General features: G+C 43.1%; 2 protein-coding genes, 1 non-coding gene and 1 pseudogene across 5 annotated transcripts; 2 read left to right on the forward strand and 2 right to left on the reverse strand.

Annotated features, from left to right (window-relative positions):
• Positions 1–25,117: 25,117 nt before the first annotated feature.
• On the forward strand, positions 25,118–162,732 carry Mta3 (metastasis associated 1 family member 3). 2 transcript variants are annotated; one of them, XM_026410994.2, is made up of 17 exons: positions 25,118–25,172; positions 26,741–26,808; positions 31,000–31,093; positions 55,805–55,931; positions 80,069–80,132; positions 84,413–84,530; positions 97,200–97,302; positions 100,926–101,025; positions 116,814–117,002; positions 127,644–127,718; positions 130,069–130,127; positions 133,833–133,957; positions 137,953–138,104; positions 139,379–139,601; positions 147,453–147,539; positions 150,713–150,859; positions 162,235–162,732. In XM_026410994.2, the coding sequence occupies exons 1-17, from the start codon at positions 25,145–25,147 to the stop codon at positions 162,258–162,260; spliced, it is 1,785 nt and encodes a 594-aa protein (XP_026266779.1). In that variant the 5' UTR covers positions 25,118–25,144; the 3' UTR covers positions 162,261–162,732. The 2 variants fall into 2 exon arrangements, with proteins under 2 accessions (XP_026266779.1, XP_026266780.1); XM_026410995.2 differs by lacking the exon at positions 162,235–162,732 and having other exon boundaries at positions 139,379–139,519; positions 150,713–150,801.
• Positions 162,733–168,075: 5,343 nt separating this feature from the next.
• Positions 168,076–183,786, reverse strand: Haao (3-hydroxyanthranilate 3,4-dioxygenase). 2 transcript variants are annotated; one of them, XM_026411000.1, is made up of 10 exons: positions 183,632–183,786; positions 180,077–180,155; positions 175,393–175,476; positions 174,950–175,056; positions 172,146–172,235; positions 171,823–171,866; positions 171,405–171,550; positions 169,733–169,801; positions 169,468–169,550; positions 168,076–168,496 (listed from the first exon to the last, which is right to left on the reverse strand). In XM_026411000.1, the coding sequence occupies exons 1-10, from the start codon at positions 183,709–183,711 to the stop codon at positions 168,457–168,459; spliced, it is 822 nt and encodes a 273-aa protein (XP_026266785.1). In that variant the 5' UTR covers positions 183,712–183,786; the 3' UTR covers positions 168,076–168,456. The 2 variants fall into 2 exon arrangements, with proteins under 2 accessions (XP_026266785.1, XP_026266784.1); XM_026410999.1 differs by lacking the exon at positions 168,076–168,496 and adding an exon at positions 168,810–169,367.
• Positions 183,787–204,008: 20,222 nt separating this feature from the next.
• Trnai-uau (transfer RNA isoleucine (anticodon UAU)) lies at positions 204,009–204,101 on the forward strand. The gene is given in 2 exon segments: positions 204,009–204,046; positions 204,066–204,101. It is a non-coding gene; the product is annotated as a tRNA-Ile (tRNA).
• A 40,942-nt stretch (positions 204,102–245,043) lies between these two features.
• On the reverse strand, positions 245,044–247,629 carry LOC113198323 (transcription factor Dp-2-like; annotated as a pseudogene).
• Positions 247,630–288,358: the final 40,729 nt, after the last annotated feature.

A 288,358-nucleotide genomic window follows, 5' to 3' on the forward strand; every position in this document is an offset into this window, starting at 1 on the left:
AGGCTGGCCTTGAACTTGCAGTCCTCTTGACTCAGCCTCTTACATCGCTGGGACTGCACAGGCAAGCATCACCACATCCAGCTCCAAACCAAGATTTTTTAGTAACCTACTTGACTCAGGTCTTCCCCTACTCTAGTCAGCTGTGGTCAGAGGAGCAGTGTCCTAAATAACAAATATGACCCAGGGCTCAACTCTGTGCAAGGGGTGAGAGTATGGATGAGTTAGTTCTCCCACAGTGCAGGTCCTCAATTTATGTTGCATTAGAATCATCCAGAGGTCCAGAGATGGGGGCTGGGATTGTAGCTCTATGGTAGTGCCTCACCTCGCATGTGTGAGGCACTGGGTTAGATCCTCAGCACGAAAGAAAGGAAGGAAGGAAGGAAGGAAGGAAGGAAGGAAGGGAGGGAGGGAGGAAGGAATTGTGTCCACCTACAACTAAAAATGAAATTAAAAAATGAAAAAAAAATCATTCAGAGATGTAAATAATAGAGTGATACTGAGTACCAAGGAGTACTCTGCTCGTTTACTGCCTGGAAAACTAGGCAACAGCTGTCAGTTAATATCTCACCTTAAACAGTGCCTTCTTTGGTCAACATAATGGTTTGTTTAGGACTCCCAGAGAAGTAGGGCAGAAAACAGCTTGATCATGAGACCATCAAGATTTTGAACCCCGAAGAATCTTATCCTCAAAGTGAAATCTCAAGTGGATGAGCAAATGTCACTTGATGTATGGATTTGTGACATTATAACAAGAAAGACAAACATGAAAAAAAAAATGCAGGGCTAGGGTTGTGGCTTAGAGGTAGAGCACTTGCGTAGCATGCGTGAGGCACTGGGTTAGATCCCCAGCACCACATAAAAAGAAAATGAAAAGATAGTGTCCACTAAAAAACAAATATTAAAAAAAAAACAAACTAGGTTCTTAACCCGCTCTACATGTTGTCCCTCAGTGATCCTCACCATGCCTGTGATTTAAACGGTCATCTCCATGGACAAGACTCATAAATCTACATCACAGGCCTCCCCTCTCCAGGCAGCCTCAGATATGTATTTTCAACCACACTGGGTACAGCCATGAACGTGCCAAACGCAGTAGAACCAAAACAAAAGTTACTATCTTCCCCCACAAATTTGCTCTTTCCACCTCACTAAGCAGGCCCTCCGTGACCTTTCCCTGCAATGACTACCAAACCCGCCAAAGCCTCCCTGCATCCTGACTTCTTCCTTTCCATCTGTCCCCTTTCTCCAGTCTTTCTCCAGTCTCAAAACTGCTCTTTGGTTAAACATTCATATCCTGTCTGGACAATTGCAATAGCCTCCTCACTAACTTCCCCACTTTTTATTTCCCTGTCCTCTGTTCATTTCCTGCACCAGGGCCAAATTATTTCATTAAAAACAGAAGCCCAGGGCTGGAATTGTGGCTCAGTGATAGAGCGCTTGCCTAGCATTGAAAGGGTAAAGTTTCTAAGCTGGAAAGCTTGAATGTAAAAGATTAGGTATTATTAAGTTCCTCTGTTACACCCAGATTCCTGAGATAGTTAAAACAACGCCCTACTGGCCGTTTAGCCTAGGGCCCTGTGCAGTTCCTCACAGGGCCCGAACCAATCAGTTTGAATGTGTAACCCGCTTACAAATGACCAATCACCGCCGCCCGGCCGGTTCCCGCCAATGATTGTGCCAATCACATCTCAGAGTTGTTGTTCAATTTCCCCGCGCCTCATGATGATTTGTTCTGATGTATGCAAAGCCCACCGCCCTCCCCAAAAAGTGTACTTAAGCTCTGTTTGAACCTCTGCTCAGGGCTCTGAGCTGCGCTCCCTTCTTGAGTGGGCACAGAGTCCCAGCGCGCTGGAATGGATCCCCAATAAATCCCCTTTTGCCAATTGCATGGAGTAAGTCTCTTGTGTGGTCTCTCCCTCCGACACTCCTCCAGACCCCTCTTACAGCATGTGTGAGGCACTGGGTTCAATCCTCAGCACTGCATATAAACAAATGAATAAAATAAAAGTTCATCAAGCTCTAAAAAAAATTTAAAAAAAAAAAAAAAACAGAAGACTGTGTTACCGCTGTTGACCGGTGCCGAGTTCTTGCTCCCCGATGTTGAAGAATAACACCAAAGAAGCACGACGAGGCAAGGTCAGAGTAGAGATTAGAAATTTATTAAAGGACAGAAGAAAAGACTTCTCCCGGAGGAAGAAGGGGACCCAGAAGGTGGAATCCGTGGAAGTGCAGTTGTCTCCCCTTTTTATAGTTCTTTCAGTGATGGAATGTAGGTTGGAAGGCCCGAGGGGTGGGACACAGGTGGGCCAAAGAAGTGGTCTGAGAAGGAAGGACTTCATTATCACTCCTTTGTGATGGGCTATCTTCAAATCTACTGGGGGCTATTCATTAATACTTCTTCCAGGTGGACTTTGGCCTAGGGCCTCTTCAGGACTTCATTAACATTCCATGAATTGTCCTCTGTGTTTTCCCTGAGTCATTCCCAGCATGGCCTCCATTTTAGATTTCACTCGGTAATAGACCCGATTTACCTAACTACACTAACTACCTAACTTTAAATCTGGCTTCAACTGTAGGCATATGTTCTGGAACACACCTGTAATCCCAGCAACACAGAAGGTTAAGATAGGAAGTTAGAAAATTGGAGGCCAGCCTCAGCAATTTAGCAAGACCCTAAACAACTTAGTGAGGTGTAGAGAGCCACAGTTTAGTCGGAATGACACCTGGCATTTTGCTAGAGGGAATGGTTGAAAGGTGACCTTGCTCCTGGAATAAGGCGGCTCTGGGATTAGGGAGGATCCTGCTGCACAGCTACTTTGGAGTTCCCCATTCTTGAGGGGGTTCCGGGAGAATTGGCACACGGAGCCTGGTGGAGGTGAAAGGGTAAAGTTTCTAAGCTGGAAAGCTTAAATGTAAAAGATTAGGTATTATTGAGTTCCTCTGTTACACCCAGATTCCTGAGATAGTTAAAACAACGCCCTACTGGCCATTTAGCCTAGGGCCCTGTGCAGTTCGTCACAGGGCCCGTACCAATTAGTTTGAATGTGTACCCCGCTTACAAATGACCAATCACCCCCGCCCGATCTGTTCCCACCAATGAATGTGCCAATCACGCGTCTCAGAGTTGTTGTTCAATTTCCCCGCGCCTCATGATGATTTGTTCTGATGTATGCAAAGCCCACCGCCCTCTCCAAAAAGTGTACTTAAGCTCTGTTTGACCTTTGCTCTGGGCTCTGGGCTGCTCTCTCTTCTTGAGTGAGCACAGAGTCCCAGCGCGCTGGAATGGATCCCAATAAATATCCCCTTTTGCCAATTGCATGGAGTCAGTCTCTTGGGTGGTCTCTCCCTCCGAAGTTTCGCCGTACCTTTACATTTGGTGCGTTGGCCGGGAACAGCGCATCTCCTGACAGGGAGACCCCAACAGAGGGAGTGTGTTCCCGGGAAGTGTGTGTAGAGCGCCGGTGAGAGTTCGGGAATAAAGAGTTGCTGTTTGAATCTACAAGGCTTTGTGGCGGCTCGATTATTTGTGCCCAGACAGACTGCGGCAGTGAGGCCCTGTCTCAAAACCAAACATAAAATTAAAATAAAAATGAAAGCAGAAGCCCAAGTTTGTACACAGTAATGTACATCTGTAATCCCAGCAAGTTGGGAGGCTGAGGCAGGAGGATGTCAAAGTTAGAGCCCAGGGTCAGCAATTTAGTGGGATGCTGTCTCAAAATTAAAAATAAGGGCTCGGGATATAGGTCAGTTGGTAGAGTACTTGCCTTGCATGCACAAGGCCCTGGGTTCGATCCCCAGCAATCAATCAATCAATCAATGGACTGGGGATTTTGCTCAGTGGTAAAGCACCCTGGATTCAAACCCCAGTACCAAAAAGGAAAACAAGGACAAACATAAAACAAAAGCCCAGGGGTTGAGGGTGTAGCTCAGTGGTAGAATGCTTGCCTAGCATGTTCCAGGCCATGGATTGGACCCCTAGCATCAGAAAAAAATAAATTAATTAAATAAAGACCAGAAGCTCAGTGTTGCTCCCTGTTTAAAAGACAGCTAATCACCTACAGAGTAAAATGCAAAGCTTCTGAGACATTAGGGCTCTTAAGATTTTCCAGTGTTTGTTTGTCTGGCCTCATTTCCCATTATTTGCCAATCAATGTGCCTCCTCTCCTTCTTACACCCTATTAATGTCAATTTCTCAAAGTATTTTCCTACCTAGGTGCCAGAATTTATATTCCAAGGCAAGCAGCAAAAATGTAATGTGCTGTAATGTAGGAGTGTGGAAAGGCTATGGGCATCCAGCGGAGGGGAACCCATAGGTACCTCTAAGCCTTAATTGGAATTGCCAGGAGAAGTAAAAGGGAGGGGACCTGCAGGCACAAGGGCTAAGGAGAGACCAAAGGAGCATCCTTCAGTGGTTTGGTATCACTGTGTGCTTTAGCTGAGCCAGGGAGGAGGGAGGCTAAGGCAAGCCAGGCTACACAGAGGCCGGAGGAGGCCTTGGAGCAATTTAGAGGAATTGCCTCATAAGATTTGCAGGACAAAGAGTTCCTCAAGTGCAAAAAAGAAGGAAGAAAGTTCAGGGTTGGGCCAGAAACTCAGAAGAGAACTGCTCTGGGCTAGAAGTGGGAAGGTGATGGCTATGCTTCAGGGGTGAAGGGCACAGTGGGAGGTTCCCAGAGGGAATTCAAGAGTGGCAATAAGGAAAAAGTCCGTGTGTGTGTGTGTGTGTGTGTGTGTGTGTGTGTGAGAGAGAGAGAGAGAGAGAGAGAGAGAGAGAGAGAGAGAGAGAGAGAGAGAAAAGAGAGAAAGGAGTGAGGATGTATCACAGAGGATATCGGATTTTTAACTGTAAAATACAGGTATAATGCTTACCTCTTTAGATAAATGTGCAAGGCTTTCAGTTTAGCCTGGTGCATGGCACATTTAAAATTGACACGTATGTTCAATAGATGGCACGGCATGATCCTCAGGAGGTTTCTTACAGATATCAACACCAAGACCCATGAGTTTCTGATTGAGAGTCCAGCTGAAAGTCAAAACAAGGCTTTCTTCTGCAGGTTATTTGTTGTTTGTTTTTCTTTTCCTCTCCCACCCGCCAGGCTTAGGAGGGAACCCAGGTCCTCAGGCATGCTAGGCAAATGCTCTATCACTGCTCTACCACTGAACAGCACCCTTTGCCCCAGACCAGGACTTCCCTCCTGAAACCTCCTTGCCTTCCACTGCACCATGCTGCAGCTGGGAGAAGGTGTAACTGGAAATTCTTAGCTGGGCGCAGTGGGTCGGGAGCTGTAATCCCAGCGGCTCATGGGGCTGAGAAAGGAGTTCAAACCAGCCTCAGCAAAAGCCATGCATTAAGTAACTCAGTGAGACCCTGTCTCTAAATAAAATACAAAATAGGGCTGGGCTGGGGATATGTCTCAATGACCTAGTACCCCTGAGTTCAATCCCCAGCACTCCCACCTCCAAAAAAAAAAAAAGTTGGAAATTCTCATTATGGAATTAGGTGGGAGGGTGCTGGGGATTGAACCCAGGGCCTGGGGCATGCTAAGCACCAGCTGAATTGAGATTTGGATTTAGGATAAAGAGAGAGAAATACTGAATCTTAAAGGAAACATCCAGAAGCCATTGAGATGCAGAAAGCGTAGTTGAAAATCTTGAGCAACACGCCCTTGGCCTGTGCCCTTGTAAAATGAATGAAATACACCAATGCTGGAAACAGTGGCTCAAAATTGTACAACTCCACCCTGGATCCACCTCCAACCTGGCCCCTGATATAGCCCTTCTATAAATATTGGATCCCGATCCCCCCCACCAGCCCAAGTCAGGGCTGCTTCTCACCCTCAAGACGGCCTGCATTCTCCCTTGAATGTGTATATGCCTTCCTAAATAAACCTATGTCTTTGTCTGTCTCATGCTGAAATTCTTTTCCATCCCCTATGCCAAGAACCTCACTGGTCCTGAGTGGAGATCCCTCTCTCCTCTGGGAATTCCTCGGACCCTTCTCTGGAGACATCTCTTCTCTCATGACAGAACCACTGAATTACACCCCCAACCTTGCTTGTTGAGAGCCACAGCCCAGTCGGGATGGCGCCTGGCATTTTGCCAGAAGGAGTGGTTGAGAGGTGACACCAGTGAGCCATTAAGATGATGATAATTAAGTTAAGCTGTGTATAATTGCTGTGACTGGATGATGCTGGATTGTAACAGGCTGTGTATTCAGTTGTATATAGACCCCTCCTGTCGGGCAATAGGGAGGCTCCTGCTGCCTCGGGTGCCCGCTACTTTTGAGTTCTCCAGAAGATCCCCGTTGAGTTCCTGTTGAGTTCTCAAGGAGCCTGTAGAGAGCTGGGAGAGTTCCCGGGGAGTGCATGTGGAATGCTGGTGGAGTTTGGGCAATAAAGGAGTTCCTGTTTGAACCTACAAGTGGCTTGTGACCTCCTGATTTGGTGCCCAGCCAGACTGTGGCATTTGGTGACTCGTTTGGGGAAAGCCTGAAGCTTGGGGGGAGAACAGCAGTCGATTTGGATTCCAGAGAGACTAACTAAAGCGATTTCTACAGACCAAAAAGAAGATGACTTGGCTCAAATCCATAACAGCTGATATCCAGAACTTCAGTTTAGCTATCCTTACATCTGCGACAGTAGTTCTCCCACACCTAGAGGCTAATGAATAATGAACACCATTAAGGCCTATTTCAAATGTAAAAAACCTTGGGGCTTGCTTGTGGGAATACCTTCAGACCCATATGCAAGTTACAGGAAGAAGGATGGGATATCAAAAAAAGAGTCAAACCCAGGTGGTAACCAGGATGCTTTTTTCAATATCTATTTTATTATTGCCCTTTCCTACATCATAAAGTTCTATTTTATTTTTTGAGCTCATACACACCTAGGTTAATGTTTTTCTGATTAGTTCTATTTATTGACTGTGGAATTTTTAAACATTGCAATGGAGATTTCACCTGTGAAAAGCTACAAGGCCTTTACTATTATGTGTTATATGTATTGTATCATGTGTGCACACTTGTGTTTTGTGTTGTATGTCTGTATGTGCATATGTCCATATATCATATATGAGGAGCGCTCATGAAAAAATGGATCCAAATTGTTTTTTATTATTCACGTGATTTTAATGGTTTAATTTAAATTGGATAAACAGCTGTTGAGAATTGTTTTAATATGTGAACAAAAAAGGAGGTTAACAGATCTGTTTGTTTACTTTCACCTTTCCTTTTCATTATATTTAATAATTCTGTTCAAGATAATGTAAATTGTTCAGAAAATTGTTTTCTTAGTGCCTGCTGGAATGCTACATAATTTTTTTTTAGCCATCATTGCCAGAATTCCTATCTTCATCCCAGTGCCAGTGAAGACAAAGATAAAACCAAACTACAGCTTCTGCGAAAGCTATCACAACAAACTCTATAAACTGATGCATCAATGAATAATGTAACTCAACAAGTGATGCTCAAACAAGAAGTCGATTTGCTTTGGGAGGAAATGGACATATTGATGGATTCCTCTGCTTTGAACTGCTTGCAAAACTTGCCTGGACTATGTATCACTTGTATGCATTGTGAACTATCTGTTGGTGCAGCGACTTGTGGTAGTGCCAGGGTATTTTTGCTGATGGTGTCATTGGTGGTACAATTTTTCCAAAAGGAGCCATCAATTGGCTTGGTGTCGTGGCATTTTGTATCCTCCTCCCTTCTGCTTATGATGGTCGTTCAGCTAAAATTTGGGGGCCAACAGAGATGAGGCAAAGAACCTCACCCCCCCACACACACTGGTGCAAAGGCCTATCCACCAGTATGGCTGTATGCTGGGCCAGTAGTCAATGACGGGTAAGATCCAATTGCAATGGTACCAACCTAAGACAGGAGGCTGATGCCTTGAGGACAGCTCATCCGATGATGGGTAAGAACCATATGTAGTATTGGACAACCTAAGACAGGCACGGTCCCTAAGCCACATGCTTGTTGTTTAATTAAACAGAAGGGGGGAGATGTTGAGAGCCACAGCCAAGTCGGGATGGCTCCTGGCATCTTGCCAGAAGGAGTGGTTGAGAGGTGATGCCAGCAAGCCATTAATATGATGATAATTAAGTTAAGCTGTGTATATTTGCTGTGACTGGGTGATGCTGGATTGTAACAGGCTGTGTATTCAGTTGTATATAGACCCCTGCTGACCGGGCAGTAGGGTGGCTCCTGCTGCCTCAGGCACCTGCTACTTTTGAATTCTCATTGAGTTCTCACGGAGCCCCGTAGAGAGCTGGGAGAGTTCCCTGAGAGTGCCTGTGGAGTGCAGGTTGAGTTTAAGCAATAAAGGAGTTCCTATTTGAGCCTACAAGTGGCTTGTGACCTCCTGATTTGGTGCCCAGCCAGACTGTGGCACTTGCTTATTTATTTTTCTTCCCAGCCCTGGTTATTAAATTATTATTATTTTTTTTGGTGCTGGAAATTGAACCTGGTTCTTACAAAGCCAGCCCTTTACAGATGAGCTCCTAGAATTCCTTTTAAGAGTATTTGAACTTGCCTTCCCAGAAAAATACCAACAAGTGAAAGGATTCAGAATAATGCTAATCACCATGATAATGGTACTATTTAAAAGAAGCATCCCTCAGCCACTTTTGAAAGGGCCAGTTGGCTGATCCGGAAATTCACTTTTTAGATAACCTAGTGGGGGAGGTAAGGGCAGAAGGAAGCCCTCAGAGTTAATAAAAACCATTAACTTCAGCTAAAAGCAAAAAGAAAGGAGGCGCCTGGTGATTGCAGGCTCTTAAATTGTAAATGGAAAAACAGGAGGGTACCTTGGATTTCTCCATAGTCACATGCTAATGAAGTGGCTGCACATAAACAAGCCATTGGGGAAATTAGCCAAAGGGGTGGCCAGGCCCCAGGGTAAGAAAGAAGTCTGTGTTGGGTGCTGGCAGTTTGGGGTCCAGAATTAGGATGTCCTCTTCTGTCCTATCTGGCTTCAAGACCCTGCTAATCCTTGGACTTGTTTCTTTCAGTAAAATGTGTATTAAGCAAATCCTGGCATGGCTATTATCCCGGGCCATCCAACCTGGCAACCAGATAACTGGTCATCTTTTTTCTTTCTTTCTTTCTTTTTTTTTTTTTAGTTGTTGATGGACCTTTATTTTATTTATTTGTATGTAGTGCAGAGAATCAAACCCAGTGCCTCATGCATTCTAGGCAAGCACGCTACCACTGAGCTACAACCCCAGCCCTGGTCATCTTTTTTCTTAGTCATGCCAAAAAAGAATTGGGGGAAAAAATTGAGTGTCTTTTCTGAAATGCACTCTATTTAGAGGTTTATGCTGGTTGTCTTCCTCAGGCACTTACTTGCAAGTCTTCTCAAGGGTCCATGTTCACGGGGTCTGTGGTGGAACTGATAGAGTCTCTGCTCTTAACGCCTGGCATTGGGTCAGAGATAGGACATGTGGGCGGACAGGAGGCAGAGTGTGATTAGGGTGGGGCTTTACAGTGAAGCAAAATGAAATGCATGTCACAGGATCCCACAGCAAGTGTCCGTGCAGGGGTGGAAACAAAGGGACAGACCAGCAAGGCCTCACAAAGATGTGGTCTTGGGCTGGGGATGTGGCTCAAGCGGTAGTGCGCTCGCCTGGCATGCGTGCCGCCAGGGTTCAGGCCTCAGCACCACATACAAACCAAGATGTTGTGTCCACCGAAAACTAAAAAATAAATATTAAAAATTCTCTCTCCCTAAAAAAAAAAAAAAGATGTGGTCTTGGAGCTGCTGAAGTTCCCCCACCCCAACCCTCACTACTACCATAGTAATGGAGGAATTTTAGAAAATACAGATTCCCTGGTTTCTCCCCCCAGAGACAGATTCTGTAGGTGGGCCTGGGATTCTAGAAAAACAGCCAACCATGCTGCAGTTCTGTTGATCAGCCAGGTTTGGAGCCGACCATCGGAACCCAGATAACCTATAGTCATACAATAGAGTAGAGTGAAGGGGTGTCAGTGGTCTGGGAAGGACGTGTTGTGTAAGCTGAGGGGTTTGCACACTGGAGCGGCAGGAGGCAGACCAGGTTTTACAAATGTGGATGCCAAGGCCCAGAACCAGGAGAGCCCATACCTTGATCAAGGGTGGCTCAGATTTGGTGAAGGATATTGGAAAGAAGGGTTGGGACATGAGACTGGGAAAGGGAACTCAGGGACAGCTTGAGAAGTGCTATTTTTTTGTTTGCTTGTTTAATTTATGTTACAGTAGAATGCATTGGAATACAATGGAGTACAACTTCTCATTCCTCTGGCTGCACATGGTCTAGCTTTGAATATTGTGCTTAGAATTTGGATTTGATGGTAGAAGTATTAGCTAACCAACAGAGAGTTTTATTTGTTTTGTTTTGTAGTGCTAGGGATGGAACCCAAGTCCTTTGGGGTGCTAAGCATGTGAGCTACTGTTAGACCAGGACACAAGAAAAGACCACTGACTCCAATTAAAATCAAATTAAAGCAAGCTTATTATTTGGACCGGCCAGGCTGCCTCTCCCTCCCAAAACGGCGGGAACAAGACAGCCCCCCCACCTTTCCTACAGCCCAGCTTTATAGCCCAGAAAGTTACACAAAAGGGGTGTTACAGATAACAGAACTCTAACAAGCATCACACTAATGGTAGTTTACACATTTTTTTTGCTGGCCCCAACATCAGAATTTATGAGCACCATTAGAGCCTCAGAGAGGATGGCCAGGGAAGGCCAAGATTTATGAGGTGTCACTAAAGTTTCAGAGAAGGCTGCTATCTGGTCAGAGAGCCAGGCATGGGTGAGTTCAAGACACGGGCAGGCATTCCAAGCAGGTTCAGAATTTGCAGTAATTTATAGTAAAGCCGAAATTATCTTTTCATGGCTTCGTGGCAAGATGGCTCCCAATTTTAATAAAAGATCAGGTTGGGTCTATCACTACCACTGAGCTACCTACCCAACACTTTATTTTTTATTTGGAGACAGTGTCTTGCTAAGTTACTTAGAACCTCTTCAAGTTACCAAGGCTGTCCTTGAACTTGTGATCCTCCAGGCTCAGCCTCCTGAGTTGCTTGGGTTATAGGCAAGCACTGCTATGCCTGGCTCAGCCCTGTGTATTTCTTAAGTATCCTCTATCTGCCAGATGTTATTTTGGGCTGTGAGAAGACAATAGAAAATAAAACAGATAGACATACCTATCCTCAAAAAAAAAAAAATTACATTTTAGTGGAAGGAAAAGATAGAAAGTAAGTGAAATTTTATGTGCTGTGTTAGATGGTGCTGTTATGGACAACAGTAAAACAGAAGAGGCTAATGTGGAGTTGAGAAGAAGTTACAATTTTCAATCAATCGAAGGGGCAGGGCTGGGCATGATCGTATCTGCCTGTAATCTCACCTACTCTGGAGGCAGAGGCAGGAGGATCTCAAGTTCAAAGGCAGCCTGGGAAGCTTAGTGAGACCCTGTCTCAAAATAAAAAATGAGCTGGGCACTGTGGTGCACATCTCTAATCCCAGTTGCTTAGAAGTCTGAGGCAGGAGGATTGTGAGTTCAAAGCCAGCCTCAGCAATTTAGCAAGGCTCTAAGCAGCTTAGTGACACCCTGTCTTCAATAAAAAATAAAAAGGGTTGGGGATGTGGCTCAGTGGCTAAGTATCCCTGAGGTCAATTCAATCCCCAGTACCAAAAAAAAAAAAAAAAAAAAAAAAGAAAGAAAGAAAGCAAAGAGGGACTAAGGAAAAAAAGAAAAAGGAAAAAAAAATGAATCAGGGGTGTAGCTCAATGGTAAAACATTGCTGGATTCAATCCCCAATGACACAAACAAACCAACAAATAAATAGATAGATAGAAGGGGCAGGGAGGGCTGCACTGAGGAGGTGATAATTGACTTGTTAAGCAGGTAAGAGAGGGAATTCGGAATCTGTGCAGAATTGCAAAGGCCCCCTGGGTTTGGTAATCCCAGCTATCTGTGAGGCCAAAGAAGGAGGATCTAAGTTCTAGGCCAGCCTGGACAATTTAGCAAGACCCTGTCTCAAAATTTAAAAAAAAACAAAACAAACAAAAAGAAAGGGCGGGTGATGTAGCACATGGGTAGTGTCTCTGGTTCATCCATAGTGTAGCAAAAATAAATAAATAAAATTTAATAAAAAAATGTCCAAAGTCCCTGAAGCTAGTGTGTATCTCTGTAGGCCCAGGGAATCACCTGAGCTGTAGTTAACTGGAGGGACAGAGATGGAAGACGATAGCTGAGAAGTGGGAATCAGATATGTCGGGTCTATACCCACTGAAGGAATCACTTATTTCTTCCTTTCTCATATAAATTGATGAATAAATAAGACTACTAGTGAATCTGACCAAATTTAGGACCCGACATGGAGGCGTTTCCCCCAGGCTTCTCTCACCTGGGTATCTGGGCTCCTTGCACCAGCCTAGCCTTGTTCTTGCTGCTTCTGTGTGATGTTTCTAAAATGCTGGTCACATACTTGCTTCAAACCCACCCTTCAGTGACTCCCTGTTTCACTTTAGCCCGGCATGCACAGGGTTCCTGATGTGGCATCTTAGCTACATTAGTTAGGAGCCTTGTTTGTGTATGTAAACGAAGTGAAGTTAATTTGAGGAAAAACAAAAAGGACACTTGTTATTAAGGAGAGAGGAGTGTTTCATGAACCCAGGGGCGGAATCAAGGCCACAGTGGAAAGCTGGAGAAGCTCTCTGCCTTCCCCTCTGCCTCAGAGTCCTCCTCCCTTTCTTCTTTCTGCTCAGGAGCAGACTTGTTGGCTCCTGGCAGACAGGGTTATGCAATAGGAAAGGAGGTGCAGGCGCCCAAGCGACGTGGCAATCTCTGGACTGACTAACTTAGCCTCAGAAAGTCCCACAAATTTCACATCTACATCTTTGGATTTTAAATTTTTCCTTAATTTAGAAAATGGAGGTGGGGGGGGGGTGCAGGCCAGGAGCAGCTGGGGATGGAGCTCAGTGGTAGAGCGCTTGCCTATCTGCAAGGCCCTGGATTCTAGGGGTTGGGGGGCAGTGGTATACATGTATAGTATTGCCCAGGGACTTGGCAGAATGAGGCAGGAGGATTCCAAGTTTGAGGCCAGCCTCAGCAACTTGGCAAGACCCTGTCTCAAAATAAAAATTTTAAAAAAGATTAGATTACACACCTGTAATCTCAGCAACTAGGGAGGCTGAGACAGGAGGACAACGAGTTAGAAGCCACCCAGTAATTCAGTGAGTCCCTAAGAACTCAGTGAGAGGCTGTCTCAAAATTAAAAATAAAGGGATTGGGGTTGTGGTTCAGGGATAGAGTGCTTGCCTCGCATGTGGGAGACACTGGGTTAGATCCTCAGCACCACATAAAAATTTTTAAAAAATAAAGGCATTGTGTCCATCTACAACTAAAAAATAAAATAAGTAAATAAGTAAATAAATAAATAAATAGAAAAGTTCTGAGGATGTGGCTCAGTGATTAAGCACCCTGGTTTCAATGGGCAGTATGGAGGTGGGGGTGGAAGGGGAGGGGATTGAGGGTGTAACTAAATGCTAAATGGATAAATGCCCCTGGGTTCATTCACCAGTACCACAAAAAAAAAAAAAAAAAGTGGGAGCGGGGCAGGGGGTAGTGTTTTGCTGGGTGAAGTAGAGCACCTGTAATCTCAGCCACTTAGGAGTCTGAGGCAAGAGGATCACAAATTCCAGGCCAGGCTCAGCCATTTAGTGAGACCCTGTCTTAAAAATTTTAAAAAAAGGGTTTTTTTCCATACCAGGGATTGATTCAGGGCCACTCTACCCCTGAGCTACATTCCTATCCCTTTTTATTTTTTGATACAAGGTCTTCCTAAATTACCCAGGCTAGCCTTATATTTGCAACTTGGCAACTTAGTGAGACCCTGTGTCTTGATAAATAAACAAATAAATAAATGTCTGGAGAAGTAGGTCAGTGGTAGGGTGTCTCTGGGTTTTTATCCTCAGTACCACAAAAAGAAAATATACAATCCAGTACTTTTTTGTTTTTTTTTTTCTTTTAAAGAAAAGAAAAATAGACATTTTGGTGGGCTTGGGCAGATAGTTGAGTGCAATGGTGCTTGAATAGAATGCTTGAGGTCCTGGGTTCAATCTTTATCATTGGGGGGAAATTTATTATTATTACTATTATTTTGATCAGTGCTTACCCAGCATTTCTTTAGTTACTTAAATATTATGCGACTGGGATTGTAGCTCAGGGGTAGAGCACTATCCTAGCACGTGCGAGGCGCTGGGTTCGATCCTTGGCACCACATAAAAATAAATAAATAAAGGTAATGTGTCTTAAATATTGTGCATTTGATTGATTAGTTCATCTCTCCTCTGACACTTCAGTGGCCAGAATGAGTGCACAAATATGGAGTATGAAAAAGCCAAGGGCTGGGAGTGTAGCTCAGTGGTAGAGTGCTTTCCTAGCATGCAGGAGGTCCTGGATTCGATCTCTGGTACTGCAAAAAACAGTAACAACAAAATCTCCTAAGCCTGGCTCTAGAAAAAGCCCCGTTTTCTCCTACCATCCTCTTAGGACACGGACCATCACCTTCTCTCACAGCATTTTCTGACTAGTGCTGCTGTTCCTACTGTAGACTGTATTAATTGCTCCCAATTCTGGGCTACAATATCCCTTATTTTATTAGATTTATAATCAGTCATGCCTTTGTATCTGCTTCCTCATTGGTCGGTGAGCATTACAAGTTCCAGAACTCTATTCCATCTATCAAGGTATCCCCAGAGGACGGCACTGAACTCAAGAATCTTCATTAATGTTGAACTGAAATGAACTTATGCACTTGTATTTTCTGCAATTATTTCCTTTTCTTTCCTAAGTTCTTATAAAAGTTAATTTAGAAAATGTCAGCCTGTCTCGGCTGTCCTTAGAGGAAAGGAGGAAAAGGGCATTTACTCCTGCAGGGACTGAGAAAAACCACATCCCTGGGGGCCAGGAGAGTGACTGCTGTGGAAATGTAAGTGAGAGACCACACAGGGAGGGAAAAACCCAGACCCAATGAAAGTGATTTCTTTCCACCTGGAAATTTCCTCTGCCAATCTGGTATTTCCTTGAATCTGGGGAATCTTTAAATTTTCTCAGTAGAAGGTCTGTTCCCTTGCATCCATCCTGGGTGAAGGGTCTACTCTTTCTCTCTCTCTCTCTCTCTCTCTCTCTCTCTCTCTCTCTCTCTCTTTTTTTTTCCATTGGTGCATTATAGTTGTACACATCAATGGGATTTGTTGTTACGTATTCGCACACGCACAGAGTACGACATAATTTGGCCAAAAGCACTCCCCGGCTTCCCCTCCCTCCCTTCCCACCTCTCAGCTCTTGTTCCCTTTCCTCTACTGATCTCTCTCGGATTTTTTAGGAGATTCACCTCCACCTTTGCTTTCCTTTTTCCTTCTCTAGCTTCAGCACACGAGAGAAAACATATGACGACCCTTGACATTCTAAGTGTGACTTATTTGGCTGAACATGATGGTCTCTAGTTCCATCCATTTTCCTGAAAATGCCATAATTTCATTTTTCTTTATGGCTAAATAAAACTCCACTGGGTATATATATATATATATATATATATATATATATATATATTACTGAGCCCCATTCCTAGCCCTTTTTATTTTTTTATTTTGAGACAGGGTCTCACTGAGTTGCTTAGTCCCTCACTAAGTTGCTGAGACTGGCTTTGAACTTGTGATCCTTCTGCCTTAGCCTCCTGAATTGCCGGGATTATAAGTTTGTTCCATCTTACCCGATCCAAATTCGAAGTTCTACTCTTTTTTTGTGTGCAGCGGGTAGAAGTCAGCTTCCTGATTGGGACCAAGCATCTTAGGTGGGATAGGAAGAATTAAGAGAAGAGGCTTTGTGGGCTGGGGATATAGCTCAGTTGGTAGAGTGCTTCCCTTGCATGCACAAGGCCCTGGGTTCAATCTCCAGTACCAAAAATAAACAAATAAATAAAAGAGAAGAGGGTTTGTGAGTGGTGCCCAACATAAAATAAAATGCTTTGTGTTTTGTTTATTCACTGGTACTGGGGATTGAACCCAGGAGTGCCATCACACTGAATTACAACCCCAGTCCTTTTTATTTTTATTTTGATTTATTTAGGGTCTCACAAAGTTGCTTAGGGTCTTGCTTAGTTGCTGAGACTGGCCTCAAACTTGAGATCTCCTGCCTCAGCCTCCTGAGTTGCTGTGATTACAGGTGCGCGCCACCATGCCTGCCTTTGAGACAGGATCTCACTAAGTTGCTCAGGCTGGCCTGGAACTTGCAATCTTCCCTGCTTCAGCCTCCTGAGTTTCTGGGATAACAGAACATGTTTTGAGAAGATGACTGACAGTCCTTGGAGAAAGAAAAAGTAGCCTGAGATACCAATTCAGCCTGACTTTATTTTGGTATCTCCCAGTCTCAAACTCTCTAATTTTGAGGCTCTCAAACCTCTCCTCTGTTTGTGTTTTCCTCTTCCTTTCTCGTCCTCCCCAGTCCCCTGAAAATCCCCTACTTCTCTTCTGCACAGGAGTCTGGGAACTGACAATTGGAGGACAGCCATGGACCAGGGGCCCCCAGCCTTCCCTTCTGATCTATCTGGATGGTGTTTACCAAGTCTCCAGCCCCGGAGCCATTGTGGTGCTCTTTGCCTTACTGAAGAAAAATGGATTTTTCCTCAATTCCTGATTCCTGTTTAAATATTTAGTTTAATCAGCTCAGACCCAAGTGCCTTTTCCATTTCCCCTGGTGCCTGGGAGCCACGCTGACACCAGTGTCATAAATAATGCATCGGTACCAGCAACATGCCACTGGCTGGGAGTTACTCAAGTCCCTGGGCCTGCTCTCTGCTGCAGATGCTTCAGGGAAGCTGGGCCATGATGCAGAAGTCAGCCATGAGCCTGAAGATCTGGGCCTCAGAGCTACTCCTGGAAGGAGTTATTGTGACAAGCAAGCCAGCAGTCCCCACCCCTGCCCAGACCTGAGTGGCCTTTGAGGGAGGAGGAGGGGAGGGAGGAGTTCTTGGTGGGGGAAGTGGGAGTAGGGAGGAACTTGACCAAGGTCTTAGTGTTCAAACCTGATGGGGAGATTCAGGGTCACTTAGAAAAGGCCTGATTTAGTCTCCTCGGGTGGGTGTGGGACAGAGGAAGAGGACACCAGATTCAAGGAGGTCACTGAGTTCAAAGGCAGAGGAAGCCAGGACTCTGTGAAATTTCTGGAATTTTCTCTCCATACCACCAGAATTGTAGACCCTAATATGGGCTCTACCCTTCATACTAAGAACACAGTCCAGATTTCACCCTGTTATCCTAAAAGCTGTAGTGGGGAGAAAGTCAGGGCTTCCAGAGGAGGACGTGTTGTCTCTTACACAAAGGAACAATGCTGGCATTTGGCTGGACAGGTCCTGGGCATCCTTTGCCAAAACCTCAGAAAGGTTAGGCTGCCTCCAGGCTCTTTGTCTTTGGAGCTGGCTCCTGGTTGCTCTGATCTGGGCAATTAAAAGTGAAACATCATTAGTTACCACTAATGATATGGTCCTCCCCTGGCTTTGTAAAAACAGCCTCTTGGGGCAGCTCTGTAATTTCCACCGCCCCCCCTCTCCAAAACTTTGCAGAGATAAAAGGAAACAAACAATGATTTCTTTATCTAGGAGTTCAAAGTTTAGCTTTGAGCTCTTCAACATTTTCGGTTCTTTTTGAAATCAAGAGTGCGAGTAAACTTTCCTCTTTCTCTTGTAGAAAGGGCAGCTGCTACAAACCTATATAGATAAAGATAAAAAGAGCTGATGAAAGGAACACATTTAGTCTCCATCCCTCAGTCTCGTGGAGGGCAGTAGGGTTACAGGGGATACGTGAATCCCCTTCCTTGTCCTTGAAGTCAGGGGACTCTACCAATTCATGTTGAACTGCCCAGGATCTGGAGAATTAAGAACCACAGAAATCCTTCTGTGGGTGGCATTGCATCCCCATAATCCCCGCTGCTCAGGAGGCTGAGGCAGAAAGATCATAAATTTGAGGCCAACCTGGGCAAATTAGGGAGGCTCTGTCTCAAAAAGCAAAAAAGGGCTGGGGGTCACAGGGCAGACAGCTGGGGACACCAAAGGAAAGATGACAGGGGAACTGGTCTCCGGTAATACCACCTTGACAAACCCAGGGGTCCATTTTTCTTGTTTGTCACAGTAGGACCCCCTTCCCCTTTCTTCACTTGGCTCCTGGGACCTGGTCCCCTCCGGCTTTTCTTTCTCTACCCCTCCTTTTGGGCTCTCGTCTTCCTGATCACGACACGTAGAGTTCTCCGTCTTAGCTGCACATTAGAATCACCTGAGGATTTTTGTTTTTCACCTAAAACTGAGGGCCACTCATGAAATCAGGACGCTGGGGGGAAGAGCTTGGCATTGTCACATCGGTTCCCCTGCTGCAGCCAGAATACAGAATCAGCCTCTGCTCTCGGCGCTGGCTCACCGTAGAGCCCAGGCCTCTGCACTCCTTCCCGCCTACACCCTCTCCAAGGAGCTCTCCCCAGGCCTTGGCTTCATGCACCCTGTATGTAGCAATGGCTCCCAGATTATTGTCTCTACTTTAGGCCTCTCCGATGACCTTCAGAGCCCAGATCCAGTGCCTATTGGCCGTGTCTATTTAATACCCCCAAACAGATGTCTATGGCACCTGGAAGTGCTAATATGCATTTGTTTTGCCCTCTCATCCATTATATCCAGTCCTTTAGGAAAGGCCATTGGCTCTGCTTTAAAAATATATCTTGGTGCCGGGCACGGTGGCATACACCTGTAATCCCAGCGGCTCAGGAGGCTGAGGCAGGAGGATCCCCAAGTTCAGAGCCAGCCTCAGTAAAGGCGAGGCACTAAGCAACTCAGTGAGACCCTGTCTCTAAATAAAATACACAATAGCGCTGGGGATGTGGAGTAGTGGTAGAATGCCCCTGAGTTCAATCCCCATATATATATCATGGTGTGGCACAGTGGCACACACCTCAGGAGGCTGAGCCAGTCTGGGTAACTTAGTAAGACTCTGTCTTACAATAAAAGAAGAAAAGGGGTTAGGGATAGAGTGCCCCTGGGGTCAACCTGCAAAAACAAAAGGAGAAAAAAAAATACACAAATCCTGAGCAACATCCCCAGCCTTTCATTTGGTTTTGATGTCCCTTAGTCTCTGTGGATAGTGCTCTCACTGTTTTCTGGATAAATCTATGCTTACTTAAAATTGAGTGGTAGATACCATCTGTATTAGTTCCTCATAGCTGCTGTAACAAATTACCACAAACTGGGTAGCTTTAAACAACAGAAATGTATCCCCTCACAGTTCCACAGGCCAGAAGCCCGAAATCAAGGCGTGAGCAAGGTTGGGTCCCTCGGATCCCGTGGTTGCTGGCAATCCTTGTCATTCCCTGGTTCAGGTCATGTAACTCCTGTGTCTACCCCTTCCTTCACAAGGCCTTCTCTTACTGGTATCTACTTTTCTTCTGTATTCTTGAAAATATTTGCATTGGATTTAGGACCCACCCTAACCCAACATGAACTTATCTTGAGATCTTTAACTTAATTACATCAGCAAACACCCTTTTTCCAAATAAGGTCAAACTTCGCTTCCTGGCAGTGTAGCATTTTGGGGGAAGGGCGTGACACCATGAGGCCCACTCTACCATCTCAGAGGGGAGAGCCTGAGACAGAAATGAGTCACATTTGCATTTTAGGCCTTGTCCCTTCCTTTCCCCCTCCCTCCCTTCCCCTCCATAGCTACTTTTCAGGGCTGGGGGGAAGGATTCAGGGTGGAGGCAGAACTTAGTCAACACTTTCTAGAGTTTTCTTGGCTGGCCCCAGTGAGGCGGGTGGTCAGCCCTAGTGAGAGGGTATTCCTCTTTGGCCCCACCCTCTCTCTGCCTTGGGCAGTGCTGTGTGGATCTGCCCTTGCCCTGCCTGATTGCACATTTGGACCTGGACTGAGATCCCCAACCTGTTAAACCTGTTTTCTGTTCAAACCTAAGGACTCCGGAAACCTGCTTCTTGCCCTAGAGCAAGGGTTTGGCTCGATCTTCTGACCAGACGGGCTGGGCTGTGGGCTGATGGTGACACAGAAGACAGTGTTTCCGGCTCAGACCTCTCTTGAGTTTCCAGGCTTGTTCATCCAACTTTTTAAGAGACCAAACATCTTACGTGGATGTTTCCAAAGGCGCCTCAAACACCGTCTGTCTGACTATGAGCCTCATCTCTATCCATCTCCCGCAACTCACTACTCTCCAGTTTCTTGCCGGGTCTGTCCATCCAGTCGCACACCAGCCTAATCACCATGCTTCAGCTCCATGCTCTCCAAAGTCACCAATCCCAGCCCGTGGCCACCACTCTTCTCCTCTCTCTGATTCATTCTCTGTTCTACACCCTGACTCGTCTTTGGGATCATCCCTGTAATTGCCCCTTAGGATTCGTTTTCTTGAACCCCCACATCCTCTACTGCACAGCCATCTTTCATTCAAAGCCACAATAGGCAAAAATAATTTTAAAAAATCTTTTAAAAAACCCCAACAAGTAGAGTGCTTGCTTTGCATGCACAAGGCCCTGGGTTCAATCCCCAGCACCACAAACAAACAAACATAAAACTCAACAAAATAAAATAATAAAAAGGAAACCCTCCCTGGGGGCAAGGGCACATGCCTATAATGCCCGCAACTTGGAAGGCTGAGGCAGGAGGATCCCAAGTTCAAGGCCAGCCCTAACAACATAGTGAGAACCTGTCTCAAAATAAAAAGGGCTGGGGATGTGGCTCAGTGGTAAAGGACCCCAATACAAAACGAAAACAAAACAAACAAAAAATGGGGGTGGGGTGAACACTAGGGTCAATTAGGCTGGCCATCAGGGGCTCATCCTTGTCTCCATTGTAACTTCCAGTCCTTTTCCTGCTACATGGAAGGGGAAATAGCATTGTCACTGGAGAAGGAATCTCCTTATGGATGTAATCAAATGGCTGAGTGAGTTCCTCTTTGAGGGCATGAGAACTAAGGTGTCCTAAAATATATACTTCCCCAAACCAGGACTTCCTGGGGTTAGTCCTGGATTTCATGTCTTTAGCCTAGGAGATCCAAGGAAGCAGAAGCTCCTCAACTAGAAAAGCTAGACAACACCCTACTCTGGGTTTTCTTTCCCTCGGGGCTCTTTTGTTTTGCTTCTTGCTGTCACATGCCTTCCTTTCTGCTAGGATTCATTTGTCCACCTTTAAAACCCAGGGCCTCCCTAGAATATCTGAGTAGACCGGCGTTTTCAAAAAAAAGTTTGCTAAGCAATAAGTTAATGAGAGGGAGAAGAGAAACAAACTGCCCAGAAAACACAAACAACAAGATACAGTCCCGCATCCAAATCTGGCCTCTGGCTTCAGATTAATTGCTTTCTAGTCTCCCAGGCTCCATTCTTGGGTTCAGGGTTACAAAACTCCCAGACTGTGGCCAGCACCCTCTTATTTATTTTGCATGTCTAAAAATCCTCATTGCTAAACGGAGAAGAAAACCAACTCTGTCTCCCCTATGACTTTCCTCAGCACCCACTGTTTACAGTTAAATGGTAGGATACTACAGACTGACAGAGGGGATGTTTGGGGCCTTCAAATAATCTCTTCTACATGCTTCTCCCCACCCCTTGGAACTGGAGATTAGAACCAGGGATGCTCACTACTGAGCTACATCCAAGCCCCCCCCTGCCATTTTTTTGTGGTGCTAGGGGAATGAACCATGGGATTTGAGCATGCTAGGCAAGTACTCTGCCACTGACATCTTTAGCCCTAACCTTTTTATTTTTAATTTTTTAAGTTCTATATGACAGTGGAATATATTTTGACATATTATACATAGATGGAGTATACTTTCCCATTTTTGTGATTGTACGTGATGTGAAGTTACACTGGCCATTTATTCATACATGAACCTAGGAAAGTAATCTCTGATTCATCTACTGTCTTTCCCATTCCCTCCCTTCCCTTCATTCCCCTTTGTCTAATCCAAAGTACTTGAATCCACCACCCACCCCCTGCCATTTTATGCTAGCATTCACAAATCAGAGAGAACATTTGACTTTTGGATTTGGGGGACTGTCTTAGTTCACTTAGCACAATAGTCTCCAGTTCCATTCATTTGCCGGCACACAACATAATTTCATTCTTCTTTATGGCTGTGTAATATTCCATTGTGTATATATACCACATTTTCTTTATCCATTCATCCTTTGAAGGACACCTAGGATGGTTTAGCTATTGTGAACTGAGCTGCTTTAAACATTGATGAGGATGCCTCAGTTATGCTGATTTTAAGTCCTTTGGGTATATATGGAAGAGTGGGAAAACTGGGTCAAATGCTAGCCTTTTTGAGACAGGGTCTCACTGAATTACTCAGGCTGGCTTCAAACTTGTGATACTCTTACCCTAGTCTCTTGAATCTAGTCCCTGGGATTTACATTTATTCTTTAAGATATTGAGCTTTACTGGCACGGTGGCACACACCTGTAATCCCAGGCAGAGGCAGGAGGACAGCAAATTCAAGGCCAGTTTGGCAATTTAGTGAAACCTTGTCTCAAGGTATTAAAAAAGGGCTGGGAACACAGCTCAGTGGCAGAGTGTCCTTGGGGTTCAATCCCTAGTATTGTAATAAACAAAACCCTACAGAGTCTAGGGGAAGAAGCAAAAGTAGGTCCAGTCATGCCACCCACTATCATTCCCTTCTGTTCTCCCTGCAAGTTTCTGAAGCCTTTAAAGGGGTATTTCTGGTATTTAACAGGGTATTAGGCTGTTCCTAAGGGAAAGAGTTGAATGTGGATTTGAGGAGTTTTCTTGGCACCTTTGACACATTTATTGTGGTTAGTATAGTGACCACAAACACCTGGTAAGGATTGCAAAGATGGGAAATTAGGCAGGCGAAGAGCTAAGAAAAACAAAATATTTTGAGGGAGGACAAACTGCTTGTTTATTTAAAAAATAATGGGAAAGTTCCTATAGCTTTCGGGGTTTTTTTGTTTGTTTTTGTATTTTATAGTTTCCAGGTAGCTTTTTCATTAGGGGAAAGACTTTGTGGTTGAGAGTATTCTAGGTCAGAGGGAAGGGCTGGACTATAAACTTAGGACTGCTTCGAGTTTAGTGTATAACTTCAGGTGAATCATTCAGCCTACGTGTGTGGCAACTCAGAAATGGAGTGATGTCAGATATGTCACAATATGTTTTTGCTGGGATCTCCAGTCAAAGAAGTATGGTGGCTGGGTGTGGCGGCATAGGCCTGCAATTCCAGTGACTCTGGAGGCCAGCCAGCCTCAGCAATTTAGTGAGACCCTGTATCCTGTCTCAAAATAAAAAATCAAACAGGTTGGGGGGTAAAGCTCAGTGGTAGAGTTTCCCTGGGTTCAATCTTTAAAAAAAAAGAAAAAAGAAAAAAAAATATATATATATATTTCTGTTCATAACAGCAGCTATACAGTGTGCATAAGAGAGTAAGAGAATATTTCTTCTCTGGGTCAGAAGAGCTGACACAGGCTCTTGGATACATTGCATAAAACCCTTAGGAATCTGAGGCTTTTTGGGGTTAAAAAAAAAGCTACAAACACCTGCTATTTGCATAGTACTTTATGCTTTTTGACTTACAAAACATTTTCAGATATCATCACAACGGATTCCTAGCACACCTGTGAAGTGGAGTGAGTGTCCCAATTTACAGATGAGGAAACAGGTCACAGTCCATGTAATTCAAGCAAAGGTGCTGCACTTTTTCTTATTTTTTTCACCTCAATACTTGTGGTAAGGGACCATCAAGAGAGGCAACCAAAACACAATCTTCTCTTTTGGGCAAGTCTCTTACCCTGCCGTTTCAAACCCAGAGTCAAAAGCACAAGGCTATGTCACCAGACAATCCAAACAAATCACAACAGCCAGACATCATATTCATGTTTACTATGCATCCCTGTCTGGGAATAGCCCCCCCCCCCCCATTGAATCCAGGGGTGCTTTACCACTGATCTACATGTCAGTCAGCCCTTCTTTATTTTAAGAGAGGGTCTTGGCTAAATTGCTGAGACTGGAGTCTACTTTGCATCTTCCTGCCTCAGCCTTCCTGGTTGCTGGGATTACAGGCATGTGCCATCACACCCAGGGGGGAATAACCAGGCAGATAACTAGTTAAAAGCTTTAGGCACTGAACCAGCTTATTGTCCATCTAATAGCAAAATTATTGACAATATCTTCTCCTTTGGGGTGTGTGTGTGAAGGTGCACTGTAGGGCCAAGTTTCCCAGTAGACAAAGGAACCCCCTCTCCCTGCTTGCTCCTGGAGGCCTAATTTGCCCTCCAAGCACGTGCTGGCCTTGTTTGGAGGCAGGGCCTCAGGGTGTGGGGGAGTTGGTTCAGTGCAGCCCAGCATGGGGGGGAACCATGCAGTGCTCCGTTCAGCCCAGTGCACTCAGGGGGGTCCTTAGAAGGGAGATGTTTTTCTAGCCCTGTCCCCGTGTGGGTCTGACAGCGGAAAGCTGCAAGCACAGGGGTCTTCCTGCCCAAAGCCTGCGGGCTGTAAGTCATCACAGAAACCTCACCACGAGGTAGGCGCCCTGCTGCTGCACTTATTTGCATCCAAGTGTTTGCACCTAGACTGGCGCTCAGGCGCTTGAGGTCTCACACAGTGGGGTTCCCCAGGGTCTGAGAAGGAGAACCTGTCTCGGGGCGGGCAGGTGGCCCAGTACTCAAAGTGGGCCAGAAGGCACCCGGAGAGGCCGAGTTCAGGTCCCGTCGCCGTTCTCCAACAGCCCCCGGCCCGCGTCTGCGAGCGAGGCTTCTGCTTTGGCCAGCACCCCGGCCCGGGGGTCCTCTGCTTCCAGCCAGACCCCCAGCCTCCGCTGCCTCTCCCCACCCCAATTCCCGCGGGCGCCGCGGCGCTCGGGCCTCTCCGGCCTCCCCCCGCGCGGCCCACTAGGCTTCTGCGGCCCGGCGCTGGGGGCGGGCACCAGCCCCCACCCCTCGGCGTCCCCTCCCCTCACTTCCCCTCCCTCCGTCCCCTCCCTCCCCTCCCCCCGCGGCGAGGCGGCGAGGCGGCGAGGAGGCGGCGGCGGCGGTCGAGGCTGAGGCGGCGGCGGCGGCGGCGGCGGCGGCGGGCGGGGCTCTGCTCGGGCTCCGCGGGCGGGCGGGCGGACATGGCGGCCAACATGTACCGGGTCGGAGGTAGGAAGGCTCGGCCCGACCCGGCCCGTCTGGGAGCGGGCTGAGGGAGTGGGGGGTCCGGGCGAGCGCAGCTAACCTCCGGGAGCCTCGGGCGCCGGAGCGCGGGGCGCAGGGGCGGGGGGCGCCGGGGCCCTCAGGGGTCGGGGCTCCCCGCCCCCACCTCCCCTCTCCCCGGGGGCCGCACCGGCCGGGGCCCACCGGCCGCCCCAGCGCTGCCCGGGCCCCAAGGGCCGGGCCTCCGCTTGGAGGCATGAATCGGACATCCCCCACCTCGGTGAAACCCCGTGGGAGCAGGGCCCGTCGAGCCCCCTACCCGGGTGGCCCTTTCCCCGCCTGGCTTCTAGGCACTGGGGGCTGGGGAGCACGGGGACATCCCCTCCCCCACTACCCCCTTCAGTGGGAGTGGGGCTGGGCGCGAGGGGGGCCCTGCCAGGGCTTAGCTGGACAGGCCTGTCTGCAGGGCCAGGGCCCTGCACATCCCCCCCCCCACCTCGTTTCTTGACCAGACCCCCCAAGAGTGGGGTGTAGGGGGGCCAGGGAGCCTCAGGCAGAGAGGGGAGTTGAGCGCAGCCTGGACTTTTCCTCTGCTGCCTGCCTTCCCAGCCTTCTGCAGAAGAGAGAAATAAGGTCAAACAAACTTTCTCCCTGCTCACGACGCCCTCCTCCCTCTTTCCTGGTAAAATAATAATTCAGATAAGTGGCGTGCTTGTGTGTGAGACTTGCTCTTCTGTGCTCATTAGCCGAGCTCCTGATGGATGGTGGTGGGAATGGCCTGGCTAAATGAGGCCACTTTGCACAGGAGAGACGGTAAGAGCCACTAAGGTAGACAGTAATAGTTCATTCCAGCCTCGAATAAACACACAGTGGGAAGTTTTCTGTGAGCCTACTAGATGAGAGGAGAAGCCACACTAGAAAATTTTTGTCCTCCTTGTTGAAAACCTGCAAGGACTTCTTTGTAACCCACAGTCTAAATGGGTCTGAATTAAATATGGTAAAAGGATGAAAAGATTCCAATAGCATCCCCAAAAGGCTCTGCCTCTGCAAATGACCCTCTCCTCTCCTTGGTAATCTTCCCAAGTAGAGCTTTAGAAAAGTTTGTCAATGTGTCTCTTACCTGCTTCAACTCACGTGATTTTTTTTTTTTCCTTTCAAAGTTAGTGATTGAAATGTAGGTTGGGCTGTTAAGCTTTTTTTCCTTGTTCTGAATTTGTCTGAGGTCAACAATTTTATATGAGGAGCATACTCCAGAGCAAATTGGATTGGAGGGAAAAGATGTGGAAGCTGTGTACACAGGACATATTTGGCAAGCCCTCACTACTCAGTGATGAGAAGAGGTGTTTTAGTTTATTGGAGAAATGACACTGTAGGACAAAAGTCAGGGAGAACTTGCTGAAACACGAGTTCAAATGAAAATGCCAGGAAAATAAGATATGTAGAGTGCACGAGAGACTATTAAGGTTGCATTACCAGTGAATGGATTAAGTTCTTACTAACTTAATAAGTGGTACATTGCCAAATGTGAGCTTTATATTGAAAAGATTAAATTCTGTAACTTCTTTTAATTACAGATTATGTCTACTTTGAGAATTCTTCCAGCAACCCATACCTAATCAGAAGAATAGAAGAACTTAACAAGGTATAGACTGAATGTTCTTGATTCTAATATTAAAAACTATGTGTTTTCCACTGAAGGGTAATTGGGTAAAGGGCATAAGAGGTCCTAGACTCTCTTGAAGTAGAGATTTCAGATTAGAGAGTTATGCAGGATTCTTCTGTGATGCATGCCTGTAATCCCAGGTACTCTGCAGGCTGAGGCAGGAGGATCAAAAGTTCTGAGCCAGCCTGGGTAATTCTAGCCAGACCCTTGTCTCAAAAAAAAAAAAAAAAAAAAGGATTTCTTCCAATTGCTTGGAGCCTTGAAAAGCAGGTTGCTTCCATAACTCAGTCCCTTTTTATATTTAGAGTCATTTGTTTCTTCCTTTTTAGTTAATTCATATTTCTCTCTTCCAACTTTAGAATGAGCAAGTTGGAAAATAGTGAAGGGAATGTGTAAAATCCTAGACTAGACTAGCAAGAATACAGTTTTGAAAATACGAAGTAGCTTTTATACTATGGCCCATGTAAAATAAAATTTTAAGATTTGTCCCTGATTCCAGATGTTAAGAAGCATTGTGATTGTTTCAGTAGATGAGCTTTTGCAGTGGAGGCACTGGAAAGCAGTCCTAACTATGCAGAGAACAGATTTTCTATTGATTTTTTTCTGGTTTTCTCCAGACCATTTTGAGGCCCATTTGTGTGGCTTATGAGACTTCATAGTGTTAGGATCTTTTGGATTATTTGGCTAATACCTTTCTTCAAAAATGCCATCTGGAGGCTGGGAATGTAGCTCAGTGGTAAAGCACTTGCCCAGCCTGCACAAGGCCCTTGGGTTAGTCCCTAGTACTGAAAGACCAGGAGGGAAAAAAAAAAACCATCTGGAGACTGGTTTGGTTCTGAGTCCCAGGAAGACAGGTTTGGCCTAGTAGGTTATTACTTGTTTAAAGAACTTTAAGACCCCAGTTTGCTTCTGGGATATCCAAAGACTTTGTATTAAAAAAAAAAATTGTGTGATTTGGGACCACTATCAAATAAAGAGGATGACCTCAAGTTTAGACCAGTCTTTGAGTGAGAATTATTGGATGTGGTTGTGATGCGCTTCCTTTTTATGGTATTGGTGTAAGAACTGAGGCAATTCTAAACTATTCACCAGCTGGGTATGGTGGTGCACACCTGTAATCTAGTGACTGAGGAAGTTGAGGATCTCAAGTTCAAGGCCAGCCTCAGCAATTCAGTAAGGCCTTGTCTCAAACTAGAAAGTACTGGGGATGTAGCTCAGTGGAAAAGCATCCCCTGGGTTCAAACCCTAGCACACATACACAGAAAAAAGATTCAGAGTTCAAGTAGGTGTCATTTACCATCTTCAAATATACTTAATTCAGGGCTAGGGATGTTCAGTGGAAGAGTGCTTATTTAGCTTGCCTGAGGCACTGGTTCAGTTTCTGGTAAACTTCCTCACCCCTAAATGTGTACACATACACGTCTATACACACTTGTCTTTATTTCCATTGCTTATCTTCCCAAACTAGAGTGTGTAGTGAATTTTAAGTGCCTTAGAATAATGGTTGGCACATAGCTGAAGTCATTCACTAAATATTTGTTGAATTAGTGAATTTCTCAAATGTGTGATGTTAATGCTTGTACATAGCTTTACTATTTGCAGAATACTTTGATTTCTTTGTATTTGTATGTGTGTACACGTGCATTAGGAATTGAACCCAGGGGACGTTACCACTGAGCCACATCCCCAGCCCTTTTTATAGTTTTTATTTTTATTTATCCTTTTTTTTTTTTTTTTTTGTTTTTAATGGTGCTGGGGATTGAACCCAGGGCCTTGTGCATGCAATGCAAGCGCTCTTAACAACTGAGCTATATACCCATCCCTATATTTTTTATTTTTGAGACAGTATCTCACTACATTGCTGAGGGCCTTGCTAGGTTTCTGAGGCTGGCCTTGAACTCACAATCCTCCTGCCTCAGCCTCCTGAGTTGCATGCTCCACCGCTTCCACCCCCTGTAATAATTTTATTATACCCCAGTAACAGTTGTGGACTGACATTGGGCTGTGGTCCAGTATTCTAAATACTGAAGCTTCAGAAGAGAGCTCTAGAGTGTGTGTGTGTGTATGTGTTTTGTAGAGGGGTAGAGGAGTATTATATTGTGTGTGCATGGTTCAGAAAAGAATTATTTATTTACCTTTTTTGGTGATTGAGCCTGGGGTCTCACACATGCTAAGCATGTATTCTGTCTACATCTTTAGTCCTGAGAATATTTATTGAACTACATCCCATCTTTCAAGCAGGTTTAGATAAAATTATCATTTTAGAGTATCCCTATTGGATGAAGTCACTAATGAGGAAAAAACTGATAAAAAGCTTATAGCCGAAGTCACAGATAGATTTTATTTACACGGCAATATTTGCCTGCTCATTTAGCAGATTGCTGGATCATTATTTCTGGAGGATGCATTTGATCACAATACTGTGAAATATAGAAACATTTTGGTTAGGAATTTAATACAATTTCAGTTTTAAGAGGCAATATTTCTGCAGTACTATTTCTCTAAAATACTGCTGAACTTCATAAAATTGGGACATTTACTGAGGCGCATAGATATTCTTATTTCTTTATATTTGAGTATATATCTGTAAGCCCAGAGAAATTCAGAAAGCATGTTCTCAAATTTGTTAGAAATTGGAAATTACAATGGCAGTTTATTGTAATCTATGTATTTTTCCATGGAACTTCGTAATGAAGGATTAACCTTCTTTAAAGCTCTCAGAATTCATAGAGAATAAGAGTATAGGAGTCTGGGCCTCAGCTGCAGTAAATTACAGCCTAACCAAATATCGATTGTATCTTAGACTGTAGTCAAAAAGAAATAAGAGCTTCAGTGCTCATAATTCAAGGTTTTTATACTTTCATGTGTGAAGGTAAACTAAGTAGTGCTGAGAATATTGACTGTGATGTACTTGTAGACTCCCTCGGGCTGGAAGGATGCATTTCCAGGTCATGTAGTCCACTGTGCCTGATGATTACTCCCCCTTACAGAGCTTCACCACCAGTTCAGCATGAGCTTTTAGGGGAGGGCTTTTTGATTTTAGACTTGGCCTGTACTTTCTGGGAATTGGTTTGGAGAAGATAGGTTTACATGTTACAAATAAATTATGTGGTTTTAAAGTTTGGCGGGGATTAACTTCTTAAGGCTATTCAGAGTTAACAATGTCTTGCTTTAATCATTGAAGTAATTTAATCATATTAGTGGAATTGTTGCTGGTGAGGTATTATATATTTGACATCACGGTTACATGGAGAACCTGAATGAGTATTATATTCCTCATCCTCATTTGATCCCCCTCCCACACACACACAGGGAGTTGAACCCTGGGCCTTGCACGTGTGAGACAAGCGCTCTACCACTGAGGCATCCCCTTTTGCCTTTTTATATTTTTATTTTGAGACAGGGTCTAGTTAATTTTCCTAGACTGGCCTTGAACTTGTGATCCTCCTGCCAGGCCTCCTGAGTAGCTGGGGTTATAGGCATGTACTATACCACATCTGACCTTTCTTTAAACTTTTTCGCTCCTTGGTTATCTTGTAGTTGTGTTTGGCATAGTGTTGATGAGAATGATCTTGCAATTGTGCTGAATCTAGTTTAGTTTTATAAACTATATGACAGTTTGGTAACTTTTTTTTTTTTCCAATCCTGGGAAACAAATCCAGGACCTTATGAATTCTAAGCACATGGTTTTTTAAATTCTTTTTTTCCTGCTACTGGGGATTGAACCTGAGGCACTTACTACTAAGCTACATCCCCAACCCATTTTTCTAAAAACAATTTTTGGTACCCAGGATTGAACACGGAGGCACTTAGCCACTGAGCTAATAATCCTCAGCGCTTAGAGTCTCACTGAGTTGCTTGGGGCCTCAGTAAGTTGCTGAAGCTGGCTTTGAACTTGTGATCATCTTGCCTCAGCTTCCCAAGCTGCTGGGATTACAGGCATGTGCCACTGTGCCCTGTTTATTCTGTATTTTGAGATATAGTCTTGCTAAATTGCTTAGAGCCTTGCTAAATTGCTGAGGCTGGCCTTGAAATTGTGATCATCTTGCCTGAGTCTCCTTAGTTGCTGGTATTGCATATGTACACCACCACATCTGGCTGAGCACATGCCATATCACTAAAGTGTACCATCAACCCCCAGGTAACTTTTTAATTTTTCTTATTTCTTAGACTGCAAGTGGCAACGTGGAAGCAAAGGTAGTGTGCTTTTATAGACGACGAGATATATCCAACACTCTCATAATGCTTGCGGACAAGCATGCTAGTAAGTTAATTATCTTCTCTTAGACTAAAAAACTGTTTAAGTCTTATGTTTTTTCGTGATATGCTTTCTGTTATCTGAAGCTTTTTACTTCATTTGTTTTCCTTGCAGTTTCAACGGAAGTAATTTTTTGGGTGGCAGTGGTTTTAGTTTTTCTTCCCCCCCCCCCTTTTTTTTTTTAAATTTTCAGTACTGGGGATGGAACTTGGGGCTTCTTAAATGCTGGGCAGGTTCTCTATCACTGAACTGTACTCCCAGTCTTTTTTCTTTTATTTTGAGACTGGATCTTGCTAAGTTGCTCAGGCTGGCCTTGAACTTGAAATCCTCCTCCCCAGTAGCTGAGATTACAGGTAGGGTCTTGTTACATTGCCCAGGCTGCCTTAAACTTGGCGTATTCCTGTATTATCCTCCCGAGATGCTGGGATTAATCATGAGCACGCTACATCTAGCCAATTTATTTTTGTTTTGTATACAAAATGTTGTGATATGAATTGTTCTTTATTTTCTCTCTCTCTTGCTATCTTGCCCAGGCTGATCTTGAATTCCTGGGTTCAAGTGATCCTCCCACCCCAGCCTTCTGAGTAACTGGTAGTACATGCTCACCTTACAATATTTGAAAACACAAACAAAAAACATATACACACATACATATAAAACATATATGTGTTGATATCTATATGCTACTGGGGTTGGAACCCAGTAATTTGCTCATGCTAGGCAAGTACACTACCCCTGAACTACATCCCAGTCTTCAAATTATTTATTGAACAATTTAGGTCATTTATATATAAAACCTAGATACTTTCTTTTCTTTTTTTCAATACAGATTGAACTGAAGGGTGCTTTACTCTCTACTACTGAGCTCTATTCATAGCCCTTTTTTTAAAAAAAAAATTTTTTTGTTGTTGATAGATCCTTTTTTTTTTTTAATTTATTTATATCGGTGCTGAGAATTGAACCCAGTGGCTCACACATGCCAGGCAAGTGCACTACCACTGAGCCACAGCTCTAGCCCCTATTCCTAGCCCTTTTTATTTTTTAATTTTTGAGATAGGGTCTTGCTAAATTGCTCATGCTGGCCTCCTTCCTCAGTCTTCCAGACAGCTGGTATTATAGATGTGTTACAATGTCCCACTGGGAATTTATTTTGAGGTTCATGTCTGTGATTGAGAATTACTAGCTGGGCCAGGTGTGATGGTGTATATCTTTAATGCCAGCTGCTCAGGAGGCTGAGGTAGGGTGACCACAAATTTGAAGCCAGCCTGGGCAACTGCAAAAAGTAAAATGCTGCATGGAGAGGCTGTGTGTCTGTGCCAGAGTTGATAGTCTTTACTGAGTCCAGGGCCAGAGGTGACTGAAGGAGTCACCAAGTAATTTGGCCCCAGCCTTATGAGTCTTCCTCTTTGGGCCCCAGTAATTGTGGAACAAAGATAAGACTTGGGTGCTGTGTGCTGCCTGAATTCCTCACCCTGAACCTGTGAACCAAAAAAATTAGCTGTTGTTTTGTGCCACTATGTTTTGGGGTAATTTGTAACTCAGCCATAATTAGCTGAAATAAGATCATAATAGTTTTCTTGTTTCTATTATTTTGGTGCTGGGGATAGAATCTAGGGGCACTTTAACATTGAGATACATCCCCAGCCCTTTTTTATTCTTTATTTGAGACAGGGTCTTGGTAAGTTGCTGAGGCTGGTTTCAAACTTGTGATCCTCCTACCTCAGTCTCCCAGGTCACTGGAATTATAGGTGGGCACCCCTGTGCCTAACTGTGTTTACATTTTTTCAATATCAGTTTTTTAAAAAATTTAAGCTTTTGACTGCCTATTAAAGTATTTAATAATATTAATATTAATATTACTAATTTTTTAAACCTCATCTTTATTTTGACAGTAACTAAACTGATGAAATCTTGCGCTGTTGCTTCACTGAATATTTTCCTTATAAATGATTTTTGGTCACAGTGAGCCCATGTCAGGAAAAATACTCTCTTTAATAATGAGGAGTAAATTTCATTGGTAGTGTTCCACCTCCTTCCCCAGCACCACCAAAAAAACAAAAACAAGGGCCTGGAGATGTGGCTCAGCGGTGGCGCGCTCGCCTGGCATGCGTGCGGCCCGGGTTCGATCCTCAGCACCACATACCAACAGGGATGTTGTGTCCGCCGAAAACTAAAAAATAAATATTAAAAATTCTCTCTCTCTCTCTCTCTCTCTCCCCCCCCACTCTCTCTTTAAAAAAAAACAAAAACAAAAACAAAAACAAAATTAAAAATCATTGATAGTAAAACTTTTATATGTAATATTAAAAGGTCCCCAGAACTCAGTGTTATTCTCTAATAGAAATGCAAAAAGCAAACAAAAATAGTAAAAGAATAGAATACTGTGTTGTGTCCTGCATTTCAATGTGTAAATTCAGGGGCATGACTAGTGGTGCATGTAATGAACTTATGCTTACATGTTTCATAAAATCACTAGCAGTACCACAGTTCCGCAGTAGTGACCTCCCTTATCTGCGCGGAATGTGTTCTACAACTGTCACTGAATGCCTGAAACTATAGGTCCTATTGAATCCTATATATTGCTGTTTTTTATGTGCATCCATACCCATGATAAAGTTTAATATATAAATTAGGCACAATAGGAGATTAATAACAATAATTAAAAATAACTAACAATATAATAAAAGTTATGTGGATGTGGTCTCAAGATATTTTATTATTTATTTTCTGAGACAAGAGTCATTTTTTTTTAAAGATTTATTTTTTAGCTGTAGTTGGACACAATACCTTTGTTTTATTTATTTATTTTTATGTGGTGCTGAGGTTTGAACCCAGGGCCTCGCACGTGCTAGGCAAGCACTTTACTGCACAGCCACAACCCCAGCCCCTATTTTCTGAGACAAGAGTCTTACTGTGTTGCCTAAGCTAGCCTTGAACTCTTGAGCTCAAGTGATCCTCCTGCCTTGACCTCCAAATGGCTGTGACTATAGGAACATGCCAGGACACCTAGCTATTAAAAATATTTTATTGTATCATCTTAGCAAATTTAGCATACGATTTTTTTTTTTTTTAGAATTTATTTATTTTTTTTTAAAGAGACAGTGAGAGAGGAGAGAGAGAGAAAGAGAGAAAGAATTTTTTTAGTTCTCCGCGGACACAACATCTTTGTTGGTATGTGGTGCTGAGGATCGAACCCGGGCCGAACGCATGCCAGACGAGCGCGCTACTGCCTGAGCCACATCCCCAGCCCTAGCATATGATTTTTTCCCCCTCCTCTTATGTCAAGAACTTGGACTTTTTCACTTGAAGGAAGCACTGTTGGTTTCTGGGGAAAACAAAACCTAAAATAAAATGGCCAGAAAGAATTCCAATATATCACCAATAAAAAATGTGATTGAATAAATTATTATCAGTAACACTATTAATAGTTACTGGTAACGTTTGATCATAAATGAAGCCCAAAGAAAACCTTAATAAACATCAAAAAGTAAGAACTGAACCAGGCATAGTGACATACTCCTGTAATCCTAGTGACTTGGGAGGCTGAGGCAGGAGGAGCATAAGTTCAAAGCCAAGCCTCAGCAACTTAGTAAGGCCCCAAGCAACTTAGTGAGACTCCGACTCAAAATAAAAGATAAAAAGGTCTGGCTCATTAGTTAAGCACCCCTAAGTTCAACTTGTGGTTCAAATAATAATAATAATAATAATAATAATAATAATAATAATATTGGGTATGGGGATATACCTCAGTAGTAGAGAGCTTACCTAGCATACCCAAGGCCTTGGGTAAAATCCTAGTCTTAGTCTTGCAAAACAAACAAAATCAGAAACCGGTTCTTGAAAAGATTGCTCAATATTATAAATTTCTGTGGCCAATAATGTCCATATTTGAGTTATCACCAAATCTATAAATTTTAATAAAGTCTTAATAGAAATTTATATGGGACTTGACAACTAGATTCTCTTATTCATAGGGAGATAACTTCCCCCACAAAAAAAGGTCAGATTCATTTGTATCTTGTGTTTTCTAGTAAATACTTTTAAGGTTGCACATATTTGAGAGCCTTTGATCATCTACTTTAGGTTTTGCAGTGTAATGCTTTGTCATTCATCAAAAAAATGAAAAAAATCACAATATTGTACATTATTTATCTTATACAAATTGTTTTATTTATTTCTGATACTGAGGATTCAACCTGGGGGCAATTTATCACTGAGGTAAATCCTAAGCTGTTTTTATTTTTATTTATTTATTTATTTTGATCCCAGGGATTGAACATAGGGTTGCTTAACCACCAAGCTACGTTTCTAGTCCTTTTTATATTTTATTTAGAGACAGGGTCTCTCCAAGTTGCTTTAGAGCCTCACTAAGTTGCTGAGGCTGGCTTTGCCTTTTATTTTTTATCTTAAGACGGGTCTCATTAAGTTACTGAGAGCCTTGCTAAGTTGCTAAGGCTGGTCTCAAACTTGCAATCCTCCTGCTTCATCCTCCTGAGTTGCTAGGAATACAGGTGTGAGCCACTGCATCTGGTCAACATGTTTTGAAGTAACATGTTGTGTGGTATGGCTAAATGTAGCTTATTAAAAGTCAAACAGGGGCTGGGGTTGTGACTCAGCGGTAGAGTGCTTGCCTAGCATGTGCGAGGCACTGGGTTCGATATTGTGTCCAATTTCAAGTACAAAAAAAAAAAAAAGAGCCAAACAAGGTGGCGCAGGCGTGTAATCTTAGCTACTGGAGAATTACAAATGGAGGCCAGCCTCAATCACTTGGTGAGATTCTCTTTGATAAGTGAATGCTGATGCACAATGGGGAGGGGAGTGGGGGGGGACATGGGAAAAATGGAGGAGCCTTTGCTCATCTTTTAACCCTGAAACTGACATCCCTTCTTGGTCCTGTCTGGGCTGCTACTACCATGCGGTTGGTGTTGGCATAAAATCTATTTTCTATCAAACTATTAACATAAAAAACTTTCTTTTGCTGGGCTAGGGTTGTGGCTCAGTGGTAGAGTGCTTGCCTATCATGCATGAGGCACTGGGTTCGATCCCTGGCACCACATAAAAATAACAAATAAAATAAAGGTATTGTGTCCATCTACAACACCTACAACTTATATACCTTTCTTTTGTAAGTCCTTTTTTCTTTTTTGGCACTGGGGATTGAACCCAGGGGCGCTTAACTACTGAGCCACATCCTCAGCCCTATTTTGTATTTTATTTAGAGATAGAGTTTCACTGAGTTGCTTAACACCTCACTTTTGCTGAGTGTGGCTTTGAACTCGTGATCCTCCTGCCTCAGCCTCTTAAGATGCTGGGATTACAGCACCACCATGCTAAGTAGTTAGTTTCTTTCTTGGTACTTGGGGCTGGGGTTTCAGGCCTAGGCTATGTACATGCTAAGCTCATGTTCTGCCACTCAGCCCCAGCTGAGTCCTTGGCCCAGAGTTACCTAGTGGGACTAGTGTCCTATCTTTTGATTTTTGCTTTGTATTTTTTTAAAATATTTTAGTTGTTGATAGATCTTTTTTAATTTATTTATATGTGGTGCTGAGAATTGAACCCAGTGTCTCACACATGCCAGACAAGTGTGCTACCACTGAGCCCCAGCCCCAGCTTTGTATGTTTTAATTTATCTCTTTAAAATTTATTTTGGAAGCTGATTAGCATACCTGTAATTGCAGCAATTTGGGAGGTCAAGGTAGGAGAATTGTCCGTTTGAGTTCAGACTCAGCAATTTAATGAGACCCTGTCTCAAAAAATAAAAAGGGGCTGAGGATGCAGCTCAGTGGTAGAGTGCCTCTGGGTTCAGTCCCTGATAACTCCCCAATAAATACATAAATGAATGAGTGAACAATAAAAATTTATTTTGGAGAAGAGAAATGTACCTTCTTTGTGTTTGTGCAGTTTGGCACTGTGGGACAGATTTTTGGGTCTTAGTTTCTTTATGCTTACAAGGCACCCGCTAGTACTTTTTGCCTTATTACCCTCTCATCTTGAGAGTTGTCGTAGGGATTAAATGATTAAAGGGCCTGTGGCAAATCCTAAGACATATAGATAATGGTACCTAATTTTAAATCAGTCAGAGTCAGTGAATGACATGGAAACCAATCGATTTAATTTATTACTAGAAATTAAGTGCTTATCCGATGATAGAAAGGTTGAAGGAATGGATCTAAATAGACTCCTAGAGGATTAGGAGAACCAACTCATACCCAAAGCCTTTTGCTCTGAAGCCCTACTCTGGACCTTCATTAAGGTCATGCTTTTTCTTTTTCTTTTTTTTTTTAAAGAGAGAGTGAGAGAGGAGAGAGAGAGAGAGAGAGAGAGAGAGAGAGAATTTTTAATATTTATTTTTTAGTTCTCGGCGGACACAACATTTTGTTGGTATATGGTGCTGAGGATCGAACCCGGGCCGAACGCATGCCAGGCGAACGCGCTACCGCTTGAGCCACATCCCCAGGCCCTGCTTTTTCAATAGTTTCTCACACCCAGGAAGTTGGAAAATGGTCACTTGGAATCTTGGTTCTTCAAGGCTTTAGAAGTTAATCAGAGGGGGCTGGGGATGTGGCTGAAGCGGTAGCGCGCTCGCCTGGCATGCGTTCGGCCCTGGTTCGATTCTCAGCACCACATACCAACAAAGATGTTGTGTCCGCCGAGAACTAAAAAATAAATATTAAAAATTCTCTCTCTCTCTCTCTCTCTCTCTCTCTCTCTCTCTCTCTCTCTCCCCTCTCACTCTCTCTTTAAAAAAAAAAAAAAAGAAGTTAATCAGAATGATGCCATCCCTTGCTCATTCTTGACTCCTAGGAGCTTGGAGAATGAATGTCTCTGCACATTAGCCCATACTTTTCCACTTTGCTCGGTTAGTGAAAAGAGTGAAGAGCCTCTGGAAGGTGGGCTCAGCCTCAGCCTCTCAGTACCCCTCATGCCAGGTGCTATCCACAGCTCAGGGAGCATGGGAGGCTGGGGGCTGTCCCTCCAAATGGAAGGAAAATCCATACATCCAGTGTGGTGGGAATATGCTTGGTGATGGTATGGTCCACCCTAGGATTATTATTGCTGTGTTTAATACGCCTTATTTATTTATTTATTTATTTATTTATTTATTTATTTATTTAAAGAGAGAGTGAGAGAGGGGAGAGAGAGAGAGAAAGAGAGAATTTTTAATATTTATTTATTTTTTTTAGTTCTCGGCGGACACAACATTTTTGTTGGTATGTGGTGCTGAGGATCGAACCCGGGCCGCACGCATGCCAGGCGAGCGCGCTACCGCTGAGCCACATCTCCAGCCCCAAATACGCCTTATTTATAATGGTATTTCAGGTGGTTGACATTCTAGAACTGGAGCCTGGAAATCTCGAATCCAATTTTTTTTTTTATTGATTGCATTCTTCTTAACATCTTATTCCTTATTCTATTCAGTTTGCAATTTACTGAGCATCTCACTGTGTATGGCATGTGCCTGTACTGGATGCTGGGGATGTTAGCAGTGACCAAAATGCTGTCCCTGCCCTCAGAAAAACTGTGGACATGGTACAGGCTGTGTTACTACAGCGTATGGTAAGTGCTGTGGTGGAGGTGAATAGTTGAAGTGTACAGGAAGAGATGGGCTTGGTGTTGCCCACCTGTAACCCTAGCAGCTCAGAAGGCTGAGGCAGGAGGATAGCAAGTTCAAGGCCAGCCTCTGCAACTTGGTAAGCCCCTGTCTCAAAATAAAAAATAAAAAAGACAAGGCATGTAGCTCATTGGTAGAGCAAGCTTCCTTGGGTTAAATTCCTAATACTAGGAAAAATCAAAACAAAAAGCCCACACAGGAAGCATACCTGACTCTTGTCAGGGACTTGAAAATTGATAATAGGAAATGGTTATTTACAAGTATGATTGCCCCAGTTGCTTGTGCATTTTATAAAAGAGTGAAAAGAACTGTTTCACGACAAATTTTGATAAGAATAGGAATATGATAGCATAGATGGAAGATTTTTGTTTTGCTTGGTGGCTGTGGTTGGGGATTGAATCCAGGGCTTCATACATGGTAAGTATGAGCTCTACCACTGAGCTCTACCTCCAACCCCTATGGGAGACTCTTCTTGCAGATAGAAATAGAGAAAGTACTTTAAAAGGAGGAAAGGCCAGTCCTGTTGCTGAGGTGAGGTGAGACCTCAGGCATCTGTGGCATAAGCACAAATTCTGGGCCTTAGGGTTCAGGTGTCCTTTCCTTTTTCCTGGTTACTGTCCTTTTGTATGTCCGAGATGTAAAAGGGACATTCTTTCATTTTTTTCATGTGCAATTAACAAAATTTTGCTCTGTCCAAGAGGGCCTTGCTTGTTTGTTCATTCTTCCTGGCAGCCATTTAGGTGTCTTCAGTTGTATAGAATCATAGCTGTTCTGTTCTAGAGAACAGTTACAAATCTTTATTTTATAAAAGTTACTTACAAGTAGTATTCTGGAATCATTAATAAATGTGCATTTTGTAACAATACACCAACATTTCCTTTGGTTTTAGTTATGTGCTATTAATTGAAATTCAATGTTTGCTGTGTATACTCTGTTCTTTCATTCATAGATTTTGCATTATGGTTCCTTATGTTGTATATCAAGATAGATTTTTTTCTCTTTTTTTTTTTTTGAGAGAGAGAGAGAGAGAGAGAGAGAATTTTAATATTTATTTTTTAGTTATCGGCAGATACAACATCTTTGTTTGTATGTGGTGCTGAGGATCGAACCTGGGCCGCATGCATGCCAGGCGAGCGTGCTACGGTTTGAGCCACATCCCCAGCCCTATATTGATAATTTATTAAAACATTATTTACAAGTTTATAAATAGAGTTTACCATTATAGAATTATTTTCGATTACCTAGTATTTGGACATAGGAAAAATATAAAATATTTATATTAAAAGATATGTACTGCCATGTACCACCACACCTGGCTGGCATGTAGAGTTTTTAAAGATTTTTAAATACGTGTTCCCAAAGAGCTTTCCAGAAACTATGTCAGTTTTACTTTCACATTCAGTTGTACTGGGGATTGAACCTAGGGTGCTTAACCTCTAAACCACATCCCAGAACTTTTATTAATTTTGAAACGGGGTCTTGCCAAGTTGCTTAGGACCTTGTTGGCTTTGATCCTTCTGTAATAGGCTTCTTAGTTGCTGGGATTATAGGTATACGCTACAGCAACTGGCAGCATTTAGTTTTTTCCTATAGTTTCTTCTAGAAGTTTTATAACTTAGATATAAGTTATTCATTTTTTAGTCAATTTTTATATGTGGTGTGTGCTACAAATCCATGTTCTGTTTTTGATTGCTTTTGTCTTTGTTAAATCAGCCGATCATATATGTGTTGGTTTATTCTGAATTTACTATTCTGTTCTAATAATCAAGTTGTCTTCCTTTTTGCTAACAACATGCTTTTGATTATTCTACCATTCTTTTTTTGTTTTTTTTTTTTTTTTTGTACTGGGATTGAACCTAGGGCCTTGGTGCGTGGTAGTCGTGCACTCTACCAGAGTTACACCCCCAGCCTAGATTACTGCAGTTTTAAAATTCTTCTTGAAATTAAATAACGTTAGCTCTCCAACTTCTTCTTTTTTTTCTTTTGAGGTAAGGTCTTGCTGTGTTGTCTGTGATGGCCTCAAACCCCTGGGCTTAAGCGATTCTCTTGCACCAGCCTCTCCAGTATCTGGGACTACCAGGGTATGCCACTGCTCCTGGCTGTGGATATTTTTGTATTTCTGTAAATCATCTTGAACTTTGTTCTGAGATGCAGTTAAATTACTTGGAAACAGTTTGATCTTTTGGTTGTTGCCTTTATGATTTGCTAAGTAGGTATTGAGCAGTGCTCTGTCAAGGGCTTAATTATTATTCCCCATTACTAAGGCAAGGTCTTTCTTTCTGTGCACTGTACCCAGTATACCATGAATGCACTGGGGTGTGACTGGGAACAAACAAACTCTGTCACTCTGTGTGAACAATGGGTACAGTTCCCTGGAACTCTTTCTAGTGATTCTTCCTGGCCTCTGATAGTTCACATGAGTGTACCCATGGGCACTGTGCTCCAGGAACCCTCTGCAGCTCTCCAAGTTTCTGCTCTGTTCAGCCTCTTCTCTGATACTTTGTCCTCTGAGCTCTAGTTGCATTCATCTTCCAGGTCTCTCTCAACTCTGAGAGTAGTTTCTCTTCCCTGTGCTGTTGCTCGGAAACTCTTCAAGAGTCAGCAGGGCCAGTTTTAGGGCATTTCTCATTTGTTTCCAGTCTTTCAAGGATTATTGTCCTTCATTGCTTAATACCTAGTGGTCCATTGTTGAGAAAACTTATGTTTTATGTATTTTATGTGCTCAGTAATTAATAATTTTGTTACCAATAGTAGGATAGATCTGGTCTCATTAAAAGTTTTAAATACAGGCATAAAATACAGTGAATGGTTAAAGTGAGTAAATCAATAAATTTTCATGTATGTATATACTTATATTACTACCACTCAGATCAAGATAAAGAAATTTAGCCAGGTGTGGTGGTGCACGCCATAATTGCAGCAACTTGGGAGGTTGAAGCAGGAGGATTGCAAGTTCAAGGCCAGTCTGAAGAATTCAGTGAGGTCCTAAGCAACTTAGTGAGACCCTGTCTCAAAATAAAAAGGGCTGAAGTTGTGGCTCAGTGGTTAAGTGCCCCTGGGTTCAATCCCTGGTTGCCCCGCCCCCCCTCCTGGTCATTATCATCCTCACCTTCTGCAGGGTGGCTATGCTTTGTTTTGCCTGGTTTTTAACTTCATTCACCTATTGATGAATAATTGGGTTATTTCCAGTTTTTGAATAAAGCTGCAAGGTTTTTGGTGTGCTTAGCTCTCATTTCTCTTGGGTAATACTTAGAGGTAAAATTGTTGGGTCAAGTTGTGGGTTAAAACTTTCTTTTATAGGTATTACCAAATTTCCAAAGTACTTGAACTAATTTTTATTTCCTCTGTTCATGTATGAGAATTTCTAGGTTAGTTGTGTTTTTTAAGGAGACTTGGTGTTTTCAGTCTTTTGAGTTTTAGCCATAATGGTACCACATATTAGTCCAAACTTGAGTAATATGAAGGCTGCGATGCCCAGCTGAACAGTTGCTTGAAACCATGGAGTTCTCTGGATAGGGACTTTCAGTTTTAAAACAAAAGATAGTCACCTTAAGGAAACTTTCAGCTGATGTGGTAGGCAGGATGTGGTGGTGGAAATAGGACATTCACACATGAGCCCAAGTTTGAGCTCTCCTCACGTGGAGATTTTCTTCTCCAGTTACAAAAAATAGGGACCCACACACTACCCCTTTCCCTGCTAGATGTTGGCATAAATATGTGTCTTCTGGGCTGGGGATGTGGCTCAGCGGTAGCGCGCTCGCCTGGCATGCGTGCGGCCCGGGTTCGATCCTCAGCACCACATACCAACAAAGATGTTGTGTCCGCCGAGAACTAAGAAATAAATATTAAAAATTCTCTCTCTCTCTCTCTCTCTCTCTCTCTCTCCCCTCTCTCACTCTCTCTTTAAAAAAAAAAAAAATATGTGTCTTCAGAGAAGCTTCTGCTGGCTCCTCAAGCTCTGTCAGCCCTAGTTCTGGAGCACCCTTCCTCTCTTATGGTATTTACTATGTTCAGAAGTGTATACCATCTTCTTACCTGGAACCCAGAGTGAACGGTAATCTTAATCAGGGAGGACTATTTATTTATTTAGGTACTAGAGATTGAACCCAGTTGTGCTTAGCCACTGAGCCACATCCCAAGCTGCCGCAGTCTGGCTGGGCACAAAATAACCCAGCCGCCACAAAGCCTTGTAGGTTCAAACAGCAACTCTTTATTCCCGAACTCTCACCTGCACTCCACACACACTTCCCGGGAATACACTCCCTCCATGAATTCTCCTGGAACCCAGAACTCAAAGGGAACTCCAAAGTAGCGCCCTAATCCCCCCGGAGCCGCCCTATTCCCAGAGCAGGGTCACCTTTCAACCATTCCCTCTAGCAAAATGCCAGGCGTCATTCCCGCTAAACTGTGGCTCTCAATACCAAGCCCTTTTTATTTATTTACTTATTATTTTGAGACAGGGTCTCCCTAAGTTGCTTAAGGCCTCAGTAAGTTGCTGAGGCTGATTTTGAACTTGCAATCCTCTTGCCTCAGCCTCTTGAATTGCTGGGATTTCAGGTGGGCACCACTGTACCTGGCTCAGGGCAGGACTTTTATATCTTTCTGAAAAATGTCCTCAAACACATGGGGAGGTATATCAGTAAATTTTGTTTCTTTTTTAAAAAAAGTTGTTTTTTTTTCAGTTGTTATGGACCTTTATTTATTAATTTATATGTGGTGGTGAGAATCGAACCCAGTGGCTCACCCATGCTAGGCAAGCACTATACCACTGAGCCACAACCTCAGCCCCAATTTTTCTTTTTGTTGTTTCCTGGGCATTGGGTAGGGAGACGATAGGAGTTCAGATAAAATGTATATGGCAGGGCAGATCCATAGGAGATTTATAACCAGGAACATTTTGGTATGATTGATGGTTGGAAGTTAGAGAAGTGGGGAAGAAACTTGCAAGTTGTATGTTGGGAAGGTGCTGGAGGCTGTGTTGGTGATGAATTAGAGAGGATGATTTTCTGGTGGTGGTGGATAATTTGGTTACTCCTAATTCTTTTATTTTGTTTCTTTGGTTTTACAACTTAGCAAGTGGAAAATTGCATGGTGGCATGTTAAGGCTGTATAACGTTCCAGATGGACTTTGAATTTATTATAAGATTTGACAGCCTTTGCCAGATGAGTTGTCTTATAATAAATGTAAAGCAGAAATAGCCTAAATTTCTTGTGGGATCCTGACTTGCTGTAGAACAATTTATGAGTCATTATAACTCACAATGTGAAGATAAAATTTCTGTGACAGGTTTCTTAAAGGCAGTACAGTAAAAAACCCCTGGTTTAGCTAGTTTTTTCTTTTCTGCTTAGTCTGTCAGTGCTCCTGACCTCCTCCTCAAGGAGCCTGTGAGGTCAAAATTAAGATGACACTTAACTGTTTTGCCACTTCTATGGGAGTACATTCCAGAGACTGTGATGCTGATGACATCATCCCTCTCCCTGCTAATGGAATGTGCGCTTGGGATTTCCTGTGTGTTAAAATTTCTACATTGATTTCTGAAACAGTAAATATTCTAGATGTAACCCACACAAATGAAAGCTCTCTGAGGTCCTCAATAGGACTTAAGAGTATAAGTGGTTCCTTACACTAAAAAGCTTGAGAACTGCTGCTGGTGTAGGTGTTCTGCCAGAAAAAAAAAGTGTTAAAATTATGTTATAAAACATTTAATAAGGACTCTTTATATTTATTTTTGTTTATTATTATTATTATTTTGTGGATGGACATCAAACCCAGCAGTGCTCTACCACTGAGCTACATCCGCATACCTCTTGTTCATTTTTAGCTATTGAATAGCACTCTATTATATGACTATTCTGAAATTCATCTTTTGTTGATCTTTTCCCCTTCATTTGCCTCTTTTGGATGGGTTTAACTTTTTTTAAAAATTGAGATATAATTCATCCCTTAAAAAAATATGTACAATTCAGCTGGATGCAGTGGTGCATGCCTGTAATCCCAGTGGATTGGGAGACTGAGGCAGGAGAATCACAAGTTCAAAGCCAGCCTGAGCAACTGGGTGAGGCTTTAAGCAACTTAGCAAAACTCTGTCTCAAAATAAAAAATAAAAAGGGGTTGGGGATGTGGCTCAGTGGTTAAATGCCTGTGGGCTCAATCCCTGATACCAAAAGAAGAAAAGAAAAAAGGTATAATTCAGTGCTTTTTAGAATATTCACAAGTTCATGTAGTCATTACCGTTATTTAATTTCAGGACATTTTAATTAGCTCTAAAAGAAACTCTATCCATTAATAGTCCCCATTTCACCTTCCACTGGCAACTACTAATCTACTTTTTCTCTCTGGATTTGTATATTCTGAATATTTCATATAATGGGATCATTTTTGGTTTTAGTTGTATAATATTATTTTGATTATAGCCCTTCTGTTTTGTGTGAAATACAGTCAATTGTAGCATCGTGATGTTTCGGTCACAATGGACCAGACATAATAAATGTGATCCTATCAGACTGTAAGGGAGCTGAAAACTCCCTATTACTTAGTATTTTTTAATCTACTCTATGTTTAGATATGTCTAGACATACATACATATTGTTACAATTGCCTGTAGTATTTACTACTGTTCAGGATGTGCCATACAGTTTTATAGCCTGGGAGCAACAAATAGGCTTACCATGTAGCCTCAGTGTGTAGTTGGTTACGTACACCACGTGGTCACGTACACCACGTGGTCACGTACACCACGTGGTCACGTGGTTTATGTGAGTACCCTCTCAAGTGAGTCATGATTTTAATCTCGTTGTGGCTTTGATTTGTCTTTCCCTAGTGCTGTGATGAATAGAATTGAATAATTTCATTTTTTGGGGGGGGAATATTGGGGATTGAACCCAGGGGTGCTCTACCATTGAGCTATATCCCCAGCCATTTTTTTTTTAGTTGTAGATGGACACAATACCTTTATTTTATTTTATTTATTTTTATGTGGTGCTGAAGATTGAATCCAGTGCCTCCCACATGCTAGGCAGCAGTCTACCACTGAGCCACAACACCAGCCCCACCCCAGCCATTTTTTATTTTGAGATGATATCTTGCAAAATTATTTAGGACATCATTAAGCTTCCCAGGTTGGCCTTAAAGTTGCTAACCTTCTGTTTCAGCCATCCAAGCCATTGGGATTACAGGCATATGCCACCATGCCCAGTTGGAATGTATTTTCATATGCTTTGCCCACTACTTAATTGGGTTGTCTTTTTTTTTTTTTTTTTGAGATGGGGTCTCACTTTGTTGCCCAGGCTAGACTCAAACTTGAGATTAGCATCAATTACCTCAGTAGCTGGGATTACATGTAGTCGTTGTTTATGTATTCTGGATACCAGACCTTTGATTTGCAGATGGCTTTTCCTCTGGTTGTCTCTTTGCACTTTTTTTTTTTTTTTTTTTTAATTGAACAAACCCTTGTATGAAGGACTGACTTTCAGCCTATCACTGAAAGGATGAGGGAGCTGCTTTGCTGTATACAAAACCTTGACTATCTGGAAGCAGGTCTTCTGTGACTGATTTAGGGCCTGGTTCCCTATGAATATGTAATGATAGAGGATAGATCCTTTTCTGGCCACACCCTGTTTTCCAGTAAGAAAGAACTCTGTTCCAGTTGTTGGTCCACTTGTCCTTATCCATGTGCACATGGAGTATGGGGTATGGGATTATGATGGTGGAACTGACTGAGGAGGCTTCTTTGGTACTGCTGTATCCTTTCAGTCTCCTTGCTGTTTTCTTTCTTTTTATCTCCTCCTCCTCTTTTTTTTTTCCCTTCCTGAACCAAGGATTGAATGTGCGTGCCATCCAAGTGCACTACCATTGAACCATATCCCCAGCTTCCTACTTTTTTTGTGTGTGTGGTGCTGGAGATTGAACTCAGGACGTTAGGCATGTTAAGCATGCACTGCCACTGACCTATCTCACAGTACTGACTTCTTAGAAATTTTTATTTTGAGACAGGATCTCACTAAGTTGCTCAGGCTGGCCCCAAATTTGTGATCCTCCTACCTCAGCCTCCTGAGTAATTTTTATTACAGGTGTGTTTCATCACACTTGGTTTCCTTGCTTTCCTGATCGTGTTTTTTTATGCACAAACATTTCAGAATTAAGTCCAACATCCTATTTTTTCTTAAGTTGTTTATGCATTTCGATATTATAGAGAAGAAGCCTTTGCTTAGTGTGAGGTCTTGAAGATTTGTAACTACATTTTATTCTAAGAGTTTTAGCTCTTAGATTTAGTTCTTTGATCAATTTGGAATTAATTTTTGTATATGGTGTGAAGTGTGGGAGTCTAGCTTTGTTCTTTTGCTTGTGGATATCCAATTGACTCAGCACCATTTGCTGAAAAGACTATTCACTGTTCTTTCCCCCAGTGACGTGTCTTGGCATTTTAGTTTAAAATCAACTGACCATGAATGTGTGGGCTGATTTCTGTATTCAGTTATACTACATTGATCTGCATGTCTGTCCTCAAAGCCAGTACCATATAGATTCATTGTTATAATTTTGAAGTAAGTGTGGGTTATCTTAGTTTGTTCTTATTTAAGATTATTTTGTGCCCCTTAAATGTCCATTTGAATTTTCACATGAGTGTCAATTTTTGTGAAAAGGGCAGTTGGAATTTTGTTAGAGGTGGCATTGAATCTGTTCATCAATTTGAGAAGTATTGTCATTTTTAACCATATAGCTATTCCAAACTCTGAACATGGGTTGTCTTTCCATTTATTTGGGTCTTTAATAAATTTTGGGCAGTGTTTTGCAATTTTTAGCATGCAAGTTTTATCTTTTGTTAAGTGTATTTGTTGGTGCCATTTTAAGTGGAATTTTTCCTTAATTTCAGTTTTAAATTGTTCACTGCTAGTGATAGGAGAATAATTGCCTTTTATATATTATTTGCTTTTAAGCTGTGAAATTGTTTCTTTTATTTATTCATAGAGTTCAAAATCTCATTTGTCAAAATTCTGTAGTTAAATTTAATTTAAGAGTATATAAAAAAGCCTTTTTGGATACTAGGCATCAAGCCCATGGGACACTTTACTACTGAGCTACATCCCAGTCCTTTTTAATTTTTTTTAATTTTTATTTTGAGGCAGGGTCTCACTTAGTTGCTCAGCCTGGCCTTGAGCAGTTCTCTCGCCTCAGCCTCCCAATTTGGGATTTCAGGCATGTGCCACCATGCCTGGTTTACCAGACACTTTTCTTTCTTTTTTTTTTTAATTTATTTTTTAGTTGTAGTTGGACACAATACCTTTATTATATTCATTTATTTTTATGTGGTGTGAGGATCAAACCCAGGGTCTTGCACGTGCGAGGCAAGCGCTCTACCGCTGAGCCACAACCCCAGCCCAACCAGCCACTTTTCTATATGGTTTATAATAGCTGTTATTTTATCGCCATGGGTACTCTCTTATTAAAATAGACATAAGGGTGCTTGAGAATAACTGTGGAAGACTGCTTTTCCCTGCTACCTGTACCCCCCACCCCCCATCTTCTAAACTAATGTGTAGAAATTATAATTCTGACCTAACTAAAAGTCACAGTTTCAGTTAAGTACCTAGAAATGGTAGTGGCTTTTCTTCCCTGGGTTCTGTTCCCTTTTCCTCAGTTCCTCTGTGTCATAAAGCCAATCTCTAAAAGTTTGTCTGAGGCTCTGATTGTAATCTGCTGCAGAGACTGATCTCTGAATCCCACAGCTGGATCCTCCGGTCCTCCAGAGCAGTTTGTTGGGAGCCATTCTCACACGTGATCGGGTGCCTCCCGTTGAGGGTCTGAGGCACTTTGGCATAAGTCGAAGTTTTTCCCGGCCCTCTCCTGATGAGAGAGCCCATCCGTGTGGGGGTGTGCCTGACCACTGACCCCGGGGACCCAATCGCTGACCCTGACCTTGGAGTGCAGCCCCCCCTCAACCTTCATTGGATGGAATTCTCCCCTGAATCTCTGGTTCCCTAATAAAAGGCTACTCCCCGGCGTGCTCGCTCTCTCTCTCCTGCTAGCCCTGAGTAATCCTTGCTGCCCTGCTGGGCGGCTAGAGGAGCGAACCAGAGAGGGGAGCCGTCTCGGACCTAGCAATAGAATTAAGGTAATTGAGTCTTGTGTTTTTATTTCGATCTCGTCTAACTAACTTTATGCCTAGAACCTCATTAATGAAACCACTGCGCAGGCCGCGTGGTAGAGCAGTTGGCATTTCTTTGAACCTTGCTTTCTGGACTTTGTGCTGCCCTCATCCCATCCCCTCTCAGTTTAGGGATGTAACTAGGCTTGCAGAGCTTTTGTGATGGTGGCTTCTTTCTCATCTTGCAGCCTAAAATTTTAAAATGTATAGGAACCTTGTTGAGTCACGCGTTATATGGCCCATACAGCTAAAATAGAAGCTCTAAGTGTAGCAATGGGTACTGCTCTTTAAAAATCCAAGAAGCAGGGCCTGTACTCTGGTATGAAGGTGGTACACGCCTATACTCCCAGCAGCTTAGGATCTGAAGCTGGAGGATCAAAAGTTCAAGGCCAGCCTGAGCAATGTAAGGATGCCTCTTCCCAAAATACAATAGGCCTAGGGATTTGGCTATTGGTAGAGTGCCCGTGTATGGCAAAATAAAACAAAACAAAACAAAAACCCCAAGAAATACTTTTGTACAGTTTCCTTCTGTCTTTCTCTTTTCCCTTTCCCCAGTGCCATATTACTAATAAGCCATGTGCTGATACTTTTTCACCTACAAAGAAAGTATAGTAAATAATAAGGTATTCAGTGCCTTCTGTTGCTTTGTAGTGGTTGTCTTCTACTTTAATAACTTTAATAAGATAACAAATATGGAATTCCATGAAACCTGGTAAAATGGCTTTAAAAATTATATAGATATTAGTATGTGTATACACACACACACACACACACACACACACATTTGCCATGCTGGAGATCAGGCCCAGGATCTAATGCATGCCAGGCAAGCGCTCTACCACTGAGTTAAGCCCCCCAGCCCACTGTACATAATTTTAGTTAGGGTAGTTATATTTGCTCTTTCAAAATTTTGTTGTCTAAATGCTAAATTTTGTCAGTGTTTTTCAGTGTTTTTAGGATGTTGGTGGCATGAGAGTCATTCGTTGATTCCTACTTAAAAGTGGTGCAAATTTATAGAAATATATATAATATAAATGGAATTTCACTAGTAATTTTTTCTTTCTTTTTTTTTTTTAGAGAGAGAGAGAGAGAGAGAGGAGAGAGAGAGAATTTTTTAATATTTAGTTTTTAGTTTTCCGTGGACACAACATCTTTATTTTTTATATGGTGCTGAGGATTGAACCCAGCATCCTGCGCATGCCAGGCAATCGCGCTACCGCTTGAGCCACATCCCCAGCCCCTCACTCGTAAATTTTTAAAAAGGGTTTCTTTAGTGAACTTCACAATGGAAAGATATTTTTGTGGTGATTTCTATTTTCAGTTAGATTGGACTTGAGAGCTTTTAGTTCTTTTTTTTCTTTCTAAAAATATTTTTAGTTATAAATGGACACAATACCTTGATTTTATTTATTTTTTATGTGGTGCTGAGGATTAAACCCAGTGCCTCACATATGTAGGCAGGCACAGTGCTACCACTGAGCCCCATCCCCAGCCCCGCTTTTAGTTCTTGTTGTCTGTACTTCTGGGGTTGTATAAGAAAGTAAGATTTGATGCTGGAGGTGTAGCTCAGTGGTTGAGCACTTGCTTAGCATGCTGAGGTCCTGGGTTCAATTCTTAGCACCATAGAAAAGAAGAAGGAGGAAAAACAAAACACAACAAAACTGCTGTTATTATTTGAGGTGCTTGTTGATGTTTTAGCTCTATTGGACATACGTTTGTCACATCCTAATTAGGTAAAGTATAATTTTGTATGTGGTATTTGCTGGTGCTAATAGTGCCAATGTAGCAATAATGTTATTGATCTCCACTGGTGAAATGTTATTAGACCCGCAAGTAAATGGCTCCTTTAGTGCTATATTTCTCTTTGAGTAGTTCATTAAAAAGAACATTTAAAGACTCTTCAATTGTCATGTTCTTTCTTTGCGCCTGGTGAGTTAATCCCTCCTGTCCCCCTTCCTCTCTCTCACCTTTCATTCCATTTTCTTTTTAGTGGTGCTAGGGATTGAACCCAGGGCTTTGTACCTGCTAGGCAAGAGCTCTACCACTGAGCAACTTCCCCATTCCCAGCCCTAGGTGAGTTTTGTTTGTTTGTTTGTTTGTTTTTTGGTACTGGAGATAGGACCCGGGGGTACTTTGCCACTGAGCTACATCCCCAACTCTTTTTATTTTTTATCTTGAGACAGGATCTCACTAAGTTACTTTGGGCCTCCCTAATTTGTTGAGGCTGGCTTTGAACTTGTGATCCTCATGCCTCAGCCTCCCGAGTTGCTGGGATTACAGGTGTGCACCACTGTGCCCAGCTAGGTGAGTCTTTTAAATCAAATTTTCAGATTAATTTTCAATTAATAGTTTTAAAAGTTTGAAAGTAGGACCAAGTGCCACAGTGCACACATGTAATCCTAGCTACTTGGGATACTGAGGCAGGAGGATCAGAAGTTCAAGGTCAGCCTCAGCAAATTTGTAAGGCCCTAAGCAACTTAGTGAGATCGTGTCTCAAAAAATAGAAGCCGGGCACAGTGTTGCATGCCTGTAATCTCAGCGATTTGGGAGGCTGAGGTAGGAGGATCACAAGTTCAAAGCCAGCCTCAGGAATTTAGCGAGGCCCTAAGCAACTCAGTGAGACCCTGTCTCTAAATAAAATACAACAAAATGGGGGGGTGGGACTGGGGATGTGGTTCAGCAGTTAAGTGTCCTTGGGTTCAATCTCTGGTACCAAAAACATAATAAACAGACAAATAAATAAATAAAAAAGGCAGGGATGTAGCTTAGAGGTAGATTGCCTCTGGGTTCTATGCAGAGTACCTAGGGTGGTGGTAGGTGGGGTGGGAATAAAATTTTGGAAGCAGGAAAGATCTGACAGCCCACTACTTGCCTTTATGTAATTAAAAAAAGAACTGCTACAATTTGGGGATTTTATTTGACAAAAATCCCTTTTGTGGACTTGGTTCCTGAAATAATTGTAAGAAACAGAAATATCTTGCTGTGTGCGTAGAATCCATTCTTGTCTGAACATCAAGGCTTCCAAGGATATCCTGATGTTCTAGGTTGACCCTTGGGCTCTTCTTGCTGGTGAGGATCCAGCCCACCTACTTCCACTCTTGAGTTCTCACTCCTTTTACTGTTTCTCCATACACAGTCTGCTCCAGGAGGGGTTGCAAAGACCTGTGAGGTATTCTGTTTTTAAAAGGTATGTAACTCGGGGCTGGGGTTTTGGCTCAGCTGTAGAGCGCTCGCCTAGCACGTGCGAGGCGCTGGGTTTGATCCTCAGCACCACATAAAAATAAAGAAATAAAATTTATTTATTTATTTGTGCTGAGGATCAAACCCAAGGCCTCATACCTGCCAGGCAAGTGCTCTACCACTGAAATACAGCCTCAGCCCCCTTTTTCTTTTTAAACATCTACTTTCCATGTTCTTCCTTCCTTTTTTCATACCAGTGATTGAACCTAGGGTTACTTACTCTTAAGCTACATCCCCAGACCTTTTTTATTTTTTATTTTGAGACAGTGGCACACTAAATTAGTGAGGTTGGCCTCAAACTTTTGATCCTTTTGCCTCAGCCTCCTGAGTTCCTGGAATTACCGGCATGTGCTACCACACCTGGCTCTCCATTTTTCTTTTTCTTTTTCTTTTAGACTAGGGATTGAACCTCTGAGCACTTTACCACTGCTATATTCCTATTGCTTAACTTTTATTTTGAAACAGGATCATACTAAATGACTGAGCTGGCCTCAAACTTGCACTCCTCTTGCCTCAACCTCCCAAGGATCCAAAAAATTCCTTTTTTTTTTCCCCTTGTATTGGAAATTGGACCCAAGGGCCATTTTTTTTACAACATTTTTTTATGCCTTTATATTACTATTTTTATGTAGTGCCGAGGATTGAACCCAGTGCCTTGCACATGCTAGTGGTAGCACTTGCTCTACCACTGAGCCACAACCCCAGCCCACTAAGGGCGATTTTATCATTAAGCTACATCCCCAGTTATTTTTGTTTTTTCCACATTTTTAATTTGTATATTATAGTTGTACATATTGGTGGGATTTATTAGTACATAATTGTACATGCACACAATATAACAACATAATTTGGCCAATATTACTCTCTAGCATTTGCCTTCTCCCTCTCTACCTTCCATCCCCTGTTCCCTTTCCTTTACTTATCACCCTTTGATTCCCCCCATTTCCTTTTTCTCTCTTTCATATATGACCCTTGATCTTCATGTTTGACTTATTTTGCTTAACGTAATGTTCTCAAGTTCCGTCTATTTTCCTACAAATGACATAATTTCATTTTTCTTTAAGGCTGAATAAAACTCCATTGTGTGTATATATACCATGTTTTCTTTATCTATTCATTCATTGATGGATGCCTAGGCTGGTTCCATAGTTTGGCTGTTGTGAACTGTGCTACTATAAACATGGGTGTACATGTATCACTGTAGTATGATGACTTTAATTCTTTAGAATAAATACTGAGGAGTGTTATAGCTGGGTCATATGGTAGTTCCCTGTCTACTCTTTTGAGGAGCCTCCATGCTGATTTCCACAGTGGTTGTACTAATTTATAATCGCACCAACAGTGTAAAAATGTTCATTTTCCTCCACATACTTGCCAACATTTATTATTTTTTCCACTTTTTTTATTGATGCATTATAGTTGTACATAATGATGACATTTGTTGTTACCTGTTCATACACACACACAGTATAACAGTATAATTTGATCAGTATCACACTCCTCAGCACTTCCCTCTTCCCTCTCTGCCTCCCACCCCCGGTCACTTCCAGCATTTATTATTTATTGTATTTATTGTATTCTTGAGAACTACCATTCTGACTGGAGTGCAATGAAATCTCAGTGTAGTTTTGATTTGCATTTCCCTAATTGCTAATGATGTTGAACCTTTTTAAAATATATTTGTTGGCCATTTGTGTTTATTCTTTTGAAAAGTGTCTGTTTAATTCATTCACCCATTTATTAAAATTGTTTTTTTTTGTCATTAAGTTTTTTGAGTTTTTTTTTTAATATATTCTAGATGTTACTCCTCAGTCAAAAGAGTAGCTAGCAAAATTTTTCTCTCATTCTGTGGGTTCTTTACATTCTTAATTGTTTCCTTTGCTATGCGGAAGCTTTTTAATTTGATGCTGTCACATTTATTAGCTCTTGGTATTATTTCCTGAGCTTTAGGGGTCCTATCGGGAAAGTCATTGCCTAAAACCAATTTGTTGGAGTGTTGATCCTACATTTTCATCTAGGAGTTGCATAGTTTCTGGTCTAATTCTGAGGTCTTAGATCCATTTTGAGTTGATTTTTGTGCAGGGTGAGAGATAAGGGTCTAGTCTCATTCTTCTACATATGGATAACCATTTTTCCCAGTACTATTTGTTTAAAAGGCTGTCATTTCTCCAATATATATATATATATATATATATTTTTGACAACTGTTGTTAATGATCAGATGACCATATATGTGTGGGTTTGTCTCTATGTCTTCTATTTTATACCATCAGTATGTATGTCTGTTTTTCTGCCAATACCATGACATTTTTGTTACTACAGCTCTGTAGTATAATTTGAAGTCAGGCATTGGGATGCCTCCAGCGTTGCTTTTTGGTTAGAATTGCTTAGGACTTTTTTTTTTTTTTTAATATTTTTAGTTGTAGATGGACACAATACCTTTATTTTATTTATTTATTTTTATTGGTGCTGAGGATCGAATCCAGTGCCTCCCATGTGCTAGGCAAGCGCTCTACAACTGAGTTATAACCCCAGCCCAGGACTGTTTTTTCCTAGTTCTGTGAAGAATGTCATTGGTATTCTCACGACGACTGCATCAGATCTGTATACTGCTTTTGTTAGTATGGCCACTTTAACAATATTAATTCTGCCTATCCATCTTAGGTTTTTAAAAATATTCTATAATTTTCATTGTAGAGGTCTTTCACCTCCTTGGTCAAATTTATTCCTCTGCATTTTATTTTTTTGAAGCTATTGTGAATGCAGTTGTCTCCCTGATTTCTTTCTCAGCACATTTACTACTGCTATATAGGAAAGCTATTGATTTTTGTATTTTGATTTTGTAATCTGTTACTTTGCTGAATTTGTTTATTAGCTCTAAAAGTCTTTTGGTGTAGTTTTTGGGTCTTCTAAGTATAGGATCATGTCATCATATTATCAGGCAAGAGAAAGAAATTGCATTAGGGATATTGGTCTGTATTTTTCTTTTTTTAAAAAATAATACTTTATTTTTATTTTAATTTTTTCTATATATTTATTTATTTTTATGTGGTGCAAGCCAGGCGCTCTACCACTGAGCTGTAGCCCCAACCCCCTCCTTATCTGGTTTTGATATGAGTGTGATACTGACTTCATAGGATGGATTTGGAAGTGTTCCATCCCTTTGTGTTTCATAGTTTTTAAAACATTTTTATTTGAGGCAAAATTTTTATTTTGACTGAAGGCCTTGCTAAATCTGTGGTTGCTGGGATTACAGGTGTGGGCCATTGTTCCTGGCTTGGTCAAAATTCTTTTTTATTCTCTACTCAGTGTTTATTTTCATAGAAATATTAATACATTTTGTCACCTTGGTGTAGTTTTATTGGATGAAGAGAAAATGAATGCTTGTGTTCCTTTTGCCATTTTACACTTTTATTTATTTAATTATTTTTTATTGTGCTAAAAATTGAACCCTAGGGCTCATGTATGCTAGACACCCACTCTCCCACTGAGCTGCACCCCAGTCTGGCTGTTGTTTTTAAATTGGATTTTCTCTTCTTCCTTTGAGGCCCAAAGAACTTAATTTTATTGTTATAATTGAAGTGACAAATTTAATATATAAATTTAAAATTGATTAGTTTGAAGAGAATATTGAATAAATGTTGATTCAACCTATCTTTTTAATTCTATGTTAATACTCCAAAAGATGGTAATAATCAATTCTTCAAATTTTATTTGTAGAAGAAATTGAAGAAGAATCTGAAACAACAGTTGAGGCAGACTTGACTGATAAACAGAAACATCAGTTGAAACATAGGGAACTCTTTTTGTCACGCCAATATGAATCTCTGCCTGCAACACATATCAGGTAAGAACTTTTTAGAAGTTAATCTAATGTACCCAGTAACATTGTGACCAAAATCAAAGACTTCTTTGAAGCATTTTCCAGACTCTCCTCAGGATCTTGCTTAACTTAGTTTACTAAAGGCTTCATAATGGAATTTTATCTTGAAATTAAAAGTGTATATTAGCATATTAAAGTTCTGCAGTAATGTAACCATTTAAACTTTATTTCATTTCTGACTTTGACAGTTTACTTAAGCATCTGTGACTCTCAGGCATAGTAGTGTCCAACACACACCATTTTGGGAAATGCAGATCTTTTCCAGAGTCCTAACAAAGTATATGCGTAGTAATTAGAACCCAAAGGCTGGAACCCAAGATTGAGTTGTAGCAGGTGACTCTTGGCCTTTAGGATATACGGCTTTTTACTTTCTTTTGAGGACCTCTGGAATGAAAATGTTATTATTATTTTTTTTATTAACTCTTTTATTGGCATTTGCTCTGTGCATTGATAGGCTACAAAAGTGATGAAAATCTCAGTCTGTAGTTTATAGTTTAAAGATTGTGCTGGAATAGTGATGGACTTTCATGATCTACTTCTGGTGTCAAAATTTAAGCATAGAGAGTTATTTTTCAGTGCAATCTGGAATAAGTGCATCTTGGAGATATAACAAAATGTTTGAACTCAAAAGGCAGGAAGATTTGACCCTCAGGGTCAGGAAAGCTTCAGGTAGAGTGTTTACTCACCTTTCATGAGAACGTGGGACGCACATCAGGTAGAGGGAAGAGGTGAGTGTGGGATGTGTGTGTAGAGAACAGCCAGGTTCAGGGTGAAACATGGGAGGGAATGTCATGTTTCAAGTAGGTTAAAAAAATTCCGTCAGGGGCTGGAGTTGTAGCTCAGTGGTAGAGTGCTCACCTAGCACATGTGAGGCACTGAGTTCTGTCCTCAACGCCACATAAAAATGAAATAAAGATATTGTGTGTCCACCTACAACTAAGAAAATAAATATTAAAAAAGATAAAAATGTTCCTGCAAAAACATATATTTAAAAATAAATTCCTTCAGGCAGTCATGGTGGCACATGCTGTAATCCCAGTAATTCTGGAGGCTGAGGCAGGAGGATCACAACTTCGATGCCAGCCTCAGCAACTTAGTGAAGTCCTAGCATCTTAGACCCTGTGACAAAAGAAAAAAGAAAAAAGGGCTAGGAATGTACCTAAGTTGTAAAATTCTCCTGGGTTTAATCCTCAGTACTAGGGAGAAAAAAAAAAATCCTTCCAATTTAGTTTATAGTTTCTTATCCTTTTTTCCAGCTATAGCTGGTCATGATGATCATAAAAAGTGTTCATAAATGAAAAGAAAATGTACCAGTTATTTTAATAATTGTTCCTCCTTCTTTACTCCTATTGTTGGAATTTAACCTAAGTCTGCAGTTTGGTTTCAGACAGGCTTGCAGTCTTTTTCTTTCTTTTTTTTTTTAAATATCTTTTTAGTTGTAGATGGATACAATATCTTTATTTATTTTTATGTGGTGCTGAGGATGGAACCCAGTGCCTTACACACGCTTGAGGCAGGTGTTCTACCACTGAGCTATGGCTCCAGACCAGGTTTGCAGTCTTCTAAAGCCATAATTTGGTTTTGTACCTACACACACACACACACACACACACACACACACACACCCCAACCAAACTCCAGACACCTTCGCATATAACTTTCTTTCTTTTTTGTTTTTTAAAGAGAGAGAGTGGGTGGGGGGAGAGAGAGAGAGAGAGAGAGAGAGAATTTTTTAATATTTATTTTTTTAGTTATTGGCAGACACAACATCTTAGCATGTGGTGCTGAGGATCAAACCCGGGCCGCATGCATGCCAGGCGAGCGCGCTACCGCTTGAGCCACATCCCCAGCCCCTGCATATAACTTTCTTTAGAAGTGGACACGTATCTTTCATAATAGGAAGGGTAGGACAAATATATTGTTCTTCCTTTTTCTTAAATTTTTTAAAAATATTTTTTGTAGTTGTTGATAGATCCTTATTTTATTTATTTACATGCAGTGCTGAGAATCGAACCCAGTACCTCACACATGCCACACAAGTGCCCTACTGCTGAGCCCCAGCCCCCTTTTTTCTGAAATCTTTTCGGAAATAAATTGATTGCTCTCTTATCATGAACATCATGTCGTGGCTTTATTTAGATTTTTTTAAAGGGGCCATTGTGGTTGGATTGGCTAGAGTTAGTATTTTCTGTGTCATTTATATCCTTTCCTGGAAAATATAATCATACCAGGTAATGTGAGGAGTCTTTTTGCTTTTCACTAGTAAGTTTTATTTTTTTATTTTTTCATTTTTTGGTACAGGGGATTGAACTCTGGGGTACTCTACCACTGAGTCACACCCCCAGCTCTATTTTGTTTTTTATTTAGAAACAGGGTCTTACTGAGTTGCTTAGCCCCTAACTGTTGCTGAGGCTGGCTTTGAACTTGTGGTCCTCCTACTTCATTCTCCCCAACCACTAGGATTAATTGTAGACATGCACCACTGTGACCGGCTTGAGATTTTTCTTAAAAATGTGTATAAGTAATATGCTAAAGATCCACATATATTTGTTACTTAATTGGTGTGAGCTATTTGAACATAAAGATTCATTTTAATCTTGAACTTATGTGGCTAATTGTAAGAATCTTGCTAGAACAACAATCTGACAAATGGTTTAAAGAATGTATCCCAAACACACAAGTGTATTTTTAATTTACCCTTCTGATAGCTTGGAATCTGTTTACAAGTAATGTTGGTTTCCTTTAACAGATTGCCTGGAATGGAAAAACTAGTGATGTGTTTTTTATCTTCCATAAGGGCTGGGAGAATATATTGAAATATAATTATCCAGACATTCCGGTGTGGAATATAGAATTTACCTGGTATACATGATCCTTCAATCAGTTCTTTTTGTTTCTTCATCTTTTGTGGTGCTGGGGATCAACCCAGGACCTCACTCATGCTAGGCAATTGCTATACCACTGAGCTATATCCCTAGTCCTCTTGAGTCGCTATTGAACACATTTCCTGAGAATCTTTTAGGTTGAGGAGCTTCTAAATGCTTAAAAGGTAAGGACCCGGGGCTGTAGATTCATGGAGTTTTCCAAGTGATAATTCCTTTGATTATAGAGAGACATAGACATTTACAGCATTTTTCCTACAGCTGAGTGGAGTCGCTCTCATTTTCTTTCTTTTTTTTTCAGTCAAGTACTCATTTATTTTATTTAATTTTTTTTTTTTAAGAAATTTTTTTAGTATTTATTCTTTAGATTTTGGTGGACACAACATCTTTGTTTGTATGTGGTGCTGAGGATTGAACCCGGGTCGCACGCATGCCAGGCAAGTGCGCTACCACTTGAGCCACATCCCCAGCCCCCTCATTTATTTTATGAAAGAATATTGTTTTCTGCATAATTCTTTTTTTTTTTTTTGTGGTGCTGGGGATTGAACGCAGGGCTTTGTGCATGTGAGGCAAGCACTCTACCATCTGCATAATTTAAAAAAAACTTTTAAAGGTGAAAGTATGTTTTTAAGTTTGTTTTGTTATAAATTTGTTATACATGACAGTAGAATGCACTTTGATACCTCATACATAGATGAAGTATAATTTCTCATTCTTCTGGTTGTACCTGATGTGGAATCCTACTGGTCTCATAGTTATATATGTACATAGGAACTCTATTCTTCCCTAGCCACACCCCCAGCCTTGTGAATTAGCATATGCATATCCAGAGACAACTGTGGCTCTCATTTTCAGACAACAGAATGGAGTAGGGGCAGGCTCTGGCCAAGGCATTGGGCTGTACTAGCCAGCCCACATGCAGATGCAGAACAAGTGTACATTGGGGTGGTCTTGATAATTTGCTAATGTTGAAGTCATGCCCTATTTTGGTTTTAAAAGGAGAAAATTACTGAAGTCCCATTGTTCTTTGGCAGCAAAGAGGGGTAATTTGGTGAATACTGATTTTTTGTTCTCAGGGACATTATCAAGTGCCTAGAATTTTCTTGGTGCCACATGGAACGTAGGAGAGAGAAAACCTGACAGGCATGCTTGAGGTCTTTTGTACTCCATGAACTATAATATTCAGTGGATGCTGCACTCTTCCTAATATGGCAGGAAGCAAGCTTTGTTCCTTCTGATTCCACTGGAAATTCGAGAGAATGTGTAAGACCTAGGTCTCTTCTGGGTAGAGTTAGTGATTCATTTCATTCCTGTCTATGAGATTGTGCTTTAGCAGTGAGAATTCCTTTAAGGGCATTTTTTGGGGTTGGGAAGTACACTTCATTCATGCAAGTGCTTTAGGTCACGTAGTAATAGATAATATGCTGTACATTTTGTAAAGCTCTGTAAAATGTATTGTTATACCTGTTATCAATCTCTTTTTCTGTGTTTAGTCTTTGTGTTTGGGGGTGTACGACTAATACTTTACTATTAGACTTTCTTACACAGAGCAACAATTCAGTGTTCTTTCAGTTACCATCTGATTTACAAATATACCTGTATTCTTTATTCTTCCATAAGTAGGTGAATATTTGTAAATTTGAGGAAGGCTGCTTACAGTCGGAGAAAGTTGATGTGCTGATTATTTAGCAGCTGCTTCCTTTCCTGTTTCTCAACATTGTCTGATTTGTGATTTTGAGGCTCCTATATTTAGTCTTGTATATAGCCCAAGCTTTATATAGCTCATATGTATTGAATTTGGCCTTAAATAATTGTAGCATTTATTGAACATTTATTTTTCTTTTTTGTGGTACCAGAGATTGAACCCAAGGCCTTGCATGTGCTAGGCGAGCCTGAGCTACATCTTCAGTCCTTTTTGTTTTTTTATTTTGTACAGGGCCTTGCTAAATTCCTAGGTAATTTACCTTGCCTCCTGCCTCAGCCTCTGGATTAGCCAAAAATACAGCTGTGTGCCACCATGCCTGGCTCAGGCTCATCTATGGAATTTTTTATGATAAAATGGTGCCGGTTGCTTTGAGCCACCCGACCCCACCAGTTTTTTTTTTTTTTTTTTTTTTGGTGCTATTGTAGGTTGAACACAGGACATTCTTTTTTTTTTTTTTTTAAAGAAAGAGTGAGAGAGGAGGGGGAGAGAGAGAGAGAGAGAGAGAGAGAGAGAGAGAATTTTTAATATTTATTTTTTAGTTTTCGGCAGACACAACATCTTCGTTTGTATGTGGTGCTGAGGATCGAACCCGGGCTGCACGCATGCCAGGCGGGCGCACTACTGCTTGAGCCACATCCCCAGCCCCAACACAGGACATTCTAACTACTGAGTTATATTCCTATCCCTTTTAAAACGTTTTTTATTTTGAGACTGGATCTCACTAAGTTATCCATGTTGGCCTTGAATTTAGATTTCTCTTGCCTTCAGCATTCCAATTTGCTGGGATTATAGGTGTGTGCCACTGTTCCCAGCAGCATTTTTTTTTTTTTTTTAAATATTGGGGTTTGAATCCGGGGGCACTTAACCACTGAGAAACATCCGTAGCCCTTTTTATTTTTTATTTTGTGACAAGCTCTTCCTAAGTTGCTGAGGCTGGCCTTGAACCTGCAATCCTTCTGCCTCAGCTTCCTGAATCACTGGGCTCACTGGGTATGTACTACCACATCTGGCTTTTTTTTTTTTTTTTTTTGAATGGGGTTACTATTTATTTAGAGAGAAGTCTGGGTCATGTCCAAGTCCAAGGAGAATGTCAGGACTTTCAGATTGGGTCTTATTTTTTATCTATTTACCAAGGCATTCAAGTAAGAATATCTTCTAGACAGTTGTAAATATGATTCTTTGTGGAGGTAAAATGAAGTAGGTCCCATTGTTAAAAATGAAGGTCACAGTGGGGCTGGAGATGTGGCTCAAGCGGTAGCACGCTCTCCTGACATGCTCCAGGCACTGGGTTCGATCCTCAGCACCACATAAAAAAATAAAAAATAAAGATGTTGTGTCCATCGAAAACTGAAAAATAAATATCAAAAAATTCTCTCTCTTTAAAAAAGAATGAAGTCACAGTTTAACCGGGCACAGTGGTGCACACCTGTAATCCCAGCCTCCTAGGAGGAAGAGGCAGGAGGATCGCTAATTTGAGGTCAGCCTCAGCAAGTTAGCAAGGCCTTCAGCAACTTAGTGAGATCTTGTCTCAAAGTAAAAAATAAATTAAAACGACTGAGGATGTGGCTCAGGGGTAAAGTGCTGCTGGATTCAATCCCTAGTACCTCCCTCGACTAAAAAATTAAGGTCTTTGAAGTGAATCAAATCATGTAGAGTTTACAGAAAGAAAAGAGTAGGGGAGGGAGAACCCCAGCAATTTTTTGAATTTCTGTTTCATGTAATTAATTCTTCTATATAGATCCTCAGTTCAAATAGAACTAAATTTAAAACCTATGTAAGCATCAAAACTTTACTGTTATACTCCAAGATAATGTTATAATGATAATTGTATAGTCGAAACTGGGAAATACCTTTTTTTAAAAAATTTTGAAACAGGATCTTAGTAAGCTGTTTAGGGACTCACTAATTTACTGAGGCTGGCTTTGAACTTTCAATCCTCCTGCCTCAGCCTTCCAAGCTGCTGGGATTACAGGCATGTGCCCAGCCTTTTTCATTAGAGCATTATAGTTATCCATAGTAGTTTGGTTTATTATTACAAAATTGTACATGCATGGAGTTTGACTTCAGTCCCCATTACCCCTGCCTTTCCATTTCCTTCTCCCTTTCCCTATTTTTTTTTCTCTACTGGTCTTTTTTTTTCACTTGTTTATTTCATTATTATTACTGTTCTTATTATTGGTCAGTGGTGAAGCACCCTTGGATTAAATCCCCAGTGCCAATAATAATAATAATAATTGTTTTTAAAAAATTTGTTTTTTTTAGTATAATTATTATTTTTAAAAACATAAACATTGGACCATACAAAGCGTATATTCATGAGCTCTGAAAGCAATCACCTAATCAAGAAGATTTTTACCAGTTGGGGCTGTAGCTCAGTGGGAAAGCACTGGTATTATTTTGGTACTGTAGATTGATCCAGGGGGTTTACCACTGAGCTACATTATCAGTTCTTTAAAAAACTTTTTTTTTTTTTTTTTTTTTTGAGTCAGATAGGGTCTAAGTTACTGAGACTGGCCTTGAACTTTCAGTCCTCCTGCCTTGTGGCTGGCTGGTTTATTTATTTAAAAAAAATTTTTTTTTAAGATGTTGATGGACCTTTATTTTATACATTTATTTATATGTGGTGCTGAGAATCAGTGCCTCACACATGCTAGGCAAGTACTCTATCACTGAGCCACAACCTCAGCCCTTAGTTTATTTATTTATGGCTTTATTATATGTTATGTGGTACTAAGAATCGATCCCAGTGCCTCATGCATTCTAGGTGAGCACTGTAACCTCTGAACCATAACTCCAGCCCTATTTATTTATTTTTGATTGGCGCTTTCTACAGATACATAAAGGTGAAATTTCCTGTGGTATATTCATATATGCATATAATGTGCTTTTGTTAAGTTTATTCCATATTTCCTCCCCTTTCTTGTCCCTCTTCCCTCCCTCTCGATCTCCTTCTACTCCAGTAATCTTCCCTGTATTTTTGTGATATCTGGCTTATTTTATTTAGCATGATGTACTCCACTTCCATTCATTTATCAGCAAATGCTATAATTTCATTGTCTTTTATGGCTGAGTAAAACCCCATTGTGTATATATACCACATTTTTTGGATCCATTTATTTATTGATGGGCATCTGGACTGATTCCATAATTTAGCTTTTGTGAATGGTGCTGCTGTAAACATTGAAATGACTGTATTGCTGTAGTATGCTGGTTTTAGTTTTTTTGAAAAATACCAAGGAGTGGGAAAGCCAGATCATATGGTGGCTCCACTCCTGGTCTTTTGAGGAATCTCCATACTGCTTTCCAATGTCATTGTATTAATTTGCAGTCCCATCGACAGTGTATGAGTGGACCTTTTCCCCCACATCCTCTCCAGCATTCATTATTATTTGTGTTCTTGATAATTACCATTCTGACTGGAGTGAGATGGAATCTTACCTTTGTTTTGAAATGCATTTCCCTGATTGCTAGAAATGTTGAACATTTTTCAAATATGTATTTTCATATATGTATTGTTTCTTCTTTTCAGAAATGGCTGATCAGCTTTTTGCTCATTTATTGATTAGGTTATTTGTTTTTTTGGTGTTAAGTTTTTTGAGTTCTATATATATTCTAGATATTCATTCCCTGTCAGAGCACCTGACAAGGATTTTCTCCTATTCTGTAGGCTTTCTCTTCATGCTTTTAATTATTTTCTTTGCTGCGCAGCAGCTTTTTAATTTGATGGCATTCCACTTATTGATTCTTGGTTTTATTTCTTGGGTTTTAGGGGTCTTGTTGAAGGTTGGTGCATGTACCTATTTGATGGAGTGTTGTCACTGTGTTTTCTTGTAGCAGTTGCAAGATTTTCTGGTCTAATTTCTAAGTCTTTGATCATTTTGACTTTTGTGCAAGGTGAGACAGATCTAATTTCATTTTTCCATATATGGATATCCTGTTGGTAAATATCTTATTAAAAAAATTTTTTTTTGGCAGTTGTAGAAGGACAGAATACCTTGATTTTATTTATTTTTATGTGATGCTAAGGATTGAACCCAGTGCCTCACACATGTGAGGCAAACATTTTGCCACTGAGCTACAGTCCCAGCTTGGTAAATATCTTCTTGATTAGGTGGTTACTTCCTGAGTTTATGGATGTGATCTTTGTATGGTCCAATGTTTATGTTTTTAAAAATAGCAATTATACTTAAAAGAACAAATTAAAAACAAAACACAATAATAATTATTATTGGCACTGGGGATTTAACCCAAGGGTACTTTACCATTAAGCTACATACCAAGTATTTTTTATTTTTTTTTCCTTTGAGATAGGGTCTTGCTAAATTGCTGAGGTTCGCTTCAAACTTCTCTTACCTCACACTCAAGTTGCAGGGATTACAGGAGTGCGTCACTACTCCCAGCCTAATGTTATTTTTTATGTATATTGAATGCACAAAACTTGACTTTTAATAGCTGCTAATTACAGCATAGGTACCTGCAATGATTAATTCCTCTTCCCAACCTCTGGTACAACAGTTAGTCATATTTAAAATGAGCCAATTCTTTCCTACTTGCCAACCTTGGAGATCTGGCCCACAACCTATGAAGTTAGTCTTTAGTGTGTTTTAAAAACATTTCCTTAGGTACCTGCTGGTTATTGATCTCAGTTTGTCCTGCAGTAAGGGGTTTTGGACCTGATTATTTGTTCTTCAAGTTTATCTTGTTTCAAGGAGTGAGTGGTGGAGAAACCCATTATATCCAGGTTGGTGGACCTGGCCTTTGTTCAGAACATCACTGTGGGGACCCTGTCTATATCATTATTTAACCTTCAAAATACTGTTAAAATTTTATTTTTTTAAATTAGTTTTTTTTTTTTGTTTGTTTTTGGCACTGGGCATTGAACCTCTGGGCTACATTCCTAGCCCTTAATTTTCAGGGTCTTGATAAGTTGCTTAGGGTCTTGCTAAGTTGCTGAGGCTGTCCTTGAATTTACAGTTCTTCTGCCTCAGCCTCCTGAGTCACTGGGATTACTAGCCACTGGGCCCAGCTTGGCAGTATTTTTTTTGGTAAGTGCTAAGGATAGAATCCAGGGTCTTGGCACATGCTAGGCCAGAGTATCCAGCCTGAGTATTGTTTTTGAAAAACGGTCTGAGAAGCTCTTCCAGAACCAGCATTTGGTGACAGTGGTAGGGTAGATCTTAAAGGGTATGTGCTGGGGTTGTGGCTCAGAGGTAGAGCGCTCTCCTAGCATGCGTGAGGCACTGGGGTTCAATCCTCAGCACCACATAAAAATAAAATGAAGATATAATGTCCACCTATAACTAAAAAATAAATATTATAAAAAAAGACATAGGTACATAGTCTCTTAATGACAGGGTTGTGCAGAGAAATCCTTACATTCCTTTCCTTTTAAACAATTGTTTTATTAGGATCCTAGAATACAGACCTAACCAGTATCATCTTCACTGTCACTACTGCTGGTGGAAAAACAGCTATAGCCACAACTTGTAGTGAATTTTTTCTTAATTTAAACATTGCCATGTTGCTTGTACATAGTGTTCTTGCCTTTAAAATGAGAAGCTCCCTTAATTTAGGCTTTTTAAAAAAATATGTATTGGAAATTGAACATGGGACCTCACACATACTAGGCAAACACTGGGCTACATCCTCAGCTTCTTTTGTTTTATTTTGAGACAGGAATTTTTAAAGTTGCCAAGACTCACCTCAAATTTGTGATCCTCCTACTTTCGCCTCCTGAGTAGCTAGAATTACAGGTGTGCACCAGCAAACCCTGTCTTAATTTAGTTTTGAAAGTCTCTTAAGCATCTGGTGAGAATGTGAAATTTACATAAATTGTTCCATTCAGACTTCATCTTAGATTGTAAAATTCTTGAGAGTCACTAATTAGTTCATCTTTTTCCTATCTTCTATGGAACACTATACACAATAGTCATTCAGAATTTGAAAATTACAGAGTTTTCACTTAATTTAATTTTTGTTCTTTAAGGAAGTTAAAATTTTTACAAGAACAGTTTCTTCTTAAATGAAATTTATATTGTAATTTAAAATTGTAATTAAATTTCATTTAATTCTCATTAGAATTAGAATGAAAGTTTAGCTATATGGAATACAAGTTGCTGTGTAGGAAATCTGGTTTGTATACATACTATTTGTCACCAAACAAAAATCAATTGATGGGGCTGGATCGTGACTCAGTGGTAGAGTGCTTGCCTGGCATGCATGAGGCACTGGATTCAATCCTTAGCACCACATAAAATAAATAAATACAGGTGTTGTGTCTACCTACAACTAAAAAGATATTTAAAAATCAGTTGATGAAAGTTTTATAATATCTATGAGAAAAGAAAAGGAGAAATGGAAATGTTTTCAGCCAACATGAGTTATTTAGGAGAGAAAATATTATTGATCAGAGTAGGGACATACCTGTTCTTCTGTATTTTTAGAGTGTTAATATAATCAGAAAAATCAGTCAAATTGTAAAGTATATGTCCTTGATTCTGCAGTTCTCCTTTTAGGACTTTATTGTTCAGAAGTTCTCATACAAGTTTGTAGAAGTGTGTGTGTGTGTGTGTGTGTGTGTGTGTGTGTGTGTATCTATCTGAGAGTTGAAAGTCTTGACTGTTGCAGTATTGCTTAAAAGTCCAAGTCCGAAGTTTTCTCTGAGTTTCAAGGCAAACCCCTTGTGAGCCCCTGTTGAAGTCAGTAAGAAATTATATATATCCAATATGAAATGACCCAGGGTAAATATACCTATTTCAAAAGAAAGGGAAAGGAAAGCAGCAAGGAGGGGCCAGACCAAAGCAAGACTGAAATCTGTAGGGTAAACATCAAGCTTTGCTTTGGTGGAAAGCAAAAGGGTTTGGGCAGCCTTACTCTAATCTTTGCTGGTGGCAGCCCACATGGCCACTTACTTCCTTGGGCTGGCTTACATGCTGCCTACAGCTTCCCCTGGTATCACATTCCTGGTATCTCTTTCCTCTTCTAGTCTTCACTGCAATTGTTTTTGGTTTGTTTGTTTGGGTACTACGGTTTGAACTTAATAAGGTTCTTAAATTTTCACTATGTTGCTTAGGCCCTCGCTAAATTGCTGAGACTGGCTTTGATCTTGTGATCTTCTGCCTCACTGGGATTATAGGCGTGTGCAGGCTCCTTTGCAGTTTTGACTTTACTCTCACATAACTCTGTCAGGCGTTCCTTGCAGGGACTCTGATACTGCCACACACTGCCTGGTCTCTCAAGGTTTCTCTTGAAATCTCATGGTCACTTATGGCCCCATTAAATCTTATATTTTGCATGCCTGCAAAACCAGCATCATGTGGAAGACACCAGGGTGTGCCACAGGTTTGGGCTATACTTGGTCCATTTGAATCACTGCTGCAGTGGCTTCTGAGTGCCTTTCTGGCCTGAGGCAGTCTTGGGCAAGCTGAGAGTCTGGGGGCTTTCTCTACTCTGCACATTTTTTAAACTAATTTACATTTCTACTACCCTGATCCTGTAATCAGTGAGGTCTTGCTACTTTCTAAGTTGCCTTTGAGGTTTATTTTTTATTCTGGTGCAAAACCTTTGGCTTCTTTTTAACATTTCTGAGGGAGGGGGAATGAATACTGTACCCAGGACCTCATGCATGCTGACCAGACTAGTATACCATTGAGGTATACTCCTATCCCCCTTGGCTTCTTTTTAACATTTGTGAACTCTTTGGCAATTATACTTTTCTTAGCTGTGCCTTTAGACACACTCCTTTTCAGGCCAAATAGAATTTTCCAAATCTTTCAGTACTATACCTTTTTGCTCCTGTTCTCACAGTAAATTTGGCTAAAAGCAGCCAATAACAAACTTTGCTGCTTTAAAATTTTCTCAGCTAAACTGGTCCATCACTTTTAAACTCAGGCTCCCACAACATATCATGGCACGGGCAAATCATAGCCATATTATTTGCCACAGTATAATACCAGTTGCTTCTAGTCCAGTTCCTTGGTAGAGATTTTCTGAAATTTCACAGTCTGGCCTTCCTATCAACCGCTGGTCTCCTGAGCCCCCACCAGACTCATCCATTAAGCTCCGTGTTCGGTATTCTAGGGTTTCTCTATTCCAAAGTCCTTCTGTGAACCAATTCCAAAGGCTTCTGAACCACACTGTTTTAGTCATGTTTTCATTGCTGTGCTCTAAAGAACTGACAAGAACAATTTTGGGGGAGGAAAAAGTTTATTTATCGCTTCCAGTTTCAGGGGCCTCAGTCCATAGCCAGCTGATTCCATTGCTCTGGCACAAGATGAGGCAGGACATCAAGGCAGAAGAATGTGGCAGAAAAAAGCAGCTCAGTACATGATAATCAGAGAGTAGAAAGACACTAAGCTCAGCTCACCAGGTACAAAATGTAAACTCCAAAGGCACACCCCCAACGACATCCCTCCTCTAGCCATAAACTACTTCCCTTCACCCACCACTCAGTTAATCCCATCAGGGGACCAATCGACTGATCGGGTTAAGGTTCTCATAATCTAGTCATTTCACCTAAACCTTCTTGAATTGTCTCACATAGGAGCTTTTGGGGGACACCTAATATCTTAACCATAACACACACTGTCAAGAATGCTCACAGGAGTAGCCCTATTTCTTTTCTTTCTTTTTTTAAAAAATATTTATTCTTAAGTTTTAGATGGACACAGTATCTTTATTTTACATTTATGTGGTGCTAAGGATCGAACCCAGTGCCTCGTGCATACTAGGTGAGCGCTCTACCACTCAGCTGCAACCCCAGCCCACCATTTCTTGATACTAGTTTTCTTTGTTAGCTTTCCATTACTGAGATGAGCTTTGTAAGAGACAAGGTTTATTTTGGCTTGGGATTTAAGAGTATCACTGTCTGATCAGTTGGCCCTACTGCTTTGGGGCTAAAATCGAAGCAGCATGTCTTGGCAGGGAGCATGGGGTAGGACAAAAGCCTGTTCACCTCATGGCTGGGACATGAAGAGAGTGTGAGACAGGGTACCATAGTCCCCTTTGTGGGCATGCCTCTAACCATCTAAAACCTCCCTCTGGGCTTCCCCTTAACAGTTCCACCACTTTCCAGTGGCGGCAAGCTGGGGATTAAGCATTCAACACAGGAGCCTTTGGTGGGTGGGGTGTTCAAGATCCACACTGTAGGAGTATCCGAGGATGTTCACTGTAGGATTGTGTTAATATCAGAAAGTACAAGAAACTTTCATCTTACACTTTTTAGAGTTCCAATTTTCCTGAAACAAAAGCACAGATATATAATTAGAAAGGTATTATTTTAAAATCTGTGCACTTGGAAAAATGTCATTTTACATTCATTTCTGTCCCCTTCTTTGCCTGACAACATGGCTGATTCTGAGGAAGAGAGAATTTACTGAAAAGAAATTTACTGGTAAGTCTTCCCCACAACCCTCACGTGGGAATTCAACCCAGGATTTGATCTATCACTGAGCTATATCCCCAGCCCTTTTTTTGTTTGTTTATTTTGTTTTGAGACAGGGTTAAGTTGCCCAGGCTGGCCTCAAACTTGCAATTATCCTGCCTCAGCCTCCTGAGTGGCTAGCGTGGTAGTGGCAAGGTCTGTGCCACCTCACTCAGCTAAAAAGACCGCTTAATGCTTTCTTCTTCAGTATTAGTAGTGACATTAACTAACGGTTTGATAGCAGACACTTTTCTAACTAACTCAAGGGTATATATTCCAAACATTTTTGGTACAAAATGCTAAATTTCTTTGAAGAATTATTTTGTCACTTTATATTCCCACTATAGTATGTTATGAATATGTCCATTTTACTATTCCCTTAGCATTATAGAATATTAAAATTTTAATAATAAACTTAATATTTTTCTTATAAAAGCAATATAATTGTTGAAATGTGGAAAATACAGAAAAAAATATTCCCATACATATCCATATGTTCCCTATCAAGAAGTAACTGGGTGCAGTGGTGAGTGCCTGTAATCCCAGCTACTCTGGAGGCTAAGGCAGGAGGGGATCAGAAGTTTGAGGCCAGCCTCACCAATTTAGTGAGATCTTCAGCAACTTAGCAAGACCCTGTCTCAAAATGAAAAATAGAAAGGGCTAGGGATATAGTTTAGTTGTAATAGCCCCTGGGTTTGATCCCAAGTACCAAAAATAAAAATAAAAGAAAGTACTACTAAAATTTTTGTCATTAATGCATTTATTCTTTTTGAATCCTAAGTATGCTTACTGCTGGGTATTGGCCATGGTGTTGCTGCAATTTAATTGAAGTGGCTGAGGGGCCACACCACAGTGTGTACCCATCTCTTGTTAAGTAGTGCTTGACTTCAATGTGCTGTTTTTATTTTTGCTTGTTCCAAGATTGGTTAATCTCTTTCTTTTTAACTTGGATTTTGTGCTGCTAGGGATTAAACCAGGGCCTCATGCACACTAGGCAAACTCTCTACCAGTGAGCTGTATCCTCAGCCCTGGTTAGTAGGGGAGATAGATGCTTGCAGAATGAATGAAGTGACAGCAGGAAGAGAGAAAGGTTAAATGAAATCTGGGAAAATTCCATTCCTTAGAAGTTAACAAACCTGCCTCTGATAAGTTTGATATAGTTGAAGGACCAAGTGAAACTTGAATAAGAATAGTTTGTTACTCAGAAAGAGCACTTAGTCAAAAACTAATCCAAGTGGCACTGGCTTGGAGTAGACAGATTGAAGATTGTAAATATACTCGAGTTTTCTTCTAGAATTCTTACTGTTCCATCTTCTGTATCTGTTTATACACATGTGAAGAGGGGTCTATTCGGAAACTAAATTAGAATTAAATTACAGCATCATCAAAAAACATCAAATGCCTGCGGATGAGTTTAAAGAAAATGTATAAAACTTCTACATAGAAGCTCCGCAGTGTTGCTGAAGGAATTAAAGAATAACTTCAATAAATGCAGGCTATATCATGACAGTATGTATTTTCCCCAGATTGATATGAAGATTTAATGTAAATAAAACCTTAGCAGGGTTTTGAGTGTGTGTGAATGTGTAAAAATTGAGACTTTTTAGAATTTTTACATCAAATTAAAGTTTTATGGAAATGGAAAGGACCAAGAACAATGAAGACAAGGAGTTTTTAGAGTATGGTTTGTTTAGCCCTGGCTGTCCTCAGAGACCTGTAAAGAAGTTTGAGAAATCAAGACAGTTTTCAAAACAACAGGAAGATGTTCCCCAGCTCTTCCCTTGTGTGGATTTTGCACTTATAGTACAAAATAATGGTGGGTAAAACTGCTGGTACCATGGCACAGGTCAGGCCTATGCACCAATCTCTGCCAGTGGTCATGCATTCTGTAATTCCACACGTTGAGGTCCCCCCTCCCCCCAAAAGCAAGTTCCATTTAAGAATGGTCTTAGCAAGGTAATACAATTTATTAATTTTAATACATTTTGAATCTTTTAAAAAATTTAGGCAAAATTTATATAATATCAGGTTAACCCTTAACCACCGTATGGTGTCCAGCGTGCAACATCATTCAGTGCATTGACAGTGTTGTTTGACTATCACTTCCACCTTTTTTGGTGAGATCACTTATGTTTTGCATAATGAAATGGGAAATTACCATAAATTCACTTCTACTGCTTCTGGAGCTGTGATGGTTGTCTTGAAGTAAAGTCATAGGCTTGTTTGAATTATGAGCTGAAGTAACTGCCTTCTTCATGAGACACCATTTTTGAAACAATTACTGAAAGATAAACCAGGGTTGTTTAGTAGACTTTTTGAAAGTGAAGAACTTTTTATAAAACTATAATTGTTAGTCATTTCACAATGTATATGTATTTAGTCTGCGCCCAGCACAGACCATATCAAGGTTCCGCTATGTGGGAAATCCTAAGGGAATTTAAATTAAAGATATAGACTCTAGTTACCTTTAAAACCAGCTCCAGGACAGCTCCTCGAACCCCCAGCCGCAAGCTACCCAAGAAGTAGCGAGGTTTACTGAAGAGGTGTGTGTGCGGCGGGTGGGGGGGGGGGGAGAACACGCCAGGGAACAAAAATTCTGGGGAAAATCTCATCCAATGAATGTTAAGGGGGGCAGTGTTCCAAGGTCAGATGAGACAATTGGATCTTCGAGGGCTGTGGTCAGGCACGCCTTCACATGGACAAGCCCTAGGACCCAATAAGGGTGGGGAAAGCTCTAACACAAAGAAAAGTGTCTGAGCGCCTCTCACCCAGCCAGGGAGGTAACTCAATCACGTGCAGGGATGGCTTCCCACATGTGTATATCAAAAGACTATATTATACACCATTAATATTACAATTATTGCCTTATATGCCTCAATAAAAGTGAGGGGAACTCTAGTTGTCCATTAAGATAGAAGTTGGAAACTGGGTGTGGTGGAGCACACTTATAATTCTAGCAGCTCAGGAAGCTGAGGCAAGAGGATCACAAGTTCAAAACCAGCCTCAGCAACTCAGTGAGACTCTTGGGATGTGGCTCAGTGGTGAAGCACCCCTGGATTCAATCTCTGGTACCAAGAAAAAAAAAAAAGGGAAATTGATTGAAGAGATTTGCAAAAACATGAAATACTACCTCTCACTGTTCATTAAATTTTTTTTTTTCAAAAATATATTAAGGGACTAGAGCTGTGCCTCACTAAGTTGCTGAGGCTGGCTTTGAACTCAAAATCCTGCCTCTGGGATTACAGGTATATGCCACTGTGTCTGGCTAGAGCAATTAATTTTTGAAGGTAGACTTTTTCCATAGGTGGTCATGCATATCATAAACTAATAGATGATCAAAATGTTTATCTGTAAACAAAATTTTTTCTGTGTAAACAAAGAATGTTCCAAATACTCTGCAAAGCTATTTGTAGTAGATGGGAGTAGATTGTCAGAAGTTTATTTATTGATTGGTACTGGGGATTGAGCCCCAGAGGTTCTCTACAACTGAGCTACTTTCCAAGTCCTACCTCAACTCTTTTTTTTTTTTTTTTTTTTTTGGTGATTTGAGACAGGGTCATTCTACGTTGCTGAGGGCCTCACTAAATTACTGAGGCTGGTCTCAAATTTGCCATCCTCCTGCCTTAGCCTCTTGTGTTGCTGGGATTACAGGCATGTTGCCACTGTCCCAGCTGCCAGAATTTATCTGTTGCCATGGTTAGGGTAGTTTCTACCTAGTTTGGATGAAAGCTTAGTGTACCCTGGAACCAAAAGCAATGGTTGGTAGTTGGGGACATTGCTCAGTGGGAGAGCTCTTGTCTGATACGCACAAGGCTCTGGGTTTGGGCACAGGCAACCCTTCCCAACCAAAAGCAGTGAATGATGGAGCAGTCCTTTCATTTTCAGGATCACGGAAAACTGTTCAGAACCCCATCCTTTTAGAAATTGAAACTTTTATTTTTAAAAAACCATTTTATGTATATATGAGCAATGAGGCCCGTGTCTATAAGTAAATTATGATGCTGCTATGTTGTGTTTTTTTTTTTTTTTTTTGGTGGGGGTGTACTAGGGATTGACCCCACTGAGCCACATCCCTAGCCCTGTTTTTATTTATTTAGAGACAGGGTCTCACTGAGTTGCTTAGAGCCTCACTTTTGCTGAGGCTGACTTTGAACTTGGCAATTTTCCTGCTTCAGCCTCCTGAGCTGCTGGGATTATAGGCGTGCACCACCGCACCCCGCTATGTTGTGGGTTTTAAGGATAGCTCCTTATTGGATCTTGGATCATGAAGATCTTGCCTCATTCTTTCTTTTTTTTTTTTTTTTGGCTCAATGCTGGGGATCAAAACAGCGTTTCATACCTCAAGCATGCTAAACAGGTGTTCTACCACTGAGCTCTGTCCTCAGTCTTGCCTTATTCTTACTTATGATTGTTGTATATTGCTCATTAATTTAATCCCAACTAATGGATATTTGGTTCAGTTTCGTCTTTTGCTGCTAAAAATGATATTGCAAAGAATAAATTTTTGTATGGGTGATTTGACATTTTTGATTGTGAATATACCTGTCAAAGTAAAATTGCTAACAGTGTCCTAATACAGTGTTCTGTATTTGGTATATGTATTTTCATATAAGTAATAACATAGTACTCCCCTGTGGATTAGCATCTCTCTTCGGTTTATCCATTAATGTTTTAGAAGCTTATTTGAAATCTTTTAAAAAATATTTTTAGTTGTTGATGGACCTTTATTTTATTCATTTATTTATATGCGGTACTGAGAATTGAACCCAGTGCCTCACACATGCTAGGCAAACACTCTACATTGAGCCACAACCCCAGGTCCTGGAATCTTTTTTTTAAAAGGCGCTAATGGAGGTAGTTTTTTTTTTTCCACATTTTATTATGCCAATATTTTTATTTTAAGAAGTTAGATTTTGCCAGCCATGATGGCACATGCCTGTAATCCCAGAAACTCAGGAGGCTGAGGCAGGAAGATTGCAAGTTCAAGGATAGCCTCAGCAACTTAGCAAGACCCTATCTTAAAATAAAAAGGGTGGGGATATAGATCAGTGGTGGAGTTAAAGTCCCAGTAACAACAACAAAAAAGTTGAAAAGTTAAATTTTGTAATTTATTTTTTGTAATCTGTAAACAAAATTTGAATTAGCCAATCTGGTACCCATGGGTGAATATACATAGTGCTACTCAAAAAATGAATTCAGCATGAGGAAGTTATTTAGTATGCCTATTAGGATCTTAGGATTGTTAGTAGAAGGAAGACTGAAGGGAAAATATAGTAAGTAAAGAAAACTCATGTCACAGTTCAAAAACAAAAAAGAAAAGAAAATTAAAGTCTACTAGTTTACTAGTTAAGCACACACACTTTTTTTTTTTAAAAGCAGCAGTACCAACGATCCAACCTAGGGCCTTGTGCATGCTAGGCAAGATCTCTACTGGCTGAGCTTTGTCCTCAGCTCTTAGCATGCTTTTTTTGAAGATTGTGTTTTCCTACATAATCTTTCGTTTGACATCTTAGTGGCTTGTGGATTGAAGTGTTTCTTATTCGCATCACAGTGCAGAGGAGGACTGGGTTGCATGCAAAGCGTGTCCAACATATTGTCATCAGTATTGGTGTTCCACGTGTTGTGGGACTAAGATTTTTCCGCTGTCAGAACAATGTCTTGGGCTGGGGATATAGCTCAGTAGAGTGCTTGTTTCTCATGCACAAGGACCTGGGGTTCAATCCCCAGCACCAAAAAAACAAAAAACAAAACAAAGAACAGTGTCTTTGTTACTCTGTTCTGGAGATGAGAGTCTATCTTCCTACTTCTATTGGTATCTCTGGAACATTCCACTTCTTGCAAGATGGTTCTTCTTCTTTTTTAACTTTTTGGTAGTTGTAGATGGACAGAATGCCTTTATTTTATTTGTTGATTTTTTTTTTTTTTTTTAATGTGGTGCTAAGGTTGGAACCCAGTGCCTCACATGAGCTAGGCAAGCGCTCTGCCACTTAGCTACAGCTCCAGCCCCAGGATAGTCTTATTGAAAGGGAAGGGTAGCATCAAGAGAAGGTCTTTATCCTCTTGTTTCCTCTTTGACAGTTTCTTTCATATTTGTTATCAAGTCAGTATTTTCCGTGTTACGGACAGAATGGGCTTCCTAAAACACTGCTTGTTTTTTTTTGTTTTAGAAAGAGAATTTTTTTAAAAAAATATTTATTTTTTAGTTCTCGGCAGACACAACATCTTTGTTTGTACATGGTGCTGAGGATCGAACACAGGCCGCACGCATGCCAGGCGAGCGCGCTACCGCTTGAGCCACATCCCCGGCCCTAAAACACTGCATGTTATTCCTTTTTCTTCAGAAAACCACAGACCTGTTATATTAATTGAGACTTCTCTTTTTTGGCTTTTCATTCCTCCACTTTACCTATTTACAAGAGCCAGTTGTCTCATTTTCGTTTCTATTCATTAACAAGTATGAAAACGGGGTGAGAAGGTATGACTGTCATCTAGTAGGGAAAGGCCAGGGATGCACAACCCTGGCTGTAGTGCTAGGATCCAAGAAGGCCTGATGTAGAGTCATCATTGTCAGCTGTCCTTGGTCCCTCGGTGTAGTAGTCATACAGTTCTTTGTACTTTATCTAGTTAAGATCCCCCTTTCATTTTAAATTTAATTTTATTATCTAAAAAAAAATTAAATATATAATTGTCTAATAATATACAAGATTGTTCCCACTCTGTAATCATTTCTCTTCTGTATTTATCAATCTAATTGCTACTATTAATTTTTCAGTCTTAGAAATTTCACTTCTTTTTCCTATTTCCTTTCCCTGTGTTTCCAGAATTTCCATGACTTTTTTTTTAACTTAACCAATTTTTATGTTATGAATATGTAAATATTCTTACATATTCTTTCTTGTATAACCTTTTCTTTTCTTTGGAGTTATCATTGTTTTGCCTTTTCTTTTTGATTTTCCAACATGTAAAACTTTTTACTGCTTGCATATCTGAATGTGTATGTATTTCACCCTTGGCTCAGGATTTGTTTAGATACACAGTTCTGGTTTGGAAATCATTTTCCTCTGATGTTTGACTTTTCCCCTTTAGTCCATTTTAAAGTGTTTCTGTTGTGATCTCTAATTTTCTGAAAGCATTTTTGATCTTTGAACTTTGTCATTTTTTTGTTTGGTTGTTCATTGTATTCAGGGGACCAAATGCTGGATGAAACTTGTCTATTCTTTAAATGTCCAATCACAGTATGTAGTATTTTGAGATTTTTCTTTATATGAAAAATGTTCAGAATCCAGAGTTTCTGGCAAATTTAAAACTCAGAGAGCCAATGTAAAAATGGCTTTTTTAAAAAATGAAGAAATAATGGCTTTTGTTGAACATGGAAAATTTAAAGTCTGTTTCTACATCTACAGGAGTTATTTTTTATTGTTTTTGTGGTACTGGGGATTGAATCCAGGGCCTTGCATATGCCAAGCATGTAAATTTCACTCTCAGCCAGAAGTTGGTTTTTAAGTTAGGCCACGTAGGGATCACTGTGGTCATACTTATTAATTGTGTAGGTTCCTGGACCCATCTCCAAGAGAATGGGATTCAGTAAGTCTGGTATGGCACAAAGAAAAAGTAAAAAAATTGTTTTTTTGATACTGGAGCTAGAACCCACTGAACGACATCCCTAGTCTTTTTATTTTTTTTTATTTTTGAGACAGGATCCCTCTAAATTGCTGAGGGGGTTGCTTGCTATGTTGCTGAGGCTGGACTTGGACTTGGCAATCCTCCGCAGCCTTCCAAGTTGCTGGAATTAAGGAGTACACCACCATATCCAAACATGATTCAGTATTAAATGTTACTTCATGAAATTAATGTTAAAAATATTGCTTTGTCAGTATAGCAAAAAAAAAAAAAGTATTTCAGACTCTTCAGAAATTCTACTTATTGCCTCAGCATGCTGCATGTGTAAGCACATGGAAGTTCTCTGTTGATGTGCTGATGCACCAGAGTAATGTCTCTGTATGTGGTTCTGTCCCTTGTAAGGGAATGTCAGTTGTGTGTTGACTTGGTGTGTGTTGACTTGTCAGGTGTGTGTTGACTTATATGTGTTGAAGGAATAATGCTGATTTTTATGCATTCACTAATAATGTGTGAATAAAATATATTAGGTAAATAGAAATCCTTATAACTCTTCCAGGAACCAAAAAAGAGATTCACTAGTATAACGTGTAATATCATATTATAGAGTTGGAGAATTCTTAGAAAATGTACCTTTTAATCAATATGTTAGTTTAATTTTGGTATTTTGCTTTGCTCTCAGTAGTTTTACTTTTTTTATATTTATTGTTTAGTTGTAGTTGGACACAACATCTTTATTTTATTTATTTATTTTTATGTGGTGCTGAGGATCAAACCTAGGGCCTCACACATGGTAGGTGAGCGCTTTATCGCTGAGCCATAATCCCAGCCCACTAGTTGTTTTACTTTGAATTGTACTTTTGTAATCCAAAAGCATCTGTTCTTCTTTCCTGCTTAATGTATATGTGGTGTATTTTGTGTGTGTGTGTGTGTGTGTGTTGCTGGGGATTGAAGCCAGGGCCTGGTGCATGTAAGGCAAGTACTCTACCAGCTGAGCTGTATCTCCAGCCCCGGTGTATTTATTTTTGCATGTTGGTTTTTGAGGCTGTTGTAACTTCTTCTTTTCTTTTTTTAGAAAAAATTAAATGATATTATGACATTTTTTTAGTGTTTTTTTTTCTTTGTGTGTGTGTGTGTGTGTGTGTGTGTGTGTTTAATTTTGTGGTACTTAGGATCAAACTCAGGTTATTGCTTGTGAGGCAAGCTCTCTACCCTGAACTATATCGACAGTCTGATGTTATGACATTTGAAGATAGTTTTTGCCAGCTCCCACCCAAAGATACTTTGTAAACCCTAATCATTGCTTCTAACATGAATAATTCGTCAGAATTTCCCAGCAGATCTGGAGATAGAGTAAAATTTTGAAGCTGGTGAGAATAATTTTTATAAATGGTTGTAATAATACTTCTACCTAGATAATCTTAGTTTTTCTTGAAGTGTAGGCAAGCCTTTTTAAAATAGATTTTCATATCTGAAGTCAGGTCCAGGCCTCTGATCAAAGGTAAGTGCCAGAGCTGGGGTGTATCAGGCATAAGGCGGTGCTCAGTTCTCAGCGCGTGTACACATATACACACACACACACGCCCCAAAAAGAAAGAAAAATAAATACTTCCAGACCTCAGGGTTTGTGAATTTATGGATCTTTATGTTGTCTCTTATTCTATTGGAAGTTTCTTGTGTTTAAATTTTAACTAGTCTGTAGAGCAGTTTCAATAAAGGTAAATTAGTATATATCCTTATATGAAGGTATATTATTTTTTGACTCTTATATGGAGTGTCTACTTAAGAAATCTGAATATTATTTTATTTATTTATTTATTTATTTTTTAAAGCATAGGAAAGGAACATTTTTTTTAAGAGAGAGAGAGAATTTTATTTATTAGTTTTCGGCAGACACAATATCTTTGTATGTGGTGCTGAGGATCGAACCCGGGCTGCACGCATGCCAGGCGAGCGTGGTACTGCTCGAGCCACATCCCCAGCCCTGAATATTATTTTAGTCACTGGTTTGTATAGTGCTGTTTTTGTCTGAAGATCTCTTGTATAAATTTACCTTGTAATATCTATCTATAGATTAAGAAACTCAGTCTGAGGTCTTTGTATCCACTTCCCTCCATTATTAATTAGGAAATAAAATGTTCCATGTTGTTAATATTTATCACTCATACAGTTTCTGTCATGGCCTGATCTCTCTAAATACCTACAAAGTCAGCCCCTTTTTATAGGTTACCCAGCACTAGCGTTGAAAAGCAGGTATAAGTGGTCTAAATATATGCATTTAAATATACTCCTAACTGCCATCTAGTTTCTTTCTTTCTTTTTTTTTTTAAATTCAATTTTTCAAGGAGAACTTCAAAACTGCCATCTAGTTTTAATCCTACTCCTGCCTTTTAGTCCTCCTGGCTTTGCATGTGCCATCACTGTGAAGGTAACTGATGACAGACTGACACTTATTCATGTTTTTATCTTTCAACAGGGGAAAATGCAGTGTTGCTCTTCTGAATGAGACAGAATCAGTATTGTCGTATCTTGAGAAAGAGGTAATTCATAGTCATTCCTGTTCTGTGTGTTTTCCCTCTTTATTTCATATGAACCCCATATCTTTGTTTTTATTTCCTTTTGTACCAAATCATTATTACACCATTACAGTGTTACAGTAAAGGTGTAATGACTAGAATGTGTTTGTGTAATTTCATTTTCCTGGTTAATTGAGGTAAGAGCAAAAACTCTGCCTTGTTTTTTTAGTCACCAGTGAAAAGGCTTTCACAAGTTAGATAAATACTTTTGGCTTAAATAAATAGATACTTTAGTGTACTTGTTTGGTATACTTATTTCCTATATTTTGGCTTTAACAAATGAATACTGCAGTATACTCTGTTACTTTTGTTTTTTTATTTTTTTGAATTTTTAATATTTATTTTTTAGTTTTCGGTGGACACAACATCTTTGTTTGTATGTGGTGCTGAGGATCGAACCCGGGCCACACGCATGCCAGGCGAGCGCGCTACCGCTTGAGCCACATCCCCAGCCCACTTTTGTTTTTTTAAATAAATGGCTTTTCTTTTAGATTCTTTCCAGACGAGATTTTGCCATTGTTGGTTTGTTTCCTTTTCTGGAATCCTATTAAAGTTTGTCAATTAATAATATTTCTTTCTCTGAACCTCAACAAGAAACATTTAACAGGTTGAATTAGATAGAACATGTACTTCATTGGAAGGAGGAAGCTCTTATAAACAGAATGTTCTATTGTATACATAAGATTAGATAACATTTAAAATAATATCATTAGTATTATGGGAATATATTTTACTATTATTAATGTTTTAGTGTTTAATCTCTCTTTTTTAATACTCCCCACCCCATTCTCTGTTTCCTTCCTTCCTTCCTTCCATTGAACCCAGGGTACTATACCACTTAGCTATACCCCAACCCTTTTTATTTGAGACAAAGTCTAACTAGATTGCCCAAATTGGCTTCAAATTTATGATCTTCCTGCCTCAGTCTCCTAAAGAAGCACCACTGTTTCGCCCTTCCCCATTCTTTTTTTTTAAATATATTTTTTATTGTCAATGGATCTTTATTTTTTAATATGTAGTGCTAAGAATCGAACCCAGTGCCTCACAGGTAAGCATTCTACCACTGAGCTACAACCTCATCCCCCCTATTCTTTATTACATAACTGTATTTTAAAAAAGAATTAGAGACATATTTCCTTTTAAAAAGTATTTCTTCTATACTCAAAAGCATTGTTCTTATCCCAGAAGAAGAAAATATAACATAAAAACTTTAATACAAACAAGGAGAGCTATTGTTCACTAGAAAATCTATTTTAAAAAATAGAAAAGAAAAAAAAAACACATACACACAAGAAAATACACAAAAAAACTTTCAAAGTGGATAAAATGTAACAGCCTTTATAACTTATGCTTGTGAAATTTAAAAAAGATGATAGATTTTTGTCATTAGTCTGTACAAAATGATGGATAATAATAATGCTCAGGCATTGTGGCTTAGTGGTAGAGCGCTCGCCTAACACGTGTGAGGCTCTGGGTTTGGACCTTAGCACCACATAAAAATAAATAAAATAAAGATATGTGTCCAACTATAACTAAACAATAAATATTTAAAAAATAATGCTCAGAAATTAACATTAGTTCACAGAAGAAGAAATAAAATGGCAAGACATTCAGTATGTTTCAGTGTATTTTATTGGTGTATTTGGATAAGAGGAATTTTTTAATTGATTTTTCCCCCCTTCTCATTTATTGTATTTGCTTAAGGACTTTAGTTGATGAAACTTAGAAAAGATCTTTATCATCTTTATCATCTCCATTTCAATCTTTGGGCTAGGAAGAATTAATCTCTCTCTCTCTTTGCAGGGGGAAAAAATTAGGAAAATAATACTGCTTGTATCATATACTTTTTGATTTGAAAAACAGGTTTTTTTTTGTGTGTGTGATTTAGATTTGTTCTCTTGTCTATTACAAGATCATCCTTGAAAGATCTGTTTTGGTTTTTTAGTCATTTAAAAACACTGAGGGGCTGGGATTGTAGCTCAGTGGTAGAGCGCTTGCCTTGCAAGCATGAGGTACTGAGTTCAAACCTTAGCACCACATAAAAAAGTAAACAAAAATAAAGATATTGTGTGCATTTACAACTAAAAAAATAAAATACTGAGCCTGGACAGCGTCTTATGTCTGTAATCCTAGTTACTCAGGAGGCTGAGGCAGGAGGATTACAAATTCAAGGCCAGCCTGTACAACGCAGGATACCCTGTCTCCAAAAAAAAAAAAAAAAAGAGGGTTTGGGGATGTAGCTCAGTGGTATAGTGCTCTGGGTTCAATTCCCCAGTGCCACTAAATAAATAAATAAATAGTGCTTAAAATATTAAGATTGATATATTCGAAGTTGTTAACTCAAAGAACAGCTTTGTAATCATTATCCTTTACTTTTAACTGTTCATGAAATTGGCTGATCTAAACGTTCTTAAAACTTTTTTTTATAATATAGTCTAAACATTTCAAATATTTTCCTATATCAGTACATACAGATCGAAGGATTTTAAACAACTGTTTGACTCTAAGTATACTCATTTCTTTTTGAGTGAGTGAGTGAGTGTGTGTGTGTGTGTGTGTGTGTGTGTGTGTGTTGTCGAGGATTGAACACATGCTAGGCAAGTACTCTACCTCTGGGCTCAATCCTTGCGCCTAAAATCCTTTTTTTAAAAAAATATTTATTTTTAGTTGGACACAATACCTTTTATTTATTTATTTTCATGTGGTGCTGAGGCTGGAACCCAGGGCCTCACACATGCTAGGCAAGTGCTCTACTGCTGAGCCACAACCCCAGTCCCCTAAAATTCTTTTTTATTGGATCACCATGTTAATGAGTTTTACAGATTAAAAGGGACCTTAGGTATCTGTGGTTTTAAATCTCATGGTGAGCCATTGGCAGTGTTTTCAGATACTGAGTAATATGCTTTATTGTTTTTGTCTAGAAAGCAAAACAAAGAACCCTGAGTACATAGTGATCATCCCCTCTTACTCTGTTAAGGAGGATGGTTTTTTATATATTCGTATAGATTTTTACTTCTTAGATAACATTTAAAATATGCACAAATATCACATATTAGTGTCACTTTTTAGCACTTATTTAATCTTTTCTCCTGACAGTGATCCATGGTTAAAATATCATGTGGAATTTCTCAGTGAATGGAATAACTTTATTTTTTCCCCTTTGTCCTTACTATAGTATGAAAGAGCCCTAAAAGGAGTCACTTCACTGTCTAGCAGTTATCTCTTATTTGTAGCTTGCTTGGCTGATCTTGGTAACATGCTGATGGTAGGGATAAGCCCTTCTAGCATAGAATGCAGAGAATTATACAGTACATGATCTCTTGATCTTAATGGGAAGCAGAGGATAGGACTTTGCTGGTTTAGACTCCAGTGGCTCTACAGAATTTAGTACAGTACTGGTGGCCAGGTCATTTTCTCCATTAAGCCCCGTAACTCTAGGGCATTTGATCTTCTTAAGGGACCATTTGGAGTGTTTTATGTGTTCTATTGGTGGGTGGTGTGTTTAGTTATGTTTGTATGCCTGTCTGTACACATACCTGTATTTCAGAATTTAAAAGAGAACTGCAGAATTATAATTAGTAAGTATTCAATTAAATTTCTAATGTAATATTCATAAACTACATGTAAATTCAACTCTTACACAGTGTAGTCAATGTGAGATGTGTGTGTCTTTTAATATTTTGAATAAAATGTAGTGTGGACACTTAAACAATTAGAGTGCCTGTGTCCATGAAGACAGCCTGCTACTTGGTGCAGACATTGGAGGTTAGAAGATACTTGATTTTAGGTGTCTGACCTTTGAGTTTTGGTTTAACTTTGCTAGCTTTCCAAAACTCTGCTTTAGAGCAGTTAATGTTTTTCTCTTTCAAACTATAACAAATAGGGCTGGGCTTGTGCCTCAGTGGTAGCACAGTTGTCTGGCATGTGTGAGGCACTGGGTTCGATCCTCACCGCCACATAAAAATAAATAGATAAAATAAAGGTATTAAAAAAAAACTAAAATAATAAAACCTTATAATCTACTTTAGTTAAAGCTATTTCTTTTGCTTTTTAAAATTCTGCACTATTATACATGATGACAATAACACTGACTCTCCTTAAAGACTTATGAATTTGTTCACATGAAGGAAATTTTATATATTCTCTGAAGTTTTATGCTTTTATTATTGCGACATTGATTTTATTGCTCTACAAACAGTAAAAGGAATTAAGTTTACCTAGGTATTTTCTGTCATTTTTTTCAGGATACCTTTTTCTACTCCTTGGTCTATGACCCCTCAGTGAAAACACTATTAGCTGACAAAGGTGAAATCAGAGTGGGTCCTAGATACCAAGCAGACATTCCAGAAATGCTCTTAGAAGGTACGTTTTCTTTTGGGTTTCAAGTCCTATGAAAACCTGTGTTTTGAAATTCAAGTATTCTCATCCTCATGTGCAAGAAGCAAATTTAAGAGTAGAGTTATGAGCCCTTCCAGCCCTAGAAGCATAACATATAGCAATGGGAAATGATTTCTCTCATCAGTTATTCATTTGTGACTTCAGAGATTTTGAGTTTTACAGCTATATCTATCTGTAAGTATAGCTTTAAGATCGTTAGTGGTTTTGAACTTGTGTTTTAATGTGGTATGCTTATTCCTTGAGATTGTTGAATCCCTTTGAAGTCATTTAGCCCAGGCTAGATAGAGTCTAGCAAACAGCTACATTTTGGTGTGTGTTTTTTTTTAAAGCTGATCTGGGTACTTTATGTACCAGAAGAATTCAAAGCTTTTCATTTTTAAAAACAGATCATCCCTAGCAAGAGTTAGTTTTCTTTCTCCTGTCACAACTGTACACTAAGATCTATTTTCTAAAATAAAGTAAAATATTTTTACTTTCAAAAAACGAAATGCCACAGGCATAGTGGCACATGCCTGCAATCCCAGCTACTTGGAAGCTGAGGCAGGAGGTTTTTAAGTTTGAGGCCAGCCTGGGCAATTTACCTAGACCCTGCCTTAAAATAAAAATTAAAGCTGGGGGTGGTGGCACATGCCTGTAATCGCAGTGACCCACAAGGCTTCAAAGTTCAAAGCTAGCCTCAGCAACTTAGCGATGCCCTAAGCAATTTAGTGAGAATCTTCTCTCAAAATAAAAACTGAAATGGGCTGGGGATGTGACTCAATGATAGAGAACCTTAGGTTCTATCCCCAGTATCACCACCCAAATACCTCCTGGCCAAAAAAAAAAAATCAGGACTGTGTAATGTAGACAATGAATGCCGCCTCTTCTCTTTCATTCTACATGCATACTGTAACTGTTCAGGGCATTTCTTTTGTTCATACCTGGGCTTGCAAGGTTCAGGAACACTTCTCATGCAGTGGTATACTGCATATGTTATTTTGTAACCACTTCTTTCTCAACAGTATATGACTGGCATTTTTACATAAATAGAGTGAATTCATTCTGTTTTGTGACATTATCATTCTTTTCTTTCCATGGATGTATAATTTCTGTTTTTTTAACTTTATTCTAATTTGTTATATATGACAGCAGAATGCATTTCAATTCATATTACATATATAGCCGTATATACATATTTTTCATATCTCTGGTTGTACAATGTAGAGTCACACCATTTGTGTCTTCATACATGTACGTGTACTCTTCATACATGTACTTAAAGTAATGATGTCCATCTCATTCCTTCCCCCACTCCCTCTCTCTTCCCCTCCCTCCACTTTGCCCTATCTGGAATTTATCCATTCCTCCCATGGTCCCCCCTCCATCCCCATTATGAATCAGCATCCTTTTATCAGAGAAAACATTCGGCCTTTGTTTTTTGATATTGGGTAACTTCACTTAGCTTTATATTCTCCAACTTCATACATTTACCTGCAAATGCCATGATATTATTGTCTTTCAGTGCTGAGTAATATTCCATTGTGTATATATGCCATATTTTCTTTATCCATTCATCTACTGAAGGACATCTCAGTTGGCTCCACAGTTTAGCTACTGTGAATTGTGTTACTATAAACATTGATGTGGCAGTGTCCTTGTAGTATGCTGGTTTTAAGTCCTTTGGTTGTAGACTTAGGAGAGGGATAGCTGGATCAAATGGTGGTTTCATTCCCTTTCCAAGAAATCTTCATACTGCTTTCCATATTGGCTGCACCAGTTTGCAGCCCCACCAGCAATATATGAGTGTCTTTTTCCCCAGATGGATATATAATTTCCTCTTCCAGTCTCCTAATGATAGATTTTTAGGTATTGCCTTTTTTTTTTTGGCATTACAAAAGATGCTGACAGAAAATCTGCACATATATTATGTTTTTAAAGTCACAACTCCCTTGAAATGAAATGGTATATAAAATTTTTTGTTGTAATGCTGGGATTTGAACCTAGGACCTTGCAAATGCCAGGCAAGTGCTCTTCTGCTGATCTAATCCACTCACCCCTTTATTTACTTTTTAGATACTGAAAATCCTTTGCCCTGCATTTTTATGTATGAGGGACAGATTCTCCCACCAATACTGGTCATTAGGACTCTTGCCTGCCTTTGTTTTTACTTTTTCTTGTAGATAAATTCATATATCATTTTTTTTTAATTTGAGCATTTATTTTTAAAAATTATAATTATGGGCTAGGGTTGTGGCTCAGAGGTAGAGCGCTTGCTTATTAGCATGTGTGAGGCACTGGGTTTGATCCTCAGCACCACATAAAAAAGAAAAAAAGGTATTGCGTCAATGTACAACTAAAAAATAAATGTTTAAAAAAATTTTAATTATGCTTGCCATGGTTACTTTTAGCTCTTCTGTGAATTTCTTATGCATTTGTTTTTTTTTGTTTCATTTTGTTTTTTTGTACTGGGGATTGAACTCAGGCACTTGACCACTGAGCCACATCCCCAGACTTATTTTGTATTTTATTTAGAGACAGGGTCTCACTGAGTTGGTTAGCACCTCACTTTTTTGCTGAGGCAGCTTCCTGAGCTGCTGGGATTACTAGCATGTGCTGTTATGCCTGGCTCCTTATGCATTTTAAAATCTGGTTTCTTATTTTTTATTATTTGTTGATAAGAACTTTTTAAAAAAATATTTTTTAAGTTGTAGATGGACACAATACCTTTGTTTTATTTGTTTATTTTTATGTGGTGCCAGGGATAGAACCCAGTGCCTCACGCATGATGGGCAAGCGCTCTATCACTGAGCCACAACCCCAGCCCTTGATAAGAACTTCTTGAATATTAAAGGTATTTATTCTTTGTCCATAAGTTTATTTCCACTTTTGTCATTTGATTTAAAAGAGTCTGTTAAGGATATTTTGGGTTCTTTTTTCGTTGTAGTTGGACACAATACCTTTATTTATTTATTTTTATGTGGGCCGAGGATCGAACCCAGCCTCTCACACATGCTAGGCGAGAGTGCTCTACCACTGAGCCACAACCCCAGCTCCTAAAGAATCTTTTAAAAATATTTTTTTTAGTGTAGGTGGACACAATACCTTTATTTTATTTTATGTGGTATTGAGGATTGAACGAACCCAGGGTTTCACACATGGGAGACGAGCGCTATACCGCTGAGCCACAACCCCTGATTTAAAAGAATTTTAATAGTGACCTTAAATTTGTTTAATAGAGAAGTGTAGAATTTACTGGGGCTGGGATTGTGACTCAGCGGTAGAGCATTTGCTTAGCACATGCGAGGCCCTGGTTTCTATTGTCAGCACCACATAAAAATAAATAAATAAAATAAAGATATTGTGTTCAACTACAACTAAAAAATAAATATTAAAATAAAAGAAGTGTAGAGTTTATCAGTCTTTCCTTGAAGGTCTTTGCGATTTGCACAAAAAGCCCTCTACTTTTGTTTGGCTTCCATCTGGTTATTAAAATGAATATGCTCTTCCATGGGTTCTTCTCTCTCTTTGCATGTTTTTACTTCTAGAAACCAAACTCAAAAGTTAAGTCAACAGATAACGCACAAGAGTTAGATCATAGGATACATGGGTGTCCATGGTGGGTAAATGGGGTGGTTATGAAACATGTCAAGCCTCAGACTTCAAAATTCTTACAAATTCAAATACCTGGAGGGTAAGTCAGTAAAGCTGGGAGAGCAAAATGCCAAGTCTCTATTGACTGTTTTGGCAGTTTTTTTGAGTGGATTGTTTGTAGTGAGTGAGTTTATTACAGGTTGAGACATTGTTTATAACCTTTTTTGTTTCAGTGCTAGGGTTTGAACCTCTGGCCTAGTTCATATAAGGCAAGGGCTTTACTACTGAATTTATAGCCCCATCCCTTTTTAAGTTTTATTATAAGACAAGGTCCTTTTTAAGTTGCACAAGCTGGCCTTGAACTGGGTAATCTTTCTATCTTAGCCTCCCAAGCATCTGGAATTACAGGTGTGAGCCACCACATTCAGTTGCTTGTGACCTCCATGTCTGTGCAAATCACCTTGTCTCACAGAAATCAGTTTTGGATGTTTAGAGTCCTTAGTGTTTGGTATTAGACTTACAACACTGTACTTAAGTAGTTAGTAAACATTATTTCACTAAAAATTTTGGTTTTTAATTTTATAACTAGTGCTACAGTGAGTATCCTCTTTTATAATGTGTACTGCATGCTCTATAGATATAACTGGAAAATGTGTTTCAAGATGTGAAATTGCTAAATCATTGGGCACGTGTGTTTTAAATTTTGTAGAAGAAGCCAAACTGTCTTCCAAGTTGTCATTTGTATGAGGGTATTTTCTTATTTTAATTAACTTAGAATTTATATGCAGTAAACCGCACCCTTTTTAGTGTACAATTCTGTGAGTTTTTGACAAATGTATGTTCTTCTAGTAAAACAGTTCTGCAAGTCCATCTGTGTACTCATTGTACAGGTCCCCCCGCTTGATTCTGCATTCCCAAGCAGCCTTCCATTATTCTTCCCTAAATTTGATCTCTCACTTCTCTCGGCTCTGTAGATCAGGTCATTCACATAATCTTTTATACTGTTTTTATTATTCGACTTTTATAAGTGTGGTCTTTCAGAGATGTTTATTCTGTGGTTCTCCTTTGAGCATCGTGTGTAAGCCTACACATATAGTAAAGTTACATATTTTTGCTTATTAGTGATATGAATAAGTGCTGAACCAAATACTGGTTGGAATGCTTCAAATAACAACGGGGAAAAAACCCAAAACCAAAAACAATAACAACAAAACAAAAACAAGATCATACAGTCTCGTAAGCTCTTATTTATTTGAAAAAACTTTTGAATATAGTATTGGCCCCCGAAAAGCATAAAGGGTGGGATGTAATTTGGAAAATATATATACTTAGCTGGGAATTTAAAAAAAATTATTTTAGGAAACGATAAAGTACAATATTCTTTCAGTTCTCAGAAAAAACATGTGGTTCTTAGGTTTGTATTTTCCAGGTGAGAGCAATGATTCTTAACAGGTTTTAAGTTATGCCTGCTATTTAACAAAGGATCCTTCCTATTAGCAAAATGGGAATGAATATTTATTGATGGTATATCTTATAGTTCATGAACAAGTGTTAATTGATTTATGTGTGTCTATGTGTTAGTTGACTTTTAACACAATGTTTCTCCTAGTTTTTCTGTGGGTGAGTGGTTTTTTCAGAAATACTACACAATACAACCGTAAATAAGAAAAGTCTGATTGTTATGGACAAAGTGGGAAGCATACCCTCATTGAGCTTCTTGAGGTACCCCGGTGAGACATGGGGCTCAGGGGTTTACCATTTGAGTACTGCACACCTGGTACAAAATCTCCAGGAAACTGTTCAGTAAAAGTACTTATGTTGGGCTGGGGCTGTGGCTCAACAGTAGTGCACTTGCCTGGCATGTGTGAGGGTCTGGGTTCAGTTCTCAGCACCACCTTTTATAAATAAATAAATAAAATAAAGATCTATCAACAACTAAGAAAAAAATTAAAAAAAAAAATAAAGTACTTATGTTGAGTCTACTTCCATTTGTAACCTAGCAAAACCAAGGGACTCCACTGTATTCTCTTTTTCCATTTTTCTATCTTAAAATTTATTTTATTGCAAATAACACAAAATGTTGGAGATGCAGTTATACTGAAAATAAAAGTATCCCCGAGGGTATCTCTTCTTAATTGCTGTCACTGAGTTTTATTCATTTAACATGTTCCTCCAGGCTGTTTGTTATATACATATGAAATTGTATACTGTGTTCCATAGTGCGGTCGTCATGGGACTTATTTATTTATCACTTACATGTTTTACCATATGGAAAGTTTTATCTTTCTCTTTTTAAATTTTTTTAAATGTGATTCTAGGGGTTGAACCCAGGACTTGGTACGCAAGCATTCCACCACAGAATGGTTCCAACCCTCTTCCCTCATTTCCTGGGAGTGGGATGTGGGTCTTTATGGATTTTTTTTTTCCTTACTGCTGAAGTTTGTCTTTAATTTGTTGATTTTTTCCGTTCGGATTTTGTTAGAATTCTAATTTGGTTGGGATATATTGATTGCTTTTATAATATCAAGCATTATATGGATCTGTTTCTGAGTTTGTGTTCTGATCCATTTGTCTCTCTGTGCTCTTGTGCCTCTCTGCTTAATTACAGAGAATTGGTAATATGTGGTAGGGCCTGAGAATAGTCCCAGTCCTAGCTCTTATCTTTCAGTGTTTTCTTACCTTTTGCTACATTCTTATTTTTCCTAATGAACTTTTATCATAGCTTGGCAAATACCTGAAAAGACCCCTCTTCCTATTAAGTTCTCTAGAGAGAATAGACATTTTGATGGCGTTTAAGTGTCTTAACCAGAGATGACTTTTCCGTTTTTCAAGGCTACTTTTAAATATTATGGGAGTGAGGGTCCCCCCACCCCCATAAAGTTTTAGTCATATACGTTTTATTACATTTTTAAGTTTATAACTTGTTAGTTATTTATACATTCATAAAGAACATCACATTTGTAGATTTTATAGAAAAATACATCCCATGCCTCCCACCTTTTTCTTTGTAGTTCCTGGGAATTGAATGCAGGGCCACCACTTCTTATTTTTTATTTTGAAACAGTGTCTTGCTAGGTTGCTTAGGTTACCCTTTTGTGATCCTCCTGCCTCACCCTCCTCAACTGCTGGGATTAGAGGAATGCTCCACTGTACCTGACCCAATTTTTTATAAAATCATAAATGAAGAAGTTATTTTGGATTCTTATTGCAACCTCAAGCATTAAGCTTATCCAGAATTTTTCTGTTCACTTGTAATCAGGTGACCAACTAGATACAATGTTTAAAGAACCCCTCCTCCCTTTTCTTCCTAATGAATATATTTTAGAGGGGGAGGGAGTAGGGACACTAATAGATATTCGAACAATTAAACCACACTTGAAAAGCACAGACATTGCCATCACTGAAACAACTATGTATAGCCAGGATCTGATTGCAGAGAAATTAAATAGTAGAAAATATAATATTCATAAGTAGATAGTTAGGATTTAGCTTTAATACATGCATACTAACCTTTTGATACTCTTGTGGGCACATTTTTGTTGGTTTAGTTTTTTTTTTTTAAACTGTGCTGAGGATTGAACCCAGGGCCTCACCTATGCTAGGCAAGAGCTCTTCCACTGAGCTACACCCCCAACCTCCCGAGTGGGTACATTTTGACCAGTGGCCAGATTCTCATTTGCATTGGCATGAAATGTAGAACTAGAATTAATATCCTGGGTAGGTGGCAGGAGCAGTACCATGCCAGAATATGTTTCAGGCTTGCTTTCTTGGAGAACATATCTTGATGGATTCTAAAAGATTGTTGCGTCATTTTCTTGCTAGTGAATAAAAGTGTTTTTGTGGCTTTGGAATTTTAAAATTCACCTATGGCTACCTACCACCTAACAAACTCTGGAGGTCTAGAGTGATGAGAATGTAATTTGCAAATGAAGGAAAAGTTTTTTTTTTTTTTTCAGATTTTAAATCTTACATTAAGTTTAAATAAGCCACTTACACATTTTCCATAGAAAAAGATATCATATGTGGGAAATTTGGAATTTTTATTTAAAAGTGTTGGAATATTAGAATTTTAAGAAAAAATTTATTTTACATGTTAATTAAAAATTTTTAAAATATTATAATAACATTAAATGATTAAACTAGAATTTATTCTGGGTTAACAAATTTGGGTAAAACTTGGCTGATGTGTTTTAATTGGATAAACTTGGGAAATGATTCAACTCCTGTAACTTCCTCTTTATGGAGTGTATCAAAGCACTGTGGCTGGTGAGTAAAGGAAATAATTCTCATGGAGTTAAAGTTAGCACAGGGCTCAAACACTCTGTAGCTGTTACTGGTACTTCTTTCCTGTCCAACTCTGTCTATTGCTGTTACTTAAACACTTGTCAGTGATTGGGAATTTCAGGCGCTATCTCTCTTTGAGTTATAGAATTAATTAGTGCATCTTTTACTACAATAATGCATGTTTCTAAAACTAGAATGAGCTCATCTGTAGTCAAAAAATAGGAAAATGGCAGTAGACAAAGTAGAAATTATATTAGTACATGGAAGGCTTTCTCCAGTCAGGGAAAAATATTCATTCTCACAGTTGAGAATTTATGGAGGAAAAAGAAGAAGAAAAGGTATTTGGTTATGGTACCTTACACCTTTAATCCCAGCTACTTGGGAGATGGGGCAGGAGAATTACAAGGGTTTTTTGTTGTTGTTATTGTTGTTAGACACAATACCTTTATTTATTTATTTTATGGACACAAGATCTTTATTTTATTTATTCATTTTTATGTTGTGCTGATTGAACCCAGTGCCTCACATGTGCTAGGCAAGCACTGTACCACTGAGCCAAAATTCCAGCCTGAGGAGAATCACACAAGTTTAAGGCAAGCCTCAGCAATTTTGTGAGAGCCTGCCTCAAAAATAAAGTTAAAAAAAAGTGTTGGGGATGTACCTCAGCGGTAGAGCTCTTGCCAACCATGTGTAAGGTTCTGGATTCCATCCCCAGTACCACAGAAGATAAAAAGGAAGAGATTCTATAGAAGTGCCTTCCTCTAGTGCAAACACCAGCCAATTTAGTGGCCTCAAAATCTGTGGCATTTTCTACTATGTTAAAACCATATTGGGATGCTTTGAGTTATGGATGAAGAAGCTATGAAAACATTTCTCTGGTGTTTGAAAAGGAGGGGTTGACCCTGCATCTTGGATTCTGTTTTTAATTTCACTGACCCTGTACATATGGGCCTACATATACTCAGTGGAGAAAGCATGAGTTCATGGTTTTTATTTCAAGACACGTTATCGCCAAGTTGCTGATGCTGGCCTTGAACTTGTGATCTTCCTGCCTCAGCATCCTGAGTTGCTGGGATTGCAGGTGTGTGCCACCATGCCCAAAGTATTTCTGCACTTTAATCAACACTTTTTTTGGAAGGGGCCAGTGGGACTTGAACCCAGGGCCTGGGCAAGCTTTCAGCCACAGAGCTTCACCACTAGCCCAACTTCGTTCTGATTACTATTGCTGTATTTTATAACACCATTCAGTTTGGTTAATCCTTTCCCTTCTTATTTTAATAAAAAAAGTATTTGATTTGTAGAAATCATTAAAATTATTTTATATACTCCTGAAACTAAATTTTTATACATTTAATCTAGTGAGATACTTTTGTAAAATGATAGTGTATATTTTTATTTTCATAAAAATGTCATTTTTGAAACATTTTCTTTGTTTGAAATGTCACCAAGTTTTTTATGTTTTTTTTTATGTCTTTCTAGTAACTCACTATTCATTATTTCATATCTTTATACTTTGGCTTGAACTTTTAGAACAATATTTAACAAAAATGGTAACAAATGGCATCCTTATCTTATGTATTTCTGAATTAAATATAACATAAGAGCATAGTGCTGAGTTAACTGGTACAAAGAAAATGAGCTGTAGTTTGAACAAAGATCGTTTCCTGTTGTTGAGGAAAGGGCCTCTTAAATGAAAATGTGATGCAGCCTTAGTTCTTCTGAGTATGTGAACACCATTAGGTGCTCTTAAGGGAAGCACTCTGTCTCTTCTAGAAATTTTAAAATATAGTTGGAGGTATAACACAAACATTTAAAATCATCTCTCTATCTACATTTCTTCAAAATTATATGAAGCAAAAATAGGAAGTTACATACAGTGATGTAGTTAATTGTCAGGTACATTTGTAGGAGTTCAGTGTTTGGCCTCAATTATAATAAATGCAGGAGGGAAGTGGGACTATTACAGTGGCTAAGAATGCACATGACCAAAGCATGAAATTCATCACTGTTATAGACCATTCGGATATTGCTGCTAGGTTAGATGAAATTTAGTAATACAAATTATAGGTTCATTCAAGAGCTTTTCCCAGTGAAAAAATAGTCAAACTGTTATATGAATATAGTTATTTGGTGAATCAAAAATGAAGCTTTCATTTTATCCACATTGTTTGATATAGAGCATTTCTTTATTTAGTTTTTTGCTTTTTTTTTTTTTTTTTTTTAGTTGTAGATGGACACAACATCTTTATTTTATTTTTATGTAGTGCTTCCCACATAAGAGGGGAGCACTCTATCACTGAGCCACAACCCCAGCCCTTGTTGCTGTTTTTTGTTCTCTGGCATTGTGTATATGTTTGGTGTTAATCTGAGTGCATCCAGGAGTGTATTTTTATTGCTTGCAATTCATTTTAGAATTCTTATAATAAATTCTGATATAAACTGTATAGATTCATGGATGTAGTTGAAATTTATCAATTTAACTAACTCAAATTTCAGTAGTAAATATCAGTCTTATCCTTACATTTTGCAGGATATAATAGAAGGGGCTGAATACTGAATAGTACCACTTCAGCTCATTCCTGTATTTCATTTTTGCCATAATAATTCTTTTTTTTTTTAAAGATACAGGGAAGTTTATTGTTCTCCATTCTCAAGTTTCATATTTTGCAGTTTTTTTGTTTTTAACTGATCTTTAAAAGTGAACCTGTATTGTAGATTAAAAGAAGGGTAGGAAGAGAAATAGGCAAAAGAAAAAAAGGGAAAATGTTGGTTTTTGTAAACAAAAGCTGTGAAAAATGAAAACTTCAAATTTTTTTTTAGACCTCTGTGGCTAAGCACTTGCTCTGCTCTGCTCTGCTCCTACTTTGTGCTGGGAGTGGCACATCCTGACAGCAGTGGGCTGATTCGAGACTGCAGGTTGAGTGGCACCTTGTCTGTCCTCTCCTGTTCCATTGATACCCACTTGCTCCTGTGCTAGGAGTCAGTCATCAGGGACTCTTCGGTTTCATGGTATGATGTCACTGAGTATAAGGCATGATGCCTGATTACACATGGCAGTGATCAAAATTAAACAAAGCCAAACTCAGTCTCTGTCAGCAAAGAGCTCTTACTTAATCCAGTAGAATTCATAGTCATAAAGAAAAATTCCAATTGACTCTTGTGGTTTTTCTTCTCTTTTCTTCTTCTTCTTCTTCTTCTTCTTCTTCTTCTTCTTCTTCTTCTTCTTCTTCTTCTTCTCTCTCTCTCTCTCTCTCTCTCTCTATATATATATATATATATATATATATTGAACTCAGGGACATTTTATCCCTGGAGCTACATCTGCAGTACTTCTTATTTTGAGACAGGGTCTTGCTAACTTGCTGGGGCTGCCCTTGAACTTGCTCCCCTCCCTGCCTCAGCCTCCCAAATCACTAGGATTACAGGCGTGCCCCATCACCTTTGGCCTATTTCCTTTTACCGTCTTTTGTTCTGCATCAAGTCCTGCCCAATGGTTGTATCTCCCTGTAATATGTTAACGCATCTTGTACCATAATGAGTCCTTGGCCTTCACCTCCTATTTGTGTTCCTTCTTTCTGCCAATGCCAGCACTATCCTTACAGCCCATAAGACTTGAAATCTAACCTCTACCTCCATGTGTCACTGGCATCCTGAATCTTCTCTTTGCTCTCTCTTGCTATTCTAGCACCATGTTTCAGCTCCTCATTAACTGCAGGTGGAACTCAAAGGATTGGATAACATCTTTTTTACCTCATCAGTTATCTGTGCAGAGTAAATCATGTACCATTGCTAACTAGGACAGTTGAAGTTTGGTTCTGGTTTTGTCCTTCCCTTACTCAAAAAACAAAGGCTTAGCCAGGTGCAGTGGTACATGCCTGTAATTCCAGTGACTAAGAAGGCTGAGACAGGAGCATCTTAAATTTGAGACCAGCTTGGGAAATAAGAGACCCTCTCTGGAAATAAAGTAAAATGTGTTAGGGATATAGCTCAGTGGTAGAGCACTTGCCTAGCATGTGTGAGCCTCTGGGTTCAATCACCAGTCTCCCTTCACCCCCAACCCCTGCCATGTACCTGTATAGGCAATAGCTTCCCATTACCTCCAAATAAAATCTGTTCAGAAAATCTGTGTAGAATCTCCAGTAATGTGTTCATAACCCCCCTTCTCTTGACTATCTTTTCTCATTCCCCTTAATGTTCTCCAGGCAAAAAAAGCTATTTTTCTATCACATTTTAATACCCCATGACTTTGTTCCCGTTCTCATAGTTTTTTAAAGTCCTCTTCCTCTGCCAGGGTTTCATAACCTTTCAGTTCTTAGCAGAAATGCCGCTCCCTTCATGACATTGTTTCCTAGCTAGTCTGACATGATTTCTCTAGTCTTTGGATTCTTTAAGCCATATTAATATGTCTCTTATGACATCTGTTTCTTTTATTTGTATCAAAGGCATTTATGCACATGTTTTATCATAGTTGAAGTATCTTATGGCAGGGATGATTTCTCTTTCATCTTTATATTCCTTAGCATGGGACTCAGTGCCTCACACTTACAGGTGCTCAGGAAATGCATGCTACTGCTGATACCAGATGGTTGGTTTGGTTTTATTATCCTCATTGTTCACTTTATCAGGTTTTGTTCATCTGCTGTCTGAACGAATGTATTAAAACTGTGAACATTTACCTTACATTGGAGCATTTCTAGTGCTGTTGTGAGCGTAGTTACCAGTCACGTGTGTCAGTGTGCTTTGTGAGTAACCCAGACTCTTTCCTTTGTTCTTGGGCAGGAGAATCAGATGAGAGAGAACAGTCAAAATTGGAAATGAAAGTTTGGGATCCAAATAGCCCACTTACAGACCGACAGATTGACCAGTTCTTAGTAGTAGCTCGGTAAGTATGACATCTTTGAGTAAAGAAACTTATTTTTATTTTATTTTATTTTTTTAAAGAGAGAGGAGAGAGAGAGAAAATTTTTTAATATCTAATTTTTCACTTTTCGGTGGACACAACATCTTTATTTTATTTTATGTGGTGCTGAGGATTGAACCCAGCGCCCCGCGCATGCCAGGCGAGTGCGTTACCACTTTAGCCACATCCCTAGCCCCAAGAAATTTCATTTTATAAAAGAAGTTATAGATATGTGTATTTTTTTCTATGTGCTTACTTTTCCCCATTAGTTGTATTAATCTTTTTCTAGTTATGTAAGGAAGCTTTATGTGTGTCACACTGCCTCCTGAGTAATATGATTTACTATCATTTATTTCAGTTTAAAAATAGATTTATTAATTTTCATTGCTTAAGAGAACAGAAACGTATAAAGAAGAAATTCATCACCTGAAATCCCATACCTTTAATGAAAGCAATGATTTCTTTTGCTCTGAACATGGCTTTACTCTAGAATGGATTGTTCCGGTTCCGTTAAGATGTGCAACATGTACTTTGCATCCATGCATGAGTAAGGTGTGCTGCTAAGCACAGGGCTTTGCTTTGAGAGCTTTCAGTCTTGCCAACTTTCTTCTTACCCTTCCTCTTTTCTTGAAAAAATGAATGGAACAGAATTTTATTTTTATTTTTTCAGTTATTGAAGTAAATGATGCTCATGGGGAAAATTGCCACAAAGCAAAAAGTAAATGAGATTTTCAAAGCATCATAATGGTGGCTAAATTGGAGAAAAAAAAACCCAAAAACTAAAAGTACATCAGCAAGCAATAGATGAATGAATTGAAGTATACTCATAGAATGGAATACTATTTTGCAACAATTAAAATGAGTGAATTAGAGCTCTACATAGTAGCTAAGAGATAAATCTCAAAAGTAATGTCTAATGAAGGTACATGCAGTATGATCATTTATTAATACATGCATACAGTGTGGTCATTTATTAAAAGTTGTAGAATGTGCAAAACAGTGCTTCAGTTAATTAATGGGATGTATATTATACATAGATGGGCATAAATATACATATTTGGTTTGGGAGTATATTGAGTGCTCTAATCAAGCTTATAATATTTATTTCCTTAAAACATGAATCAGACATCGTAAAATATTAGAATTAGTTAGATCTAGACAGTGGGGTTAAAGGTCTTCATTATTCTATTCTTGATTTTTTGTGTGTGTGTTTTCATAATACAACGGAGAAAATAGACTTAGCACATCCTTAGCCAGAGTTGTTCTTAGAGATATTGGTTGTAGAAGGGCACACTGTACTACTGGCTGGCATTCAGAATCCACTGCCCACAAGCCTGGCCACTGAATGATTGGATTAAAACACTTGTATATTGTTTGGGAGGAGCCAGTGTGTGGAGTAGAGAAAACTGAAGTTCAAAGAATAGAAATGATATCAATAGTGGAACCCCTTTTATAGAGGCTCCAGAAAGTTATCTAAATTGTTTAGGAGACATTGCAGGTGACAAATTTGACTTGCATTATTGTCCCCCCACCCCTTTTTCTGATCACCAAAGGCTACATGTTTTTTTCCCTTGAATCAGAATGAGGGTTGCTAAGGAGTTTACAAAATTTCTTTAATATTTGTTTTATAATACCTAATGTTGGTGATTGATAAAGTAGAGTTGGGGTAAGGAAATCAAAAGAATGCCCCATAGCAAGGAAAATAAATTCATATAGCTCCACCTGTCAATGTGGACAATTGTACAAACAGCATTTTAAGCAAAAGAAGCCAGACATTTACATAAAGTAACAAGTATCAGTACTGGGTGATCCTGTGTGAGCAAAGCTACATACCCAAACTTTTTTATTTGACAAGTTGCTTAACCTGGTCTTGAACTTGTGATCCTCCTACTTCAGGCTCCCATCACCTTCTATTTCTTGACCTGGATACTGGTGAACTGCATATGTTCGCTTTGTGATAACTAAATAGTTGTATATTGTGGTAGTTTTTCACATATGTTCTAGTTTAATTGTTTTTTTAAGGCCTCCTCAGTTACCATGTTTAAACTACAAGCAATAAGTAATGAATATCCTCTTCTTTTAAAAAAAAACATTTTTGGTTATATATGGACACAATATTTTATTTATTTTTTATGTGGTGCTGAGGATCAAACCCAGTGCCTCACACGTGCAAGGCAAGCGCTCTACTGCTGTGCTACAACGCCAGCCCCGAATATCCTGTTCTTTTCGTGCTGCACCTTTTGAGATTAAGGTTCCTCACCTATAGGAAGGCCTTCTCATCAGTGAATACCAGTGCGGTGGAAATTCGTTGTTCTTAATGGGATTCAGTAGAAATCTATTATATATACAAGAAATACTTTAGTTAATTATAGCTAAAGGAAAAAAATGTTACTGGGATTTCACAATTTGGGCAAAAAAGTGGTCAGAACTCTGCAGGTAATTACATTTCTTGAACAAATATGAACACAAAATGGTTTACTGCATAGTATTTTCTAATAGTTCTTCTCTTTCCTTCTTCATGCCCATATTGGCTCTGCTCAGCTTGAATCGGCTATGCTCTGCTCTTCTCATTTCTTTTCTTTTCCCTCTCCCTTACTTTGTTTTTTCCAGGGACATTTTACCACTGAGCTACACCCCCAGTCCTTTTTAATTTTTTATTTTGACACAAGATCTTGCTTAGTTGCTGAGGCTGGCCTTGAGCTTGCAGTTCTTCTGCCTCAGATTACTGAGTTGCTGGGATTATAGGCAGGTGCCACTAAGCCCAGCAATTTTTTTCTTGATTTTATAATTTTTTAAATGTTGGAATATTTGCAATTATATAATGAAGTGTCTTGTGTCTGGGTTCCAAGTCCAAACACAAAATTTATTTTTATTTCAGATATGCCTTATATATGATGGTGAAGGTAATTTTATGCAATATTTTAAATAATTTTGTGCATGGAACAAAGTGTCGTGACATAGGATTTTCTACTTGGATTATGTTAGCTCTCAAAGTTTTGGGTTTTGGAACATTTTGGAACATTTTTGGAACATTCAACCTGTATTAAATCATTTTTTTTTCTTCTTTCTATGGTCCTGGGGATTTAACCCAGTGCCTTGTTGCATGCAAGGCAAGCACTCTAGCAACTGAACTATATCCCCAGCCCCCTGTATTAAATTTTACAGAAGAAAATACTCAGTGGCATGCTCCAGTATTTCCAATTACTTGGGAGGCTGAAGTAGGAGGATCACTTGAGCCCAGGAGTTCAAGACCAGAAAAACAAACAACAATAACAACAAAAGAGAAACAAATAAAACCATTTCCTGGGATAATTGATTCTTAAACATCCAACAATGTGTTTTGCCTTTCTTTTAGAATTTTTCATTCATCATGCATTGTGGTTTTATCTATCCATCTATCTATCTATCTATCTATTATTTGCCCAATTTACTTCACCTAGGAGAGGCTCCCTTTCTCCTGACTTAAGAGGAGAATTGCTAATAGGTACTAAATAGTTATAAGTACAAAATTTTATATTTATAGTGAACCATAACACAATGTGTTTTTTAAAATATAAAAAATAATAAAGGCTTTACTCTTTCCTGTTTGTGGTTGGTTTATTCAGGGCTGTTGGGACATTTGCTAGAGCCCTGGACTGTAGCAGTTCTGTGAGGCAGCCTAGCTTGCACATGAGCGCCGCTGCAGCTTCCCGAGACATCACGTTGGTAAGATGCACTTTGAAATTTTGGGGTTATCCTTTTGTTACCTTTTTTTTTTTCTTTTTTAATATGGTGCTGAGGATTGAACCCAGGGCCTTGTGCATATGAGGCAAGTACTCTACCAACTGAGCTGTATCTCCAGCCTTTGTTATATGTTTGATTTTGAAAACGTTACAGACTTGAGTGCTTTCTGGTTCTTAGCAGTTCCTACTACTTGGTTGACTTGGGCTGGTCTGGGCTGGGTTACTACCTGGGTTATCTCTCTTTTTTTGGTGAACTGAAACAAATAAGGAAGACTAATCTACAGAGTTGGTAGGAAATGATAAAAAAGATATTTTGGTGAACATAATTCACCATTCTGACATAACTGTTTTACTGTTATGCTTGTTTTCTGTGTTCCATCTGTATACTTATATAGTTGTAGATCACACATGATTTTTTTAAAAATATTTATTTTTTAGTTGTAGCTGGACAAAATACCTTTATTTTATTTATTTATTTTTATATGGTGCTGAGGATGGAACCAGAGCCTCCTATGTGCTAGGCGAGCACAACCCCTGTCTGATCACACATAATTTTTTATATACAAGTGATTACCTCTTGAATCTGTTATTATAGGACTTATTCTCTTGTCATGCACCATCAATGTTTAAAGTATCAATATTTAAAATTTTTGTTTGTGTTTTATTTTATTCCACTATGGTTTTGTCTTCTGAGTCTGTTTACTGTTTCCACTTGGGGGTCAATTGAAATTTCCCTTATTCAGCTGAATTGTACAACTAATGCCATCGATGTATGAGCTTTGGGCCGGGCACTTGTTTCTTTTTCTTCACCCTCTAAGCCCTGGAGGTTTTCCATCAGTTGAAGTTATCTTATAACATTTTATGAGAGTCCTAGTGGTTTCTCCCTGTATAGTTAAGATTACGGTTTGGTGAGATTAAGCTAGTTGAATAGAGTTCATTGTGTATGACAAAAGTTTCAATTTTGTGATGGAATGGAATACAATGATAGATGATGATGATATCATCATCATCATCATCATCATTATCTTGGTACTGGGGATTGAACCCAGGAACACTTTACCACTGAGCTACATCCCCAGCCCTTCTAAGTTTTTAAATACAAAATAGGTCTGGGCACGTGGCTCAGTGCTTGAGTGCCCCCGAGTTCAGTCCCCGTACCAAAAAAAAGAAAAGGAAACAAGACCTCACTAAATTACTGAAGCTGGTCTTGAATCTGTGATCCTCCTGCCTCATCTTTCTGAGTTGCTGGCATTACAGGCATGCATCATTGCACCTGATGTTTTTATTACTACCTGATTGTATACCAGTTTGAGATTCTTCCCACACAATATTATTGTGATAATGAAAAACTCAATCTGGAGTACCTATCAAATTTATTCCTCATACTTTCTGTGTATTTTTGTACAATTAGAGATTATGATGTAAGCATTAGTAGTCAATAATGATCATGGAACCATTTTTAAAAAATCCTTTTGCAAAGACTAAAATTTTGCTTATAGGTGAAAGTTTTCTCCATTCATATATTAATATTTTATGTACAATTTATGTACAAGTTTTGAAATGGGTTTATGTTTTGGTTTTCTAGGATTTAGAGGTTATTTTGTTATAGACTTAAGAGGGCAAATGTCATGTCTATGTGAATCTTCAAGGAGCAGGTACTTTTATGAACCAGGACTGTACTACATTGAATCTACTCACCACCTATATGTTTTTTCCCTATTCAGAATTATTTTCCCCAGTTTTAAAATTAATGTATGCTTATTATGAAAAATTGAGAAATAGTACAGCAGCAGCTACAAAAATCTTTGTTCTCATTACCAGGGTGGAACACTCTTACCATTTTATTATGCTTCCTCTCAGCCTCTTTTTCTGCATTATAAATAATAATAATAGCAAATTACAGTATAGAGGATACTGTAATAAAACTCCACGTAATGCCACTTCAAGCAAATGTTAATATTTTAGTTCTTATAAATTTTTCAACAATGTAGGTAATGTTGAATCCCTCAGTCTCTTTTTGAATCCTAATTGTCTTTCTCCATCTGTACTTCCTACCTCTGTCACCCCTGCCTCCTGTCATTAAGTAGCTTCTGTAATAAATCTATGTATACAGTCTGTGTTTTTTTGTAGTTCTGTGTATTTCTATCTCCAAAGACATTATTTTTAAATTTACTGTTTAATATTCTGTCCTTTGCCTCTTTCTGAGATCTATCTATGTTAATACACATATACCTATCTCATTCATTTTAGCTGCTTTGTAAATTTGTATTTTTAATATAATACCGTACCACATTATTATTTTTATTTAACTAGTTTTTGCAATACATGGGATTGAACCCTAGGGGTGCTCTACCACTGAGCTGTGTCCTCAGCCACCTTATGTTTTAGTTTGACAGGGTCTAACTTACCTTATTTTTTAGTTTGACAGGGTCTAACTCAAACTTGCCTCTTGACTCAGCCTCCTGAGTTGCTGGGATTATACACATGTACCACCATGTCTGGCATATTTTTATTTTTAAGAGACAGGCTTAGGCTGGCCCTGAACTTCTGGGTTTAAATGATCTTCCTGCCTCAGTCTCCAGAGTAGCTGGGAGTATAGTTATACACTGTCATACATAGACCACATTAGTTATATATCCTGTTATTACTGAGCATCAGGAGTGCTTTATAAATATTTTTATTTTGCTCTTATTAATTTGGGGGGGGGGTTGAACACAGGGGTGCTTAACCACCAAGCTGCATCCCCAGCCCTATTTTGTATTTTATTTAGAGACAGGGTGTCACTGAGTTGCTTAGCACCTCACGGTTGCTGAGGCTAGCATTAAACTTAGCTTCCTCCTGCCTCAGCCACCTGAGTTGCTGGGATTACAGGCATGTGCTACCGTGACCGGCTGCTATTATTCATAACGCTGTGTTGAAAATTCCAACATATCCCTGTGTGAGCATGTGTTTAAGTATTCTAGACTATAACTAAATGGAATGCTGATTCTGTTCACTGAACTACAACCCCACATCTTTTTAAATTTTATATTTGAGACAGGCTGTCATGAAGTTGCTGAGGCTGGCCTTAAACTTATGATTCTCCTGCCTCATTTTTCCAAGTAGCTGGGATTAAAGGCATGAACCACCACACCCAAATACCTCCAACCCCCTCCAAATTCTCAACTGTGAAAATAGTTTTTCTCTGAATGCTGGAGAAAGCCTCCCATGTACTAACAATTTCTTTGTCAACTGCCATTTTCCTATTTTCTGTGTACAGACGAGCTAATTCTAGTTTTAAAAACATTCATTTATTGTAGTAAAAAATGCACTAATTAGTTCTGTAACTCTTGAAAGGAGATACCTCCTGAAATTCCCAATTACTGATAAGTGTTACTTAATTAACAGCAATAGACAGGAGAGAACTAACAGTAACCACCATAGGGTAGTGTTCATATAAAATTTGACGACACGTAGCCACATTATATCATGGTAGAGTTTTATCATTCAGCAGATCATCTTGAGTTACTTGTGGGAATTACTAAGTGATCTGCAGTCTCTCTTTTTTTCTTTTTCTGTACTGGGAGTCAAACCTAGTACCTTATATATGCTAATTGTGAGCTCTGTCAGTGAGGTGTACCCCAGCCCTGTGCTCTGCATTCTTTATCCATTTCCTTATATGATTGTCAGCACTTGATGTTCTCAGATTTTTAATGTTTACTAACCTGATGCTTCCTCGTTTTATTTTAGTCTCTTGATTATTTCATGGGATTTAGCATATTGGCTCTTTTAGGTTTTTCTTCTTTGTGTTTTAGATTCATAGCCTTTGTCCATTGTTTTCTTTTTAAAATTATTCTTTCTGTTGTCATTTTTTTTTTTAAACCTTTAAACAGCAGAAATTTATGGACTCAGGATTCTGGAGCTCAAAAGTCTAAATTCAGGGCATCATTAGGGCCATGCTCACTCTGAAGCCTATAGGGAATAACCTTTCTTGCCTCCCCCGGCTTCTGATAGGTCACTGGCAGCCTTCATCTACCTCAGCCTGTAACTGCATAATCCTGTCCCTGCTTCAGTGGTTACATGGTGTTGGTCCTGTGTCCTGTTAAGGTTCTGAATACACTTAGGTCTGCATCTGGTCTTCTTTTTTTTTTTTTTTTTAGTTGGAGATCAACACAATATCTTTATTTATTATTTATTTATTTTATGTGGTGCTGAGGATCGAACCCAGTGCCTCACGCATGCGAGGCGAGCGCTCTACTGCTGAACTACAACCCCAGCCCCAGCCCCTGGACTTCTTGTCTTTTGTTATATTGATATGTTTGCCTGTGACCATACTATAGTTATGTTTCGATAACCGATAAAACAAGAATAGTGTGGAATTTGTTTTTACACATAGTTGAATTCATCTAAAACCATAGAATTTTGTGTCCCCCCCCCATCCCTAGCCTCCCATGTTTCTGCTAACCACATAACGTAAATTTTTTTTTTCTTAAAGTGGGGGGCATGGGATGAGGTTGGGGATTGAATTGAGGGTCTTACATATTCTAAGCATGCACTCTGCCATTGAGCTATGGCCTCAGCTATCACACTTTTTGTTATTTTAACAACTGAGAATTTTTTATCTAATGTTGCCTTGTATAGATTCCCTGTTATATATGTAACCAGTCTCTTGTAGTTTAACACTATTGTTATACTATAATGCTTCTCAGATTAAAACTGGGCATGCGGCCCCTGCTACAGTCTGGCACATTTCTTCTACCCAGTTTGAGGAGCAAGAATGAACAAACCTGTTCTTGAGATTCTCCAGGGCTCTTGTGGCAGCTGACCTTTGGGAGGATTTGCCCTGAGGGGGCCTGTGTGAGGGCTCTTTGGTGTGCAGCTGCAGTGACTCTCTGCTTCCCACTGCTGGAGAATGTGTAGGATGGCAAATAGATTTCTTTGGGAATTAGCTGAATTTTCAAGACCCAGTATTTGTTTCTGCCAATGAATGCTGTACACACACACACACACACACACACACACACACACAAACACACACAAACACTCAATTTCTTTGAGCTGTGGTCTTGCTATGTTGTCCAGGTTGGTATTGAACTCCTAGAGTCAAGCAGTCATTCTCCTTCAGCCTCTCAAGTAGCTGGGACTACAGGTATGTGGCACTGCGTCTGGTTGAAAGCTATTCTTCAGTGATTTGAAGAGGATACTATGGATTTGCCTTAGTTATAGTTTGAGTGTCATTTTGTGTGTTTTTTGTTATACTTGTCTAGTGTGTTCCTTCCTATTCTCCAGTGTTTTCATCTTTTCTGTCTTTGGTATTTAGTAATTTAGAGGTAACTTTGTATAACATACATTATCTTAAATAATAATAATTGCTATTATTATTTTAAGCAGAAGTAAGCTGAGAGGTTCAGAAAATTTTGTCTTTTTTTTTTTTTTTTGAGGGGGGACAACTGGGGATTGAACCCAGGGCTTTGTCTATTCGAAGCAAGCCTTTGCCACCGAGCTACATCCTTGCTGCAAAGGGGCAGAGGCCATGAGAATTGTGTTATGTCCTTTTTGTTGTGGTAATATCACAGTGTGCTTACACAAACTAAGGTGTCACTAGGCAACATAATCTATGGGATCACTCTTCTGTATGCAGACTTTGTTGATCAAAACTGAATTGAGTTCATACAGGTACAGCCTGTGTGCCCCGTTAGGTGGTTTTGGCTAGAAAAGGTCTGTAGCCTTGTGTCTTGAAGAACAAATATTCTGAATATTTTCAGTGAGCTGCTTTCAGGGAATAGCCTCCATACTGGAGAAGTACAGGGACTGGCATTTCTCTTTTGCCTGGAATCTGAGGGTGAAATCATTTTTGGGATAGAATCAAAGAAAAAAGGTTTGGAGGTTGTTTGGAACCTTAGAAATATACGATAGAGTATTTTACAGATGAGGAGTCCAAGGCGCAAGACAGGCAAAAAAAAAAAATTTTTTTTAAGATAGACATAACATCTTTATTTGTTTTATTTATTTTTTATGTGGTGCTGAGGATCGAACCCAGTACATCAAAAGTACGAGGCAAGCGCTCTACCGCTGAGCTATAACCCCAGCCCCAAGACAGGCAAAATTTTTAAGAACTCACTTAGTTAGGGGATACCGGGGATTGAAACTCGGGGGCACTCAACCACTGAGGCACATCCCCAGCCCTATTTTGTGTTTTATTTAGAGACAAGAACTCACTGAGTTGCTTAGTGCCTTACTGTTGCTGCGGCTGGCTTTGAACTTGTGATCCTTCTGCATCAGCCACCCGAACTGCTGGGATTACAAGCATGCACCACTGTGCCCTGCAAAAACTCACTTTTAATTAGTATCAGAAGTTAGAACTATAAACCTAGCTTTCCTAATGACAGGTCCCGTACTGAGAAAGGTCAGGCTTTGTTGATCTGGTAGCGTGCAAATCACATCCTGGAACATCTCTAATTCTTATATTGTATTTGATCTTTTAAAAATATAATTGATTTTGCTGTTACCTACCTTATGTCTTTTTAATGACTTCTCATTGTTTTTGTGATAAAAATTCAGATCATTATTATAGTCAAGTAAGTCTAGAGGGTTTTGCCTGGTGTCTCCAGCCTCTCTGCTCCCACACTGTGTCCTCTGAACTTGGCTGAGCAGTCTTACTCCTTCCTTCATGGTCTGTATCCTGTCGTAGGACCTTTGCATGTTCAGTTTCTTTGCCTGTTCTCATAGCCCCATCTAGTCAACTCTTATTATTACTTTTTTTTTTTTTTGTAAATTGTGACTGTCCATCAATCTAGGGCAGGTCACTTTGTGCTCACATAGAGAACTAATAAGAGCTCTGAACTCATATGAAATTCAAAACACTTTGAAAGTTCAAATCATTTTAGATACTTGGTCTGAATCACCAGAGCTTTATATACATAGACTGAAGACTATGGATTGTAAAAAAATTTAAGCAAAGGATGCACTTTCAAAAAAAATTGTGGTAAACTATCTTTTTAACCATTTTTAGTATAGTTTCTTGGCATTAAGTAGATTCACATTGTTGTGTAGTCACCACCAACATGCATCTCTAAACTTCATCCATTAAACTTCAACTTTGCGCTCCCCTTCCCCAATCCCACATTGGCACCCAGTCCTGGCAATTGTCATTCTACTTCCCAATGAATTCAACTACTCTTGTACCTCATGTAAATGGAACCATGTAATATTTGTCCCTTAGTCACTGGATTCTTTTACTTACTGTGTCTTCAGGTCTCTTCTGTGTTGTACATATGTTAGAATTTCCTTCTTGCCTTTTTAATGCTAACTAATGATCCATTGTATGTATTTGTCATATTCTATTCATCCATCAGGGGACACTTGAGTTGCCTCTTCGGCTGTTGTTTATAATGATACTATGGACAACAATATGCAAATGGGTACAATTTTTATTCCATGGTTTTCTCCCCTTGGATCTATAGCTCAGGATTCATGTAGCTATATACAAGTTATGCAACCTACCTATGTCTGAGTTTCCTCATCTATAGTGGTAATAATAATAAAACTCACTTATTTTGCTTTAGGAGGGTTATTGATGGGCACGAAGAGGGTACACAGATACGCTCTATACATTGGTGATACACATGTATCAGGATTTAATGGAACTGCAGTGATTTTTCCAGAGTAGGGGCAGTGTGTACATGGCTTGGGGCTGTTTTCCCTGGGCTTCTGTGTTTTCTCACAGGCAGAGAGCTCTCTACCATTGGCTGCCCTGGCTTACTGGAAACAGGTTGATTTATTCAGCAGTTTTTACATCTTCATTTAATATAATGTTCACAAGCATTGGTTTCTCTTGGCTCTTGAGGCCCCACTCTGGGAGAGAAAGCAGGCAGTGCCCCAGAATCCCCAGCAAGACCTCTAGCACCAGCTTTCCAGCCTCTGCACAAGTCTGCCTCTGAGCTCCCATGTGGTATCAGCTTGGGGATCAAATTGCTTAATACTCATGAAGCATTTAGAGTAACATCTGGTGCAGTGTTAGTAAATATTAGTTGCTATTGTTGAGAAGACACTGACGACAATGAAATACTTGTCCTTTTTCCACTTCATGTGTGTTGAGTCTCTCTCACTTTGATTTTACAGTTTTATTGATTGTCTGAAAGCAATTTTTTCTTGGGGGGGGCGGCAGTACCAGAGATTGAAGTCCAGGGTACTACTGAGCCACATCCCCAGCCCTATTTTGTATTTTGTTTAGAGACAGGGTCTCACTGAGTTGCTTTGTGCCTCATTTTTGCTGACGCTGGCTTTGAAATCGCAATCCTCTTGTTGCCTCAGCCTCCTGAGCCGTTGGGATTACAGGCATGCGCCACCATGCCAGGCCCTGAAAGTAGTTTTATCATGCCATACTTACTGTTATTATCAGAGATTCTCAAGTTTGAACATGGTCATTAGGTTATTGCTTTTTAATGTAATTGTTACAAAGAAGTCACGGTAAGATTTAAAGTGATTGAACAAAGGATGTTTTCATTACAAAGGTAATATTTCTCTCAAAGCAAGTCATACTTTTTATAATACATTTTTTCCATACAGAATAACTTATAAAAAACAAAGTATTTTCGTAAGGGATCACTGACTTAACAAGCATTTTATTCTTTAGATATCAGTGCTTTGTGGAGATGCTATTAATCATGTACTTCATTCCCTTTATTTGTAATCCTGTTCAAAGCACACATTTCATTTAGGGCCTTGGCGTACTGGGAATTTGAGGATGGTTGAAAAGCCACAGCAGAATATATAAATCTCTTGATTAACATTTTAAATATCAACTTAAATTAGAAATCTAGCCTTAAATGAACATAAAATAGGTAAAACAAGAATTCCTATAACTTTAAAAAACTTATTCTGTTAATTTATAATGATTATTATTCATGTTTCCAAACTACAAAATTAGAATTAGTATTCATGGATGACCACTTCAGTAAGAAATGTGAAACATGAAATTATTCTTGCTGATAGACACATCTTAAAGGCAATAATGTTCTGAATTAGGTGCGCTTCTTTTCATCTGGTTACCCCTCACGGGTGAGCATGGAAGCCCTGCATTTTTCCATCTTTTTCCTAAATTTAAGTGTAAACAAATATCTTTTGGAGTGTTAATGCTGGCTTTTACTTTGCTTTTTCTCCCATCAATGAAACCTCAGAAAGTCACTGTAGATTTGAGTTGGGGAAAATATAATAAAAATTGCTCTACCAACTATGTCTAAGGTTATTGGTAAAAAAAAAAAAATTGGATTTATAAATGTGAGTTAATGACAGCTTGTGATTTTAATTTCTTAAAATTTACCTTTGTATTCTGAAGTAATAAATAAATAACACAAAGATTTGCTGGTTCCCTTTAGCTAGATTCCCCAGTTAGTTTTTACCATATTTGCCTTGTTATCCTTTCCTTCTATTGTCCAGAGACAAAAAAGTCAAAATTATAATGAGTATAAAGCTCTTGCTGGCTTTTATTTACACTACTAGAATCAGACAGCACCTTCTATAAAATAGAATGAGTGTTTTAGTAAGCTGAGCAGAGGAGAGTTGCTTTACAGAAAAGGGGTGAAGAAAGAAAGCCAGAACAGGCTCTAAGAAGCAGATTGGTAGCCAGGTGCTCGCCTGTAATTCCAGTGGCTCGGGAGGCTGAGGCAGTAGGATCTCAAGTTCAAAGCCAGCCTCAGCTAAAGCGAGGTGCTAAGCAGCTCAGTGAGACGCTGTCTCTAAATAAAATACACAATAGGACTGGGGATGTGGCTCAGTGGTTGAATGTCCCTGAGTTCAATCCCGAGTACCAAAGAAAAGAAAAAAAGAAGCAGCAGCAGCAGCAGATTGGTCATTTTATTTCAAAGTCATGCTCTTTATAGGGGTGAAAAAGAGGGGACTGCCTTAATGTGCTGGCTCAGGTAAATGGGTTTCTTCTGATTGGTTGCTGTGAACTTTTCATTTATTTTGATTAAGAGGCACTTAGCAGAAGTGACTCCATTCTGGTTTGGTCTGATTTTTGGCAGGAGTCTAAACCTCTCATAAACTTTAACACTGTATTATTATTATATTTTTTTCTGAGTAGTTTTTATTAACATAGTTGTCACAGAAGAAATTATCATTGTTATAATAGTATTATCTAATTTTGAGGCTTTATTCAGGTTAGGTAGTTATCCCAATAATATCCTTTAGAGCAAATGAAAAAGAAATTTTTTTCTAGCCCAAGGTCTCCTTGCAGATAACTTAGGATGTTTACTTGTCATCTCTGTAGTCTCCAGTCTTTTTTTTTAATAGTTTAAAAAAAATTGTTCTTATGATAGCAGAATGCATTTTGATTCATTATACACAAAAGGTGCACAACTTTTCATCTCTCTAGTTGTACACAATGTAGAGTTGCACCAAGTGTGCAGTCATACATGTACCTAAGGTAAAGACATTCATCTCATTCCTCCATCTTTCCTTCTCCCTTAGTCTCCAGTTTCGAAGAGTTCCTCTGTCTTTTGTGACCATGGCATTTTATGCATGTCATTTCCTTTCTTCCTTCCTTCCTTCCTTCCTTCCTTCCTTCCTTCCTTCCTTCCTTCCTTCCTTCCTTCCTTCCTTCCCCTCTCTCTCTCTCTCTCTCTCTCTCTCTCTCTCTCTCTCTCTCATAGTTTTGCCAGAGGTTTCTTTTTTCATTAGTTGTTTAAAAGAATGAGATTTTATTTTTCTTTATTGTATGTTTCCTATTTAACTTATTTTTGCTCTTTATTGTTTCTTTTCATCTACTTTTAGGTATACTGCAGAGCTCTTTTTCAGTTTTTTTTTTTTTTGGTAGTTGTAGATGGACAGAATGCCTTTATTTTATTTGTTTATTTTTATGTGGTGCTAAGGATTGAACCCAGTGCCTCACATATGCCTCGCAAGTGCTCTGCCACTGAGCTACAGCCACAGCACTTCAATTTCTTATTACCATTTTTAAGCCAATTAATTTTCATTTGTCTTCTTTTCCATTATAAACATTTAAGATTGTAAATATTCCTTTAACTCATGTATGTTGAACTGTGAGTTAATTTTCAAGGAAATGAGGTCATAAAGTTTTGTGGGGGTTGAGCTGGGGATCTAGCCCAGGGCCTCACCTTGATACTCAGTCACTGATCTGTACCCCAACTTAGGATCAAAAGATTATGCTGTTTGCCTTGGGAGTGGTTTGTGGTCCCAATCCTTCTAATGTATTGCAGTTTCTTTTAGGATGTGCAATATGATTCTCCCAATATTTTGCTCCTTTTGAAGCAAAAATTGAAAGGGAATGCATGCTTTTTATATATAATTTTTTTGCCTTGATCATAATGTGAGATTTACTCATAAGAGTTTCTATTCACCTTCTGCTTGAAAAATCTTTATGTTCAGTAATTTTTAGATAGACATGATTTGGGAGTTTTTTGTTTTTTTGCTGTGGAGAGACTGACACCTGGGCCTCATCATGCTAGGCAAGTGCTTCACCACTGAGCTATATCCCCCTGTTCCCTTGGTACAATGTTTTGAATGTTGTAATTTGTACTAGAATTATAGCTTTATTTTTATTTTTTTGTTTTTGAGACAGAGTCTCACTTTGTTGCCTAGACTGTCCTCAAACTCCAGAGCTCAGTCTCCTGCCTCAGCCTCCTGAGTGGCTGCAACTGTAGGTGGTGGTACTATACCCAGCTTGTGCTGAAGTTATCAATTTAAAGTTTCACTAAAATTGTTTCTGAGCAAATCAATAATTAGTATTGAATTCACACACACACACACACACACATATACACACATACATACATATCAGCTATTAGTTTAATAATGCTACATATAACAGGTTGGCTTCCCTGGGGAACAGAGTCTAATGATGATCTTCATTCAAAAAAATTATTAGCAAGTTCCTTTGGGATCAACACCTGTGGAAGAGAAAGGATGGAGCAGGATTGTATAGCGGGGGAAGATGCTTCGATGTTGTCTGAATGACAGACTCAGCTGGACTGAGACTCATGGGGTGTGCTGGGAATTGTCTCTCCTCAGAGCCCTTCAACCTCTGCATCATTTAAGTCCAGACTCTTCCATGAAGTAACCTTGGGCAGTGATGAATCAACCTGAAATTGAGACAGTTCCATAGGAGACCAAGCATTAATTTCATCCACACACATCAGCAGATTGTCTAGGATTCTATTGAACAGAATGGGCTGATGTAGGTGCCAAGCTCCAAGTTGGGTCCATATCTGTCCCATGTATTTCTCATCCTGTGCGGACAAAAGCCAGTAGCACAAGAAGGCAAGGCCAAATGCACAAATCCATGTCAAGGCTCTGTTATATCATGTATCTTAACATCCTACTGGCTGAGCAAGTCACATGGCCAAGCCCATGGAGGGTGGAGTGGAAGAATAGACTCTTATGGCGGTCCAGGGAGGGGGTGACTATTTTCTGAACAACAATCCAATTTACCATAGTGTGATTCTGCTTAATGAACAAAAGATGAGAATTGTGCTGCCAAATTTCCTTGTCAGTCTCTCTCCTAAAATACTTCTATTTGTCATCTCCATCTGTTATGAATGAGATGAAATGTGACAACACCTTCTCTGCTTTTTGGCAGAGAGAACAGCTTGTGCTGGGTTATGATTTTTAAAATTTAGATTTGAATGGATCTTGCAATGTGTATATGTATCTTGATTGAAAAAAATGGTATCATTGCAGAATATCTGGAGGGAAGACTTTTAGGATTTTTCAAATGCTTAGTTTAAAAATTTTTTTATTATTTAAATTGAGGCAATTCTATAGGAGATCCATAAATAATAGTATGTTTAGATGGTCCCACGCTTTGTTGCATAGCTTATAAATTTTTATATATGTGATACATTAATGTATCTAGCACCAAAATAAATCTACCAGTATGCCAAAGTTTTCCTTCATGCCCCTCCCCAATCAGTATCCTAACTTTGCTCACCATCTATTACTCCTTATCTCAAATTTACCTGATTCTTCAACTTATCTTTGTGATGAACCTTAAGTCATTGGTTATATGTTAGACTACATGTCCTTTCATCATCTCTTTCCTTCATTTAGCTTTGTTTCCTGTACTGGATGTCATCTCTTCTGTTGTAGATACTATATTCATGTTTTATATAAAGCTTTTAAGAGTAGAGTTAGGCTGTATAAAAGTCCATTCAAAAGAAAATTCTGCGTGTATTGAAAAGATGGGGTTGATAGGGACTTCTAGTGATAAATGTAATCATTAGTTTCAACAGAATTGTCCCCTAGGAGTTCCACTATGCACAAGCCTGGTGGAATATTTACTTTCTACCCATACTGACAGGTATTGTACTCTCGTCTGGGCTGTGGTTTAAATATGGGCTTTGGAGGTTTCAGTGGTTGGTGTAATATCAGCTGAGACAAACATTTAATTCTGTGACTTTTGGTTTCTGAGCACCTGTTAATTATAAAAATTACTTTTTATCTCTTGAAGAATTTTAGCATCACAGTTAATTTGTATTATTATTGACTTTATTCTTTTTTTTTTAAAGAGAGAGTGAGAGAGGAGAGAGAGAGAGAGAGAGAGAGAGAGAGAGAGAGAGAGAATTTTTAATATTTATTTATTTTTTTAGTTCTCGGCGGACACAACATCTTTGTTTGTATGTGGTGCTGAGGATCGAACCCGGGCATGCCAGGCGAGCGCGCTACCGCTTGAGCCACATCCCCAGCCCTAATTATTGACTTTAATACTATTTAATCTTTTCATTTTGTTTCCAGTTGTAAATTTTGGAAATTATAAGTAAACATTTATGGGAATATATTGCTAAATGAAGGAATCTCTAAATGCTGTTGGTCTTTTCATTTTTATAGGTCAGCTACTCAGAAACAATAATTAGCTTCAGAGATGATATAAAAGTGTACAAATAGGGACTGGGGTTGTGGCTCACTGGTAGAGTGCTTGCCTAGCAAGTGTGAGGCACTTGGTTCAATCCTCAGCACCACATAAAAATAAACAAACAAAATAAAGATGTTGTGTCCACCTACAACTAAAAACATAAAAATAAAAAAGTGTACAAATATATATACTATAGCTAAGCCGTCTATTTAGTGAGGTTAGCTAGAAAATCAGAATTTAATTGATTCTGAAATTTGCAGAGCACAAACAAAGGAATCAAGGTCATTTCTAATATTTTTCCATTCCTGTGCTGCTAAAGGGTGAGAAAGGTCCACTTGGAACTTTTTATTTTATGGTTGTGACATCTACAACAACAACAAAAATTACACATGATTGGTGTCTTTAGCTGTGATTACAACTGGGACATTTAATGAAATCTCTTCTTGGCTTTCGTTTTGTGGGATTCAGATATTTGAGTTTACTTTATGCTCTTGTACCAGTAGGGGACTCAACACAATCCCCTACAATATATTTAGAAATCACTTAAAATAGGGGCTGGGGTTACTTAAAAAGTAAAATTTGAGAGGCTTATTATTATGTAGAAGTGAAACCATCCCTATTTGAAACTATCCCCAGTCAGATTTTGATAAATAGCAGAGCATTTGTACATGTTACATGAAAGAATCTCTTTTTCTGTAGTAGAAAGCCCACGGAAGGTTTTTCAAAATCTGAAGTTATGGAACTGAGTTTATTCATTGCATTAATTGGAGAGAAATGCTTTTTAAAGTAAACTAGACAAGGTACTTTTGCAGAAAGCTGCTTGTATGTCCTAATATAATGTTTCTCCTTTCAAATCACTCTTTCTTGAAATATATACACCAGCCTAGCTATTCTAAGCAGGCCTGGTCATCTGTTCATGGTCTTTCAAAATCTTAAGCAATTCACCGTCTGTATTAGTCAGCATTTCATCCCTGCCCCCAGCATACCCGAGGTAGTTAACTGAAAGGAGGAAAGATTAATTTTGTTTGGCTCCTGGTTTTAAGAGGTTTGAGCCCATGGTCCGCTGACTCCAGTGTTCTTAGGCCTGTAGTGAGGCAGAACCTCATCGGGGAAGGCTGTGAAGGAGCAAAGCTGTTCACTTCGTGGCAGGTCGAAGCCAAAAGAGGGAGGGAACACAGAATCAGGGACAGAATATAAAATTAAACTGCATGCCCCCAGTGACTTACTTCCTCCAAGTAAACCCGCTTCCTAAGGGCCACGTAACCTCCCAGTAGTGCCACAAACTGGCATCCAGAACTCGTAGAGCTTGGGTTTTGAGAGGGCATTTCAGACCCAAACCATAGCACTGTACTATCATGGGTTTGTAGTTTTGTTCTGTCTGTTTAACATGAATATGTAATTTTGATTTGTCTTAACCATTATGCTTATTCCACTGTTTTCTTTCCATCTCTTGTTCTTAGTACATTATTCTCTTAATCCAACCTGAGAATGTTTTTTCTTACTCTCTGATGTATAGTCCTTTTTACCCTGGTCAAGAAATGCTATACCAACCTTACACAATATGACTGAAATGATTTTAGCATTTTGAACCAAAAAGGTGAGGAAATTTTCTGGGTTCCCAATTTAATACCTTGAACATCCTGGATCTTCATGGTTAGGTTGCTATAACAAATGGACATGTTTTTGAAAATACACATCTTAAAAAGGTGAGTCAACATTTATTTCATGCAACAAATGATATTTTGAATAATTATTCAGTAATCTGCTTTTTTATTGTTTAATATTGTTATTAAAAATAGTTATTGCCTTGGTATATTATTAATTAAGCATTATCATGCATTTTAGTGTTTCTATTCCTAGATAATCTAGGAAATGTGCATATCTTATTGACATTTCCTGTTTGTTTTCTTTCTTTCCTCAAGTTTCATGCTATGGATACGTTGTATAGACACAGCTATGACTTGAGCAGTGCAATTAGTGTCTTAGTACCACTTGGAGGACCTGTTTTATGCAGAGATGAAATGGAAGAATGGTCGGCCTCTGAAGCTAGCTTATTTGAAGAGGCACTAGAAAAATATGGCAAGGACTTCAATGACATACGTCAAGACTTTGTAAGTAGAAAATTGTGAATAAAATAAAATGTCAGAATGGGAATATTTTGTGTTTTAGAAATTTGGTATTAATTTAGCAGCCTTTGACATGATCAAGTTTTTGTTGGTGTTGGGGATTGAACCCTGGGCTTTAAGCATGCTAAGCATGTGATCTACCACTGAGCTATACGCTCAATCTCTACATAGTGATTTTTATTTGCTCAAAATAGAACTAAAGCTAGTTTAGTGAGAAATTTGCAGAGTGAATTGTTCTGGGCAGTAATTGTGAGTAAGATCCAGTGGCAGGAGTTCCTGAGTTCTTGGTGTAACCTTGGTGGCATGAATTTACCTCCAATAACTCTTGGAGTTCCAGGTTAAAATATGGACAGTTCTGGCTATTTGTAGTAAACATTTCTGATCTCTGTGTTTAGACTTACTGCTCTTCTTTAATTCTTCTGTATTTTTCTAGTTGTCTTGATAATTGTTGATCCTGAGTTTTATATAGACTTTTAACATAGAAGTGACCTCCACCAAGCAGAGTAGCAGAATTTGCCTTATGGTTTTCAATCTTTGACTCTTCTTAATGATATACAGGATCCTATTTGAATTTTTTATTGTTTTAAAAAAACTTGTTCCTGTGTGTGTGTGTGTATGTGTGGTGGGGGGAGTGCTGGGTATTGAACCCAGGGCCTTGTGCATATTAGGCGAGCACTGTACCAACTGAACTATATCCCAAGCCCCCAAAACTTGTTCTTTTAATAAGCCCCCTCCCCTTTTTTTTGGTACTGCGGGTTTAACCCCGGGGGTACTCTACTACTGTGCTACATCCCCAGCCCTTTTTATTTCTAATTTTTAGACAGAGTATCCGTGAGTTACCAAGGCTGGCCTTGAGCTTGTCTTCCTCTTGCCTTAGTCTCCTGAGTTGCTGGGATTACAGGCATGTACCACCATGGCTGACCTTTTCATTTTTTGGCTTTTTTGAGATGCAGTTGAAAAAATTGTGTACATTCCAGGCATATAATGTGATTATTTTATGTACATTCATTGTAAAGTGATTACTACAATTAAATTAACATATCCAAGGGCTGGAGATGTAGCTCAGTAATATCGTGCCTGCCTAGCATATTGCAAAGCCTTGGGTTTGATTCCTAGTACAATCCCCACCTACCTTGTACCCCCTACCCCCCAAACTAGCTCATCTACTTTCATACTTAGTGACCATTTGTGTGTATGTTGAGGACACCTGAGATCTGTTCTCTTTACACTTTAAATGCTTTATAATCTTATCTGTTCTGTTATGTATTTCCTTTTTCCTTTGTATTTATGGGCTTACTGCCTGTAGTTAAATCTCTTTGAAATGAGAGAAATTCTTATTTCAGAAGTTTATAAATAGCTTTCTATGGAAGCCTCTTGTATTTTAAATGATGAAAATAGAATCTTTATAGACTATTCACATATTTGATGTGAGCCAATATTCTGCCTTTTGTTGTTGCATCTCTCCTGAATTGTACTGAAGCAAAATTATTACTTATGAATATGGGTTCATATTTTAAATTTCAAACACAATTATTGGATCTGTTAGTGTCACTGACATTTGTTCTGAAAATTCAGCCTCACTCATACCCTACCCAAATTGTTATAATACTGTCATTTAAATTTGTAGCACGTGCAGCTGAGAACTTAAAATACATTGGTGGTATTTAGCTTCAGATGGTTAGAATAACAACAGTGCAGTGTTATTAATGTAGGAGTTATTGATATAATAGAGCTATATCACTACATAGAAATTCTAAAAACAAGATCTCCTAAAGAAGAACAAAACCTGTAGGTCTGATAAGGGAGAAGATGAGAACTGCTGTAAAGGAAAGTTACTTTTCCCTGCTCTGGGTGTAACACTCTCATTTTACAGTATAGCGTTCAGTCTGTTCACTCTAACTCACTTCGGTTCAAAGTTTGCTCTACACCTGTATAATATCAGGCTCTTGGGTAGGCACTAAACTTGGAACAGGAATTTAATGTGTTTTTGCAAGTGCAGTAATCCCAGCAGCCCAGGAGGCTGAGGCAGGAGTGCAAGTTCAAAGCCATTCTCAGTAACTTAGTGAGGCCCTGAGCAACTTAGCAAGAACCTGTCTCAAAATGAAAAATAAAAATGGGCTGGAATGTAGTTCAGTGGTTAAGCACTCCTGGGTTCAATCCCCAATACCCGCCCCCTGTCCCCCCCAAAAAAAATTAGTGTGGGGGAATTAGTTTGTAACATCAAGAGATTGAAAAATATATACCCAGCTTCAATGTAAAATTCCTATCAGTGGATGAGCAAGTATTCTGGGAGTAGAGGGCAGGATTAGTTTAACTAGTCAAGTTATGAAAGGGTTAAAGGAGTTATCTGGCCTTTTAACTGGATGTCTCAAGACAAAGGGAGAAATAAGCAGATGCAAAGTCAAAACTATGAGATTTGCAGCTGGCATTCTCAGGCATTTATAACACAGGACTAGGAGAGAACTCTGGGACAACATGTTCTTCCAATATTCTTGAATATAGCAAGACTGAAATTGGTATGAGATAAAAATTACTGTATGAAAATAAGTATAACTGTTAAATTTTTTTGTTAACTTTCATGATCTAAGAAAATTCCTTTAAATTTGTAGCATGTTATATGTTAGTTTTGCTTTTGTTCTATTCTAATTTGTTTGAATGGAAAGCTTATTGAAACATTAAGTACTTTCAGCTATTCAGGAAGCAGAGGCAGGAGGATCTGAGTTTGAGGCCAGCTTGGGAAGCATAGTAAGACCTTGTCTCAAGAAAAAAAAAGAAAGAAAGAAATATTAAGTACTAGAAAAAGTGAAAAGACAGACTTGAGATTGGCCTTCTGGGAATGACTCTGAAAGTCTTTACTTCAGAATGGACCAACTGGAGATGCTGCTGTCAGTGTTATGGTCAGAAACCTAATCACCCAATTGCAAAACTACCTCTTTACCTGCCTCTGTTGTGATCCCTATCAGCAGGGTGCTTTTAGTAACAAAATTCCTGTCTGTCTTGCCCATGCATCTATGGTGCAACCCAGATTATATCCAGACTCTTAGATGCAAGAGGGTCTGGGAAATGTAGATTTTAACTCTGCAGGTGTTTCCCTAGAGTGTGGTTAACTCGCGTGTTGATGAGCTGATTCACTTTAGATCTGTTATATTTTGGAGACTGGAATTGGCCACCAGGGTCAAAAATCTCAGTGTGAACAAAATAGAATGTCAGAAATTGAACTACTCAAAGAGTTTTGTGTTTTCTGTAGTACTGTTTTTAGGCTTATTATAAAAATAGTATATAAACCTAGTAGAAATCATAATACACACACTCACTCTCATTACCTATATTACCATTACATGTACCTGATGTTGTTGGGGCACTGTATTGGTCAGAAATACTATGACATGGGTTGGGGATGTTGCTCAAGCGGTAGCGCGCTCGCCTGGCATGCGTGCTGCCCGGGTTCGATCCTCAGCACCACATGCCAACAAAGATGTTGTGTCCGCCGAGAACTGAAAAATAAATATTAAAAGTTCTCTCTCTCTCTGTCTCTCTCTCTCTCACTCTCTCTTTAAAAAAAAAAAGAAATACTATGACATGAATTTTTTAATAAGTATTCTTTTAGAAATTAACAGGTAGTGTATGTAAAATAAATTCTCTTAGGTTTTCTCCCCTCAGTACTTGAGCTTTATCAGCGCACTGGGTAACACCATCATAATGGTCATTTTTAAATTTTTGTTTCATCCTACTTCTCATAAATAATCATTTTTATTTTCTACTTCGAATTCCATGTGAATTTATGGTGTGTTATATATTTAAAAGCAAGTTGGGTATAGATTAGTAGTAGAGTGCTCGCCTAGCATGCATGAGGCCCTGGGTTCCATCTCCTGTACATAACAAATTCAAGTAGGATATTGAATTTCAGATATTCAGATACAGGACTTTTTAGGAGGAATGAGGTGGTGAGTGTTGAACCCAGGGCCTTGTACATGCTAAGCACACATTTTACCACTGAACTACATCCTAGCCCAATATTTTCATACTTAGTGATTAGTTTCATGTAATTTATTTTTAAATTTGCACACAGTAAAATATATTCTTTCTAATATAAGGTTATGCATACTCTTGTAGCCTCAGTCAAGACAGTACGGTTCATTAAACCTACCGTTGATCTCCCCTTTTATAGGCAGTTCTCTTCAAACCATAACCCCTGATTTCATCTCCATCCCTAAAGTTAACTTTTGCCCCCCCCACCTTTGTTTTTTTGGGGGGAGCACTTTACCACTGAGATATATCCCCCACCCTACTCCACCCTTTTGAGACAAGGTCTCACTAAGTTGCCGAGGCTGGCCTTGAACTTGCAATCCCAGCCTCCCAAATTGCTGGGATTATAGATGTGCACCACCGTGCCCTGCAGTTTGCCTTTTTCTAAATATTCCATGAGTGGAATCATACAGTAGGTAGCCTTACAATTTTGGCTTCTTTTACTTGGTATTCATCAGTCTTGTTGTATGTATCAGTAGTTCATTTGATTAGTATTATTCCATTGTATGAATTTACTGCAATTTGTTTATTTGTTTAGCTGTTGAAGGACATTTGAGTTGTTTCTGGCAATTATGGATAAAGTTGCCATAAACATTGTATTTTGATTTTAGCGTGAATCTAATTTTCATTTCTCATGTAAACATTAGCAACGGGTTAGTTGGGTTTTAATGGTAATTATATGTTTAACTTCAGAAGAAACTGCCTGTGATGACTTTGATGTCTATCAGTATAGCTAGGCGCAGTGGCGCACTCCTGTAATCAGGAGACCCTGTCATTCATAAATGAATGAATGAATGAATGGATGGATGGGGTGGTTGCTCAGTGGTTAAGCACCCTTGGGTCCATTCACCAGTGGTCCTCCCCCCCCCAAAAAAAAAAAAAAAAGAAAGAAGAAGAAATATATCAGTGTAGCTAAGCTGAACTACATTTTCCAGAATTCCCTTCCCAGTATGTTTCCCATTATGGTGGTCATAGGGAGATTCTCTTGCAGGGTTGGAGAGCAGATTTGAGGCAGCAGCAGTTTCTGTAGCTCATATGTGCTGCCATGGGATCTGGCTCACCTTGTTGGCATGAAGCAGTGATAGGACTGCAATCACTTCGTCTTCCCTAGGGTCTTCCAAGCTTTTCTTACTTCCAGAACAAGAGGTGTGTGTGTTTGTGAGCTCCGTGAAGAATAGCCTTGGCTTCTGCAGAACACCATGCAATCAGGTTCAAAGGCAGTGATTATTGACAAGGTTCCTTCTGGTTGTCAAGGCTCCAGCTCATGCTTGTGGGTTTCAGCTTGTTCTTCTTCTCCGCAGCTTTACATCATCTTCTCCCAACTGCTTGTCCTGTGATACCCCAAGACTGAGCTTCAGATGCAAACACAACCACCTTGCAGAGGCAGTTAAATTAGCTTCTGTAATTGCATGAGGCTAAATCATTATAATAAATACTTAAGGGGCTGGAGTTGTGACTCAATAGTAGAGCACTTGCCTTGCATGCACGAGGAACTGGGATAGATTCTCGGCACCACATAAAAATAAATAAATAAAGATATCGTGTCCATCTACAACTAAAAAATATTAAAAATAAATAAATGAATAAATAAAGATTAAGGGTCTGGGGTTGTGAGTCAGTAATAGAGTGCTTGCCTAACATGTGTGAGGCACTGGGTTCGATTATCAACAATGTATATAAATAAATTAATATAATCCATCAACATCTAAAAAATATTAAAAAATAAAATAAAAATTAAAATATAGTAAATAAGGTAAATCTGTTTTTTTTGGCCCTGCTTCTTTAATTGAATCCTGACAAACAAGTATTTTCAGCAGGACTGTAACATTTTGCATTACAGCTAGCAAAATGTAACAGTTTCATTTGCTTTACATCCTCACTGGTACTTGTTAGCATCATTTTAAAAGCCATAGCTCTGTAGTAGCATCTCTTTGTGGTGTGTGTTTTGTTTTGTTGTGGTATTGGGGATTGAGCCCAGGTGCCTCACATGCTAGGCAAGTGCTCTGCCACTGAGCTGCATCTTCAGCCCCTATTTTGTTTTGCTTTTTATGGTGCTGAGGTCATTGTGGATTTAATTTGCATTTTTACAAACACTAATGATGTTTAGCATCTTTACATGGTTTTGTTGGTATAGTAAGTGTTTGATGAGAAACGTTTGTTCATGCTTAATTTTTCCCACTTTGGTTATCTTAGTATTCATTTTGAGAATTCTCTATATGTTGGCTTAGTGTTTTTTATCACATTTTCTCTAGCCTTATTAATCTCAGGCAGTACTTAATTAGGTTTTTTGATTAATCCTTTGAGACTTTCTACATAGACAGATTTCTGCAGATAGAGTCTTGTTTTTTATTTCTGATATGTGTGACTGTTACTTCTTTATCCTGCCTTTAGTACTTGCTGGAATCTCTAGTACACCTTTTTTTTTGTTTTTGTTTTTTCTTTTTTAATGAGACAGAGTCTCACTAAATTGCGCAGGGTGGCTTCAAACATGCTGTTCTCCTGCCTTTACCTCCTAAGTAGCTGGAATTCCAGGTGTACACCATCTCATCCTGCTTTTCTGAGTTTTTACCATGAAGGGATTCTGAATTTTGTAAGATGTGATTTATGAATAAGTTGTGATTATAGGTAGAGTTATCCTCTTTTGTTTCTTTATACAGTGGATTACTTTTTATTTTCTTGGAAATTGAACCCAGGGCTTCACACATACTAATAAGCAAGTATTCTGTCACTGAGCAACATCCTTAGGCCCTCTCAAATTATTTTTTTAAGGTCTGTGGGCTAGATCTCTAGTTATGTCTACTCACTTATTCCTGATACTCAAAACTTGTGTCTCTCCTCCCTATCCCATCTCACCCCCTTTTTATTCCTGATCAATCTGGCTAGGAGTTTTATCAATTTTATTGAACTTTGCAAAGACTGGCTTTTAGATTGTTTGATTTTTTTAAAATTTTCTATTTTATTGATTTCTGCTTCTATCTTCCTGTTTTCACATTGCTTAGGACTTTACTGCATTTCCTTCTAGTATCTTCTTAAAGTTGAAGTTCAGATAATTTATTTGAAAGTTTTCTTCCAGTATAAACAGTTATTGTTAGTATAGGTTTAGTCAACAATGCACCTTTGTTTGATGAATCTTTTACTGTCCCCTTTAGAAAGATATTTAATTCTTTATAGGATTTACTCCCCCCCCCCCCTTTTAATACTCTGAAGATGTCCCTTTGTCTGGTGGATATAGTTTCTGATGAAAAGTTCGTATTGCACAATGTTTCTTTTTCTTCATCAGTATTTTCTTATTACTTTTGATTTTAGCATTTACTTCTACAATATGCCTCCAAGTTTTTTTTTTGTAATAACTGTAATCCTTTGAGCTTCCTAGAACTGTCATTTGAATGTTCTACATTTTAGATAATTCTTAGTCATTTTCTTTTTGAAGATTTTTCATTTACTTGTAGAACTCCAGTTATACATTACTAGATCATTTAATATTGTCCACCAGTTCATGGTGCTTTTTTTTTCCATTGATTTTTCTGCTTTTGTTTTAGTTTATATAATCTTTTAGTACAGATAATTCTTGCCGTGTCCAGTATACTGATAAACTTCTTACAGAATTCTTCAAGTGTGATAGCATGTTTTTCTTCCTGACTTCATAGTTTCTGTCTTATGCTTTTGATCTCTGTTGAAGTTCCTAATCAATTGACATGTTATCCATCCTTTTAATTAGCTCCTTCAGTATATTATAGGGGCTGTGGTTGTAGCTTAGTATGCATAAGGCACCCTGGTTGATCCCTAACACCCCTCCCCCCACCAAAATACAGTATTTTAATTATAGTTAAAATTTCTAATTTGACAGTTTTCAACATTTGGGGCCATCTTGAGGTCCAGATTTGTCTGTTGATTACTTTATTCAATGAGATATTCAATTATTCCATGTGTATTCACTCCGTGTATTCAATTATTCAATATATAGTCAATTATTCAATAATCAAAATTTTGAATTTATACAATGATACATGTATTCTCTAGTGTTTTTGCATGTCTGATTTTTTAATTAAATATAGAATATCTTGTATTAACAATAACAGCAGCTGGGTGTGATAGCACATGCCTGTAATCCCAGCAGCTTGGGAAGCTGAGGCAGGAGTATTGCAGGTTCAAAGTTAACCTCGGCAATGGCAAGGTGCTAAGCAACTCAGTGAGACCCTGTCTCTAAATAAAATACAGAATGTGGCTCAGTGGTTGAGTGCCCCTGAGTTCAAGCTCCAGTACCACCACCCAAAATAAATGAATGAATGAATGAATGATAAGAGGGACTGAGTTCAATGGTGTTTATTTTCTGAAATAAACATGAGCATGTCTTGTTTCTATTCAAGCCATCAGTGTCAGGGGTTGAGTCTGTCTAGTCACTGAGTGGTTCCAGGTTTGGGCTTCATTGTTCTGGTCATCTTCAGTGCACTAGTACATGGAAAGCCTAAAATTCCATGTGCTGCCTTAACATCTTTGAGCCTCCAAAGCTTAACTTGAATTCTCCTGCCTTTGCCAGATGTTCCCCACGTCTGTGCTACAGGAATGTCTCCCTACCTGGCTATTTCCCCTAGTAGCCACTTGCTCCCACCACCCCCACCCCCCAGTCTTCAGCCTGATGGGTTTCATTACCCTGCTAGCTTGAAGAATTGTTCACACGAGTCTGTCACATCCTCTGCAGTAACCAGGAACATCTTAACCTCTTGCTAGTACTGAGCCTCACTTCCACAGCTCCTACTGCTTCACCTTATTCTCACTTGCAATTCCTGTGTAACCCCACATGGTGTGCAGTGTTCTTTCCCCTGGGCTGTGTGTACATGTGACTAATAAACTGCTGTCAGTCTCATCCATTTGGTCTTGGTTGCCATGTTCTATGTTGTATATTCAGTCATTTGTACTGTTTTGGGCAGTGGAGAATAGGCGATGATTTGAACAACACAGTCTTACCTTTGCTTAATATAGGGCCTGGAATGCTGAAGGATGTTCCCCCCTCAATTCCCAATGTTCCTGTGCCACAGAGAACCTGCCTCAGAGCTGTTGGCTCCAAGAACTACTGGGATCCAAGCTCTGTTCTAGCAAAATAGATGCCTGTTATACCATCCTTGCTATACCCCTGGGAAAGATAATCCACAAGCCATAAGTGGAGACAGCAGAATCCATTTAACTGAACTAGTTTAGCAGAATGAAATATATTACTTGGTGTCTGAAGGCTCACAGAACCTCCTAGAGGGCTAGTAGTCCAAGTTTAGATGCTTCCCAGCTAGAAGCAGTGCACAAAGAGTGCAGCCTAACATTGTAATGCTGAGTGCTGCTGGGCACAGCCAGTCAGGACTCAGAGGACTGGATAAAATAAAGCTGATGCAGCTGTGTTTACATGGTCACTTGGCTTCCTTTCCTGGTTACTTGGTTTCCAGGTAAATTAAAATTAAGGCCTTTTTCTCAGAAGAATAATAAATGATAAGAGTTCTGATGCTACTTAAAAAGCCGAGGGGACTATACCATGACTATCCTATGAGGTCTTGCTTAAGGCTCCTTCACCATCTTCCACACACTTTCAACTCTATTAGATGAACACATTGAATTAAAATAAAACTATTTGCTTTAGCTATGGTTCACAGCTTAGTGGCTGGGCTGATTGATCCTGTAAAGATATTACATTGTAACTGCTATTGGTGTTGCCACCCAAATAAGCTTAAAATAATTTCTCTAAAATCCATCTGTTTTGAGGTCTAACAGGTGAGTTAAATGGAGAGGTGATAGGAATGGCATGGATGTTGTCCAGGTTTCATAAGCAGATCCCAGGTATAAAGTCCAGGAAGTAGTTTTAACTTTCCAATTCTTATAACATGATAGGGAAGTCAGAGGGCTGAGTCACCTTATAAAATCTGCTGCCATAATTCAAGATTGTTTTATCAGCTATTCATATCATCATGAAAGTATGATCTGTCCTCATTTGCATCTTGGATAACTAACAGATTCCCTTCTACAGAAAGACATGTCAAATATATTCTTTGGTTGTAGGTTTCATGATTAAGATTTTATTTGGCCATTTTTGAATATTTATCAAAAACAGCTCAGGCTAGCTTGCTCTACTAATAAGAAGCACACTCAGCTGTGTTTTTTTTTTTTTTTTCAGAGAATTAGCTTTTTTTTTTTTTTTTAATATGAGTGGTTTTGAAAAGAATGGAAATATTATGTTCAGAGACCAAAAGATACTTAGTTGTAGCTGGCATCTTTGAAAAAGTAACTCAGGCTAAAGTTATTTAAATGTTATTTCTAAACTTGTTCTATACTTCCACATGTAGCCTGAGATCTTTCCTGAGTAAGTCGTGAAATATTGATAGTCATAATGTTTATAATTTTTAATGAATGAGGCAATAAATGAAATGTGTTGTATTGGGAATTTCTTTGCTGAATATAACATGTGGGGCAATTTTTGCTAAAATTAAACTTCAGGGCTTTTTTTTTCTAGAATGAATCTTCCAAATGAATATTTGCTCCATTATTTTTTAAAGAGGTGGTTTTAAAGAAAAGCACTTTATACAGTAGGTGGTTTTCATTATCATGTTGAATGTTTTTCAGCTCCCTTGGAAGTCATTGACTAGCATCATTGAGTATTATTACATGTGGAAAACTACTGACAGATATGTGCAGCAGGTAACTTATTAATATTGCTACCACCATGAGTGCATTAAAATGAACTGTTTATTTTAATATTTCTTAGCAATTTGCTAATTTCACAATTGTTTGCTTTATCTTTCCCATACTAATTTTAACTCCATGATTTAATGTCTTTAAGTTATTATATTTAACATTTTCATCTTAGATTTCCTTGACCTCATCATTCATGATGATACATATTTTAGAAAGATGACAGAGCAGGATATCACTAGAAAGGCGTTATTTTCCTTGCATGTGACTGGTGCTTCATCTGTTTGCGAGTATAGTTGATGGGAAATATCAGAGATGTGGCATTGCCACAGACCTCTTGAACAAGTTATTTTTATGAAGATTTGAAAGTTGAGACCAATGCCATCAACCGTATAATTAGAGATATTTTAAAATATCTCCTGAATTGTCCTTATGTGACACTTATGTGTGTATCTTACCTGTTTTTTACTTTAATTTTAGTAGTCTTACTAGTTTGATGTTTTAGTGCTATACATGATATTTACATTTGATCTTAGCCAAAAGGCCGAGAAGTGATCCAAAATTATTTAAAAGTAGGGAGTTTTTAATTTTTGAGGCTTTCTCAAATGTCCTCAATTCATATAACATCTTCAGTTATTTATTTTGAATCATGTTACCTTTGGGGAAAGTATATTTTCCTGAAACAAGCTCAGTCAATATTTGTTTTATATTCTTGAAGTCACATGTCAGAACTTATAAATAAAGACACAAATATTTAATGTAGATTTTTCCCCCTAAGATGGAGGTTACACAGTGGCAAGGTTGGGATGCAGTACAAATACATTTAAGAATCACTTTAAAAAGTATCACAAAGGGTTATTGAGGTCATGAACAGTGAATAGATATCCAAGGCCTGTCGAACAATTTCCTCTGTCAACATCATATATAATTCAAAAGGTGCTTATTTGAACATGAGTAGAAATGAAGGCAGTGGGTCTGAAAGGCTGTGCATTCCAATCAGAAAGGGTCCCTAAAGATGATAGAGACTGTGACATCAAGAACAGTCGAAAATGTTCGAATAAAGTTATCGTAAAAATTTAAACTCTGTTCTAAAAGTTTCAGGTTGCCCCCTCACCATTTTTTTTCCTCTTACTGGGAAAGTGGAGGATCACCTTTTGTTCTGGCTGGTCTCATTTTTGAACATTGTCATTATTGTGTTGATCAGTGTCTGGATTTTATTATCTAATTTACTTCCCATTCCTTTCCCTGCACTTGGCTACTAATTGATGTCAGTACAGTCTTATGGTGAGCTTGGCCAAGGTTTAAAGTTTTACTGCATGTTGCCAGGCACAGTGGTGCATGCCTATAATACCAGCAACTCGGGAGGCTGAAGCAGGAGGATCCAAGTTCAAAACTAATTTCAGCAACTTATTGAGGCCCTAAGAACTTAGTGAGGCCCTGTCTCAAAATGAAAATAAAAAGGATAAGGGATGTGGCTAAGTGGTCAGGTGCCACCGGGTTCAATCACCAGTACCAAGGAAAAAAAAAGTTACTTCATATCTCCCAACATTTGAGGGTAAAGGTTTATTTAATTTTACTTAGAATAGTGACAGTCTCTTTCTCTTTGATGGATTTTGGAAACTAATCATCTCTGAATATTTTTCTAAAAGCAAGTATTGTGTGTGTGTGTTGTTTCTTCCAGATAAACAAGTAAGAAAGTAGAAACAGTTTGTAAAAGTAAAAATGTTTATATTTATTCATTTTATTTATTTATTTGGCACTAGGGTTTGAATCCAGGGGTGCTATACCATTGAGCCACATCCCCCATTCTTTTTACTTGCCCTGTTGTCCAGGCTGGCCTCAAAGTTGCAATCCTCCTGCCCCAGCCTTCCTAGTGACTGGAATTATGGGCATGTGCCTCTTCACCATGCTAATATAGGTCCTTTTGGGGACTAGAGGTGTGTTTTAATGGTAGAGTGAGTATTTAGCATGCACAAGATCCTGGGTTCAATCCCTAGCACCTAAAAAATAAAAAAAAATGGAATGGAGCTGTTCGTTGCTTTACTTTAAAAATTTATATCTAGGGCTGGGGATGTGGCTCAAGGGTAGAGTGCTTGCCTGGTGTGTGTGAGGCTTTGGGTTCTATCTCTCGCACTGAAGAAAAAAAAAAGTACTATAGTTCTGTAACTCAGAATCAAGTGACTTTTCTTATAAGCTACTACAATTGAAGAATATGCATATGAAAGAAAAGTTTGTCTTTAATTAAAAAGAGTAAATTTTAATTTATAGCCTGATACTTTATTGTTTTTTAAGACAGTGAAGTGGTAATAACTAATAGGCATTATGTGTAAAATATTTTATCCATCTTTTGAATTAGAAACGTCTAAAAGCAGCAGAAGCTGAGAGTAAACTGAAACAAGTTTATATCCCAACTTAGTAAGTAATGAAATTTTTAAAAATATTTGTCCTGCTCTTAATTGTATCATTACAAACCATGTTATTTTGTTCACTTTCAGAGAAGTTTGAATTTCTTTGTCTATCTTACTTTCTTCCTCTACAAAGCATGACACTTGCCTTCTATTGTTATTTTTAGACCAAAAAAAAAAAAATGAGGTAAGAGAAACCACATATAGACTAACCTAAGGACTAGGAAAAGAGAGAGTGTTCTGTGTTTCCAACAAAACTGTAGACAAATTGTCCAAAACTAACCCATGGAACTAACTCTGTATTAGTGCAAGCAAATGTGTTTCACAAAGCTGGGAACTTGAACTTGTTTGGGTGATGTTCATTGCCTCTTTGAGGTATGTCCTTCGAATTATTTGGTTGAGGATTTTGCATTGTTTTCTTTGTTCAAATGGTAATTAGAACTGTTCAATAAGTAATGGCAGGTTTCATTTGTTTTAGGTGTCTGGCATTCTTTTTAGTCCTTTGGGTTTACAGGTCATTGCCATGTCAAAATGAATGCCAGTTTTCTTTTCATTTGTTGTGTTTTAGATGAATTACACAATTTTATTGAGTTCTTCAAAGTTTGATTATTCATTTGTTAAGGAAAAATTAGTTTTTTGAGCACTATGTATATAGTACTATCCTAGATTCCTTGGGAATTAAAGTGAAATTTATTAAAAATTTCTGTGTGCTGTTCCAAGATTTTTCTCATTCTTAGAGCTTAAATACAGTCATTTTATACTTTACCTTTAGTTACAGAATTTTACTATATTGCATGATAGATGTTTTTTACATATATAATGCCTCAAGGGCAGTGAATTGTGATCTTTTGTATTCATCTTTTATCTCTAAGCACATAACTGTTATAATTTTAAAAACATGGAATTTATGATCCCTTATGATTATATCTCTTCTACAGAGTGATTTTTTTTGTTCCTTTTCATTTACATATTGTATTTGACTGATTTATAAAAATACCACTTCTCAAAGAGGATACTGTTGCAACTCACATGTATTTGATTTTCATAAAGTAAGCATATCAACTTCCTTGTACTTCAGTGTTGCCAACATCACAGGGCTGGTATCTTTAACCATTTCTGACCAACTAACACAGAGAGTTGGTTTTTTGGTTTGCTTTTGCAGTACTAAGGATTGAACCCAGGGGTGCTCTACCAATGAGTCATACCCCGAGCCCTTTTTGTTTTTTGTTTTTGAGACAGAGTCTCCTTAAATTGCCCAGGTTGGCCTTGGATTTGGGATCTTTCTGCCTCAACCTCCTGAATAGCTGGGATAATAGGTATTTGTCCCTGCACACAGCCGGATAATTGTTGTTGTTGTTTCCTGCTTTACATTGACTTTGGTGTCTTGATTAAGCCATGGATCAGCAAGCTATAGTACGTGGGCCAAATCTGATCTATCTCTTTTTGGTAAATAGTTTAATTGAAACACACACATACTCATTCATTTATGTATTGCCTGCTTTCAGACTACAGTGGCAGAATTCAGTGGGTGCAACTGAAATTGCTTAAAATGTATAACTATCTGGCCCTTTAAAAAAAGGATTTTATATTGTTTTCTTCGTTCTAGTGGTTAATTAGAATCCTACTTTGTAAATGTTCAATTAGTAATGGATAGGTTTCAGTTGTTTTAGTTGTCTAGCATCCTGTTATTATCCTTTGGGTTTAAAATCATTGTCATGTCAAGATCATGCCTATTTCCCAAACCCTGCTCTAAGTGAATGATTTTTAGAAATCAAGACAGTTTCTAATCATACTTTAAAAACATATATTTAAGACATATCCAGTGTTCAAAAATATGCAACTGAATTACTGAGTTTGATAAAATTGTGAGTCTTTCCATAAATTTCCAAATTAACTCTGAAATGGGTTGTTTTAAAACGTAGTAGATTGGGCTCGGGTTGTGGCTCAGTGGTAGAGCGCTCACCTTGAACATGGGAGGCTCTAGGTTCAATCCTCAACACCACATACACATAAATAAGTAAAATAAAGATGTTGTGTTCAACTACAGCTAAAAATAAATAAATAAAAATATACATTTTTTAAAGGTAACAGATTAAGAACTGGGTTGTGGCTCAGTGGTAGGGTGCTTGCCTCACATACGCGAAGCACTGGGTTCGATCCCCAGCACCACATAAAAATAAAAACAAATAAATGTATTGTGTCCACCTACAACTAAAATAAATAAGTCTGTCATGTTTTGAGCATGGCAGTCTCCCATATTCAAAACATCCTGCTCAGTGCTAGAGGTAACAAGGTTGAGAAGACAGACTGGCCTCTAGAGGGGGCAGGTAAGGGGAACAAGACGGTAAAGATGCAGCATGGGAAGCGCTGTATGGCATAGAAGGCGAGTTTATCCTTGGGGCCCCAGTTTAGTTGATGCTTCCAAGAAAGCCTTCAAGGAAGTGAGTTTGCGTGTACTTTGAGGAGAGACTGAGCAATAATGGAGGAACTCCAGGCCAGTGGGATCCTTAGATGGGAAGGGGCAGAGCACAGTTGAAGAGCAGAAAGGTAGTGTGGCTGGTGTGGAAAAGGTGTGGTGAGCCATGGAAGGCTGAGAGTTACATTAATAATGTAGAAAGAAATCTTAAGTAGGGTCTTTGCTCTCAGGCACACCAAGTCTTATACAGTAGACTTTGACTGTTAAATGGAATTGTAAGAAAGAGGAAATCCCTGAGCCAACTCTGTTGAGATTCCAAGTGTATTAGTAGTTGTGACATCTCATTGCTTCAGTAGCCATGGGGAAGCAGTGTGGTCTCCATAACAGAATAGTCTCCATTCATTCATTCAGCATTGATTTCTAAACTTGTTTATTTTCTGTCTACCAAATAGGAAACTTCATCTAGAATGAAAGCTACTCAGTGTAGGAGATTTACCAGGCTCTGAATTATATGCAAAATGAGTCATGCCTGTTGTGTGCACCTGTGAAGTACTCTGGGGCATGGCTTCTAAACACGGGACTTAGCCTGTTGTAGATGGGGACAAGTTAGCCATGTTTGCACAGGAAGTAGTAAGAGATGTCTGGACTGCCCATTTCTAGTGAAATGTGTAGTGGCTCTGTTGACTTAGTCTCTAGGAAATGTGCATGTCTCCTTTTTCCTCCTAAAAATTGTTTTCTTAAAAAGAAACAACTTGAAGCTCAAAGTTATTGGTTTTTCTAATTTTAAATGCTATTTAGGGATAGGGCAGGTACTTAGAGGCTCCTGAAGTGCTCGCTCACTGTCAGTGCTTGTGGCACCCCCTCTAAAGCTGGGGTGCAGTCAGGTACTTTCTCAGCAGCAGCAGAGGACAGTGCTTTCCCTACTCACACTGTGCTGCCTTAAACCTGATGTATTTTACCCCAAAATGATTCTGTTTGCTTAGAAGAATTTATGATAAGTGATGAAAGCCTGATAGCTTGTATCTTTCAAAAGTATCTGATGATATTCCAATGAAATTGCATTTGGACCGACAGAGATACTGTATTTACTTTGTTGAATATAAGGCACAAGAGATTTGTTGTTACATATCCTTGTTTTATAAATGTGGGTGGTTAATACCTTGCTTTTACCAGTTTCTTTCTTTTTCACTGAATCTTTTTAAGGTTTATTTAGTTGAAGTAAATTAGTAAGGAGATGTGATGCTTCTTGCCTTGTTATACAAATCATTTTTATCACCTCACTTTACATCTCACTGAAAGCAGCAAACCAAATCCCAACCAAATATCCACCAGCAATGGCAAGCCTGGCGCTGTGAATGGAGCTGTGGGGACCACGTTCCAGCCCCAGAACCCCCTATTAGGGAGAGCCTGTGAGAGCTGCTACGGTAAGTTTACTCCAGCTGGGCTTTGTTTTCCTATTGGAGAGACCTGCCTTCTGTTTGTGCGGGGAACAGCCCTGCACTGTGGGGTGGGATTGATGAGCATCGTGGGGTCAGCACATTGTAGAGGCAGGGCATTGTCTCCTCATAGTGAATAGGGACCTGTCCTTGCCTTCTGCAGGGAATGAAGGGGCTGATCACTGGTACTTATTCTGTGCCATACATCAAAGGTAGATATTGGGTTTCCTTTGCTTTGGAAGAGCTCTATTGTGTGTTTAATGGCAGTGTTTGCTCAACTGTGCAAGGTTGGATTAGCTTTGGCCAAGCCATGGTCTCGTGATACATACCAAATTTCCTTTTGGAGTTTTTTAGTATTATTTGACAAATTAAAGGTGCCTGGTAATTCTGTAGGAAAGGCTTATCTGGGGATAAACTGCTATTTCAGGGCACCAGTTTGGGAGATGTTGTTCTGTGACATTTGCTTTTGGCCTTAGATCCCTGCTGTTATTTATCTATGCTGGCAGTATTTTCTGTGCCCTGGGTGTTAAATGGGGATGGTGAGATGAACTGATAGGTTGTTGTTTACTTAAATTTCAAGCAACAATAGAATGACCCCCACACATACCTCTTTTGGTACTAGGGATTGAACCCAGTCGCACACTACCACTGAGCTACATCCCTGTCTCTTTTTAAAAAATCTTTTGAGCCATGCATAGTGGCACACCCCTATAATCCCAGTGGCTCAGAAGATGAGTTCAAAGCCAGCCTCAGCAATTTAGCAATTTATTGAGACCATGTCTCTAACTAAAATACAGAAAGGGCTGGGAATATGGCTCAGGGATTAAGTACCCCTGGGTTCAATCCCCAGTATCAAAAAAAAGAAAAGAAAAAAATTTTTTTTGAGACTGGATATTGCTTAGTTGCCTTCAGACTCCTCCTGCCTTAGCCTCCTGATTAGCTAACTTGTAGTCTGAGCAACTGGCTAGTATAATCTCTTAATGGGGCATTGGTGACATCATCTGTTTTCTTTCAACGAAGGTAGCCTGGGGTGGGAGAGGAAAGGAAGCACATGTTTATTGAAAGTCTACCTGTATCCAGTGTTTGGCTCTCGGCAGCTCTTTGTGGGGGTAGATGAACCTACTCACTGCCTAGGGACATGGGAGAGGGACTTTAAGACTCAGTCTGCTCTATATCCCACATTAAGTGTCAGCATTAGAAAAGACTTTTAAAATCAAATCATATAATTATTTCTCTTGACTCTAAGGAAGACTTGAGCCACACCAAGTATTGACTTTCTAGAAATGAGACATGAACATGTGTCTAACCATTCTCTGTACCATCAGAGAACAAAGAAAATCAGTTTGCAAAAAATATAGATTATTTTGCTCAAGATTTCATATGGATAGCATTGATAGTGCCTCTGAATTGGAAGTTCTTGGATTTTGAAATTCATTATATTTATGTGAAAATAAAAAGAACCATGCACACAAATGGTAGTGGCTTAGTTGTTTTTTTAAGATGGGATCTCACTATGGTCCCAGTCTGTCCTCAAACTCCTAGGATCAAATTATCCTCCTGCCTCAGCCTCTTTGATTAGCTGGTGCTATAGGTGCTCCCTACTGCACCTGGCAATCTGTCTTCTTCTTTTACTTTCAAACCTTTTCTTTCTTTTTTGGCACTGGGGATTGAACCCAGGTGTGCTTTACTACTGAGAATATCCCTAGCCCTTTTTGGTTTTTTTATTATGAGACAAGATCTCATGAAGTTGCTGAGGGTCTAAGTTGCTAAGGCTGGCCTCAAATTTATGATCCTTCTGCCTCAGCCTCTCGAATTCCTGAGATTGCAGGCACATGCCACTGTGCCCAGCTTTCAAATCTCTTTCACATTCATGTGTGAAATACTGATTTAAATACTTAATTGTCATTTTTATGTGTGTCTGACATACAAGTGATTTTAATTTTATATTTTTGATCAACATGTTGTTAATATCTATCATAAAATGTATCTTAATATACATAAAAGATTTATACTAGAGCCAGATGCAGTGGTATACGCCCATAATACCAGCAGATTAGGAGACAGGAGGATCATGAGTTCAAAGCCAGCCCCAGCAACTTAGCAAGGTCCTAAACAACTCAGGCAGACCCTGTCTGTAAATAAAATACAAAAAAGGGCAGGGGATGTGGCTTAGTGGTTAAGCACCTATGAGTTCAATCCCTGGTGCCTAAATAAATAAATAAATAAATAAGATTTATACTTACAGAATGATAGAATTTGGTGTTTTCTATTTGTCAAGTGATATTTACTTTTCTACTTTTTCTTTTGGTACCAAGGATTGAGCCTAGGTGTGCTGAATCCTCAGCCCTTTTCTTATTTTGAAACAAGGTTTTGCTAAATTGTCCAGGTTGACCTCAAACTTGGAATCCACCTGTCTCAGGCTCCTGGAATATAAGTGTGTGTCACTGTGCCCAGCTGATATTTGCTCTTTAATTGAATTCAAGTTAATTATACATCAAATTTTATATTCAGAATCCAACACAGAGCCATGACTTGATGCTGTGGATTCTTAAAATTTGTGTTTAAAAAATAAACCTGGTAGACACAATGGCACACACATGTAACCCTAGCTGCTTGGGAACTGAGGCAGAAGGATCACAGGTTCAATTTAGCAAGCCCTAACTTAAAAGGGTTGGGAGTAGGGGGCAGTGGTGCCCACCTGTAACTCCAGCACCTCGAAAGGCAGAGGCCAGAGGGAGAATCTTAAGTTTGAGCCTCAGCAATGTAGTGAGACCCTGTCTCAAAATAAGAAAAAGGGCTGGGGGTGTGGGTTGGTGGTGAAGAGCCTCTGGGTTCAATAATAATAGTGAAACATAAATAAATATAAAAACTTATTATTTGTTTCAAATTATAAAAGGGAAGGTTTTTTAAAAGGCTTATATTTGCAAGGAATCCTCTAGAAATAAGAAGTACATATGTTACCAATAATCTACAAGGCAGTAAATGTAATAGTCACTATATTTTCTCATTCTCTTTCTTTTGGAGGGAGGGGCTAGTACTGCGGATTGAACCCAGGCACATGGTAAGCCTGAGCTCTGCCACTGAACCTCACCCTTAGGGCATATTTGGTTGTGGTTGACATTGGTTTGTAAAGTGTTGACACCTTTAATGTACTATCAGAACATTTTGATCTGATGGAGGTAACTTACAGATCAGAATAAGATTTTTCCAAAGAAAAGTTAGAGTTTTTAGGTACTTAGTTCACTTAATGTTTCAACATCAGTGTTTTCTGTCCTAGACTTGGATCCAAAAAAATCATGGGTGTGCTTTTAATGTTACATCACACCAATTTAAGCTGCAAAGATTGCTTCATACCACCTCACAGTGTTCAGTCAAGGAATGAATCTGCTGTAGTTTAGGTCTTTGGTTTATTGTGATGGTAATGGCATGTGCTCACTTGATAGGGATTGGTAGTCTAAAAAGTAATTCTGGTTTTAAAGGAAGAAATCCTAAAGTAAGTATTTGTTGACTAAAATAAAGGAATGGCAGAGAGATTCCTGTTTCCATTAGATTCCTGGCTTTATCAATGGGACATCTCTGAGTGCCTTAAACCCCTGGAGTGGTTTCTGAATCTGGGTTTAGATTTTAAATACTGCAATAATTCCTCTTCTTCCTTCTCCTTATCATCTTTCTGAAAACTTTTTTCCAGAAATGTGCATAATAAGAGTATTTTTAATTAACACAAACTCCCTAGCAGCATAATGCCTACTATAGGAGACTCCACCTAATAGCCTCTTAATAGGTGCCACAGACACTGGATATATATTGTAGAAATAAATATTTGGTTTATTGAGTCCTGAGTATTGAAAAATATGTGCATATATTATGTTTGGCTTTTAAGCTAGGGAAAGAAAAATAACATTCTAAACTAAAGGTGACTTTGGGATATTTGAATTGATGTTATAAATTTCCTTGCATTCTTTTTCTTCTTCCTCCGTCTGCAGCTACACAGTCTCACCAGTGGTATTCTTGGGGCCCACCCAATATGCAGTGTAGATTATGTGCAACTTGTTGGCTGTATTGGAAAAAATATGGAGGCCTGAAAATGCCCACCCAGTCAGAAGAAGAAAAGTTATCTCCCAGTCCAACTACAGAGGTATGTGAGCTGTAGGCTTTTAGTACTGAAGTGTGTGATTCATAATTTTCAATAGTGAGCTCATTCCTTGGGAATTTAAATTATACTGTACTAGCAATATAATGGAAACACAGTATAGGATAATTTAAAGATGAGTAAAGCTGTTTTTATAGCTAAACATAGCACCAAGGTATTCAGAGTGGGTGTGGAGAGAGGAGCAGGGAAAAATCAAATGTTTTCAGGTATTCAAAATATTAGTCTTGTGAGATACTCAGAAAAAAGAATAATGTGTGTGGGAGGTGTTGACATAAATAGAGAGCTTACAAATTGTTTGTTTTAATTGCTTTTTAAAAATAGTTTGTAACCTTTGACTACTTTTGAAAATGTCTTATTAGACTAAATAATAAACACAAATTAAACATTTTCTATGCCCCTAGCTGTTGTGGAGGGACAAGAAGTTCTTGGACGCAATCTTGAAGGGAATAGTAATTGAATATGATTTTGATAAAATCCTCAGAGATTAATGATGTCAGGCACCTATGTCTGCCAGAGGGAAACTGTTCTTTTTCATTGCTGATGGGATATCAAGACTCCATATTAAAAAATCTAGTGATCTCATTGACAATCTCCTTACTATTATGTATGCAATTTGGGATTGTTTGTATTATACTCTCCAACCAGTTCCCTTCTGTATCATAAGATTTATGTTTTCTATCAAAATTAAACCTGTAACACAAAACAGACGTGTTTATTGTAACTTAAATGTCACATGTATGTGGAGCCATCTTAAGTTAGGAAACCATGTGGTCAGAATGGAGCCATTTTTAAATTCCCCTAAAAGGTATCCAGTCACAACTGTAGCGCTTTTCTATGCCCTTGCCAATTTTAAATTGGCTAATCTTGTAGATTGTACCCTTGAACTCTTCCTATCAGAGCGAAAGAGAGAGAGCTTCATTAGGGATAAAAACTGGCCAACTGCCCTTCCAGGTATGGTCTGCTGGCCAGGTTCCCTCTAGGGGTGCACCCTTCTGAACAAGTACAGTTCTCGCCTTGCTGACCCACTTCTAAGCATTTGTTTGATTTCTTGCAGTACTTCAGTATTTCTAATCTGTACTCCCTGCCTTCTTCTCCAGAATGCTCGATTTTTAAAGTCTTTCTTTTAGGGGCAGGGTCCTAAGTTATAGATGCATCAGAGGATGATTTGAATTTCAGGCTTTTCTTTGAGCATGATGCAGGTGGTAATGTGTTTTGACAAGTTCTATCCTTTAAATGTTCATTGGTTTCTGATTTTGCAGGACCCCCGAGTTAGAAGTCACTTGTCCCGGCAGGCTATGCAGGGGATGCCTGTCCGAAACACTGGGAGTCCAAAGTCTGCAGTGAAGACCCGCCAAGCTTTCTTCCTTCATACTACATATTTCACAAAGTTTGCTCGTCAGGTCTGCAAAAATACCCTACGGTTGCGGCAGGCAGCAAGACGGCCATTTGTTGCTATTAATTATGCTGCCATTAGGGCAGAATGTAAGACGTTTTTAAATTCTTAACCTTATATGTTGTGCTTTTCTGACCATTTTCTCTTCCTTTCTCTCTCCCTCTCCCTTTCCCCCCCCTCTTTCTCTCTCTCTCTCTCCCTTTCTTTTGTTTGCAATAAACATAAGTTCTGTGTACAGCCTTTTATTTGTTTTTTTTTTTTGTTTTTGTTTTGTTTTAAAACATTGTTTTTGTCTGCTGCCATTTGTATCATGCCAACCTAGGGGGAAAATCTCTGTAAATCTTTATCAGAGTAGCGCTCAGCAGAAGATTGGGAGATGACCCTATCCAGTGGGGTTTTGTGATGGAATTGCTGAAAGAGCCCTTACTGAAGCACTTTTACCTCTTAGGTAGTACTGCAACATAACCCCTGAGGATGGTGTTATAATGAAGCTCCCTATTTGAGACAGCACAGTCCTGTCTTATGTGGATTCATTAGACTTAAATAAAATTAATTTATAATCATTAGAAATTGTATGTCTTTGTAAACCTCTCATTTTCCCAAGAAGCTTTTGCAAATCATACAATGTTATGGAAATTTATAGTGCTTCATAACAAATGCTGTATTTACTAGAAGGTTTAGCAAATTATAAATAAATTATAAAATCATTTTTGGGTGAATTTTCTGAAAGTGCACATTTAGTTTTTACAACGTATGTAGCCTCTAAATTTTTGGTTGAGCAGTCTTATTTGTCTGATTTGGTTTCCATTTCATAATCATATCATATTACCACATAACATTTACATGATTCATTGCTCATTTTCAACATATTCAGTCTTGCTTATGTTTCATTTTTTTGTTAGAACCAAAGTCCTATGTATCAGTGAACTGTGGATTGTTCTGCTACTACCATGTATCTGAAAACATGTACATAATTTGTGTATTAGCTCTGTGGTCACACTCCTCCTGGAGTAGTTTTTTTTCCCTAAGGGATGAGAAAACCCTTGTCTGGATTAACAGAAAGTCTTAAGACGTTCAAATGCTTTATATGTGAAATAAGAAATCTCATTATAAGATGTTCCACTTTAAGGAGGATGTCCGTGACAGGAATGATGACCGAAAAAAATATTTTTTGTTTCTAACAATAATGTTCAGTAGAAACTTGGAAGTTGAAAGGCTTTAAACTTAAAGATAAAAGCTCTGTAAGATGAAGAAAAGTGCTTTGTAAAGAAGGGAAGTTGGCTGCAATGTCAGTGTTGCCCTAACATGTCGGAGTTCATGGACTCATGTTATCACTTTCTTCCCCATTTTAAGGAACTGGAGAATAAATATATTTGTCCAAACTGTTCAGTTAATTTAAAGCAGATATATTTATATATAATTTCTTAAATAAAAAGAATAGTTCAAACCTTTGGAAAAAATGAATGAAATTCTTCCATTAAAATTGGCTGGGATTCTATATCATCTTTGTTCCTATGAATGGAAAAGAAACCATTACCAATTAAATTGGCTGCTCAGAAAGCTGCTTTTCCCCCTGTCTCTTTGTTAATTTTCAGTTAATTTACACATTGTCTTTATTCTGATTATTCTGGAATCAAGTCTGCTTTTCTGTCACCCCATTCTATTTTTTTTTCTCTTTGATTAAAGGACCATGCTGCTAAAAAAGGATCACAATTAAGTTACCTGCATTTCATTTCTACAGAAAATAATAGTAAAAGAAAAATCATTGGTTTGGTGAGATTTAAAGAAAAAGAAACTTGCAAATCAAATTTCTTTTTAAAGAACATATACTATTTTGTATTTAGCTTAGTCACTCTTAACATAATCAGTTTTACTTTAAGATTTAAAATTAGTGTTTCAGCAGCCATAAGTTATTTTCTTTTCAGACAAGCAACTAATGAATTATTTTCCTTGCATCTAATTGATTCTTAAATTATCTTTTACCTTCCTATAGTACATGATTATAAGCTCTTCACCAGATCCCTTGATCTTGGTTTGTTAGAAGATTAGATGTTAATAACCTGATGTCTATCAGCAACCAAGTCTGTGGTCCCCTGAAATGAATAGTCTTCCCCCCCAGTAAACTTTTCCCCAAAAAGGTTAAGGATCACTGAGATGCAGTATAAATGTACTTTGAGTTCAAGTGGGAGTTGGTAATTCTGAAAATAATGATCGGGAGTTCTAATTAATACATTTTAGAATAATTGATCATCATGTTGAAAAAAGAAAATAGTTTGTGAACTTGAGACTCCTTATTTATAAACACAGTAGAAATTGATCCCTTTGATCTTTTCTTTCCTTGGGAGCAACATTATAGCCAGTGTCATAGCCAGAGTCTGTAGAGTGACAGCCTGTAAGAGTGAAGCAGCAAGCTAAGGAGAGAAACTCAAGTAGATCAGGAAGATCGGGGTCTCAATTATGACTTCTAAGGTCATCCCTATTTGGGATCAAATTGGTACTAGGGATCAAACCCAGGGGTGCTCTGCCTCAGCCTTCCAAGTTGTAGGGATTACAGGCATTCACCAACATGCCTGGCCTTAGAGGAAATTTTTTCAGTTGACTACGGGAACACTTTTTGGCTTCATTTTCATTAAGAAGCTTGTACGAAGGCATATAGTATGGTAAAAAGGGAATCAGCAAGAAGTAGCAATGTGTAAACTGGGTGTGGTGGCACACACCTTTTATCCCAGTGACTCAGGAGGCTGAGGCAGGAGTATCCAAGTTTCAGGCCAGCCTCAGCAACTTAGGCCATAAGCAACTTAACAAGACCCTTACTCAAAAAGGGTTGGGGTTGTAGCTCAGTAATAAAGCACTCCTCTGTTCAATCCCCAGAACACAAAGGTAGTGATGTCTATGGGAAGGGATACGAACACTAAAAGAGAAAGGGGTGGGAAACAGATTTACAGTGTTCTTCCTTTTAAATGCTTCCAATTGGTACTATAGAAATGTTTCCTACCAAAGAAATTTTTTCTTAGGAATTGAAGTATATGGTAAGATCAACAAATGTTTAAGATTAAACATGTGAGCTGGGCATGATGGTGCATACCTGTGATCCCAATGACTTAGGAGGCCAAGGCAGGAGGATTGTGAGTTGAGGCCAGCCTAAGCAACTTAGTGAAACCCTGTCTCAAAATGAAAAATAAACAAACATGAAAAAAATATTTTTAAAACTGATTTTTCCAAATATATAAACATTTGTTTTAATAATATAATACTCTTTCGTGTAGGAATATGTAAGTTCATACCAAAGATTCTAGTATTAGTAAAATGCCTAAGTCAAGTCTACCATGCAGAGGGTGCTTATTAAGGATGGATTAGGAGGCTAAGACCTAAAATAAAGTACCATGTCCTTGACAGGGTTTGCACCCAACCAGCACAGGTAGTAACACAATATCAAGTTTAGACATCCTGTCTCTTCCCCTTATGATGCTCTTTCCCTCCATTAAAAAAAAAAAAAATGGTGTTTCTCCTTTGTTATTACCACTAAACCTTCCTTCAGAGTTACCAGGTGACTGTCCGTGATGCACAGTCTCTCAAACACCAGATGAGCACAGGATTATCACTCTTTGAGATTCAGGATCCTCACACTGACATTAAGTAGTAGGTGTGTTAGAATTCTGTCAATGAAACTAACATTGCTAGAAAAATAGGTCCTGATGATTTGCCAGTCACCTTGGCAGTTTGCATAGGTAATAAAGTGCTTCTGAATCAACACCAGCCTTTCATGGCAGCAATACTCCCCAGTGTCAAGTGATTTTTGGAGTCACTGAGAGCCATTTTTCTGTTTGAAGACAGGAATACAACTTTGGAAAGTATCCCAAGACCCCATTTCATGAAAAATTAATTAGATACAAGTTTTCCTAGAGATTTCTCAGCAGAAGTTACTATTAGCAGTTATATAGAGAGACTTTTCTTAAATGTTAAGCTCTGGAACATCAGTAGAGAAGAGTTTTGGTTTACTTATTTTAGTACTTTACATTTTTTTTTAAGGTACAAAAGTGGTTATAAATCTAATCACCTCTGTCATTCCTGATTGACTCTCTTCAGAGGTAACGTTTATCATCATCTTGAGTATCCAGAGATATTCTATACATCTGTAAGAATCCACATAGGTCTATTCTTTGTTTCTCTATAGTTTTACTGTTCTGTGCCTTGCTTTCTTAATATATCATGAAGAGCTACTTCCTTTTTTTTTTTTTTGCCTGCTGCTTAATTATTTTGTCATACTTCAATTTAACCAGTTCCCTGTTAAAAAAAATCATATTCCCAATATTTTCTGGTATGATGTTGGAATCAGTGTCCTTATACAGATATGATTTCACATTGATGATTAAAATGGGCATGTGTTGAGACGGGTTGTAGGGTTGTAGCTTAGTGATAGAGCCCAATGTTTAGCATGCTCTTGAGGCCTTGGGTTCAGTCCCTGGCACCAAACAAACAAACAAAACATGTTTATAGTGTTTTATGAGGTAGAATCCTAAATGAAAACCTAGATCATGGAACATGCACTTTTTAATTTTGATAGTTGTGACCCAAATGCCCTCAGAAAACCTTCAGTTTACATCCCATCTGGACAATGCCTGTTTCTCTAGAATCTTGCCAGCAATGTTGTCCATCTTCAAAGCCTTAACTAATTGGTAGGTAAAGCATAACTGACATTAGATTACATTTTTCATTTTAAATGAGATAGAAATCATTATATTTATTTGAAATCTTGTGTTTTCTGTCAACTGTTTTTATTCTGGTCTGTTTTCTGTTAGAAGCCTTCCAGACTTTTGGAAATTTTGTATCTAACAGCTCTTGGTCTGTGATATGTGATATAAATACTTCCCTCATTTTTTACTTTGACCTTGTTTATGTTGTATTTGCCAGCTAGGCATGATGGTGCCCACCTGTAATCCCAGCAAGGCCAACCTCAGCAACTCAAGGAGGCCCTGTCTTAAAAAAAAAAGAGGGGGTGGGGGGCTGGGGATATATCTCAGTGTTAGAATGCCCTGGTTCAAATCCCCAGAACCACATTCACACACACACACGCACACACACACACTCAAAAATGTATTTGCTAAATATTTTTTAAATATAGTTTATAAAAAACATTTATAGTATCTGTGTTGCGTCTTGTTAGAAATGCCTTTATAGTTCTATAAGCAAATCCTACTAGTGATTTTCACAGAGATGTGGAAAGCTCATGCAGATGTTTTTGTGCATTTTAACTTAGTGTGTGGATTTTGCAGATTTTCTGTCTCATTGTCCCCCCCCCATATTTCCAAATCATTGCATGAATACAGCTGTAAGTTACAATAAAAGTGACTGTTCTTCCACATTTATCTCAAGGAAATGTAGATCATCTTGTAGGAGGTTAAAGAGATACATCCAGTCAAGTAACTTGAGTGAGATATGGATGCTCTCCCTGTCTGGGCAGATTTTAATTCCCTCAGGATTTTTTTAGTTGCTTGTTTTGGTACCTGGAATTGAATTCAAGGCACTGTACCACTGAACTATATCCCCCACCCTTTTTATGGAAATTTTGAGACAGGATCTTTCGAAGTTGCTTAGGGCATCACTAAATTGCTGAGACTGGCCTTGAACTTGCATCCTCTTGCGTCAGCCTCTGGAGTTGCTGGGATTGCAGGCATGCACCACCATGCCTAGCTCCTCAGGGTTCTTTGGGCATTTCTCTGGTTGCTTTCTTTGTGCACTTTTAATGCTTCTCTCTGATTAAATAGAGATAAGTGAGGAACTTGGGAGCAAGGACTGACTACCAAGTGGCACCAAATTTGGCCTCATCTTTGCAGACCAGGATTCTACCAGTGTGGATTAGATACCTTTAGGTTTCTTTCCTGAGGGAGGTTCCTCACTATTAAATAGACTAGGTCATGTTAGCACCTTCTAGTTTCTGGGTAACTGAGACTGATAATTCTCTCCACCAACTACTTTCTTTAAAATATAGTGAAGATTAATGAAATATGGATCCTTCTAAAGAGCTTTGGTCTCTATAAGAGTGATGCCCTGTAATATACATTTTCACTTGGAACATTACATAATTGGTCCTACTAATTAAATAAAAAGGTAGAAGCAAATTAGTATAGTACAAAATGAAATATTTTTGGTATTGTGTTGATGACCCCTTCAGTGGCTTTGTTGATTCTTGCCAAGGTAATATCCATCAGTGACCATCAACTGCAGCCATGTGGCAGTTTTCCTTTGGGTCTTACAGACTGGAATAAAGAGCAAAGTTAATACTAGTTAATACAGTGATTGCCTTTGTCCAAGATATTGAACAAATAACTAAGATGATTCACTCAAGCTTTATTTTATTAATAGAGAAGAAAGAATATTTTCACCTTTTCCCTTTCCCAAATATAATTTTATGTGAGCCAATTGATATTAAGAATTGTGTAGTATTGTGGCTCTGTGATTTGACAGTGTTTGATCCTTATAGAGTTTGAGTCGTTTCCTGATGTTTAAGTAGATTACACCTCTAAAATATGCTTATATTTCTGCCGATGTCTCCGTTATTATTCAACTGTTAACAGGTTCTTCCGTATTGATTTATGTTTTTCCCAAAGGGAATCAACTGTGTAGGAGGAAAGGAAATTGGATCATTTATAGTTGTCTGTGGGTGCCTAATAATTAGCCAGTGCTTGGGGGCACAAGTTAGTTTCCTAGTGCTTAAGGCCCTCTGCAGTATGTGCTTTGTCTATTTTAATGTTTGTTTTTTTTCCAAATGTTATTTTCCCACCTTCTGTTTAACAGTTTTCAGAAGATTTTTCTTGGTGAAGAGGGGTTAGAGCTCATGACAAAGTTCATTTTCATTTTAAATTATTTGAGATTTCAGATTGAATTGTACATTTGTGTACCCTGTGGGTGTCAAAGAAAACTTATGTATGTATGCCCAGAAAAGTGGTCTCATTTTGCAAAAGGAAAAATTCTCCAGTAGAATCAGAAAGTCTGTAGGACAATTCTGTTAAATATGTGAAGATGGGGAAAAGGCATGAACATAAAACAACACTGGCCAAAGCTACTCCTGCTTTATGATGACATCTGTGAGTTTAAAAAAGTCTCAGTACACATTTCATTTTGTCCCTCAAAACTGTATCATCCCTTTGACATGGTGCGGCTGTGTTCCACATCTACTCTTCCATCTAATGACAGCTAATTAAAACTGCAGTGTTTGTGTTGTAAGCTTTATTTTTCTGGGTCTGAAATATCTTATGACATGGTTCAAGAATAGTAGATGGAATCTTTTATGAGCTAATATCCACCCTCACAGTAGCTTACTGTTCTGACTATTGGATAAAAACTCTGCATACAGGTAACATTTTAGATCTCAACACAAATGACATCATATTAGGACACGAGGGATAGAGAACCAGTGATAAAGCCAAATGGCTTGTCGTTTCCGTCGCCAGGCTTTCATCCGATGGCATTGAGTTTTGTCACATTAGGTTAAGACTCCTTTGTTGGGACCCAGTCCATCTATGTCCAAGGGTGAGGAGTGCCTTTGTCAGTTGTCCTTGGCCCAAGCCAGGTTGATTCTATATAGGCCTGGTTCCGTCTTGTCCAATGGGGATTTTGTTACTGTAATTCAGAAATGCCATGGCTACAATGAAAGCATATTTCCATTGCTTTTTAGGTGTGTGTGTGTGCACATGTGTAAGGTGTGTATTAACTGCACTTACATGAGGCTTTAAAGTGAGTGTTCTCTACATAAATCCTTGATTTAGTATTGGGATACAGAACTAGGAATGGTTTTTTCTCAAACCCAGAAGGAAATTATACAGGAATTGGATGGGTATTTTGATCTGTTTTCCACTTGTACTTTTTATTTCTGCACTGTGTGTGGTGTAGGTAGAGAAATCTGCCTCATTGGTTGTCTCCATGTTTCTTTCTTTCCTCAGATGCAGACAGACATGCCGAACTATCTGGAAGTCCACTGAAAAGCAAAAGCACTAGGAAACCTTTGGCATGTATCATCGGGTATTTAGGTGGGTATTTTCTGGCAGGAAAAACTCAAAAAACAATTTCTATATAAGATATTCAGCCATTCTCGATGTGTACCTAAACTCAACCCAAGCCTTTCAAATAGGTGAAATTGGATACCTTTATATGTATAGGTAAGTTTGGTTTAGAATCTTCAATTTGTATTACTAACCCACACATACCTGTATATGTTTATTTTTTCAAAAAGAATCATTAAATATATAAGTGCATGGAGAGAAAAATAAAAAAAATTATTCAATTATTACTTAGAGGATGAAGACTATCTCTAAATCTTAGACTATCTCTAATCCTTTAAATAGAATTGATTTGTGTACTTTCCTTTTATTAAAAAAATCAAATTGATTTTTAACCTATATTAGAAAAAAATATATTTAAGGGTTGAATGTATAGCTGACTGATAGAGTCTTACCCAGCATATGTGAAGCCCTGCGTTTAATCTCTAGCACCACCTCCCAAAAAATTAGTTTTTCAGTTTATTTATGGGGACCTGGGATATAGCTCAGTGGTAGAGTACTTGCCTAGCAGGTGAGAGGGCCTGGCTTTGATCCCCAGCATGCATAAATAAAATAAGTTTTGAAGTGTCAATTAAGATTAATTTGAAAGGGAAACCTTTTTATTGCTTTCTGATTTTTATCGTGCCATTTAACTCAGAAATCTCCAGGGATTATGATCCATTTACATGTTGAAATACACAAGAATGCTTTTTTCCCTTTAATTTTTAAATTTTTAAAATGTTATTCTAATTTGTTTTATGTGACAGCACAAGAATACTTTTTAAAAATAACTATGCAAAGCCCTTTTTTTTGCAAAGCTTTAAGAGAAATAACTTCTACAATAATAATTTCACATATAGCAAGAATGGCATGTTTTGTGTTTCTAATATTTCTTTTTCATTTTCTCAGTAAAAGCGAAATGTATATACTCAGAGTTGCATTGAACTTTATTGCTCTGTCCAGTCTTACAGTTAAGAAATGTTCAGATTTCAGATATCCAGTCTTTTAAAAATCAAAGTATAACCTTGAACTTGGTATATTACCCGGTTCTCATCAGAATGTCCTTAAGCTCAGAAGTTCACAGTTCCACTTTTGATGTTATTCCACCACCTTATTTCTTGTTTTATATCTCAAGGGCTAGGAAATTGCTTTGATATTTCCCCAGAATATCATAGTGGTTATTACAGGCATGGCCTGTGTAATGGTGACAGTACCTTGAAGGTTGCCTTCTGTGTCTCTTTGCAGGACTGACTCCTGGATGCCCCTTCCCACCTTGTAAGGAGAAAGTTTCTGATTGTTCAAACAGCGACCACCAGAATGTAACATTGCATAGTAGTCAGTTTTTCCAAGGGAAATTGTGTGTTTCTCCTGCGGGCATACTGGCTTCCTGTATTCCTTTTGGGGCTCATCTGGTTCCTATCAGATGAGCCCCAAACCCTTCTGTCCTTACTTACTGAATCACAACCCTACATGACATCTTACTGCATATTTTCTATGTTCCAGACTCCGTATTTTATAATTTGGGAAACAGCAAGAAATAAGACCTTTCCCTTAAAAATTTTAGTCTAGAGGGGAAAGGACACAATAAAAACAACAGAACAAAGAATTAGATGCTCTTAGGAAATTATAGGTTTTCACATGCATTACATTCTTGAAAGAAGGGTCATCTTTTCTTTTTCTTTCTTTCTTTGTCTGTGTTTGGGGGGTGGGGAGTACTGGGAATCCAGCCTAGGGTTGAGCCAGGCAAGTATTTTACCACTGAGCTATATCCCCAGCCCTTCTTACTTTTTATTTTGAGATAAGGTCTTGCTTAGTTGCCCAGACTGGCTTTGAACTTGCAATCCTCCTGTCTCAGCCTCTGGAGTAGCTGGGGTTATAGATGTGTGCCACTGTGCCCGGCTAGGAGTAGTTATTTCTGATGAGCATTAGGGCAGTGTACTTGAGGAAGTAGTCAGTCATAGCCTTGAAAGATGTAGTATTTGAATAGTTGGAAAGAAAAATAGGAAAAGATATTATATTTCCTCATGAGGCCAAGAGAACCAGATAGATAAAGGCTTCAGTGGGTCCAAGGACCTGGAAAATTGAGGGAAGCAAATCGTCTGGTCTGGATGGAGCATGGTGTAGAGAGGTTATAGTGAAGAATGAGGGTGGCAAACTTTCAATGCCATGTTGGGGGAAAAAAAATCATTGTTTTTTTCATAGTACTTAAATCATTTCTAAATTTGACAAGCGTAGGATTTTGACTAGACCAAGATCTAACAATCCAAATGGCTCTTGCTAAATTTCATTAAATAAGGCTGTCTTGGCCCTCCCCTTGTGTGGGAGGTGAGAAGATGGGTGCTTCTCACATAGTTGGCTTGCTGGGTGATAAACCTGAGGATCAGTAAACAGGTTCGGCTTTGGAGGAAGGTACTGGTATTAGTAATAGACTGAGGTCCTTAAATCTAATTCCTACAGTATTGCAATTTTCTGTCCATTTACAAAAAGTAAAAGTGATTTCGGGCTGTGTGGCTCCCAGTGGATTTCACTTAAACATGCATGCGCTGCATGCTTGTTAGAGGTTTGTCATCTGTTCTTGGTCAAAGGGTTTCATCTTATTTTTGACTATTGTATTTGGACTTTGGTTTTAGATTTCATCCATTATCAAAATGTTCTGGGCTGGGAGTGATTGACCCTGGTCCTGTACTCCAGTTGCACAGTCAGAGGAATAATCCTGTTTTTCAGAAAGCTTACACACCACAGGGCCTGCATGTTCCTGGTTTGACAGAGCACAGGTGTTTTTTGGCTTTTTTGTGTTTTTTTCCCCCCATGAGGCTACTTCTGCAGATAATTTTTGATTTTGAATACTTTGAAGAGTCAAGTGCTTTATTCCCACAGTAAATCTCATGTTGCAAGTGACCTTCTGAAGTGGCTTTTTTGTTTGTTTGTATTCACAACCTGAGGCTCAGAGCTCCAGCCAGCAGGGGAAGAAGCTGCTTACTTGATAAGCAAAGCCATGGCAACATCACTTGAAGCTGATTCCTTATGCAGGTCCACAGCTGGCTCATGAGGAGCCGACTCTCAGCTCATTAAGAAATGACATGTGTGCCCATTAGCCAGCCTAAGTGTACACAGAGATTTTTAATACCATGTTCTGAGTTGAGAAACCTTTTCTCTCCTGTCAGAGATCCATCCTGCAAAGAAACCTAATGTTATTCGTTCCACACCAAGCCTGCAAACCCCAACTACCAAGCGGATGCTAACTACCCCGAATCACACGTCTCTAAGCATTCTGGGGAAAAGAAACTACAGTCATCACAATGGCCTGGACGGTATGTAAGCCCCGGAACTCCAGGGGCTGTTCTGATGGACTGGGGCCCCTCTCCCATGGCCCACCTGGGTGTGTCTTCTATCAAGTCCCAGAATGTATCACAAATAGATTCTACTCCATGGTCCATCCAAATGTATGTGGTAGGAGATTAAGGGCGAAGACTGCCATGTGCTACTGTGCAGACAGCATGCCAGGTGAATTTCTCCATTTCCTCAGCAGGTACCTTTTGCTCACATCTGTTAGGAGCCTTGTTTGGAGAAGAAGTCTGTATTTAGCAGGTTACTTCTGCTGGGTAATAATGTTCTTGCTGTGATGCACACTCACTGTTCACTTTAAGTTTTTGTGAGCAGAAGGGATTATTTTGCCTTATGTTTGAGACAGCAGTGCTCTCTGGGGGTTCTTCAATATTCTGTGGATCATTTTGAATTTGGCATTCGTTTTCTACTTCTTTCACCTTATAATTTTTTTAATTGCTCAAGAGTGCTACAAGTCATGAAAGAAATTGCCTGGATGATGTACTAAATACAGAAATAATAATTTGTTTGAAATGGAAAAACCAAGAAATACCATCTCTTATTCAAAGTACTTCTCTTAGGTTTGGCCATATAATGACTCTTCAAGCGGAATTGAATTATCTTAACACTTGGACTATAAACATAACCAATAAATCATCCAGGCAGTGTATGTTGTTCATCTCAATAGTCCTAGAGTTTGAAGCTGTCTTTTTTATTTAAGCGTTGACATTTATTTGTGAATAAAACTCTCCATAGGCTTTTCATGCCTTATGGAACTCTAAATTCCTTCTATGACAGTAAATTACTTATAACAAGGCCCTAGAGCAAGAAGATGGAATGGAACTAATAATTTCTCATAGTTACTTTTCTTTAGTATGACTTTTGATGGTCATAATCATGTCAAAATGAGTAAAAAATTGAGGGTGAAGAGTTTAATTTGCACTTAAAAGATATCAATGTGTTGTAGATATGTAGCATTTGGCCACACAACAGTCTTGCAGGAGCATTTCATACTAATGAGAACATTGGCCATCTTTGCCTGATATGCCTGATGTCTAGACAGAGGAAAAAAATATGTCAAAATGTAGAGATTGGATTTCTTTCCAGCTTTTTCTTGCCCATGGCTTAGGGCTTAAATAGAATCTGGAATCTTCCTTTTCCATCTATTAGCCACCCTGGTCTCTCTAGGTATATTGTCCTGCTGCAGAAAGCATAAAGTGTGATGAAGAAAAAATGTATAAAAACCATTTGTACATATTTTCCCTTCTATAGTAAAAAGACTTGTTATGTCTGCTGTTGGTGTGATAGCTTTCTAGTGTCTTCCTCTGCTCACCCCATGGCCATTCTGGACCCTAGTCCCAGGCTTGTGTTGCATTTCTGTTTCCCTTCAGCATTGGAGCTCAGTATCTGGTGCCCAGTATCACAGGTACCTGTCTCCTTGGAATTTCTTTAAAATGCCATCTTGTGGGTTCCCTCTCTAGGGCCATCTGTCCCATTTCCCTCTGAATGAATGCTACTGCAAGGTCGTTGCTTCTTTGCTCTGAACAGGGAGGATAGACAGAGCACCCATGAATCTCTGGTATTATATTGACTGAGACCTCCCCCTAATTGGGGCAAGATACCTTTCTCATTAGCTGAAGACCCATTTTCTTCAAGACCCATTTGTCTTTGCTCTGCTGTCACAGTATGGAGAGGAAGGCTGATAACAACGTGCCCTGCACTGTGCTAACGTTCTTACATGCGTTATCTCATTTGACTCACACAACAAGAAGTTCTGGAAGGTCAAGGAATTTGTTTTGCATACCATTATTCTGTGCCTAGTGCAGTTTCTGGCACTTAGTAGGTGCTCAACATATACTAATTGTACAAAGGAAAGTGATTAAGGAAAATGAGACCTAGAGAGGTAAATTAAAATTTCTAGAGTTAATGGGTACAACTCAGATGGTCTGGGGTTCTCACGTAAACATGACTGATTTCAGAATCAACTCTATTTATTTCTGCTATAGATGAAGTCGTGATTCTCAAGGATGCCATTTTATGTTCTGTCAATCAGCGAAGAAGAAACTGCACAAGTTATTTTAATAACCAATTTAATACAAGAAATCAATATGGAAGTTATTGGAGGACAAAACAGAGAACATGACAGGGCATAGGAAACAGCACCATTCTTAGGCTTGACAACAGCAGTGGAAGTGGAGGTTTTTACAGCCTAGAAGCTCATGGAGAGCCCTGGGCACCCATGAATCTCTGCTACCCAAGCCCTGAGAAGAAGGCACTGGGCCACCATCAGTGCGGGTGTCTCTCAGAAGTGTGATGAGGCTGGTTCAAGCACACGCTGCACACACTGCCGTTGCTACTTTGGGGTGTGGTTGGGAGGAACAAGGAGGAGCAGGCCCCTCCCTCTTCCTCCAGCCTTGCAGGCTCTCTCTAGCACAACCAGGAACCATGTGAATAGGAAGAAAAGATTTTTCAGAATTCTGGTCCCAACCTCAGGAAGCTGGTCAGAAGACGGGGTACAGAGCTGGGGAAATGCACATTTTAGAACATACCTGCATTTGTGTATTCCTCAAGAACCATTTCCTTGGAAAATGAGTCTGCCTCTTATTTCCTCAGGATGTAGGATTCTATCTAACTTGAGTTTCCAGTATGAACCCAAAAGTACTGGAGGGGCTGGGGTTGTGGCTCAGTGGTAGAGTACTTGCCTAGCATTTGTGAGGCACTGGATTCGATCCTCAGCATCACATAAAAATAAATAAAATAAAAATAAAGATCCATCAACAACCAGTAAAAATATTTTAAAATAAATAAATAAAATAAAATAAAGTTATTGTATCCATCTACAACCTGAAAAAATAAAATTTGAAAAAAAAGTACTAGAAAAATGTTTGGCTGGTAATGAGTTTTCATAGAATAGTTAATACCAGTGTCTACTGAAATAGATGCAAACTCATGCAAAAGCCTTGCCCTTTGTGATGGAATAATGAAATCAGTTAGCACCACTACTTAATTATCAGCATGTCAGACAGATGAGCATTCCAAACATGGTTCTGATAGAACTAATTTACCTGGAAATGAAACCTGCTTCTTTTGAATTATTTGATCGCTCAATTATGGGACTTCCTATTTCCTTTTCAGTGGCTTGTGCCTTCCCCTCTTCCTGCCTCAGCTTCCCAAGTCGCTAGTATTACAGATGTGCATCACTGCACCAGGCTCAGATTGTTGATAATGGGAGCCTCTTGGTTTCTGCTAAAAGAAAGGTTTTTTTTTTTTTTTTTTTTTTTTTGGTACTGGGGATTGAACCCAGGGGTGCTTTACCACTGAACTAGCTACATCCCCAGCTTTTTTTTTTTTTTTTTTTTGAGACAAGGTCTCATTAAGTTGCTTAGGGACTTGCTAATTTGCTGAGGCTGGCCTTAAACTTGTGATCCTCCTGCCTCAGCCTCTCATCACTGGGATTACAAGCATGGGCCACTGCACCCAGCTGAAAGACAACTTCTTATTGCCTTTCTGGAAGTCACTTTTACCTGAATCTGGTAAAGGCCCTTCAAAGGCCCTGGTGTAGCCTGAATATGACCAGACTGATGTCATTCTCACGTACCTTCTCAAGCCTATCCCTCACCAAGTTTCCTTAAAAAAAGCAATCCAAAAACCCCCAAAACATTTCTCATTCTTGATTGAGATGGCCTAGATTCTCCCTCAAAGTGTGTCTGCTTTCCTAAGAAAGGAAAGTGCCTCTACTGATATGTGCTGAAATTCTTTTCCATCATGTATGCCAAGGGCCCAACTTGTCCTGAGTCAAGTTCCCCTGTTCTCCAGGAACTACTCAAGATCCTCTTCCTGTGGCAAAAGTGACTGTGAGTAGAGAAGGCCCTCTAGTCTTCAGGGATAGAAGAGCCATTAAGGGGAAATCTTTCCATGTCTGAGAGCCCAAAAGAGAGGGCAGCAGGGGAAAAGGAATTCATCTGTGCCACAGGGGTAGGGCAGGCATCTGAGTATTTGGAGTCAGATAAGATTCATTGCCGACTTCTCTGATTACTTCCTGTGTGACCGTAGGTGAACCACTTGGTTTCTTTGTACCTGTTTTCTCTGTAAAGTGCAGGTCCTATTTGCCTTACAGAGTTGTTCTAATGATGAAAAAAATTTGTGTGGACTTTATATCACTTCAATATCTAAACACTTTATGAAACAGGTGTTAAAATCTGCTTTTCTAACAAAAGCATCAAAGTTCAGCAAGGTTAAAGGATTTGCCTACCATCAAAATGTTAACAAGTAGCAGCAGTTTGGAATTTAAACTCCAAATCTAGTGTTTTTTCCTCCAGGTAAATAAGGATCCAAATCTGTGTGTTGAGTGCGGGCATATGTACATGGAAGATGTTTATGTTTTCCCTGTGTAAGAGATGGCTGTATAATTTGCAAAGGTATTGAGAAATATAGAGGGTATTTTTCTTTGCTCAGACCATGAAGTGTAAGCCGCCATTGTTGAACAAAAGCCCTTTTCTCCCTTTCCTGCCTCCATAAAGCTCCTCTGCCTGTATCGTATCTCTTGTATTGTTCTTGGGGCCTAAGAGCTATATTAATGTTGGGAAGAAGGGAAAAAAGAAATAAGAAAAAATTCACAGAATCATCTAAAGGTGAAGTGTGTTCAAGTCAGATTCTATGCTATTCTCAGCATAGTCTCTGACTCATAGTAGATGTTCAGATTCTGTCTCTACTTAAAAGATTAGCTGCTACTAAAGTTTTATTTGGGAATTTCTAAGGTATCAGAATTTTGTAGTCATATGGATTACATATAAATAAAATGTCAGTACCTTCCTCAGAAATCATAATTATTTGTTCCTTGCCTGAAAGTATGATTCTCAAAAAATGGCTCATGTGGCTGGGTTTAGGGGTACGCACCTGTAATCTCAGCTGCTAGGGAGGCTGAGACAGGAGAATGAATTGAGCCCAGGAGTTCAAGGCCAGCTTGGGTAACCTAGTGATGCAATCAAAAAACAAAAACAAAACAAAAGCTCATGGATTTACTTGAAGGTAAATTGAGGAGGGGGTTATTCCAATGTGTATTTGCACATTTTAGGGGTCCAGTACCTATAAAGAGAAATTGCTCTTGATTAAATAATTCTGAGGAGCATTAAAGACAGGAAATTAGGTTTATAAGAGGAGTTGCTCTGCTGCCTCTAGGCTCCTACAGCAGAGGGATGGAGCATCATGATCTTGAGGCAGCAGAATATTTCTCAGAGTGAAAGCTGAATCAGAAAAAAATCCAGAGAACAGACAGTGAAATGGGCTGACCATCTTGTCCTCTCCTGACCCCCTAAGGGGCTTCCCTTGGCTCCACCCAGTGTCAGCTGCTTGGGATTTTGCTAGGTCTGTGGCACTTCCATCCCCCTATATAGGGACCAGGTAATTGCCCGCTGTCTCAGTCTTTAGAAATTGGGGACCTAGAGGAAGACTGACTTCTGTTTAAGGAGTGGTAGAGACCACATGAGCATCAGCTGTCTCAACCTTTGTGCAGGATGAGTTGGCTCTTGTCCCAGGCGTAGTGAATCAAGACTCAGCCTGTCAGGAAAACCAAAGCTTCAGGCTCCAAAGAGGTGAGTTTTCAGTGGGACAGAGTCAGAAAAAGGTGATGAATTGTATAATGAAGCCCTTCATAATCTACCTTCCTCTGCTTATTTCCCCTGGGACTGTGAGTACACTGTAGATTTTTCTTATTTATCTTTTGTACTAAGTAAGATCATTTCTCTAACTCTCCCATGAAGAGGGTATCTTCTGCGGGTGCCTCTGTAAGGACAATATTATGATCTAGGGTGTGAAGATTGTCCTTTTGATGACTTGTTTCTGAAATCAGTGATTCAACAATCCAACTGTTGGCATCCCAACCCTGGGAAATGGTGATGGCGAGGGCCATTGTACAGTGAGCGAGCTGCGGGAATGCATCTGCTGTCTTCACAATCCCAATAAAAATAGACTGCCAAGGACAGCTGATGGCACTCCCAAGCATGCCTGGGCCCAGGCTGCCTTCTGTCAACAATTTCATGCCATTTCAAAAGACTGCAGTATTTTCAAATGTTCTCAAACATTGTTTACGAAGAATATCAAGTGTCCCTAGATTCGCCTCCGGTCTCCTTGTCTCAAGTAGTCTCATAGCCTGGTTAAATATATTCTTAAAGTCGTTGAGGTTTTAAAAAAATTATTTTGTAAAGGGCCATTATGGCTTTAGGATTTATTGAGTTGAACACTATAGCAGAGAACTTCAGGTATCCAGAGGGTTACAGGACATTCGAAGCAGTGTCTGGGCACTGTGGATGCTCTCTCAGCCTGTGAGCCACAGGTACAGTCATAAAGGAAGGCAGACCCCAAGTGCATGATTAGTCAGCAACTTGGTGTTCTGGAAGGATGCCAGATTGTTTACCTGCAGGACCATTCCTAGGTTTCTGATATTACCGTTTTTCCCAGAGACCACTTCTGTCTTATCCCTGAGGGAGATACTATTGTGCAAGTCCCCAAGAGGTCTGAACTTGGGACCTTCTCAGCAATATGGAGGTCCTAGAAAAGTAATAAAAGTCCATGGTAGTTCCTCAAGTGCAGCTGTGAGGGCCAGCACTGGCCTCCTCAGTAAGAGTCACTGATTACTTCAAGGGGCCATTATGGAGAGCCTTTTTAAACTGGCCTGCCGGTGTGTTCACCCATCTCACTGAAACAGAGGATGTCTCTGAAGGAGAGTGAACCTCTGCCTGGAGAGCGGGGTCTCGAGCTTTAGGGGAAACTCTTGATGTTCAGAAAAGAGACAGGAGAGGGAAAGGATTGGGTCCCTGAGAAAAAGGTTTGACTCAGCCATCAAAGGCAGGCCCCTGTGTCTGAGAAAGCCATTGAGATAGCAGCGTGGGATCCTCTCTCTCTCTTTCTTTCTTTCTTTTTTTTTTTTTTTAAAGAGAGAGTGAGAGGGGGAGAGAGAGAGAGAGAGAGAATTTTTAATATTTATTTATTTTTTTTAGTTCTCGGCGGACACAACATCTTTGTTGGTATGTGGTGCTGCCAGGGAGCGCGCTACCGCTTGAGCCACATCCCCAGCCCTCTTTCTTTCTTTTTCTTTTGAGGTGCTGGAGATTGAACCTAGGGCCTCCCACGTGCTCCCACATGACTCCTCATGCCCTGTGAAGTAAAGACCAACCCCAGGAGCCATTCCTTGTAGGCAGCCTCCAGGCAGTCTCCTGGGTTCCAGCAAAGAAATGAGGGAAGCCTCCAGAATCCGCAGAGCCTCCAGGGCAATGGAGATGGGTGTGTTTGTCACAATCTAGTAGATTTGAAAACCCCCACTGGGCTCATTTTAAGCTTCTCAGCCCTCCTCATTATTATTTTCTTTCCCTGTTTCCTGTTTTCCCTTCCAAATGACTGAGCATTCTTTAAGCTCAGAAAACATCTGAGTTATAATTTATGCATTTTATTAGCAACTATTTACATATAAATGAGTATCAAAAGTGATTAATGTAAACAGGAGGTGCAAACCAAAAGATTAACTTGGTTCAATGGAGGTTGCAAAGGAGATAACTTGAGAAGACCCTTCCTATGCTCTAATGCAGCTTTCCTGCGAGTTCCTTCTGGGCAGTGGGTGAGCAGGAGACAGTGGGGGAAAATAGGGTCCCACACTGGGGGCATTGGGGGGACACTCCACAGAAAAAAATGTGCAGAATATTGGGATATTGGACTTCCTGGACTGGCCCTCTACTGCCTTCTTTTTTCTTTGCAGTTTTCATATTGGTGTCTTTTTACTCTTCTCTCTGGGAGACTTTTTCAGCTTCGTTCTTCCAACCAGAATTGTTTCTCCCATGAGTCTGTTGGGTTTTGCTTGGGGAGCCGGTGTGTGTCCACTCTAACTTGGTAGAACTTCAACTCCAAACTCTGCCCTCCTAGGGCTCCACACGCTGGGATCACTGCTGGGCTCTTGGAGCCTTGGGCTGATGATTCCCAGGGCTCCTCCGTCTCTCTCTATCCCTAGGTAGTTCAGAAATCAGCCAGTAATTTGAGGGGAACTGGCCTGGGCTCCCCTTGTCTGGTTTCTTTCCTTTCCAAGATCTCCTCCCTCAATTTCCAGCCACCAGCACTGGTGACCTTGACCTCTCCCCTCACTCCTCAGCCTGAGCTGTGGAAGTGCTCCAGTGGAAGCCAGTTCAGAGTGGTTCTCACCTACCTCATTTTGTTCTGGGGTCACAGCCTTTCCGATTTATGTCTTGTTTTGGCTGCTCTCCCATACTTCCAAATAGTTGGTTTCATGATTTGTCCAGAGTTTGTTGGCTGCAGGGTTAGCCATGTATAAATCAGCCTACCATTATAGAAAGCAGAACTCCTCAGTTCTTCCATGAGCTTTGTTTGTTTGTTTTAGTTGTAGATGGACACAATACCCTTATTTTATTTATTTATGTGGTGCTGAGGACCGAACCCAGTGCCTCATTCATGCCAGGCAAGCGCTCTACCACTCTTTTCTGAACATCTAGAGTTTCCCCCTAAAGCAGTTTATATAACCTACAGTAAGTTCAGTAAAGCCCTCCTTCTGTGAGCCCCTTGGTTCTCTCATTTGAATAAAATAAAAAAAGCTACTGCTTATGCTTCGTGGGTACTTCTTTGAGGATATTGGTAGTGGTTTTTGTTCTTCTTAGGTTTTCCTCTCCATGTATAGTCCAGTTTGCCTTCTTCCTGGCTCTTTTCTCACAGGGTGGAGTTGGTCTGTATTCTGGGAGCTCTGTAGGAAGAGCGCTGCAGGCACATCATTTAGTGGGCCTGCGTTCACTTCATCTCTCTGCCTCAAGTGGGCTTCATGCCTTGCCTTGTGCCTGAGACCCTTAGTTTTGTCCTCTTCAGAGCATAAACATTCACATTGGAAGGAGGTCGACAGTGGCCCAGGGGTTAGAAGTCAGTAGAGCTCTGGGGCTGTTTCAGCCTCCCTCCCCCACTTCCAGAGCCCTTTGACGACTCTGGGGACAAACTCTGCTCTTGCCTTTCCATGCTCCAAGCCTCAAGTCTGGCTTTCTGGGCGTGCAGTCTGTGTCTTCTGCTTCCAGCCTCCGCAGTCCCAATGGCCGTTTCCTCCACTTCTTAAAGGGAAGGAAGCCACCTCAGAAGCTCGTGGCTAGAAGCCTTATGAGAGGTTGCTCTCTGTGCACGGACTGATTAGAATGCAGAAGCTCCAAGCCCCTGGACTTCAAGTCCTTTAAGTAGCCAAAGCAACAGAGAACATTTTCCAAAAAACAAAATAACTGCTTATTATGAGTCAGGATTAATACATACAAAAGTGGCAAATGTAAATGAATGCATTTGAGAATAAGCAAAAAAGGGAAATGATTTGGGCTACATCTGAGTCTAGGAAAGAAACCTGAGACTCATTAGACCTTTTCCTGGGGCGCTCTGCCAATGGTGCCATGCATGGACCTCTGTATCTGGGGACTGCAGGTGGCTTTTGTTTCTTGCTTCAAGGAAATGAAGTGGGCTGGGGGAACTCTGAGCAGGGCATGGGGAGGTGGTCGCCGTACAAGGGCAGGTGGGAAGCACTCCAGCTGGCATGCAGAGACATGGCACATCTCGACTTAAAACCGTGGCCAGTGTGGAGAAGGCGGGTGTTGAGCTTGGCCGCCAGACTCTGAGCTACTTAGGGGGAGAGGGTTGCTTTTGAAACTGAAACAAGTAAGCCTAGCACAAATTTACCATGGTGGATCAGAAACTTGGGAATTCATTACAAATTGCTCTTCTGGCACATGGTTTACATTCTTTAGGGCTTTAGACAAATGGGTGACAGAGTCTTCCCCCCCACATACCCCCACCTCTTTTCTGCAGAAAAGGGCTGGGGGTGGGGGGCAAACTTCTGAGAGATACTGACGTGCATAGCCTTCAACTTAGACACTGAAAGGGGCAGCGAGTTCTTACTGGGCTGTTATCAGAAAACTGGGCTGGAGGGATGATGTACTGTTTGATATAGCAGGAAAAACTTGACTGAATTAAGAAGATCTGTATTCAGATTCTGATCCCTGGCCTTACTCACCCTGTGTGACCTTGAACAAGTTCCTAACCTCCCAAGGTTCTGGTGAAGTTTAAATAAAGCAGCTATATAACCTACAGTAAGTTCAGTAAAGCAAATGTTTATTGATCCCTAAACTGAATTTATCTGATTCTTTAATATATTTTTACTGAGCCCATATCAAATACCAGGCTGTGTACATGTGCCTTCCCTATTCTAGAAAGGCTCATGAAGTGAAGGCACAGCTCCACTCCATCCTGCAACCCTTCCTCAGCGTGGTACAAGGCTGTGAAGGTGAGCGTCCCTGGGTCCTTTCCTGGCTGCAGAGTGCATGATGGGAGAGATGTTGTCTGAGCAAAAAACCCCCTCCCTCCCAGCCACTTTCCTAGTGACCAAGGAAAAGGTCTCACTGCTGCTGGGTCACATGAGCTGGTGATGACCTAGCTTCCAGGCCAGGTCTGCTCATATATGCATCTCTTTGCAAAGCCCTAGATGCTGAGCTTGGAGAAAGGAGAGTTGAAAGTTTGGGGAGAAGAAGAGGGGCATAGGAACAGGTTCTGACCCTGTGACACTGCCGGGACCGAACTTCACTCCCCTCTACAAAGAATATGTCCACAGGGGATGTGGCTCAGTGGTAGAGTGCTTCTCTGGTGTGTGCAGAGCCCTGGGCTACATCTACACACACACACACACACACACACACACACACACACACACACACACACGGTGGTCATCACCAGGGAGTGCCCACGTCATGATGATTAATTATGATTACTGAAGATGAGATTGTGCCTCCTCCCTGCCAGCTGTGCTCCCTGTTCTTTTGTCTCAGTCAGGGAAGTTCCCCAAGGTCTGGTGGTAGGCGTGGAAGGGCCTGCTGTGCTGGGCCACCTGGCTGTATTCATTCTGCCCATCCAAAACCCACTTTCCAGATGCTTTAACACATCGAATATCTTCTTAACTTACTAAACTTCCCCTCTGGTTCAGTCTTTTTCGGGGGAGGTATTGGGGATTGAACTCAGGAGCACTCAATCACTGAGCCACATCCCCAGCCCTGTTTTGCATTTTATTTAGAGACAGGTTCTCACTGAGTTGCTTAGCGCCTCGCCATTGCTGAGGCTGGCTTTGAACTTGCAATCTTCCTGTCTCAGCCTCCCAAGCCACTGGGACTACAGGTGTGTACCGCCATGGACGGCCTGTCCAGTCTTAAACTACATTGTGAGCATTTATTTGAGTTGGTGCTGGGCTCCCTTCCCTGAAGGATGTCATGGTGGGAGGGCTGATCCCATGATCCCTCTTGTCTTGCTTCTCCCATGGGCACTTGCTCAACCTTGACCTATTTCTTCCCTTTTCCAGAACTCACTTGTTGTGTGTCAGACTGAGCGATCCCTGTTCCATCCTACAATCCAAGACTCGCTACTGTCCTGCTGATGTTCACAGCTGTGCCTGGGAAGGAGGCAGCTGGAGACCCCCGAGTGTACCCCACGGAGACCCGATGGGGAGGGAAGAAACTGTAGGAGTGCAGGTTCCAAATCTGCACCTCCACCTGTGAACCAGCAGCGCCTGGCTTCCTTCTCAGAGACCTCTCTGTCCCCAGCAGACCTGCCTGAGAACCGAGGGCGGGGGGCAGGAGCCACTCCTCCTCACTTATTGGGCCACACTCCCCAGGAATGGTGGCCTCGGGCGATGGAGGCTGCTGAGAGCTTGGAGCCCTGCTGCCCTGCATGTGTCTGTCCTGCTCTGTTTTATGCTGTATAGTTATGCACAGGAGGGATGTGGCAGCTTTCTGAGTGCATTTTTCTTAAGGAATGTGCTGGTGTTTACGCAGCTCATGGTATTTCCCCACCCTCGCTGTTCCTGTCACTTGGCATTTTCTCAATAGGCTGCTTTTTTTTTTTTTTTTTTAACTGGGGAAGTGTTAGTCTTGACCCCCACATCCCAGACTCCATCCCACTCCCAGCCCCTGCTGCACAGTGATCCGAAAATGAGGCAAGCCCCGGGCTCTGCTGGGCATCTGGTTCGTTGCTGCGGGGAGGCTGGTGTTCTCTCTGGTTCTGTGTTCCCCTGGAGTCTCCAGCAAGAGCAGGCGTTAAACATGCCAAGTGTGTGCATCACTGTGACAAGCCATTTGCTTATTGCCCTGTTCCCTTACCGCTGAATCAGCTGACAAGCTGTAGCCAGGTGGGTCCACAGCGGGTCCTCAATCACCCAGGTTTATTTGAGGCAGACAAAGGAAAGTGGGGTGAAGGACTGTTTGCAGGTATGAGTCTGTAGGTGGCTGCATGGCCCCCACCCCTCTGGCCAGTGTTTCTGTAGGCATATGTGCCTCAGCCCCAGGAGACCTGCCTGATTTACTGGCTTGGGCTCTACCTGCCTTCCCTGGGCACAGCCCTTGGTGGCATTCCACCTGGCCACTCTGCCACCTGTGCACACAGCTGCGGGCATTGGAACCACTCAGTGCCATTAGCTTCTTGAGCAGCCCGAGCCCAGCGCTCCCCTACCCTCCATTGGGCGGGTCCGGCCTCAGGGCTCTGTGGAAAACAACTGGAGTCTGACCTCCCAGTTTCTTGGGGGCTGTAGTTGGGGGGGCACAGGTGAATGGCTGTGAGGTGCCCCAAACAGGTTGTTGCGAGACAGAGTGGCAACAATTGACCTGACCTCTAGGAAGAGTAAGGTGTCAGAGAAATGAGGATGACATTGGAAGTCTGTCCTCTGAGGCTGGCTTGGCTCTGAGGAGAACAAGGTGTGCGATGGCTGAGGAGATGCTCAATCTCCATCTGCCTGTCCCTGCCCAACTGGGCATCCATCTTGGCTTCTCTGAGGAGTTGCTTCTCAGTGTAGGTGTCTGAGCCGGTGACCAGCCATGTTCTCACCACCGATGACCCTTGGGGCAGCCTGGACTTAGGGGCTTCTGTGGGAGAGGGGCCTGTGTCACAGGGCTCCATGAGGCAGGTGGTACAGATAGCAGGCATTTCCCCAGGGTTCCCACACAGAGGTCCCTTCAGCAGAGACTCTGGGGGAAGAGGCAGTGGGCCTCTGAGGTTTCTTCTCTAAAGAAAAAGAAAACACACAAAACGATCTGTGCCCCTGGCCTGGTTTGACTGCAACATGTGGATACAGGGGACAGGGGTGCTCACCCCTCACTTCCCGCACCTAACCCTCATCACATGGACCACTGGTTGCAAACAATTGGCTGTGATTGGCTGAATCCATTGCTTTGGGTCTCAGGTAAGGCAGAACATCATGGTCAAAGGATACAGAGGAAGACTGCTCTATTCATGACAGCCAGGAAGCAGAGAGAGTTCTGCTCACCAGGGACAAAATATAGACCCCAAAGGCACACCCCCCAGTGACCGACTTCCTCCAGCCACTTTTTGCCGTCACCACCCAGTACAGTAGACCTTTAAATTATCAATCCACCTAGTGGATTAATCCAATGATGACCTTATAGATCACATAGTCGCATTGCCTCTGAACATTCCTGCATTCCTTCACACATGAGCTTTCACACTTCACAGCCAGACCATAACAAGCCCTTCTTAGCACCACGGCGTTGCCATCCTGTGTGGTTCCGCCTGCCACCATTGTTCAGGAGTGCATGAGTGGACGTGCTGAGACTATCTGCACAGCCCAGACGTCCATGGTGCTGCTTCCTGGGCAAAGGCAAGCCCCCCCCCCCCCCCCCCCGCCAGTCGCTGCACCACCTCTGATGTCCTAACTGTGGGGAAGAGAGGATTGCAGGCTGTTGCTGGGACCTCTCACTGTTCTGCCTAGTCCACAGCCCAGTTTCTGTCACTCAGGGCCCATCTGGGAAAGCAGAAACCATACCCGTATTTCAAACATAGGGGCTTATTTCAGATTTGTCACAGAAAAAAAAAAAAACACAGAAAAAAGACCAGACGTGAATCGGGGAACAAGGAACCACCTGGAAATAACAGCAAGAAGTGCCCACACCCTGAGTCCTTCAGGACAGCCAGGAAGCAGAGAGAGTTCTGCTCACTAGGGACAAAATACTGACCCCCAAAGGCACATCTGGGGTCTATATTTTGACAGTCCCCGTCAGAAAGGCTCCCTGTGGAGAGACGGGGAGAAGGAGCTTAACCGCTCCCTTCTCGCCCTCCAGATTTCTGCCTCACGTTAGCTAACCCCAGCCAGAAGCCAGCTTCCCTAGGGTCAGCCCCCAGCAGGGTCAGCCCCCAGCGTGTGGTAGGGCAGAGCAGCTGGAGGGCAGGCCAGGAGCAGGCCTGAGGGCCAGCGGCCTGGGTCTATGCCCTGCCTGCTCGTGTGTGTCCCATCCCGGTGTTCATGCTGCTGTCCTGGACCCTGGTGAAGGAGACAGAGCTGCCCCCTTGGGTCTTTGTGGATTCTTTATCCTCCACCTGGAGGAACAGTGCTTTGGGGAGGGAGGGAGCCTTCATTCTTCGCAGTTGTTCCTGGTTTCCTTTGGGGAGATTTACTCATTTAGCAGCCCACCTCCCCACTCCCCTCAGGAAAGCCATGTCCCAGTTTTCTTTGCGTCCTCCTGTTCCTCTCCGCTGCGTCTCTGGTTCTCCAGGCCAGAGACCCCTAACCCAGGGCATGCTTCCGTGCTCGTAAGTGCTTCCCCAGGATAATTCATTCCAGCGTAATGCCAGTGTGGACCGTCTGTCTAAGGAGATGCCATCTACTAATCAGTTTGTATCGTGTTTCCAATAAATTTCTGGAAATAATGCCTGGCTTTGTGCTCTCTTTGACTGGAACGGTGGCTCAGCTCTGAGGCTCTGGGCTCACACACCCCAGGACTCCATGTCAGGAGGTCCTTGTCTCAGGTAATGAGGCCAGGCTAGTTTGATTGTGTCCCCAGCCACACCAGACTCCCAGGAGCCTTTCTCTACTGAGGGACTGTGTTTTCTCATGTCACATCCTGACCCTGCACCCCCTAGGTCTTGGGGTAGAAAGAACAGCAGGCAAACCTTTCCCTAGTAACCACCCCAAGGAGTCACAGTTGCACTAGTTCTGGGTACCCCTGCCAGGGAGCTTGGAATGGCACATTGAGGGGGCTTCTGTGGCTCAGCACAGGGCTTCCCTGTCCCACTGCCCTCTTTTAGTTTCTCTGTCAAGGTTTCCACAGAGAAAGATGAGGTGAACCCTGTGTGTGACCCTTATTTGCTGGGTTTTATGAGAGATGAAAGACAAAAAGTAGGCACTGAGTTTCTTCCAAGGGTTTCCATGGAGAAGTAGGACGTGTCCAGGTTCTTGGAGAGAGGAAAAGTTGAGATTAAGGCCGTGTTGGTAGTGTGCAGGAGCTCTGGGATGGAGGGGTCACTACCGCTGGATGGTGGTCAGGGGAGATTTTGTGGAAGCAGAGAGAACCCTCAGGGAAGAACACAGAGGCCCCTTCCTAGTGGAATCCCTCAGGTGCTGCGCGGTTCTGGTGCATCTACCCCAACTTGTACTGCCTCCCGCCTGGGAGGTCATCTGTCACTAGTGTTGCGTGCCCTGCCTCTCCAGGAGGGCCACCCCCAATTCCAGGCCAGGGCCGCATTTTAATGCTAAGGCTTCCTGGGGAGCTGCTTCTCCTCTCCTGGATGAGTTGCCCTTGCTCTGAAGTGGTCCTGAGCTGCGGAGGTTCACGCAGAAACCCTGACAACTCCCCTAGAGCTGTGGCTGCTCAACTCTCCAGGCCTCTTTTGGCTTCTTGGTTTTCCAGTGCTGGGGATGGGACCCAGGGTCTAGCACATGCTAGGCAAGTGCTCTACTACTAGGTTACACCCCGGTCCATTTGCATTTTGTTCTGTTTGGTACTGGGGTTTGAACCCAGGGATGCTCTACCCCTGAGCTATACCCAGCCCTTTTTATTTTTTGAGACTGGTCCTTGGTAAGTTGCCCAGGCTGATCTGCAACTTGGGATCCTCCTGCCTGAGCCTCCCAAGTTGCCGGGATTGCAGGTGTGCACCACTGTGCCCTGCTGGCTCCTTGCTTAGTGACCCTTTTACAGATTCTTTGGGATATTGTTTTCTTATTCCCAGAATGAGCTACTTTAGTCCTGTGTCATATCTAAGCCCTCTTCCCACAGAGCCAAGCATCCTAATAATCCTGTCAGCTTTCTTCCCCAAGACTCTGAAATAGTACCATTCTCCTCACCAGAGGAGGTGTCCTGCTACCTCTCATAATCAGACCCTCCTGCTATCCATAGGTTGAATCCACCCACCCACTCTCTAGGGCCTTGCAATAGAGTATCCTGACCCAGACCAGACTGGTACTTACTAGCAGTGTAGCATTGGGCAAGACCCTCAACCTCTCTGGGTCTCAATGTTTTCATCTGTAATATGGGTAATAATAGTGTCTACCTTCTAGGACTAAAGAAATTGGGATGTGTAAGGTGCTTAGAAGAGGGCCTGGCACTCATAGTATGAATTGCTTTATCATCTCATTCTCATCGTTCCTTTCTTCTCCTGCCACTATATTAAATCTCTCCATTCAGTCCAGGAAACAACAGAAATGTCAACCACCAAAACCTCTGTCCTCTACTTAGCTTCACCTCAGCTCCCTTATTGGCAAATTTGTCGAAAGAGGAAGGAGTTGTCTCCATGACGTCAAATCTCATGAATTCCTCAATTCCTTAGAGTGCTCTGTGGCTCCCCTTCTGCCCCTCCTGCAGCCACTCCATCAAGTCACTAATGACCATCTGATTGTCAAGTCCAGTGCTCTTCTTAGAGGGCGACATCTTAGCCATCCTCTCTGAGCCTCTTGAGCACTGGAAGCTAGGGTCGCACATTACTTTCCAGTCTTTGTGCACTAACACCTCTATTCTCAGAGCTACACCAACATTCTGAGATGACACAGATTTTTTTCAGGAAAACAATTTTGGACATAGTAGCAGTCACCTCTGTATCCCTTTCATTGTCTCCCTTCACTTTTTTATCACCCCAGTACTTTTAGTGCATGCATACGACTCCATGACCAACATACAACAGTAGGGAACCCTGGGTGTGCTACAGGGTCTTGCTAATTTGCCCAGACTGGCCTTGAACTTGCAATTCTCCTGCCTCATGCTCCTGAGTAGCTGGGATTGCAGGAGTGTACCATCTAACCCTGCTGCATTTTTTTTTCTTTTTTCTTTTTTTTTTTTTTTTTTTGGTATGGGGGTCTGGGGACTTGTCCCCTAAACAGAACAACCTCAGTCCTTAAATCCCCTTGTCAACCCTCCCCCACCCAGCATTCACTGCAGAAAGGGATTGGCTTTGACCATAGTACAGTTCCTGTCTCCCGTGTCCAGTCCTGTGTGCAGGTGAGACTCCAGGCTCCTGAAAACCCGAGACAACAGGAGGCTATGATTCCAGTTTCCAGGGCCTGACAGCTTCTGCCCTGTGCCTTGTGCTGCCACGATGGACTAGGCCTGCGGTTCCCAGGTATGGTGGCAACCACTCTCCCTCAGATCCTCCAGTTCTCACAGCTGCACTGCGCTCCAGTCTGGGCAAGGCTGAGGGTAGACGGGCTGCAACCACAAAAGGGGCATGGTGGATAGACCAGCCTGAGGTCCGAGTGCAGACAGGCCTGTTCGGGAAGCACCGTCTGATTCCCAAGCTTCCCCAGGCCTCATCTGTACCATTTGGGCACTGCCACCTTGTTGGAGAGCCTTGAGGAGAAAATGAAATAATAGTTTATGTAAAAACTGCCAGGGGATTCCCTGGCACAGAGCTAATGTTAAAAAACAAAAAAAAGTAGAAGGGCTAATTTTCATCATTTCCTATATGGGATCCCCGCCTCATGTACCTGGACTAAGACCCTCTTTCAGCAGCTGTGCCCTGACCCATGTCCTGGGATATTCCCTATTCTCTTCTTGGCTCCTGCAGGAGCAGGAGTAGTATATGTAAAATATATGGGAACAGAGGAAGAGGGAGAGAGATGACCTCAACTGCAGTAGGGGTCACACACAGTGAGGAATGCCCATCCACCAGCTGGAATACCCAGTGACAGACTCTACCATGTCCCTCGTCACCTGGTGCCCTGACACTACAGATGTAACAAGTCACTGGGGAGCACGTAGGGTGGGCCACTCATGATGCCTGTGTGTGTGGAGACCCCCAGGTGCTTGTTCTCCAGGAAGCCTTTATTAAGGTCCTTCTTAGTGGTGGGCAGTGGATCCGTGGGGACAGAGCAATGGGACGGCACACCACGTGTTCAACCACAGGGGCTGATGGCTTTAGAGGGGAAGGGAGGTTACAGGGACCCTAGGAGCCTGGCATCCTGGGCTGGGAATGGCAGGAGGGTGAATGATGGCAATGTCCAGGGCCCAGCAGGGGGCACACTGATGTGCTCAGCTGATGTGCATGGAGAATCTGTGGAGGTTGGGAGAGTTGTTTGGCAGGGATGGCTCTCGGGATAGCACTCAGGCACATGGTGACTGCTTTGGGCCCACAGCAAGACGTCACCCCAGGCACTTCTTGCGGGAAGGGTCCTGAGTCACAGACAGGGCCACAGAGCTTTGCGCTCGCTCCCACACGTACCTGGGAGGGACAGATGGGCCGGGGTCAGGCAAAGCCAGACCCTGAGGATTCCAGGGAAAGGAAGGCAGACCCTCAGTTTGGGATCCCCCCATTTACTCACGAGGTCCCAGCTGGCACCAGCAGGCTGTCATCTGGGGCCAGGCCCAAGTGCTCTTCCCCCAGTGTCACCACTGAGGAGCCTTCCTGTGAAAGAAGAGCAGGAGAATCCAATAGAGGACATCGGGCCTCAACATCTGTCTGAATGTCCCCAAGTCTGCCTTGAAAGGAGACCTGAGAGCAGGGCCCTCCATGGGAGCACGAGCCCAGGAACAGCCTGATCCCCACGGACAGGAGGTTGTGCCACCCTCTCCCGGGGCCCCACTTGCCAGCTGCCACAGCCACAGGTCCACGTCCTGTTCCAGGCCTCTACTCCTGCCTTGCCCATGGACGATTACCTGGCGGGAGGTGAAACAGATTTTTCTGCTGCTTCCTGCCCCACTTGAGAGATGGCCTTGAACCTGACTCCAAGACACCAGACCTAAGTGGTGCAGGGGTGGGGCCTATACTAGCCGCATCCTGTGGGCGGGGCAGAAACCAGGACGTGGAGAAGGCCTCCCTGCAGCCCACGTATTCCTGGGCATCATGCAGGCCTGCCCCCGACAAACACACCCGAGGTTCCTCTCAAGTTGCTCACCTGAACATGCCCCAGGGCACACTAGGGACACACACCTCAGCTTCCTACAGGGTGCCCACCTCCCTTCCTCTGTGGGGTGTTATGAGTCTGGCCGAAGTTTGAAGAGGGATGAGGAGAGCCAGGCTGAGGGCTTTCCACCTGCGTTGGCCTGAAAGCCTGCAGCCTCTGTGCTCAGGCTGTGCTCCTGCAGGACTCAGTGACTATTTGTTGGTGTAAACAAGTGAAAGTGGCAGATGCAGGCCAGCAGGCGGGTGCAGGGCCAGACACCACTGTTGCATGAGCGGGTGGGACGGGATTCGTGGTCCACCTTCTACTCTCATAACTCTCCGGGCAGCTGTAGTACCAAGAAGAAGCAGGCCAGACCTCTAAGGGCAGGCCTGTGCCCAGTGAGCATCCCTTCCTGGGGGCACTAATCCTGCCCAGATGGGATGTGCCAGGGCAAACTGCAACACGAGGGAACCACCAGCCTGCAGGCAGCTCGCCCTGATACCCTCCTGATCAGTCCCCGCAAAGTACAGGGTGATCTTTTTGAAACACTACTCTGGTCTCCTGGTTCCTCTGCTTCAACGCTTGAAGCCCCGTTGCCTCTAGGACAAGTTCTTCCACCTTGCCAGCCCAGCAGACCCGCTGGGACTTGGGCCCTGTGTACTGCTTCACGGTCTACCGCCTGCCCCCCTGCCTCCCCTTCCCCACCCCAGCTCTCAACAAGCTCAGCAGAGGTGCATGGTCAGCAACCAGAGCCAAAAAGGGCTTGTGCTCAGTGCTCCAGCCAAATCTGGAACTTGCTGTCCAGCTTGCAGTCCAGGCTGGTTCAAGCCTTCATGCCTTTGCTTCTGTTTCTCTCTCACCTAGAACATCCTCTCCACCTCCCTTCCAACCTTTGCAAATGCCTTTAAACCAGCTTGAAACTCAACTTGCCTATAACCTCCTCCAGGAAGCCTTTATTGACTTCTCTCCCTATTGGAATTCTTCCTTTACCTCCTCTGGTTCCCTGTAGCTTCTCTATCAAATAATGTATCTCACTATCGTGGCAGTTGTGGATTAACTTGTCTGAGAACTTGGCTAGACCACACACTTTGTGAGGCAGTGACTCCATCCTGCTCTTCTGCCAAAGCCTGAGACAGAATAGGCACTCAATACATGGTGAATGAAAGGTCAGCTGTGTTTGGCTCTTTCTCTGCGCATGTCTACACAACCCTTATCCCAAACAGATCTCCAGCTTCCAGGCTGTGACTGGAATTCCTAGCAGGAGGTAAGCTGCAGATGCTCAGGAAGCTGAAAGCAAAGAGAGATTGCTTGGGAGCATGAAGCCTCCAGCCATAGCCAAGCCCTTGCTCTCTGAGTGAGGGAGGAGGCAGCATTACCTGTGTCTCATAGGTGTCCCCAAACAGGTTGATGGATGTGCCTGCCTGCAGCTCCCTGCGGTGGCCATCCAGCCAAGCCTTCAGGGACACGGGCTCCATGATAGATCGTGTACTCAGAGGGAATGGCGGCTCCTTGAGCAGCTGGTCTGCATCCAAGGTGTGATTATGGTCAGCGTTCTCTGGGCTCAGCCTCCCCAGGCCCAGAGGCACAGATCCAGAGACCCCAGCTCTCAATTGACCAGGCCCTGGATCCAACTCAATTACTAGTAGCCATGAGAGGGTACCATTCAGTGCCATCTCCCTCAGTACCTTGAGTACTGGGCAGAGTACCCAAAAAAAGACACCTAGGATCTAGGGCCAAGACCCATCCTATTGTGGAAAGGGAGTGAGGGGGGAAGATGGTTGCCAGTGGCCTCACCAGGGATGGGCTTTCCTGTTCTGCACTGCTCGGAGCGGAAGAACCTGCAGGGACAACAGGGAGGAGAGAGGAATGGCGGGCATTCCTGCTTGAGTAGCTGGGGAGCCACACACTCCACACACTGTTGGGTGCAGGAGCCCCCACACACTTGTGGGGCCCTCACACAGTTTCCCTCCCAGCTCTGTGGAGCAGTCTCTCCAGGTGGCTCCCTCCAGCCCCAACCACCCGCAGGAGGGGAGACTTTCTCCCTAATTCCCAGGCATGACAGCAGCACAGGAGATGCTGATGTGCAGCCCCAGGACAGCGAGGGGCTGAGGGCTCACTCTTGGATGATGGGGGCCAACTGGGTGCCGAGATCCTTGCAGTAGAACCACTTCTCAAACAGGACATCCACGGTGTCCCCCACGTAGTACCTGCCAAAACAGAGGACAGGCAACCTGGCTCCCCATTTGGGCAGCTCCAGGACATCCATGCTCAGGCCTGCCTCTGCCTGTGGGCTCTGGGCCTGGCCCTACAGAGCTGGGGGCTGCCTGTTTTCCTGGGTCAGCGCAGCCTGTGGGCAGTGCTTATATACCTACCCCTGACCCTTCAGAAGCATCAGTGTGCCCAACCTAGAAAGCAAATAGAACCCCGAGACGCAGGAAAGCTGAGCGACTTACAGTCAGACAGTTGACCTTAAATAAAAGCCAGGGACTTGACATTAAAATGCTACAAAAAAAAAAAAAAAAAAAAAAAAAAAGCCACTCCAAAGGCCTGAAAGGGCACTGAAGTTCCATTATGAAGCTTTTGGTGGCCAGCCCCATCCCAGGAGCTGGGTGGATGTTGTGTGTATCTGTGAACCATCTCCATGAGCAGGACCACCTAAATCAGGCAGTCTTAAAAGCCTGGAGAGTATCTAATCCAGGTGTGTTTTTCCCAAAAAGGAACCTGAGGCTGAGCCTGAATCCAGGGCTGGCTAGCTGCAGTGCTCAAGGTCAAGGTCCTTAGAAACTACAGTGTCTAGCATACAGAGATGTCCCCCAAATGAGGATTTCTTGTCTTCTCAGGGTCATGGCTATCTTTGAGAACCAGAGCAAAGCTCTGAACCTCTTCTCCAGGGAAGGCGACATGCATGCATACACAGCCTTCAGTGGGTCCCCCACTCCCCTGCCCAGCTCATCTGTGCTAGGGGCTTCTGTCAATTGAATGCCCTAATCCCCAGGCCCAGTTTCCAGGCCAAGCCAGCTCTGCCTGCCCTTCAACTCCCACTGAAAAAAGAGAATCAGTCCTGCTGATGGAGGTGGTCTACAGACACGTGGCATCCACTCACCCGGCACCCTAAAAACCCTCTTGGGATGGAGCTGGGCACTAGAAAGCTTCATAATGGGACTGCAGTGCTCTCCAGGAATTGCCTTCAGAGTGACATTTTAATGTCGAGTCCCTGGCTTTTATTAAAGGTCAGAAGTAGCCAGATGAAATCCGATATTGAATTTGCTGTAAAATGTTATTGAGGACTCTGTCCTCTCCATCACTGAAGACTTCTTCTAAAAAGTCCCTTGGAGAATCTCCTTCTAGAATCTAAGGCCAGGTATCTGTCTGTCCAACATATTATACAGTAGATTATTATGAAGCTATTAATATTGTATTTTTTGAAAAGATTTAGTAGTCCGATAAATACTCATGAGTTTTTTTAAGTACAAAAACCAAAATTCAAACCCACTCAGGCAAGAAGACTGAAATGTTGTCAGGTACAGATATGCACAGAAAAAAGGTGGAAATCTAAGTGCTTCTAGGTTTAATTGGGGATGACAAACACTCCCCCCCTCCCTTTTGCTTTTGTCTGTTTTGTTTTCTTGAGAAATAATTCATATACCATAACCTTAATCCTTTTCCTGAGACGTAATTTTATTTTTCATTTTTCATTCCTGCACTTTTCCAGATTTTGAGTGAATGTGTATGACTTAGGTAATTTGAAGGAAAAAAAAAAGGAAGTATTAAAAAAAAAAAGTACCCATTAAAAGAGTCAGGCTTGGTGGCACACACCTGCACTCTCAGCTACTCAGTCTGAGGTCAGCCAGGGCAACTTAGTGAAGCCCTGTCTCAAAATGAAAAAAATAAAAAGGCTGGGAGTGTATCTCAGTAGTGGAGTGCTCCTGGGTTCAATATCCAGTACAAAAAAAAAAAAAAGGCCCATTTTAGCAATTATAGTAGAAGATGGGCCAAAATATCCTGACCCCAATAACTTGATGAGAAAATTAGATTTTCTTAGTGAAAGGGCTGGGGTGTAGCTCAGTGGTAGAGCATGTACTTAGCATGTGTGAGACCTTAGGTTCCATCTCCAGCACAAGGGGACAAACATTAATTTTAAAAAGTTTAACTTTCGGAAAAATCTTTGGTCCTCTTTGCTTCAGAGGCTTCCTCTTTTCAGAGAATAACAATTGGGCAACTGATTAGACCAAATGTGAATCACAGCTGTATAATCAGAGTACACAGCTGGGCCTGCGTTCTTTCCTTGGTGTTGATCTTGGCTTTCCTAGGGTCTAGAAGGTTAAGCTCTAGCAAGTTTCCCTTCCCTGTGCCCAGTATGAAAGATAACAGTACCTACTCCCTAGAGTCATCTGGGGGACATTCAATGAATAAATACATACAAAGCTCCATCCGGGTGCCTGGCACACAGCCAGGTGCTACCCAGCTATCTGTGCCTATTGTGGATTGGGCTGGCCCAGACTAGACCCTGGGAGCTGAGGTTGTGAGACGCAGCAGTGCTTGGGCTGCCCTGGGTAGAGGGTCCTCTTGGCTGTCCCCCACCTCCCTTTCTGCAGCGCCCCTCCCCGCCCCAGCTGACTCATGTAGGAAAACAGGTTCTGCCTCCAGCCAGAGGATCATCAGTCTGAATGGGCTCCTGGGTATGGGGCAGGGGGTGAGGGGCAGAGACAGCATCTCCCACACCCATCATTAAACATCCTCACCCTCCCAGTTAGCCAGCAAATAAAGAACTCCATTGCATCTGGCAGCCAACCCCTCCACCCTCTTGGTGACCAGGAAGTGCTTTCTTGAGTCAACCTGGGATTCCTTCTGCTGCAGTATTGAGCTGCACCCCTCTGCTACTAGCCTGCCGTTTGCCCCAGGCCCCAACAGGGGCATTTACCTGAGCCCATCTAGCTCGGTTTCCAGCCGTCTCCGCTCAATCACCAGCCCCATGGTGTTGGCAAACCTCTGCGGGGAGTGGGGCACCCCAGCAGGCAGGAGGAATATCTGTAGTGGTGGAGACCAGGTGCCCAGCAAGGCTGCCATCCCTCACGGAGACATCAGCTCCTGCAGCTTCCCAGGCATCCCAGCTCACCCGCAGGGCACAGGGGACATTGCCATCCATGCTAGGCCCTGCTCTCTGCCAGGCCTGCCCAGGGAACCAAGCGGGGAATGTCCGGCTGTGCTAGCACTTGGTGGCCAAGAGGAGGGAGTGTCCAGGGACCAGGCAGGGGCAGGAAAGTGTGAGGAGGACAGAGCCTCAGCCAAGGCTAGGGCGAGTGGCCAGGGCGGGCTCCTGTTCTGGCGCCCTTTACCACCCCATCTGCTGGGGTCCAGCCTCACCTCTCCCTGCCGAATGACCACATCCCGGTGCTTCCCTCGCTCCAGGACTCGGAGAACCATGTCTCCTTCCAGCTGATAAAACACCTGTGGAACAGCAAAGAGTCTGGGACTCCCTGCTCCCTCCTCCAGATCCTTGGTCACTGCCCAGGCCCTGAGTTCTGACTAGGAAACCTGAGAAACTTCCCAAAGGACTGAGGTTTATCAGCAACTCCATCACTTCTGTTGTGAGACTCCCATCTTCCCTGACTCAGGCCATTGGCAGCAGCAGGGGACACACATCTTACATCTCTAACGCACAAGTGATGACCAAAATAACTCAGGATGCAACAGCAGGTGTCTGGCTGGGGGCAGGAGGCTGGGCAAGAGCCTCCTTGGAGACAGCCAGGTAAGAAGAACCACCCTTTCACAGGGGCCAGGGGTTGTGCCAAGCTCTTTCATGTACATTATCAGAAATCTTTACAACTTCCAAGGGCATTGTTAGACTGTTCTGCAAAGGGGGAAAAAAGAAAGGAAGGAAAAAGAAAACTGAGGCCCAGAGCACAAAGCAACTTGCCCAAGGGCACACAGCTAGATAGTCCTGAAGCTGCCCTTGGGACTGGAGCCTGTGCACGGTGCTAGGCCTAGGCTGGTCTTTCCGGCCAGTGTGATGCTCAGGCACTGGGGGCTGTGGAGGTCAGCAGCCTAGGGTGGGGACTGTGCTCTTTCTGGGGGGCTCCTACCACATTTCCTTACTCTATCCTAAGACCCAATTAACATGCTTACTGAGATGGAAGTGTGGAGGAGGAGGAGGAGGAAGAAGAGGAGGAGGAGGAGGATTCAATCCCTCTCTACAGTTTATACATTGCTTGCACAGGTGTTAAAAGCCCCAGCCAAATAGTTGAAGGACTTTTAAATAATAATAATAATAATAATTAATAATAATAGTGGTAATTATCATGTAAGGAATTAATGGAGATAAAGGCTGTAGTCACAACATCTACTAAGAGAAACCCAGCTGAACACATAAGAAATGAAGAAGCTAGAGAAATGTGGCCCCTAAGCCTGCTGCAGGGTACATGTGGACACAAGGCCACCATGAAGAGCACCATGGCATAGGGCATGAAGAATCTTCACAGTCCACACTGGTATAGAACCTTCCATGCTAATACTGGACATGTCCTCGGTCACACAGGCCACCTATATCTTTGCCCTGGAAATAGCATCTTAGAAATGTGGCCTCAGTAATTGACGGCCCTTAGTTTGCTAGGCCTCTGTGTGCCCTCAGTCAGTTCAGTTAACCTCTCTGTGCCTCGGTTTCCTCTTCTACAGCTTGGGTAGTGTCTGCGCAGAAGGCCGCTGTGAAGCCTGCCTGGAAGCAGTATACTCAGCACAGGGTGAGCACTCGATAAACCTTTAACTGTTAACATCAGCAGTTGTAGGAATTGCAATAACAATGCCAATAATAATAGGAGAAACATAAACATTTGATGATATATTCAAAATATGGAACGCTATGCAACCATTAAAAATAGGCTTTTGAATAACAATAAAAATGGCAAAATGTGCTGGGCATGATGGTGCATGCCTGTAATCCCAGCAACTCTAGAAGATGAGGCAGGAGGATTATAAGTGAAAGGCCAGCCTCAGTGACTTAGAAAGACCCTGTCTCAAAAAAAAAAAAAAAAAAAAAAAAGTACTGGGTGTGTAGCTCAGTGGTAAAACATCTTGGGTTCAATCCATAGTACAATTAAAAAAAAGGGGGGGCAAATGTTAAATTTATATATTTTTTACACTGTTGAGGATTGAACCCCCCAGAAAACATATTTATTATGTCTTCTACAATAAACAATATTATGTTCATTATTTAAAACAACCCATACACATGTAATACCAGAAATTCAGGAGACTGAGGCAGGAGGATCATAAGTTGAAGGCCAGTCTGGGCAATTTAGAGAGGCCCTCAGTAATTTAATAAGGGCCTGTCTCCAAATAAAAAAAATAAAGGGCTCACCCACAGGGAACAGGGGACATTGCCATCCATGCTAGGCCTCCGTGATTAAGTGCCCTTGGGTTCAATTCCTGATACAAACAAACAAACAATAAATAAATAAACATTTAAAAAGGGGTGCTAGAGATGTAGCTCTGTGGCAGAGCTCCCTTGGGTTTAATCCCCAGTTCTGCAAAATAAATAAATAAACAAACAAACAAATAAATAAATAAGAACAAATAAATAAAACACCTATAAACATTACTGAATACAAATGAGACAAAAACGACTTCTCGGGAGCAATTCAGCACGTCCCATCCCCTCCCCAAGCTGAGAGCAAACCCATGTATGCATGTGTCTCAGGAAGGGAGGAGGGACCCTGGAGTTCTGAGGAGAGGGCCTAGTCTTCAGGTTCCCAAAACACCTGGAAAGGTGGGAGGGGAGTCTGGGGTGATGTCTGGGTCAGATCCAAACCCTTTCCCGGCAGGCTGCAGGGCATTAGCCACCACTGAACAAAACAAGAAGGCCGTGGGGTTCTCCTCAGTCCTGTCCTCTACCCAGGGGCCTGTCCTGTGATGGGGGCAGGTCTGGCCGGGAGCAGCAAGCCAATCACTGACAGCAAGAAAATCTCAAATGGCTGTAGGCAGTCCCAAAGGAATTCTGCTGATTTGGAAGAAAATGATGTTAGGGAGGAGGGGACATGAAGTTAGCAGGAAGAGTGAGCCCCCTGCCGGCTCAGGAGACTTAGAGCCTGGGCTTCATGGCCTGGAAAGGCCTTACAAGGTGGCAGGACGGTGAGCAGGCCAAGTGAGGACCCAGCCTGTTAAGCTGGTGAATCCTTTCACCTTTGTCCCACATGCTGCACCGGAAGCCTCAGAGGGCGTGCGATGCACTTGTTCAAGATCACACAGTTATAAGAGGTTCTTCCTCCTCCTCCTCGCGCTTGCCTGCCCTAAGGAAAGGAGTGGGGAAGTGGAGCAGGAGTGCGGGGAGGTACTGGGGAGTTTGGGCTGCTGAAGGCAGCCACCTGGAGCACTGCGGAGGTCAGCACTCAGCCAGGAGGGAAATCTGGCTCAGTCAGTAAGAGATGTGATTTGAACCCAGGCCTGAGTGATTCTTCCAGCTCTAGCTGAGTAAGGACAGGCAGGGATAGAGAAGACACGGCTGCTCAGTCCCAAGGCCACCAGCAGCCTGTGGCAGATGCTGTACCCTGCCCTCCTACCAAAGTGTGTGTGTGGGGGGGCATGTCATCACAAACCCATCTCTAGTCAGACTCCTCCCTGACACCTGAATGTCCCTCCAGAGTAAGGACACATGTGCACAGGCCGGCACTGCTCATCTCTCAGCACCAGCTGGGTCAGGGCATGGCTGACCCAGGTCCTCAGTGGACACCCATGTGCTGCTTGGAGAAACCATGAGATGGGTCTGGGGCATAGGTGGCAGAGGATAAAAAGGGAAGGAGGGAGACAGACCAGCAGACACAAGGGGTGGGTGCTGGGATCAGAGCTAACAGGTGAGTGGAAGCTGCTGTCCTTACCCATGAGTCTGCTTCAGGCAGGCAGGACACCAGCCTTGCCTCCCCGACCGTGGCCACTCCTGATCTAGCCCCTCCCCCTCTCTGTAGGTTTGAATTTTCCTGTTGATTTTTTCCAAAGAGGAAAAGGGTCTCCGGGGAGGTGTGTCTGTGAGAAGGGTGGGCCCAGAGAGGACAAGACCCTTGGAAATGTGAGGGATGGGCTGATTCTGCTCCACCCCTGTGTACACAAAATGCTCACTGAATGTTTGCTGACTGAGCAATGCTCCAGGGCTCCCTGGAGTCCTGGACTGTAGGAAGACAGGAGCAGTGGGGTGGAGGGCTGTGACCAAACTAGACTTTGCATCTCAGACCCTAGAATCAGGCTTGCCTCCAGATTGCTGGAGGGATCCTTTCCTACTGGAGTCTCTGGTGGTTAGGATCCTGTCCGCGTCTCTCTCTCTCCTTATGAGGGCTTTCCCCCTCTGTTAATTTTACTTTTGTTTATGGACTCTGGGATAGGCAGCAGAGAAACAGTTCAAAAATCAAGGTACAAAGGGTACTCAGTGCAACCCCTGCCCCGGTCACATAGCTCCTAACAACTGATGTGTCTTGCACTTTCTAAGTAAGGAGGGGCCACCCAGTCCCACCCATTCCTCAGCCCCAGCTCCCCAGCCTTGCCCTTCTTCCTTCAGTCCCCTCCCCATCTCCCCACCACCATCCACCACCCACCCCCAGCCCACTCCCACTTCGTATAGCTGGATTTCCCCCCCTTGCTCTAGGAGAGGGAGAACCTGGCTCCAGGGATAGAAAGGGAGAACTAGGTTCCCTCCTGTGCTTGGGTCTCATTTTAGAGGCCAACTGTATGTACTCAGGTTTGGGGCAGGGGACCAGGCATCCCACCTGGAGCATGGACAGCTAGTGTGTCAGGGACCGGATGCCCACAGTGAGAGCCTATCCTACCCACAGGGCTGGGCTACTTCCTAGGGCTCTTCCTGCTGAGTCCCCCCTGGCTCCACCTCAAGGAGAGGGCTGCCCAAGGTGGCAACTTTGAGGCGGCAGGTTTCCCCTGTGATTTCAGGGTGTCCCTTAACAGTCATGCCTCCCCTCCTCAGTCTGCAGCTCTGGCCCTGATGCAGGAAGTACCTGCTTCCCCAGGGGCTGATGTTCCTTGCCTGGCCCAGGAAGGGGCAGTCATAACCTACCTCCTCGCCCTCCTCGATGTGATAGTCCTTCCTGATGTTGGGGCCCCCGACGAACATGATTTTGAGCTGCTCCTGGTGCCTGCAAAGGAGTGGTAGGGGGCGGTCATGGGCCAGGTCCTGGGAGGGAGGGGGCTGTGGTAGGGGGAAGGGGGCCTGGAACACTTAGGAAAAGGAACAGATCCTTGTTCCCACTCTCATCCTCAGCCTGTGTCCATGTGCATCTAAGTGCCTGTGTGTCTGTGATTGAGTATGTCCCTCTGTGACACACACAGAGGGGCAGCATAGCAGTGGCTCTGTCGCTTCATCACCTAGCCTCCCCGGGCAGTGCTCAGGATCTCTGATCACAAGAAAGCACACTAGAGCCCATGTCTGACTGTGGGACCCTCCGTTTCCCAATGGCTAGAGGCCTGACTCAGGAGACTGCGACATTTAGGAGCTCAGACAGCACTGAGTCAGAGTGACATGCGTTTAAAAACAGGAGCTGGAGCCAGCCTCTGGGCATCCAATGTGGCTCTACATGCACCCTTGGGCAATGCTACCTAACCTGTCTGGGCCTCAGATTTGTCATCTGTAAAATGGAGAGCTAGCTCTTGCATCAAGTTTCAATGGATTACACGAATTCATTTTTAGAAGTTCTCAGAACACAGTGCCTGTCATATAATAAGCACTATTTAAAGTGTTTGATAAAATAAGCTTAATGTGACCCTCTCATTTGACGGCTGACTGTTCAAACTTGCTAAAGCTCAGAGAGGGTCATGCAGCCAGGGAATGACAGAACCTGAGTTCGGACCTGGGCTCCCTGACTCCCAGGCTGGTGCCCTGACCCTGGTGTACATTGTCAGCGGTTTGAAACTTGAAAGGATGCCCACGCTCCTCAGCCTGTCCACTATTGGTATGGTGTCACCTTTTATGGAACCTCTGTACCTCCTGACAGCAACACACCCATCTTCCATTCTAGGGTCTACTCTGCAGAGATTAAAATAAGCAGTGGTCTGTGCATGGGCAGGGGCCCGGGGCCTTAAGTAGCCAAGTGACAGAGGGCAGGGGCAAGGGCTTTCCTTGGGAATGAGGAGGTGCGGAATCCAGGTGCAGGGACCATTTTTGCTACTTCAGATCTCTGCAGTAGAGGCTGACTATAGCCACGATGAGGTTTGATGGCAGTGGAGGGGTTGGGGGTGTGTGAACCCCCAATCCTAGACTGGAAGTCCTTGACTAGTGTCTTCTCCTGCGGATTGTTTTCCAGCTCACGGTGGGAGGGGGACCTCCTTTATGGGAGGCAGGTATTAATAACCAAGAACATATACCCATCATGCCCCAAATGAAAAGATGGATGAGGTTACTGGGCAGGAGGAGGCTGGCACGGGGTAGTTCTGAGCTTAAAGAACTTAAAGCTGCTTGGAGGAGAGGAGAGAAGCACTGAGGTACCTAGAGAAGGGAGCAGTCAGCTGAGTACAGAGGCCCAAGAAAGGGAGCGCTGGGGGTCTTGGTGGGTGTAGGTGGTCTTGGGGAGTGATTTGAGAAAGCTGGATCAGGAGGGGGTCTAGTTAAGGCGTTTGGTGTTGGCTTGAGGATGCCAGGGAGCCTCAGAAAGTATTTTTTTTTTAAATCAACTTTATTGAGATATAATTTAGGTACACACTGAAAGTTCTTGAACAAATCCATTCCGGAACTGTTTCAACCCATTGATCAGAATGCAGATTACATCCCTCCAGAAGCTTCTTGCCTTGCTGAGGGTGTTATAGGTTGAACTTGTCCCCCCTAAATTCATATGTTGAAGTCCTAACCTCCCAGGACCTAAGAATATGACCCTATTTAGAAATAAGGGCATTGCAGATGTTATAAGTTAAGATGAGGTTATACTGGAGTAGGGTGGGTTAGAGTTGTTTTGCAAACAGGAAATATGGACGTGGACACATGGGGAGAGTGCCTGTGAAGATGAAGGCAGAGATTGGGGTGATGCAGCATGAGCCAAGGGAGACCAGCAATGCTAGGAAAGCCCCAGAAGCTAGTGGGGAGGTGTGGCATAGACTCAATGACAGCCCTAGCAAACTAAAACAGGGGGAAGGCACAGTCCTCACTCTGACCCTTCGCTGCCAGTCTGCCTGCCTTTGCCTCCCCTTCTGCCATCTGAATGTCAGCTCTACAAGGAAGGCACTTTTGTCAATGTGTTTCCTTCTGTATCCCCAGAGTCTAGGCCAGCCTGGCAGGTAGTAAGTGCTCAGTGAACATCTGCTGAGTGAATAAAGAGAGGGAACGTGTTTGTGATGATGGTTAACACCAGGGCAGCACTGGAGGATTGGGGGAGGCCTTAGAGGCACAGCAGCCAGTACTGCCCAGGCTGGAGGTGGCCAGGGAGAAACCAGAATAGTGTCTGGGCTGTAGTAGAGCAGATGGGTGTGAGATACTTTTTGGGAGAAAAACTGGGGGACTGAGAATGAGAGACTGTGAATAGGGAGGAGTGGAGGAAAGGGACAGAGACGATAAAGATGTAGGTTGAGAGGATAATAGTGGCAGAAAAGAAGAGTTTTGGGGGAAATGCTAACTGTTAGCCATGGTGGTATTGCACACTGACCAAGAGAATATGTGCACTTTGGAGTCTGGGCTTGAGTCTGGACTCTGTCCAGCACTAGCTCTATGACATTGGGAAAGTTCTGTGAAATTCCACCTCATGGACTGTGAGAACTAAATGAGATGATGCCAGAATGCTTGGCATGGTCTCTGGCCTGTCACAACATCAGTGATTGTTGCCCTGTGGGTTGAAGTATCGTGCCAGAGGAGTTGTCTTGCAGGAACAGCAAATATGGGGAATGTGAGCCTGGTCTGGGGGTCCCAGGAGGCCCAGCAATGGAACTGAAGGAAGGGGAGGGGGTGATCACAGGGAGGGCCTGAGAGATCTGTGAAAGAAAGATGGCAGTGACCAGTTCAGCCCTGTTGGGTGCTGCAGGCAGAGGTGGCCTTGGGAGGGCCGTGTGTGTGTGTGTGTGTGTGTGTGTGTGTGTGTGTGTGTGTACCTGCAAAGAGGGGCTCTGGAAAGAACAATAAATCAAGATCTCTCCAAAGGGGCTGATCCTCTGACCTCCCCCTTTGCCTGTAGGTTAGCCTGTGTGAGTCACGTGTCCTTAGACCTAGGTTCTATTCTCATTCTGGGGCACTGAAAACCATTCTCCCCAAATTTCAAAGTTTCCCAAAGTCCACTGGAGTCCTTGGGGGAACTTGAGAGAATCCCTGGGGGCTGGAGAGCTCTTTGCCAGTCCTGGAAGGAGGAGCACCTTGTCATCTCATCTCCTACTGCCTCAGAAGCACCCTGGCCCTAGGCAGAAGTCAAAGTCACAGCCCTTACTATGCAGTTACCAGAAAGAGGAACAGACAGAGGTAGTGGAACCCGGAACAGCAGGTTCTCACCCTCCCAGAAGGAGCCAAGAGAATGACAGCCCCCTTCTGCAGGCTTCTGGGTCAAGGAACTGGACCTGGAAGGTGGTGCGGGTCGCGGGGTGGGCTGGTTAGATGGAGGAGATGGCGAGGACAGAGGGGGCGGATACAGGAGCTCAGACTCACATGAGCTTGTTGCAGACTGGGGGCTGGAAGGAGGCCCTGTTGTCCTCCACCCAAGTCTTCACTCTTACGCGGCGCTCCATGGCCACCGGGTCTGATCGCCTCCTCCCTGAGTGTCCTCTGGCCGGTGGGGCCGTCGGAGGGACGCGGCTCTCCCGGGCTCGTGGGTTGGCCGCCTAGTTAGTCAACATCCCCGAGGTCAAAGGGCGGAGCAACCCCCTACCCTCCCCCCCCCCCCCCCCCGCTGCGGCGGGCGGACTTGGGTGTGAGCCCGCCTGCCCTGCGCACCGCCCCGTGCGCTTGCCCTTAGGTCTAGGTGCACCGGGTGGGGGAAGAAAGAGGGCGACCCTGCTTCTAGGCAGAACAGGGATCAGTCCCCGGACCCGAACCTCCCGACCAACCCAGAGTCCTGGGGGCTCCTGGCAAACCCGCGCCAGAAATGGGAGCCTACTGCCCGCCTAAGACGCAGGATCCAGACTCTTCCTGGCATTTGTCCCTAGATTTCCGTCTAGTTCCTAGGAAGGCTCCAAGGATACTGTAGGGGGCGAGTTCGAAAATCCGAGAGTCAGCACGTGGTGTTGATGCTGGATTTAAGACTCAGTTTTCTTATCTGGAAAATGGCAATGACTGCACAGCCACTGGAGCTGAGGTGCGCATAGAACCAAAAGATGCCCCGATTAACGCCAGTACCCTGTGTCCTCACGAGGACAGAGCTTGGCTGCGGCCCCCAGATGTTCTATTACATAGGAAAAGGCTGGCTCGACTGTGCCCTAGGCTCTGCAAGGCAAACGGGGGGGCAGACGCAAAGCGTCAGGAGCCCGGGTGGAGAGCAAGCGCCTCGAGGCCATGGTCCTCTCCCTGCATCGCGGGAGACACATCCCGAGAGGGGACACTGTCCTCAGCGCCAGCATCGTAGTGGGCACAGGCCAGGTGCCCTCCGTTGTTTTGAGCTCTTTGCATATCTTAAGTCACAGGGTCCTGGGTGTCCTAGCCTTTCGATATCTCGGTACGGAAGTGGGGTGGGCAGCCAAGTCTGTGCCAACGATGACAGCGCCTGCCAGAGCCTCTGCCACGGTGGTCCTGGGACGGGAGACCTAGGCCTGGGTGTGGGGGTATGAAGTAGAGGACGATGGCGAGGGGGCGGAGGAGGGGGAAGGCAAATGCTACTACCTGCCTTCCTCTGTTTTCAGGACTCAGAATGCTCAGGAAAATCGGAGGAGGGTGGATCGGGGGAAATGATAGGTGGGTGACATGGAAAATGGCTCAGGCCTCTGACACCAAGAATGCAGATTGCAGAGTTGAAGTAATTTTAACTCCTCCAGCTCCAGCTCTCACACCCACCTTGGCCACTCCCTCCGCCTTCCCCAGGTGCCTGGCGTGGCCAGTTTTTCTCAGCATTTCAGATGTAAAGTCAAATCCCAGATCCTTGTGAAGCAGGATTCCCACTCACCTGGCTGTGACTCTCCAATTCCCTCTCCACTCCCTCTCCTCCTTTTCCCCTCCTTCTCCTTTTTATTTATTTAGCACATTTTAACTGAGCATTTCTTTCTAGACTATAGTGTGGTACTCAAATAACTCAAACCACCTTCTTTATTTTTCTCATCTACAGGTAATCAGAGACAATGCAAACAATGACAAAAGAAACGCCAAGGATCTATGATGTGTTGGGTTTGCTTTGGATGTGTGTTTGTTAAATGGAAGGATGAGTGGGTGGGTAGATGAAGGCCTGAATGAATTTACATTAGGAGAAAAAAAAAACTGCTTTCAGTCCAATGATGTACTGTTACATAGTACAAAGGAAAGAAAAAAAGAATGATAGTTACCCTGTATTTTAGTTGACGTAGTCAAATAATGTGAATAATTGAGGCCCTCAGTAGAATTTTTAGGATATGTATTAGCTACATAAATCTTATACATAGGCTCACCTCCTGCTGCATTATCACTGTCAGTTGTGCCCTCTGGTTTGTGGTGCATAGATAAACACCATGTTTAGTGTACTGAATTGACAAACCTCTGAGCTTGGGTGTTGGTCTCCTTTTGACTTCAGTGTCAGAAAATGGACAGCTCTTCTTTAATCCAGATGTTCTAGCATTGTTCAGTTTGGAGTTCTTCTGGATATCTACCCTTGTGGACCTTACCTGCTCCTAGGAGCCAGCTTTCTCCTCTGCACAAAGAAGCTCACTTGTACCTGAGATCAGAAACAAAGAGCATCTACCCTGGAGCTCATCAGAGCTATTCTGCTTACTCTGCTCTTGCTCTGTGTCCCCTGGATGGAGTGCCTGAGAGGTGGCTGAGACCATGTTTAGCAAAGATGTTTCTAGGCTTTACTGAACATGGCTGGTGATAACTGTCTGATCCTTCAGTCCTTTCATAGGCTGAACTACTTGCTCCAGCTGATCCATTTCCCAGACTACCTTGGTCCGTCTTTGTCTCCATTTTCCCTCCCTTTCATGTGAGTCAGCAATGTTAAAGTACAAACAACTTTATATGAATAAAAGGACAAGATCATGAACCATATGGGTGAACAAACCAAACTCAGTTTCTTCTACTCTGCTCTCACAATGCAGATCACTTTTGTGAACCCAAAATGTGTAGGGATTTTTTTTCCCACCAGCATGTAAGCAATCTATTGTGCAGTGGACACCTGATTCAGTCTGATCCCATCTACTGGGAGATGATGTCTGATTTCACAGGATGAGGGTTCAGTACCACAAGATTACCTCCACTTCAGACACAAGTCTGTCTCTTTTGTGATACTGGGGACTGAACCCAGGACCTCACACATGTTAGGTAAGTGGTCTGCACTCAGCAACACCCCCTACCCTCTTTATTTTTTAATTTTAATTGATTAATTAATGAATTTGGTACTGGGGATTGAACCCAATCCAGGGTGCTTTTCCAGTGAGCTACATCTCCATCCCTTTTTAATTTTTTATTTTGAGACAGGGTGTTGTTAAGTTGCTGAGGCTGGCCTCAAACTTGTGATCCTTCTGCCTAAACCACCCATGTAGCTGGGATTACAGCCATGCACCACTGGGCCTGGCCATAAAGGTTAATTTAAAGGATACAATAAGCAGTCAGATGAAGAGATACACAGGGCAAGGTCTGGAAGGGTCCTGAGTGCAGAAACTTCTGTCTCCACGGAGTGGAGAGCACCACTCTCCTGGCTCATCAGTGAGTTCTTGCTCATCTTCCTGAAAGTTCCCAAGTGTTCTGCTTTTCAGAAGTTCTCTGAACCCTGTCCTTTGGGTTTTGTGGAGAGCTCAAGGCATAGGCATAATTGAAGCATGCAAAGCCATATAAAAATAATGTCAGACAAAAACGGTTTGATCTAATGTCTTAGAAAGAACACGCCAGAAAGTCTGTTTGTTCAGATTCTTCTTGGCCTTTCTGTGCAGCATCCCTTCCTGGTATCTGGAGCAGGAGTCCTTCTGGATATTTTATATATATTCAGAAGTGATATATGTGTATATATGTATATATATATATACATATATATATGTATATATATATATATATATATATATATACATACACACACACATATACAATATCATGTCATATCAGAACTGGTTATTTGAAAATCTAGGTTCTGGTTTTGCTGTCTCTTTACCTTGAGTTAGTAACAAGTCTGTCTGAAAACTTCTAGACATACTTTTTTTTTTTTTTTTTGGCTTGGCTATCATTGTGAAATCTCTGCTTAGAATATAATACTAAATATTTCCATTAGATCAAGCTATTGTATTAAAAAAAAACAAGGATCAAGACTATTTGAGTAACTGCTTAATATTTTTATTTCTGAAAGTTATAAATATATTGTTATAAATATAAGTGTTCAAGTGCCCCACTATAATCCCTAGTCAATTTCTCCTTACACATTAACAGGCTTTGCTTGATATTTTTTGAATCTATGTTGTTAGATGAAAAAGGGCTCATGACTAGTTTATCTTCTGGTTGTAGCCTGCCTTCCTTTCTTCCTTCCTTCCTTCCTTTGTGGAACTGGGCGCTAGGAAATTAAATTCGCTTTCTGTGACAGCCTTGTCTTTGAGTCCTAGGTCAATAGAAAATTAGAGCAAGATAAAGCAGCACTTGCAAAAATGAAAGTAGGACAGTGAGACCCCAGAAAGTAGAGAGCTCAAAAACCACATCCTGGCTGAGCTGTGGCAAGCGTTCTGCCGAAAGCATCCCTAGAGTCTGCAGAACATCCTGCTCCTCACAACACCCACTGACCCCTCCCGATCCGTATAAACCCATAAAAACCCTTTCCCCTGAGAACTCCGGACTCACACGTCTCTTGGAGTCTGGCCTCTCTCTTCTCTTGAAGAGTGAATAAAATATTTTACTGCTAATTGCTCTCTGCCTGCAAATCTCTGAACCGTGCAAGCACCATCTCTACTCCAGGCACCATAACACTGGGGATTGCAGGGCTTCACATGTTAGGCAAGGACTGAGCCACATCCCCAGCCCTTTTTATTTTATTTTGAACACAGTCTCACTAAGTTGCCTAGGCCTAGAACTTTCAGTCTCTAGCCTCCAGAGTAGCTGGGATTACAGATGTGTGCCACCACCCCAGCTTTGTAATGTTTCTTTTATTACTAAGAAATATTTCCTCTTAGTTTCTTTTCACCTTGACCTCAACTGTGGAAGATATTTATATTGCTACGCCTGTTTTCTGTGTTAGTATTTTCCATTTCCCCTTCTGCTGAATCGTGGCTGCCTTGGTGACATGCGGTAGAGCTGATACTGTGTCACAGTATCAGCTGGTCCTCAGAGGTCTTAGAACTCAGAGCTCATCACCTGGTGTGCTGCTGCCCCCATGTGCAGAAGCCAGGGCTAGCCTCTGGGAGGACATGGAGAGAAGGCGGCTGAGAGCAAGTGCCAGCTGTATAAGGCCATCTTAGATGAGTGCAGCCATGAGCGAACTCAGCCCTGGTAGGCCTGCCCAGCGGAATGCAGGTAAATTACTGACCTGCGGATCATGAGCAGATGAAATCGTTGTTATTGTAAGTCTTTAAATTGGGGGTTGGTGGTTTGGCACTGTAATAGTTAACTGAAACAACAGGTATCTGTTTCCCTGTAACCTTTTTGTTTTTAGATATACTTCTCATGAATGGCACATTGCTGGAGTGTTTAAAAAATCCAGTCTGGTAGGATGTGTTATTTAGGAGCTGGATTCAATCTTTTCATATTTAATTATCAAAATGCTTCTACCATTAAAAGAGAAAATTCCTGAGCTAGTAAGAGTGGTGCACACCTGTAATCCCAGCTACTTGGGAGGTTAAGACAGGAGGATCTGAAGTTTGTTGCTAGCTTGTGCAATTTAGTAAGACCCTGTCTCAAAATAAATTAAAAATGGCTGGGGATGTAGCTCAGTGATAAAGTGCCCCTGGGTTCAATCCCCCATAAAGTGGGTGGGACAATTCCTTAGGCCATTTATGTCAAATAGAGTTTATCTGAGCAAAAACAAAAGTAAAAACAAAATTAAATGACTCATGAATTAAGCAACTCCAAGAACCAGAGTGGATTCTCAGAAGTCCAACAATGGCATCTGAGGGTCATTACAGAACAATAAAAGCGGTGCATAGAAAATAGTTGGCTATAGCTTAGTCAATCAGTAAGTCAACTGGTTAGCATTTAACCAACCAAAGCTCAGGTTCCACCATTAAACTCCACATTGACTTGGTCTGTTGGGCCCAGTGCAGGTATCCAGCCCAAATCCACAGCCTCCCACAAGTTTTAGTTAATGGTGTTCATTCTGATATCTTGTGTTTTCTAGTTACCATGCTGTGTTCATTTTGGATCATTACTATAGTAAAATTTAATGGTTTAAAATAATACCAACTATTGTCTTACTGCTCTGGAAATCAGTAGTCTGAGTGGGTCTTGCAGGCTAAAATTTAGGTATGTCAGAGTGCATTCTTTCTGAAGGCTCTGGAAAAAAAAAGTCTGTTCCCTTGTCTTTTCCACCTTCTGGAAGTCACCTGCATTCCTTGGCTTGGGCCCTTCCTCTGCTTGCCTGCCCTTCTGCCTCCCTCTTTTCCTCATAGAATCCTGGAGGTTTCACTGAACCCACCCAGATAACTCAGGACAATTTCTCCAGCTCTTTATTTTAATCACACCTGCAAAATTCCTCTTTGACACATAAGGGGACCTATTCAAGGATTCTAGAGATTAGGAGATGGAGTTTGGGGTGGTTTTCCACCCACCCCTTCTTGTTTCTTCTTCTTTTCTCTCTTTTTTAATCTATCAAGATGCTCATAGCTGCAAGTAGCAGAGACACCAGTAAAACAGCAACTTAACTGACAGCACACTGGAAGTCTCACATCCCTGGGCACCCAGAAGAAGAACAGGCTGGGGCTTAGCAGCAGCATCACACACCCTGGTACTTTCCAATCCTGCTGGCTGCTCTCTGCAGTATCAGCTTCATCCCAAGGTGGATACCACCAGTGATGGCCGTCCACACTGGAAACTTCCTATTCACACCCTCTGCAGGAGAGCAAGTCGGTTACCCACAGCTTATCCACATTTTGGGCTGGGTAATTCTTTGTTGTGGGGGTTGAATTGTGCATTGTCCAGTGTTTAGCAGCCTCTCTGACCTCCTCCTACTAGATGCCAGCAGCTGCCTCAGGGTTGAGACAACCCAAAATGCCTCCAAGCTTTGCCAAATGTCCCTGGGGGTCAATACTGGCCTTAATAGGCTCAAAGCCCATACTTGAAATAATTTTGGGGGAAAGGGAATGGGATACTGCTTGGCTTAATCAAATTTGGATTTAGACTTGAAGCTGAAAGTGGAATCAGCCTCCCGCAAAATCCCTGACTGTGACTGGGCTTGGGGGTCAGCTACAGGTCCATCATACCTGGCTTTTCCCTCCTTTTAACTCCATATTCTATCTTATGTGTCTATTAGTTATTCTTTAAATAAATGCATGTATTTAAGTTTGTGAATTTCTAATAAGATATGTCGTTAATCAGAATCCATCTGAACAAGGCAAGAACCAAGGAGTCTGAGATAGCTTTAACTTCCATCTAGAATTTCCTACTGGCAACTTCTATGCCATACTATTTGGATTAATGTTGACTTTTTTGAGGGGGGGTGGGGGTGGGGGTGTTGTACCAGGGATTGAACTCAGGGGCACTTGGCCACTGAGCCACATCCCCAGCCTTCTTTTGTATTTTATTTAGAGGGTCTCACTGAGTTGTGTAGTGCCTTACTTTTGTTGAGGCTGGCTTTGAACTTTCAGTCCTCCTGTCTCAGCCTCCCAAGGCGCTTGGATTATAGGCATGTGCCTCCATGCCCTGCTAATATTGACAATTTTTTGAGTGTGTGATGCTGGGGATTGAACCCAGGGCTTTGTGCATGCTAGGCCAGCACTCTACCAACTGAGCTATATTCCCAACCCTTAATGTTATTGCTTAATGTAATGAGCAATAATTAGATGTTTAGTATGTTTTACTGTCGCTTCTCACTGCTAACTTATTATCACTTCTCATATCCCATTATCTTTTCCTGGATATTCAGTGTGTGTGTGTGTGTGTGTGTGTGTGTGTGTGTGTTTGTGTATGTGTGTGTGTGTCTTTGGAGCTGAGAAATTCTTTATTTTTCAAAGAAACATCATTTCTTATCTATTCTCTAGTAGCAACTTCTGGGATTCTTTTAATGAAAGTTGGGAATTCACTCTTCTTTCCTCCCCTTTCCCTTGTCCTACATTCTGGGAATATCCTTCGGCCTAATCTCCTGGTTTACTGTTTTTCATTTACTTGATGTATTCTCCTATTCATCTCATCTACTGAGTTTTGAATTTCCATGGGTTCTTATAGTTGGTTCCATTCCATACTAACTTTATATTTCATGGATGTGATATATTCCCTATATCTCTAAGGAAATGATTTATTTAAAGATGTGAACTTTATATTCATGAAGTTAACATTAGCTACTAAAAACCAATAAACTGCTCCAAAGGCAGTGGACCAAAATGATAAAAAGGCTTCTCATTCCTGAAAAGACCAATGGAAAGGTAGTGTGCTTTGCACAGCCATGTAGGGACCTGATTGACAGAAAGTGACAGATGATCTTCTCTCTTTAACCGTGTCACTTCTAGTATTGTCTGGATATCGGCATCCAGCGGATGGAAGCGGGGGTGGGGGCCCTTTACAGACCTACCTGGCTGGAGGGGTATGTACCATGTTTTGTATATTCTACTGGCTGGAACCCACTCAGGTGTCTTACCTAACTCTTTGCCTATGGAGAAAGTCCTGGCTGGCTGTTTCTGAGGAGAAAGCAAAGCAGGCTTCCTAAACAGCTTGCTAGCTTTTGTCATAAAGTCTGTGATTTCTCCCAAGTATAATCTTCCATCTTTGGAAGATTTCCTTTTGATGGCCTTTTAAAAAATATTTATTTTTTTAGTTTTAGGTGGGCACAATATCTTTATTTTATATTTATGTGGTGCTGAGGATGGAACCCTGTGCCTCATGCATGTTAGGTGAGCACCACTGAGCCACAACCCCAGCCTGATGATGGGCTTGGTTTTTTCCTGTGGTTTAGTGATCCTTGTGCAAAGTCATCTTTATGGTTGACCTTCCTTGTTTGCAGAGCATGCTTGAGGGAAGAGGAAAGAATTATGTTCCCTGCTATTTTCAGAGGCAATGGGGGATAGGCAAGACCTGCTACCAGGTAGGCATCTTAGCAGTTGGGCTTTTGGGCTTAGGTTCTCTAGTTTCTCCTGGGTGGTCTCAGTCACCTCAGGTACTGTCCTGTGTCTCCCACATTCTTTGCTACAAGAACTGACAACCCCATCACTCTTGCTCAGGGTCATAATGGGGTGTCCATGGGGGACCATGTACTGCCTGCTGCTGCGTCAGCGCTCCAAGTAATTTCCCTAGCAGTCACCCCTGGATCCCTCCTACATCTCCACACACCCATTGGGTAGGAAGCACCCTTTGGCTGCTCCCACTGCCCTCGGAAGGACCCTGTTCTTGGCTCTCCTGTGCATCCCAGTCTGCAATCTTTTTTTCAATCTAATCCTGTATTCTTTTCGGCATCCCTTGCGGGTTCTGTTCCTCAGATGCCTTGTAGTTCTAGGTCCAGTGAAATTCCCTCTTCTTGTGTTCTTGTACATTTATGTATTTACTTAGTTCATATTTCCATATTTCATTTATTGGGTTTAGTATTCAATATTTTGAAAAACTGCCAGTCTGAGCCAGGCGTAGTGGTGCATGCCTGTAATTCCAGCGGCTTGAGAGGCTGAGTCAGGAGGACTGTGGGTTCAAAGCCAACCTCAGCAATGGCGAGGTGCTAAGCAACTCAGAGAGACCCTGCCTCTAAATAAAATACATAATAGGGCTGGGGATGTGGCTCAGTAGTTGAGTGCCTCTGAGTTCAATCCCTAGTACCAAAACCAAGAAAACCCAAAATTGCCAATCTGCTTCCCAAAGTAGTGGCACCATTTTCCATTTCTTCCAGCCATGAGAGGCTTCTGACAGCCCCACATCCTGGCAGCATTTGCTCTCGACTGTCCTTTAGACCCCAGGATCTCACACTCTCAATTCCATACTCACTTTTCAGAACTCCATGGAAACTGTTGATATTTGGACCTGCTGCTCACCCTACAGTCCTCAGATAGCCCCCTCTTCAAGGAACCACAGAGGAACAATTTTGCCTGGGATCAGTGTGTGATGTGAAGTCCGAGGGTTCACCAGTACAACAGCGATAACATCCTCTCTGGCTTCCACATTCAATCCCCATGAACTGAAACTGTAGTTCAGAATATTAACTAGTGCCCCCAAGGTTACATGGCTGGTAAATAGAGGCACCAGGATGTACATGAATCCGTACCCAACTGCACGTGTGTTTTTTCCATTGCTTGACTTTGGTGAATATTGTGGTGTTGAGGGTCTAAAGTCAGTGTGTCAAAGTGGCGTATAGTTAAAATCAAATTAGAGAGGGGCATGGTGGCACACGCCTGAAATCCCAACTACTCAGGAGGTTGAGACAGGCAGATTGTAAATTGGAGACCAATTTCAGCAACCTAGTGAGACCCTGTCTCAAAATAAAATTTAAAAAGGGCTGAGGATGTAACTTAGTGATAGAATGCCCCTGGGCTCAATCCCTAGTATCACTGAAAACAAAAAAACCCAAACAATAAAAAAAAAAAATCGAATTAGAAAACTCTTAACCAACTATTATGCAGAATATGCAGTAATCCTCAGACACTAAGTTTGGGAGCCACTGTGCCAGACTCAGCAAAGGAAATATCAATAGAAAAGTCCATGTGATGAATGCTTGGCCATTTGGCCCATTGGCTTTTAAGATACTGCTCTCATTTCTGGGCGAGTGGAGGATGGGTGCTGTATCCCAGGAAGGTTCCTGTTTGCCTGCGGGGTCACTGTGTTGTGTATGTTAAGCCCTTGTGCCAGTTACTATTTTTTCAGCTCTCAGCTCACTTGCTACGCTCTGTACTGTGAGTCTGGAAATGGGAATCTGCACACTATTTGTGCTTTGCCAGTTGCCTCTGTGTTAGGCTCTGCCCAAAGGAGGGGAGAAAGGGATGCTGCTACTCAGGAGGCTGGGGCAGGAAGAGCACAAATTCAAGGCCTGTCTCAAAATAAAAATTAAAAGGGCTGGGGATATAGCTCAGTGGCAGTGTTTGCTTAGCTTGTGCAAGGCCCTGGGTTCAACCCCCAGCACTGCACAACAAAAGTAGAAAAAATACAAAACAACAACAAAACCACAAGGAGAGAGAGAGAGAGAGAGAGAGAGAGAGAGAGAGAGAGAGAGAGAGAGAGAATATGAATATAAAGGTGGAACAAGGGAGTGGTCCTTCCCCATATTCTTCCTGTCTGTCATCTCTGCTGGCTCCATAAAAAGATTTGCTCATGACTGGAATTTGTGGTTCAGAGAGGGTCAGGTTCTAAAGTGGAGGCATCAGATAATAAAACTGCCTGGCCCTCCAAAACACTGCCTCATTAGTGTGATCAAATTTGGCTGCTGGCTGGGGGTGCAGCCTGCTACCCAGCTAAGACCCTGCTGGGCAGGGCAGGACAGGACAGCCAAGAAGAGGCCCTTCTTGGGACAGGTCAGTGTTAGCTCTTAAAGACTCTCTGAAAATAGAACAGCAGGTTTATATCTCCCTCTTGCTTCACAGGCAGAAGTCCCTTTGGGAGACATTCACAGGCCAGCTCTGCCCTGAGCTTCAGCTTAGTTTATGTATCTGCTACATTTCCATTATTCTCCTGCTCCAGGGCCAACGGGCTGTCCCTCCCTCTTTCCTCCCATGGAGACATTCTACATCTGGTTGGTCCTCTTCCTCTCTTTGCCAGAGGTTATTGACTGCTACAAATTTGTGTTAGCCACTGCCCTCCCCAGTGTCCTGTGGCCTTTCCCTCATTCTTCCTGGCATGGATCCACATTATGTGTATTGTGAGTCTGGAAATGGGAGTGGGTGAGAGTGGACATGTGCTGGTTCTTACCAGTCCAGGAAGTGATCCAGGGGCACATTTTTTTTGTAGCCCAAGTGTTATGGAAAAATTCATATCTGTTACCTACAAATAAGAAAACAGAGAAAATCATTACTTCATTCTATCACTTCTGTAACTTAATAAAAAAGACCAAAGCTCAAAAGCCAGAAACAAACCAAACCCCAAACAAACTCTAAGTAAACAACCGTTTCATAAAGCTATGCAAATGACCGATAAGCTCATCAAAAAATGCTCAATATCATTAATTGACAATGAGATACTATTACATACCCATAGAATGGCTTAAAAAGAAGAAGAAAAAATGGCACTGATTGTTGACAAGGATGTAGAGATACCAGAACTCTCCACAAGAGGGTAAAGGTAATTCAAAAATAGGAGAAAATATTTGCAAATTATATATCTGATAAGGGGTTGATATTCAGAATATGAAAGAACTTTTAAAACTAGGCTACAAATGTCCAATAGAAAATAATGGTGCTCATCCAACTAGTTGTTGGCTGAAGAGTCATGCACATAAGTTTTTAGTGCAGTTGCTTGTCTTTCTTTGGCCCCACAAATTGGTCTGTCCTACAAACCTCCAAATTTTGATCAAAGGATCATTCTGAGTGTGACTGAGTTCTATGGCTGCTTCTGTTAAGACTCTTTCCTCCTCCTTCCAAAGGGAAGTCCCCATGATTATCAGTGCTGTAGACTCCAAGATCTGCCTTCTGTATCTGGCCCATTAGGTTTAGGTCCAAACATTGTTAGGCAGGAGGATCCCACTCTACCACTGAGCCCCAGCCCCAGCCCTTTTATTTTGTTTTGAGACAGGGTCCCACTAAGTTCTACAGATTGAACTCAAACTTGGGATCCTCCTGCCTCACCCTCCCAAACTGCTGGGATTACAGGTGTGGGCTTGCTGCACTCAACTATTCAAATCTTTTGCTCATTTAAAAAATTGGATTGTTGGGGCTGGAGATGTGGCTCAAGCGGTAGCATGCTCGCCTGGCATGCGCAGGGCGCTGGGTTAGATCCTCAGCACCACATTAAAAAAAAAAAAAATAAAGATGTTGTGTCCACCGAAAACTAAAAAATAAATATTAAAAAATTCTCTCTCTTTCTATCTTTAAAAAAAAGTTGGATTGTTGGTAGTTTTTTGTTTTGTTTTTGTTATTGTTAGGACTCCTCACATTAGAGAATCTAGTCATTGGGAAGCCCCTGCGTGCCTGGGCCCTAGTCTTCATCTCTAGCTGTTCTTTCCTATATTTCAAGGTAGGACCTTTTGGCCACCATCCCAAAGGGCTTCTCAGCCCTGGCCAGTGTCTCTTGAAGGTAGCCCCTAAGGGGCACTTTCCTAATGGCAGGTATTCCAGGGTCTCCTGAGGTGGCAAAATGATCAGTCTGTTCTGTGTAGTGTTAAGGCAGGACTCCTCAATCACACAGCTTTACAATGTACTCTTATAACTCATATAATGTCGCTACGCCTCAATTTCCTGATCGGTGAAAGGACTGATCATGCTGCTGACTTCATAGTGGTTGTGGTGAGGGCTGTCGTGTAGATTAAATGATTTAATAAGGTGTAAAGTTCCTGGAGATGTCCCTGAGACATGGGAAGCACAGTACGAGTGTGTTGTTGTTGTTGTTTTTTTTTTTTATCCCCCTCCCACTCCTATGTTCTCCATATTCTTTGAAGTATTTTGTTCTCGAATGACAAATGAAAAGAGTTTGTGCATGTTATATCAGCCAGGATCCAATCCTGAGAGAGGACACTGGGCTAGTTATGTGAATAGGGAAAATCTAATGTAAAGATTAATAACTTGTTAAGAATGGGGGTTAAGAATATAGGATTAGAATTGGGTATGGTGAAGCACACCTGTAATTTCAGTGACTTGGGAGGTTGAGGGCAGGAGGATGGCAAATTGAAGCCAGCCTGGGCAATTTGGTGAGACCATCTCAAAGTTAAAAAAAAAAAAAAAGAAAGAAAGAAAAGAAAAAGGTTCAGTGGTAGAGTGCCCTTGGGTTCAATACCCAAACCCAAACCCAAACAAAGAAAAGCAAAAAAAAAAAAAAAAAAAAAGTCCCAGGAATAACAGATAAAGGAGCAGCCACTAGCTCTAGGGCTGACACTTCCCACCGCTCCCCACCTAGGCTGAGAGCCAGAATTCTGGGGTGAGGGTGTGGCAGTGGCTCAGTGGGTGGCAGAGAAGTTGGCTGAGGCGCTGTAGGCAGGGCTGGCAAGCAGGAAACTGTCTGCTGGGTTCTGGGAAGCCGCCCACAGGCAGCTGTGCTATAAGAGCCAGAAGAAAAGTACTGGACCCAGGAAGAAAAGCCCCTTCAGTGTTCCTCTAGCACTTTTACTGGCAAAGCCTAATGATGGCACAGCTGCCACAGGGCCTTTGATTTTAGGGCCCAGTTACGGGATGACAGAGCATGTGAAAGAAGGGCACATTTGGAGCAAAGAAACACTAAGTTGATTGAGTCCCCTTCCATCTGTGTTCTCATAATTTAAAACATTTAAAAGGGAATTTTCCCAAATCCTGTCTTATGTATTTATAGTACTGCAAAAGGGAGCTATGGGAGGGTGACCATATGCTCCAGATTGTGTGGGACAGTCACAATTCATACTTGTTGGTCAAATATTATTAATAGTGCCCCTTTTCATTCTCAGCAATGTCCCCTTTTGGAGGAGGTAACGTGATTACATTAGCTATGGATGTAGCAGCTTTTATCAAATCCTCCCACTGAAAGTAGTTAGAAAATCTGTAACTACTAATAATGACAACAGAACCCCCTGCCCCGGCCCCCACGACCTGCCCCCCAAACAAACAACAACAAAAACCAAAAAATGTTTAGAGGCAATAGTGAGCTTCCAAGCTCATCCAGGAGTTAAGGGACTGGGATTCCAAGGAGAAAAGAAGGTCCTTGTGGTGAGCTTGGTACCCTGAGTCACTTTCCTCTTGGAAGTGTTTGCTGGGTTGTAAGTGGGAGAATCCACGAGACTGAAAAGCTCAGCAGAAAGCAGCAGCCCACAAGAGTAATATATGATAAAAAATGTACATCTGAGTCCATCTAAAAGAGCTATTTTTATTAAGTATAAAAATAAAAATTCTATGTGACACGAAAGTACTGTTAGTTAAAATGGTAGCATTTCCTCCCTTAATGATACATACAATAATGGTATATTTTACAATGCAAGGCATCTTAGATTAGAGAAATATTTGTTCACAAGTGTGGATGTTTCTATGAAGGAGAAGAATCCTATGGAATCTGCTGGATCAAAGGATATGTGCATTTCAAACTTTGATAGATTCTGCTAAACTGTCTTAAAAACCAATCCAAACTAGAGAGTCTCCATTTCCCCACACTCTCGTCAACACTGTATGTTACCAATCTTCTAAATTTTTCCCCATCTGATCTGCTCTCACCCTTTCTTCCTTTTGGCTTGGATCCAGAGTGAAGGATCTGAGCTTCCTCAATTTACCACCATGCTACACTCTGTGTACTCTGCTTGAACTTTGGAGAACTTGGGCCTTGGGACCCACTCATCTGTCTCCTCCTATAAATAAATAAAGGGTGATTTCCCCACACAGTGCTCGTGAGACTCAAGGACTATCTGGACAGGAAGGACTTCAGGCATGGCCAAGTGCAGGGGTTCTGAAGAGCATTCAAGAGGGTCCACCCCATGAAAGATGGCAGTGGCATCTTTTAGATTTCTATTTAGAAAAGTAATTTAAACTAATTGGGCTGGGAATATATGCTTTGCATGCACAAAGCCCTGGGTTCAATCCCAAGCACCACCAAACAACAACAACAATAAATAATTATTAAGACTCCCCGCAACACTTAAAATTGAATCAATCACTTTGGGAGCCTCTGGATGCATGTTGATCAGTACACACAGCACTCCCTAAACGCCAGATGTCTGTCCATGTGACAGCTGCCCAGGTGGTTCCTCATGTGGGTTTCAACTTCTCTAAAGCCATGTTTTTGTAGTCATGACTAAAACAAATTTTAAAAAATATATTTACTGAAATAAAGCCAATGATGACCATAAAATATTCTGTAAATTTGAATCAAGATGATTTTCATTCATTAGATCCACAAATTTGATTCCACTAATCAGACTGTTTATATGCCTCATCAGGATATCTCTTGCATATCAGAAATTAGAGCCTTAAAGAAAAAATACAATGACTATTATATCCAGTTTGGTCTTCCATTATTAAGAAGAAAGATCAGCCATACTCACTTTGTTACTTGCAGAATGGTACTTGCATACAGCAATCCTTCTGTTTCATCATGTAGACATGAAAACATGAAAGTAATAAAAATATACCACTTTTTTTTTAAAGTGCAAAAGGCATAAATTTCAAACACTCACTTAGGAAAGCAGTTTTTGTCTATTTCTGATGTTATAATGAGTCATTAAGTTTCATACATTTTAATATATAGTACATTTGTTCCAATACCAAATATGACAAGTATTTTAAAAGTTTTTTTGTTAACAAACATGCCTTCTTCTTACATAATTAAATTAAAACATTTTGCATTACTTGGTAAATGGGAAAGTGTTGATACTAGTCTTTTTATTCTATAGGCATCACTGTTTTAAAATTACGCATGAATCTAAACTAAGTTTGATTGTATTAAAAAACCACTCCTTTAATATGTATCTTACACAATTTATTAAATGATTAAAATAATTTAATGGTGATGGTAAAAGTTACATGGTAAAAAGAGTTTTCCAGTCAAAATGGACTTATTTAGTCTAGGTTCTTCCATTTATTTATGATATCTATTTAGGCCTCTACAAAGACCCATATACTTATCAACTCAGTTACATATGAAATTCTTTACAAGTTTTACTTTCTTTTATAAACCTAAATACCTTTTACAATTTACTCAAGCCTGTACTTAAGTTTTGTATTAAATCCCCTGTTTGAGATCAAGTAATCTTTACAACAACAACAACAACAAAAATCTATCTTTTGAACACAACTTTAAATAAGCTTAATTCCAGCCTACTTTGGAGCCATCCTAACTTGAAGGACAAGAGGCGGAGCCTTAGCTCAGGTGGGGCTGGCCTCTTGACAAATCTTAAAGTGTTTTATTTCTGAAGTTGATTTTTGCCTCTTTTTTAAAGAATCCTTCTACAAAGTTCTTATATATTGTTTGTTGATCTATCTGTATATCAGTTAACACAAATTACCCCTGAAACATAAATCAAACAGAAAGGCCAAGAGACCTCTTAACTTTCTTTTTGTGGAAAAAGTGGCAAAATGTTTCCATATCGCACATTGTCAACCTTGAAACCAATCAGGCTTTCCTTATATATTCCTCAATTTAGAGATGAGGAAATGAGTCCCAGAGGGAATGGGAATTATTTAAGATCTCTTATGACCAAAGAAGATCACAACTAAGACTCCTAGCTCATTGCTCTTCAGAGGCAGTCTGGGTGCAGGTAAGTAATTTGGAGGTCTCAAGAGGCTTCTCCTTTTGTCTCAGACTCTGTCCCTTTTTCAACATTACCCTTTCTAGGTTCCTTCCTTAGGACCCTCAATTTCCTTGGGGCTAAGCTATTTAAGTTCCTTTTATGAGGTGCTGACTTCCCATCGCCCACAGTCAGGATCCATCACTATCTTCTAAACTAGTAAAGGATTGAATCCATGAAAGGTGGGGCAGAAGAGAGGGAACTGGATTGCCAGTGGCCAACTCTGCTGCTCTTGGTTTACCAGGTGGGCTCTGCCTCAGAGACTCAGAAGGGAGGAAGGGCAGATTTTGCAAATGCTATTGGGATTTCAGAAGATGCAGAGAATGAGTCCACACCTTATTTTCTTGTTGACCAGGAAAATTAACCCCTTTCAATTTAGGGGGGGGCGGAAATTATCCCTACCCTGTAGCAAGTCATGTATTTGCCTTTTCAGCCTGTTCCAACTTTGGGGGGAGGAATTTATTTCAAGGGATCACTCTCAGCTGCCCTTGATTTACCCTGGATTTGTCCACACATTCTCAAAGGAGCCCTAACCCTGGCATGCTGTAAACAACTCTGCAGCCCACCACCTGTCTGGTGCCTTGCAGGGTATCAGCCACTCCCTTTCTGAGCTGCTCTTTTTGGGGGAGTACCAGGGATTGAATTTAGGGGCACTTGACTACTGAGCCACATCCCCAGCCCTATTTTGTATTTTACTTAGAAATAGGGTCTTGCTGAATTGCTTAGGGCCTAGCTAAATTGCAGAGGCTGGCCTTGAACTTGCAATCCTCCAGTTTTAGCCTCAGTCATTGGGATTACAGCTGTGTGCCATCACCATGCCCAGCTCACAAGGCTCCTTTCTTCTTAGGGTCTCACTGAGTTGCTAAGCCTCACTGTTGCTGAGGCTGGCTTTGAACTCTTGATCCTTCTTGTTTTAGCCTCCCAAACCGCTGGGATTACAGGTGTAGGCTCCCTCACCAGGGACAAGGCTCCTTTCTCTAGGTGAATAATCCAGTCTGCACATGGCTCTGAGCTTTCTTCGAAAAGATTCAGAAGGCCCCTGCTCTACACAGAATCTATTGCTGCCTCCTTGTCAACCTGACCACTTGTTATCTCTTCTGCTTGAATTTCAAGACCTTCTATACTCTAGTATCAAACTACTGCCTGCTATTTTTCACCCTAAAATAACCTGTTATTGTGGGCAAGTCACCATCAAGGTCACTATACCCATGACCTCAATTCTGCTCCTATGGCTTGTGCATGCTGGTTATTTTCACCAAGTGCCAAGATCATCCTGTTTGCTTTTCTGGGAGGGCAGAGGTCACCAAAAAAGGTGACCAATATCCAGGCACAAACAAGATGAGTGGGTCAAGCCTGAAGGAATAAACAGAGGGGGCAGTGGGCAGATTGTGGAGGTGCTGCTACTATACCCCCAGGAGGATGCATATTCCCAGCGGAGTTATCAGTTAGGTAGTGTGCAGAGTGCCTAGGGGCAACAAAAATGCTCAAATTTTAGTTTTTGAAAATGATTAGAAATAATGAACATATGTGAATAAAACAATATAAATCCAGCCTGGGTTTGTTAGGTGCAGGACAGGCTGAACTAAGTTGTCTGCAGGGCAGGCTGAATAGCTGCAGGATAACCCACGCACTCACCCCCCCCCTCTATCTGTCCTTTATCACCTGTTTGCATCAAGTCTGAACACTCAACCCCACTCAAGGTTGAACACTCTACCCCCACTGTCTAGTGCAACGGAAACCCACATCTAGCCCCTGCCCCCTCTGCCTGAAGGCAGAAGATGACACTACTATATGATCCCATCACTGTATGTCAACAAGGCAGTCTGCAGACCCAGAGACCCCATTAGATTTGGGCTATAAAAAACTCCCTCCTGCCATTCCCCTCTCTTTTGCCCTTGCTCTCTCTGTCTTCTCTTGCTTTCACTCTCCCTCTCACTCCTCTCCTCTTCTCTCTTTGCTCTCCCCGCCTCTTTCTTTCTCTCTTTTCTCCTCTTTTGCACTGCTGCAATAAAGATCTCTTGGTCGCTCCGAGTGTTGTGGTCACTGTCCTTTCAGGATTAATCTTTATGCCATCGCATTTGTAAAGTATACTTTTAAAAGAAGTTCTCTTTCCCTTTCCCTCTCTCCCCATTTTTTTTTTTTTTTTTGGTATTGGGGATTGAATGCAGGTGCACTTTGCCACTGAATTACATCCCCAGATTTTAAAATTAATATATATATATATTTTCTAAGAGAGTCACTAAATTGCAGAGGCTGACCAGAAATTTGCGATCCTCCTGTTTCAGCCTCCCAATAATAGGGATTACAATCGGGGGAGGGTAGGGGCATCGTGCCTGGCCGAAACATTATTGTTTAGAATGAAGGAAAGGGGTCCACAAGGACAAAAAGTATGGCCCAGAATAGTCATATTCAGACCTGGGTACAGGGTTTAAACTTTCTGTTTTTTTTTTTTTTTTTAATGGATCTTTGGGTATTTAAATTAGAGCTCCAGGTTTCAAATTATTTTAAAAGTTGGTTTTTTTAAAGTTAGTAGAACAAAAATTAACACTCTGTGGCTCAATAAAACACGTAGGGTTGAGGGAGATGCGGAAACCTCTCCAAGATCAAGGGTGATCTTCGTGTCCTCGGATTGCAGGTGGCGCGACTCCTCTTCGGGGACAAGCCTTCTGCCCAGAGTGCCCCAGCTTCGCTAGGGTTGCAGGAGGAGCCCTAGAACTCCTGGCTGGTGTGGCAAGGCCCCAGGCTGGGGCCCTGCGGGGCCGGGTCTGGAAGGTCGGTCACCGCCCCCAGCAGCCCAACCTTCCGGCCCGCGCGCGCGCCGCCGGCAGAGGCCGCCCTCGAGCAACTCGGACACAATCGTCCAAAGATTTCCGGGCTCCAGCATGCCACCTGGCCGCCCGCACCCCGCGGGAAGTCGTTCGCGCCTTCCAGAGCACTTCTCGGCTGGGGTCGCCGGGCCGCGAGCGGTTGCCGCGGGATATCTTGAGTCTCGGAGCCCAGGCCGCCCGTCCCGGCCCCGCCCCTCGTCTCGCGTCATCACAGCCGCGAGGCCTGCCTGCCGGCTCCCTGTGCTGGCTCCTGCCCCTCGCAGCCCTCTCCTAGGAGGTGAAAGCCCCGCCGAGAACGCGGTGTTGGCTTATGGCCGCAGGGACCAGGCCGCCTCTCCCACGGCGCTGCCCGGGACGCGGCCTGCGCCCTTTGCAAGGTCCCAGTTCGGCCATGTTAACCCGCCCTCCAGCCCCGAGGGGAACACTCGTAGGATTTTCCAGCTTTGCTGGCCTCGGAGTAGCCAGGCAGCATATGTGTGCCCAGCCGGAAGTTGCAAAGGACCGGGTCCGAGCTAGGAGCCGCGAATGGCAGACGCGCATGCTCCGCGGAAGCCCGCACCCGGCCGAGTGAACCCTGATAGAGCTATCGCGAGGGCGGCTAAGCGGAGCTCCAGTGGCGCAATCGGTTAGCGCGCGGTACTTATACAGCAGTACATGCAGAGCGATGCCGAGGTTGTGAGTTCGAGCCTCACCTGGAGCACGGTCCTTTTTTAGATATCCGGAAGATTCATTTTATCTCCTTGCCGAAAGACTTGAGTCTTCTCAGTTCCTGTCTCGTAACTACTCTGCCTCAAGTCGCGCTCGGCCGCTAGCAGGAAGCACAGCGCAGCGGAATCTTATACCTGTTTCACGATCGGTTTGCAACATCCAGCTCTCGAACCCAGCCGTCCGTCTATCTGCCCCCATCTAGTTATTTTTCGGCGGGTCTTTAATGTCATTCTGTCCGGGGAGGATGCGGCCCGGAGGTGCTTGGGCGCTACCCGGTGGTGGTCACGCTTCCGAGGCGTAGGGATCAGATGCCCCGGTGCTCCTCCCTGCAGGGTGAGCCCTACCTCCCGGCGCCGGGAAGGAAGCCTGGGGTCTCAGCCGCGACGCTCGTCCTGGGGCGGGTGCAGCCAGGCCACACTCCTGGCGTGGCGGCCCGAGGCGCACAAGCGGAGCCGGGACGATCTGCTCCCCTGACTTTTAACTCGCAGTAACCACCTTCCTACTGCCCCATCCTAGGGTCGCGCAGACCCCCGGCCTGCGGGCCCTCGTCCCCGTCGCAGGCGCCCCGCCCTCTCGCGGTAGCTTTGCAGTTTGAGAAAAGTGCCCGGGGCGTTTCCTCCCCCCCGCCCCCCCCCCCCGCGCTGTCACTCTGAAATGGTGGCGCTAGCTAGTGGTCTAGAGAGGAGACGTTTTCTAGGGCTATTCGAGTGGCAGGCCCCAAATCCGGTTCAGGAGTTTTCTGCGGGGACAGACTCCCCGCGCCCGTGGCCAGCTGGGGTTGGGGCCAGCTGGACACTCCTCAGGCTGCTGTGAGGCGCGGGGGCACTGTGTCGAGGGGTGGGTGAGGGCGCCCTGCGCGGGCGGTGTGGGCAGAGCGGGAACGGGTTCAGCTCGAGCGGGGCGGGAGCCTCGTGGACGGGAGCCTCGTGGACGTGTCCTCTCGAAAGGGCGGTTTTCAGCTGCTCTTACGAAGCGCGAGTCGTTAATTTCCGGGATGGATGTATAACCCAGAGTGGAGAAATGCAGGGTCCAGAAAGCTCTAAGAAGGGGATGCAGGGTGGCGCTCTCGGCGGCTTCCTCGGCGCCCGTCCCAGTCGTCGGTGGCTCTCGCCCCCCCAGCCCCGGTTCCGGAGGCGGCCGCGGTGCTGCCAGCAAGTCCGCCCACCTCACCTCATCCTGGGGCGCAGCGCCTCCGCCTTCAGCTCGGGGACTCGTCCTCTGCAGGGTAGCGCGAGCCCCCCAGTAGAGATCCAGCTCAGGCTTGGAAATAAATAGAATCTGTATCCATGAAAAAAGGTGCTCATTTTCTTCTTGAAAACTTTATTATAATATAAGTCGCATATCATATAATTTACCCACTTAAAGCGTACGACTCAATTTCTTTTAGTATATTTATAGGTTTTTGCAACCAGCTCCGCAGTCAGTTGTTGAGTAATTCCATCACTTCGGGAAGAAACCCTTGATTCCTTTAGCTGTACCCCTGCGGGTCACATAATCTCCCCAGCTCACATCACGAATCTACTTCCTGACTCTATGGAGTTCCTACTTCTGAACTCCTATAGGAATGGAATCATCCAGCATGTGGCCTTTGTGTTTTTTTTTTTTTTCCCCTTCCATTTGCCATAAGGTTTTCGAGATTCATCCATGTTGTACTACACATCACTACTTATTTTTTTTTTTTGAGATGGGTTTCCTGTTGCCTAGGCTAGTCTGGAATTACTAAGATCAAGTGATCCTCCTGCCTCAGACTTCCAAACAGCCGGGAATACTGAATGCTACTGGTATCACCCAACGGGCTCATTTCTTTTTATGACAGAATAATATTCCATGTATAGATTATTTTCATACAGAGGAGAAAAGGCTGGCATTTTCGCTGAAAACTTCTTTTCCAGAGGGAATTAATTTTAAAAAGTACAAAGCCTAAGAGTGACCTACTGCACCTGTCTGAATTTCAGAGGTTACTCACTGACCAGGAGGAGCTGGTGGGTTCTGAGAGCTGAGCCCAGAGCAGATTCCCTAGAAGGGCAACCATAAATGAGTGAAAGATCATTATATCCAGCTTCCTGACTACACAGGAACCCCTTGTTCAAAACCCCAACTGTTATTTGAAAATTTCTAGCTTTAGAATTTCCTTTCAAGACAATCCTTTCCATTTTCTGACAACTCTTCTAGTTAGAACCTTCTTCATACATATTGTTTCTGTCCCTACTGATTACTTTACTGCCCAGATGGTGACTTTAGGGACTCTTTTTTTTCTGGTGGGGTGGAAAGGATGGAAACTAGTTGTTTAATCTAGAAATCCACACTAGGACATCATTGGTGGGCAACAAAAAGACTTGGCAGATTTGTAGTCCAAAGTCAATTTCTTTTTTTTCTTTTAGGTACAGAAGTACTGAACTTGGGTGCTCTACCATCCTCAGCACTTTTTATTTTTATTTTTTATTTTGAGGCAGGGTCTGGCTAAGTTGCTGAGACTGGCCTGGAACTTGTGATCCTTCCGCCTCTGCCTCCTGAGTTGCTGTGATTATAGGGGTGTGCTACTGCCCCTGGCTATAGCTCAAAGCCTTAGAATAATGTTGACAGGACTTTTAGAAGGTTTCAGTGGGTAACAAAAATCAAATCAGAAAAATATGGGATAATAGTTTCTAAACTACAAAATACTATGTCATTACTATTGACAACAGACTACTGGATTCAGCCTGGGTATAATGTATGATGGCTTCAAGGAGGAAGATAGCTAACGATGAGGTACACAAACTGGAAAGGAAGGTTGACATGAATTTGGATAGCCTCAGACCCCCAGCAGGAGAGAAGCCTGATGTACCCCAGGCTGCTATTTTTTTTTTTTTTTTTTTTTTTTGTAGATGGAAAGACAGGCGCATCAAAGCTGTGGGTGAGACAAAGCCTGAAAGGAGTGAAGATTCAGTAGAATTTGGAGGAAGAGTGGAGCCAATCCAGTGATAAATGTTTCTGACAAATGACAAGATGCAATTTAATACAGATCACTCTAAGTCTATGTTCCATTCAAAGTGCAGTGTGTGGAGATGCCTGGCTTGACAGCTGTTTGTATATAAAAAAAAATTGGGGGATTTCAGACGTGTACAGCCTCAGTTGTGCCAGCATTGTGACCCAACTGCTGGGGAATTCAACCAATTATTAATGCATTATTGTATAATGTGTTACAGGGCGTGGTGTCAGGGATCACAAAACAACAGTCTGTGGCACAAATCTAGCCTACAGACAGGTTTTGGTGGGTTTGCTAGCAAAACTGAACTGCAAAATGTTTCCATTAAAAAGAATCATTTGCATATTTAGCAATAATTCATGAAAATGGATTGAAGTGGCACTCCCCTTTCTCCACAGAAAAGCCCTCTTCACCATGGCTGATTTTAGGACTGTCAGCAAAAGAGTCTGCGAAAGAATCCAATGTAAATAAACTTCCTATTTTCGTGTTGCCCTGTTTTACTTGGCCACTGGCCGGGAAGATACCAGCATTCCAGGTGCTAGATACCCCCTTACTAGTTTTTCACAAACATATCCAGTAAAGTATAGAAGAAATGTGCAAACAAGGCCTCTGGCCTTGAGCTGGGCTTCACAGAGATGACTACATTCTTAAGATAAGTTGCAAATGGGCTCCATGGTAACAGCTGGCAGGGGGAGGAAAGAAAGGGAAGAAGCAGCTCTCCCCTTCACAGGTGTTGTCCTTGAAGAGTTAACTTGCCCAGAACAGTGAAAGAAAAAGCTGCTTTTATGTGAACTTCTGCAGACTGAATTTCTGAGCCCCTCCCCTTACATGCTGGGTAGAAAACTCTGAAACTCCCTGAACTTTGGGGTTCAGGGGATTAATTGATTACAGCAAAAGCTGTGCCCTCTGAACCTGGCTGCAGCCAAATAAAACTGTTTCCTGCTGTCTTCGGTGCCTTGCCTCCTTTGTCCCTACAACAAGATAATTTCAGAGGACTGTCCATATTTCTACTTTCTAATGAAAAAGAATATCAGAAGATGACTGCTTATCTGGGGCTTTATTCCTCCCTGGCAACATTGGCTGCCCCCTCTTGGAGGTTTATGTCTTCTCTGGTTTGCCACTGTCCCTGTCTCCTTCCATTAATCTCTAGCAGAGAGGTGGGGGACAGCTGCCATGATTCACCCTGGACTCATCTCACTCATTTGCACCCTCCAGTCATTGAGTGTGGGGCTTATGCACTGATAAAGGGAGGGAATACTCCTGTGGAATTTTCAGTTGGTCAAAACACAGCCAAAGGGCTGTGATCTGTATGCACAGGCCCATTTAAAATTCAACAACAACAACAACAACAAAAATAAAACAAAACCAAAGTTCAATTCTCTATTGTAGAATATTTCAAACATATACAAAAGTAGAGAAATAGCACACATCCATCTCTTCATAAAGAATTGTTTCATCAATTCCCTCATGATATTCGCCTCTACCCCTGAAAATCCCAGAGAGAGTTTAATTTATTTTACTAAAACTGCATTAGGTTTGCCTGACAGGTAACCACAGTATGATTACTGCACCTAACAAGAACAACAGTAATTGCTTAGCCTCATCTAATACCTGGTCTATGTTCAAGTTTCTACAACTGTCTCTGAAAGGTATGTTTAAATTAAGATCCAAACAAGATACATACTTTGAATTTTTAAAATTTCTTTTAATCTCTATTAATTCTCTTTCATCCCACAGTCTATTAAAACATTTATATGACAAATCTGCCTAATTGCATATTGCCTGGGGAGGAAGGGTACTGGGGATTGAACTCAGGGGCATTAAACCTCTGAGCCACATCCTCAGCCCTATTTTGTATTTTATTTTGAGACAGGTTTTCACTGAGTTGCTTAGTGCCTCGATTTTTGCTGGGGCTGTCTTTGAACTCAAGATCTTCCTGTCTCAGCCTCCTGAGCTGCTAGGATTATAGGCATGCACCACAGCACCCAGCTCCTAAATTTTTTAGTTGTAGTTGGACACAGCACATTTATTTATTTATTTATTTGTTTATTTATTTATTTTTATAGTGCTGAGGATCAGACCCAGCACCTTGCATGTGGTAGGCAAGTACTGTACTGCTGAGTCCAACCCTAGCGCCACTAATTGCATTCTTAAGATGTCCTTTAACATGTTCTTAAATCTCCTATGGCAGTTAGATCTATATAATATTCACATTTATTTATTTGAAAAATACCTATTCCAGGGGGTACTGTTTCACCACAACAGAAAGTACATAATGTATAGTTGTGTTTCATTTTGTGATGTTAGTTTTGATTGTTAATATTGGATTGTGATCAGCCTAATTTCCATTAGAGAATTCCTCATTAGCTCTAACCTAATTATTTCAACAACCAATGTGTAGATCTACTATTTTTTATTGAGGATTATACAATGATCATTTTTTGTTCTATTATTCCTTCTATTCTTATGACTGTTTGAAAAAAATCCTTTCTCTATTTAGTTTTAAGTACTTAGTTCTTCTAAAACACAATTCACAGAGAAAAGACTGAATAAATAACTACTTGATTCTCTTTTTCTATGTATCTTTATAATAATGAATTGATGCCCTAATAATCTCCAAAGGAAACCAGTTAGTTTTAAATTTCATAGCTGTTTTTGGAATTATGATTGATGTAAAATGAACTGCAGTAGTAATGTTGAATAGTTTTTCATGTGCTTATTAGACATTTATGTCTTTTTGGTGAAGTGTTTATTCAAACATTTTGCCCATTTTTTTAATGGAGCTGTTGAACTTTTTTATTATTGAGTTGCGAATTTTTTGGAATGTTTTAGACATAGTTCCTATGTTGGATATATAATTTGTAAATAATTCCTCCCAGTGTATTAGTCAGGGTTCTCTAGAGACACAAAACCAAGAGACCATTAGCAACCAGGTTACCATACACATGAGGAATGTATTGCACTTGATATTATAACTGCTATAACATAATTAAATGATAAGACATTTTCAACTCCATTATAATCAGTTTTTTTTTGTATGTGTGTGTGTGTGTGTGTGTGTGTGTGTGTGTATGTGTGTGTTACTGGGGGTTGAACCCAGGTCTTCATGGTAGCCATGCACTGAGCTACATTCCTAGCCCTTTCTATTTTGAGACAGGGTTTCATTAAGTTACTCAGACTGGACTTGAACTTGTGATCCTCCTGCCTCAATCTCCATAGTAGCTGGGATTATTGAAATATCCACTGTGCCTGACTTTCATTTAGTCTTATGGGATCACTGTTATATACATGGTCTGTCATTGACTAAAACATTGGTATGTGGCAGATAGCTATAATTTTCCTCTTTTTTATATTTGGTTTTAATATATTTCTCTTTTTTATAATTGGTTTCTTTCTCTCTTTTTTCCCCTCTCTCCTTCCCTCCCTCCCTTCCTTTCTTGGTACCAGGGATTGAACCCAGGGGTGCTTAATCACTGAGCCACATCCCCAGCCCTTTTTATTTTTTATTTTGAGACAGGGTTTTACTTAGTTGCTTAGGGCCTTGCTAAGATGCTGAGGCTGGCTCTGAACTCACGATCCTCCTGCCTCAGCCTCCCTAGTTGCTGAGATTACAGGTGTGCACCACCATGCCCTGTTTTTTTAAGTTTTAAAGCAGAAGAAATTGATTTGACATTTCTCTTCTAGTACAGGCATTTTTAGTGCTATAAAAATTTTTAGCTGCCTCCCACAAATGTACCATGTTTTAATTTTTGTTTGATTCAAAATATGTTCTTTTGATTTCCTTTCTAATCCATGGATTATTTAGAAATATGAACTTAGTTTTCAAACATTTGAGGATCTTCCAGTTATCTTTCTGTTATTGATTTCCAGTTTAATTCCATTGTGATCCGAACTCCTTTGAATTCTTTAAAATTTCTGGGGCTTTTTTATGTATCTTTATAATAATGAATTGGATGTAAATGATAATGTGTTGTTGTTGGGCAGAGTATTCTATCAATGTCAGTGTTATCAAATTGGTTAATAGGGTTGTAAAAGTCTTCTATATCATTGATTTTCTACCTATTTGTTTTATCATTGAGAGAAGATTAATTATAATAGCTTTTTCTCTTTTTCTTTTTAGTTCAATTTCTTTCTGCTTTATATAGTTTGAAGCTCTGTTGTGGGGTGTGAAATGTTAGGATTGATTAATTGGCCCCATTATCATGATTGATTGATTACTTCATTTTTTCCATTTGGCTAGCAAAAATCATATCAGTTTGGATCCTGGATATTTTTGACACAATTTCAAGTTTTTCATAGTGTCCTTCTATAAGGCATTATAAGATATTCCAAAATAATTTTTACATGTCCTTCTGCAAACCTGGAGTAAATTTCTCCCAGAAGCGTGGCTCCTTTTGTTGGAAAATGTTACTTAGAGACTATAATCTGTGTGCTAGGGTTTCTTACAGGTATTCCATGGTAGCCATATTATCTAGGCTTTTTCAGTGGGCAGAGCAAGGAAATTCAGATTTTTTAAAATGAGAAAAAGAAATTCTAGTTTACAGTGACATTTCCAATTAATTTTTTTTTTGTTACTTTGAGAGAGGGTCTTGTTAAGTTTCTTAGGGCCTTGCTAAATTGCTGAGGCTAGCTTTGAACTTGTGTCCTCCTGCCTCAGTCTCCTGAGAGGCTGGGGTTACAGGCATGCACCATCATGCCTGACTTATTTTTGATCATTTAAAAATGACTTTTTATCTTATTCTTTCATTGTTTATTTTTTTAAGTAAAAGGAAATACACATTTGTATTCTACATCCTCCTGTTTTCATTCAAAATCCATTTCACTCCTTGTTGACTTCACTACTATGTTCTGAAGATCCTTTCAAAGTTGCAGCTAGATCTCTTCCTCACTCCTTATCACAGTTTCGTAGAACTTACTAACGTGGGTGTACCACCAAGCGTCAACCAGTCCTCGGCTAGGGAACGTTTGGATGGTTTCAGTGTTCTGGTGTGGGGTCACAGACAGCGCTGCAGGGAGAAGCTCTAGTCACACATTGTTTTGGATACTTTGCTTGTGTGTCTCTGGGATGGATTATAGAAGAGGGAGGGCTGGATCTATCAATTAATCTATCCATCTACCTCTTATTTATCTATATCTATATCTGTATCTATATCTGTATCTGTATCTGTATCTATATCTATATCTATATCTGCATCTGTATCTGTATCTGTATCTATATCTATATCTGCATCTGTATCTATATCTATATCTAATCTATATCTATATGTCTATTCATCCATCCATCCACCTATTACATGTTTCCAGATGTGCAACATCAGTTTTAAGGATGTTACTGATACAATGATTGATGAACATGAGGCATCTAGAATCCACATTGTAAGAGCAGTGGTTTGAGGACCTGGGTGGATAGATGCTGGAAAGTTCATGTAAATAATGTGCTCTAATTCCAGGGCGGCTTCACTGAATGTGTTTCCTGATGGCCATCAAAGGAAGCAGGACCTACTGAGGCTTGGACGAAAGGCCTGACAGTGGAGTTGCTCAGCCTGCAGGGGTGTCCTGCTCTAGGAGAGGCCCAGGAACTCCTCGTTCACCTGCTGCTTCTGGCTCCTGGCTCCTGTTCTTTTGCCTTTAGCTTAGTTTATTTCTGTTTTATTTTAATCTTATAACCTTTTAAATATTTTGAAAATCACCTTATTTAACTGATTATTATTTTCTTGTCTGAATGTTTCTTTCTTCTTAAACTTAAAATTTTTTTTTTCTGCCTTGACTATTTCATTCTTTTAAAATATTTTGGTAATGAATACATTCTTTCCCTCTAAAATTTTGTTACATTTTTCCCTCTGATCTTAGTCTTTTCATTTATTTTCCTCTTAACTTTTCCTTATGTCTATTTTTTATCTTACATATTTTCTCTCTCTTTTTTTTTTTTTTTTTTTTGTGGTGCTGGCGATCAATCCCAGGGCCTCAGTGCATGCAAGGCAAGCACTCTACCAACTGAGTTATATCCCAGCCCTACTTTCTCCTTCTTTTTAACTTAAAAGTGTAAACTGGAACTCTCTTTAATTGTTTTTATTCTCTCTGTTGGTTGAATGGCCCCCAAGTAGCATAGCCAGGCATTTAGGACCAACAAATGGACAGGGAAAGACACATTGGTTTATCCCCAGGCCATCCCCAAGGGATGTGGATCTGGGAGGACAGAGGACTGGGAGAAAGAAGACGGCATTAGAGAGAGACAGGGGAAGAGAGAGATCTGACCATGTCTCCCTGGTCTCACCCATGTATTTTCTGAGGTTTGAGTGTGAACCCAAAATATTGCCTTTTGGTATTAGCCAATTAGATTCAGGCATTTGTCACTTGTAGGCAAAAGAAGTCTTGACCCATGCGGTGGTTGTGCAACATGATATTTTACTTTGATGTTCCATCTTCCAAGTTTCTTAATGAGAATTTCTTTCATAAGGCAAAGCAACATTCTTTCTGACCAAGAAAAATTAAAAAAATTACCGTAATCTTTCCATCTGTTAAAACTGGGCTGGGTATACCAATGTGTCCTTCTCTGTTCCTTTCTACAAAGCCAGCACTCTCCAGCGACACACTTGACACCTCCACTCAGAGGACTCATAAACAGCTTAAACTGGACTCAAAATACCACTTCAAAATACCACTGTTTTTTCCTTTCCCAGCTCTGCCCTAGTCTTTTTCATTCTACAAAATGTGTTCTCATTCTACAAACGGAGAGGAAACCGTTGTTTCTTGAACACCTGCATTGAGCCGGCCTGCTGCCCTTGCCCTATTACCTAATGCGTTCCTCAACCCTTTATATCTCTCCCATTTTGGAGACTGCACACTGAGGCTCAATAGGTTAGGTAATTGCCCAAGCTCCAATATCTGCAAAACAAAGGGGATGGGAGTGACAAAGTCCCCCTGACCCCAAAGCACAGGCCTTCCTAGGTGTTTTGCTGCGGGGTTGCACAGCCAGCCTTATGCCGCACGGTGGCGCTGCGGCCATGTCCCGGAAGGTTCCTCTGCGCGCTGGAGGTGGGTAGGGGAGTCCCCAGCCTGCAGGGCAGCCTCTCTCCGGCTTTCACAGCGGTCCAAGTTCCCTCTCCTGGAAAAAGGAGTTGCTCCCCCAAGGTGGGCGCCGGTGGGAGGGGCCAAGCCGAGCAGAGACCCTTTCTGTCCTACAGACTGGCTGAGCCTGGGCTAGAAGAACCTGGAACCAGAGTTTGGAGTCCTGGGTGCCCCAGCAAGAGAAAAGAGGGTGACCACAGGACATCTTCGCTGAGGCCACAGGAAAAAACGGTCCCCATGGGCACCAGACTGCATTTACTGTTTGGAAAAATGGCTCCTTTGGAAGCTGGCTCTTTCACCACTGCTTTGTCTGTCAGGACTGATCCCTGGGCCTGGCCCAGGGTGCAGCCTTTGGAGATTCTCCTCAGAAGCAGCCTGGCTATCCACAAACCGTTTAATCTTTTTACCAGCTCCACACTGTGATGAGCTAGGCATCAGCTGCCTGACCATGGACTTGGCCTGCAGTAGCAATATCAGAATATAAAACTGTGACTGAACTCTAGGACCACGGCTTTGCTCTGCTCTTCAATGCTTCCTACAGTCAAGCCATTCGCAGCCCCTTATCATGGAGGAGTTCACTGAAGCCCCTCAGAGAGCAAGTGGTGATGGGGAAGAGGTAGATGAAGGAGACCACAGGGGGCTTTGGGAACAGAGGTGCTTGTCAGCGGGGCCAGTGAAGCAAGAAGCAGAGGATGTGGGCTGCTGAGGACACAGTCAACTTGCAGTTCTGCCTTTTCCCTGTCGTGAGCTGAGGGTTGTGGCAGAACTTTTTTTTTTTCTGGTATTAAATTTTCATTCATTAACTGTCCACACTAAATCAATTAAACTATTTGGATTTATTTTTAAAATGTCATTTTAATTTTTTTATTCAATAGGCAACACAATTCAAAGGATTCAAAATAAGTAGCCTTTTAACACACAAACAAATCAGCAACTTAATTTTTCTAACAGAAAAGCAGCAAGACATTAAAAGACAATTCATGGAAAAAAAAAGTGTGGTAAGAGTGTCACACTTGGTATTGCAAAATCTTTTCCCTTGAGTCCTGCTTGTCTTTAATGTTGGGATATTTTTGATGTACAGGAATTGCAACATTTTGTGAAGCCATGCATTTCGCGGTATGATCTCAATGCAGCCTGGAGAATCACTGCTCATCCTGAGATCTGTGAAATCGTCTTCTTCTGCAATTGGTTGTTCATGGCTTCATGGTTTGCTCTCTCATCGACCTCAGAGATGTTTTTATGAGCGATGTGATTGAGAGGCAGAGCAGAGGTGGTGTGGCTACTGAGAATGGCGCTTTTGGAGTACAGTTGGCCTCAAGATAAGCAGGCTGAGAGGAGCCGGCCTCAGGAAGTGGGTCCCTCCTGCTGGGGAAGAGGGCCTGGGGGACTGACTTGGCCATTGGGACTCAGGGGTGGGGCAGGCTCTGCCTACAGTCTGGTTGCCCTTGTCTTTTGGCCCAATGTGCAGGAGTCCCAAGGCTTGAGGTGAGTGTGGAGAATGTGAGAGATTCTAGAGCTGGGGTTGCAAAAATCAAGACGCTGGACATTGGGAATCTAGGGAGACTGTAAGAGTGAAAACTCTGAATGGGAACCAAGGTGGGCCCAGTCCACCAGACCACCAAGGTGAGTCCTCCAGTACCAGCCACCTCTTCAGGTAGTTGAGGACTCCATTGATCAGGGAGGCTTTTTTCAGGATGCACCTGGCAGCCAGCTGCCTGTGCTGTATCCCAGAAAGTGGCACCAAAGCGGCTGAAATGCCCTGTTTGTATCACATGTAAATCCTTAGGAAATGGAGTCAATGAACACATATGTCAGACGCTGAGGCAACTCCAGGGTCATCACCGCTGCTGCCAGCCTTGGTCCCAGCAGGAGGAGGGGGGCGTGCTTCTCACCCCCTTGCACTGCCTCCTTGGATGTTGAGGAGAGCCATGTGAACCTTATCCATAGGGGACACCTGTTCTGTGCAGCCATGGACACAGCTCTTGGCTGGGAGGCGGGAGATGAAGCATTACCTTCAAGCCATCCCCAGTTATGTGACCTCAGGCTGCATGCTGCTCTTTCTTGGGTATAAGGGTCCTCGCCATAAATAGGATGGTGTCTTTCCAACAGGGGCCAGGCAGGGGATAGCAGAGATGGCTTCCCAAAGGATAACGAGAAGCAGCAGGACCGTTCTGCCATCAACCAGGCAGTGATCTGAGAATGCACCATCAGCATTCACAAGTGCATCCTTGGAGTAAGCTTCAAGAAGAATGTCCCTCAAAGAGATCTGGAAATTTGCAGTGAAGGAGAAGGGGACTCCAGATGTATGTGGGGAAAGCTAGGCTCAACAAAGGTGTCAACAAAGAAATAAGAAATGTTTCATAGGGTCACTCTGTGCGCTTGTCCAGGAGACACTATGAGGATGAAGACAAGCTCTACACCTTGGTAATCCTTGTCCTTGTTACCACTTTCATGCATGTTGTGAATGAGAACCAACCACTGATTGTCCATTTTAAAACCACCAAAAAACCGTGGGATAGTGGTCTTGCTCCAACCTGCATACAGTTGACCAAATATGGAAATAGTGGAGAAGCTACTTTGGAAAAGGAAAAGTGAATCATTCAGGTGCAATCTACCCTTGGCACTCCTCCTCCCAAGGCTGATGGAACCTGGTTGCTGAGCTGGGTTGTTTTTCCTGGCAGTGCCAGCAGGTGGCAGCATCCGCCTCTGCATGTGTAGGACCCAGATTAGTTCTTTGAATTCACAGCCCAGTTCTCACCTCCCTGGACAGGAAGGGGCTGGGGAAGAAGGGATCCAAAATCCTCAGGACAAGGAAGGTTTGGAACCAGAACAAAAACTTTGTTTCTCTCCTCAAAAAAAGCACAGATCAGCTAGTAGAGAGGGAGTAGGGGGACTAACGTGAGCTCTTTCTTCTTTTTTTGGGGTAGCAGTGATTGAACTCAGGAGCACTTAACCACTGAGCCACACTTCCAGCCCTTTTGTATATTTTATTTAGAGACAGAATCTCACTGTCTCTAGTTGCTTAGGGCTTCACCGAGTTGCTGAGACTGGCTTTGAACTTGAGATCCTCCTGCCTCAGCCTCCCCAGCCACTGGGATTACAGGCATGAGCCATTATGCCCCGCTAAAGGGTCACCTTGTACTTTTTGGAAATCATAGTGTCCCACCCTTCCTGGAAGAGGCAATTTGGGATCTAGAGGGTTAGGACTTCTCCTCTCTTGGGGTCATTGTCTTCAGTTAGAAAGGCCAGCAGACATTTCAGTGGGGCGGTGGCGAGTCCTTTATTTTTGATGTGTACAAGTTTGAAAATTTAATTCACGCTACAGTTCATTTGTTCAGGAAAAAGGAAAAAAAAAAGAAATTCTCTGATTTCTTTGTTGGTTTATAATGAATCTGGCCTCCTCCCCCCACACGATGATTAGTGAGAAAAACAATGAAATGTTCAACTTGATTTCAACGTCATGGGACCAGAGTTAAGCCTGTCTTGTTAAGCAATCATAATTTCTCTTGCATAAAAGTGCTTATGTCTCAGATTACCTTCCCCAGCTTCTCCCACTAAAATGGTGTTAGGGTGTGTGGACAGACAAGGGCAGCTGTGTAACATCTGGCGGGAGGAAGGAGTTGGGATCCTGGGGTGTGGTGACCGCTGATTTCCCGGCAAGGGGTGCAAGGGCCACTGTCTCCCCTTGGCCACTGACTGCACTTGAAGCTGAGTTTATGTAACTCATGGTCTACTCCCTCCTTAGATGGCCCAAGCCCCCCTGAACCGGGCTCCCTCCCCTCCTGTGAGTTCCTTTGCTGTGCCACTGTGTCCCCTGCAGGCCTGCTAGCTCACAGCTCAGCAGTTAGGCCCCGGGGGATCTGAAGCTGGCTTGAGACAAGTGGATTTCTGAGGCTCTTCTGCCTCCCTGTTGTCATAGGCAGAGGCTGGGTGGGTTTGGAGTAGTGTTGGATGCCACTTCTTCCCAGGGTTCCAAGGGGAGGCTGGGACAAAGGCCCCTCTCTCCTGGGAGGGATGAGTGAGCCAGATGCAATCACATGGTTCCCCTGGCTGGGCTTTCCTCTTAAACCCCATCCCACCACCCCCAGGCAGGAAGAAGAGGACTAAAAGTCTTGCTTCTCTGGCCTGGTCATCCGTTACATAAAATTTCATGGCCACACAGGTCACACCTGAGGAGAAAAGATGCAGGAATCCAAAGTAAGGGATCCATTCTCTGGAGAGAAGAGCCCAGCTTAGCCGCTTTTGCCTTGCAGCATAATCTTATTTTGCAAGTCAGATGCCAAATATGACTGCCTTTTTCCTACCTCTATCAAAGCTGTGTCTCTCTTTAAGCAGAGGATGCTTCAGGACAATGAAGATGGAGTTATGGGGTCCTCCTCAAGGCAAAAGAGCAAAGCACATCCATAAACTTTCACCTGTCACCCTCTGTGCTCCAGATGTTTCCAACATACTGAATAACGGAACCCAGGAAACCAACCTACCAGGAACAACGTGAAGGCTTTGTTCACAAGGGGAATCCATCCTCCAGCTGGTTTGGACCCTGTCCTTCCCAGGGAGGGTGCAGTGAATCAGATGCCACTCAGAAGAAAACAAAACAAAACAAACAGACAACGACATCAGGACAACAAAGACAGACTGTGAAAAGATAGCCTGGCCCAGCAGGATGCTCTCTGAGCCCATAGAATCTGCAGAGGAGGCGCTTAGCTCAGGGCCAATGTGAGACCAAGCCTTTGACGGGATATGAGGGAGGTGATTGCTGGGCTCCGGTCCAGGCTCCTCATGTGCCCTCTCCTATGGGAGGAAAGATGTTGCAGGTAGTTCAAGGCAGCAGAGGACGCAGAAGGGCTGGGTGGTGGGTATAATTCACTGCTTTCTCAGTGCTATGGGACACGCAGTCCATGGTGTGAGTCCTCATCTCTCCCACAGTCTACCCAGGAGGGAGTCACTTGGGGCAGAGGTGAGGCAGATGATCACACTCATGGGGACTCACTGTCACTTGTGTCTGGACGTCAGTCATTCAGATCCCTGTGTGTGTCCTTGCAAATGCATGTACAACTCTAAGAGCATTGCCTGATGCAATAAGCACATCATAAATCCCAGCAGTTCGTATTATCCTGGAGACACACACATAGGAACAGAGACACCCGACGTGTTCATCCTCATAATCAAAGACTTAAAGGTACTTGTGTATCTTTTTATCCATGCACTTGAATCTATACTTGCAGATGTGGATATACCCAGTCATACATAATAATCATAACTAACATTTATTGAAAATTTATTATACTGTAAGCTTTGTATAACATTAAGAAGATTAACTCATTTAATTCTGACAGTAATCTCATGAAGTAGGTATTATTACTTACCCCCCTTAGTAGCTGGGTGAATGGAGTCACATAGAGGTTAACCCAAAGTCACAAAGCTAGTAATTGGTAAACTTGGGATTCAAGTCCAGGTCGCCTGGCCTCAGGACATTGTAACCAGCGGCTCTTCTGCCATCTTGCTCATGGACACCTACCGTCTCGGATACAGGCTCCATTACAGACTTCCACACAGGTGTCTGCTCTTTGGGGTTTTTGGGGAGGGGACTAGGCATGTCTTCAGGTATCTTCAGGTAAATGGAGTTTTGACCTTGTCTGAGGACCTCCAGACCCAGCCCTCTTCCCACCTGTCCTCTGTGAGTACTCGATGCTGCCCACGGGAGACTGTGTTGATTTCTTGGTACTTTCCTCTTCCAGCTCTCGTTCCTCACTTTCATTTCAGGACCAGGTGTCCTCCTGGAGGCTTTGAGGTGGGTCCAATTGAGAAGTCCCTGGGGCTTCCTGGGGGCTGGAGGGAAGGTCTCTGAATGAAGGGGAGGGCCAGGAGGCCCAGCCAGCCTGGTAGCTCCAGGCACCACCGTGACATCTTACCGTGGCTCCTGGCTGAGTGGACATGGGGCTGGATGTGGGCTCTGATCTGGGGCCAGTCGTGTGCAGAGGTGAGGGAGAAAGTCATGGTTCAGGAAAGTTCACAGGAGCTGGAGACTTTGAGATCCTCTCATTCAGCCTCCCCACTTTATCACTGAGAAACTGAGTCTTCGAGGTGGGAAAGGGTGTGCCCAGGTCACCCTGCAGTCCTCAGCCTGGCGTCTCAACTCTGAGCCCAGATTCCAGCGTGTCGTGAAGGAGGATGGTGGGGGATGTGGGCAGACAAAAGCTTCCTAAGATATTCAGGACAACTGAAGACAGGGACATCCAAAGTCACCGTGCTTCCTTTGTGTGCTGAGAAAACTTCAACGCAGACCAGAGACCTGTTGGAAAGAACCGTGACGGTGCTGGGTGAATGAAGAACTCGCCCTCGCCCACAGCCCCAGAAGCCTCTGGCTCAGGAGGGCTGAGGCTTGCTGAAGGCCTTTGCATTTCAGTGACCAACTACCCTGGGCGTGGCTGCATGTGACCCCACCTGCCTCCTGGCAGTCCTCTCTGTCCCGGGGCCAGCCTCTGTCCTTCACCCCTTACCTGGTGTTTCTCACTGTAATCTCCCAGCAGCCAGCCTGGCAGCACTATCATCACCTTCACCTTCACCTTCCTCCTCCTCCTCCTCATTTTATCCATTAGGAAATTGAGGTTCAAAGGGATTAAGGAGCTCACCTGAGGCCCCCGGTTAGCTGTGAGCCTGGTCCTTGACCCCAGGCTCAGCCCTTGCCCAGCTGCTTGCCTGGATTCAGAGAGTCTCACCCTCAGTGGCTCTAAAGACTGGAAGGAGGGAACCTGTGTAGGGTCCAGATCATCTACCAGCACACACCTGCGGGGCTGGGGCACACATGTCCCCTGTCATGCCTCCTGGCTTTCCTGGCCTTCAAGAAGCTGTGGCTGCTGTCACCTCCTCAGCTCAACCTCCCCACCTTCCTTTCTGTCCTCTCTTTTGATTAAAGCACAGATGGATTCTTTTTACCTTAATATTCCCAAGAAAAGATTAGGGTGATTTTTTTTTGTTTTATTTGGTTTTGGTGGTACTGGGGATTGAGCCCAGGGGTACTCTATCATCTCCAGCCCTTTTCATTTTATTTTGAGATAAAGTCTCACTAAATTGCCCAGGCTGGCCTCTAATTTGTGGTCCTCCTGTCTCAGCCTCCTGAGTAGCTGTGATTACATGTGGATGCCACCATGCCTGGCAAGAAATAATTCTTAGAAGGAGGCTATAGGAGAAAGGAAATGCATTCCAGACTGTGAGAAAAGATGCACATGGGAGCATAATCTTGGATGCTTATAAACAGCAAATCTCGGCTGGGGCAGTGTGCATGGCTCCCAGCCTAGCACTAGGCCCTAGCTCCACACCTGGGGGCTTTGGAAAGATCTGGTGTTCTCTAGCACAGTTAGGCTCTAGGTGACACCGGAGTTGGGTCTCACTCGGTTGTTTTGGGTTCACTCTGTTGTGCTGGGTTTCATTTCTGGTCCTCTGCATGCCCAGGCCACTCAGAACTGGCCAGTAGTGCAGTGGCTGGCTCCACAGAGGGGCAGGTGGCTTCTCATCACCCTGCTCCAGCTCCATGCCCCTCTCTGGTCTGTTTTGGTTGTCTGGGTCTCCTTCAGGGCTTGAGGAGGGCCTGACTTCTCTTCTGGCTGCCGTGCGTAGTTCTTCAGATGCTCATTTCATTACTTCTAGTGATATCCAACCCTGGAGAAGAGGATGAAGGGAGACTCCCCAGACTGTATATTCCAATACTTAAAAGTTATAAATCAAGTGATATTCTCTATTCTTGATATTCTCTATTCTATGATATTCTCTATTCTTCATCCTTGAAAAGTTTACCTCCAAAATGATAAAATTGAAAACATGCAATGTTACGATTTTTAGGTGCACCATATGCAAATTACTGAAGGCAACTGAATCTCATTATTATCTAGTGTACCAAGGTTTCTGTTGATGGGCTGGTGATGTTTGGATGACTAATAAAACAAAGGCATTTATAATTCATATATATGTACACATTCTTTAAACTAAATTTTCTTGCCTTGATTTCAGTGAAATTAACAATCATGGGTTTATAATAGAAAACTCCTAATTTGTGTTCTAGCGATGGTAGTGCTGTAAAGGATTAAAAAACGAATACAACTGTATTCAAGGTTGTTTAGTCATTTATTGCTCCATAGCAATAGGTGCCCCCAAACTAAGCGGTTTGAAACAACCTCCATTTTGTCATCTCCCAGGGTTCTGTGGGTTGACTGGGCTTGGCGACCACCTCTTCAGGGCGTCTGCCTGGGAATCCTCTTGAGACTCTGGCTGGGTGGAGGGTGGGGCTGGAATCATGAGGAGGCTCCACTGGGATGAGAGGAGAGCTGGCCCTTTCCTTGGGTCGTCTCTGGTCCTTTCTCTGTAGTGGAGCAGCTGGGCTTTTCAGTGGGGTTTCTTACAAGGTGCTCAGGTCTCCCAGAAGTGAGTCTTTCAGAAGGGGTGAAGAGGAAGCTGCCAGTTATCTGGAAGAGCACATTCAAAACTTCCACGGCACTGCATTTGATAGCAGGAGTCACAGGCCAGCCCAGATCCCCTGTGGAAGGAACCACACAGGCTTAAATACCGGGAGATCCTGTTCACTGGGGCCTTGTTGGAAGGCCAGTTCCACTGTGTGAGGAGGGTGTGTTATCGTAAGAAACCCCTCAGGCCTGTGGTGTTTGCTCTGGGAAAGATGCTGAGGAGCTTTGAGGACAATGTGGCTAATGTCCTGAAAGATAGGGAAGAACATGATTGGATTCTGGAGAAAAGAAAAAGTGAGACAATCATGGGCAATGGAATGAAGTGACACCTTCATCTGCCATGATGTGGGACACCAAGGGCCCCAGACCTTTGTGGTTCTGGCTCAGGTGATTTCCAAGCAGAATATTGAAAGTGCCCATCAGCTTGTTCCGGCTGACCCTGATAAGATAGGAAAATACACATGAACCAAAGAAGGAATTGTTCATTGTTGGAGAAGAAGTTAGGACACTGAAGGAACCCAGTACTGTTTTTCCAGCAAAAGACTCCTCAGTGTAAGAAATGGCTTCAGGGCAAAGGTAAAATCCAGGTGTTGCCAGTAAATTTCAGTCTCAGGTAAAGATGAAGCCAAGGGTGTGTCTGTAAAACCATTTGTTAATACCTCAGAAAAAAAATTAAGATCATGTTTTGTAGATACTTTGGGTAAACAATAGGGCTTCTGAGAACCTAAGGGGTGTACCTCTTAGATCCTCTCTGCTAGACAACAGGGCCAGCTTAAAGTAGAGAAGGGCCTTATTAGGAATAAATGGAGCTGAGACTTTTTCTAACGGAGTAAGTTATAATTTGATATATAAGAAACCCACAGCAGTTTTGAAATAATTGTACCAAGTTGGATTGAGAGAGACATAGAGGGTCAAAATAAAAATTTCCTTTTTATGAATAGGAAGCCATTGAGAGAAGGCAGGTATTTGACTACAAACACTGTGATTTTTTTTTTTTTAATGGAAAAGGAGAGATAATTAAGAGTAGTGAACTAGGCACACCCCCTTCTAGAGAGCAGGACCAGGTCCCAATGAAGGACCTGGTGACATGTGCTTGGCTTGATTTTGCTCTGTGCAAGTGTCTCCTTATTTTAGAATGGGGGCACTGATGGCAGTTATCCTGTGCTGGCTTTGTTGTTGTGTGTTGGGTACAGGAGAAGATAACTTGTCTCTAGGGTCACAGATCTTTAGATCAAGAGGAACTAGCTTCAAGGAACCTCACCTAAGGGGCCTCATCTGTACTTGGACTTGATTTAACAAGCCAGTTTGAATTTGGAGCCTGAACCTGGTGACATAATAATAGCTGAGACCTGGGGGTCTTGGAAGATGAATTTATAGCACATGTTAGAGATATGTGATTCATTGGGAGCCAGGAGTAAACTGTGGCAGATGGTTTCCAAAGATAGCCTTCAGGGAATCATACTTCCTGGTATTCGCCACCTTAAATCTGGGTTGTCTCTGTGACTTGCTTTTGACCCATGGAAGCAGTGACAGTGATGCTTCATGACTTCTGAGGACAGGTCATAGGAAACGTTTTGGCTTTACATGGGTCTCTTAGGATGCTCTCTCTGGAGTAAGCCAGACATCATGTTAAAAGTTTAACTTCTCTGAGACTGTTACACTGTGAGGAAGTCAAGCTAAACATAAGAAAGGCCACATACAGAAAACAATATACTCAGCCTGAGTCCACTTGTTCCGCCATCCCATAAATGGATGAAGATGCTGCCATCTTGGATAGAACAGTATAATTGAGACTGCATTAGGCTCTAAACCCTGTGCCATTTACTTGCAACTGCATGAGAGATCTGCCCCCCACCAAGCAAACCCGGTCAACCCCCAGAACTGTGAGAGATAAAAATAATTTAAGTTACTGAGTTTTGGGATTTGTTATGTAGCAGTGGATAACCAAAACAGCCCCAAACAGCCCCAAAATGGCATTCATGTTAATAAGAAAATGAAAATTAAACTGTAAACAATCAAAGTTTAAAATTAATTCTCATGTAAGTTTTAAAAATGTTATTTTTCTTTAAGATAATTTTCATCTTATATATAGATAGCATATTTTCTATAAATATATATTTTTTAAGAGAGAGAGAGAATTTTTTAATATCTGTTTTTTAGTTTTTGGTGAACACATCATCTTTATTTTATTTTTATGTGGTGCTGAGGATCGAACCCAGCGCCCCGAGAATGCCAAGCGAGGGCACTACCTGGCTTGAGCCAATCCCCAGCTCCTATAAATATATTTTCTAAACAAAAATTTTAAGTAATCTGGGCATGGTGGCATACTCCTATAATCCCAGTGACTCAGGAGGCTGAGGCAAGGGGATTGCAAGTTAAAGGTCAGCCTTAGCAACTTTGAGAAATCCTGTCAAAATAAAATAAAATAAAATAAAATAAAAGGATCGGGATGCAGCTCACAGGTAAAGCACCCATGGGTTCAACACCTGTTATTGGTGGGGGAAGATGTTTAAGTAAAGCTGAATTTTAATTCAAATCTTGAACATTTAATAAAATCTTAGTTAATTTTTTTTTAAAAAATAAAATCATTTGCAGTTGTAGCGTTGTTCCACATCCGTTTAGTTGCCAGTGTAAAGAATCAGTATCATGCTTTATGCATGCTACATCTTGACATACATCTGTGAAAATGTAGGAGAATTATGAATTATTTATGCTGGAAAAATGTCCTCAGCTTCCATGTGTAAGTGTAGCAAACTCTGTGTGAATTTGTGAGTACCTCTGGAACCATGAAGAGAAGCATGAATCTGTGCCCTTGTCACCACTGGGAAATTCTATTACTATTGCATTCTTCCTTTTGTGAGAAAGAATGCCTTAATGAACCTATCTTTTCTCTTACCTGCAAGCTTCCATCATTAAATCCTCCTTACACTCCAGAGAAGTGTCCATCTCTGATGAAACACATAACCCACAGGTTTGCACAGTCTCCTTTTTTTAAAAGTATTTTTTTAGTTGTTGATGGATCTTTATTTTATTTATTTATATGTGGGGCTGAGAACTGAACTCAGTGCTTCACACATGCCAGGCAAGTGGTCTACCACTGAGCCACAACCTTAGCCCCACTGTCTTCTTTTATTTATTTTTTAAAATTTTAAAGCATATTTATTTATTTATTTATTGTTATGTGGTGCTGAGGATCGAACCCAGTTCCTCACACGTGCAAGGCAGGTGCTCTACCACTGAGCTACAGCCCCAGCCCCCACAGTCTTCTTTTAATTCAAGAACATAACATGAAAGATGTGAGGCATTTCCCTGTGTTGCTCATGGCAGCTGGTGTTTAGGGATACAGATCATCCCAGTTTGTGCTGAATGCTGGGTACCAAAGGACAGCAGTATCCCTGTGTTCTTTGATTTTTTTTTGTGTGTACATGTACATGTGTGTGTGCATGCCTATGTCTGTGTGGGATTGTGTGTTTGAAATGTGGACCGTGGGCTGAGCAGGGTCTTCTTTTGCCTACATCTAAGGATACTATTGCTTCCAGCCATTCTGTACAGGTCTCTTTGCTTCTCTGCTAGAGGTGTGTGGGTCTCTATCCTTGGAAGATTAATTCCAAGCACACTTCTTAGTTGTTAGCCTGGTGTATTAGTTAGAACATTTTTAGCTGTAAGTAACAGACGACCAATTTAAACGGGCTTAAGCAAAAAGGAAATGTATTGGTTTTCCATAACTGGCAAGTCTGAAAGCTGAAATCCAGGACTTAAATTGATTTTCAGGGCTGGGGGTTAGGGAGATCTGTGACTGACTGTGGACTGAGCAGGAGTCTTAGAGTGGGGGATGCTGTTCCCTTAAGGAAGGCAGGCCGTCAGACGACAACAGGCCCTCCATATCTGATGATAACATTTCCTGAAATGTAGCTCCTCAGGCTAGTTATGAGGCACCTGGGTCAGATTTCTCAAGCAGCTCAGGTGGTGGGCACTATCATGCCACCTGCAGCAGATTCCTCACCCACTCCTGTTTCAAAGCTTTCCATCCCTCACTGAGCCACCAGTGTGACATCTCTCTGCTGGGGCAGAAGTGGTTGGCATGTCTGAGCCTGATGGGAGTGGGAGACTTGCCGGGCACAGATTACCCTTTCCTGGGGGTAATCAGAACACTCAAGCATCTCCTAAGCATGGCTCCCCAGAATCTCACCTCTGCAATGACACAATATAGAAATGTCTGTACAATAAAAACCAAAGGCACCACTTCTGCAGAGGTCTCCCTGCAAGCCCTGTGGATGAAGGCTCCTGGGGACAGCCTGTCCCAGACATTTCACTCACATAGCAGCTCCTCCACAAGGAATCCCTGGAAGTGGGTTCTGCTTCCCAGTTGTCCCTCCCTCCATTCACTTTCCACTGACCCTCCTGGCTGCTCCTTCCTCCCCTCTCCCCATCAGCCAGAAGTCCCCAGTGTGTCTCGACACACACTCCCACAGCTTTTTTGAGTCTGCTGAAAACTAATCCCTAGAGGAAAGAAAGGAGGGCTGCTAAGGCATGTCTTCAAGGCCGCCTGCCCAGGCTCCATTAGGCCCGCTGCCTACGGGCACTGAGGCCAGCCTCCGCCCTGCGCTGTTGGAATCTGTGGACTTGTGTGTGGGCCATACCTTGTGGGCCAAGACACATCTGATGGGCTGGGGCCTCCCTTCTGGAGCTCAACCCCCAGCTCTGTCCTGAGCAATGCTTCCTCCACCCTTCCCCTTTCCCTTTTGTGTCCCTCCATATTTCTTTCCCCATCTCTGTCCTTGAGAAATCTCTTTCTCCTGGACCCAAGTGAGGTTGGTTAAACAAACCAACCAGACCCTGCACACCATAGGTCCAATCAAGCCTGTAAGGATGTTTGCTGACATGAAGCTCATCAGTGACCCAGTACGGAGGGGAGACAGCAGCTCTGGGGACAGGAGTGGCTGGAGAAGCTCCATTTTCTAACTACTCCAGTTCCTGCTCCCAGCAACAGTCAATGCGGATCCCATAGCACAGAGTCATATAGCTAACCCCAGAGTGTCCCCTTCCTTTCAACTATGCCCTCTGGGGTCTAGGCCTAAGTCTCTGGATCAAGACCCTTTGAAGACCCAAAGAATGACAGATCCAGCCAGAGCCAGGAATGCATTTCAAAGGCTGGCTGGTCCCTCCTTCCCCTGGCCCACCATGGTGTTTGTCACTTCTTACCCCTGGGAGTATCCGGAGGGCCTGACCATGGGGAAAGATGAAGGCAGAATTGTTGGATCAAAGTCCATACATACAATAAAGGCTTCTCCCAGCCCCACCTAAGGACATGATAATGTGCCTTTCCTCGCAGACAGAGCAGCAGGCGGGCCCACCATAAACCATCTCTTATTACAAAGCCAGAATCTTTTCCATCTGTGTTTAAGCTGCAGCCTATGAAATGATGTCTATAAAAATCAGGCTGGAAGTGAAAATATTGAATGCAATAAGTGATGGCGGCGTTGTGTTCTCTCCTGGGGGATGCCCTGGCCAGAGAGCCTTCAATATTCCTCCCTAGGACTCGGCTTTGTTTTTCCTCATAAAGTGTTGTTCCATTTGTTAATGGGGAAAACGGGCCGGACGGGGGGAGGTTTATTCAGTAGAGCTGTGGTGCTGGGTGTTTGTACCTGCCTGGCATCTTAATTTCTCTTCCAAAGCGGAGTTGTTCAGCTGCAAAATGAAAGCCAAAAGCAAAGTTGCCCAAGGGAGGATTCATGGGCCAATTTCCAGCACACGGCCATCTTTCTTCTCACAAGACCAACACCACATCCCACCACTTATTTTTTAAAAAAATATTTTTAGTTGTAATTGGATGTAACGATTTTATTTTACTCATTTATTTTTCTAAGTGATGCTGAGAATTGAAGCCAGCGCCTCACACATGCTAGGCAAGCTCTCTACCACTGAGCCACGACCCCAGCCCACATCCTACAAGGATTGTGACTGTGAATCAGACCCCATCCCTGTTGTCCTTCTCAGATTCAACAGAGGTGTGTGTGTGGAGGGTGGCGGGGAGGGGGAAGGGGACCCTCAAAGAGTAATTTGAGGCAGATCTGAGAGTGTAAACTCTGGAGGGGGATACAGGCAGAAACACAAATAATAGAACCAGAAGGAACGTTGAGAGCAAGGAACTGAACGGTTCTCCCTGAGTTTAGAGGGAGAGACGAGGCTGGGGAGTGGGTGGCTTTTGAGTGGAGTCTGGAAGGATGGGTTGGATGGGGAACCTGGCCTCCAGGAAGAAAAGTTCTCAGAAGAGGGGAGGACAAAGGGAAAGCCTAAAACCGTAACTCATGGATGAGGACTGAATTCAGCTTGGCTGGACCCCATGGTGCGTGAGGGGCCAGCAGGGGACATCGGCTTGAAGGAAGGATGGGACTAGGTCAAGGAGTATAATGAACCAAAGAAAGAGACCTTTGGATTAAGGATTTTGGCTTTTTATAAGGTAGAAAATGGAGGAATATTGAAAGTTATGGAGCCGCGGGAGGGCGAGTTGGTATTGGAGCCAGTCCTTGTGGTGGGAGGTCTTGGGGCCTGTGAACACTCTTTCTCCCCATACTATCTGCCCCCCCCCAAAAAGCCCAAATCTCCATGAGTTAGGCCCAGGTTCCACCTCCAGCATTGGAAAAAAAAAAAGGAGAGAGAGAGAGAGAGAGAGAGAGAGAGAGAGAGAGAGAGAGAGAGAGAGAAGAAAGCCAATGGGAGAAAGCACAGGCACCCCCGTGACTTGGGATCAGACGAGGCTGATGCCACCTTCTCTGGCCTTCAGCCTTGGAGCCCAGGGGGGGATACTGGCCTCGTCCGACTTTCCCAGTGATTCTGATGGGAACCAGTGGAGCTGTACTGAGGAGGCGTTTCCAAGCTCCTGGCCAGTTCCTCACTTGGCTTTAGTTAGGAGGCCAGCCGCCCCAGTACAATGACATGCCCTATTCTCCCCTTTCTGGGCCAGTAAATGTGAGCTCTGTAGAGGGGGGAAAATGGATCAGTTGTTCCACTGAGGTTGGGCACTGACCCTCTTTCTCTGCCAGACTTAGGATTTAGAACTTGGATCTCAGGAGGAGGGGAGAGAAAGGGGGGAAACCCTGGGGAACAAAAAGATACGTTATATCATGTGCAAATATGAATGTGGGACAACGAACCCCACTGTTATGTTCATTATAACACACAATAAAAAAATGTGGGAAGGGAAATGAAAAAGAATTTGGATCTCTTTTTCTTTGCTGCAGAGAGCAGAGGGCGGTGAGTCCAAGGAATTGGGAACTCTGGGAGGAAAGGGGCTTGTGGCCCTTCCCCGCCTCCTGGCCTCATCGTTATTCTCTGAGGACCGGCAGAAAGGGCTCTTCCAAGCCCCCCTGGCAGCCGGGCCGCCTTGTGGTAGGCGGTGTTTATGTGAACGCACAAATGTTTATGTGAGATTGCCAACCGGTTATTTATGAGTCTCTCAGCCCTCCCCCAATAAAAGCTGTTCCCTCGATGTTCTGACAGGCCCTGCATCTGTAACTAATGTGTCACTCGCTCAGCTAATGCAGTCCACTTGTGTTTATTTTTGCACAAAAGCAATTTATCCAGCCGCTCCGGGGAGAAAAAAAAATGGCCCTGTCAGAACCTTCTTGGGAGCAGAGTGTTTTTCCTCAAAAGAAGCTCCAAATAGCTTGCAGTGCAGGGTGGGCTGCTGGGGCGACTCCTGAGCGCCCCGAGTGTGAGAGCAGGGGGCATGGCGGCATGTGTGAGGCCGGGCCCTCTGGTCGCTTCTGAGCTTGGGGATGGGTGCCTTTGTGAGTCTGTCAGTCTGTCTGGGACTGCATGGGTTTGAGTGTTTGCCTCGGAATCTGAGAGGTCTGCCGGGTGTGCTGGATGATTTTTAAAAAGGTGTTGGGGATGGGGCTGGCTCTCACTTTGCATTCCCTCTGGCTGGGATAAATCAAAGTTGGGAAAGTGGGTTGCTGGCAGTTAGAGTGCCTGGAGGAGGAAGCCGGAGGGAGGAAGAGGCCGAGGGTGAAGTTAAAAGGGAGGATCCTTGGCGTCAGGGTAAGGGAGCACTAGCTCTGGCGGGCCAAGGACCTTAACTATCACACTCTGGAAGCAGATGGCCTCCACGCCACTCCCTTCCGCGTTGGTTAATTTGATCATCTCCACTTTGTTTTCCCTCCGTGTTGGCAGTCAACCTTTGTAGGGAAAAGCATGCTCTGTGGGTGAGTTTGGGGCAATAAGAAAGGAGAAGTCATTTCCTGTGGCAGGACCAGACTTCAGGGAAGAGGAACCAAGAAGTGGGGGAGAGGAAGGGTGTGCAGTGACAGGGGTCAGGAGTCTGGCTGAGTTCTTGGGGTCAGCCAGAAGGATAGAAATGCACCCCCTGGGCCTGGGAAGGGCCTGGTGGCCTCTGGGGTCCTCAACCCCCTCCTGTCGACTGTTCCTCTGACCCGGCCAGTCAGGGAAGCCAGCTGGGCTGGGCAGGAGAGGCAGCAGTCTCCATGCAGAGGCCTCCCGCTTAAAAAACTCCCGGGTACCTGTGGCCAACCGGCTCTGAGGGACCAGCCCTAATGACAGATTCTTTCTTATCACCCCTAAAAGGCCTGGTGATAGTAATGGGATATTAGGACAGTGGTTCCGAAGACCCGTGCCTGAGGGAACCTGGTGCTCATTTACTGAGACAAGATGTTTTCTCTCAGCTCACACCAAATTGTGGCTGCCGCATCCCAACTGCAGGACCATATCACGTTCAGAGAACTGTCTCCATCTTATGTTTTTCTCCAGTGAGATTTCGTTAAGTCTTTGGTGGCTGCCAAATGATGAGCAAGTAGAAATTGTGTAAACACAGAGAAGTTACGCTTTGCCAGAATGGGCGTGCGGCAGGGAGCAAGGCTCTCAGCCCCATCTGTCTTAGAAGTCTTTGGGGCCAGCCCAGGCCCTGGTGAGGGCGGGAAGTCCCAGCCATTCCTTCGCTCTCCTGTGACCACTGTGTCCAGGGAGAAGGGGGAAGAAGAATGAGGAAGAGTGCCCTTTCCCTATTCTTGGGTTTTCACTTCCAGGCTTGACTACCGCAGGCCAGAGAAAACCTGATCTCTGCACAGAAATTATGCAGCACGGAGTCACATTTTCCACTAGCACCACCATTCCCAGATCCTAAAATGAGGATCCATAAGCTCCCATGCCCATGGGGGCTGGGGACATAGTTCACTAAGAAGAGAGGCCGCACCAATGAAAGACAATAATTGCCCCTTGGTCTCCGGGTTGGGGAGCATTGGGGAGTGCTGGGGACTGAGGCACCCCCCTTTTTAGTAGAAGAGTTATGATGGGTAAATGTGGCCCAGGGAACCAGTCTTCTATTTTCAAATCTGGATCATCATCATTATTATTATCGTCATCATTGATGGGACCAGGGATTGAACCCAGGGGTGCCCCACCATTGAATTACTTCCTCAGCCCTTCATAATTTTTATTTTGAGATAGGGTCTCACCTCCTGAGTAGCTTGGATTACAGGCGTGCACCACCCTGCCTGGCTTTAAGTCTGGAATTTTCTGTGTACTCTCCTCGTGTTACGTGTTGGCAACAGATTCCAATGTCAACCATGCTGTGAGCCAAGCAAAACACGTCCCTGGCTGGTCGTGGCTGGTTTGTCCCTCTGCTGCTATGAAATGTGGCAGAGCTGTTCCTCTCGATATTTGGAGATGTGCCTGGTGACTTGGGGCCTCAGCCCTGCACTAATTTAGGAATTCCCGGCTAGGTGCTCTGACGGCTTGCACCTAGGCTAAGAGGTTGAAAAAGGTAGTCTGTTTCCTGAGAGACAGGTGGCAGGCCTATACTGTGCTGCCTTTTTTCCAGACCTCTGTTCTTTCACTGAGCAGGTTCTATGGAGCCCTGCTCTGGGCCTGGCCTTTGGGAGCCAGGGCCGGGAGGGCAGATGTGGTTGTCCTAGTTTGGGATCCCAATCTCAGGCATTTGATGGGACTGAATATGGGATGAGGAAGAGGGAATGTCAAGGTCAACCTCCAGGGCTCTGGTGTTTGCAAGTGGAGATGGGCATGTTGCCTCTGCCAGGTGGGGGACTAGGAAGTCACGCAGTCTTGTGGCGATACTGAATTCTCTGGATTTTACCTCATTTTCTCAGGTTGGAGGAAAGGAAGTACAATGTTTGGTCTGAGATGTGGCTTTGTGACTGCAACCTCAGCTCCCCTTGTCAATGTGCAGCCTCCAGGTGGAGGGGACATGGGATCCAGAGCCCCAGCTTCGATACCAGAAGGTGTTCTGAGGCTCTGCTAGCTCTCCAAGGCCAGCCTCGCAGTGACCACCAAGCCCTCACCATGATCCCAGATCCCTGAGGTCATCTAGCGGCATGGAAAGAGCTCAGAAGCTTGGCTCTGCACTTTGTTAGCATGTGACCTTGAGCATGATGTCACCCCTGGGCATTGTTTCCCGCTTGTGTAGAAGGTCTAGCTAGCTGATCTCTATCCTAAATTCAGCCTCCCAGTTCTGCCAGTAACTATGGCCTGCTGCCACCATAACTCAGTAACTTGATTTGATGCATCTTTCAGAGCAAAGACTGGACTGTTTCTTCACTGCTGTATCCTCTGTGCCCTCTGTATCCTCTGTGCTACAATAAGGCATATCATAGGCACTTACTATATGTTTGTTGAGTGAACGGAAAGGACTAGATCCCAGCACTGGGGAGCTAGTCATATGTCCAGAGAATAGGTGGGCAGCAAACTTGGGCAGGTCCCTGGGCTTGGAGCACTCTAGCTCTGCCTTCATCCTAGTTTTTGGAGGAGCTGGAGGGGAAGCAGGGGTTGGCTGCATTTAGTGACTATGGCCCAGGCCTGGCTGCTGGGCCCCATGTTCCTGCAGGCCTCCCTGGTTTTTCTGTGAGTTGGTGGGGGAGAGGAGTTGAGGGCATGTGAGTGTTGGGTGGTCAGGGAGAATAGGGTTGTGGGGATATATAGTAGGTTCCTGGAGGTAGGATCCTAGAGTCTGGTTTCCCCACCCAACTTGGGCACAGGGAACACTTCCCAGTTGCTTGCTATCATCTTTACTGAGAGTGGGGTCCCTCTGGGGCAGCCAGAGTACTCTTCTGATTGCCTGCTGCCCTTCTGCACTCATCCCTGATGCAACAGGAGTGAAGCGGGGGTCCCAGGCCAGGCAGGAGTACTTTCTCTCCCATGGGTGTTGCTCCTAGAGCCACTGAGCCAGGAAGTTCCTTGGGGAATTTGGATCTGGGGAGCACAGGAGACAATATGAAGCTGGGACACTTTCTTCATCCTGTACCCTTCAGGTCTTATTCTCTAGTAATCCTGCCCTACCATCAGTCAGATACACCAAGGCCAAAAAATTTAAGGAAAACAAAGACAAAAATTAAAAAATAAATAAGAACAAAATATAAAAGTCAATAAAGAAAAGCACAGATGTACCAAAACAAATAGTCATGTCATGAACACCCTTGGAGCCACAAACCAGTTTCAGAAATAACATGACAAATTCAGTTGGAGCCCTCCTTGTGCACTCCTGGACATACTTCCCCTCTGCTGCACCCCACCCCAAAGAAATAACCACCATTTTCTATTTGGGATTTTTCATTTTCACTAATTACTCCTTTAACAAAAATATATGCAAGTTTCCTTAAAGTATTTGCAGGGTTGTATTGCCTGCTTTGAAGTTCTGTATAAATTGTGTCATTTTAAAATGTGTGTGTTCTGCAAAGAGCTGTTTTTCTCTCAACATGTGGGTGAGATTCGTGCCTGTTGACATGCGACTCTGGTTCATTTATTTTCAATGCTGCATAGAATTCCATTGCATGAATATATTATTTCTCCAGGGAGTGTTGCTCCTGGCCCCCCAGAGGGGTGTCTGGGGAAGCAGCCCACCAGAGAGAGGCTTGGTCACCGGACATATTGCCCTCTGTGGAGACAGCTCCAGCTGCGTGGATGTGCCCACTGAGACAGGGACCACCATTGGACATAGGGCACATGCATTTTGGGGCCTTGGCTCATGGCTTCACAGGCAGACACCAGAAGGCTTGGTGTGTGCCACCCTCAACCAGTGTCAGCTTTGCTTTGCTGAGGTCAGGGTCACCTTAATATGTTCTTTTGAACAGCTGCAGTAACTTATCTTTGGCACAGACAGGACAAAGCTTGAGCTGAGTGCCAGCTGACATTGCCACCCCTGCAAGTAACCCGTATAAACGAGCTCCCTTCTCTAGTCAGAGAGCAGGCCTGACGTCTTTTTTCTTTGCCAGAGCTGTGTTTCCCTTCCTAAATGGAAGCCCCAAGTGAAAGCCTTGGCTGATGTTTGCTCTTCTGATGCGATTTCATTTCCATCATTATCTGGTGAAAAGATCCCAGCATCCGGCACCAGCACCTTCCTTTCCCCCACCGCTTTGGGATGCCAGTGCCTGTCTCTCCCTCCCAGAACCATTGCTTCACTGAGGAGGAATTCAAGCAGATTTCAGGCAACCTTGTGTTTCCCATAAATCAATGTTGAAAGTGAAACCCTAGCACGAGGGGCCGCAATTGCAACCAGCTGAGCGCAGACAGGCAGGCTAATTGGAACCTGGCCTGCATGGCACGATTTGTATGCCCTGAACGGATGCGGGTTTCTGCAAGGAGGTGCTGCCAAGCCCTTCTCTAGCACAAAGGGGAGACACTGGGCTCAGCGCCAGCCTCTGACCCAGCCCCTGTGCTGACCTTGGCTGAAGGACCACCCTCCTTTTGGCTCTGACCCCTCTTGCTTTACCCAGTGGTCTCCAGGCTGAATTTTGCCACATGCATGCAAGGTAGCCACCAGCTTTAGGGGACCTGCTGGGAGACTTATATCTTAGCCCTCTGAGAAGGAGAGCCTCAGCCCCAGCAACAGAGTTCTAGGGGTCCCCCCGTGGCTCTCCTGGGCCTAGCGATGATACTTGCCTTCACAGAATGAACCAACCTCCTTTAAAAACTAAAAAATTATGCTTTATGACCATGTTGGCATAATGGTGAGTGTAATACAGGCTAGACTCCTTATTAGGTATTCACTGTTATACTATTTGTTTTTGTTTTCTCTTGTGTTTTTAAAATTAGAACATTTTCACCTAAAAGAATCGTGGGCCCTAGATACTGTGCTTGCTGGGACTAATGGAGAAGGCAGCCCTGACTGCTCCCACAGAACCTCAGATACTCTCCCTTTAGGAAAATTGCAAGATCTCTCTGCTTCCAGACCTCTTCTCTACTGGAATGGATAAGAGAAAGGACATAGCTTCCCCAGGTATCCTGTTCTATTGTGGGGTGGTGGGCTGGAGTTGGGATGTCATGTGAGCAGAGGGCTTAGGTCCAAGTTGATTATTATAGGCCCTTCTGAGAGCCAGGAGTAGCAACTGTGTGAAGGGTCTTGTGCATTTTTGGGTGGGGGGATAAACTGTCCTTAGGAGGGCCTGTTTTGGAGTTAGAGGGCTGTATTCTGCAGGTGGTAACTCTACCCTAGTATTTGTCCAAGTTGAAGATCTGATACTTCTGTATACAGGGCAACGACCTTGTTGGTCTGCATTTTCAGGGCCAGATGATGGTTCTCTGTCCCCAGCATTTTATTTTGAGGGAGGCCTTTGGTCTGAGTTGGGGATGGGGAGAATGGGACTATTGCAGTCACTAGGGCAGAAGTGGTATTGGTGGCTTAAATTACAAAAATGTGTTTTCTCACAGTTCAGGAGACTGAAAGTCCAGGATCAAGGGGCTGGCCAGGCTGGGTTCCTCTGAGTAAGGCCTCTCTCCTTGGCTTCTGCTGCTTACCATCAGCCCTTTCTGCTGCTGCTGCTCACAATCAGCCCTCTCTGCATATGGACTTGTTCTCTCTCCTTGGGTCCTAATTGTGCCTCCTCATAAGGACACCATTTAAATTGGATTAGGGGTCACCCTAACAATCCTATTTTAATTTACCTACCTTTTTCATGGCTCTATCTTTAAATAGGATCACATTGTGAAGTACTGGGAGTTAGTTTGTTTGGGGGGATGTGGGGATCTTGGAGGCCACATGCAAGTTGGTTATGGGATTGTGCAAGGGCATCACAGCTAAGGGGACACTGTTCATATTGTAGAAACTTTAATCATTTGGAAATCTTCCATTTTAATGTAATTTCATTGACTTCAAAGGTGGGCAATTTGTTGATTCCTTATGGCAGATTTCCTGCAGAGGGCAGTAAAGTGCTTACTCTACCATTATTAGTGTATTATGATAATTTTCTGATCAATGGAAATAAAATATCTGAAAAAGCGGTATCTTTTCTTATGCAGGTGCTATGTTTTTGGACTGGCAGTGGCTGGAGCATATGGCTGGCCAGGGCCCAGGACATGCTTGGAGTAGGATTTGTGATCGAAGTTAGCAAAACTGACTGAATCTATGCAGGATCATGCAAATGTTAGTTTCATGGACCCTGTCAAAGGAGAAGGTTGACTCCAACAGCTGCTAGACTGGGCTGGTCATGGAACCTAGATTCTCTGGTCCTTGTACTGAGCACATTCCTTTGACCACTGACAGAATTTATTTTCAAAACCTGTTCAGTCAACAGAGAAAATACGGAGGGTGGTCTCGAATCATCCCAGTCCCACGATCCAGGAATAATCTGGAAGCCCCATGGCCAAAGCTGGCATGGCAACTGCCCCGGGTGCTTTCAGGGACCCACCCACCTCTGCTAAAAATCACCATTGACTGCCCATCTCATTGCCTCGTGGGCAGGATCATCTGGGTCCCTGAGATCCCCACATTTAGGGTCTGCCTAGTGCCAGGGAGGTTGGGAGAAGAGAAAAAGGACAGGGAAGAGTCAGTAAAGTAAGCAGGGACACAGGGGGTGCCGTTGCAAGTGACCCATTGGGCACATTTTGGGGGGTGCCTGTTCAGAAGCCCAGAGGTATGTGGTGGCCCAGCCTTGGTCTCGTGTCCTCTCTCCCTCCCTGTGATGCTCACTTGTTTCTCTCACTGCGTGTGGCCACAGGTTGGGGACAATGTGCTTGGAACGCTTTCATTTTTGTCTTGGCTAAAAAGTCTTCTGTCTCTTGGGCTGAGGTTGTTTGAAAGTGAGCTGTGAAAAGTGATCTGGCCATGCACCCCATCAATTTTGCCCCCTCCCCAACAAGTCTGGAAAGAGGGGTGAGAATTTTGCCGGAAATTCAGCTCCATCAGGGTGGCTAGGCCTCAAGCCCACCTCTGGGTCGGTCAGGAGCAGCAGTGGGGCGTGCATTTGCCTGTGTTTGCCAGTGTGTGCTTGTGCATGTGTGTATGTATTCCTTTGTATGTGTGTTGGCGCATGCATTTTGACGTGTTTGTGTTTTTCTTTGTGTATTCACATGTGTATCTTGTGTGCGTGCATGCATACACACCTCGGTGTGGTTATGTCCGTGCGTGTGTGTTTGCACGGGAATCTGTGTGCATGTGTATGCTCATCTTTGTGTATTTGCTCGGATGTGTGTTTGTGCCCGTGCAAGTATGTTCAAGTAGGTCAGATGTATGGACAGATGAACATGAGGCAGGAGGTGGCCCAAGGCAGTCTTAGGCCTTGACCCAGGTTTCCAATGACCACAGATGTGACCTCTCACCCTACCCTGTGGCTGTTGAGGTCATTGCCCCCAGAGACCAAAGAACTTTCCTCTGGAACTAAGTGGGCCTCACTGCCTGGAGAGGATGAAAAGCTGCTTCCAAAAGCAAACCGGATGATCCTCATCCTGGGGAGCCTGGAGCCAGCGGGACCTTGTTTAATTCTGAAAGAATGTGTGCGGTTCCCGCCCAGCAGAGCAGGCCCCAGCCTGACTGAAGGCCTCAGAGCCACCCGGCCAGCAGCCGCTGCCTCAGAACAGGAAGTTGGGGGGGGGGGCTGTCTTGGGTTGGCTGCAGACACCATTCCAGGGAGAGACAACCACACAGACTCATGTGGTTGGAGTGGGCTGGGGTGAGAGAGGCCTGCAGAGCCTTCCTCAGTGGGTCCTACCAGTGTGCCCTGTGCTCGGTGCCAGGGAGGAGGAGACGGCCCAGTCCCAACCCCGGGGGAAACTAGCCTGGAGAGCAAATTCCCCAGCAGGGGTTGTTGTACCACGAAGGAAAGCAAATAGTGCAGAGGGGAGGCAGAAAGGAGCCCTGCTGGAGGGCTGGGAGCCTCAGGGAAGGCTTCCTGGCGGGGCCCTGTTGACTGGGGAAGATTTGGAGAGGGAGGACCTTTCAGGAGGAAGAGGTGAGGCAGCGGGGAGAGGAGGAGAAAGGGGAGGAGAAGGGAGAAGCAGGAGGGGAGGGAGGGGGAGAGGAGATTTTTGAGGAAGATGAAAGCTGCAGAGATGGAAAAAGACAAGGCTTTGTGGAGTGAGTGTGCACAGGGGTTCCAAGGCAGGGAGTCTGGGAAGGGAAATCTGGAGGTGAGGCAGAAATGCCAGCCTCTCGGGAGGGCTTTGAATGCCAGCCAGAGTTCATCCTTAGGCAATGGGGACCTATTGCAGATTCTCAAGAGGAGGGGGTGACCCTGGGGTTTTAGGAAGGCAGACTGGCTGCATGGCCTGGCCATTTGGTGGGTGAACAGGGGTTGTTTGAGGCAAAGAAGCTTGGGCTATGAGTGGGCTCATGGCTGAAGCCTGGGCATGAAGGTGGCAGGACTGAACCCAAGCTGCCTTTGGGCCTTCCTTGGGGCTTGTTTCTGTGTTTGGAGTCCCCTGACCTCTGAGTACTGTGTCAGCCTGAGACAGCGCCTCACCCACAGGCCAATCGCACCAGATGGGCCTGGAGACGGAGGCCATGCCCTAAGCCATTCCTGCTACCAGACCCTCCTTTATTACCTGCCCCTGCTGTGGGCCTCTGGGCAGTTCATATACTACCACCAAAAAATGACATCTGTCACTGGGGGTGGGTGTCACCTAGTGGGCAGAGGCAGAAACCAAAGTAGCCCTTGAACATGAACATAGCCTTGTATAAGTAAGTGTGTGAATGTCAATGTGGCCCAGCCAGCCACAGCCGGGAGTGTGAGTCCCATCTACTTCTCACGTCAGGGTGGGGGACACTGCCTAACTTGGATGTGTGTACAAGGTGGGTGTACCCAGACCTGGCACAGAGTTGGGGGAGGGTGTCTATGTTTGTTGAGTGAATAAAGGCATCAGTCCTATGGAGTAGACAGAACTCCTGATGGCAGCACAGCCCACGGAAACTGTCCTTACCAAAGACTTGCACTGACTGGGGTAGGGCTGCCTGGGCCTCCTCAATGGGTAGATACCGATTCAACCTTCCCACAACCACAGGCATGTGCTCGCACACGCAGAGAGCAGATGGGAGGGTGATCCCTGGGCCTGAGGTTGTGATTCCATCCCGCCCCTCCCCACTGTCCCCTGGCCCTCGAGGGCTGGAGACACACCTCCTCACCCTCATCCTGAGCTCAGTGCTTCCTAAGTTGTGAGGAAAGGCAGTGAGAACCTCTGGGAAATGGCCTTGGATTGGGGCTGGGGGAGAGGAAGGTCCTGGAGAAAAGAGGCAGCTAGTCTCTTCTGTGGCCTGACTGAGCAGCCACAGGCTTCCCTTCGGGAGAAGAAGCTGACTCCAGAGTCTTTGGGGGCAGAGTCATGTTGGTGTGAAGGGGGACCCTCCTGGTGGGTACGTTGCTAGAGTCCTGGGCCGTTGAGCAAGTGTGAGCTTGTACCATGCAGGCCAGGAACCCAGCAGCTCCTGGACACTGGGTCCCTGGACCAGGGTCCCCTGTACTGATGGCTGCTCCTCCTCTAATGTTCCCCTCCACTGTGAAGGGTTTCCAGAGCCAGGTGTCCTTTGCTGACACATCCCAGTGGCCTGGGGGTAGATGGGGGGTGGAGGTTCCATTGGCATCTGACATGAGCACTCATCGGGCTAACCAGCGTGCCCGAGCAGGCCTGGCAGCTGAGGCAGCTGCAGGGAAGAAAGGCCACTGCTGCCCCTGCCCTCGCCCTGCCTCCTGACTCTCTGGCCCCCCAGCCCCTCTGTCCTCCCTCTGCATTCCACGCGACCCCTCTACACCTCTCACCCTCAGGTGCCATGAAAGCTGGAGTATCCAGCCCTTGACTGGCCACGTGGCTGGAGTTCTTCCTGGTCCTAGCTGCTTTGGGCGCTGTGTTATGGTTGGGCTAATGAAGGACCCTCAGCTGTCCCCGAGGTGCCTCTGCACGGAGGGCCTGGTGCACACTCTCAAGCCAGCCCTGACGGAAGTCAGCATCCTGCTGGTCACGGAGGACTCTTCAACCCTTGTCAGCTGCCATCGGTTGTTCCTGAACCCTCTGCTGCGGCTCAGGGGCACCTTGCCTTGTTCCAGCCTGAGACGAAGGGGAACATCTGTCCTACAGATCTTGTCTTTATGTAAAATTTTGATATTTCCTTCAATGAGGATATTTTGCTTTAATTTTGATTTTTAAAAATATGGCTTCAACTGTTGGTCTTGCCTGCTGAGGACTTTTGGCATTCCCTCACAGTTTGCACCTGAGGCAAGTGTCTCGCGGGTCTTAGTGTGGCCCTCGGTCCATGACAAGGGTCAGGGACACAAAGAAAGAATTTCTTTGGTCTGGCCCAAGAACAGAGACGTTCAGGAGTGGAAGCAGACTGTGACTCCTCCCTTTCAAAGGAGCCTTGCAGAGTCTGGTGTGGGAGGCTTGCGGGGTCAGGAGGAAGAGAAACTTCCAGGATTTTGTAGCTTCTGATACTATTTCGTTGGCACTGAGGGGCAGGGCCTGGGGGTGGGGGCGCAGTGCCTAGTTTAGCTGAGTGCATTACAGAGGGTTTTTTTCCCAATTAATTTTTTATTGGTGCACTCTCATTATACATAATAGTGGGATTCATTGTGACGGATTTGTGAATGAACATAACATAATTTGGCTGATTGCATCCCCTGGTGCCTCCCCTTCCCCTCCCTTCCTCCCTCCCTGGTCCCCTCTCCTTTACTCTATGGGTCTCCTTCTAATTTCATGAGCTCCCCTCTCCGTTTTTCCTTTTCTCTCTTTAGCTTCCACATATGAGAGAAAACACATGACCCTTGACTTGGTGAGTCTGGTTTATTTCACTTAACAATGCTCTCAAGTTCCACTCACATTCCTGAAAATGACATACTTTTGTTCTTTTCAAAGAGTCTTTGGAAGTGGAAAGAGAAGCAGGAAGCAGAAATGGGGTGGAGGGGAAAAGAGTCTGTGAGGGAAATGGAGAAGAGTTCGTTCCTATGGAGGGGGGACTGAGGGAGGCCATGGGAGGAAAGTTGGGAACAACACCAGAGGCCGTAGAGCCTCGTCACCCCCTTCGGCGAGGCCAGCTCTACATGCTCGCCTCATGTGGGTGTGAGTGGCACCTTTGGTGGGGGTGAGGGAAGAGGTGGGTGGCTTCCAGACTGTGAACATGGGCCAGGGGTGCCATCAGTCCACTGGAACAATTCAGTAGAATTCAGGGTGTAAGCATTGGGATTGGGCCAGGTCTTCTAGAATCTCAAGAGGACAGGGGCCCCTGCCTCTGAATTTCTGCTTCCTTTCTGAGGTCTTTGGACATTTTTTCCCTCATCACTTCCTTCTCCAGGGTGAGTGCGGTAAGTGGTTGAGTGGTTAGGAGACAGGGTGCTGTACCCGGTCTGGGATGGGCCTGTGCTACTCAGAAGCAGTCACTGCTGCCTTCCTGGAACTGGGTCTGCTGGGCCCAGTCTGTGTCCTCAGCTCACAGCCCTGCTTGGTCTGTACCAGGAGCGTGCATGAAGAAGCATCGGGAATTCCTGTGCTCCGTCCTCATCTCCCTCTTGGCTTGCCATTCCTTGTTCTATCTTCCATCCTTGGAAGAACGTAAGATCTCTCTTTGGAAAGAGTCCACCTGGGCACAGTAGCACATGCCTGTAATCCTAGTTACTTGAGAGGCTGAGGCAGGAGGATGGCAAGATCAAGACTAATATGGGCAGCTTAGCGAGATCCTCTTCAAAATATGAAGGTAAAAAGGGCTGGGGAATGCAGCTCAGTGGTACAGTGCCCCTGGGTTCAATCTCTAGTACCACCAAAACCAAAACCCCAAACAAACAAACAAATAAAAAAACCCTCACAAAACGAAACAAAACAACCCTCAAAGTATTTGGAGAGGGTCCAGTTTTGAAGTCCTCTGTATGAAGCATACCATTCTGCTGTGCCCTTTGATGACTGAAGGTCAGGACAGCATCACCTTGTGTCGGTGGTGGAGAATGTTGAGGCCTGACTCCTGTTCCTCTGGCTGGGGTCTGCAGCTACATTCACCCAATTCATGAACCCCACCCCTTACTCCCAGGCTCCACCCCTCTCCTGTATTGGGGGAATCCTTCCAGGCTTGCATGTGGTGGGGGAGAACCTTCCTTCTCCCTGTACTCCACAACTGCCCTGCCTCTTCAGATGTGGTCAGGGGGCCTTATCTCCTATAGGATGCAAGTTTAGACGTGTGGTTGATATCTGGATTGCAAACTTCCCATCTTTTCTTTATTCTGTTTCCCCATCCACCCCTCAATTGCTAAATCTTACTGCCAGGCTGGCTTGAGCTTCACCCACCTCCCTTGGGGCCAAAGCAGTGTGGGTTGGGGGTGGGTGGGGAAGGGACAGAGCCGACTTCAACGGTGTGCCTCCTGGAAACCACATCAAATGGTGCAGCTAGGAATTAATAAATAAATTTGGGAGACAAGTCAGTTACCCTTCCTCTGTGCCCCTGTCCCCAGGGGCAAACAGCAGCATGTGGTTCCCAGCCTCAGCACGCCTTCCTGGGGGCAGGCCCAGCACTGCAGCTGGCTTCTGTCAGATTAAGCAGGCAAGATGCGACAGGCCTCTGTCCTCTGGGGAAATGGCTCCCTTCCTGGGAGGTGGCGAGGACATTCCGAGGTTGCTCTGTTCCTGCCTTCTCCCTGTACCCCTCCCAGTCTTACTGGATTCAGGGTATCCCAGTCACTGCCACTCCCCACTCCTGATGGCCTGACATTGTGCATCTGAGCAGGGAAGGTGCTAAGCCTTCAGAACATGCCTGTTAAATGCATGTACCACAGTGACCTCCCTTAGGATGGGTACAGATGATGATTATTTAAAAACATCAGACTACTTTTTGGAAAACGCTTCTTCATTCAGCAAATACTTAACAACGCCCAATTTGGGACAGAGGTTTTGCCGGGTTTTAGAGTTACGGAGACAAGACACAGCCCTGTGCTAGAAGCGATCACAGTTCTGTGGGGGAAGTCAGGCACTATGATTACAATATGAGGCACTTCAGGGGAAAAGGGGGGCACTGAGCTCAGCCTCAAGGGCTCCGCAGAGGGCTTCTCAAACAGTTGATGCCTAGTCTGCATTCTGAGGGACAAGTTATTATGGGGCGGGGTAGGGTAGAAGGGAGAGGCAGGAAGTGCTGTTTCAAAAGGAGGGGACAGTTGCAAAGTTGCAGCGGCAGGGAGTGAGGTGAAGAGGGAGGGCAGTGAAGATTTGCACTAGCTGGGTCCAGGCTGTGAAGGGAGCAGAGGCCTGCTGAGTATGGGAGCTCCGCGCACCAGCTAACAGGGTTGCATCCAAGAGGGGTGTGGGTGGCCTGGGGTGGTGGCTGCAGACTTATTTCTTCTCTTAAGTGTTTTAAAAGGGATTGTGATTCTTTTCAGTTTTCTATGTATTGGGGGTGGATATTTTTAATTTTTTCCTATCTAGAAACAACAACACCATTCCATAGAATCCAGAAGACTAGGGCAGCAGTCTTCCAAATCTCAAAGCAGCATTAGGGGAAAATGAGTCCTCAGACATTTGCTGCCACTGAATTTTCTGTGCTTGCATTATGTCGGCATATCCTTTAATCAAAGATTCTCAAGTTTTAGTGTGCATAAAGATCACTTAGGATGTTTATTAAAAATGTGCATGTTTGAAGTCTGCCCTAGAGATTATGATTCTGTAGGGTCCAGTAAAGCTCATTTTCTAAACAAACCTCCTAGATCAGATGTGGTCAGAGAACACACTTGGAAAAACATTCCTGCAGTCTGATTATTTCCTCTAGGGGAATTTGCTTGCAATTCAGAGGTCAGTCACAAGATGGCAGTAGTGCTTTGTGATGATTTAATTAAAGTGTCCTCTGGGGTTAGTTGCTCCAGAGACAGTTCTTTTACTGCAAGAATGTGTAGAGATGACTATCTTAGGTAATGTCTAAAATAGTATGGTTATGAAATCTTAAATTTCAAAGCTCAACTTTAAATTTAACTTTCAAATATTAGATGCTGACCTTTTCAATGCGATGACCACTATCCATGTGGAGCTTTCAACACCCAAAATGTGGGTAATCTGAATTGCGATGTACTGAAGGTGCATTGGATTTTAATGATGATGAATATGATATGATGATGATGATGAGTTTCCTCCTGCCTTTATTCTGGGGTGGAGAATCCTCCTCCTCATCTTCCCTGTGTTCATCATCATGAACAAGGTGTCGGGGAGGGGGAGGTCTCACTTCTGACTCAGAGCAGGGAGAGGCCATACTGTTAGATTGTGGCTGGGACAAGGAACTGCCCAGCCACTAAGGCCACTTCAGCATCCAAGCTTAACCCTTGGTCTCTACTTTTTCTTGGGGTAAGATGGCACTGGTGGTCCCGTATAAATTTGAAACTGGGGAGAGTTCAAAAGTAGTTCCTGATTTAACCAAGAAGATGCTGTGGAGAGGTCTGTGGGATAAATTTCAAAAGCGCTTAGTCTCGGTTGTTTAGCAAGTTTCAGACCCCACAGAGAGCATTTGCCTCACACTAGTCCAAAGGAGATTCCCATCCACTTTAGCACCTCTGTGTCACCATGGATTTCAAGGGTGTTGTCAAAATTAAAAAGAGCTGGGGGTGATGGCACAGGCCTGTAATCCTAGCGGCTTGGGAGGCTGAGGGAGGAGGATCGTGAGTTCAAAGCCAGCCTCAGCAATTTAGCAAGGCACTAAGCAACTCAGTGAGACCCTGTCACTAAATAAAATACAAAATAGGGCTGGGGATGTGGCTCAGCGGTCGAGTGCCCCTGAGTTCAATCCCTGGTACCCGCTCCCTCCGCCCCCCAAATTAAAAAGATATTCAGACTTGTCACCAGAGATGCCACAATCTATGACTACTTTTCTGCTTGTATGGATGATTATAAATGGCAGCAGTGGAGTTCAGAGCTGGAGGGGCCTTGTTCTGCTGTTTGTGTGGCTGATTTCTCTGAACCCATGTGCTGTAGGAGACCTTCCTGCAGCAGTGTCTGTTTCTACTTTATTTTTTCTACCCACCTCTGCTTCTCTGGCACCAGGTTTTGACATTTCTAAGTAGAATTGGTAGGCAGGCCAACTCATTTGGTTTCTTTCTTTCTTTTTTTTTTTTTATGTTCCCTGTCATTAGTACATTTAAGGCATCAGAAACTCTTTGCCTAATGTTCTTCAATCATTAAGCTGAGTCAGTGACCAAATAGTTGTTTGAGTTGGTGACCTGTGACACCAGCTCATTAGCTACTGTTAGGTGTTGTGCTTGTCCACTGAACTTTCTCACACACTTTTGTTGAAAAACAGCTCAAGCTTTTTCTATTTTTATCTCCCTTTTTTTTTTTTGCTTCACTTACTTCCTGACAAATCAAGTCCATAAATTCTTTGGCCCATTTTCTACCCCCATGATCCTGGCCAGTAGCTTCTGCTGTGTGTCCACATAACCATGGCTGGGGTGGGGGTCTCTGGACTCCCAAAGTGAGCTTCCTGAGCTGTTGAATCTCCACATTGTACTTAGAGTCATTTGGGGTCCAATGTTCATGTTTATTGGTCCTAGGGGTTTTTCGGTAAAATCTTTCTAAGTGAGTTGGTGCTGGAAATTGGAAATACAATGAATAAAATTTTACCTGGTTTAAGGAAGCATGCCTCTCACTAAGAACTTAGGCTGAAAAAAAAATATTCCCCCCTCTTTATTTTTGGGAGGTGGGGTGGTTAGGGTCTCACTCTGGACCTTGTACATGCTTGGCAGGTATTCTATTACTGAGCTACATCTCTAGTCCTAAAATCTCTTAATATTTTTTATCACGAATCAGAAGGCATAGCTTAATGATAGAGCATTTTCCTAGCAAGTGCAAGGGCGTGGGTTTGAAAACCAGAACAACAAAAACAACAACAACAACAACAAAAAACCAACAAACAAAACCAAAAATGAACAAACTTGATTTACATTTTGAAATTATAGTTTTGAGTTAAGTAAAATTCTATTACTAAAATTAATTCCACCTGTTTATTTTTACTTTTTTCAATATGACTGCTAGAAATTTCAAATGATAAACGCGTGCCTCACATTCTATTTCTCACAGTGCTGCGTTTGAAATCATGGAAATTAATTTCTTCATTTCGAAAGCGAGGGAATCAAGGCCCCGTGTGATGGCAAGTGTGCTAGCCCTGCATTGAAGTTCAAGTCCAAACTCACATCACATGCCTTTGGGCAAGTGTTGTGCCTTCTCTTAGCCTTCATCTCATCATCTGTTAAAAAGGGATAATTACAGCCCCCCTCTTTAAAAGGCTTACTTAAAACAAGAGAGATAATGGGTATGAAGGGACCTGTGCAAACTAGGAAGCATCGCAAAGATCTGAAGGGACTATTGTTGTGGCTACTGATAGTAACTAGATGGCAGACCAAACAAACAGTCACTGGGGAAGGCCCCTGGGTTTGGCCCTTCTAGACTCCTGGAATTTCACCATTGTGTTCTGGAGTTACTAGACCTGCTCATGACATGTAAAATGATCACAGGATGAAAATATTCAAGGAAGAAATGGGAAACATCCCAAGATATATATGGCTCATAGTTACTGCTTTTTCTTTTTACAATAAGCCTTTACCGATCTGCAACCATAGAATTGGAAGGTTGGGGCAGAGGAACAAGGAATAACAAAAATGATTGACATGTTTCTGTTTGCCAAGGGGTTTGTCACCTGAGCAGGGAACAAAGGCAGAGATGCAAATGATGAAGGAAGCTGCCAGCCAGAGACTTCCAGTGGGAGCACTGGAGCTAGGGACGCGGGCAGGCTGCCAATTCCCCACCCGCTCTCCATTCTCTTCTTCTTCCTGGCCATGTAGAATCTTGACCATGTTAGGGTTTGGCAGTTGGCTCACCTTCAGCACTTCATTTTCTGGCCTGGTTTTGGAAGCTAGGAGTAGCCAAACTATGTAGTTCTGGATACCGAGAGGGAAGCAGAAGTTGTGGGGTTGGGCCTCCAGGAAAGCTCCTTAAAAGGGGAGGACATTTGGCTGGTGTCATACCACAGTCTTCACTTTCCCTCTTGCCTGGATCATGGCCATGATACCAGTGACTCCAGCAAACACCTGGAGAGCATGAGTTTGAAAGTCAACCCTGCCGTGAGAGAGGAGAAAGCTAGACTAAGCTTGGGAACTGCAGAACATGAGATGCTGGGTTGCCCGAAATTTTCAACCTTTGATTTTCTCATTGCATAAGAGAGAAACGAATCCCTATTTTTTTTAAGCCACTGTTATTTGAGTCTCCTGTTCTCTGCAGTCATTCCAACTCCTGAATGCCATTAGGCATGCTAATGCATGTGTCCAAGTCCCATGTGTCTGTGGCAGGGAGAGAGTTAGAGGATTTTATTAGGGTCTGGGGATGGATGGACACATGAAAAGGGGAGGGCCACTCTTGAGCCCTTTCCCAGCAGGCGGGGTGGGAAGCACCCTCTCCTCCTTTGGAAGATGTATCCAGTACTTGCTTTAAGAATCTCAAAGGAGATAAGAGAAGGGAAGAACATAAGACAAGTGAACAATTAAGTATGGACCTGCACCAGGGCACCCTACTACACAACTCCCTGCAAATGCTGATGTAAGGGGGGAATTAATTGGCAATAATATATTTATTTTGAACTGATTTCTTTTGTAAACATTTTGGTTAACAATTTAAAAAAAATTAAAAAATTAAAAATTAGAAAACATAACCAAGTTTACCATCTTAACTCTGAACAGAGTTTTTTTTCTTATTCGCTATGCTGGGGATTGAACTCAGGGTGTTCTCCCTCTGAGCGAATCCCTTAGCTCTTTAAAATGTTTTATTTTGAGTCAGGTGTCTCGCTGAGTTCCCAGGCTGGCCTTGAACTTATTTATGCTCCTCCTGCCTCAGCTTCCTGAGTGACTGGGATTCAGGTATGTACCACCCTGCCTGGCTGAACAGATTTCTTTTTAGTATCATCCTTTAAAACAAGTTTTCTTTTAGCTTCCATGCAGACGATGAGCCTTAAGACTTTCTTCTAGGGAAAAGAGAGGAAGGTAGTGCCTTTGGGCTCCAAGTTGACATTGCCACCTCATTATTGAGATTGTGGCGTAGAAACCTGACTTTGTGAAGAGTGGCACTGGGCCAGGCCTGGAGGATTAGAGACTAGAATTCACGACTCGATAGCTGGGGAGGAAGTGTGGGGCTCCCCTTCCAAGCCCAGGGCTGCAGGGAAGCCTGGTCAGAGCACAGGTCAATGTCTCCTCCCCAGGCCTAACCCTGGTAAAGGAGCTGTGCTGCTCTGGTTCAGGGAATTGCTTCAACTTGTGATAGCTGGAGGAAGTCCCCTTGAGGTCCTCCCTGTCCCCGCTTGTAGGGCCCCTCAGGGTGAAGGTAGGGGGGCCTTGGGTTAGGCCAAGGGAGTGCCTGCACTTAGTTTTCCCCATCTCCCTGGGTGTCAGCCTGTGTCTGGTGGGTGGCGTCTAGAATAGTCTGTGTAAGCCCAGGGGAGGCTGGAAGTTTGCAGAGACTAGCTGAGACATTTCCCAGGGAGGTAGCAGCAGTGGGGGTCACAGGGCAGAGAGCCCGTCCTGGGCATCAGATGTGGTTGCACAACTGGCCCTGAGGGTGTGTGTGTGGGGAAGGTGAGGCTGTCACACCAGACAAAGAAGAGAGCAGAAATCTCTGATCACGGACTACATGCAAGTGGACAAGAGACACGGTTCTGGAGACTGGAGGAGTGGGAGAAGGACGAGGCCCTGCCTCAGTCAGTGTGTGCTGGGTAAGGCTGCAGTAACAAATGTGTCTCTGCCTTAAAACAGAGGTTTAGCTCTCAGTCATGTGCAGGCTGGGCTTTGTCCCCCTGTTTTCTCAGTCTGGGGCCCATATCACAGGAGATTCCCTGTCTGGGCCATGCCCTTCTCAGGGCAGGAGAAACGAGTAAGAAACGTGGTGGAAAACAAACACTCCACTGGCTCTTTCGTATGCCATTGACCACAGACAATCACAGTGGCTATATCAACAAGTCAGAGAAGGTGATATCCCCCCTAGGAGCCATTGCAGCTCCCAGGGCTGTGAGCAGGGATGGGTAACCCTCTTGTAGAAAGGAGAGGGATTCTGGGAATGAGAATAGCAGCTGCCTTAGGGCTGGCCACTTCTCTTCTAATTCACAGCAGTGACCCCTGCCTCCCTCAAATCCCCAGTCATCTGGAAAAGTGAGGAGGTAAAGACAGGCAGGATGTGTGGGCTCTGCCTGAAGAAAGCGTGCTGGTTCAGACCAGATGGTGAAGAGAGCAGCTGGTCTCCTCTTCACCAGGGAGGTGGCCTGAACACTCCTGGCCACAGTGGGAAGGTACAGGACTAATGGCATCCCACAGCTTCCCTCCTGCCCAGGGCCTCTGTCTGCCCTGTGATACTCTCTGCCTCCTGGGGACATCCTGGGCTTGATGAGGAGTTCATCCCAAGCTGATAGAATCAGCCTGTTCAGCTCCAAGTCACTTTCAAAGGATTTGCAGTTTCTTTTTTCTCTAATTGCACAACACTTTGATAACATACTTTGGAGAGAGGAAACATAACTGAGCAAAAGCAGTTATCAAAAAGCTTGCCCTCTTCCATTTCTTCCTGGTTCAAATGTGCCATGCTGGGCTGGAGCCGTGGTGGGTGAACTGTCTGCAGCCAGACTCAGGAGGGAGTCACTTAGCGAGTTAGTGTGGGGCCACCGGATCATGTGTCCAGTGTGGGCATCTTCTCTCTCATCCAGGGGGGCTGGGACTCACCCCCAATCCCTGTGGGTGAATTCTCCGGCAACCACATCTTGTTAATTTAGAGGCTGCAGAGCTCCCAGAGTTCTCGGGCTCTGTGACCGTCTGTAGCAAGTGCAAGTGGCCAGCAAACTCAGAAGGACACGGGGAGAGTGGGAAGGCCTCTCTTCTTATCACTTCAGCCCACATCATCCCCACCCTCTCTGGGAGTCTAACATCCTCCATTGGAAAGTTGTGTCTTGGTCTTGGCATTGGAGCCTGTGCCCTGGCTTCTCCCGGGAAGCCCCCCATGAAAACCTTGATAGAGTGAGTCTCTTGTAACCCCCAGAGTCAGGGAGAGCATCTCAGATGTGGGAAGGGGGAAAGAAAGGGGCGAGGGCAATGGCCCAGAGGGGATTACATAGCCTGTGGCTACTTTGTTTGCAGCTGGCTTGGCCACCCTCCTTCTCCCGCTGCAGCCAGAGAGGGTGAGGCCCAGAGTGGGCACATAGGTCCATCAATTTGGTTCGTGTTTGCCACGAGGTGGGAGGGCAGACCTGGGACAGGCAGGGGATGAGTGGTGTCTTCTTCCCATCCAGGCCCCTGCGAAGGTGGGGTCCAAGGGGTCACATACTGCCCGGCCATAAGGTGAGCTTGCTGTGGTGGGGAGGTTGGGGAGAAAGACTGTGGTCCCAAGGACACTTCCTGCCCTGGCTGAGGCCTGGCACCTCGGCGAGGGTGCTATGGAGCAGTATGGCTCTTCCCTCTTCTCAGCTGGCCCCATTCTCAGAGCTCAGATCTGAAAGGAGAGCTCCCAGGGCCTGGACACACCATCTTCTGTGTGACAGGTCACATGGTTTTTATCAAGGCCTGCTCTCAGATGCCCTGTGCTGTAGCTCTCCCCGCTCTGATGCCCTTCCTGAGCCCCGGGTGGCCGATAATCTCATCTACTCTGCAGAGTTCATAAATGATGTTGTTCATCATCACTTCTGTACCCCAGCGCAGGAGGCCCTTCCCTTTCATAAAGAGAAGAGACTCACCAGGAGTGGAATTGGCCATGGCTGAGAGGAAAGGGAGATGATTCGAAGAGGTGACCCTTTCTACCCACTCTCGTCATGAAGATACACTAGGGTGGCGCCACATTGTAAAGCATGTTAGAATTTGCAAAGGCAAATTGGCCCCTCATTTGACTCTTCCATTCATTGACAGAGGGAGCCAGGTAAGGACTGTTATCACGACTAGTACCTGAAGAAACTTCCAGAGAGAATGTGGGATGTGTCTGAACCCACCCAGCCAGCCAGGTATCGGCAGAGCTACACAGGGTCCGGAGTCTTGTCACTCTAAGTCTTTTTTGTGAACTGAAGAGACCCAGCTGGGACACAAGCATGCAGAAAGGGCAGAGCCCAGAGAAGCCCTTGGAGACAGTGGGTAGAGCTGGAGATCTGGAATCAGAGGCCTACCGTAGGGTCCTTTCCTTACTGTTCTCTCATAATGAATGAATGCCTCAAAGCCTCAGTTTCCATACTAGTAAAGTGGGAGTAACAAACCCTACTATGGTTTGTATTCCCACAAAATCCAAAGGTTGAGATGCTAACTCTCACTGGGATGGTGTTAGAAGGTGGGCCTTTGGGAGATAATTAAGTCAAAAGGGTGGAGCCCTCATGAACGGGATTAGTGCCCTTGTGAAAAGACACAGAGAGTGTCAGCCGTGTGGGCATGCCATGAGAAGTCGGCAGTCTGCCCGCTGGAGGAGGGCGGGCACCACAGCCTGACCATGCCAGCACCCCAATCTCAGACTCCAAGCTCCAGAACTGCAGAAACCAACGTCTGCGGTCTATGGTCTTGTGTGTTTTAGCAGTCCAAACTAAGACAAATCCCTTTCCGCCTCACCTCACCGTGTTATTGTGAAGATCAAAAATGAGATAATGTGATTGAAAAATAGTTGTGAACTGCAGAGGCCGTCGGCGAGCTCCATTCCAGGAAGCCGGGGCAGGGCTCTCTGTGCTCCACTCACTCCCTTCCTTTGGGGAGGCAGCAGGCTCAGAAATAGCCTTCAGCTCTCTCCTTCCTGCCTCCCCTGGGATCAGGGCTGAGTATTTTCTTCTGCAGAAACAAAAAATCAAAGCAGTTGCAGAAAAACCCACAGCCCATTCCTGCTTCCCCTCAGCTGCCCTTCTGCTCCGCCAGGCCAAGAGGGGATGGGACTGGAGGCGGGGTTCAACGGGGGCTGGCCAGAATCCTCATGGCTTGCATGGGCCACCAGGAGAGGCCTGGATGAGGGCCTCTGTCATCTGTTCAGTTGGCTGCAGAGAGCAGAAGTCATGGCTGGCCATCCTCTGAGGGCTGGGAACCCTGATTTTTCTTGGCGGGTGGGGTAGAAAGGAGAGGAGCTCTGCTATATTAGGCCAGGCCACTGTCACCTGGGAGCTCCGAGGAACCACCCCAGACGTGCTTGGAGGATGTATCCTGTCCTTTGCCAGAAATAGCTGTTTATTCCCATTGACATCTTTCTGGCTGTTGGCAAAACAGAGTTCAGAATCCTCTGAGTCTCTTTCTCCTCTAATGATCAGAAGATGAGTTTTCATGGTGTGTTTATCTTTGTCTAGAAACAGGGAGAGAGAGTTTGGGAGAGAAAACAACCCACAGTGAGAGTCTCATGTGGCATGCCAAGGCCACTTCCCAGGGGCCCATTCTGTCCCTGGCCAGCAGGGTTTGGAACCATGGACCCTGGGTCTTCACTGGAGATACCTTGGCCCTCAGCTCGTCTGTGTCTCCTCAGCTATGCTTGAGGGGGTCTTTGTACTAGGAACTTGATAACGGCAGAAAAAGGGATCCATTGACTAGAAAGTGACCTCTCTGTAGTTCTCTAGACAGATAGGCACAGATATATCCATACAAATCTCAGCCAAAATGAGATGTGGGTCTGGGGCTAATTTTCAGTCCCTCCTTATCAGGGGATTGAGGAAGGAATGTTCTTATCCATGTTCTGCTCCAGCTTTCTGGCCGTGTCCAGGCTCTGCCTATTCTTCCGACCCGGTTGAGTCCCACGTGGTCCCACAGACCAGCTGTGCCTTTTCTTCTTGGGGCACTGGGCCTAGGAACTCTTGGTTTCTCTGTTGGCCATTTCCCGAGATGAGACTTTCAACACAGAGTGCAGCGGGCAGGTCTTCACAGCTCTGTTTCTTTGCTGCCTGCTACACCCCAGGCTTGGCTGAGCCTGGAAACTCAGTGGGTGGGGCGCTCAGCCAGTGTACATCCTGCTCAATAAGCCTACTGTGCCAAGAGCCTTCCTCCTGCCATGAGCGGTAAGTGCAGTTATACTGGCAGCTTCAGACTTTGATAGGGAAAAGCACAACTTCCAGGGTGAATATTTCATCCAAGAGTTTTCCTCTCTTCTACAATGAAAACATTTTCTGAGGCGATTACTGTGTGGTTATTTGGTCCTGGTGTACATGCCTACCTGTTATTGCAGCATTCTCAAATGAAGCCTAGGTGTGAGGTAAAACCAGGGGCCCCAGACTTCTCTGTTAGTATTGTTGAAAGGGCTGCGGGGAGGGTCCCCAGGAGGATGAGGAAGGCTGACCACGTAGTTGAAGATCTTATCCCAGGGGCTTGGGTATTTATCTGGGGTCAAGAAATCACTTGCCTGATAAGATAGGGAAGGAATCCACTGAGGCAGAACCCAGGATTCATTCTATTCCATTCATTCGATAAACATTTATTGAGCATTTGCTACATGCCTGACACTCTTCTAGGGGCAAGGGACTCAGGAGTGAACATAACAGACAAAGAACACTGCCCTCATGGCCCAGACGTTTTAGTGCTATATTGTGACTCCACTGATTTGGCTGTGAGATTTAGGTTTCCAGATCCAGACTATACCACTGTGCCTGGATGTAAGTGGCACAGGTGGGATCTCCTCCACTCCCTTCTTTCCATCTCACTCTATCCAACCCTGGAGTTATTACACTGCTTTTCAGGAGTCAGGCCCAAGATCTTCCTTGGGAAAGATCTCAAGTTCTGGTGGCCACCACCCTAGGGCTCCCAGGCATATGGTGGCCATCTTTCAGGGATTTCTCTGATCTTCATGAAGAAGAGAACTTTGGGTGTGATATCACAGAAGTATACCTGCCCCCTTACATCCTGTATTCCTTACCTCTTGTATTTCTTCTCACCTCTTCCAGGGAGATTGATTACACATTGCAAAGGAAACACAAAGATAACCTCATTTTTTTGATAACAGAGTTTGAATCCATGGGTGCTTAACCACTGAGCCACATCCCCAGCCCTTCTTTGTATTTTATTTAGAGACAGGGTCTCACTGAGTTGCCAAGTATCTCACTAAGTTGCTGAGGCTGACTTTGAACTCTCAATCCTCCTGACTCACATTCTGGAGTTGCTGGGATTAGAGGTGTACATCACTGTGCCAAGCCAAAGATAACCTCTTAAAAGTAGGCAGAAAGAAAAGAGGCAATAGATGGACAGCTAACTTCTCAAGTAAGACAATGGAAGCCAGAGGATAATAAAATGATGTGTCTCAAAGTCCTGAGAGTGAGTACCAGCTAGAATTCTGTAGAAGCAAAGATATCCTTAAAAATAAAAGACGAAGAAGAAGAAATAAAGACACTTTTAGAAAAACAAAGTCAAATCTCATCACCAGGTGACCTGTAGCAAAAGAAATACTAATGAGTGTTCTTTAGGCAGAGGGAACACGAATTCAGTGTGATCCTGGAGATGCAGGGAGGAATGAGAAAAGGTAAATACCTGGGGCTGGGGTTGTGGCTCAGTGGTAGAGCGCTCGCCTAGCACGTGTGAGGCCCTGGGTTCGATCCTCGGCATCACACAAAAATAAATAAAAACAAAGGTATTGCGTCCAAGTACAACTGAAAAAAAAAAAAAAGAACAACAACAAAAATACATTAAAAAAAAAAAGAAAAGGTAAATGCATGTAAACCCAAAAGAATATTGAGTGCATACACAAGAAAATTAATCTTGTGGGATTTAAAATGTATAGAGGATTCATATGTCTGAAAAGAGCGGCATACATTGGAGGATGGTGGTCAGTCAGTCCAAGGTCCTTGCAGTACCCAGGGAGTGATAAGAAGGACTTATTTCTATCAGGTTTTGATAAGTCAAAGATAAGTATTGTGACCACTAAAACCAGCAAAAACACCAAAGTGTATTACTCTAAAAAGATGGGTCAAATAGCACTATAAAAATATTAAATCAGCCCAAACGGAGGTAAGAAAGGGTCATAGAATGGACAGAACATATGTAAAGGAAAAAGTAGATTAAAATCCAACATGATGGTAATTACAATACATACAGAAGCATTATTGCTCTATTTAAAATACATTATTGTCTCCCAGTATGGTGGTGTACACCTATAATCCCAGTGGCTCAGGGGGCTGAGATAGGAGGATTGTGAGCTCAAAGCCAGACTCAGCAATTTAGTGAGGCCCTAAGCAGCTCAGTGAGACCCTGTCTCTAAATAAAATATGAAAAGTGCTGGGGGTGTGGATCAGTGGCTAGGCGCCCCTGGGTTCAATCCCTGGTACAAAAAAAAAAAAAAAAGATTGTCAGAGCAAATAACAAAATCAAAACTAGCTATATTCTGCTTCAGTGAGGAATTTAAACCAATTTGAAAGCTGTATGAACCAAATAATACTGCCTCGAAATAAATAAAGCAAAAATGACAGGATTGAAAGGGGAAATTAAAGAGGGGAAATGGAAAATCCACAATTATATGTGTGTACGTTTATACACCTCTCTCAATTACTGATAGATAAGCAGAAAACAAAAACAAAAACAGGATCCAGAAGAGATTTAGAACAGCATGGTTAAACCTTATATATATGCTTTATTTTATATATATATATATATATATATATAGTTCTTACCATATATCTGTATATGTTATATATATATATGCTTTATTTTGTGTATACATAGTTCATACCATATATATGTACATGCCATATAAACACACACCTTATATATACAGAACATAGTTTTTGACAACGTCAAATATATATTTTTTGCAAGTACAGATGGAACATTTACAAGAATTGACCCTAGAAGAGGTCATAAATCTAGTCTAAACAGACTTGAAGGGACTGAAATCCAATATGATGTGTTCATTGACTTTGTTGGAACTAAGTGTGAAATCAGTTGCAAACAGACAATTGGAAAATCCTCAAATGTTTGGAAGTTAAGCAATATTTTTCTAAATAACTCATGGTAAAAAAATAAGTCACAATTGAAATTAGAAACTATTTTGAATTGAATGATGATAAAAATACTATATTGCATAGCATTTAGGACACTGTTAAAACATTATTTTGAAGAACATTATTGACTTAAATGTTTTTGCTAGAAAAAGAGTCTACAAATCAATGATTTAAATATCTAACTCAAGAAGCTAGAAAAATAATAGCAAACTAAATCCAAGAAAGTAGGGGGATGGAGTTGGGTGCAGTGGTACTCGCCTGCAATCCCTGTGACTTGGGTGGCAAGTTCAAGGTCAGCATGAGCAACTTAGCAAAACTCTGTCTCAAAAGAAAGAAAGAAAAAAGGAAGGGTGGCCGGGGGTGTGGTTCAGTGGTAGAGCATCCCTGGGTTCGATTCCTAGCACTGCAACAACAAAAATCCCAAACCCCAAAACAACCCAGGAGGAGGAAGAAGAAGAAGAGGAATAAGAGGAAGATGAGGGCTGGGGATGTGGCTCAAGCAGTAGCGCGCTCGCCTGGCATGCGTGCGGCCTGGGTTCGATCCTCAGCACCACATACAGAGATGTTGTATTCGCCGAAAACTGAAAAATAAATATTCAAAAATTCTCTCTCTATCTCTCTCGCTCTCTCTTAAAAAAAAGAGGAAGAGGAGGAGGAGAAATAATAAGAAGTGAGCATACATTAATGAAACAGAGGATTAACATAAAATATGAAAAGGCCAGAAAAATTAACAAGTCCTGGTGAATTTAATTAGGAAAAAATAAGAGAGAGAGAGAGAGAGAGAGAGAGAGAGAGAGAGAGAGAGAGAGAGAGAGAGAGAGAGAGCTTATAAGAATGTCACAGGAACAAAAATGACAGGTCAATTTCTCTCATGAGGATTGTCCTACTTGTGCAAAATTCTCTAATTAAATGTCAGCATATCAAATCCAAAGATATACAAAAGTGATATTAAATTATTACCAAATTGGGTTTATTACAGAAAGGCAAGTTTGTTTCATCATTTGGAAACCAATTAATTTAGTTCATTACATATGTGGAATCAAAGAAAAAAATCATGAGATCATCCTAACTGGTGCAGGAACATTCTGTGATAAAATTTAGCATATGTTAATTGAAAGAACAAACTGAGAAAAAATTTTTTTTGATCTGATAAACAGAATTATTTGTTGTTTGTTTGTTTGGGTACCAGGCATTGAACCCAGGAGCTCTTAACCACTGAGCCACATCCCTGGCCCTTTTTTAATTTTTATTTTGAGATAGGGTCTTGCTAAGTTGCTTAGGGTCTCACTAAATTTCTGAAGCTAGCTTTTAACTTGAGATCCTCTTGCCTCAGCCTCCCAAATCTGATAAAGATTATTGGAGTTCTCCAGAGACATGAAAACAATAGAATGGATATTTGGCATACACACACACACACACACACACACACACACACACACATACATATATGAATTATATTTATATATGTCTGTTTGTATGTAGGTTCATGCAGCTATGGAGAAGTCAAGTCCAAAATCTATGCAGGGTGGGCTGCCAGACTGGAGACCCTGATTGGTGCATGTGACTGGTGATGCCATTTTTGGCAAGGATGTGATGCCACTAGAACCCTCAAACATTGCTGGTGGGACTGTAAGTTGAAGACTATTTGAACACATGCATGCATGAACCATATAGGACTCCAAACCAGAACAAGCCCTAATGTCCGTCATGAATAGAATGGCTAAACAATTGTTTATAACCTACAACCTACAAAGGCATACTATTCAGCAATGAGAATTAGTAAATTTCGCTACACTACATCACACACACACACACACACACACACACAGGATATATATAGGAATCATATATATGTTTGTATGCTGGTGAGAATAGTCCATTAAGAGGGGAGAATTGGCAGGAGGGAGTGGCGAGGACTGCTGGCACAATGTCCTGAGTAGTGAGGGAGTAGGACACGGTGCAGAAATGGAGGGCAGGCCCTAGAGGACAGCCCCATGCCCTGGGGCCTGGCAGAGCAGATGGGAAGGGAGGTGTGAGGGGTTCCCCCAGGTGCTGTGTGGCTCAGGCCTCGTCCAGTGAGCACGGGTCACCCTATGCATATGCTTCCATTCCCAGTCTAGGTCAGAGGTTCAGTGTGTCCTCTGCTTCCTGAAAGGTAGACAGGGTCAGGAAGGTGGGAGGTAGTGGCCAGGCCTGTGGCCTTTGGGCAAGGCTGGAGGAGCATATGTCTAGGCAGAAGGCGCAGGACCCTGCCTCAGGTGGGTTTGGGGGAGCAGGGGGATGGTGTTTTGGTGGATCAGGAGTTCCTGTCCTGGTAAGTCAGAGGACAGCCAGCAGCACCAGTTCCTGACCCCTCCCTGTCCAACTTTGGGGGTCCACTCGACACTCCTGTGAGACCCCCGGCCTCTCCCTGGGAGCAGAGGGAGGGACTCTCAACCTCAGGAAGGGCTGGAAGCCAGCTTTAAAAAGCACATTCCTTGGCAGGTTAAAAATATGTCTTTTTAAGTGTAAAGACTTAACCTTTGGTAGGAAATGGTTGTGGTATTTTTCTTTAAATGAAAAGAGACCATTGTGATCTGACTTTGGAAAATACACAACATCCTGGTCGCTCTCCAGGGCCTGCCTCTTCTGAGGTCCTCGCTGGGCCGCTCCCGCCTTTCCTCCAGATGGTCGCTCCTCGCTTTGCTGAAGGGGGCAAAGGGCTGCTCTGGTCCCTGCAGAGCCAGCCTTAGAATGCTCATCCCTTCCCCAGGAGGGAACTGAGCAGGAAGGGCTTATTGTTGCCTGCCATGTCTCCACTTAGGACCGGTTCCAGAGTTTGTGGGGCCCCATTTAAAATAAAAATGCCAGCCTGTGGTTCCAAAAGTGCTGAGAATTTCGAGGAGGCAACACAGAACACTAAACCAAGTATAGAACCCTCCTGAACACGCACCCTGCTAGGTGAGGGACCCTGTGTGATGCCTCAGGTGGCTGGCCTTCAATGGCTCACTCTCATTCTTCTGGCCAACCTTGAATGTTGGAAGTGTCTCTCCTAGGTGATGCTCCAGGCCTAGATACAGAGCCCAGATGACCCAGGGCAGGACTCAGGGCTTCCTTCTGAGGTCCCACCCCATCCCCGGCTCCCATGTACCACAGCTGGCAACGATTTCCCAGCCTGGCTCTTTGCTCAGACTTTCCCCCTTGCATTTTGTACACAGTGCTCCCCGGTGGTGCAAACATTCTGGGTTTAATCTGTGCTTGCTTGTAACCTGAGGGTCTGGGGTAATCGGGGAACACGACACAGCTGTGTGGGGTGCTGGGCCACTTGGCATTCCTTGAGCTGTTTACAGGCCTCCTCCTAGGGCCTACTGTAAATAGGAAAGTACAAACACATGCCAGGTTTGTGCAGATGAAAACCAGCCGCTGCTTTCCCTCAACCTTGCACACAGTGGCTTGTGTTTATGTGGCATTTATTTCCTTGTGTGCTACTTATGGACTTGCGTAGTGTCTGCTCAGTGAGGCCTAAGCATTTGGACTTTCCAGGACTGGGAGATAGATGGTGCTGAGAGTCCTAAAGTCTTGTTCTCTGGGTCAGCCTGACTTCACGTGCCCAGACCAGAGCTGGCCTGTACTATGTATCACTTGTATGCATTGTGAACTCACCTGTATGCATTGTGAACTATCTGTTGGTGCAGTGACTTGTGGTAGTGTTAGGGTATTTTTGCTGATGATGTCATCGGTGGTACAATTTTTCCAAAAGGAACCGTCAATTGGCTTTGTGTATCTTCCTCCCTTCTGCTTGTCATGGTCGTTCAGCTAAAATTTGGGGACCAACAGAGGTGAGGCAAAGAACCCCCCCCCCTGCTGATACAAAGACCTATCCACAGGACCGGTAGTCAGTGACGGGTAAGATCCAATTGCAATGGTACCAACCTAAGACAGGAGGCTGACGCCTTGAGGTCAGCTCATCCGATAATGGGTAAGGACCATATGTAGTATTGGACAACCTAAGGCAGGCACCGTCCCTAAGCCACATGCTTGTTGTTTAAACAGAGGGGGAGATGTTGAGAGCCACAGCAGAAGGGGCCCCAGCAAACTTTCAGACTGCCAGCTGATGATTGGCTCACAGCGGCCCCAGCAACTTCTAGCTGATTGGCTCCTCTGTGGAGCTGCTCATTGGGGGACATTTTTTTGCTCCGCCCACATGACCCAGCCAATCGGCCTCAAGAGCAGGAGGAGTGGGGGAGGTTGAGAGGCTTGTGGGAAGCCGGTGGTGGCAGTTGGGCTCTGAAGGTTTTCCTGAGGAGCTGTTTTGTTTGGCGTGTGTGGTTCTAAAAATAAAGTTCGTTTCTTTTGACAAGTGGCTCCTGAATTGTGCCCAGCCGGACTGCGGCAGGCTGTGTAATATGGTGGCCACCAGCCACTTGTGGCTCTCGAGCACATGAAATTGGCTAGTCTGAGCTGAGCTGTGTTGTTCACATACAATATACATCAGACTTTTATAGACTTCATACAAGAAGGATGTCAGATAGTTTATTAATTATTTATATTGATTACATATTAAAATAACACTTCTTATATAGTAGACCAAATAAATGATGTGATTAAAGTTAATTTCATTTTTTAATGTAGCTACTAGGAGCTGGGTGTAGTGGCACATGCCTTAATCCCAACCATTTGGTGAGACTGAAGCAGGACAATCACAATTTTCAGGTCAGCCTGAGCAACTTAGCAAGAACTCATCTTAACATAAAATAAAACAGTCTAGGATTGTAGCTCAGTGGTAGAGCACTTCCTTGGCATGAGGGAGGCCCTGGGCTTAAACTCTAATACCATAAATGTAGCCACCAGAAAATTTAAAATTACATATATATATATATATATATATATAAATTATATTTGTGTGTATATTATATATATATGGCTTGCATTTTGGCTTACATCTTATTTCTACAGGGTAACTCTGCTTTTCCTTTTCTTGGGCTGGGGATGCAGCTCAGTGGGAGAGCACTTGCCTGAAATGTACAGGCCTGGGTTTGATCCCCAGCAGCACTAAATAAATAAAGCATTTTTTTCTTTCTTTCTTTTTTTAAGAGAGAAGAGAGAGAGAGAGAGAGAGAGAGAGAGAGAGAGAGAGAGAGAATTTTTCAATATTTACTTTTTAGTTCTCGGTGGACACAACATCTTTATTTTTTTTATTTTTATGTGGTGCTGAGGATCCAACCCAGTGCCCCATGCATGTCAGGCAAGCGCGTTACCGCTTGAGCCATATCCCCAGCCCTAAAGCATTTCTTTATTGTATTTTCATGTCCAGGCCTGTGGAATTCACACACACACACATACACACACACACACACGTGCTCCTGAGCAACCAATAGAACCTTGTAAAAGAAGCCATGCTTAGTGAGATCATGTGACTTGACCCCAACGCCACCCCTTCCAGAGAGCTTCCTTAGAATATCCCCAGGCCACCTAGCACTGCCAACCTAGGGGCCTTTGTTTGGCCACTGGTAATCTGTCTGCCTTGCTTTTTCATCCATCACACATTTATTGAGCATGCATGGTTTTGAGGCTATGTGGCAGAGTGACTTCAGAGCTCAGGTTCTTGGGTCTGTATGACCTGGATTCTGGGCCTGGTCCTACCACTTATGAGTTTGGACCCCCTGAGCAAGTGACATGTCCTCTCCATGCCTTGGTCCTCTCATTTGTACAGTGGGATTCATCACACCCCGCTGCAAATCAGGTGGTCACATGTCTGCCTCATGGACTCGCTTTGAGGATGGACAGGGATGTGGCACAGAAGACCCTCAGCATGAAGGCACGGGTCCACCATGAGCAGCCCTGGGCCTGTTCTTGCCTCTGGCCTTTCACAGGGCCCAGCAGTCTCTCAGGAAGGGAAGGAAAGAGTAGGAGCTGTGATCCTGGGAGCTCCAAGGCAGAGCAGACAGGCCCCTACTATCCAGGACATGATGCCAACAGTTGGAATTCAGAAAGGTGTCCCGTTAGGTTGTCACACCAGAAGGACCAGTGTAGGCAGAGATGAAGGAGGGTTGGAATTAATCATGGCTAAGAATGAGATGCGTGACCATGGACAGTTCTGCTCCTAGTGGTTTGAACTAGAACCATCCTCTGCCTGGGGCCAACCCAATAAGCAAAGCTAAGGAAGGGGGCCCAACCACATTCCAAGCCTAGAGCCAGGTCAGTGGGTCTGAAGGGTGGGCCCATCTTCTCCTTGCCCCTATAAAGCAACGGTGTCACGGCAGTACATGTTGGTAAAACAATAAATCCCAGCGTTTCAGTGGCTGAGCCCTAGAGGCTAACCCTTGCTCATGTAACTGTCCATGTGGGTGTTGCTGCCAGCAGGAGGTCACCCATGGGGTGATTCAGACTAGACAATTTCAAGGGCTCTGTGCCTAATGGTTCTGCCCTCTTTCATGGCCAGAGTTCTCTGGCTCCAGTGGGCAGACAGGAGGGAGTGAATGGAGAAGACATTTGTCACTTTGGTTTATGTTTCATCTGTGAGACTCGCTTCCTGGCTCAACCTAGATGCAAAAGTGGCTGGGAACCTGCAGCTCCATACAGCAGAAGGGGGAGAGCTGCCCTCTGCTAGCTTCCACTCGGAGGGAGAGCTGAGTCAGCAGCCCGGCCTCCTTTCTGCCCCTGCAGGTCTCTTTAACTCTTCTTCAAGCCGCTTGCTGGTCACCATACCCCGGCGAGGCACCGAGAGGGCTCTCCCAGAGGAACTAAGGATAGAAATGTGGACACTTGTAGGAAACACGGGTGACACAGGCAGACACACTCAGGGAGATGGTGCGTATGCCATAGTCTCAGTGCGTCAGGTGTCCCTGATGTGATGTCCGGTGCTTCCCAGGGCCTCCTCATTCTCAGAGCCTCTCCAACCACATCGGAGGCCTGGCCTTCAGGTGCACAGAGCTCAGTGAGCGAGGCCAGACCTGCATTTTGGATCCAAGGGGGATGTGGACAGATGAAGGCAAGACCAGCAAATATTCCTGGAGTTCCCCTTGTCCAGGCCAATGGCAGGTAAGAAGGATCTCAAAGGGTCCTCCTCAGGTCCTCTGGACTGCTCCCCCATGTGCCCCAGCTACTATGTTGGCCAAAACCCAAGTCCCCATCAGTCAGGACTGGAGCCAAGGGGAGAGGAGGGCATGGGATTGAGGGCACCTCATGACACCGTGAAGCCAGGGTTTTTCACATGGATGCTGGCAGCTGGGGAGAATACAAAGAATAACCAGGTCACCAGACCTCAAGGTGCTCATGATTCTGCGGACAAGATGATCAGACTTCAGTGACCTCTGTCTGGTGCACTGCATGCATCAAGCCCCTTGCAGAGGAGTAAACTGTGAATGACAGAGGGGCTCTGCTGAGCACGAGCCAAGCTCTCCTTCCCTTTGGGATCATCAGAGAAGGCTTCCTGGAGGCAGAGGCTTAAAAGAATGGGGGAGGGAAGTGTCTCTTTGGAATTCCCAATAGTGTTTCTAGGTGTGTGACATTTTATGGACCCCAAGCCAGAGAGGCAGGCAAGGGCCTTTTGAAGGGAGGCTGAGCTCCTTGTCCAAGGTTGCACAGGAGTTTGCAAGAATGCATCCAGCCTACGGATGCTCGGGGTCTTTGTATAAGCTTGAAAGGCACGTCTCTCCCTCCAGGCTGGTCAGGGCAGGTCCCCAGGTGGGGTGGGAAACTCCCATACAGGGAGCAGGTCCTCCCTGGGGGCTTCTGGGGGCTGGGTGCTCAGCCTCCCCCAAAGAACATGTGTTTCCTGTTTTCCTTCTTCTTCTGGCTCAGGACAGAGAACAGGGTTTTCCTGAGCGGAAGAGCCTCAAAGACCTGGCCCAGTCCCAGCTAGCTCTGGTGGGTCTGCCTGCTCATGGCTGTGGTTACTCAGGAAGATGAGCCCTTCTCCCACCCAGAGAGGCTAGTGGCCATCTTCTCTGTGTTTCCATTCAACTCTCCATCTTTGAACACCCTCTGCCAATTGGTCAAACCTGAGGCTTGTGCTGCTCTAGAGACACCAGGTCTGAGGGACAGGTCTCACTAGAGTCTGAGAGGCAGGCCAGGACTTTGGCCAACCCTGCAGACACTGGAGGTTCACAGCCCTTACACCTCTCCCTGCATCCCCACTGTTTCCCGATCACCTTGGGTTGGAGGCTGGGGTCACTGATGACACTACCTCAGCCTTTCAGTCAGTGTCATGTGGGGCCAGCGCCATCCAGGCTCAGTCTATAACTGCTCTGAACCAGAGCCCTTGGATACTAACTTCCTACTATCTGCTTTGGGGTTTTTCTTTTTCCCTTTCTTTTTTCCTCCTCCTCCTCCTCCTCCTCTTCCTCCTCCTCCTCCTCCTCCTTCTTCTTTTTAAATGACTGGGGATTGAACCCAGGGATGCCTTACCACTGAACGATATCTCCAGCCCTTTTATTTTTATTTTTGGGACAAGGTCTCACTAAGTTGCCCAGGCTGGCATTGAACTTGTGATCCTCTTTCCTCAATCTCCTAAGTAGCTTGGATCAGAGGTGTGCACCACTGTGTCCTGATGGTTCAGGGTTTTCTACTTGGATTGAATGTCTTAGTCAATTTTATGTTGCCATCACTAAATAGCTGAGGGGGAGTGAGTTATAAAGAAAAGAGGTTTATTTAGCTTGCAGTTTTGGAGGCTTAAAGTCCAAGATCAGGCAGCTCCATCTGTTTGGCTTCAGGTGAGGGCCTTCTGTTGAATCACAACATGGTAGATGGCATCTCATGGTGGGAAACATGAGCAGAGGGGGTGAGTGGGGCACATGGAAGAGGCCAAACATAATTCATCTGGTCCCATAGGACTTAACCTACTTCCTTGGTGGGTATTAATCTCTTCTGAGGGTGGTGCCCCCATGACCTAATTATCTCCCACTAGGACCCACCTCTTAAATGTACCTTTCAAGCCTCTAGCACACTAACCTTCGGGAGACAGCCTACATCAAACTCTATCCTAACCATAGAAGAAGTGCGACATGGACTGAAGGCAGAGGGATATGGGATAGGCTTCCCAAGTCTGCAGCACTGAGTTAGTGTGAAGAAGAAAGGCAGTGGCTGGCTGCCCGGCCATGGCCTCCAACCTGTGCACGGGGAATAGGAGGCAATGATCTTCTCCATTTCTTCACCTGTCTCGGCCCTCCTCACAAAGGGGGATCTTTCCCTGCTCAGACCTGTTGAAGGCCCTGGTTCTGCTTCTTGGAATTGCTATTCTGGGTGTGCACGCACGTGCACGTGTGTTCATATCCAGCCGGGGTGCTGGACGTGAAGGGCTTGGGGTGGGAAAAGTCGTCTGTGTGTGAATCAGTGTTGTGTTCCTGCGTGAGCCAGGTCCTGGGGCTTTGTGAGAGGTAAGATTTAGGCCCTGCCTTGGCCTGCAGCCCATGCACAGGCCTGGCCCAGAGGGGAGATCAGCACCTCTGATGACCCGGCCTCGGGCTTTGAAGTCCTCCTTCCTAGCGCCCGGGTTTATTAGGTACACGTTTATCTGGGGCTCATTTAACTTGTTAAGGTAATTGTGCCAGAGGCTGCAGCTCTGAGGTCCCCGCCTTAGTAATTACCCTTCTCCTGGTCTCTTTAATCTCTAAGGACTGTGCCCCTTTGCAGAGCTTTGCTGGGCCCCGCACCTGCTCCTCCCAAGACCTCAGGAGGAGCCTGGCAATGCTTTCGCATGGTCTCATGTTTTTGTAAAATTTGCAAAAGCACGTTTTTCCAACCACAGTCACTGATGGCTGCTGTTTCTTTTCACCCTGACTTCCCCTGTGTCACTTTTTCCCTCCTGTCAGGTGGTGCTGGAATAACTGTAGGCATTTTTTTTGGATTCCGCTTACTGAAAGTTAAGTCAAGGATGGATTTAGTGTGGGCAAATAGGATCTATTTATGTGGGATGCGATATATGTCTATAATATTTCGTGAATGTGGCTCTTGGTCACCTCTGTGTCGGTTACAGTTACTGGGGGAGGAATGGTTTCCAGGAAAACTCCTACCTCCTATGGTGTTGACTCACCTGGGGCGAGGCAGTGTGTGTGCTGTGGCTCTCAGAACAGGAAGCATGTGGGAAGTGGCAGAGCAACAAGATTTGAAATGTACAGTGCCAGAAGCTCATCTGTGGAAAATTCTTTTAGTCTTATAGCTCACATATGAAACCTGTTAGACGTTTAGCCCTAATGGACGACTGTGAGGGTGACTTTTACGTGTCGGCTTGCTTGGGCTAAATGATGCCCAGTTGGTGAACCATTATTTTAGGTGTATCATGGGGGTGTTTATAGGAGCCATTAACATTTGAACTGTTAGATTAAGGAGATTGCCCTGACTGTCTCTATTGGAGGAGAGACGTTCCTCTTCTCAGCTCCTGGACATTGTGCTCTCAAGACGTTGGACTTGGGTTGAAATTCGTCACCTGCTTTCCTGCTTCTCCAGATGGCAGAGCAGGGATTTCTGAGCCTTCATAATTTCATGAGCCAATTCCTGTAATAAGTATCTGTCATCTATCTATCATCTCCTATTGGTTTTATTTTCTCTGGAAAACTCTGACTAATCCAGATTTGGGTACTGAAAGTGGTTCTAGAGGAGCGCAGTTTCAAAGATGAGTTTTCTGAATTGGTTGCCGGGGTTTTCTGGAATTGGCTCTCTGATCTCATTAGATTTAGAGACCCTGGTTGTGTTTCTTGGAATTGCTGTTAGGGGCATGTTTATGTGCACATGTGTGCGTGTTCTGTGAGCCGAGGCATGAAGGGCTTTGGGGTGGGCCAAGGTTGTCTGCGTGTATGAATCAGTGTGGGTGTTCCTGTGTGCGCTAACACTCTAATCTGATTAGATTGGATTTAAAGATGCTAATGACTTTGTTGTCAGTAGTAAAGAGTGTGCAAGGGTGAGCTGTTTATAGAGAAAAGCAAAATATCTGCTTTGGCTACTCCTAATCAACCACTTAAAAGAAGTTTAAGTAACTCTGTAGACAGTTTCAAACATTTTTGGAAAATTAAGACTGTAATAACATTGATTGTTCACTCCTAACATCCTGGAAAAATGTGGCATAAGAAAAGAATGAGCCCAGGGGTTCAAACTCCCAGCTTAAAGTCTGCAGAAATCACCTTACAGTTGTGCCCCGAAGAAAAGCCTTACCTGCTAGGTCCATGGGGATGAAATCGGAAGCAAATCCTCAACCTATGATTGGCTCATTAACAACTCAATTTGATCTCCCAGCTTCACACAGTATCTACTCTTGAAGGGAGGGCTTTGACTGGGAAAGAATGCTGTCCCTTATTTTGGGGTGGAGATCGTAGGAAGACCCTGATGAAGTTGGGGACATTGAGCTCCTAACTTTTTTTTTTTGAGTCCCTAAATTCTTTGCCAGTAGAAGAGGCCTCCCTATGCTTAGTATCCTCCCTACCCCCAGCAGAAGTGATTTCCATACCCCCATAATGGTGGGGATAGATCCTCATGGCCTGGAGAAATGGTAATGGCCTTTCCTGAAGCAGTTGCCATATAAGATTATGCTGATTCTTCTCTGGGTCCACCCCTCTTTGCCCACCTCTTTAGACCTGTAACTAGACTCCAGTCCCAACAGCTAAAGGTAAGGTGCACAGAGTGACCATGGGAGTTGCAGCATCCTCCAGAAGAGCTATTTCAGTTTTCTCATCTATATGAAGAGAAACCCGAGGAACATGACCATGAGTGGACATTAAGGGTATGAGTTAATGCTGGAAGGCATGTAGAGTTGGAGGAGAATTCACTGATAGGGTCTCACCAAGCAGAGATTCTGCACTTAACATTGCAGCTTGAGGAGTTAATAGAGTCCAGTTTGGTTAGTTCACTGAAACACGGGTCAAAAGATGGGCCACCATGAGAGAATTGGAAATGCCCCACTTCCTTCAGCTTAATGTAGAGAAGGGGATCTAGAGGCTTAAGGAGATTGGAATGTTAGAGGGAATTGGTCATTAAAGATCAATTCACCTACACTGGAAGGGTCCAGAAGGCAAATATTTCATCAATATTTTGAGAAGGAGATTTGTGAGGGAAGCCCCAGCTTCTTGGAAGAGCTCCAGGACCACTCTTCTCTGTAGGCCTAACCTATAGTGGGAGCCTCAGCCACTTAATTGGAAACCTAAACCCATTGGGATCCATTGAATCCTGGAGGCAGGGGCCAAGTGTCGACGCTCAGCTGCTGGAAGCAAGGTAGGCATGGTCACCAGAATGGAACCCATGTACGTACCCAGAAATCATGGTTACCAGCTCTCTGGATATCCCTAAGCCAGCGGGCTTGACCCAAAATTAACCATAGCAAGGCCACTCCTTGTCAACTTGGCATGGATATGCAACTTCTTAAGCCAGACTTAATTTCCAAATGAAGGCAATAACGAGGTCCCAATTCCATGTAACATGATACAACTACCCCTGTGCAACCAGAAAGGCAATGGTCCCTTCTCCAAAAGAGGTGGTAAAACCCCTGGGTGATGTCTACTCTTCTGATTTTCCACAACTTAAACACTGTGATATGAAGTAACGGTACTTAAATACGGCTGTCAGGTCAGTACATCTTGTGTTATACGTATGTGTCTGTGAGGGTGTTTGTGGCAAAGATGAGCATTGGAATCAGCAGCCTGAGTAAAGATGCGCCCTTACCAATGTGGTTAGACTTCAGCTAATATGCTGAGAGCCAAAAAGAACAAAAAAAGCAAAGGAAGGGTGTGTGTGCTTTCTCTGAATTGGGACATCCATTTTCTGCCCTTGGACATTGACCTTCCAAACTCAATTTCAGACCTTCAGACTGAATCTCTCTCTCTCTCTCTCTCTCTCTCTCTCTCTCTCTCTCTCTCACACACACACACACACACACACACACACACATACACACACACACACACAGTATATTGCTTTGGTTTCTCTGGAGAATATTAAGACAACCACCATCCAAAAATTTCACACAGCATTCATTCCAAAGCTGAAATAAACTTTTCTAAACTCCCAACAACTGAGTACACCATGAGTACAACTTTGCTCAACCACGTTGGAGGGAGGACCACACTACTCTCCATACCGGAGAGGATATTAAAAAATACCGGTACACGTTGGGCAATCAAAGAGAGCATGAAGCTGAATATGTAGAGAGAGAGAGCGAGCACTGCAACAGGGTGTCATTAAATAAACCAGTTCATTTATGAAAATATGACTTTTGTAGTTTTGGTGTCTATGTCATCTTTTAAAAATGTATAAGTTGATGTGATTTCTAGAGAACGAGAGGTATTTGAAAGAGTTGCTTTTCTAACCTGGTTTTGTACTTTTTGTAATTTTGTATTCTGTTCCTAAAACACATTCATTTCAGGTCCTGCCAAACTTGGATGTACCTTGGTGTGGTTGGCGTTTGTATGTGGGGATGGTGGGGAGAGGAGATTGCCTTGGGGTTCACCCAAGGCTGCCCAGAGTCATCCAGGCAGGGCTGGGGAAGACCTGGTAGACTTGGCAGTGGTCTGTCTGGGTGCTTCCTGGGCCTCTGAGTGGTCCCAGGATTCCTGCTGGGATGGCTGGGCTCCTTGGCAATCCCCCACCCCATCTCTGAGCCAGAGTTTCCTGAGGGTAGGGGCTAGGTGAGCCAGGATCCTAGAGGCCCTCGGATCTCCCCTGACTGTGTCTGTCTGTGGTGAAGGGAGGAGGGTTGCAAGAAAGGAGAAGAACCCACAGTCTGTCCAATGTTTCTATCGGTGATTATTTCTTCAATGTCTTCTCCCCTACTAGACTATGTGCACCATGAAGAGGATCCTGTTTGTCTCACTTACCCTAGAATCCCATGGCTTAGCAGGGCCTGGCAAAGTGCTGAACTTAGTAAAGCTTCATCAGAATGAGTGGAATAAATACAGGTGGCACTGCCCTCCCGCCTTTATGTGTGCTCATGGGTGCTTATGGGGAGGTGAGAGAGAGGGGACAGGCTCCGGGCTCCTTCCCACACTGGCTCCAAGTACCCCTGCTTGCTTTGGCTGGTTTTCTACAATCTAGTTCCCCTCAGTAGAGTCCTGACAGCAGAGATGATTGGGAAATCACTGATTTAGAATAAGACAGTACAGAGCCAGTTTTTATCAGTCTATGTGTAACTTAATTTTTAAAAAGTTTATTTTGAGATGGGGATCTTGCCGCCTTGCCCAGGCTGGCCCCAAACTATTGGACCACCTTAGCTTTCCAACTAGCTGGGACTATATACATGCCACTGTGTGTGTGTGTGTGTGTGTGGGGTGTGTATGGGTGTGTGTGTGTGTGTGTTCCAGTACTGTGGATTGAACCCACAGTGCTCTGTCACTGAGACACATTCCCGGTCCCTTTTCAATTTTGAGACAGGGTCTCACTAAGTCGCTGAGGCTGGCCTTGAGTCTTCCTTGCAATCCTCCTGCCTCCTCAGCCCCCCTCCTGAGTGCCTGGGATTATAGGCGTACACCACCCTGCTGGGTTCTGTGTGTGTGTTTTAAAATGATCACATGTCAATTGTTTTTTATTGTAATAGTATTAGTTCATATTTTAAAAATTATGAATTCAGTGTAATTTATGTCTTGAAACCACCAAGAGGCTTATATGCTACATTAAAATTCCAAATAGAACAAAGAGACGCTCATTACTCATTTCGAAAGCTTTTCTTTAAAAAAAAAAAAAATTTCCATAATTCTCAAGAAGAGAAAGAAAATGCTAATCACTGCAGCCAAGTTTCCTGACACTCTAATTCTGGTTCAAAGAACATGGGAGCATCTTAGTGTATACGACCAGTGGTGTGGGCGTCCCCATCCAAACCTGAGAAGGTTGAAGAAGGCCTATATCAAGACAAAATGATGCTCACTTCCAGTGACAAGTCCATCTCTACACCCTCCAGCTAGGGAACATCTCAAGAAACTTCAAGTTGTTAGACAAGAGGGAGATTTTTCCCCAACAATGATGGTGTCCAAAGAAGATATTCATATGCCAGGTGCAGTGGCACAGGCCTGCAATGCCTGAAGTTTGGGAGGCTGAGGCAGGAGGATTACAAGTTCAAGGCCAGCTACAGAAACTTAGTGAGGCCTTAAGCAACTTACTAAAAAAGTAAAAGGACTGGGGATGTGGCTCAGTGGTTAAGTGCCCCTGTGTTCAGTCCCCAGTACCAAATAAATAAAAATAAAAAAAGACATGCATATATTGAAGATAAGGCAGAAGATTGCAAGTTTAAGGCGAGCCTGGGAAATTTAGCAAGAGCCTATCTAAAAAAAAAAAAAAAAAAAGACATTCAGTGTTGGTTTATAACCCTCCCGTTGCTATTCCCTGAATGGTGTGGAATCAGAAAGAGCTTTGATTGCAGTGGGGACCATTTGTGCCCAAGATGTACTTGACCTAACAATTCTACCTTTAAGTTTTTTAGTGGGAGAGGAGTTATTCTTAAAAAGACCAGTCGGGGGCTTGGGGATGTGGCTCAAGCGGTATGCGTGTGGCCCGGGTTCGATCCTCAGCACCACATACAAACAAAAAGATGTTGTGTCTGCCAAAAACTGAAAAATAAATATAAAAAAAATTCTCTCCCTCTCTCTCTTTAAAAAAAAAAAAAAAAGACCAGACGGTTATTTTTTTTAATTTTACAATTAGTTGTATTTTCTAATCTTTAGAATTATTTCTTTTTAAGAATTCTTGTCCCTTATAATGATTTGTTCTTATATATAATGTCTGATGTTTATGTGCTTCTCTAAATGTTTGTTTTACTTATGCTTTATTTGTTCATTAATTTTTTTGGGGGGGAGGATTCTAGGGAGTGAACCCAGTGCACTCTACCACTGATCTACATCCTCAACCCTTTTTATTTTATCTTATTTTGAGACAGGTTCTCGGTAAATTGCCAACTGGTCTCAAACTTGTGATCCTCCTGCCTTAGGCTCCTGAATCCCTGGGATTACAGGCGTGTACCACCTTGTCTTTAAGATTACGGTTTTTCAGAAATAATTCTAGAAAGAGGCTATGGCGGCAGGAAACACATTCTCGTCTGTATAAACAGGTGTGCATGGGAAGCATCCGTCTCGGGTGGTTACCAACAGCAAATCCAGGTTGTGTTGACTGAGTGGCATGGTCAACTAGCACTGAGCCCTGGCTCCTGACCTGGGGGCTTGGCGGGATCCAGTGTTCTCCAGCACTGTGCCTAATTTTTGAAGTTAAAATAAGTTGTTTAGTTTCACTGATTTTAAAAAGTGTTGATAATTTTAGCTCTGAATTTTCGCGTTAGGTACTGCCTGCAGGGCGACGGCAATGGGGAAGACAAACCCTCCTCACATGGAGGACAAAGTCACTGCTCAGGGGAGGGGAGGGCCTTATTCCAAGGTCACATGGCTGTTTGGTGAGTGGCAGAGGATGGCACGTGGATGCAGCTCTTGAGTCTATAGCATGTGTCCCCACACCACACTGTGCCTGGCCCTTCTGACTCAGGACCTCAACAAGGCTGTCACACCCCTGTTGAAACTCCAGTCCTAGCGCTTGACCTCAAGGTCAGGTTCCGCTGCTCTTAGGGATGGTGAGGGTGCAGAGCTCAGTGCTCACTCTCTTTCTTACCCATCTGCTCCCAGGGACCCCAAAAGGCCACATAGAGGGATGCAGGGACCTGAGAAGAAGGGGATTTGAGAGCTGCAGAGTCCTGCTTCTGGGGTAGGGCCAGATACACAGCTGGGTGGCTTCAGCTACTTGCCTGCCCACCCTGGTGCTGCTGGGTTTCATGGTGTCACATGTTGCTAGGCATTGACTAGGTGCTGTGTTTTTGCTGCTGGGTCATGTGTTGCAGGGAATAGAGCCACCACTGGGTGTTCAGTCCCTGGGTGGCATCAAGAATCACATGTGTCATGTGAAGGCCCAGTTTAGAGTACTTTCCCAGAGTGACTCGAGGGCTGGTCCTGGTGACCCTGCTATATTCCGTAGCTTTGCTCTGGGTCTGACTCCCAAACATCTCCACCCTCAAGCCCCAGTTCACAAGCAGAGGGCCCCATTCCTGGGCAGGCCCAGCTGCTGGCTGTTCAACTAATTAATGACTGCTGATTGGCCCAAGAGCCACACTCATTATGCCCAGTGGAGATCAAAGCCAGGCCCAATAATCTGCTAAATGAGTTGTCAGATTAGGGCATTCTTCTGTGCTATTAGAAAGATTTGTCTCCCTGTGTAAAGGCCTGTCAGGGCATATGACCCCGTCACCCACCGTGAGCTGAGCCACAGGGAATTCTGCAGCCTTTCTGCCTCTCTTACTTTGAATGTGGCCATTCAATGGGACAGTCCCACCACAGGGGCCCAGGCATGATCCCTGGGGAGGCCACAAAGTGGAGAGGGCCTCTGGCCCGGGGAAAGTCATGCAGGGGCAGAGTGTCTCTACCCCTTTATCTTGGGGGCTGCTGGGCAATTAGAGGGGAACTTCAGACTTCCCTGGGTCCCTGTGCCTTCAACTTCATTGTAGACATACTGCCTCAGTTTACCCCTTCAGGCTGGGGATCAAGTTTTATGTTGACTCCGTTCTCTCCTTTAGGACCTAGGCCCCAGACTGACATTCATTTTCAAACTGGGAGTTCCAGCCCAATTTTCTTGCTCCCGGGCTGCAGACAGGTCCAGTTTTCAGAGCTAATAGCTATTCACGGCTATCATTAAGCAAATGCAGAGTGTGTCAGGCAGTGTACCAAGTGACTAAAAGCTGATTTTACTTACACTGAATGAAAATATTATAAATTAGATACTATTAGCATCTTCTCAAGGTTGTTGATCATCCTCATAAGGAGAATGAGGCTCAGTAATTTGTTCAAGTCGTTCTTGAAGGTTCTGATTACTGGAAGTCAACCCGTATGTTGACCAAATGTTGGCTCATGAGAGAGCACGAATCGCAAACCTATAAGGGAGGCAGTGAGAAAGGAGCTCTCTTTCTCCTTGGATGGGGTGGGAGGAAATTGGACTGGCCAAAGCCATTTTTTCTCTCACTAGAAAAGAATCTGGAGCTTTTGAGAGAGGAGTAGTGTGGGTCCAACAGAGAGAGGAGTAGTGTGGGTCCAACATTGTGGGTCTTTAAAACCATGGTTTGAGCCGTTGGATTAGACTGAACTAGATGAGCAACTACGTTGCCTTATAGTTTTCTGAGCTTCAAATGAAAGACTTAACACACAAACCAGAGACTACAGCTCCTGTCCCTGAGGTGCCAGATCTGCCCAGTAATGGTTTTGGTCCTTAGAGATAGCCTTAGGGAAGTCCACCTGGGAAGCCAGGAGACTTGGCAGTCTACCACTTACTCTGTGGTCACTACTTGCTCTGCTGGTCACTGTTCCAGATACCATCTCTGCCTGGCCTGGCTATGGCCTCACCTGTCACCTCTGCTTCTCAAGTGTAACCACTTTACCTGATCACCCATGGTGCACCTGATCTCCTGGTCACCATCTCCCACCATCCTCCATCCTGCCTGAACTAGTCTGGATGCCTGCACGGAGTCCCGGCCTGGCCTCGCCCTCGGGGTTGTTTAGAATTTGGTTGACTGCAACAAACAGAAGCCCAAGCAACAGTTACTTGAATAAGCAAATCTTCCCCACGTAGCAGTTCTGAAGATGAGGGACCAGGCAGCAACTTAGCTGCACACATTGTCATTTGTACCTTCATTCCTTTCACATACATCACCTTTGCCAGAGATTTTTCTACTTTGTAAGTCTTTTCGAGAACAGCGTTTAGTTTTGCTGATGCTCCCTAGGCCCATTTGCTATTTTACTAATCTCTGTCTTCATCTTTGTTTTTTCTTTTCTTCTGCTTTATTTGGATTTACTTTCTTAAAAATTTCTAATTTGTACATAGTCCATGGCCAGTTTTTACAAATAATCTAACAAAAAAACATGAGTAATACAATGACATCTTCCTGATGAATTTCCTTTTATCGTATGTTTTGGCCTTCTTTATCCCAAATAATACCTTTTGTCTGGAAGTATATTTACCTGATATTGTTACCACTATGCCAGCTTTTCCTTCAGTTATCATCTCATCCGACATATCTAATTTTACTCTTTTACTTCACCTTGCTTGGATACATATATTTTTTTGAGTTTTATGAAAAAGTATTATAAAAATATTTATAATAGTTTTTGGAAAAATTTTTTTATGTCTGTCTTGTAAACAGCATATAACTAGATTTAGAACATCTGGTTTCAGGGTTGGGGATTTAGCTCAGTTGGTAGAGTGCTTGCCTTGCATGCACAAGGCCTTGGGTTCAAACCCCCTCACCCCCCAAAAAAGAACATCCAATTTTAGCTGTGCATGGTGGCATATGCCAGCTACTTGGGAAGCTGAGATAAGGAGGGTCACACAAGATTGAAGCAAGCTTTGGTCCCTTTGCAAGACCTTGTCTCAAAAAAAAAAAAAAAGTGGGGGAATAGCTGTAGCTCAGTGATAGAGCACCCCTGAGTTCAGTCCCCAGTGCTGAGAGAGAGAGGCCATAAAACCTAAAACTGAAGGAGGAGGAAGAGGAAGAGAAGAAGAAAGGGAAGAAGGAGAAAAGAATTTGAGAATCTCTGAGCTAGATTGGCTTATTTGCATTATTATAATAAGTTAAATCTGATTATCTGGAAAGGCCTTGATCTAATCTTCATTTTTAAATGATAGTCTTGCTGATTATAGAATTCTTGGTTGATAATCCATTGTGTGTGATGATTTGTTTTTCTTTTGTTGCCTTCAAGATTGTCTTTCAACAGTTAGTCCGTGATGTCTCTAGGTGTAGATAACTCTATGTGGCATCTCTGGAAATCAGATGCTCCTCTCCCTGAAGGGTTAGCTGTTGCTGTTCTTTGTTTGTATATTGACTTCACTGAACTAGTTTTATAAACTCTGTATTCCCTGTGGTGCACAGCCACGTTTGCTTGTCCTAGTGATTGGCCAGAGACTTCCTTAAGTCCTTTGAATCAGTAAGTCTTCTCCCTCTTTGCTGAGGGGCCGTGTGCATATTGTTGGGTCACCCTTTCACTGTGTGGGCAGTGGTCCACTGCTCTGCCTTAGCTTTCACCTCCTCCTACTACAGGGTCTAGAGCTTGGCCAGTCGGAGGTGAAAGATGGGGGCTCTTTCAGGTTTTCCTTGGGCATGTATACAAGCTTGCACATGCATGTGGCCTAGTACAGCCCCTGGATGTGTCAGGCTTTTCAAAGTCCCCTCTGGATATCTCATTCCCTGGTCATCTTTTTTAGTTTTCATCAGTCTCTTGTTTGTCCATCTGTTATCACCATCTTAGGGACAGTCATGTTGAACAATTGCTGCTTAGTGTTTTCCACAAAAGCCCGAAGAATAGGGTTTCTTTCTTCCTCCCTCTCTTCTTTCCTTCCTTCCTTTCTTCCTCCTCCTCCTCCTCCTCCTTCTCTCTCTCTCTTTCTGAAACTATATTAAAACCAGTATTTATCTAGTAATGCTTTATGTATTATCTCTAGAGGAATGAAAGACCTCATTTTCTTAATAAATTTATTTTGGACTTACAGAAAAAATAAAGAATAAAGAATGATGGCTAAGCATTGTGATTCTACCTGGAGTCCCAGCTACTTGGGAGCCTGGGATTTCCAGTCTTAGCAACCTAGCAGACACTGTCTGTTAAAAATAATAATAGCAAAGCCAGGGATGTAGCTGATAACCTTAGCTGAGCTGAAATGCTCCAGGGAGAATAGATATGCTCCCTGGTGGAACCCAACCTGAGACAGGTATTGAAAGTATGACTCATTCAGTTCAGTAGATATTTACTCAATGACTACCATGAGCCTGATTCTACAAGGGATGCTTCAATGGGCAAATTATGGTGTGTGTTCTCCAGGAAAATTGAATCTCATGGTTTTGAATCTTGTAAACACCCCTGGATTCAGTCCCTAGTACCATAAAAACGAAATTTAAAAAAATAACAAAAGTCCACATATTCAAACTTTAGTTTTTAAAAATGTTTATATTTAATCAGATTTAATTTTAAAATTTAGAAGAAAGTGAAATACTAAAGGTACAATTGAGGCCCCTCTATGCCTTTTCCTCCTCTCATATGTCTCTCTCTGTCCCTAAAGATAATGTTCTGATATCAGTAAATATCATTCTTGCCCATATCCTGATTCATTTTTGACATAAAATGGGTTATTTTATTTGTTTTTAAATGTCCAGAAGTGGTATTATTGTAAATATCCTTCTGCAATTTTTATTTTTTGATCAAGATGGCTTTCTAGATTTTCCTATGTAGATACATTAAGCTCTAGCATATTCACTTCAACCTGTGTGTAGTTGTATTAATTAGTCTGTCTTCTGTTACTATAACAAAATGCCTGAGGCTGAGAAGAAATTTATTTAGCTTATAGATCTGGACGTTCAAGGGCTTGGTACCAGCATCAGCTTAGCCCTGGGAAGTGTCTTTTAGAGGATGGCATCACAGTGTCAGGAGAGGGAGAGATTACATTGCTATACCAGAAGCTGGAGCAAGGGGGAGGCGCTGGATCACCTTTTTTTATAATACACTTCTCATGAGAATTAAGGGTCTCAGGAGATTTACCTTAAATCCTTCTGAGAACAGCACCACAAAGACCTAATCAATGGCATTAGGATCCACCCCTTAGAGTTCCCACCACCTCTCACATCACTGTTCTGGGACCAAGCTTTCAACACAAGAGCCTTTGGGGAACAAACCACATCCAAACACAGCAATGACACTTCATGATATGAATATACCTCATTTATTCATTTTTCACCCATTTGAAGAGCTTTCAGTCATTTCTAATGTTTTTGACATTATGTAGAAAGCTGCACTGAACATCTCTGGCTTGTTTCTGTGAGCTCATGACAGTTTCCTATCACACACCTCCCGAAGTGTAACTGCTGGGTGTAAGACACACAGCTTCACCCCGAGGAGATCTTCAGAGAGCCTCTTGTGCATCTCCGAATGGAAGTACCCTGTAGTGTAAGCTTCATGTTGCCTCGTGCCATTGTTAGTAGACATGTCCTCTCTCACGATTCCAAGTCTGAGATTCTATCTTCATGGAGGACACACACCATGATGTGTTCATCAAAGCATCCCTCGTAGAATCAGGCTCACGGTAGTCACTGGGTACATACCCACTGAGTTGGATGAATCGCACTTTCCATACCTGTCTCAGGTTGGGTTCCTCCAGACAGCATTCAGCTTTCTCCGTTCTCCTGCAGCATTTCAACTCAGCTAAGTTCAAGCATATCTGAGCACCTGAGTCTGGAGACGAGTACTTCAAGGTGAGTGAGGGCTGGGGTCAAGGTGGTCTCCATGTGGAAATTGTGGCTCCACCCCTCTTCCTGCTGTGAAACACAGGCTTTCTCAGAGGCTGTCCACTCGGGGAAGTGGTCATTTGAGGTTTCTAGTAATTTGGACATGGCTGGGGGAAAGTGAGTCTTTGTCCATCCTTCCATTCCTCGGAGGAAGTACAAAAAAGACATTGAGAATGTGATGCTTAGAGACATTCAAACAATCGAAGCACATGCCTTGGTGGAAGAAAAGCCGCTTTGCATGTGACAACTCATTCTTAGCAGTTTGCCCAAGGAGCTCTCCTGGCCACACCTGGTGCCCATTACTGTATCTCCTTGAGAGGAGTGAAGCTGCCTTTCTTCAGAGCGCTGTGAAGCACAATAATTCACTCTGACCTCTTCCTAGTGGTCCAGGTCAGCTTGTGGGACAGTGTCATGTGATCACAGTTACCCGCTGCCCTTCATGCTACCTGGCACATTCCACCCAGACAGAAACAGCCCCTGGGCTGACCAGTTTAACATGCCAACAGGATTAGGTGCAGAACTTCCTGGGCACACACATCGGACTGGCCAATCGGTCGGCAGCCCTGTGTCCTTCACCATCACCTGAAAACAGATGCATTCATGTTGGGTACAAATGAAACTGTCCGTTGTCATCCACATACCTGGATGGACGCTGACCTCCTGGTCAGAATAAGAGGACTGGGAGAGCTGGGAGCTTGGGTGTTTGGGGAAGTGTAAAGCTCTCATAGAAAGGAGTATAATCTTCCCCTTCCAGTGGACAGGCGAGGGGAACCCTTTCTCTTCCATGGAGTCAAAGGAGGGGGACAGCAAAAGACTCATTCTTTTTTTTTTTTTTTTGGTACCAGGGATTGAACCCAGGGGCACTCTACCACTGAACCCCAACCCCAGTCTTTTGTGTTTTTTTATTTTGAGACAGGGTCTCTAAGTTGCTTGGGGCCTCGATAAGTTGCTGAGGCTGGCCTCAAACTTGCCATCCTCCTGCCTCAGCCTCCTGAGTTACTAGGATTACAGGCATGAGTCACGATACCCAGGTTAGAGAGAGACCCTCTTAAAGGTCCCCAAATCACTTGCCCCCATTTATTTAAATCTCTTTTTGGAAATTTGTGTTTAGAAGGTGATTGCAGGGGCTGGGGATGTGGCTCAGCGGTAGCGCGCTTGCCTGACATGCGTGCGGCCCGGGTTCGATCCCCAGCACCACATACCAACAAAGATGTTGTGTCCGCCGAGAACTAAAAAATAAATATTAAAAAATTCTCTCTCTCTCTCCTCTCTCACTCTCTCTTTAAAAAAAAAAAAAAGAAGGTGATTGCAAAATGGTTTTTTTTTTGTGTGTGTGTTTTAAAGATACCTAAAAGTGGGAGAATGGGATTTTTCCATCTACCTCAGTGTGACCTGAGCAGGACAGAAGAAAGGTAGGGAAGGTCACCAGGATAGATAGAGATAGGTAGAGAGGAGGACACCAGGATCTCTCTCACTTTTGGCAAGATCAGGGCTCTTGTCTGAGATCAGGTTGCTATAACAATACACCAGACACCGGTGGCTTAGAAACCACAGAAATTTATTTCTCACAGTTCTGGAGGCTGATAGTCCAAGATCAAGGTACCAGCAGATCTGGTGACAGCCCGCTTCCTGGTACACAGATGGCTATCTTCTGTGTCCTCACATGCTGGAAGCGGCAAGGAAGCCCTCTGGGGTCTCTTTTATAAGGGCATTAATCCCATGAGTGAGGATGTCACCCTCATGACCCTATCATCTCCCAAAGGCCTCCCCTCTGAGTCCTGTCACACAGGGGGTTAGGAGCCTAACCGTGAACTGGGGTGGGGACACAGACGTCCAGACTGTAGCAGTTCCTGGGCTTCTTGGGCCCTGACTTTCCCTCACTCTCTGCCCCCTACCCTGTTCCTTTCTCCTTCGTGGGCTGCCCGTTGAATGAGAAGCACCAGCTGCAGAAGGTCTTTGTAGGGCCTCTGGAAGACAGGTGCCACTGGACAGCAGCCTGCAGATGCCTGCCCCATGGAGAGCACCAGAGGTTGTTGGGCTTTGTCAGATAAATAACAGGAGCAATCGGCCTGGGAAGACTTGTCTTGACAAAATTAGAAGAGAGGTGTCTTTCTCCCTGTTCTTTGTCCTAAGACATCCCATGAGCTGACCTAGGAAGATGGGCCCAAGTGTGCGCAAATCCCATCAGATCATTTCTATCTCAGGTTGCTGGGCCTTGGTGCTAGGCCCTCCTGGGTGAAGGAAGAGAAGAAAGAGAAAGCTAGTGGACAGAACTGAGGTTTTTTTTTTTTTTTTGAATACTGGACCTTGAACCCAGAGATGCTCTACCACTGAGCCACATCTCCAGCCCTTTTAAAAAAAATTAAATTATTTATTTATTCTAATTTGTTATACATGATGGCAGAATGCAGTTCATTTTGTATTACACATATGCAGGACAATTTTTCAAGTTACTGATTGTACACAAACTATTTTTCACACCATTTGTGTCTTCATACATGTACTTAGGGTAATGATGTCTAAGTCATTCCACAGTTATTCCTACCCCCTTGCCCCCTGCCCTCCCCTCCCTCCCCTCCCCTCCCTCCCTTTGCCCTATCTAAAGTTCCTCCATTCCTCCCATGTCCCCTCCCATCGCCACTGAGTCAGCATCCTCATATCAAAAAAAAAAAAAAAAAAAAAAAACCAAAAAAAAAAAACATTTGGCCTTTGGTTTTATGGGATTGGTTAACTCTATTCTCCAACTCCATCTATGTACCTGAAAATGCCATGATTTTATTCTCTTTTAATGCTGAGTGATGTTCCATTTTGTGTATATATACCAAAGTTTCCCTATCCATTCATCCACTGAAGGGCATCTAGGTTGGTTCCAGAGTCTAGCTATTGTGAATTGTGCTGCTACAAACATTGATGTGGCTGTGTCCCTGTGTGCTGTTTTTAAGTCCTTTGGGTATAAGCCATGGATAACTGGGTCAAATGGTGGTTCCATTCCAAGTTTTCCAAGTAATCTCCATACTGCTTTCCATATTGGCTGTACCAATTTGCAGTCCCACCAGCAATGTATGAGTGTACCTTTTTCCCCACATCCTCGCCAATACTTGTTGCTTATATTCTTGATAGCTGCCATTCTGACTGGAGAGAGATGAAATCTTAGTGTAGTTTTGATTTACATTTCTCTAATTGCTAGAGATGTTGAACAATTTTTCATATGTTTGTTGATTGTGTATCCTCTTCTAAGAAGTGTCTGTTCAGTTCCTTGGCCCATTTATTGTTTGTTTGTTTGGTTTTGGTGTTAAGGTTTTTGAGTGCTTTATATATTCTAGATATGCTTGTGGTAAAGATTTGTTCCCATTCTGTAGGCTCCCTATTCACCTCACTGATTGTTTCTTTTGCTGAGAAGAAGCTTTTTTGTTTGAATCCAGCACAAGAATTAAAACCAAGAATCAATAAATGGGATAGATACAAACTAAAAAGCTTCTTCTCCAGCCCTTTTTATTTTTTATTTTGAGACAGGGTCTTGCCAAGTTGTTTAGGGCCTCACTAAATTGCTGAGGCTAGCTTTGAACTTGAGATCTTCCTGCCTCAGCCTCCCGAGCTGCTGGGACTATAGGCATGCACCACAATGCCCAGCCAGAACTAAATCTTACTAACCAGAATCAAACTGTCCTAGAAACTCAAGGAAATTGAAAATCATGAGTTGAACCAAGTTATAGTGAAGGGAGCCTTTAACTAATGAGAAAAGAGTATAGATTTCTTTAGCGTAGATGGGGGGACATAGAGGGAATGGAACCAGTTCCTGTTTATTCCTTACTGGGCGGAGACTCTTCAATCTACCAGTCACTCTTGAAATCACAGAACACAGTGGCATTGTCATGGCCAGCCCTAGACCAGGTCACGAACCATGAAGGTGAGACTGCAAGGAGGAATCCAGAGCAGTAATGCTGGAGCTGGAGCTTGGAAGAATAAAAAGAAACTTCCCCAAAGCTGGTGGGAGAGTGAGTGCTGGGCCAGGGACACAGGAATACCACGAGATGGTCAGCAGTGCAATTGTCGCTGTTCTAAAAAAGGGCCAAAGAGGTGTTGCAGTGGTCACAGCGGGCCACGTGCAGGCAGAGTTATAAAGGGACAGAAATCAAGAATGAGCAGAGCAAGTGGAGGGTTGTAAAGAGGAGAAAGTAAAAGAAAGAAAGGCAAAGATGCTGTGAGCAGGAGCGGGGCCTCTGCCTAGCCTCAGTGCTGAGCCTCTTCCTTGCCACATGCACCTTTTTTTTTTTTTCAATATTTTTTTAGTTGTTGATGTAACTTTCCTTTTTTTCCCCCTCCAGTATTGGGAATTGAACCCATGGCCTTGTGCATGGAGGAAAGCACTCAACCAACTGAGCTCTATCCCCAGCCCTCAGGGTATGAGGCTTAATCCTCTCTCCTGATAAAGCACCTCAAAGCTACCTCCACTGCTAACTCAGGGCCTCTCTGATCTTCCATTCCTTCCTTCTTTGCTTCCAATTCTGTTTTTCAAAGTTGCAAAGAGCCATCTGGCAGGGAAGGGCTCTCTTGGTGGGGGGCTAGGGCTGGGGGTAGGGACCAAAAGGAAGGAGTGGGCCAGCCAGAGTTCCCCTCAGAGAATGAGAGCAGAGAGGCTCCGAGCCGTCATCGATTAGTGACTTTCAGTCCATCAAGCAATGAGTGTGCAGGTTCTTTGCAGCTCAGTGACTTTGACCAGGACACCACAGTCCGTTATTTGGCCTCTAGAACTCTAGGTTGTTCTATTTCACTGTGTGCTGATTCCTGTCTCATGGGTAGCCTGGAGGGTTGATGTGTGGCCTGGGCCATGTGCAGGGTCCTCTTGAGCCTAGTGGCTCTGTGGACACACAGGAGTTTGGAAGTTCAGCTGCCATAGCCCAGGGGACACGACGGCTCTTTTTTGCAGCCCTCAGGACAGGAGGGCTTTTGCTCAGCTCCCAAATCCAGCTCCTCTGGGGTCAGGGTCCTTCTCTGTGCTACTCTGGGGTCTCTCTGGGTCCCTGCCCCCTGTGTGTTGGTGGCTGTGCAGTCTTCTGCTCCTGCTGTGCCCTGTGTGTGCTCTTCAGCATGCCCCAGGGTGGCTGGGTGTTCCCTTAGGAGAGTCCAGGGGAGGAAGGCTGCCTGTCCATGTGCTTCCTTGGCCAGCCTGGTGAACCAGGGCCAGAGAGACAGTGTTGCTCACCAGGGTGTGGGATGCTCTGAGCACACAGGGCTTGGATTCCCCTGGCAGCCTGGCCTGTAACGGGCAGGACTAGTGTCAACAGCTGGCTGCAGGACTGGGAGGCCGTCTAACCCACTTAGCAAATCTGCTGCTTAGAAACACAAACAAATAACGGGGAGTGTGCTCATTACTAGTGATAACAAGGTTTACCGTTTTCAACACGTATCAGCCTACCCAGTCTGCATCTCCCCACAGCCTGTGAGATAGGACAAGTGTTCTTCCTGCCCAAATCTGTGGAGGAGGTAAGCGAGAGCCAGAGGGGTTAGGACACTCCTCCACAGTCACACAGCTAGGTCCAGATTCAAACTCAGGGCTGCGTCATCTCCTGCCGGGTCGGGTGGTATTTGCACACCATCTTGTCCACTCACTCCAGGGGGGCCCTTGGCCAGTGAGGAAGCAGTTGGGAGTATGCCATGTCCCTCCAGTGATGGAAAGGTGAGGGGTGAGCACCCCAGGGTGGGCCTTGCAGTGGGCTGCCCTCAGGTCTCAGAAGGTTCCTCTGGCTGGGCCCTGACAGGCTCCAAGGCCCTGGGAGGCATTCTGCTGGTGACTTGGGGACAGGGACGGGGGCAAAGACCTCAGAGTAAGAGGGTCCTGTGATTCCAAGCCCAGGCACTTACAAACTCACTCCAGGTGAGACCCCTTCTGGGCCAGAGGCGTGACTCCCTTCAGCTGGGGTCGAGGGAGGGCTGTGGCCTCCCCGTTTCTGTACTTGCTCTGAGTCAGTGCTTCATGAGTGTTCTTTCATCTCTGTGGCCACCCAGGAAGAGGCTGTGCGGGGTGGGGGAGGCAGCAAGAGGGAGGCCGAGGCTGAAGGGGGAATAACTTCTAGAGTGGTTCCCAGCCAGAGACTCCTTGCAGCTGGGCGAAGAACTTTGCCGTTTGGGGAGTGCTTTCTATAGGGGACCCAGGATGGCTCTCAGCCCATTTTACAGTTGAGGACCCAGGCCTAGAGGAGAAAAGAATGCTAATAAGTTCCAACCCGTGTCCAGCCTGCTCAGGCACCCTTATAGGGACCCGAGGCGGTAGGAGCTGTTACACCCATTTATCCCAGTTCCTGGATGGTGGAGAGAGGAGGGACACGCCGACTACGAAGTGTCATGGGTGATCAGCGCTCTTATTTCCGTGGCCCAGGAGGGCGGGTGGAGAAGTGGGTGTGAAAGGGTTAACTTAATTTTGGCTGTCATTCCCTTTTGGCATCTGCGAGTAAACTTAATAGGATCTCGGCTTTCCTGTTGCCTCACCAGTGAAACAGAAACCAGACCACAAGGGGGTCTGGAGATGGCGATGCCTCTTGGTGGGCAGGCAGCAGGGCCTCCTCAAGACAGCACCAGGAAATGACTGCTGGAAACGGCCACTCTGGGTTCTCCTGGCACCAGGATGAGGGCAGGGCCAGGGAACTGGGGTCTCCTGACAGTCTGGCTCCAGGCAGAGAGGAAGATGGCGGGTGCAGGGTCCGTGGACTGGTGCTCGGATCCTGGCTCTCTCACCTTTACACCTTTGAGGCTTAGCCTGCCGGGGTTCTTGCCTCTCAGGGTTCCGTGTAATAAAGTGTTAAGCCCGGGACAGAGCGTGCCCAGCTCAATGCCTGCTAACTCTACTGAACTTCTGGTTTTTCTTTCTCCTCCTCCCCTACTCCTCATTTTAATCTCAGCTTGAATGTCACTGCCTCCAGGAAGCCCTCTGCTACCGGACTGGTGATGCTCCTTGGGGCCTAGTTATAGGCCCAAGGGTGCCCCCTTGCTCCCCTGCCCTTACCCCCTCATACTTCTCTGGTCTCTCCTAGGGTGGCAGTCGAGTGTGGCTCTTTCACCTTGACCTTGGCAGAGGGTCCTGCCCCATTCACAACCTTATAAGGGAAGGGGACTGGGTGTGGGGTGGGGGGCAGGTCATCAGGTCACCAGGTGCCCTCTGGGAGCCCTGAGCCTGGGGATTTAGGCAATCCCCAGGTCGGGACTCTCCTGCCAGGACCACTTTTCTCTCTGCGGTGGTTTTCATTATTTTACATTCCCAGACTATTTTGGAAGCTGGCTGCCATGGGAACCGAGTCTCTGGAAAGCCCCAGCCTCTTTTTTTCCCTCCTGCCCCCACCCCTTTCCATCTCTATTCCCTCTTAATTGGTTTTTAGTTCCCTGGCTTTCAGGCCAGTCTGTTTATTTTGATTGCAACTCAACAGAACAAACCTTTAATGAACCAGCTTGTGGAGAGAGCCATTAGCAGCCGCCTGCCTCGGGGAGTGGGGGAGGCGCCGGCCTGGGCTGCAGCCCCCCAGGGGAGGTTTTGGCCAGGCTTCGGTGGCGGCCAGCTCTTGGGCCCAGTCTTCCTTCAGGTACAGTCTAGAGAGTTTGGCCTCCCCAAGCTGTCTGCAGCCTCAGCTGAGATGACCTCCCAGCCTTTGAAAAGACGAGGTGGCTCCCCAGAGCTCCCCTGTCTCCCAGGGACGGAGAGGGGCGCACCCAGCTCTACCCCACTGTGCAGACCTGGGGGTGAGGCTCAGCAGAACTCAGAGACCCGAGTCTCGGCCAGCAAATTGTCCTTTGGTAAACGGGGACCAGGGCCCTTGTCCTTCCCCTTGAGGAAGGCACCGATGGTTTCCCAGGAGTGTCACTTGTCCTCGGGCCAAAGCCACAGTGATGGTCCAGGCCGGGCTCTACTAGAAAGGCCCTGGCTTTCTGGAGCAGATTCTTCTTTGTTTTGCCCCTTCTCTAACACAGAGCCATCTGGACCCCCACTATTTATAGGGCTTCTTCATGGACTGAGTGGAATCACCTGGTCCCGGAGCCTTGCAGACCGGAACCTGCGGATCCCAGGGTGCTGTTGTGAGCGCAGAGCTCAGAACCATCCGGGCAGCTTCCTTGCCTTCAGCCAGCCCCGGCTCCGGCTCTGGGGTGACCTGAATGGATGAGGCTGGTTTGCCCTTTCATACTGACCTTGTTCTGCCAGAGCTGTTGACCTCAGAAGTGGAGGCCCTGGATTGCTGGGGCCTGAGGAACATGAGTGGGCCGGCCTCTCCCCATCTCTACCTCCCTCGACCCTCACCTGCCATCATCCAGGTGGGCTGAGCTCCCTTTCCTCTTGGTGACTGGGTGAAGGAGGAGGCTCTTCTGGCCAGTGGAGGTCAGAGGAAGTCGCTCGGGGTCTTGGGGAAGGTTTCTTGTTCCTCACGGGAACAAAAGATAAAAGACGTGTTTTCTTCTTCCTGGTCTATAGGTGACCTGGTACCATGGTCGCCATCCTGTGTCCCTGAAGGAAGCCAGGATGAGGACAAAGCCATCCCTGGAGGTCCGCAGAGTGCCAGATGACCCTGAAGAGCAGTAAACCATCCCATCCCTGGGGTGGGCCTGTCTTTGAACTTCTGGACTCTCCTTGCGATACATTTCCATATTATTTACACTGGTTTAAAGTATTATGCTAACTTTCTTTCTTATCTTCTTCTTCTTCTTATTATTTTAGCTGTGTATTTTTGTCTGCCTGCTTTTATTTTTATAGCCACACCAGGTTGTGGGCTCAAGGATAGAAGACACAGACATTCACAGTTGCGGTGTATATCAATTAGGAATTACTTTTGGCTGCTTAAACCCTAAACAACTAAGTGAATTCTTTTCTCACTTAATGGGGAGCCTGGAGAAGGCGATCCAGCTGAGCTCAGCTGTTGAAGGAAGTCATTAGGAATCAAGGTTCTTGCTATTTCCCTGTTCTTGCCATCCTTGATTGAATTTTCTTCACATGGTCATCAATGGCTGCATCACTTCCAGCCATCATATCTGAGTTCCATGCTGGGGATGAAGGATGTAGAAAAGGAAGTTTGTGCCATCTGAATCTGTGTTTTTGTTAAGAAAACCATACCTTTCCAGAATCCTTACCCTAAAATTCTTTACATCTGTCATTGGCCAGAAGTGCACGACATGGACATCTTAGCTAGATTTATGGGACTTTGGCTACCCCAAACAAACTTAGGATTTTGTTAAAAAAGAGAGAGGGTGGGAAATAGATCCTGGGAGGGAAAGGGGGATCTTTTGCGGTGGGCTTGGCCAGCCCAGCTCAGCAGGGCAACTGAGACAGGAATGAGCCCAGAGGGTGTGACCTGGCTCGAATGCTCTGGGGCCACATGGGCCTCTATTTGCTGCCTTCCCTCCATCACCCCCAGCCCCA

The sequence above is a fragment of the Urocitellus parryii genome, chromosome 12 (genome assembly GCF_045843805.1).
Source record: "Urocitellus parryii isolate mUroPar1 chromosome 12, mUroPar1.hap1, whole genome shotgun sequence".
NCBI lineage: Eukaryota > Metazoa > Chordata > Mammalia > Rodentia > Sciuridae > Urocitellus > Urocitellus parryii.

What these genes read in the sequence shown, in the direction of transcription:
- Mta3 (XM_026410994.2), top strand. Translation starts at nt 25,145, where the DNA reads ATGGCGGCCAACATGTACCGGGTCGGAG. An exon ending in CAACATGTACCGGGTCGGAG is followed by an intron (nt 25,173 to 26,740) that starts GTAGGAAGGCTC and finishes TTTTAATTACAG; the next exon opens with ATTATGTCTACTTTGAGAAT. An exon ending in GCTTGCGGACAAGCATGCTA is followed by an intron (nt 31,094 to 55,804) that starts GTAAGTTAATTA and finishes TTTTATTTGTAG; the next exon opens with AAGAAATTGAAGAAGAATCT.
- Haao (XM_026410999.1), bottom strand. Translation starts at nt 183,711, where the DNA reads ATGGAGCGCCGCGTAAGAGTGAAGACTTGGGTGGAGGACAACAGGGCC. An exon ending in ACATCGAGGAGGGCGAGGAG is followed by an intron (nt 175,477 to 180,076) that starts GTAGGTTATGAC and finishes GCTGTTCCACAG; the next exon opens with GTGTTTTATCAGCTGGAAGG. An exon ending in ACCGAGCTAGATGGGCTCAG is followed by an intron (nt 172,236 to 174,949) that starts GTAAATGCCCCT and finishes CTGTTTTGGCAG; the next exon opens with GTACTACGTGGGGGACACCG.